At 47.7% G+C, this 238,605-nt stretch overlaps 1 protein-coding gene across 4 annotated transcripts; it reads right to left on the bottom strand.

The window, feature by feature from the left end:
- Positions 1-11,368: 11,368 nt before the first annotated feature.
- Positions 11,369-223,791, bottom strand: GRIK4 (glutamate ionotropic receptor kainate type subunit 4). Of its 4 annotated transcripts, XM_076358471.1 has the most exons (20): positions 223,763-223,791; positions 152,502-152,633; positions 93,177-93,341; positions 85,911-86,008; positions 82,298-82,463; positions 76,035-76,213; positions 72,703-72,756; positions 60,360-60,521; positions 52,646-52,798; positions 51,304-51,408; positions 40,883-40,990; positions 39,641-39,844; positions 30,482-30,595; positions 22,408-22,517; positions 20,083-20,256; positions 19,769-19,934; positions 17,151-17,376; positions 15,595-15,723; positions 12,649-12,767; positions 11,369-12,135 (listed from the first exon to the last, which is right to left on the bottom strand). In XM_076358471.1, the coding sequence occupies exons 2-20, from the start codon at positions 152,581-152,583 to the stop codon at positions 11,770-11,772; spliced, it is 2,880 nt and encodes a 959-aa protein (XP_076214586.1). In that variant the 5' UTR covers positions 152,584-152,633; positions 223,763-223,791; the 3' UTR covers positions 11,369-11,769. The 4 variants fall into 4 exon arrangements, with proteins under 4 accessions (XP_076214586.1, XP_076214587.1, XP_076214588.1 ...); XM_076358472.1 differs by lacking the exons at positions 152,502-152,633; positions 223,763-223,791 and adding an exon at positions 93,598-93,662; XM_076358473.1 differs by lacking the exons at positions 11,369-12,135; positions 12,649-12,767; positions 15,595-15,723; ... (3 more) ...; positions 22,408-22,517; positions 30,482-30,595 and having other exon boundaries at positions 39,779-39,855.
- Positions 223,792-238,605: the final 14,814 nt, after the last annotated feature.

Below are 238,605 nucleotides of genomic sequence, written 5' to 3'. Positions count from 1 at the left end.
CTGTTCTTTACCGGTTTGCCCGTTTCCCTCCCCTGTTTGCTCGCTCAGTGGTGGCACCATCTTTTCCGCAGTGGCTGGTCATGACCTCAGAAGGGGGGATGATAAATCATGCAGGGAAGTAAGGCCGTGGCAGATGAATCTGCCTAGCAACCAGCCTGCCTGGTCCCCCATCTCCGTCCTTGCCAGGATTACACGATAAGAATCAGAAACCGCCTGAAACGTGGCCTCTCGTTCCTGCCCAGTAGGGAAGTTTGGAGGAGAGCTGTATTAGCCATGGCTGAATAGCCACAGCGCATCGACACGCTCTCCCCAGCCTGTAACATCATCAGGACAACTTTATCCTGTTACTTACACACCCCGATTTATGCACACTCCACTGAGGCAGCAGAATACAATGGCAGCATTGTGGGTGCTACCTGGGTGGAGGACAAGAAAATGTGTTCTGCGTCAGCCCGGGGGGGCGAGAGACTGGTTTTACTCCTGCTCTGCCATGTATTTCCTGGCTCACTTTGGACTGATGGCGTAGGCTTGCACCCACAGGTTTACAGTCAGGAGACAGACAACTCGTGCTAGGCCGAGGAGACAATTCTTCTGGGACCCCCAGAGCTAAACCAGTTCGGCTAAGGATCTCTCAGCAGAAAATATCCATCCCGAGAAGCAAAGCGAGCCTTGGGCAGACCATTGGCAGAGTTAGAGCCATCAGCACATTACCTAAGCCCCAACTGCAAAGCTAAAAGCTGTATTAGGCTTAATCAGAGGTGCCCCAGACTATTACCGCTCCTAAAATTCAGCTACCCTGTCTCCCGTTCCCTGCTTTTCCTTGGTGCTGGGACTTGGTTCACACACAGCAGCTTTTTAAATAAAGCATTGGGTATGTATCTTCAAGACACTGGTGGAGAAAGACTGGCTGACTTCCCAACCTTGCCTGATGCAGGGTTATGAAAGATTCACATTACTGCTGTACGTCCTGGGGCAAACTCTACCATTGCCGCTATGTGAAAGGGTTCAGGGTTTTCGGGTGGCGTGGTCCAAACCACATGCACTATCTCCTTGTAATTCTGCAGTGTGCCACCCTATCATCCCTGGACTCCTTACAGTAGAGCACTGGCAGCCCAAGCTGTCAGCACTGAAATGTATGCATGGCTTTCACGGGACTGATTTCCCTTTAACAGAGAGAAAAACACTTTGGCGTTCTTTCTTATTACCCTGTTGACACAACATTGGTTTTATTTTGTTCCTATGCGGGCCAGCACAGGTGAACATTGCCTTGCTAATGCTCCGTAAAAAAAACCATCTACCCGCATGCTCTGAATGGCTTATTTGGTACTTTTAATACGTTCTGGAGAGACCTTTGTCCCCGTTTGGTTTTCCTTCTCCCCCTACTTGTCGTATCTGTTTCAGTGAGATAAAGAACTCCATTGCATTCAGAGGCTACACTCTTTTACTAACAACCCTCCTGCTTTTTGCACAGCTTACCTGTGCTGTTTAGTTGCTAGAAGCCAGACGGAGCATACTTTAGCTGGTAACTGGCACCAGCAGGCTACATTTTGATTTGAAATACATTTCAACTGCTGCTTTCTATAGTTACAGATCAACTGGATATACCAGATGTCTGTGCTAACCTCCGCTGGGTCAGCGCTGCAAGTGTGAGAAAGTGACCGGTGTATTCCCTGGCCTACATTAAAGACCATTTCAACGGAGACGGGACAAGTCAGGGAACCGTTAATATAGTCTTTCACCTCTAGGGGCTGGTTTGAATTCAGCCCAAGCTAGCGGTGATTGAACGTGCTTATCATCTGTTGGCTGTCTCATTGTTCAAATGAAATAAGTTTGATGGGTCTCAATTTGCTCTTCCCTGGCAGATAAGCTTTTACCAGCTGTCCTGGGCGACCCCTCCCTGGCAGGCTCCCCTCTTTCCCACCGCCGCCTCCCCGGGATTAAACAGGCCATGGGAACTGGAGTCACCTCTCGACTTGCTGAAAATTGCGTATGTTGGGGGGGGGGGAAAAAAAAAAAATTTGCGAGACTCTGGTCACACAGGGGCTACCAACGGCACTCACTAGCTGGAGCTAGTTCAAGCACACAGAACAAGTGCCACTTAAGAGGCATTCACCCCAGAGACATGTCCGTGTTAGGTGACAGAGCAATCCAAATCCAATTTCATTATTTTCATACTTTTAGAGCCAGACCTCATCAACCTCAGCAAGAAAAACATCCTCAATACCTGAAAAGCTCCAGTCACAATCCTTCCCTCATTACTCACGCTTCTAATGCGCCACAAATAAATGTCACCCACTGTCAAGGGGGGCACTTATCAGGGTCCGAGCAGGTTCATGGGTTCGTACATACTGAAGCCAGAAGGGAACCGCTGTTAACGTCCAGAATACAAGCCACAGACTCTCCTAATTTCACTCCCATCTGATCTGGAGCAGATCTTTCAGGCAAAAAAAAAAGCACATACTCTTGAAAAATTACCTGAGACGGAGAATCAAACACAGCCTGTGACAAATCAAAGAGTTAATTACTCACTATTAAAAAAAAAAAAGAAAAAAAAAGCAGGCCTCATTCTAGTGGGAGTGAAGCACCTAAACCCAATTAATTCCCAACCCACACTAATAACGTTCGACAGATCTCGCTGTGCCCAGGGAAGCAGCGTCACTGACACACGTGGGGACACGGACCCACCGAGATCACGGAATTTCTCCGGGTCACGCACGGAGATAATGGCAGCAGCAGAGGAAGGAGCATCTGGTAGACTCTGCTGCTTATCAGAATAATTTTCCCTATATTTAAATCACCAGCGGTTTTAGGGGGAGGGTGGGGGAGAGGATTTGAAACATACGCAATTTTCTACTTCTTTTCTGTAGCTTGCTGATCCTTTCGCTTCTGGGTTTGGCAACCGCAACTTTCTTCATCTTTGGAGATTATTCAATTCCTCACAGAGACTTCAATTTTCTCACAAATCTCTCTTCCTTTCACTTAATTTAAACATTTTTGGCCAATTTCATGATTTAATAATGAGAAATAAAATTGGAGATTTACTAAGTGTTGAGAGAAGACCTTTCATTTCATCTGGGGATTAAGAGAGGAGTTAAAGGTGTGAATCCTATTAGCCACGCTGGCCTAACCTGAGCTCCAACGTGCTAAAGAGCCCAATCCTGAGAGATACTGAGCACTCTCTGCTCCCATCGAAGCCAGGGAAGTCCTGTGGACACAGAGCGCACTGCAGATTTGGGCCCCTTAAGACACAATGCTAGTGTATAAATCCATAGCAGCACTGTCTCATAAATATTTTGCTAATAACTTTAAAGCCCGACTTCATTTATTACTACCGCCAGCTGATCAAATCCAAGCAGCTTCTCACTACACCATTAATTTAAGGTAACAATTCACTAAGATCTTTGGTTCTGCATAAGCGCTTCCCAAATCACTTCTTCGGTCTCTGTCAATTATCTGAGACTAATGCACCTTGAAGTTACCTTTCAGAGCAAACATTACTCCACGGTCATAATTCTAAAATATTATCAGTAGCCAAAAGATAGGAATGATGCAGCTTTCAACTTCAGAAATTCAGACTGCACATTCAAACGTAGAAATAAAAAAATAAATCAGTATGGGTGCAGTCTGAAGATCTATTGGATTTTCATAATTTGGCAATTGCTAGTCATGTTCACAGGACCAAATGGACCTTGAGCCTTTTATTAATTTGATTCCATTTTCTGGATAGCTACTATTAGATAAAGGCAGCTTTCTCAGGTACTGCGGCAATGGTACTGGCCATCAAATTACGTCTGGCAAATCAAATCTCACGCACTCGGGGCTAGACTCGCTCAGCTGGCTGCTGTCTCACCCTCCCCATCATGACGCAGCTTCTCTCCCAAACTTGGGCACGCGGTGCGGGATGCAGCTGACCAGGCTCGCTCTTCTTCAGCTGACCTGCTGCACTCGGGAGACTCCCCAAACCCACGTGTGATCTGCTGTGCCAGCCCCCGTCCTCTCCTCTGATCCCCCAGCGTGGCATCTCACGCATTGGGAAGTGCCGCGGCATGGCCAGGTGCTCGCTGGCCCAGCCTGAGCAGCAAGAAGGGCGAACATGGGCATGAGTTATGCCCAGCGCCCTTCTCCAGTCGACTCTGGATCTGTCCCTGCTGCGCAGCACAGCATGGCACCCATGTGCTGCCCCATTCGGGACACATCTCATTTTGGACCATGATTTCCACTCTGTTCAGTCAGACAAAAAGGGCACCAGCAGACAGAAATGAGTCCAGACATGAGAACGGCTAGGTCTTCCTCTGCCAAATGCTCTGGATTCGTAACTAGTTGCTACGATGAGACAGAAAAGTGCCGCTGCTGTCTGATTTTGGAATGGGACTTTGGCTGGGAGAACAGGACAAAACAGAGTGAGAAGCTGTCTTTTCCTGTCTTGTGTAACAACTCCATTACAGGTCTGGATCTCACTCGGAGAACGATGCTGGCTGAGTATGTAGGCTGCCAGCATTCATAATAATTAACCATTAATGTTAGCAAACACTTGGCAAATCTCCACCTGCTTTCATCCGGATCTGCCAGACCCCCTCCAGTCCCACACATTAATCCAAAAAATTTCCTCCACTTCTATTCTCTGACAGGGTATTTAGTAAACACGGTGAGGTTGGGAAGTACTCGGGTCATCCCCATTGTACGACGCAGAGTGGAGGCCCAGGGAGGTAAAGCCCCAACGAGCGCTGCTGGTGCAGCAATAGTTGAGCAGTTGTGGCCTCCCACCCTGCAGTCAGCACCCTCAAACCCTGCACCATCCTCTCTCTGCTTGGGTGGTCTTCATCCCTACCTCACTGTCAAGAAAGCCCAGGCAGGAAAGGGATGCAGGCTTAGCCCGAAGTCTGACACTGATCAGCAAGCTGGTAGAGCGATAGCTCTGCTGCTGTTCTCGCTGCTGGGACACGACGGCCACCACAGGCAGAAATAACCGTGAGCAAAGCGTGGGCCAGCCAGAGCATAGCGTCCTCTACGAGAGCATCTCCCATTGTCCCTGCTACAGCTTGGCGGCATTTTTGCCATCCAGTTTTGCCATCCTTGCTGCTGCTTTCTAACAGCTCCTTGTGGACATGATTTTGTCCAAAAATCCAAAGCCCCCCCCCAAAGAAAGGGGGCTTCATTCCAGAATACTGATGCCCCCTTGAAATACAGCGTCCACATAGGGGAATTATAATGAAACAGCTTGGTCAGAGTAGCTGTTATGTCTGCTATACCAGCAGACTTCCCCCACAAAGACACTCCCTTACAAAACTCCATTTTTACATTCAAGGTCTAGCTTCAAAAAGAAATACCCATCCATTTGACCCAGTCACATGGCCAGCAGCGTGTCGGGGCCATTTGAAACGGCCAGCAAACAAACCTTCCTCGCAGAAGAGAGCAATCTGGCTCACAAGACCTCAGAGCGTGGACACTCGGTAGCCTCCTGCTAATGTCTGGCTCCCTACCACGTCGTGACCTCCATTTCAGCTGTCTGAGGGCTAAAGATGTTGTGGCTGATCAATGGCTCAGTAATAAAACCAGAGGCTGTGTGTTCACCTCCTTGGCCCAGTTTAGTTCAGCAAGCAATAATCAGAGCATCCTCTACAGCTGTGCTCACTACCACGCAAGGGTATTTACTGTAGACTGGAAGAACAATCAGTTTTAGGCAGGCAGATCAGACATCTTAATGCTCACCTGGGAATGAGAGGTCTTTTTTCTTTTCCTCCCCTAGTTCTTTCCCCTCATTTGCATTCACTTTTGGCTTCAAAATAAATTGCTTTAAATCTCAGCTCAGCAAGAGCTAAGCCTAAAAAGCCAGAAGACTACATTCATGAACATTTCCTGGGAGTTCAGGCAAAAGCCAATCTGAGACCTTTTTGCTGAGACTGAGCAAACATGAGGAGGAGTATTTGGGGGATGAATAGGGAAGAGAAAGGTGCTTGGAAGGCAGAGATAGAGGAAGAGAAAAGCAGGAAGATAACAGGTTTGAAAAAGCACGGGTCTCACCCATACGGGTCTAAATTGCCTTCTCCTCACCAATGTCAATGAAATTCCCCCTTACCTCAGTTAACATTTTGTCCCAAACAAAGCAGCAAGTCCTCTCTGTTCTCCATGCTGCACACCAATTTGGATTTTTAGCAGCCACTTTGGACCGGCTCCCCAGCAGGCATAGCCCAGCACAGCTCCCAGTTGACTTAGAGGAGCTGAGGATGCGACTCCGCAGGAGTCCTGACGGGCCGTGAGAAGAAGCTCCGTCTGCCAGGAACGGCCCTTCTCACTGCCTTTACACTCCAACAGACATTTTCTCTCCCTTGCACCCTAAGCTCAATACAAGAGAAACCAAAAACACAAGCACCACAATAAAAACAACAGAAAGGATTAGCCTGTACAAATTGATCAAAGCACGAAAAATACTATTCCAAAACAGCCTAAGTCAAGAAACAAGAAATGTTAGGTGTTTCCATTGTTATAGACCCTCATTTATCACACTGGAAAGGGTACTTTTTAAAGGCAAATGGCCAACTAGTCCCTTTGATACATGGAGATGCTTCAAGATAGGTATGATATAGAAAACCTAGGCAGAAGATATGTACCGGCTAATCTGACAGTTATCTCTTTTACAGCCAGCTACTGTCATTTCAGTCTTTGAGAACTGCCAGCTACACTGATAACTGCAGACCTAAACACAGCAGAGGAGAAAGCTTTTGTTGATTAAGCTAGCCTCCTTCATTTTCTTACTGATCTGGCCTCAGCAGAGCTTTCAGAGAGCCACTGTTGTGTGGCCCTTTGTGCTGGTGATGGACTGCCGCACACCCCCCCAAGACAGCTGCATATTGGTGGCGAGGCAGATGATCCTCATCTGCTGGCTGGAATGCTTTCTGGGATGAAACGTTGCAGTCCTGCCACAAATCAGACTATTAACAGATTCCCTCTTAGAGGAAAAAAAAAATCTCCCTGAAAGATGCATAAACCTGCCCATTGTCTGATCCAGCTGATACGAAGCTGATTTTCCCAGTGTGGTATCAAGTTCCAGAGGAGCCTATTTATACTGAATTCATCAGCGCTACTTTGTACCCAGAAGAGTTCAGCTCTGTATTTTCAATCAGTTAGTGGCCATCAAGCTCTAATGGGGTTTCTGGAACTGTGGGTTCTTTATCCTCTGTTCAGCAGGCGTTTCGGCACGCTAAGCCATTGCTCTGCTAGCTCTGTTCAAGTTGCAGCTCCTCGTTTCAGACAGACGTGCTGTCCCCTCACGGTTAGATATTCAGCAAGGAGGGACAAAACTCAGCAGACTTGCAAGTGTCAAGTGTGAGCCCAGACTTACTTTTTGCATTTCTGATGGCAGTTTGCAGTTCCTTTTGCAGATCACTGGCCTGATTCTACCTCCACTTATGCCTCTAAGGTCATCGTGGGTATTTCCCTTGCTTTGGAGCAGTGCCTCACTGGCAGGCTCTCCTCCTGATGGGCAGTGCTACTTTTTCCCCTCTAGTCAAAGGCACCATGAGAAATTTCATCACCTTTATTGGATACACGAGTGAAGTAGAGGAGAGAAACACATATCTTGCAGGTAATTAAATCACAGACCTAAATGAAACAAAAGCCGATGGAGGGGACTTCGGTCACTCATGCCAGCCTTTTCATGGCCAAATCGTGACAGCTTCACCCCGAACCTAACACCAAAGCAGCCCACCTTTGCTTCTTTGCTCTTTCATAAGCTTAGAAACCAGTCATCAACCAGCCTCCACCAAGGAGACCTCGCCCACAGGTCCCTGCCTTTTCCCAAGGGATTCAGAGTCATCACCCAAGAACCATCAAAACCAATTAACCACGTTCCTGTGTCCAGCCCCGCTACGCTGTGCCCACAGCTGCAGTTACCAGTGCTGTAGGTATCTCCACCAGCTTACATATGACTGCTGGGACTCACACACCTTCCAGACCCTTTCTGTAACTCAGGATTTCAGCAAAGCAGAACAATAACTATTCCCTTTGCCTCTTCCTCCACCTTTTGGGTCACTTACCTGGTGAGGCACTTAGGGTTCAAGGAGAGAAATGGACTTGGCAGGGCAGAAGCAGGGAAGATGTCTGTGGATCTGAAATGGTTAAAAATATTCCTGCCTCAGGACCACTAAGGTCCAAAGGGTTCAGTCTCTATTTTATAATTTATAGCTCACCATCTTTCCTCCTAAAGTCCTGTGGGCTCTCACGGTTCACAGAACAACCCTTTTCTATTTTACTTACACCACTGAGTTCAGTAAATGCCCCCAGGCTAGTCCAAGCCTTGTTAATACCTTCACCCATGCAACCTCTGGGGAGAAAATAGCTTTTTATCATTAGGTGAAAATGGAACTGCCTGGAATAACAACACAAACATGGGTTTTAGCGCATGAGGAGAGATTCCAGGCCTTTTAATTAGGAACCTGCCAGACTGCTGTCAACCCAGCCAGGGTTGGAGAATTGGCTGTCACCGCAGGGGGAGAGGCAAGCCCTCAGCCCCGCTGCCAGGCTCCCTGAACAGAGGGGCAGCAGGAGGATCAAACAAAACAGTCAGAGGGGATAAAGCAAAGTATTACATTTTAATTGATCTAATCTTTGGCTCCCAGTGGAATTTGCAGAGATATCTTACTAGAATTACTCAAGTTTTATCAGGAGACGGCAATACTGGGAAAGTGCCTTTTGGACGGCAAACCACTACAGATCTTGAACTGCATTAGCATTGGGACCGGCTGAGCAAAAGAGCCCGCACAATAGTTTCAAAGATAAAAGCAAAATCTGGGGAGAGAGAGAACGTGTGAGATGTAAACCGATCTGGGCACGCAAATGCATACGAGTACACACCCAGGCATATGCATAATGCTGTCTGCTGTGGGGTCCCTCCAGTGTGAAACCTGTAGGTATTTACTGGTGAGCAGAAAATACAGGACCTACAGAGACACTAGAAAAGGCATCCAAACGACAGCGACTTTTATCCATCCGCTCCTCTTCTGAGGTCCATTTCTGCTCTGAGTGCAAACACTCTGAACATTTACAAAAAATAAAAAAATAAAAGAGAGAAGAGGGCAAGAGGGACATGAAAAAAATCTCCTTAAAATACAGACCCAGATATAAAATACCATATGGGTGGAGCAAGCTAACAGGAGAGATAAAAAGCAAAGACAGTGAGAAACCAGGTGGTTTCTCATCATTTTTTTCCTGACATCCTCTGTCTGAGCAGATGACTGCAAGATCTTTGGAGAAGCAGAAGAATAATGTCTGGCTCTGTCAAGATCCCTCTTTATTCACTGTGGTGAAGGGGTGAAAAAACATCAGGTCTGATAAATGATTCATGGAGCCTTTCCTTTTGCTAATCTGTAAATAAATTTTAAAAAGCAGCTTCTTTTTGATGAATATATTCTGCTGCTCGTAAAAACATGTCGGCCTTTAAACACAGCACAGGCACAGTCAGATGTCTCTAGTGTTGCTGTCAGTACTTTGAAAGCCCAAGCCTGGCTCCTTGCAGAGTGCAGGGATGGAGGTTTTGCTGACTTACCTCAGCTGAGGATCTGCCCCTACGATCCCATGGCACTGGATTCCCAGGCTCTGGTGAAGCCTTACCTCATCTCATGCTCGCACCTTCACCCCTCTGTTTAGTCAGGGAGAGGGTAACATCCCGCAGATTTACAGATATGAAGGCCAGAAAGGACTTTTATGAACATCTCATAGGACATCCTGCATAACAAGCTCTAAATCCTCTCCTCCTTGTTGCACAAGCACTCTCCGAGCGTGCATGTTTTACTGTCGCTGTATGGCAGACGCTTCTTTTCACACGCTGCTGGAAACAACAGAACAATCCTAACATGCCCATCACCATGGCATCGCATCCCGTTCCCCACACATCCTCCTCAGAAACATCTGCTGGAGACAGGCTCCTGCCCGCGATAACGCGATGGATTTGACCCGCTGTACCTAACCCTCAGCCCCTGGTCAACTGGGCTCCAACCAGCAGGTCTGGGAAGGCTGTAACTGCCATGGTCCACATCGCATGGAAACCTGGGCCCCCTGGACAGACTGCACTGCTGCTAGTTATGGGTTCCTTCCCCCCTTACCACCACATATCTTGGCCTTTCATTTTTTTGGCCTTTTCTTTTTTTCTCCCATTTCCATTCAGCTACAGATAACGGCAACACCACGGGCGTAGACACACTCAGGCAGCGGAGACCTGCAACAGCCAAAGCACCTCTTCCCTTTCAGCTGGGGAGTTGCTGGGTTTCTCCCTGAGCAGATGGGCCTCGAACTGTCTCACGACTTTTGTGAGCGTGGACAGGGAAGGAAAGAGGAAAAAAAAGCGTGATTATACAAGGACATCTTTTATTTCAGTACATTCAAGACAAAAAGAAAAGAAAACAATTCAAGAACAGGATGTACCTTCACTCAAGGCTTTATCTCCCCTGCCCCTCTCCATTGTCGTCTCTTTCCTTTTACAATCAGAAATTGCATAGAATTTGTTTTTCAATCAGAAAATTAAACTCGTCAATGTAAAACCCACGTCTGTACCAAGCAGAGGGTGAGCTGCTGCTGTTGCTAGGGAAGTAAATATTTTCCTTACATCAGATCCCGGGCTAATGGTTTTCTCAAATGCTGTGCGGCATCGTCGCTGCTAGACATGGGCTGTAAGTCATCCTCGAAGCTGAGGGTGCTCCGTGGGTCACGGACAAGGGGAGCTCGCGAGACGGGGGCAGAGCTCAGAGTCACTTGTTCGGGAGCATGCAGAGCACGAGCCACAGATGCTTTGGGGAGCGGCAGTGGGCAGCAAATGCCACCTCCCTCCGCTGGCGGGAAAGGGCAGCCTTCCCCAGCACTCCCACTCTCGCCTGCTCCCACCTCACCTTCCTCAAAAGGCTCCCCCACCCACATCCCAAAAACAGAACGGAAAAAAAGCAAAAGATAACCCCAGAACTAAACAAAAGACACAGAACCCCTGAAATTCCAGGCGTTTCAAGGCCTCTTTGAGTTCACTGTGTTCGTTGGTTGGTTTTTGGCATTTTAATATATATATATATATCTGTGTGTATATATATATATTTTAATATATAAGTATTTTAACAACTCCTCAGATGGACTTTCAGCAAATGCTGCTATCTCACGGGGAGTGTGTCCCATCCCATCCTTCCCCCCCTCCCTCAGTCCACCTGCCACACTCTGAAAAGGAAGAAGATATCAGCACCTGAAACCTGGTGCCTTGGAGACTAGGTCCTGACGTACCCAAAATAAACCAAACCAAAATGATGACTCCTCCCTTCCCATCCCTTATCCACATCAAATAAAAAGACCCTCCCCCCCGCCCTTTGAGAACATCCCCCGGTAAGTCTACGTGATGGCAAGACGGCGCCAGCGTCCTTTCTCCTGGCTCTGGGGTGGAGAAGTTCCAAGAACCGCTCTTGCCCCTGGGTGGGCGATATCTGCTACACCAGTTACCCACCACGTCCCTCCTTCCCGCCGCGGAGCCGCGTGGTGGCACGGAGCCAACTGCTGGAGACAGGCCAGCCAGAGGACCTCGCTCCTGCTGCGTCAGGCTTCCATGAGACACGCGTCCTCTCGGACGCCGAAACCAAAGCTGACCCTCTGGCCAGGCCTGCGCGTCAGCCCAAAGGTCCGCCTTGCTCTGGAGAAGCTGGGTAACTGCTTTTAATTTAAAAACAAGTTGACATTGTACAAGTCCATGTTCTGTAAAATGGAACAGGACCCTCTCGGCCCACCCCAACACCCCCTGCCCCAGCGTTACTCAGGCTCGCTGCTGTTGGTGGTCTTCTCCCACTCCAAGCTCTCTTCGCTCTGTGCAGGCGAGCCCGCAGACGGCCGTGCCCGGAGGCCCTGAAACCTGCGGCACTCGGGGCACACCCGGATGTGCGTGCACCCTCGGGCGACCAGGGCGGCTTCTTGTGCCAGTCTTTGTGCCAGGGGATCTGGCTCGCCCCCACTGCACAGCTTCCCGTTGCTGAGCGTGGTTGTGCTGCGGGCTCGGCGTTCCTCTGGGATAACGGGGCGAGTCCGTACCATTCCCCCTCGCCTCCGACGAGGGTGGAAACTGTCCTTGCAGAGAATGATGTTGCGCAGCTCCGTCACCATTTCTTGGCACACCGACACCTGGAAGGCAGACCCGAGACATACTGCTCACCTAAGTAAGCTGCAAGCCCAGCAGTGCTGCATCTGCTCTGGTTTCTGATGCCAAAATGTTATGGACTCAGTTGTTAATCTGGCCACTGGCTTTCGACACCAATGCTCGGGCATTTATGCTTGATTTAGCCCAAACAGATTCCGCCTCTTGTCAGAGACCCTCCTGTGTTCTGGATCCCCAAATCAACATGAGACCCAAACCTATTGCAGGTAGAAATCCTCAGGTGATCCCGCCTCCAGGAAAGGTACCGGGATGTTGTACACATCCTTGATCCCTTCAAAAGCCCTTGGAGCATCCCTACAGCCTCGATCTTAGTAGGAGTGCATGAGAAGCTCGTGCATTTTAGACCCTGCCCAATGCGCCTAACCTTCTCGTGCATTTGAGGTCTCATTACTAGGAACGCTCATCTCAGCCTGGGTGTATTACTTGCATAAAATATTAATAAACACACACTATCCCCTCAGGACACTTTCAGGTCCTACCTCTGACTGTTCAGAGTGCCGAAGGCTCCACAAAAATTCCAGCATTGCCATAAAAATTGCTACGATTAAGCCACAGATGAGAACCACGAAGATTCCACCAATATTCTCCATTCCCAGGCCTAAAATAAAGCAGAAGAGACAACACTGTGGAGAGGCAGACGCAACAAATTGCAAGCATCGCTGTACAGAAATTCCAACTCTCTGCTGTTTAGTTGGCATTGCATACACCCAGCCAGGGACCAAAAACACATAGCCAGCGCTGTCCTATCAATAGCTAACCGCATGACTTGGATGGCAAACTGAATGACTTGCAATAACTGCACGATCGAAAATGCGTTCTCAGAAATGATGATTTTGCAGATAAACAGCAAGTACATTGGAGGGAAGTACAAAGCAATTTGTGGACAAATTGAAAACAGGAGAAAAAAATGAGAGATCAATTGGGCACATTAATCCCTGCAAATTATTAACCCAGCTCTAGTTGCTTTGAACTTCGCAAAGGAAGATGAGCAATGTTGTTAAAGAAGCGGAGATGAAGAAGACAAGAAAGGGCTTTAAAGAAAGCTGGCACCAAGAAAAGCTCCTTTGATTGCATTACAAAGTGCTGGGTGAAAAATGATTACAGCTGCTTGTATTGCAGTAGCAAGGAGAGGTTCCAAACAAGACCAGGACCCAACACTGTTTCACACCATACGGTGACCGAATGGGGTCCCTGCCACCCAGGGGTACCTGGTTACAGGTGGGGTGCTCTCTGCCCAGCACCCTCTGGCCCATGAGGAGGAAACGCCCCTTTCCATAGGGCGACTCATCTCACCTCCCTTGGACAACTCTCTTACAACGGGATGACTACCATCTCTACTGATCGTAGGAGCCATTCAGCCACCTCGGGCCAAATGCCGCACATGCAGACAGCTTCACTTAGGGGAGGGACTAAATCGCACGCGCAGCAGCTGCCAGCCCTGTCCTACACGGCTTGCGCTCCGGAAAGCTCACCGGCTGGAACAAAAATCCACCCGTCAAGAACCTGGCCTGAGCTTTCTGTGTGCCGAGGCTGTCACCTCGCTTCCCACCCCGACCCCTGTCCCCAAAACTGCAGCCTGTGCCTCCGTCCGGCCCTGCAGAACAGGACCGTGAGAGGAGCTGGGGAGCAGTGCCGGCCTCAGCACACACTGTCCGAGAAACGGCTCTTCTCTCCTGTACTTGATGGTTTTGGGTCTCAGGTGGACTGGGCCCCTCATTGGATTGATTACTAAAAAGCATGCGGTGCTTTGCACTGAGGTGACTGTATGAGGCCATTACTCAACAAGAACATTTATAAAAATCTTCCTCTCCCCTCTGTAGCATTAAATCAAAGTGTAAGAACCAATGATTTATTGACTTAATTTCTGCGTGGCTTTTAGACATAAAATCTCACCAAAATCCTTGTAAATTGCTGACCTGTTTTATTCTACAACTTCGGAGGTCACATTTCTCCCTCCTCCTCCGTCATTCTTTTGGCATTGCCTCCAGAGCAATCCAGTGACTCTGTAAATCAGCCCTCTGTAGAGATGTTTCCACTAAGACAGCAATTGCAGGGCAGAAAACATAGCCCATAATCACAATTTAGACCCAAGATAGAGGCCATCCTCTCCTCTCAGAAGCTCTCAAATTTGAACTTAGGGCCAGTACCTCTCTCTACATCCTTCTATCATTCTACCTGGGTGCCACCTCAGACATCCGTTCCCAAGCTCACCTGAGAGATATTTCCTTCCTTCATATACACATACCAGCAGGCTACACAGCCTTCCTCATTTCCCAAACTGAGGAAGTGAGCCATGACAGAGGGCACAAAACAGCAGAAAAACTCATCCAGGGTCACAGAGCGTGCCGGCTAGTGCCAGGAACAGCCCAGGAGCCTGCTTCCTAGCCGCCCCCTTCCAAAGCCATCTCAAAACAGCCCACAGACTAGATTCCACTTCAGAGTTGCTTTTTGCACAGTCCACGGAGGAAAAGACTCCCATGTGCCTGCTCGCCTTCAAAAGTAGCTTCTTTAATAGCTTATTGTCTTGCCCTGAGGCCTGATGTCTTACACTGGGCCAACACCGTCTGCCTCGAGACTAACAGCCCGGGCTGCCTGCAGTGCAGCACTGCCCAACAGGAAGCACTGGCTCACAGTCCCCGTGGGGTCTCATCCAGCCTAGCTCATGAACTGGACAGACACACACACCTACACCTGCTGCAATGTCAAGAAAACAAAAGAACTACCATGGACCCGGCTTGGCTCTCCGTCTCTGTGCTCAGAAAGGTCAGAAGACCGTCCTTTCAACTGGGGGACCTGCTGGCCTCCCAGAAAACACTTGCTGAGGAAAGGGTGACTGCCAAAACTAAAAAATGCAGCAACTGTGTTAAGCTGGCAACTGCTCTCATGCTGGGACATCAGCCTAATGTGGTAGCTTTTATGGCAATTTGCATAGCATTACCCAAAAGAATTTGCTCCTCAGTTTACAGATGTACTAATAGAGTCCTTGTGTCCCTTCCACTGGCTGTTTAAAAGGCACTTTCACTTTGAGCCATTAACCAGCAGGCCTGTGGTGGAGATCCATCTCCCTTGAAGGAACCCAGGATTTTGGTCTGATCCCTTTAGCCATCCATTTTCCCATGTAATGCTGCAGACATTCATTAGAAGCTAATTTACCCTCCATATGCCTCCAATATTTGTCATTTGGTTGTTCCTGCTATCTCTGCCCCAGGCAAAAACACACAGCATGAGGCACAGCAGAGCTGTTTGGCTTTCTCCTTGAATTGTGAAGGAAGGAATCTCAGGTCAGGAGAAGGGGAAAAAGTAATTCTCAGGTGGAAAACCTGGCAGCGCTCATGTGCAGACGGATGTTCATCCTTCCACTGCTGGCAAGGATGCTTCTACTGCCTGGTCCCTTCAGCACGCTACCGGAGAGCGGCGTGGCTTACCTTTAGCTCTGTGGTCCTCCTCTTTGGGGCACTTGCCTCCTTCCCACCACTTCCGCTTCAGGATTTCCAGGCGGTTGTTCTCTTGCAACTGAAGAATGGCCAGGTCAAACTCGTCGCGAAACACAGAGCCTGCAACACCAAGAGGTACGTGGTAAGGCACCGCCTTGGCCAGCCTTCCTCCCCACTCATCCCCGCCACGATGCCCTGCCAGTGCGCCCAACTACAAAAGCTCGTCTCTGAACGGTTTGGAAGGGACTTCAGTCCACGTAAGCCCTTGAAACCTGCAGCTTCCCTGCTGGGACTGTCAACCGGTTAACGTCATTTGCAGACGGTGATTTTGCCTGTCCACCAAGACCCACATAGGCCACTGAAAGAGGTCCATTACAAGGGGGAGCTTTGGCTTCAGGGGCAGGGTCTGAAAGGCAGTTCACTATTGCACTGCTGCTCCTCCAGACCACCGAGGTCCCTCTCCTGCCATTCTGCCTCCAACTTCAACCTTGCTCTAACACTCCTTCCCTCAAACTGGTGCACTGCAACAGCAGCAAGTTCAACCTACACACAAGCCCAAATGTTCATGGTAGAGGAGGCTCGGTACTGAGCTCTGCTGCAGTCTCGATGATGTCTGCTACCAGAGATCCCGAAGAAGGGCCGTGGGAAAGACCGCAGTTCTCCTGGTAACTCTGCACTATTGTCCCAGCGAGCAGCTTTCTGCTCTTCTTATCTGCTACGGTTTCACTGTTTAACAAGACAATGTGAGAACAAATTTAGTCCTGAAAGTAAGGATTTGTACTCACGATCAGGTCACTGTGACTTTACAAGCTTACGCATGTTAGCTAAACTATAGTGACTGTTTGTGTGACGGTTCTTATGTAATTCACCTTAACTTTGTATTGCTAAGTGCAGGTGCTTAAAGGTCAGGAACAAGGCTTCCTGAGCCTGCGAGACTGGCCGAAAGATCAGTCGATTGCTTGGAATAACAACTACTACATCCTTTTTCTGTGCTGCCCTGGGAGATGATGTTCTCTTGCTAGCTCTCACATTTGAAAGACAAAACCCCTGCATTTGTTAAGCCTGATTATTAGCTGAGATAGTCACTGAATTGCCCAATTCTCTGTCCTGGAGTTTTAAGAACCACCAGCTGTTAAGAAACTTGTGCTAAAAACTACAAGAATTGCAACAGCATTACTTTTACAGCACTTCTGAGATAAAACAAGGAGCACAAAACGATTCAAAAACACTGGTTCAAAAGGGACACAGTCAGCAAAGAGCATATATGCAGAAAATAAGCAGCAATTTTGAAACATCTTTCACATGAATTATTTAAAGAGCCGCAGTCGCGCGTCACATGGCTCTGGACCAGAGCAGGGTCTTGTACATCTGGCTCTGAGCGTGCGCCTTGGGCAACTGCAATGTATTTGATTTTCCTCCTGAGATAAAAAATGACCCTGGGCAGAGCCATGAACCGTGACATTGGCTTTAGAGCCGGTTCAGCCTTTCAAATGCTCCGGTCCTCTGCTGACAGCTGAAAAGGACTAGAATTTTTCTTCACTGCCTACCGACGGGCATGCCAATCCCGTAGCCCTTGGTGTCCAGAAGGCCCCCGACCTGCGTGAGGTTGCAATTGCGCTGACGATAATACTCGTTCATGGTGGACTCCAGCAGGAAGGCGTAATTGGAGTTCAGCACGCGCGCAATCCCCTCCTCTGTGCTCTTCACAAAGACGCTTGGCTGCTTGGAGTACATGTAGTTCCACATCCGCTGGTACGTCTGGTAGCGGGAGTTCTGCAGGAGAAAGGAGGCAAGCGCAGCTAAAGTGGGAGCATCTTGCTGTAACATAAACCCCAAGTTAGACACCACTATGAAAAGGCCACAATGGGGAAAGGAGTCAAAGCAGATTTGGTGCCAGATTCAAAAAGGATTTAGATGCGAAACCAGGACACCTCCGTTTATTCCAATGAGATTTAGAGGCTCAAATATCTTGGTGGATTTGAGACTTTGTTGGCAAAACTGGGCATGAAATGCATACCTAATTCCAATAGGTTCCAGCAAAGCTCTTTGCATAAATTCAATTTTAGAAAAATACATAGTTTCCATAACAGTGTATCAAAAACACACAAAAAAAGCCAGAACAAATAGCTCGTGCGTGGCTGACTTAAACCACCGAATGCTCCCTGTACAGCTCATACCCTACCGTCTGTCACTGTAACCTTGTGCTTAAACAGTTCACCAGCGTCAGAGCCAGACACCACCACCTTGAGAAGGGCACTGAGGGCTGGGGGCAGAGCCAAAGCTCTTTGGAGTTTGTTGCTCCCTGTATCCGGATTTTGGTTCACCCCCTTGTAAGGCAAATCAAAGTACCTGCTTAAGAGAACTGGAGCCTTTTCATTGACTGTGGTAAAGTAAAGCTCAACCAAGCCCTAAATCCTCAGACTTTGCTGATGGTTGAACCCACCTTGGTTTGATTGAGAGAAAAGCTGACTACGGTTAATCTCTCTTGCCTGTGCTGAGCAAAGAGTGAAACCTGCTTGCACAAAGACTGAAGATAAACACACTCTGGTCTACATTAGGAGTTTCTGAATTTGCCCCTTTCCCCTCACCCTTGCATTTCTGCAGCACACAGAATCCCTTATACCACCTCCCCTCCTGGCCACCACAGCAGGTACGTGACGTGCTGCCAGGCACCCCCTGCCATCGCACTTTCAAGGGCTCATTTTCTGCGGCTGGCGAGCGATGCTGGAGAGCCTCAGGGAATCTGCTGCTGACCTAGTTACTGTCCTCATCTGTCCAGCTCTGTCCTCAGGGTGCAGTCACTTGGGCAAGGGACAGACAAACAGGGTATGTGTTTGTTCCCGATTCACTGCACTTTTAGACCTTAATCCTGTGTGTTAGTGTCAGGGGAAACTGCTGCCAGGACAGGTTACAAGGCAAGGTGCTTCAGCAGCGGACACGCGTCTCATGCAGCCAGGAGCTGAGGGGTGGTGACGACAGCCTCAGCCATGCCTGCTTAATCCATCACTGCGTTTGACCCACCATCGTTACACCAGGGCAAATGGATCCCAACATGGTTTAGAGCGTTGCAAATGGTACCAGAACATCTTTTGCTAATTTCTTCTCTGATACCAGCGACTCCAGCACCCGCCAGGCAGCGCAGAGCCACAGTTAGGATTTTAAACTTGAAAGCCTTCCTGAAAAGAACTAAACGAGTGCCTCATATACAACCACCTTAGTCACTTGGGCTCTGTTCAGCTCATTTTAGAGGTAATGTTCTGCTTAAAAGTAGCTTTTTGCCAAACCCTGAAGGGTGTAAAGTTGGGCTGAAAAGCTCAGGCTCACTCGAGAGATTTCTCAGGCTTCCCAGTTCAGTTCAGACTCAGAAGGGGAAAGAAATGAGAAAAGCTTTCTCTCCTCTCAGAATTTCAACATGTAATAAATAAATAATCCTCAAGCAGTTCTTTGTGCATTCAGAGCACTGCAGAAAAGATTCATTCATTTATTTCCCTTCTGAATAGAAAAGGGAAGAAAAAAATTAAATTGGGCTAAATGGCGCGCATAAGTTTGCATACACTTGACTTATTTGTTTTCAGTGCCACTGACCACGTACAGACTCCAGCACTTTTACATATACTAGCCTGCCTGGGGTTTGCAAACGTTTCTTTGCTTACCCAGCCTGAGGGACTCTCATGTAAAAGCCAAGATCACATCAAAACCGCATAGAGACCCATGGAAATTTGACTGCAAATGCTCATCTGCTCATATAAGACCGTGTTATATCACCACTGTGACACAGGGATGCGTACAATTTCTCACCCATGTGGTGACACTCCAAGTGTTAAGTTGCTTTCTAAGTCCAAGCAGGAAAGTCTGCTCCTCCAGGGTCCAGCACAGATGTCCTGACCCTAGTCCTCCAGCATCCCAAGAGCATGCCAGCTGCTGTGTTACAAAATCCTGCCTTCCCTGTCCTCCGCCATGCCTCCCCCACCCCATTCATCCCATCATCACCCACTGTGGATCTAGCCCAGACCTGTGCAGCCAAGCAGCCAGGGGTCTCTCCAAAGGTCCCCTCCGTGCCAGAAACCGGAATGAAACAGGCATGACAGGCTGGGGCGACATCCAAATCTGATTAAAGGGTGTCCTCTGCACCTCCTGCCCCAGTTAGCAAAAGAATGAGGTTTACTTGGAAGAAGGTCATGCTGGAGCCGCCATGAATGGTGCCGTACTCGATGGCTGTCTGGTCAGCCAGGTCATCTACGGATTCGATGGGGACGTCCATCCGCTGCACGGTGAGGAAGGCTGCCAGATTGGCCGTGTAGGAGGAGATGATGATCAAGGTGAATGCCCACCTAGGGAAAGGGGAAGCAAAGATGGTGACCCGAGATTGCCCCATGGACTGAATCTGATCTCCATCCCCACCCTCTGCCTCTCCATCTGCTCCTGCCCAGAAAAGACCCACAGAAAAGCCTTCCTTAAGAGGAGGGCTGACCTCCTTACCAGACTCCACTGACACAGCGCGTGGATAATGCTTGGGGGGCAATGGTGGAGCCTTGCTGCATGAATCCCCCGACTGGAAACCACAAGCTGTTGCCGAGAGAGTACTGATTCACGAGAAGATTGCATCTGCCTTGTGAGCAGGGGTGGGGGCTGTACCACTCGTATGGTGTCAATCTAAAACAACAAGAAACAGGTAGCTCAAGTAATTCACTGGGAAATCGGCACTTTGGAGAAAAAAAAGCAAAAAAAGAAAAGCTGTGAAGCCCTAACTCTCCTGGAGGCAGATTTTTCTGAGGAGGAAACTCTTTTCTGTCAATTGGCGCCCAGGGCTCAGAGCTGTGCGAAATGCTTGCTCTAAGACTCAGAAGCCAGAGGCTTTCTTGTAAAGATTTGCAAAAGTTTTGAGAGGCTCTGCTGAAAATCTGGGCATGGGCTGCGGGGAGGCTGGAGCCCTGTGTACGAATTTGTACCGCGGACAACCACAACAATAATTCCAGATGTGCACAGACTTGATGTGAAACTGAAATCAAACATCTTCGGCTGTGTTCCCTGCTGGAGAATAAGCATCAATGGGAAGTTCAAAAGTGAAGTGCGTGAGACCTGTCTGCATGACACCATCGAGAAAAATAACGGTATTGGTACAAATGGTTGCTCTGAGAGGTCTGATTGCCCTGGCAAGGTCTAGGTCCCAGGTCTAGTTTGAAGCCAAGTGCTTGTGTTTCGAAGCATCACATACTTTCAGTGCTCACAGGGACAGGACAGAGGTGGGAATCTGAAATGACAGCCTGTCACTGAAGTGACTGTAGCCTAGCTCTCTTTTTTTTGCTGTTGCCAATCCTCGGTTCCCTGGTTGCTAAGAAAGTCTTCTAATTCCTATGCTGCAATTCATTATATTGCTAATGGTTAACAAAGCTGGTGCCTGGGAGGGTCATTCTGAGGATACTGCTAATACAGCTGCAGGACTCTGCCAGCTTATGCAGCATTTAACCAAAATGAGGTGTTTATTTTCGTTTCTGCGTCTCCTACCTCACTGTGATGCCAGCGAAGTGGAGGTTATTTCTTGAAGACTTTCTATGGTTGGATCAAGCACTGGCAGTAAAAAACACTGCTCTGGGAGAGTCTTCTGCAATTCACAGGGTCAAAAGCTCCTTACTGCTGAGCAAGGCAGAAAGCAGTGTCCAAAGCTCCATCTCCAGTGAGAAGCTGCGTAAAGGCACCTTTTTGGAGCATCATGTTTAAAACATGAGGAGGGGGCTAAAGGGGCACCAAATCTCAGTCTGCAGAGAGCGCCGGACTGCATTATTCAATGGTTTCTTCAGAACTACGTTTCTGAGGCTGTAACGGCATTCGAAAAAACCATTAAAGCCCTGTCAGGATGACAACTTTAGCCATGCTAAGGGACTGAGTGACAGCACAGTTCCAATTTTTGTAATGAGAACTGGGTATTAACTGTGTCCCGAAACAACCTTCAAGCCCTGAGCATGCTTTTGGGACACATCGCCAGGACACAGTTCAACTATGTCTGAAAAGGCCCATCTATGCCACCAACCATAAGCAGTTTGTTAGGAGGTCAGGGAAAACAGCAATGGAGCACAGACCCTGGGCCTCAATGGGAGACACGCTGGAGACAAGCGCTGTGATATATTTTAAGGCTGATTTAAATTAGTCATAGGGAAATGGAACTGCGAGCTGTCAAGTGAGGCTCTGCACATCAACCAAGAGGCTAAGGTTAAAAGGTTAAAAGGTATTAATGAACTTCCTTTTTCTGTACACACTGGGTTTTACAGGGCCAGAGGAACCAAACATAACTACTGGAATTTGCGTTAATATCTCTGAATGCATTTGCCGGTGCCTGCCAGCCTCCGCTCTCCTGTTCAAGACAAGTGGTTGGTTTATCTGTTGCAGATCAAGCATCTACAGGGAGCAGCACCACTTGCACAGCACCAGCCCTACTCCCAAACCTCCTCCCTCCCTTCCCACGCAGCTCTCGGCACTGGCACCCACCGCTGTGGCCAAGCACGCTCCTGAATCGTGGCACGCTGCTCCCGCCCTCCCCGTCACAGCCGTGCCAACGGCCATCCCAGGGGTGCCATATGCATTGGTGACGTGCCTGCGCGGGCCCTCAGCAGCAAAGCCCCAGTCCCCAGCTGGTGGAGGGCAGGGGGCTGGGACGCTTCTGCCCCCCTTACTGTGCCCTCCACAGTGGGATGGGGGATGTCCCCGTGTCCCCCTGCGCAGCCCCTCACCATGCATCGCCCCACGGGTCTGGGAGCGTGACGCTAGATGGCACCGCGAGGAAGGAAAAGGCAGCGCCAGTCACATTACCGAGCAACCAAGAAGAGGACGCAGCTGACAGCCAGGTAGGCGAGCAGCATGAAGAGCCAGACGCCAGGGGAAAAGGGATCCAGGAACGAGAAGTAGCCAGGTTTGCGGCCCTGGAAGGGAAACAAAAAGGAGTTTGACCAGTTTGTATTTCTGCAAGTTAAGTAGTCCATTCTGAAAAAGACGCAAAGAAACACACCTGCCCTGATGCTGGCAACGGATGGGAGCAACAGAAGGGAGATAAAGTAAACGGGGCTTTGCAAAAGCCTTGCAGGGAAAACAGGTGACACCAAATGCAACAAATGACCAAGTCCTGCAGCATCTCCCTGCTGGGATTCATCTCCTAAGACTATTCCTCTCCCCACCTCAACCACCTTTGTTCCTCCAAGCAAAGAAAGAAGTGAATTGATAGAAAAATTGAGACAATCGCAGCACCCTGCCCTCCCCACGGTAGGATGTGCTGCACCCCTTGCCTGCAGGGCCTCCGAGGGGGTCATCCCCATCTGGAGCCTTTGTCCACCCAAGCAGGCTGCACACCACGCTTGCTGGGCAGGAGGGGGCTCCCCTGGGAGAGCACGCCTGAGCTCGGAGGTGGGTGGGATCCTTTGCATGAAGCAGAGGGGGGAAAAAATATTTTTGTGCAGAAAAGGAAAAAAAAGAGAAGTTTGCAGTATTTCTGGTTTTCTTTCTTCAGCCTTGAAATGTTTCTTCTCTACAAAACTCAATAAAATTATTACTTTTATCTCAGGGAACACGATATTTTTATCTCCAGGATGCGTCAGAATTTCCTGTTTTTTCTCAGCAAACCACCTTTCCTTGAAAAGTAAGGCTTCACTGCTAGAAAAAAAACAGGTTGATCTTCTCTCAAAGTACCTTTATAATTTTCACAAGGATACTGCCACCATTGAAATCTTGTCAAATTTAGTAAAATTTGTGCAAAGGGAGGATTAATTTCTAGAAGTTGTTTCTCAAAAGCTGAACACCTCCCATTTTGGTGAGCGTACTTCTCCCGCCACCACCAGCTCTGCATATGCAGCTCCCCTGCAACGCAGCCTCCTCCAGGATGGAAAAAACAGCCACTAATTTACCTTTGAGCACTCTCAACGCCACCGTGGAGGACAGGGGGAAGAGGTCAATAGAGCACAAGCCGCAGGACTAAAGAGGTGCTCTTTTGCTCTCTGTGCGATTTTTAATATCCACGTGGAGCAGAAAGTGCTTTGTTTCAGCACTGTGCACCCCTGACACATCTCTCCCACCCCGAACGCTGCATGTGTTCAGGCAATGCTCATCTACCTGAGGCATCTTCTTTCCTTACCGTCTCCTCTGAAAGACTCCCAGCAAAAGCATGAACTCCCAGCGCAGGGCTAAAGGGTTGCATTAACCCCGTGGGAACGTGAGCCCTTTGCTCAGAGGAGCCAGTACCTTCCACCCCGAACCACAAAGTCAGTCCTGGCATTACAAAACCTCAAGCTCTACAGTTTCCCCAAGCACCTGTACCCAGGAAGCTGTCCACGAGTCAGAGCTCCTGTGAAAGCTTTTACTGTAAAGTCAGAGTGGAAACAGCCTTTTATCACATCTCGGCCAGGCCGCCAGCGTATTTCTTAATGGCACCTTGCTCTGTTGTGTGCTGAAAACGTCTATCACTGTTTGCTCAACGCAGCTCACTCCAGCAGCCGTTTCCCAGCACTTGCAGCACGGCAGCTGCTCCGCTGTAGTTCGATCGCTTTACGCAAAAGCTGCTGCTGGGGATCATCTTTGACACACAGAGGCCTCATTTTTCCCTAGTCCACTGCCTTACCTTGTCCATCTGTGACACCACATAAACTAATAATAGCTGGTAATAAATAACACCTAACCTCAATTACATAGCAAACCCAGAGCATCAAAGACCAGAGTCCTGACATTTTAGAGCTGTGCTTAATCCAAAGGCGGTGAATAATTTTCTGTTTTCACAAAAGTCCCCAGGAAACATAGCTGCTTTTTTTTTTTTCCTTCCCCAGACTCAGAGCAGCACTTTAGATTCCATTTCCATTAAAAAACACTGGTTTACTACTGAAGTATTCCTCATCTTATGCAAAACCTGAATTTCACAAGGTCTTGTAGTTCTTCTGAAGACTAAGTTGTTGCTAGAAAAGGCAATAGTTGTTGCACAAAAATCTTCCTCTACTAAAAATATCTAGGATACTGTGATATTCTCAGCTCCAGTCACCAGCCGGGACCGTAACACATCTCAGAAACCTCCTACAGCAAACTCTGCCCTGCATGAAGTAAAGAACCACCACACCGTAACATCCTATCCCTGTATCCTTAAGGACAAGATGAGTTTGAGCTTGGGATCTACATTAGCATTTTTAGAGAATCTGGCTTATTAAGCCTTTTAACAAATAGATGAGTTAAGAATCAGTGGTTCAGACCATCCTGCGTCCATTTTCAGATTAATTTAAAGTTACTTCCCAAGCAAGGGTTCAGGTTCTCCTAGGTATAATTCCAGAGTCTTTCTTTAAGACAAGGTCTCTCTTCCGTACCGGGTTATCTTGCTGTGCTTGGTATAAGCAGGTGGGGTACAAACAGTGAAAGATACTACGTTCTTCTTTTGTCCTTTCCCTTTTTTTGGTCAATTGCTGCGGTGTTCTGCTTTTCCTTATATTCTTCCCAGAAACCCAGAGAGAGACAAATGACTGCTACAGCCAGCATCTGGGCTCAAACCAAGAGCCTTCAGAGCCAGAGACGCTGCTGGAAACTACAGCAGAGTCTGTAGAAACTACAGAATCCCGGAGGGATTCACATTTCCAGTAACATCCTTTGCTCGCCTTGCTGGAGCTCCTCTCGCTGTTTCAGAGAGGTGAGACCATCTCACAAGTCTGCAGGCTCCAAGGTGCCCTCCCCTCTGCACTTCTCGCTGATCCCATCCAGATGATCATGGACTTCTCGATGCCAACAGGAAGCCAAAGGTAGGCAATGTCAAAGCTCTTCTCTTTAGCGACCGCATGGCTTTCCTGGATGCCCCACAGGCCCCTGGTTCCCTTTTTCACCTAGAGCTAAACTGGCTCAGCTGCCTCTCTTCTTCCACAGGTGTTTACACACTCAAGAATGAAATGAGGCAATGGGAACCTGCAAGGTGTGAAGGGCACCATCTGCCCTCGGCCGAGCAAACTGGAGCTTCTCAAGCAGAAGATCATTCCGGGCGGCTTATCCCTGCTTGGCATCCCAGAGCTGGCAAGAAACTCCCAGGCACTGGCAGTGCCTCGGCTGGGGCTCCCTCGTGAGATGCTCCTGTAACAAAGTTCCTTTCTGTAATTAAGGCCTTGATGTCTTCTCTATGTTTCTGGGGCAGTTTGTCAATAAATTACACTCATTAAGGAAACTGCGTTGGAAGCTTTAAGTCTCAGGCTTGGCAATGACTCTCTCCTGTGACTTTACAGTAGTAGTAGTTCTGGTTCTTTTCAGCTACAGTCATTTTCAGGCTGCTGCTACATATTCTTTTCATTCACAGTTGTGGATAAGAATAAAGATATTCTGTTCCCACGGAGGGCACAAACTCTCTCTTATCTGTCTGTTTTGAAGATGGGAATGACAATATCTGGAGTCTGTCAGATATTTTTAGCTGGTCCCAATACAGCTTTGTTAATTGGAAGAGCTATTTTTCCTGGAATAGAAATGTTCAAAATGTCCAATAATTGATGAAGGCCTCCTGCAAATCCTCTGATGGAAGCAGGAGAGATTCGTTTACCCTCCTCAGTCGTTCTTGGAAGTCTTCATTTTCAGCCAGAGAGAACCAGTTTTCTGGGCAGATACCGATGACTGAAGAGCCTGAACGTGCAGGACATCCAGGAAGAGGAGGAGGAGTGGAGCTATACGGCATGGTCCTGGGTTTGTCTGTGTTCAGGTCCGTAAAAGACCTTATGACTCCCTGCCTGCCCTGCACACACACAGAGCCTGAAGGGACCCCAGCACTCGCCTGTTCCCTCTCGCAGAAACAGTCAGCCCTACCTATGTCATTTCTCATAGACATTTGTCCCTAAAAAAGGCAGGCAAGAGAACTCTATTCTGTCTCTAAGTCAGAAGGAAAGCAAGAAAACTCAGCTTGGAAAGGCAGAAACGTTGATGAGTGCTAGGTATAACTGCAGTGCATTTGGTCTCACCAAAACAAAGCGTGTATATTCTGGGATGACCACGTCTGATCCAGATCCCTCCCTCTCCAGGGTCCTTTCTCTGGAGTCGATAAGCAAAACCCAAGCACAGGCTGCTGTGAATCCTGAGTCTAATTTGGGGGTCACCAGATGGTCCACAACCGACGGGGCAATGCGTACCATGGCCCCGGGCACGCCTGGGGCCAGCGGTTGCTCCCATCCCTGCTTCAGTGAAGCAGGAGGCTTGCTGGCAGAGAAGCACGGGTTATCAGGAGGGGTGCTCAGCTCCTTGGCCTCGGCTGTCGAGCCTCCTCTAGCTGGAATGAAGGAGCTACTCATTCAGTCCTTTCCATTTCATGTCTTCTGCAGCAATCAAGTAGAAACACTTTAAGCCTCAGTTCACTTGGCCTAAACTCACCCATTCCAGTGTACTCACCAAATCTACGTTTTCTCATCTTAAGGTAGAGCACAGTAAGGACTTTCAGGGCTGATGAGCCAGAATCATGTGCTAGCTAGCCCCTCGTTCCCTGCCATAGAGGCAGGTATGTGAGCAAAAGCGTGTGTGTGCTACAAATAAACCTGACTTTCAACATCCCTCTGTGCAGAAATGGCACTGGGCACCTGATTTCAGCCGTTTGCCAAGCAGAGTGACTGCTCAGGACTTGTCATCTATCTCCTGCCTTCCACGGCTCCCACCAGCTGGTCAGAATGGGAACATAATAAAACAAAGCAAGCTTTTTCTCTTAGCAGCCTGCAAGTCAGCCTATTAGAGTCCCCGTGTCAGAAATCCATACTTGATTATATCACAACAAGTGAAATTGAGAAAAATGACAGCCCCATTTAAAGCTGCCATATTTGGTTATGTGTGATAAGAGACACATGCACTGTGGTGGCGGGGTTGGCGGGGTGGGGAGGAGAAAGGGGGGAGAAATCATTTGCCACTGGAGTTACATGGAAATTAAAATAAAATGTCATCACACTGGGAGGAGACCAGCACATGGAGGCAACTCCTCAGCAAGAGATTTATTTGTGGTTATTTATTAGGTTACGTCTGATCTGCACTGTGATTAACATACGTCAGCTGCAATTTTTGACATTGCAGAGATGTTTGTTGCGGTGAGGAAGGGAAGGGAGGGGAGGGGATAGGAGCAGATGGGGCTGTGGGGCTGCCTTCCGCTGCTCTGCAAACCACATCCTTAAAGAAAAAACAGAGCAATTAGCTATCACGCCTTTCCTTGTTAAATAAATATTTACCAGTTTAATTAGTTAATTGCCATGCAGCTCTCGGAAACTCTCCTCAAGCTAAGCAGGGAAGGTCTGGACAAAGAGGGGCCAAGTGCTGGTGAGGGAAGAGGGGGCTCTGAGCTTTCCTGCTGGGGAGACCTTCCTGCTCCTGGGGAGGGCACGAGCCCAGGCTGCCTCTGCCATCGTTCCTCGTGGCCTCGATGCAGCAAAGCAGGGTTCGCTGCGGGGTGACCTGGCCTGGGAGATGCCCTGCGTCTCCCTTGCAAGCCTGCCTGGGTCACTGGGCAGCCCTCCTACTCAAAGTCCTAACTGGGTCCTTCGTCGGGCAGCTGAAGACCAAGTCCTGACCGACGGCAGGGGACTATTTGCCAAACACTTTTTAAGACTGTAATTATTAATCCTGTTCAGTTTGGTAAATGCCTAAAGGGCAGGCGGGAACATGGCTGTGTTGCGTTAGTCTGGTACCAGCGCGAGCAGCAGATGGTCTCTGCCCTGAAGAACTTACACTCTAAGTAGATGTGTCGGACACATTTATATCGAGCTCGCACAGAGGCAGCAGCAAATGCCTTGCACTTACAGAGCAGATCACGTGCAAACCCTGCACCAATATTCCTGTGTTTCCTCTGGAGGGAGCGACATCAGCCTCACGCTGTTCAGGGAATGACACCTCATTAAGGGACTTGCTGAAGGTTATGGTGTAAATTGGAGGCAGAGCACGCATGGTACTCAATCCCCAAACTTTAAAAATACACGCGAGAAAGCAAGAAACTTGGTTATAATCCCAGCCAAGAGATGCTGGCAGAAACACCTCCCGGATCCACGGGGCAGCTGGTGGTGTGAAAAAGCAAGCGTAGCAGGGAAGGGACAGTTACACTTGACTTCTGGGAGCTTGAAGAGTCTGACCCTTTTTGATCAGTTAAGTCATTGATCCTAAATTGTGCACATACCAGAGGAAACAGAATTTTAACTAGATTTTAATTACTTGTTTGTTCTTGGTAGGAGCCACTCAGCACAGAGAGATGTATGCGCAAGTTTGTTTATGTTCGTACCAAAGGCTGCATCCTTAACAGCCTTGCGAATTGAGAGAGGGGGCTGGGAGAGGCAGCTTTAATTGTTTTATCCTTTTGGCTGCTGTTGTTGAGCTGATGGGAAACCAAGACTGCAATTCGCATCACACTCGGCACCGTACAGAGCACATTTCCAAAACGCAGATTGGGAATAATATGACATCCTGTTGCAAAGGACCTGGATGCCAGAGCTTGCCTCCTGTGACACCGGGGAACCAGGGGCTTTGCCTGGCCCATATGGGCGTAGCTGGGGAAAAATCTGTCCTCTCCTGAGCTTCAGGAAGAAGCTAGAACAACAGAAAGTTGGAATGCAAGAGAATCTATAAGAATTTAAGACAACAAGTGTTGTCTAAACAAAGACAAGACACAAGGCTATGTACGTGCTTGCATGTGTGAATCCCCTGGGCAGATTCACAGCTGCTCTGCTCCGAGCCACAGGTCCATGTGTTGCTAAACAGCCACCACGTAATGCCTGACCTGCCTTTTGGGTGGCAGCGGCTAACCACGCCGCTGCTGCCGCTGGAGTTGCACAAGATTATTGAATGCAGCAGAGCGATAACCAGAGCTAGTTGCTAAACAACAGCATGCCTCCCTTCTCGCTCCTCCCTGGTCAATGCAGAAGCAAGGGGGTCTAAGAGCACCCATGCAAGGCAGGGACCACCTGCAGGGAGCACCCTAGGAGTAAGTAGCCTTCCCTGGGCTGCAGGGCCTGCTGATCTTTAAGGTGAACAACTGAGAGGAGGCAAATGAGAAGGGCTGAGAGGAAAGGAACAGAGCCCACGCAGGGCAAGGAGCCAATTGCCCACGGTGGAGCTCAGCCTGCCACCCTGCCTGCCCCGGGGCAGTGCCCTGGGCCACTCGAGGAGTGCCATTTTGCCCTTTTCCTGCCTGTGATTGAGAAAGCAGAGGACTCATCTGCATGTAGAGCATTTGCAGGAGGTCACAGCAAAGAAAGTGATCCCAGATATCTTCCTGGCCTGATCTTATTCTCAGATGTGAGAAAGCAGCAAGGCTGCACAACACAGAGGCTGGGAACATGGCTGAGATTAGGGCATTTGGGCCCCGACACCAACAAGGTGCACCCATAGGTGTCCTAGCTCAGTCTCCCAGGCAGTCACCCCACCGTAAGTGCAAATGGATGGTGACTCCACGCCAGGCTTGCTGCAGTTGTGGAGCCACCCAGCCGCGCTGCTGGGCTGCTGCACCCATCCAGCCTAGCGTGCCCTTAGCACACCTCGCCACAGCGGGCTCAAAGCCACGCTAAAGCCACCCTATGGCTTTCGCTGGGCCTGAAGCAGAACCAGACAAGCTGACATCTACCCACACTTCCCCTGGTAGCACCGATCCGACAGGGCTCTGCTCATGGCCCCCCACCACGCCTGGAAGTGCTGTGTGCCTGGGGAGGATGGGGAAGGGGAGCCAACAGGGCTGGGGGGTTGAACAATGGGAATCGAATCCACCAAGCTGACACAAGGCAGAAAGACAGTGAAAAGAAGGAAATAAAAGGTCAAGCACATTTGTGTTTAAATAAGAAATGAAAATATTTTTATGAGTCATTCATTTCTCTTCTATAACTAGGCACGTTTGCATGCAAATAACGGAGGGACATAAACGGTTATAAAATAAGTCTCTTACCATATGAACTCGGTAGAGAATGCTAATTCCCAAAGTCATGAATGGCTTAGAGAAATCAATCACCTTCTCCCGCTCCGCCGTAATCGTCAGCCCTGCCACGGCCAAATCGGCTTTCTGGAGAGAAAGGAGAGCAGAGAATATCAGGACCCTGAGCCTGGGAAAGGTGCAAGGCAAGGAAAGCAGCAAAGCCGTGTCCGGGGCCATGCAAGACACCCGCTCCTGGAAGATGGATGTCCCATCTTTCTGGGACAGGGCGCATTTGCTGCAGGGCAAAACCCAGGCTCTGTGGAAACCGCGGGAGTTTTGCCGGTGACATCCACCGGTTCGGACTGTGCTCCTGCACGCCTCTTCCCTGGGTGGGTTTCACATAAGCCCTGCCCAAACACACTCCAAACTTTAACACACCTTGTGCTCCAGACCATTCTCTGTGTTTTTCCTTTCTTTGCCTGGGTGTTTTTATCTCTATGCTTACAGGTTGGAAAAGCACAAAGCTCCCAGTGGGGAGCCTGCTGTGCTAGGAGCTGTACTAACAGCGAACTTCATTGAATGCTTTAAGACGTGGCAAAACAGGAGCCATCGAGACAATAAATACTGTTCTCATCTAAAGAAGATACAACCTCCCCCTTCCAAAGCCCCTGTTGAACACAGCTGTCCCCTTCCAGACAAGACTGTTACCTGCAAGCGCCACAGGTAGGAAAGCATAACAGAGCAGCATCATTACCCCCATACCCTGAGTCATGAAGTTTACAAGCCTGCCAACCCCAGACTTCCAAAAGTGCAGACTGGTCTCCAAAAAATTCAGAGGACTGGCATAAAAGTTTCCAGATTGACTTGCAAAGCAAATGAGATTAGGGGGAAAAAAATAAAAAGAATTTCTTCCAATGTTAATACCCTTGTAATATAGATAAGGGATTTGAATTTTAAATATTATTTTTATTACTATAGCTCTTTTAATGTCTGTAATTGCTTTCTGTAAAAATGAAACCTCCTCCATTCCCTTATACATTTTGTTTGCCTGCTTTGCAGGATGACGATTATGCAAGTGGAAAAAGATAAAGGGGCGGGGGGGAAGAAAAGCTATTTGCACTTGTTGTCCCCGAGTTTCATAAGGTCTGTGCAGAAGGCAAGGCACCATCAGGCCCCAAGACCCACTAAAATATGCAGCTTAACTCCCTGGATCCATGCGCTAGCTGTAAATGCACCACACAAAGGCAAATTTGTGGGTGCATCACTCTTACCATGCTCTCTGACCCTGCTGCTCTTGCATTATTTTCCCTTAAGAGAAAGAGGACTAATCATCTCCGGGCAGAGCTTTACTGGGGGTCTCTCCCCCGCCTCTGCCCCCAACAGACTTGCCCACCTAAAGGCAGGCAGAGCGGAAGGGCCAGTGAAAGGTTGGAGTTGCAGGAGCAAAGAGCAGCACTGCTGGAGCCCGCAGGAAGAAGGAAGGGGAAAGGAAAGGCAAGGTGATCTGCAAGCCTGCCCAGTAAGGGGGGTCATGGAGAAGGTGATATTTCACAGCCCATGCAGGACTGCTTTATTGGACAAGCCCAGTGCCAGATTTTTGCAATTGTTTCCACGCAGCTATTGCAGATTCCTAGGAGGTTCAGGCTGGAATGAATTATGAGCTAGGGAGAATTTCTGCCTAGTCATTTACCCACGGGGTTTTTAAAAGGCACCAATAATCACAACGTGGTGTGTGAGCAGTTGAGCCCTATGTAAACACCAGCAGATTATTAAGATGGGATCGGTTCATCTGTGGAACATGGCATGTGAGCAGTTTTATCTGCAAGGAAAGTCTAAAGCTTCCTAAACCTCTCTTGTCTATACTTAAAAGGGTTTGCAGGTACTATTGTCTTGGGGAGAGCTCTCCCAGCAAAGCCCCTCATGAAGATACAGATTATTCTAACGGATTTCTTCTCCCAGTTCTTCAAACTGAATACAATTCTACCAGCAAAGTCATAGACTAAATATGCCGCATCAAAGGTGTTTCAGGCAAAAGCTCTAAGGACACTTCCATTCCTACCCAGAGGCCAATACAAAGGCGCTGCTGAAAGGAGCAGCACAGCCCCCAGGTTTACCCAGCTAAGTCACCATCCCTTGCCTGTCCCCACCCTCTCAGGACTGAGACGTGGATGCCATCAGGGAACTTTGTGTGCTCTGGTTATTGCCCCCAACTATCATTGTCCTTTGGGACCCTTCCAGATCACGTAGGCAGCAACATCTTGAAAGCTGCTCCTCCCTGCAGAAAATATAATGCAAATCCATCCCCCTCCCTTTGCCTACGGAGCAGAAACTCCGCGCAGCAGAGCTGCCCTCCCCGGGTACACAGGTTTTGTGCCCAGGTCCCTTCTCTTGTCTCCAGAGGGTCTTGCCATTCCATTAGAGTCGATTTCCTTCTGCTTATTCCCTGCCTGGTCAACTTTTGTCCTTTCAGGACTTCTGGCAGCATCAGAGCTACAGTAGCTCGCAGCACATGCACATCTGCCTTCTCCTGTGCCAGAGCTCCCTGCAGCAGAGACCCGGCTCCTCGCGGCTTCAGCTGGGGGCTGTGCTCTGTCAAAGACTCTCTCTCTCTCTGCAGGCTCAGAAGTCATGCAAGTTAAGAGCTGATTTCTGCCAGCAAGAAACTTTGATCTGGGAATGGCATGCAATGTATTCTCTGCCTGCATGTCATCCATTTCATGCTTTCAACTTCGCTTCCTGATGTTCACAAAACTTCTTGTGATTCACTGAGGTCAGCGTAACTTAGTTACAGAGGAGCTTTGCAAACCCGAGCGCTCTCCAGCCCTCCCCACCTGAGCACGGGTAGGAGTTCGCATTTTATAGGCTAAACAATGCACTGGGGGAAGAAATGGATTTTGCTTTGTGCTTCCGCACTCTGTCCGCAACTGGGCCCTGGGGAAAGGGAAAACAGGAGGCAATGGATGGGGGAAGAGGGGGCAAACTGTTTGATTTTCATCCTTCCAGCACAGTTGCAGCTATAAATGTCAGTGTGAAATAGGCTTAGGAAAAGACCCAGAGCATTTTGGGAGTAGAGACAGACGCTTAACAAAACACTGCTTAAACGAGGCCAAGCTCTAACTAGGCGAGAGGAAGCCCAGGTGGGCTGGTGTCTGAGATAAAAGCATGAGCTGCCACCACCATACCTGGCGTTAACCGTGGGATCAGCCTGCATCAGCAGACAGGCTTGCGCTGCCACTGGAAAGGATGTTAAACATGGGGGCTGAGCCGTGCTCCTGAAGAGCAACAACAATTAAGCAGCCTTAAGAAGCAAACTGCAGGGACTGCCAGTCCGGAGGAGGCGGCCGCCTCCTCGCTGCGGATGCTGACAAGGCTCATCTCGGCACTAATGGTGATGAATGGGGCCTGACGTCAGCCCTCAGCCCGGGCAGAGAGGATCCCGTCGAAGCCTCCCGCGGCACTGGGGACCGGCCGGAAGACTGGCCCCGCTCTGGCCCCGCAGCGATTCACAACCTCCTGTCAAGCTATGGAAAAAAAAACACAGTGAGAAAGTCCAAGTGGCATTAAGGCTTTGGGCTGTCTCTGTGTCAAACACAGGGAAAACAAGCCTGAAGGACAGCTCTGGGGGCACAAAGCTGGGATTTCTTCCACGAGCACGAGTCCCTGACTTGAACAGGACCTTGGATGCTACATTCCCGGGGTGCATATGACAGCACCCTTCTCACCAGTGCTGCCCACAGAGCACTGACAGGGTGGCCAAGGTCAGAGAAAGCTATTTCTTACACTGCCCCCGTGCTTGGAGGGCCTTCTAGAAAGCCAAAATCAGTGTTCAACCTTCAGGACCCACCTGACCGCCAGCTATTACCCCCATTGCAGACCCATTGGCATCAGCACTGCTGCTGCAGATGCCTGCCCCGCCGGAAACCCATCCGGATTCGGTACTGAGCACCCATCTGGATGTGACCCTGCTTTGCGCAGGGGGTTGGACTGGATGATCTCCAGAGGTCCCCTCCAATCTCTGCTATTCTGCGCAACTCTGCGAAATAAGCAGCAGCCACTGCACGGCAGTTTGGCTGCAGCCTGCTCACCTGGGCAGCGGCTCCCGAACTGCCGCGGCAATGACAGAGCAGTCTCTCTGCATCTGCAGATCTGTCCCACGGCACGATGGGTACGGCTCAGCCGCCGGATCAATGTACTGATTGCTTCTGCTCCAGCTGCCCATCTGATCTGACAGGAGCTATTTTAGGTTGTGTGGCTCCTCCCGCTGGAGCGAGCGGCAGCCAGGTTGTGCGTTCAGATGCATATTCTTGCATTTAAAAGCAGAGCCAGATGAGGGTCAGTCAAAACTGGTGTTTGGGTTTTTTTAAGGACGTGCATGAATTCTGCCATATGAAAAGTGACAGCTTGAAAGCGCTGGAGGCTGCAGCCCTCCATTTAAGCCATAGTCAGAGATGGGATGACCAGCAATCAGTGCAGATGTCAGCCTCAAGTCTGTCTTCACTCGTGTTTCTTCACCTGGACTATCTCTAGGGGTGGGAGGAAAAAGTCTGTGCCAGGTGTTCACCATGCCCATGGCAAAAGCCAGTTAACGTGAAGCACCAGGAATGGGGACCCTAAGCCCGCAGGGAACAGTAGCGAGACCTAACCAGCTCACACCACACCCAGCATCTTGTGTGCAATTTTGGCAAAATCAGCAGCGCGATGCAAACCTCTCTGCCCGTACCCTCGCTGTGTTTGCTCAACAACCCACGCTCCCTCACTTCCCCACTCCCCCTCGCTCCCCACCCTCTCAAGCCCCCCCCATGTCACACTTGCCAGCGCGATAGCGTGCAAACAGACTCCCCCTCCCTCCCTTCACCCACGCACAGCTTTTCTTGCTGAACACCAACACCCACTGCCGAGCGGAGAGCAGGACTCTGCCAATTTTGAAATATCTTCTCCCTCCTTTCCCCTTCCTGCCATTCCCCGTCTTCGGAGCAGTTGAAGGGAGAGGGCCTCTGATTGTAAAGCACCACCTGGTCACCAGCAAGGAAGCTGGAAAAAACCATCACCCCAAAGCTTTAAGGTCCTTTCAGTTCTTGGTGTTTCTGCTCCTGAGGCAAGACCCTTCCACGAGATGGACAACTTCATCTCCCTCACTTTAAAAAGAGCTTTGACCACCACTGATCCCAGCCAGATTCAAACCACTGACACAGATACCAAAGATCTAGCATTATTCCACAGCATCTCACTCCCCAAGTGATCCTGCGCAGAAGGGAAGAGCAGGAGCTTGCTGTCCCCAATCACCTGCTCTTCACGCTGTGCACCTCCTCACTCCGTTCCTTCTACAGCAGCACCAGCCTCGCCCAAATACACTTGCCCTGGAAACACTCACAGATCTGCTGTGTTACCATTATCAAACGTGATATGTTATTTAAACAATGCCAAAGGAAGCCTGGGCAGCTGATACAAGCTGCACAAAACACACGGTCAGTCTGCATGGAGCATACTCCTGCCGAGGCTGCTTTGTCCTTCCCATCCCCTGCACCCTGCCGCAGGTGAGCGGGCTGGGTCCTCTGCGGACGGGACCGTCACCTAGTGCTGGTACCCAGCCAGACAGGGTACTGATCCTGGCTGCACCAGAGGGAAGTTTCTCGGAGATCTTATAGCAAAACTGCAGCGTCAGATTCCTGCCAACAAAGCTTCCTGGCAAAACCAAACCACACCATCTCTTCTTAGCTCAGGTCTATTCTCTGGGGGCATTCCTGAGATGGGTAAATTCAGGAACTGTTGCTGAGGGATCTCTCAGACACAAGCCCATCTCCTCAGGGAGGAGCAAGGGAGCTGAGCACCAATGGCTCGCTGTGAGCCGATGTACAGGCACTGAGCACAGCCACCACGGCACTACACTACCAAGACAGCAAATACAGGCGTGGCAGAACAAGGAGAAAGCCGTCACATTGCCTTGAAAATACATTCGTTGGCTTGTATCAGACTAGCGAATTCATTTCAGCTCGAGAATGCACTGGAGAGAGAGAGACAGAAGACCAGACAACCATCAGGGACTCTGAGCCAGAGACTGTACTGCAGCGGGAAGGAGCAAGACGTAATTCTTCCAGCCCTATTGTCCCCTAAGGCTCTGATGCCAAAAAACAGGAGATGGGAAGATTTGCTGTTCCCCCTTGTTTGCTTGTTACGGATGGCACACGTGTACGGTGTCAGCCGAACTGCTGGAGACTGCAGTTGTCTGTGCCAGAGCCAGCAAGGCTAACGGAGGAAATCTGCCCCGGCTGGAGAGCGGCTTTACTCCCTGCTCACTCAAGGAATGAGCAGGGTGTTCAGCCTCCCTGCCCTGCATGCACGGAGGGACCAATTAGCTCGGCGTTTTCCGAGTTTGTGACATCTTTCACTAAGGAATGGGCTTGAGTCCCTCCAAGTGATTTCTCCCAAGCCAGATCTCCATCGGCTGATCAGAAAGTTTACAGGTTTCCTGATCTGACGACAAGTCAGGCTGCTGACCTAGACACAGGAGTCTCTACAGCTCTTCCACTAATCCCCCAAGCCATCCCCTCTTCCTTAGCTCTTAATTAGTTTTGCGAGCAGGTCAATAAGATATGTACTGGTGAATTTGAGTCAACAACAAATTTATGTTTATATAGCAACCTTCTCAATCATATCATAGTGCACAATTAGCTGTAATAGAATTTCCAGTACTTAAGAATAAATCAATAGCTGGTTAATTTAGAAGCAATAAAACGAAACACTTTGCCCATATAGACTATAGTCGCTCTGAGGAGATTCCCCCAGTGCCACAGCGGGATTACAGAGACAAGAAAAATACTGGAAAGGTATTGCATGGAGCTGGATAATTTTCTGACCTTCTGGTCCTGCATGCTAAGTGCATGTGAGTCAAACCTCACTTTCTGACAGCTGATCGGGGTCAAGAAAGAGTCTATTTCCTACGATAATACAGCACTGTACAAAGAGACAGGCACAGAGCTTTTGTTTTGGGTAGGATTTGGGAAGTTTTGACCCATGTGACAGGTTTGCCCTCTCTGTGCTAATGGCTGTATGGAGAAAAGTGCCTAAGGAATAAATCCACTGAAAGAAGAACACGTGTGCCCAACATAAGATCTTTTGGCTCTTCTGCTTCGAGTGGTCCTGAAGAGGTACAGGGGATGAACAAGGGGCTGGAACCGAGGACAAACCCCACTGACAGTCAGCCCCCAAGGAAGGAGAGGAACCCCTTGGGCTCTGAAATGACCTCAGAATGCAACGTCCCAGGCAGCCCTGAATAAACACAACAGCATGCACACGGCCAGATCTGCGCTGGCTGACCTGATCCAAAGTGCCAATCCCTGGGACTGATCAAAAACTCACTGAAATCATTATAAAGACTTTAAAGCATCTAGAAAGAACAAAGCAGAAAAAGCTTTTTCTCTTCTCCAATTTTTGATTCAGCCTTGCCAGCTCTGTCCTGCTGAAGCAGAAGTAAAAATCCTCCTAAATAAGGCTCGAGCTGCAGAAGAAACAAGTGGTTTCTATCTGAAGATGAAGTTAAAACACTTATCACTAAAGAAAAACAACCCTCCAGAAGCTCCCATTTAATGGAGAGGTACTGCCAAGGTTAGTAGGCCAAAAATTTGATGGCTGTTCCCTTCCTTTGTTTGCATAGATCACACGCTGCTCTCTGCGCCTTCCTTCTTGCCTCCCAAAAGAAACGTTGCAGAACTGTAATTGTGTGTGTGTGTGTGTATATATATATGTATATATACACAGAGAGATACGTATAAAAACTATGCCAATAGCCCAGAGCATTTGCAAACAACTGTACAGAAGGCTCTTCAGAAGAAGCAGATGGAGGTGGGATCTCAGCTGGTGTCAAGAGACATCGCTCCGCCGGGGAAGGGCGACCCAGGAGATAGGGCGCTAGCTCAGGAGGGATCTCCAGTCCATACCGTGCCCTGTCCCTGACCCTCAGCAAGTCTTTTAGACCTAGAGTTGTCCCACCTGACTTTAGATACTCAGTTGAAGCTCCTAAGGTAGGTAGGACGAGCGTCAGCCAGGCCCCCTTTGCCATCCAAGGAAAGCAGCAGACAGATACTGGTGGGCATCTTCTAGAGATGCTCGCTCGTCTCCCACAGCCTGGAGGAAAGCTGTGGCAGGAGTCCCAGACCCCTGCCTGGAGCCACAGGGGATGGATTCGGGCCCTCATTCCTCCGCTTTGCAGGAGGGTTGCACCACTGTTGTGAGGATAATGATGGGGTGGCTCAGGGGCTCCTCTCACACAGTGGTGTGGATTATCATAAATACACCTCACTGCAGAATTGCCACCAGCTGAGAAACTGTCGCTGGGTTCTCACAGGCGCTTCGGTAATAACAAGGCAGGGTAGAAATCGGTGAGTGAGGAAGTATTGGTTTAAATAACATCAATCTTAACGTTAGCTTTGCCTAAGCCTATTTTACTAAGGATCTCGGAGCATTTCAGAGCTTCAGGATCCCTGGGGAAGGAATACCTTTAGCTGTAGAGGAAAAAAAAAAGCGCAGGGAGGGGGGTACAGGCTGACTGAGCACATACATACGCAGAAGTGTTGTCAAACCCAGCAAAAGCATTCAGCTTTCAGTCTAGCTGCTGTGCAGCAACATGGCGAAGGAGAGCCATGAAAAAAATCTCGATCCATGCATTTCAAGCAAACAAAAACGTTCCTCTCCAAAAACAATACTCAAAGTCAAGGAGCTGAAATGAATCTGCCAAAACTTTTCTCGATAGGAATGCGATTCTTGCTTCCCTCCCAAACAGTGTGTTTTTCTAAGTTTTCTTCAGCTTCTACCAACCCCTGCCAGAGCCTGCATATTTTCCTGTTTCAAGTTTTCATTAATTTTTCCACTGGGGAAAAAAATAACCCATTCTGTATCAACAAGCCCTTACACAGGGACCCCGGAGTCCAGGCCTCCCTTCCAACAAAGCGAGGACCCCTGAGAACACCCAGGGGCCCTAACTCCTGCTCTGACTACTTCACACGCTGTCACATCGACACAACAAATATATTTGCCATTGGGAGAACACATTAAATGGAGATCTTCTGGCCAAAATCTCACAAGTGGACTAAAACCCCCAACCATCCTTATCATCCTGGAGCACTTAATAAAGCATCAGGGCTTTTCATTGCCAAGTCCCACTAGAGCACAGTTGAAAAGAGCAGCTAATTCACTTACCCGAGCAATCAGCTCCCCGACCATCCCTGTCCACGTGCCGTTTGCCTCAGGGACTCCATACACACCATCGCCAACGAGGTGGATCTTGTAGTTGAAACGCAGGATCTCTGCCAGCTCCTTCAGCATGTCCACGCAGAAGCCCTCGTAGCGGTCATTGCCTTCCAGCTCCTGATGGTTCCACTTCAGCATTAAGTAAGGGTTTTCCTGCATTGAAACTGGGCAGCTGTCATTCCCATCTTAACCGAGGCATCCCACCAGCACAGCGCCGAGCATGGGGCAGAGAGGGCAGTGGGCTCCCTGGCAGCACCGGGGTGGCAGAGGGTCTGATAAGGGGCACCCAAGCCAACCTCCCGCCCCGATATATCCCTCTCCACCAGGGTATAAAAGATACGGAAAGCTGGTTTGATCTCTTGGAAACCCAAAGTGGCGTAAAGCTAGCAGAGCTGTTTCTACACTGGTATTCATTGGCCCCTGCTGTGTCAGGGACGTGCTGGAGGTGCAGCAGATATATCCCAGTTTAGGATATGAAGCAGAGCTAAGGGATCATGCTTTGGGGGCTGTTTCCAACAGGCATATGCCAGAGCAGCCCAGTGATTGCTCTGAGTTACGGCAAGACATACAGATCCCAGCCTCTCTTGGCATATAGCCACTTCTACAGTTTGTCCCTCTTTTCAGCAAACTTTGTGGGACATGAGGAAACACTGCCCAGAGTTCTTCAGGATTCTGAGTGTCTTTAAGGAAGGAGCAGAGGCTCTGGAAAAAATCATGGGACAGGCAACACCTGGAAGGGGAATTTGTTGAATAAGGACAGTGGTGCCTGTAGATGTGGAGTCTTGGTTTATAAAAGTTGTACCCATCTTAGCCAATTTTGGTAATTTTGTAGGTAGAAGGGGCAACTGTCCCTTCCAACTTACCAGCTGTACGCAAAACAAGAACATCATTCAGAGATGAATGTAAAATGGAAACTTATCCCCATCCCAGCCCTCTCCCCAGCTGCTTCTGAACTCATCAAATATCATTTCCATATGAAACATCAACTTGAGTTTAATTACACTGTCATGAATTGTCCTCAGTGCTGTAATTAGAGATTTGATCGTCTGTTCTTTATGAAATCAGTGTGCGATGCTGCATGCTGGGGGCCGAAGGGGGTAGGAAGAGGGAATAATATTCTAGCTGATTGACACCCCTAAGTGTTGGGCTGGCGAAGAGCTAATGGGAACTGTAGGTGACCCCCTCACTTACCAGGATGGTGGTGACAATGAGTGTGGTGTTGAACAGACTCTCTGATATGTTGGAGGAGAAGATCCTGTTGTCCATGCTGAGTCCTTCAGAAACATGCCAGTGGCCGATCTGGAGCAATAAACAGCACAATAAGTGAATTTACAGGGCAAATTATTGTACGCACCCGCCATATGGCTCCAGTGACTAACAACCATCAAGCTGGCCCTGGAAGCGGTGTTTATGAATGCTCCATTACCTTTACAATGCACCCCTGCAATGGGCCAGCAGAGAGATTAACCCACTGGTGCACGGCCCCGGCACACCCCCACCTACGTGACAACGCCAAAAACCTGTCCCTGCTCACGGCAGGCGCTGCCTTCCCACGCGTCCTCCCTGCAGCTGCGGCAAAGCCCTGCACCAGGAGAGAGCTGTGTGGTGGGCAGCTCCCTGGGGCTTGCGGCGGCCAAGCAGCCTTCTGCTTCGTCCCCAGATGCCACCAAGACAGGTCCATCTTACCCAGCAGCCCCCACGCAGCCAAATCTGCAAGCTCGTCCCTCCCAGAGCAGTGTGGCTGGGAGCCTCTGCTGTCCCTCACACTAGGGCATGGCAGCTAGGTCACGGCCACAGGATGAAGACTTGGTCGTCACTCGCAACCTGGTGCATTTTGGCAGACCCCTTCACCTCCTCAGTTCTCTGGAGGTCAACTCCTAAAGGGGACAAGGGCACAGCGGCGCTTCACGGGAGGCTGCCGGAAAGGCAACGCTGTAGCCAGGGTTTGGCTCGGCTGCACCATCCCGCAGTAAGACCCAACCACCAGCACACACGGCAGGGTCAGCGCTACACCCAGGTTTGATGACACTGAGCTCTTCACACGGGCACCATGTGTTACAGACACGGCTCAGAGGAGCTTCAGGAAGTGCTGAAGTCTCATGATTTCACAGTGAAAGCTCAGAAATGGGGAGACTGGGTTCCTGCCTCCAACTCCTGTCCTGCCTTATGCTGTTTCTGTAAATTTGAACAAAGGTTTCACCTGCCTGAAAGCAAGGAAAACCTCCTGCTGTCCTCCTGTGAGCGTCACTGTCATTAGTTAAAGGCTGGTATAGGCCACTGTGAGTTCCTTGGAGGGAAAAGCCACTTCACAGGGAGTATCACAGCATCGCAGCTTCCCTTGCAATCACCAGAGCAGCAGCACCGACATGGGGCAGACTCCTTCCAGCCCTGACCAGCAGCTCCACCTTGGTGGCAGGTAGTGAAATGAAGCCAGGTTCTCAGCAGTGCTGCACCATGGCTCATCTCCTCTATCTGCTATAATGGATGCCAACTACTATGATTAAGTACCTCCAAACCCTTTGATTAGGCTCATCACACCCAACAGCTCCATGGACAGCCTAATTCACCCATCCAAGCATCAATGTCGCTGCAGCAAACCTAATTCCCACAACGAGTGGCAGGGACCAGGCCCCCAGTGCTCAGGAGGACATTGTGACTCAGCTGTGACACAACGCAACCAGCCACTGCCTTCAGCCAGGGGGAGGAATATTCAGCAAAACCTAATTTTAACTTCAAGAGCCTAATCTCCTTCCCTCAGAGCTCTGGGCAGAGAGATCAGCACCTCCAGAAGCTTGTTCAGAGCGTGCAAATTAGACTCTCGCTCTCTTATGCTCCCTAAAAGAGCCTCTGTTTTTTCTCATGGATAGACTGGCGGCTGAGGGAGGCCAGCTCCCTCTGAGACCCCTTCTCTCTCCTTTTTCTCCTGCAAAGCCTCTTTGCCCCCGTCAGGTCCCAGCCCTCTGCATGCTGGATTGCTGGCCACAGCCTAAGTCCTCTGACACCACTGAAGCGAGCTGCTGCAACCCTGAGAGGTAGTGGGTGACCCCAACATGCAGGGGTGTCTTCATGGCTCCGCTGTAGCCATGGTGCCAGAGCAAATCTGTTCCCAGTTCCCTCACACTGACACGAGCCATCTTGGGTGCTGTCGGTCTAAGGCAGATTATCCTTTCTCTGTGCCACGGTTGTCAGGGTGGTAGGAACAAATCGATTTCTCTTCCGTCAAAGAGTAATCTTATTATGTTCAAATAGGTGGGTGGAAGGCGACACAGAGCTACGGGCCAGGCGGGTGCACCGCCACGGAAATGAATGGGAGGCACGCTGATTTGCACCACTCCAGGATTGACTCCATGCACTCAGGCGCTTTTCTTGGCAGTGCTTTGCCTCTGGCATGACTGATGGCTCGAGGACTTCAGAGTCACTTCCCAGCTCGTGCACCTGAGCCAAACACAACCTGAAACTGCAGCCCTGCTGCTACACTGTCAGCAGACTGAATTGCTCTGGACGTTGAGGAAAGGGCCAAGTCCTTTCTTCTCCTGGCTGTCGGTGCAAATCCAGCCCAAGCGACTGACAAGCCATTACAAAGGCAGCCATCTGCGAGGAGTCCCAAATCCAGTCTCCTCATCGCTAGGCACGAGGAGCAGTGGGAAGTGCAAACAGGACAGCTTACACTCGACGGCTCTGCAGAACGAAAGCAGGCAGGGAAAGCAAACGACAGTCATGTGCATGTCTGCTCTCCTCCCTGGCTGGATTCGAGGCACCGGGATGCAGCAGCGCAGGCAGAGCCAGTTGAGTCTCTGGGGGGGGGGGGCTTGTTTACTCTGCGCATAACACAACAGAGATTATTCCTCCAAGCTGTCAGCCCAGCCCCTTCTCCAACATTAACAACGCTCTGCTAAAAGCACCTGTCACGGCAAGGACCTCTGAATGTGTTGGAAGCATTACCTCTTGGAGTCTCCCCACCAACAGGAGAGGCACTGGGGGGTTATTAGCTTCACCTGACAGACAGGGAGATGGAGGCACAGTGACGGTGTGTCAGAGCAGGCTGGGAGCAGATCTTGGGCATCCTGTTCTCTTGACAGCTTGTTGTGGCTTAACTACCATCAAGCTCGTAGCATCGCGGTGACATTGTAGTGCAGGACTCATCTCTGGGAACAACAGTCCCAAATTGGGAGATTTACCATGTACTTCGTGGACAGGGAGTCCTTGAAGCACAGCTTTATCTGGCCTGCGCAGGGTCTGCATCGGTGTGATGGGATAGATTTATCCCAGCTGTATTCCTCAACTCTGCACAAAGGTGCTTGCCTCTTGCTGTGATTGCTAAACAACAGACTCTCTGCAGCAATTGCCTCTCTGAGCGAGTGATCAGTCATAAACATTGCCTAATTTTTTTTCTCCCAGATTTCACAACCAGAGATTAGTGACAGATTAACTTTAATTTTAACAGCCCTCACTGTTCTCAAATTTGTCCCTCCCCTGCTGGCATATTGAGACTAATTGACTGCCTCCTCCTCTGACAGCGCAGTGGGTTTGACCTTGCTTTTAACACAGCACCAAAGCCAAATGCTCCCATGTGCCGGGGTACTTCCACCCCATCCTGGCTCATACCAAGCTCACCACTGTCCCCCTCACAGTATGATAAAGCTGCTAATTGACTCCTCACGCTGTTCGCTGTTTCTGAAGCGTAATGTGTCAGAAGATGTCTGGGATCCTCAGATCTCTCCCTCTCTTGCAAGATGGATGTCAAGGTGATTTTAATCATCTCTATCTACGTATAAAGAGCCTCTGAAAAACAGAAAACATTCATCTGCAAAATGTGTTAGAAAACGATCAAATGCCCTACAGGGACACGGATAAGACGATCCTGTTGTTAAGGTTCTGGACTAGGACTTAAGAGTTTTTAGGACTCGGGATTTTTTAGTAGCGGATATGATTGGTCTGTATAAATACACCAGGTGGAGGAGGTCCATAGCAAAGAGGTAGAACAGCTTTTGAAGCTAAAATGATAGCGTTGGCACAAAAATAAATAGATATAAACCAGCCAGAAATAAACAGGCTGAAAATTAGAAGAGAGTTTCTAATGATCAGAGGAGCTGAAGTGACGGCATACCTTTCCCAGAAGAGCAGCGAGGGCAACACAACCACCTGGTTGCAAGTTGGAGCTTGATACCTTTGCAAGGGGGATTGTGCACCCTCGTGGCAGGTGACAGCCCGTGGCCTGGATGGAGAAAGTTCCCTCCATGTCCTCATGCTGTGTGGTCCCACTGCAGACCCCCACGATGTCATCTCTGCACCTCCTTGCGCTCAGCCCCTCTGCCTCTGCCGTAGGGAGAGCCAGCCCTGCTCTGCCCGTCCTGCCTGCAACACCTGCAAGCACCTCGAGTCAGGAGGTCTGTCTTGTTATATGTCCTTGTTATAGGCAGGGAGCAAACACACAGTTGCAGTGCGAACCAGCCCAAAGAGCCTCGAGCCTGGAATAAGCAAGGAAGTGCCATTGCTCGTGACACTGCCCCATCCCCACAGACAGGCAAGGTCCCTCAGATTAGCTGCTCTGCAAAAGGCGTTATTTGGATCGGTGACGCTTAAAGATTTCACATCTCCGTAGAAAATCACCAGCGGCTAACGTGATGCAAGTGGGGCATTCCCAGTTCACTCCTTCAATCCTTCAGCTCCTCTGTTCAGATGCAGCCACGGTAACGATCCCTGGGCTTTCAAGCTCCTTGTGGCGCGAGATGACAAAATACCACTCAAGCTAATGATTTTAATGAAGTCTTCTGCTCAATGCCCCGCAGGCCTGAATGGCAGCTGATGGCAGGGAGAGATGACATGGCAAGACCTCTCCATAAGCTTCAGAGGCACCACAGGTACTTACCACCCCCACTCCTCAGCTAAAAATTAAGGTAAAGACAGCCCTGAATACAGGTGTCTTAAAACAGGCAGGAGACCGCCACTGCAACAAACCCAGATACCTTCTGGGCTCTGATTAGCAAGCGCTGTCCTACAGGTTGCTTTCATCACCTCGCCTTCCTCCGTGTCCCCAGGAAAAGGAAGGAGTACAAAACACTATCATCTCTCATCAAGTCTGCATTTGGAGAGCCCTGTCGGCACTAACGGGAAAGAGACTGTGCCAGGAGGAGATACAATTAAGTAGGTACTTCGTACATGGTGCCTTCATTGGCCCGAAGCGGAGGGAATTCGGGGGCATCTGGGGAGGGAAAGGGAATAAAACAAACAAATGAAGGAAAGCCAGAGGACACTGCACAGGTCTGCCACGTGGCTGGCACTCCTGAAGGACACTACTGCAAGATTGATGCCAGCAAGGCAAGCAGGTAAAAGCTTCCTCCACAGAAGTTAGCACGGGACACAGAGAGCACCAACTATTAAAACCTGTACAACCACAGGACACGCACACAACCCACCCGAGGCCACGCAGCAACCCCAGCAATCCCCTTCCTCCCCAGACATCCCCTTCAGACAACATGATTGGCACCTGGCATAGCCCAGTCAGGACGTGATGGTGGCACGCACTGAGTTCACCGGGTCCTGGGGGGCAAAAGACATTCAGTTCTTGGCAGGATCCGTCCCTGAACTCTTGCTGGGGGTAACAGCTAAAGAGGAACAAGCCCCATCGAGACTGATTAGCCACTTCTAAGTTAAAAAGGTTTGATGCGGTGGGAATTGCAGAGGGTCTCAGAGCTATCGGCTGGTAACTCATCTGTATCTCATCAACATACCAATTAGACACCCCCGTCACTTCCACTGCTCTGTCTCAGGACACCAGCAGAGCCTTTAGCTAAACGGCGACTAATCAGCCACACCTAGGACCGGACAGGAGCAAGGGGTCACAGGCAGAGCTGGGGACAACCTGACCATGGCAGGGCTCCAGCCCCAACAGCGGCTTCCCCTGCCGCTCCTCTGCACACTTGCCTTCCCTGGGGCTGTATCAATCACAGCCCCTCTTCATTTCCTTCTCCTGTTAAGCTGCCAAACCTTAGCTCTTGGTTTACTGCAAATCACTATGCTGAAACCGGAGGGGTGTGCTGCAATGTTTTTTAAAGGGGCAAAGAAAGGGAAAAAATAAAACGATGACATTTACAAACTCAGTCCTTGTCGGATCTATGGATCACCAACACATTAATGAGTCTGTGCTTTATCGCGCATCCTATGAACAGAGAGCAGCTCTCATATGGCTGGGGAAAAATTTCCACTAGTTAAGCTAAATCAGGAAAAGACACGTTTGGTGCATTACATAAATGTATTAAAAATTGGATGTCAAAAAGCCCTGTCTCTCCTTGCCCAAAAGCAACAGCAAGTTAGAAAATCTAAGTGTCTCTAATTTGTTTGCTGGCTGCATCAGCTTCAAAATTTGGTGAATTCTCTATCAAAGCTGATGAGCTGGAAGTCCCAGTGGCTTTCATAGATGGAAGGAGAGAGAGGAGGAGAGAGAAAGAGAGAGAGGGGGAAAGAGAAAGAGAAATGGGCAGCGAGCATGAGCTTGATTAAAAATAAGGAGGGAACAGAAGTGTTTCAAACAAGAGCCTGAGTAAATCAGTTAATATAACCCTTGGGAACAGGATTGTCTCCAGGGTGTGAATGTCTGTTCCTTACCCCATCCCCTCACAGTGGGTTTAATTAAATGATTTCTAATGATTTATTTAGCCATTTTAGTAGCCTGGGAGGAATACAGAGAAATTGTCCAAGCAGCCAGGGATCAGGTTAGGAAAGCTAAAGCCCTGATAGAATCAAATCTGGCCAGGGACATCAAGGGCAACAAGAAAAGCTTCTATAGGTACATCGGGGGTAAAAGGAAGATGAGGGAAAATGTGGGCCCTCTCCGGAAGGAAATGGGAGACCTGGTTACCCAGGATACGGAGAAGGCGGAGGTACTCAATGACTTCTTTGCCTCGGTCTTCACCGGCAAGTGCTTGAGCCTCACCGCCCAAGCCGCAGAAGGCAAAGGCGGGGACTGGGAGAATGAAGAGCCGCCCACTGTGGGAGAACATCAGGTTCGAGACCATCTAAGGCACCTGAAGGTGCACAAGTCCATGGGACCTAATAAAATGCATCCGCGGGTCATGAAGGAACTGGCGGATGAAGTTGCTAAGCCACTATCCATCATATTTGAGAAGTCGTGGCAGTCCGGTGAAGTTCCCACTGGCTGGAAAAGGGGAAACATAACCCCCATTTTTAAAAAGGGAAAAAAGGAAGACCCAGGGAACTACAGGCCAGTCAGTCTCACCTCTGTGCCTGGGAAGATCATGGAGCAGATCCTCCTGGAAACTATGCTAAGGCACATGGGAAATAAGGAGGTGATTGGTGACAGCTGACATGGCTTCACCAAGGGCAAATCGTGCCTGACAAATTTGGTGGCCTTCTACGATGGAGTTACAGTGTTGGTAGATAAGGGAAGAGCAACTGACATCATCTACCTGGACTTGTGCAAAGCATTTGACGCTGTCCCGCATGACATCCTTGTCTCTAAATTGGAGAGACATGGATTTGATGGATGGACCACTTGGTGGATAAGGAATTGGCTGGATGGTCGCACTCAAAGAGTTGCGGTCAATGGCTCGATGTCCAAGTGAAGACCAGTGACGAGTGGTGTTCCTCAGGGGTCAGTTTGGGAACTGGGGCTGTTTAACATCTTTGTCGGCGACACAGACAGTGGGATCGAGTGCACCCTCAGCAAGTTTGCCAACGACACCAAGCTGTGTGGTGCAGTTGACACGCTGGAGGGAAAGGATGCCATCCAGAAGGACCTTGACAGGCTTGAGAGGTAGGCCCGTGCGAACCTCATGAAGTTCAACAAGGCCAAGTGTAAGGTCCTGCACATGGGTCGGGGCAATCCCAAGCACAAATACAGGCTGGGTGGAGAATGGATTGAGAGCAGCCCCGAGGAGAAGGACCTGGGGGTGTTGGTTGATGAGAAGCTCAACATGACCTGGCAATATGCGCTTGCAGCCCAGAAAGCCAACCGTATCCTGGGCTGCATCAAAAGAAGTGTGACCAGCAGGTTGAGGGAGATGATCCTGTCCCTCTGCTCTGCTCTCATGAGACCCCACCTAGAGTAGTGCATTCAGCTCTGGGGCCCCCAGCATAAGAAAGGCATGGACCTGGAGGAGGGCCACAAAGATGATCAGAGGGCTGGAGCACCTCTCCTACCAAGACAGGCTGAAAGAATTGGGGTTGTTCAGCCTGGAGAAGAGAAGGCTCTGGGGAGACCTTATAGCAGCCTTCCAGTACCTGAAGGGGGCCTACAAGAAAGCTGGAGAGGGACTTTTTACAAGGGCCTGTAGTGATAGGACAAGGGGTAATGGCTTTAAACTGAAAGAGGGAAGATTTAGATTAAATAGAAGGAAGAAATTCTTCACTGTGAGGGTGGTGAGGCACTGGAACAGGTTGTCCGGAGAAGTTGTGGATGCACCCTCCCTGGAATTGTTGAAAGCCAGGTTGGACGGGGCTTTGAGCCACCTGGTCTAGTGGAAGGTGTCCCTGCCCATGGTAGAGGGGTTGGAAGTAGATGATCTTTAAGGTCCCTTCCAACCCAAACCATTCTACGATTCTATGATTTTTATTACAAGCCAGGCTGACGAGAAGGAAATAACCATCTATAGCACAGCAGAGTGGCCTTTGGCTTCCCTTTGCAGTGACCAAGAGGGGCAGGCAGGATCAGGCAGGACCCTGCCCAGATTTCACAGCTCTGTCTGGGGACACCCTTCCCAGCCGGGCACGTTTCGAGAAACTCTTGCAGCCTGTGAGAAGCCCTAACACTCCTCTGGGCATTGCTATCAGTCAGGCAAGACCCCTGAGAGGGGGCTGCCTGAGAAGGGGAGAGCAGACAGTGGAAAGGCTGCCGCAGGCATACAGAACAGTTTTATGAAGACTAACTCATCCCTGGTGGGTTTCTGACCAGGAGAGGGCTTGCAGCCACCACAGGCTCTCACAGCAGGCAGCTGCGCACACCGAGGGACTGCCCGGTCCTTCCAGCACCTTGTTACTGCGACTGGAAGTGATTTATCACCACCGCGTTCCGATGGGAAATTTGAAAAGCTTAGTCCCAGCGCAGCTTTTCTGGGTACCTCTGAAACACGAAGCTGCTTATTTTCCGAGCTGTTGCATGCAACAGGTCAAAAAGGGCTTTCTCCTGTCAGACCGGGTTTGTGGAGAAGAGCTGAGACTTGTCTCAGGCAGATTAGGCTGCAGTCAGAGCTCTCTGCGGAGCTCTGGGAGAAGCACTGCTCCAAGAGGACCTGTGCATTTAATGTGAACTCCCTGCCACATTTAAACCCATCAAAAACATAGCTGTCATAGCGAGGTTTACAGCATTTCTTCCTTTGCTCCAGCTGAATGCATGCTCTTATTAATGCAGATGGGGGCTTGGATCTGTCACTTTTGCTCAGAGTATGATGGGTTTGGGAAATGATTAAAAAGGGCATTGGTGCTATGAGAGATCTTACTGTGGGGAAAATGCCATCCCAATCCCCCGCTCACTCAGCTAAAGGCAGCATCAAAGCTGAGCTGTCACTTGACAGGTAAGAACTGGCAGGCAACATCCTTGCCAAGGCTAAAATTCACTGCTGCCAGACCAGGAGAGATTTCCTAATGCCAAAATGCTCTGTCGGTGTGGGGTACGATACAATAGCTTTTGTTCTCTGCCAGCGTCGAGGAGAAGTGGCAATCTCCGAGGAAAGGGCAGGTGTGGAGCTGTCAGCAGGGAAATAAGACAGATGAAACCCCTTTTTCTGGGACTTCCATTTTTTTCCTGAAGGAGGTTTGGATTTACCAGTAAAACCCTAATTCCTTGGGCTTGTGTCATCTAATCTCAACAGTTTGATGCCTGTGGCCCCATGCAGTTATCCTTAACCTTAGCTGAAGCCAGAAAATACCCCTTGGACAGAAAGAGGGTTACAAGCAGAAAAAGGACCAGTGCTGTGAGGAATCTACAAGCACTGAGACAAAAAGCAAATGAGAGTCTGAGCTAAGCAAACCCATTACAGAGGAACACGCGCCATAAACTGAGAGGTAAATTATCTTGTACTTCCTCCTGCATGCCACGCTGGGGAGAGACGGCGGGGAGCTCCTGACATGGGATTTCTCCCTTCGCTTTCCCTTCCAGAAGCAGTTGTTTGGAAAGGTTCATAGTACCCTTTTTGCCCATTTCATGGGAAATTCTCCCATTTTCCCTCATCCAAATAATTTTGAGTACATGTGTCTCCACCACAGGCTTAAGAACAAAAGTGTCTTGAGCATGAGCTTGTATCTAGCACACACTTTAATGCCCTGCATTATCTCCTGCACAGGAGGGGTTACTGTGACCGGACAGATATTGGCTCTAACATCACCACCTCAGGGGCCTGACACATTAAGACAAATCTAAATTATCTCGAGACACATTCTTGATGAAGTGAAACACGGTGTGTTTGCCAACCCAGGCCCAGCGAGAGCTACTGTGACATCCACGCTGCGCTTGTCGCTTGCTGAACAGCTCATCTTGCAAAGGGGGGGTGTCCGCAACCCCCTTCGGCCCCCGCAGCAGCAGCCTGAGCCGAGTCCTCACCAAGCTACGCACTGACCGTCCCCGGGCCCCGTCCCCTGGGCAGCGCAGCCGCTCTTACCTGCCGGAAGCCATTGCGCGTGTGCTGCAGGATTTTCAGGGCATAGTTGGATCGCTGGCCTTTGCTGTTGAATTCGATGTGGCCGGTGAGACCTTCCAATTCTACCTGTCCAAGAGAGAATGAGTTACAGCGCCCATCGAGGCGGCTCACCCCACCGCCTGCAGCAGAGCCGGGGGTGGCGGCCGCTCATCCCGCACACCGGCCATCCACCCTCCCAGCAGCAACAGCAATGCAATTCTCGTGTCTCAATCCTAATCGCTTTCGGAGTCTGGCTAGGGTAGCACTGAGAGACGTGGAGGGGAACAAGAGAATCGGCAGTGCGAGGTGCAGGGCTCCCCAAATTTCTTTGCACCAGCTGCCTTGGAACAACCCCCTCCACAGCCCCTTGCCACCTCCCTCCATCCCAAGGCTAACACTGAGATGCTCTGTGGCAGGCACGAGCTTTTTGCCATGTCACACCGAATCACTAGCTGGGGATTCCTCCACAAACCGTTACATGCTGTTTCACTGCATCGGGCATTTAACACAAGAGCATGTTGCAACGGAGCCAGGACAAGTGTCTAGCCTCACTGTGCAGATTAACCACTGCTCACTTGCTGCTGGGGCACCTCTGCAGGAACAAGGGCAAGCTACTGGGCCTCCTAGTAGCAGAGCCAAGGGAAGGTGAAGAGTTTTGTTGTTTCTGACTAAGGGTGAGATTTAAAGCAGGGTTCACATGCATGGACCAAAGTGGCACAAGGTTCAGGTTCAGCTGAGCCTTCCTTTGGGAGAAAAAATCCTCATGATATTTCAGTTGCACCCCAAACAGACTCAGAAAACATGCTGCTTCTGCATGGTCAAGCTCAGCTCTGAGGAATCACATTGACAAATTCCAACTATTTCACAAGGCTGAAATTTCAGGACCTGCTCTTGTGCCAGAACTAGGCTTGATCAGTTCCAGCAACCACACTTTTGGGTTCAAGGGAGCCCAAACCCCTTCACAGGGAAACTCACCTCTTGCCACTGAGCTCTAAGCAATTGTATTGCACGACTTTATATCAACTCAAGTTCACTCAAAACAGAGCTCAAATCACTTAGAAACATTCATACTTTAAAAAAAAAAAAAGCAACACTGAATTCCAGTTTTTCTGCAGCAAAGCCTGAAAAATGGAGATTTTCATGTCATTCCAAGGCCCGTGACAAACCAGCCCTCAGATCTCCTCTCTTTTCATTCCCAGTGCTACCTTCAAACAGACCGACGCTGTGCTTGAGAACTGCACCAGCATGTACATACACGTCTTTTGCTTCCAGCAGGGACGAGCACTAGCTCCTAACACGCCAGCAAACTTCAGTCCCTTCTCACCATTCTCAGGTAGTTCATCAGGCTGGTGCCGTGCTGCCAGATCTGGGCAGACCCACAGGACAGGGGCTTCACACCAATCTCCTGGCTCCGGTTCAGCTCCTGCACGGCAGTCACCACAGCATACACGGCATCAAACAGCAGAGCAGAAGAGAGCTGTGGGGAAAAGGAAGAAAAAAAATTGAGATGGGAAGACAAAAATCGAGCCTCCCGCTGCACCATCAGGACCTTGCAGCAAGCAGGAGCGTGCTCTATCCACAACCTCAGCTGGGATCAGAAAGGAGCAAAATCCTTGGCCGCCTCCGTGCAGACGGCAAGCCCTGCTTGCCTACCATTCCGCTCGAGCAATACCCTGCAACCCATCTGCACCCATCCAAGGACAGGGAGACAAAAGCAATGGTATCCCTGAACTGCTGTGCCTGTGTAGGCATTTCTGGGGTGAGTGTAATCCCTTTGTCAGCCCTAGTCCCAGTCTGTTACGTTTCTCCTTCTCTTCTTGCTTGCTTCCTTACCCTTTATGTCTCTGCTTGCTTGTTCCTCAGGGTTTCTAACCCTTTCTAATCAAGCTGTGGGTTTTTGGTGCTTTGGTGACCCCCGATTAAGCTGTTGGCCGGGGGAACACTCCTGAGAGCATCAGGTTTGTAGGTGGCTGGGCAGAATAAAGATCCTGTGCCTGTACCCACAGAAGGAAAGATGATTGTGCTGCTTCAGCCTTCATTAGGCACTAGAGAGTCCTTCTTTTTGACCACTGCTATGAAAGGCAGATCCACGAGAAATGAGGTTTTGCTAGATCTGCTTCTCAGACAACTAAGTCTTGGCTTTCAGACCCCATAGAGACCATACAGTCCCTTGCTACAGCCTCCAGTTTCCTGCTGGGCGTTACCTGCTCTGTAATGGCATTACGGAAGCAACGTCCACAATCACAGAGCTTGTCCCATCTCCTTCTCATCTTTGCTTTGTTTGCCTTTAATCAGATTTCTTTGTCCATCAAGCCTCACAAACTGTGTTTTTCACCCATGCACAACCATTTTGATGTTTTTGATCTAGTTAATAATCAGCCATTCGCTCTCTCGTGTTCACTGTTGTGACTAAGATTTGACTTTTAATTATTGTCACCTCCTGACTCTGCTGGAATTAAGCTGTTACAACTCATTACTATCAAGGCTACATTTTCCTCATGGCTACTTCTGAGAGCATCCTCTTACCATCCCAGCTCCCGGCAACAGGTTCAGTCTCTAGCCTGAGGCTCCTTTCCCCCACCTTACCCTGTTTGTGACTTACGGCACTTCAGCAGTATCCGCATCCCCTATTCCTCCCAAAGCCTGATTAGGTTTATTCACTTCTGCCAGTGGCCCTGCAGGGACAATCTCGCCCAATTCAATCATCCCAACGAACCTTTGGCTTCAACTGCGTTACTAATTGGTACTGAGTGAGCCAGACTTAACCCTGCTTGACCTTACTCAGATCAGTGGTAAGACCTCATTGACCACAATGGCCTGGGATTAGGCAGTTAACAAGCAGCACAAAACCTTAAAACGTACAAGCTAGCACGAGTTAAAAGGCACGATTCCAGCCTAATGCTAGCAAAACCCCAAACGCCAGTCTAATGGCACCAGTAACCCCTTGCTTTTCCAACCCTGGTACAGACTCACATTTGCTCTCTCACATTCCTCCTGCACGTACCAGTTTAATCTCTTAAAATAGCAAATAGCATCTGGGGACTCTCCAGTGAGCACTGAGGAACTTAACTGGCATCTGTCAGTCTTGTATCTGACCCTCCTCCCATGCAACGGGCAGCACCTTTGGTCATATATGTTGAGAGCTTTCTGCTAATAATAAAGATTGACTGGCTCCAGAGCTATGAAGTTTTATTACAGCTATTTTGCAGGAGGTAAACTGTAACACCAGAGGAGCTGAGCGGCCTGAGGACACATAAGGAATTGGTGGCAGAGCGGGAACAGAAATTGGGTATCCTGTTTCCTATCCTGCCTCAGCTATGAGATACCACAGTTCCCTTTGCAACAGCAGCAAGCCTCTCTCCTGCACTTCTTCCTTTCTGTTCAGGGGTACGTCTGCTACCGTTTTTTGCTTAGTATTCACATCTGACCTAAACATTCCCCTCCTGGGAAGCATTTTCCAGAGCTTCTTAAAGGAGCTGATATATCCTTCTCTCTACCTTTCTTTTTTACCTTCAATACAAGTTCATTTCCTAATAGGACCTCTCCAGCCTGTCCTGTCCTCGGCCCCCGTTCCATGAAGCTCTTTAGCACATACTTAATTTTAACTGTGGACTGAATCCCATTCAGGTTACAGGATACCATACACAATTAGCAATTGCTTTTCTGAATCAGGAACCATATTAATACCAGTTGGCCAAACGAAAACGTTACGAGAGCAAACGCAACCCCTATGACCCCAAAGTTTCACCATCTCATACCAAATCAGAATATTGGCCTAGCATTTTTAATTGTCTCCTGTTGGGTTTTCATTTCCATTTTCCCTGAGCAGTTAATGATCTCTTATTAGCTGGTGAGCAAGAGACTTGTAGATCTTAGTGAAGCATTTGACATTATTGATTGGAATATTTTACTCCTTAGCCTCGAACAATTTGTTAGGATTTCTGGCAGCCCCCTTATGATTTCAAGCAATTTAGGGACTGAGGAGGGGGCTGTGATGCACAGGATCAAGTCCTCTTCATAGGGAATTGGAGTCCCTCCCATACTCTCAACATACCTCTTTCTTTGTTTTAAAAAAAAAAATCACAACTTTCCTCAGAAGCACTGCATTTCCATTCCTGATCCTGCTTATCATCTCTGCAGCCATTCCCTGCCCCAGTAGGCTCAAAGCAGGCTCCTATGCCAGCCTCTCAATTTTGTGGGCCCTGGAGCATGGCACCTGGCCACACGGGAGCCTGGCAACACAGCAACATGCAAGTAAACAGACCCATGCCCCTCCTTTTAAACACCTACCTTGATTCCCCCTTCAATATCTCCTGAGCAGCCAACAGGACTCAGACCAAGGGAGGTCCATGGCCTTCACTCTATTCCTTCCTCTGCTCCTCTGGTACCAAAATCCTCTAAGGCACTCCGCATCTTTCCATGCTCGCTGGTGTGGGATCATCCTGCTCCACTGCCACCTGCAACCCCGCCAGCAGCGCTGCCGCTCTCCCGTTTGTCTCTCACCTCAACCCAATGCAGCATTTTCTCTGTTGCCCTACACCACCTACCTAATGGCCATCTCCCCCTGCCACTATTCACTCAGTAATGCTAATAAATCGTCTTCAACACAGCAAGGTAATTTGGGATGCAGGCTCTGCGGAGGAAACCGTTCACAATTACATAGCATTGGAGTGCAGCAGCTCTTCTGGGTTCTTTGGTCTCTCTGGCTTTCATAGGTAGGCAAGGTTCTCTCAAGGTTAACTGGCGGGGGTTATAATACAAGCTCACTGCTTCCAGCTATCTCCTGCAGCCCAGAAAGTTCAGATGAGCACTGGGTCATTTTAGCACATCCACTCCGCTTCTGGCTGGGGTAGAGTTAATTTTCTTCCCAGTAGCTAGTATGGGGCTGTGTTTTGGATTTGTGCTGGAAACAGTGTTGATAACACAGGGATGTTTTCGTTACTGCTGAGCAGTGCTGACACTGAGTCAAGGCCTTTTCTGCTCCTCACCCCACCCCACCAGTGAGCAGGCTGGGGGGGCACAAGAAGCTGGGAGGGGGCACAGCTGGGACAGCTGACCCCAACTGACCCAAGGGATACCCCACACCATATGGCGTCATGCTCAGCATAGAAAGCTGGGGGAAGAAGGAGGAAGGGAGGGACATTCAGAGTGATGGCGTTTGTCTTCCCAAGTCAACGTTACGCATGATGGAGCCCTGCTTTCCTGGGGATGGCTGAACACCTGCCTGCCCATGGGAAGCAGTGAATGAATTCCTTGTTTTGCTTTGCTTGCGTGCGCGGCTTTTGCTTTAACTATTAAACTGTCTTTATCTCAACCCACGAGTTTTCTCACTTTTCCAATTCTCTCCCCCATCCCACCGAGGGGGAGTGAGCGAGTGGCTGGGTGGGGCTTAGTTGCCGGCTGGGGTTAAACAATGACACTCATGTTAAGTTAGTGGTGCAGTAAAAGTGAAGCTGCTTGACTTTGCACTGGAACAGGTGCAGAGCAGCCACGTGGTCTCTCATGCCTCGGGGCCATCACCTTCAGCAGAGGAGCGGAGAGAGCGCTGGAGGCAGCACCTTTTTAACTTCCTCCAGGCAGATTCAGCAAGGGGGATCTGTCACTGCTCTCATGTCGCCTATAAAATCTCTCACTACTTTTATGTTCTCATTTTAAAACACAGCTTTGTCACTCTGTCACAAAAAGCCAATTTGCCTGTTAACAAATTGATTCTCTTCCTTGCGTGCATCGTCTGATTTGTGCAGATCCCTGTTGTTTTTGTACTGTCTCTGCAATGTAAGAGCTCCATGACAGGCTGCACGTGAAAGACTTGGTAAGCTCAGTGGTGGTCCTCCACTCGCAGGTTCATGGGTCTCGAGGGACTTCCCTCTATCCCTAAAGCCTAATTCTTAACAATGAAAGTTGCTGATAGAAATTGCCACTTGATGGATGCCTCATCAGGACAAGGCTCCAGAAAAAGCAGCAGATGGTGGGCCGGGCAGATGGGCTCGCTGCTCCATTCCCCTCGGCACGCCGGTCAGCTGCACGAGGAGAGGCTGTACCCGAGAACTAAGGAGGTGTTGCAGGGTACAACTGTGACACAAAGCCCTGGCAACACCTCACCAACTAGAAAGGGTCAAGGAAACAGATCTCCAGCCCTTGCGCACATCAGCTGGCAGGCCCATTCCCACCAGTGTCTTTAAGACAACTAACGCTATCTGATGCCCTGCGCCTCGGGAGCAGGGATGGTGCCCGAGCTCTACCTTGGTACACTACAGCTCCTTGCTGGATGCAGCACACCTTCCTCCCAACACCAGACCTACTCCTCTAGAAACTAACAGCAGGCTAAGCATGGCTGAGTGGAAGATCCCACTTTATTTTTTATTTATGGAAATCTCCCACGTAAAGGCCATGTTTAAAGGTAAACTGATCTCCAGGGAAATAGGAATAGGTTAGGCTAGTCTGGGTTTTGCGATGTGGGTTTTTTTTTTCTTTTCTACTTAAAATATTATCATCTGTATCGTTGCCCCCAAACATAACACAGAGAATTAAAAACCATTAAAATCCTGTGAAATAGACTTTACAATCTGGATTTTATTCAATGACATAAACACTTAATTACAAACATCTGTTTTAGCCTAAATTCTAATTACCTAATCTAGCCATCTGTAATTTGAATGATTTTCTCTGATTTCCTTTCTTTGCAATGTGATTAATGAGAATGGCATTAGAGCAAGCAGCTCCCTCCTCCTTCCTCAGACGCTTTCTCAGCAGTAGCAAGAAAGCCCTGGGATTTTGCAGCTCACAGGAAACCTCCCTCCTGTCACTTCCAGCTGTTGAGCTTCCTTTTCTCTTTTTAGCATGAGCTATCCCACGAGGTATCTGCTTCCCAGGACTAAAAAGGGAAGTTCTTACACAGAGAAATGCTCTCTGGGAGATGAGACCTGCCGGATTTCCAACGGCAGAGACAATGCATGGCAAAATGGTACTGGATTTCCCTTGCAGACACGGAAGAGGAAACACGTGCCCTGCCTGGGAATATTTCACTTCACCTCTGCTCTGTGTCTTCACCACCCAGGGCGAGGCACTTTTCTCATCACCTGGGACATGGCATATTGGTGATGGGAGCCTTGCTACGAACAGAGAGTGAACGTTCGCATCATCAGAAAGAAATTATCTGTTGGTTAAGACTCTACACTAGGGTTCGGGAGAACTGAACCCTTTTTCCAATCGTGCTGTAGACTCCCTGATGCTGATATAACGGGAAAAGTCACTTCCCTTCCATGCCTCGATTTCCCATTTGTACACCAAGAGCCCATTTCCCATTTGTCCCTCCTGAGCAGCTGACCACCACCTAGCACAAAGGGAGCTGCCCAGCACAGACAAGAGCAGCCGCACAGCAGGTGCTTGGGAAGCCACTGCAGCCCCTGGGAAGGTCCCCTAATGACAGCAGGGCTGGAGCGGTTTAGATCAGGGTGGTGCAGCGTGGCCGAGCACCCTCCCTCTAGATATGTCCTCGGGAGGAAGCCTGTTGTATGGCTGATTGTGCTTTATGAATGAGTGAAAGGAGCATCCAGCTGACTTAATATTACACTGATGGGTGATGTAGGCTTGGGCTCACAAACCAAACAGCTCCATTCAGCCCTGAACTCCTTCACTCTTTCAAAAAAAAAGTGCTGCAATGGGGCATACTCTTGCATCCTTTCACCCTGCTGAACAACCCTTGCTGGTTGTTCAAGACAACACAGGGTAAGAAGTGCAATGAGATCACTTATTTCCCCATCAGATCTGCAACGCTCCTGTTCCTACCGTCTTCTGTTTGTACTATTAGAAGGAAATTTATTTTTAATGCCTCCAAACAGTCCCTGTAACTATCATCCAAATAGGAAGCTTCCTGGTAGCAATCTATAGAGATTCAGCAGTGCAGGCAGCAAGCTCACTGCAGCTGCCTCCACCCAGGAGGGCTGGGAGGAGGGAGAGCAGGATGGTCCCAGGCACGTACTAACCATGGCCTGAGATCCATGTCAAGCCAATAGGATGTGGGCACAAAGGGCAGAAAGCTTCTTATTTTGCCTGCTTAAGATCACTTCATAGTGATAATAAGGAGGTTTTCAGCAGTACACAGCTGCCTCAGCTTGTCAAGGGGACTCTGAGTTCATTAGAAATTATGCAAAGAGTTCCGCTGATGGCATTTTGTCTCTCCCCTCCCCCAGCTCCAGCCGCGGCCCCCTGCATCCCCGATTTGGCAAATCTGCTTTGCAAACCTTCCCAGTTATGAAGAGTCCCTAGGGAAGATTTCGGTGCTGATCTGCACGCTCATCAGGGAGATGTTAGAGCACGCAGCATAACACAGCCCCTTGGCATCTGCCTAAGCCAGCCTGTTCTATGCTATTTGCATCCAGACTCCCTCTTCCTCAAGCCATTTTCCTAGAGGTAAATACACAGGGACAAATTTCACAAGGGAGTCACTGAATCAAGGCCGCATCATCCCCTGCACTCACATACTAAATATAATTCAAATTAAGATTAGGCTTGAATTTAAAGCTGTACAGCCATTCAAGTACAGACAAACCCTCTAAAGCTCTATACCGACATGGTTCCCCAAGGTCCCTTTGGGCGACCACAGGCTTTCAGGATCACCTTAGTGTTCTCCAGATCAGGAGGCTCCCCTGTAAGTCACAGCTTGACACCCCAAGTCCTCTCCTATCTACTTAACTCAGCTAAGGTGCTCTGTCTGGGTCATTCTTCCCATTCCTGGACTGCCATCTCCCCAAGACGGACAATCGTGAAAGCCAATCCAAGGTACAGCAGTACGACAGCAGCCTGGTGATATGCCCGAGCTCTTTAGCACAGTGATTACTTGGGTTAAATAATTAGTCAATACCATGCACCCATACATTTGAGACCAGAGTTTCTACCTCTGCATGGCCTTTACTCACACTGCATTGCCAGTGTCTGCTCAGAACCAGCCTGCAGCTCTTTTCACGAGGTTTTCCTGATGGATTATAGCAGCTTCTGACTCAGGGAGGCTGTGGACGATGGGAATGAATTTTACTTACTGCTGGCCCAGTAAAAGGAGCGTGATCGCAGTTCTCCTGCCAGGACTGGTTGAGGCTCTGGACAAACTCTTGGAAGAAAGCATGAGACTGGTTGAAAATGGAAAATCCCAGGATGTTGACTCGGTCGTCCAGCAGGCTGTCCAGGCGCTGGAGGGAAAACTCCTAAAGCAGCCCAAAACAGAAAACAGGATTAGGGAAGAAAACAGGCACCAAAATCTTCAGAACCACTCAATACCATTGAAGAGAAGACGGGACCACACAGCTACAAGGACCTGCACGTGGAACCTACCGTCTCCAAGTTGGGGCTGAAATCCACCCACGGAACGGAAGGAAAAGCCTGGGTGCTAACCACAACTGGACTCAGTGGGCTGCCTGTCTCAGGCTTTTAATGAAGATGTCAGCCAAGTCCAGTACTTTATTGGCCAAGTTTCACAAAAAGACCAAAAACCCTCCAAAGCGGGTTCTGGGAACTTTTCATTTCTGAGCCGTGGTTCCTGCCAACCACGCCTGAGTGTGGTGTTATTCTTTGCGGCTTATAAACCAACTCTTCTGACAGAAGGTTCCCTGTAACACAGAGGTTACAGCGGAGGCAGGGAGGTGGGTCAGATTTTTCGGATGAAGCCAGTAACCTGCTACAACTGGCCAGAGAAGTCAGCTCTGTTGTGGGAGGACCAGAGCACAGAGGTCCTTAGCAGATTTATACTTCCCAAGCAACACTTTCTCCAAGGCACTCCCAGAAAAAGATCCCTGCTGTGTTCCCCATGAAAACACTGCTGTGCCCGGGTATCGCTACGGCTGAGAGCCCCAGACAGTGCGAGCCCATGGGCAATGGTTGTCCACCCAAACCCAGGGCAGGAGGGATCCCCAGGCTGCTAAGACCACCAGACTGTGGAGACCCATGTCTGGAGAGAATTTAATGTCTTTTTCTTTACTATTTTTCATTTCCTCTGAGAGTGCCCTGAACTGGACCCCAGCCTAGGCGGCAAACATCATCTGCTGAGTGAAGCTGTTCTGCCACCACCACATCCAATTCAGCGACACAAAGTTTAAACTGTTAAATTAAATCAGTTCCTCCCCACAGGGCAATCCTGCCCTGCTCCTTTCGTGCCATCAGGTACCAGGAGGGGATGCCAATCACGGGACATCCTAATGCCCCTGTGGAGGGTGGGAAGGCGCTTTGACTGTGGGCTTTGGTGCGGGGCCCATCCTCTTGCATTTCTGAAGAGCAAAGTGGTAAGATGTATAAAAATGACTGTATTAAAAAAAAAAAAAAAGGCAAAAAGGGAGAGCTCTATTTTGCTGCTCACATCAATGGAAGCAGTTACACTACAAAGCCAGTTTCCTGGAGAAGAGTCCAGCCCTCCTTGTCCTATTAGCAGGAAATAATGGTGCCTTTCTCACTAATTTCTCTTTTGCTAATTGCTACAATGGAGTGAGAAGGTGGGAGTAATAGTTTCAGAAACTGCTGGATACCCATTCTCTTCCATCACTAATACGAATGTCTTTTGGCTCTGTGGACTATGAGATCTCAGCGAGTCAAGTCATTTTTTATCTTTCCTGCGTATGCGTGCACATAGGAACAATGTCTGTAAATCTCCAAAACACGGAGTTACAAGACTATTCCAGCACAGCAAACTCCCACGAGAATGTGATCAGACACAGGATTAAGTGCATTTTGGACACAACCGCATTAACGTTAGGTAACATGAAATTGCCTGTGAACTATTGATTCATTTGAATGATATTATCCTCCTACCTTCCTGACAGGTTATCCATTTACCCACAGCATCCTGTCAACCCGCGCAACGAGGGCAGATGGCTAATGAGGACCTGGGCCCGAGGAGATCCTGAATGCAAGCAGAGCAGCAGAAGATATGTTGAGCCCCGCAAAACACTACCTCCCGCCAGCCAGAGCCGGGAGGCAAATTGCACGGGGCACAACGCGAGCAGCTGCCCCCGCTGCCCTCTTGGCTTCATTATAGCAGAAGGAAAATGAGATGTTATGTACCAAAACGGCCACAGAGTCCAAGGCTTCAGTCTCAGGCCAGACTGCCCCAATCTCAAGGCAGCTGAAATTAGCGCCTTTATTTATTACTCCTCTTCTCCCCTGAAAACACTTCTAAGCTTTTGAGGTTGCTCAGGCCCTGGCAGGTTTGTTAAGCTCTACTCCTTAAATTAGCAATTCCTGGGTGAGGGAATGAGCCCCGCTGGTCTCAATTCACATGGGGGAAACTGAGGCAGGGGTGTGATTTGCCCCGGTCACGCAGCAGTTGCAAGGCTGAACCCACGAGTATAGTCTGCTTGGGCTGGCTGAGTGTCGGGGTCAGTCCCAGCCCCTGGCTCAGCTCCCTGCGCAGCTTTTGGGAGAGTGTCGGGGTCAGTCCCAGCCCCTGGGTCAGCTCCCTGCTCAGCTTTTGGGATGGACCCCCACCCGCATCAGCCCAATTTCCCTGGGGAAGTTCCTGCATCCCGCCAAGGATGAAGGCAGCTGCCGGGGCTCACTGCCTGACAAAGCGATCGCAGGCAGACCCGGGCACACTCCCCCCGGGGTCAACAATTTGCTCTGGTTCAAATGTTAACAGCAGCTTTTACCTAGCTCCCATTAGTGGTGGCTGGTCATTGCAAGCTTCGGTCTTTTTCTACAGCCAACGCTCTCCATATCCGTCTTTTTCTAGGCAAGCCTCCAGCTGCAGAAAACCCCATTTCTGTTGCTGTCTCGCTCATAAGCGCCCACCTCTGTAACACACGGGGATGGCGTGGCCTGTACGCAACCCTTTGCCTGCACTGCTCCCTGTCCCTTCCCTCCACTCCAGCTCCAACCTTCTGCCTTTAAATGTTTTTCCATCAGACGTGCACAAAGGCATTCTGCGGGCCCAGGTCAGAAACAAGTAAATGAGCCATGAGCTGCCTATGCAATGAGATGGAGATAAACCGTCCCTGGGGGACACACTTCATTTGCAATGGGATATGAGAGATTTGGTAAGGTCAGGCTTGCTACGGAGGGCAAAGGGGTGAGAGCATCCAGATACTTCAGTAGCTGCCACTCGGCTTCTGTCCCTATTTGTTTTTTTCCTTTCCTACACGGTCATTCACCACGCTTGACATTTCCAAACCCACGTTTTGCAAACACAAACTCATTTGCCATTCGAGGCCTGCACCACTCAGCTGATTTCAAGAGCTTGATGCCCCATCCGTCAGCCCTGGTCCCACCTCCCGCCCTGCGCTCCCGATAGCAAGCGACGGCTGAGCCTCTGACACTGCCTGGCAAGAGGCAAGCGCAGTCAGGAAAAGGGGTGGAAAACCCTGCTTTTGGAGATGATCTCAGATGGCTCCTCTCACCATGTGTTTGCACGCAAGTGTTAACGCATTTACCTTTTCAAAGATCAGATTGAGGTAAAGAAATACTGTTCAGATTTGAGAAGCGAGACTCCGACACACGAATGGCTCTGTAGCGGGTGCACAGGGATTCGGTGTCAGATCCAAGGATTTCTCACTGAGACGTACTGAAGCTGACTTTTGCCTAAGCTAGGAAAATTTTAAACAGTCCAAGCACAACGATGGTATACATACCTGACCTTGCCTTGACTGCTAGACAAAGCTGGTAGGGCTAGTGCTTACACAGAATAGTTTCATAGCCACCTCTCCTCTCCTCGTGTAGTTTCTCTTCCTTATCTGCAGTGCTTGCTGGTACTTTTGCAGGCTAGAAGATAGCTTTCTAATGCACTAAGAGCAAGGAGCCATTAGGAAAATAACTCACACCTGTCAGCATTCTGTTTAATGGGGGACTCCGAGCCCTGGTGTGCCTTGTCCTAGCCTCCTCCGTCTGCACAAATACAGTTTTGTAACCACATACTTTCAGGCAAGAGCAGAGTACCTGGTGAACACAAGAGGGTGCGAATCAAAGAGATGGGTGCAAACAGCATCTCCCTCATTACCTCCTATTCCACTGCCAATGATTTTTTACCCCCCCTACACTGGAATAATTGCAATAGTTGACCAACACCTTGCCCTCTGTCTCAGCCCAGCTCCTTTGTGCCAACCAGTGCAACCTGAGGCACAGAGAAGACCATCAAAAATCATGCCAAGCCTAATTTCAGGTACACCAATCCTGGCTGCCTGAATTGTTCCCCCTCTTTCAGTCTGTTTTTTAAAGCATCCACCAAAAGTCAATATTCTGTTTCATGAGATCTCAGAAAAAGTAGGCCCTGAGGGTCTGCAGCCAAAATTAATGAACTTTTACAAAGAAAAATCCCCAGGCTTTTCTCAAATCACAGCAAATTCTGCAGCAGCACCAGGCAATTACAGTGCAGATTTTCTGACTTCTACTACAGGGCTGCAACCACTAAATATGTGCTGTTAAATAACAACACTTAGCAATTCTATGGCACTCCATATTTTCAAAGTGCTAGGCACACATTAGCTAATTGAATACAAAGGGGTTCCCTGGGAGACAGCACTGGAGGAGTTATTAGAGGATGAAGTCACTCTTGGGTTTCTGTGCTTCATGCGACACTCGACCTGCATTCTCACGTTACAGCAGCAGACAAAACCTATGGAGTGACCCGAACATTTAGATCATGGGAGAACCTAGCTAATAAAAGCCATGCAACCAAGCTCTGTAAGTCATGATTTTAAAGCCATGAGCTTGGATTTTCTGGCGTCGCTAGCTGTGAGTTATGATCGGAAGATTTACAGGCTATAGTCTCCATTCCATTAGGAACATAAACCCATAAGGTACAAGCGTATTACTCAGTGCAAGTCTCTTGACTTGCACGTTCGGATCACGTGCCAGCTGATCCTGACCGGGACTCGGCACCCGCAAGACCTCTCCCACTTCAGCCCGCGCCAGCGATGCGGCTCCCGCAACATGCCGGTGGGCTTCTGATGGAAATCCCCCTCCTGCCCTGCCCGTTTCACTCTGGCTCCGTAACACAACAGCAGCAACACGCTGCTCCTCACACTGTCACAGTACAGTGCCATGGTAATGTACAAAATCACTGCTGCCTTGCGCCGTGGGGACTCCTGCCAGGAAATTATTATGCCCAGCAAACAGAAGAGGAAACTGAGGCACAGAGCAGAAGACAGCAAGCAATTAAAAACCCGACAGCACAATTCAGCCTAAAAGAGATGTGGATTAACAGCATGCCTTACAATGCAAAGCATCAAAGCCAGCATTCCTATTTAAGCGTATAATTAATGAAGTATCCTCCCAAATCTGCACCTAAGCGATCCACTCCCAGACTAAAGTAGACCCCACAAATGATGGTCAGGTCTTCCCTCACTACTGGCCCCGCTGCCACCGATCACACCCTCTCTCCCAAGCCTGGGAAGAGGCTGCAGACTTCTGCGTGGAAAGGGCCAGTCAAGCAGGGGATTAATTAGTGTCATAACAGGCTGCCTAATAAGCAAATGTTTTTTAAAGTGTGGAGCTGCGAACCCTCAAGACTCCCCAGCACTGCCACGCTGTGGTCTCCCTTCAGCGAGTGGCTCCTGGTAATTGCTCACCCCGCAGCGGCGAGATGGCCAGTTTGCTATTCAGCGCTCTGCATCAGCTATTGAGCTCCTTCCAGCTTTATTGATTTAGCTAGTGATATTGTTCTGCATCGCATTTGTGTGCACAAAACCTCACTTCCTGACTCGATTCTTATCACATTTTTAATAACCTAGATCACCCGGGAAGCAGGGAGATGGCGACCACTACCTGCACACTAGAGACAAGTACAAAGATGGGCTCGTTTCATTTTTAGTGACTCTAAGACCTTCCCACACCCTGCTCGACCTCACCCCATCCCAAGACCCTGGAAGGAACAGGATTTGCTCAATTCAACCTACACTGACAGTAAGACGTCCCCCTCCCTCCCTCCTCTCTCTTGCTCACACACACACGTGGTTATCTTCTCTTAATTACTGCAAGGACTTTATTGGATTTTTGGATCTGCTGATTAGCAGGCTCCGAAACACCCTCTGATGCTGTCATTGTCCAGTGCTAATCAGGAGAAACTCCTGGTGCTGTAAGCTCAGCAGGCTGCACTGACCTCATTCCCCTCGGTCCCAGCCAAGGATCCGGCCCTCTGACGGCAGCGAAGGCTGATTTACACAGGCTCGCCGTGGGTCCAGAACACACTGTACTGTTCCTTCTCTATTTTTATGTGGGATGGGAAGGAGAATACTGGGCCAAGGCTTCCATTTCCCTATTAAGCCCTCCCTCTGGCAAAAGTTCCATTTCAAGAGTATTTGGTACTTAGAAAAGCTGTCACCCTCCAAACGCAGACTTTCAATTCCCATACTGAGATTGCCTGGCAGCTTTTATGCAAGAGCCAAACGTTCAGCTAGTGCAAAGTCAGCACAGCTCTAGTGACTTCACTGCTGACATCACTGGATGCCAATGTGCATCATTATTCACCATTTTAGGGTTAACCAGAGGAGATAAAGTATCTCAGCTCTTGGTCCTTTGGGCAAACAAAACTCTCTCCAGGGAGTCTCTCCCCAGGCCATGGGTGGCAGGACTAGTACGCTTAGTCCAAAGGGGCAGAAGGTACCATCCTGGTCCTATTTACACTGAACAGATCTGGTGCAACTGCTCTGCAGTTACTCTGGGTTTTCACAGTTCAGGCACGAACAACATGTTGAGTCCAGAGCAAGACTCGCTGCCAGGGGAGCAGAAGGACTACCCTTCCCCCAGGAACACCCAAACAAATGGCTAAAACATAGATTCCCCACAAGAAGCTTGAAAAGACTTTAGGCTCCTGTGTCACTGAGGTCCCCTACAGTGCTCTTGTACTGATGGAGATCGTTAACAGCAGCAAGAGTACAAGAAGGAAGAAAAACATGCAAATCAACAAAGGACACAAAACACAGATTAAAGTGAATGACTTTCCCAGGGGACTGGTGGTACCTCCCATCCTCCTCCGTAACAGAGGCAAGCCAGGGACCACCACCCGAGCATCACTACCGGCCTTGTGCGTGGCTGCGTGCTCATTACATGACTGGGACATTTGGCCCCTGCAATGGTCAGTTCTTCACAATCTGGCACCAGTGACCAATTTCTCCCCTGAGATCGTTGGACCTTCTCTGTTAGATGTAGCGGTGGAGAAAATACCTCCCTTTGCCTCTCTGGATCCTGTTGCCCTCAGGGCTGAGCTGCTGAGTCTGTTAATCATTCCTAAGCCCCTCTAAGAACACATTTATTTATTTACTCAAGCGGACAATATTATGTTAAGTGCTTTATGGTTTTCTTGAAAGGCTCAGTTTATTTATAAACTATTGACAGAGTCAATAAGTTTATAATGGGCCACATGTAAAAATCAATTTCTCTGGAAGAAGTCATCACAGCAACAAATCGTGGCCTTTTGAGTAGGTAAGTGGATATGGGAGATCTACCCAAGGCACTGTTATTCGGCCATTCGTGTAGTTAAAGATGAACTGTGATCTCAGTGAACTCGGGGACAATTTAGGGGAACTGTCCACATATAATCTGCTTGCTCTTACAAAGTTGACACATCACAAAGCATCAGTGTGCCATATGCTAGTAAGGATGGGTCTTTTATCTCCTCATGCAAGGAGAGCTATTAAATTTTGGAGGCTATTCTTCAAACGAGAGAACTTTAGGAAAATACATTGCCCACATCCTTAGTGAAAGCAATTTACTTCAACTTCTCTGCAGGGAGCCCGAGGTTTGAAGAGTGACAAATCCTCAAAGAGCAAAGAGGTCAAGTGCTAATGTTGGGACCTGAAAAGCACAGCTCTTGGAAAACAAGGGGTAGAAAGTCTGAAAGACAAATAGGACAAGACAGCATGAGGGCAGAGGAAAAGAGGGAGGTTTGCTCTCACATCAGAGGGCCTGGGCTGTATCCGAGAGAATGATTTACTCAACAACTGGAAATCAAGCACAGGATGGACTCTGAATACCACATAAAGAAGACCCAGACAGGTAAGGTAGCACAGGCAGCAAAATGCAGGAAGGTACAGTTATTGCTTCATCTAAATCCTCCTTTTCTCATGCTAACTAGGATGAGGAGAAATTGCTTTGGCACCCTTGCAAAAACCTGATTTGTTTGCCCTGCTACCACACGCCACTGAAAATAGGAACCATAAATCCAGGGAATGATCGGGGTTCTACAAAAAAGTTTGCATCAGCTACGGGGAATCAGGAAGGCTGGCTAGACTGCAAGGTAAAATTTGTCAAAGCACTACAAGAGAGTTTGCCTTCTTCACTCGCGCAAGGGAGAGCGAGGGCGCTTGCAGCCAGCAGACCTGGTGCAGAGAGGCCAAACACCACGGCCCATGCTGGAGCTCACGCCGAGAGCCAGACACAGAAAGAGAGGGTCCTTTCACCAAGAGAAGGTAATTTTACAAAGCAGGACTAAAAACCTAAGTTCCACAGTCCCAGCCAAAAACTAACCCGTAGTCCACTTTCCCTCTGCTTTACTTTACATCATTCCCTCCTTCCAAAGGATGTTACCGTAATGGCAAGCTACCGCTGCAACGCGTGATGTTGTCTGGGTGATTTGGACACTAGTTTCCCCTCCAGTTCCAACTGGGCATCCAGAGCGACAATTCAGTTTTGAAAACCTCATCCTCTATGAAGACCAGCCTCTTTATAAATCACTAACAAAGAAGAAAAAGCAGGAAACAAAAAACCCAAACCAAAACTGATTTATCTGGTCTCTGGAAATTGAATACGGCAGCTGTTTTATCAGCAACACCACCTCTGCACAATATTGTCGGGGAACAAAACTGCGTCCAATGAATAGAGCGTCTGACTCAAGGCACTAGTAAAACTCCTTTACACCTTCCTTCTTACAGTAATAATTTTGTTTCAATTATTTCCGTCTAATCTCCTTGATAAATGTTTTGAAATTTAAACCCAGCCTGAGGTCCATATGTTATATTTAAAAAAAAAAAAAGAGAGGGGAAAAAAAAAAAAGACAAAAACAACAACAAGCTACACAGAATTAACAAGCTAAAAGAATTAATTGTAGCACAGGATTTTGGAGGCATCCAACACCCCTCCTGCTCTGCGCTGCTGATTTCAAGGATTTCCAGCACTAGGAGGAACATTTTTTTCTGTGTACAACAGCCTGCTTGCAATGCTCTATTTATGTACTGGCATTATTAGTATTATTACTACTACTGTTATGGAGCACACCATCATCCCTTTACACACTCATAAGCTGTGAGGATACACAGAAACCCTGTGCCCTGCCGGGGAGCTGGGAAGGGATGATGGGCAGCTCTGAGCTCATCTCAGCACTGCACAAACCAAGGTGCAGGGTCACCGTTTGCCATTAATCATGGGGAAATTTCAGCCCTCCCAGAAGGGTAAGCCCCAGAGCAAGGGAGTTTGTCACCATGTGGAGATGCCATGAAGAAACTTGGGTTATACTGAGATATTTTTGCAGGGGGACTGAGGACAAGGGGTGCTCAGTTGCCATGAGTACCCCATACGCAGATGATGGACGTGGGAAAGAAAAATGCAACAGACCTGCTCCGTTCTGCGAGTTTCATTAGGAGCCCTGGAATATTTGTTGAGCTTCTGTTGCTGACAAAAAGGGTCCCTCGAGCTGGCTGAAGGAGGCTGATAATGAATTCGCACGCAGTAAATTAGCCTGTGGATATTTTTACGTCAGGCTACTCGCCTCGACTGCGATGGAAATGCATTGGGGGCTGAGGACTTCCTCCTCATTTGCTCCCGCAATCTCCTGCCAAAGGCTGGCATCTGCTTTCACGCGCCGCTCTGCCTCCCCGCTGAACGGCAGGGAGAGCAACGCCGACGCTATCTGCAGTCATCAGGCTGGCTACGGAGGAGCCGTCACCCCCGAATTGCTCTCCCCATGGACCGGCACCAGGGGAGTTGCAGCAACTTGCCTCCATCTAACGCTCCGCAGAGAGAAGAGCTGTGACACGCAACTAGCTGTCACCTGGGATGTGCTTATTAAATGAAATTAATGCTAGAAGACAGAAAGAGAATTCCCCTCTAGTGCCGCAGGGCAGGTGTTTAATTCAGCATTTTATCCTCTTCTCTCTTCTTTTTCTGCCTGAAATATTTTTCCATCTCCAAGTAGTTTAATGCTATACAGACTGTCTATTCCCCTTATGATGGGTTGTCCTTCCATTTAAAGCCATCTTTTTGCTTGCTCCCCTTGACAGCAGTTCACTATGATTTTATCTTTTCTATTAGGCAGTGATTGCAAAACCTCAGAGGGTTCATTAGGAGCTTGATAATCCCTCCAGATTTATTAGTCTAAATTGCTCACTCCCATCTCTTATCCCCATTTAAATATTACTAATTTCCTTAAAATCTCTTCCATCTGCCCAGGTTTTGCCTGATGTCACCTTTCTTTAACGGTTCCTGCCAAAAATACAGTTAGTTCTGCTGAGGGCTGTTCTTTTGGTCAAAGTGGTAAAATAACCTGGGTAAACAGATTAATATCCTGTGAGAGTGAATGGCAACAAAACTCATTTCTTTCTCACTTGCCTCAGCTGCCGTAACTGCTTTACACTAGATGAACAGGTTTCAAAGACAAATTTCACCTCTTGACCTCAAGCAAATGCTTAATCAAACCCATGCTCAAAACTAGCGTGGTGGCGGTGGCAATGGGAAGCTTAATTTTTATAGTTATTTCTGTTTTCCAAGCACCATCCAGGAACACGGACTCCACTGTGCTGGTGATGGGCAAATAGAAATCCCTTACTACGTGCATAGTCCCAGTCTGTGCAGTGCACAGTGACTGCCAGGACTGGGGAGGGCAAGTGGAAGAAGAAACAGTTGTTGGGACCAGATGGCAACAAGAAAACTACTTGCTGGGACTGGGAAATGACTGGAGTGGTTTAGCGTTGTGAGCAGGATCCGATGGGGACGGCCACCATCCCTTACCAGCTCTACCAGCAGCACCATCGCAGCTATGCTCTGACTTTGGGCTGGCACTTGGGGGTGAGAAATCACAAAGCAGCAGCCACTGCCTTAAAAAAAGTGACCTTCACCTCCCGAGGGCGCAGCTCTTCCCCCAGCGTCCATCACTAGCTGTTCCCCTCCAGGGACATCTCTTCCTTTTGCTTTCCTGCCCAGTGCTGATCATTTGCGTGGGGATAAACAGGAGCAGCGAAGCTTGCTCTTGCTAGACTGATATTGAGCAAGGTTAGGACCTATGGATCGAGTGCTAAGCGGGAATCAGAATGCTATTAGTTTGGGTAGGAAGCTTGTGGGTTTTTTCCATTTTTTGTATTTTTCTCTTTTCTGACATCTCCTTTCCCTATCCCTTTTCCATTCTCTGTCCCAATTGCTCTCTTGGCTTTCAACCCCTCCATTTCCCTCCTTCCCCCTCCTCCTCTCCACTCCAGCTCTCCTGCCTACACGTTTGGCTCCATCCGTTCCCGTCTGTCTCCCACCCAAACACAAAGCGTGATTCAGCTCTCGGCTTTCCTGGCACACGCACACCCTGGCATAAATATTAATAGAAATTAGAGAATATGAGTATCATTTGGGGTTGGAAGGCACCTCCACTTAATCATCCAGCCCATCCTGCTGCAGTCAGGTTTCCATCAACCCCACACCAGCATTAATAGGTAGGTATCTGGTCTCCCTGGCAGTAGCATTTCCCCCACGCCACTCAGCAGCCTGTTCAAGAGCCTTGTAGCTGCTGCAGCAAGAGAAGTTTCTCTGAAGTTTATTTTGGGTTTCTCCCTGCTGCTGCCTAAGCCCATTACTCCTTGTTTAGCACAGTACTCAGGGATTTAACCACACGATCCCCCCATTAATGTTATTAGTAGCTATAAAGTCGAATCACAAGGGGCCATGCTGAAGATATACCCTGCTCTGCCTCTCAACATTTATGGTATCATCCTTCCTTTTCTTACACAGCCGCTCTCAGAGGTGCAGCAGAAAAGCACGGGGCCGTGGTGCCCTCTGCACACATGCCCCAGCACAGCTTGCCCCTCTCCCGGTGCAGGGAACGGGGTCGGGTGCTGACACCTCCAGCGTAACCCTCCTGAGCCCTCGGTCAGGAACCACCCGTCTGCTGGTGCTTCCCGAGGACCTGCATATCTCATCGCACCGGCTCCGGCCACAATGCCTACAAATCCTGCCTTTGGCAGCTGCCTGGGATCAATCGGTGCTGCTGGGCACCTGTCGGCTTTCACCTCCCGAAGGCCAGGGCAAGACTTTCCCTGACTGATGCTCAGGTTTGCAGGGGCACACCCCTCCCTGCCTCCCTCCCCCTCCGCCACGAATCCCCTGCTGCGCAAGCACGTGGCTCTTCCCAATGCTTCCACGGGCTGGGGAGATCAGCTCCCATTAACATGACTTTACACGCACACGGGAGAAAAGCAGAGAAAAACGTCTTACCAGATTAGTGAAGATATACGTGTAATAGGCAGATGCCATTCCCAGTTCAGCTGCCTGTGAAGGAGAGGAAAGGAGATTAGACCAGAGCCTCACAATCTTCAATCTCCACTCCGGCAAGGCAGAGACTGGGCCACATTTGCTTTTTCATCCTTATCGCTCCATGCAAGCGCTGCTGTCTTCCTGCAGGCGGGGAAGAGTGGGACACAGCAACACAATTTGACCTGTGAAATTAAAGTCTGGGGAACCAATTTTTCAGCAGGACTGAGCCTACCTCTGAGGTCTCCTCTCCGCAACAGCACTGACAAAGCACCTGCACAGGGGCTGCCTGGCAGAGAGAAACCACCCAACACTGCACGAGCCGCAGCTCCAGGCCCCTGTGGCCATCCCCGCTCCCTCTGCGGCACGGTGCAAGATGACATTCGGGGATCTCTGCATGTGGCCCCATCCTGCAGGTGTATCCAGCCAAGGACAACCTGGAAGGAAGATGTCCACTGGAAGTAAAAGCTTTTCCAGCCCCAACAGTGACGACCCATACAGAACCCAGCAAGGCAAGGAAGGGTCCTGCAGCCCCAGCCTGCGGCCTCCAGAGCCCCTTGGGATGAGGAGTTGTTCCTCAGGTGTACTCTGTGTTTGGAGGCAAGCGAGGTTGGCTGAGGTTTGCTGCTTTGTTAATGGATGCTGGTTTTCTCCTCTTCAGCCATCAACATCTTTTTGAACATAATGAGGGAAAGCAGCAGCTGAGAGAGGTCAGAGCTTGTCTCCTTTCGCTACAAACAATGCGATGCAGAAAGCAAGGCAGACAAAGCTCTTCTGGAGTTACAGAAAAAGGACATTCATCCCAGCGGTGGTTTTCCCAGACGTATCAGTCAGATTTGGGCTCCAGTCCCGCAAATTAATTAGGATGAATGAAACCTAGTAACTCAGTCTGTTCTGCAGAATTTAGACAGGGTTGCAATGGCTGCAGAAACAGAAAAAAGAGGGTAAAAGTATATGGAGATGCAGAGAGGAGAACACAGATTTTGCCATGGGATGATCTGTTCTAGAGATCACAGACCAGATCATCGAAGTCCTTTTCCAAAATTCAAAATTCTCAGTAAACAAGGAGTTGGTTGTGGGAACAGATGCTTAGGAAAGTGGGGGATTAATCTGCAGATACTCCTGAAAGACTATGTTTCACTGCCAAGCACAACTGGTCTCAAATCATGCTTCCGGACCTTGGCAAAGAGGTTTTCCCATCACCCCACACCACACAGAGGAACTGGAGGCAGGGAGGGAAGGACCGAAGGCAGCACCTCCTTACTTGGTTTTAGTCCCTTTCCATCTCCCCCAGAAGCTGGAGGATGGCAACAACAGAAAGTCAGTGAAGGAAAAATAAGCGAAGGGGAGGCTTAGATTCCACCTCTCCCTATTCCTGCCTATTCTTTACCTATTTCTGCGTGAAACTGAGGTCACCACCACTGCAGTGGGAGTGGACACGGACAGAGCAGAGGGGAAAGCTTTAGTTGCCCACAGATGACTGACGGTGGCTTAGGTCTGGCTGTGCCCAGCCCTTCGGTTACACACTGTCACCCTGTCACATTTGTCACCTTTGCACAGGTGGCAAAATGGACACGGCAAAGTCATTTGACCAAAAGAGCACCACGACTCCAGAGGAGGCTGCCGACCTGCCTTTCAGCCAGCTTTCCAGATACCTGCCTCATTTTTAAGCCCCTACACAGTAAAACCTGGCACCTATTTCCCTCTCTTCTCCCTTCCTGGCGACAGCGATAATATCAGCTCTCCCTCTGTCTGACCCACTTTGAAGTCAGTGCATTTGATTTCAAGGGCAGAAAATCAAAGCGAGCAACAAAGCGCTTCCTGTGAGCATCGCTCCCATCCATTTAACGTGCCCGCTGGCAGGTGGGCGGCCGGGACAGGCTGGTAATCGAGGAAGCAACGATGTGTCTCCAGACCATATGTAGAGGGTAAGAGATGAGAAATTGCAATTTCTCTCATTGTCCGAGGCCAGGACTGGTCTCCTGAGACAGGTCTGACACAAGGCACTTTCAAACCAATAGTGCATTTTTCTTGCTTTTGGTGACCAGTGGGCAGGGGCCAAGGATATACCTATTTGCTCACCACAACCTCACCCCCTGCTCTAGTTGCACCTCTATAAAGAAAATACTTTCCAGCCTCCCAAAGCGCAAGAAGTTGCCAGATCAGAAGCTCGTTATTTATTACCTTCCATTCCTACAATCCTCTAGCCGGGAAGACTACATTAGGTTTTACTGAACTGCTGAAAAATCGTGGCAATCTCTGACATCTTTATCAGTCGTGGCAGAAGGATGCTGGAGCTGGGAAGGGAGAGTGCGTGTGCCCGAAGAGCACTGCTGTGTGCCTGTGGGAAGTCACTATAGCAACAGAGGAGGGGGAAAGCCCTCAGCAGCCAGGCAGCACGCAACAGGGACCAGGAGAAAGAAAAAAAAAAACCAAAACCCACCACCAAAAACAAACCCCTGCATAGAGGGGACCAAAGAAAACCCCAAACCCGCCTATTTAGAAATGCAAAATTGCAAGCAGTGGAATAAAAATCTTGGGCGGGGAGGGGGAATAATAAAAACAGCTCTAACGGTTTCTGCTGGCTGTCATCAGGGATAAATCTGATACAGTCATGGCATTTGAACGACTGACTCCCTGATACCGCAGCCAGGACACCGTGTGTAATGCCTGCACCAACAGCCAAGGGGGGACCCCATTGCTTGGATCCTGCCTCCATTCGGGAAGTACTTCTTGTTCCTTCCAGGATGTGGGAAACTAGACACAACTTTAGACTCCATCTGGAGCCACTGCTCAATTTTGAAGTCGACTATCAAAACAAATGCTAAAAACTGCAGCAAGAGACCATTTAAAAAGAAACATGATTAAAATAAAATCTCAGTTAATAAGACAATAAAAAAGGAAGCAAAAAGTTAGAAATGTACTTGGAGAAAAAAAAGAAAAAACTATTGCACTGATCGACTAATTTCAGAGCACTAAGCAGCCCTCCACGGCTGTTTGATGGCAACAGGAGCCACAAACACACGCCACTTCTAGAAAGCAAACATATCAGCTCAGAGCAATTAAACCATTGCTTCTACAGATACAGTCCTGGAAAGAGAGAACAAATTATTTTCTGCAGAAACTCCATCAGTGGCAATTCCCCTCTCAGCAGAGACCATTTCCAGTGTTGCTGTAGGAATTTTTACACTCCATTATCATACAACACCTGCACGTGCATGCTCATGTACTGCACACAGTATCTCGTTCAGTGGAAGCTGCCGCGTGTACAACTGTGACACTTAATAGACACTTACCTTCTGCAAAATGGTATGAGACATGGATGCGTTGGCATGCACAATGATGGTAGCTGTTTTGTCGTCTCGGATCTCTTTTAGGAGAGGGGTAGGATCCCGGCTGTCATCTAGCATCCGAACTGAGAGTGTGTCCTTGGAAATGAGGAACTGCCGAAGCAACTTCTCTAGGTTTAAAAGGCCTTCAAATAAAAGGGAGAAAAAAAACCAGATACCTTTAAAATTTATGCTTGGTTCAAAAAACACTTCTCCCACTCCCCATAGCCATCCCCAGTAGGAAGCAGTCCTGCAGTTCTGTGTCTATGCGCTGCAAAGGAAAGGATTTGGGGCTGCAGCACAGGCCTGGGCCAGCAGGGAATGGGAAATGATGGAGCTACTCCAGCTCTTCTCCAGATAAAAAGTGGCCCCAAAAGCCTCTTGGGAAGAGATAAGATTGCTGATACAAATTCGCTCAGGACTCCAGAGTCCAGACAAGTTCTCCATTATCTTCCTGCATGCAGGGTTGTTCTGGTTATCGCTGGTTGCTGGAGGATGATTCCTCCTCCTAAGCCTTTGCATTACTAGCTCCCAAACTAAGTGCCCTGCAAGGCACAACTTGATAGACTTTGGAGATCTTGGAGCACTCTGATGGGGAGCTGCTGTCTTCCAAGGGCATGTGTCCCTGGGGATGAAAAGCTCTGCTGAGAGTCAGGCAAAGCAGAGACCATTGCAAAAATACCATGAGGTCTACATTAAAAATTTGTGAAAAAAATTGTGAGTATGGTCCTAGCACAGTGCCGAATTACTTGTGGACTGGGGATTCATGGAGCAACACAGAAGCCAATAATAAATCAAACAAACCAGCATATTTGGTGCTTTATGGGGAAATTAGAGAAGAAAGTAGGACAGTGTTTGCAGCCCAGGAGCACCATTACTGGGCAAGGTCTCTGGAGACCCACCTTCCACCTCCACGTCAAAGCCCTCCTCCCTCTTTCTGCCCTACCATTTGCATTTCTGCCTCCCCCGAGCCCCCACTGAGCCCTCCGAGTGCCCCAGCACAGCGCAGCCCTCCGCCTCCTCGGGCAGCGTCTGGACGTGATCGGCCACGGGAAAGAGCCAGGACTCTGGCTACCTCGGCACTCCCCACGCAGTCTGCAGGACCGGGCTCTCCCTTCACATGGGAGCTGAAGAAAAGAAGTAATACTTAGTGAGCACCCACAAGGATGAGTCCCGACTTCTCTGGACGTGTGCCTTATTGCCTTCGGCACTTCTGATTGAAGTTTCTTCCTGCAGCTAGGTCATTGCAAGGGCTCCTTCCAACACGGCTTCCTTGATGTCTAATAAGACGTCAAAGCTCCTGCTGCAGCTTTTCTTAGTCAAGAAAGCATATTTGATAGTCTGTCTCTTCTATCCAGCTGCTGAGTTTCATCAGGAAATAATCTCCTGTCAAGTTTGACTGACCAGAGAGACCACCAGAGGTAATCATTAGCAAGACACAGACAGCTAGCATGGTCACACATCCCGTCCCTACAGAAAGACAATCCAAAGAGAAGGGGGAAAGCTGAACTGAAGGAAACGGAAAAGAACAGAACTATCAGCAGAATCACATACTAGCTGGTGGAGGGGCAAAAGCCAGCCTCAAGTCAGAGCTCTATTCTTAACCTAACCGTATCTTTGACTGCATTCACCAGAAGGTCAGGGGCCGGGGAAGCGATACAATGCGATGTGATTAGCGTTAGAGAGCGCTGCTTTCAAGGACTCCCAGCACTTCACAAAGGTAGCAAAGCAGTGCATTAAAAGGGATACATCCAAGATGAGGAGCCTCTCATTCACGGTGAGAGTTTTTCAGCAAGCTAAGTTTGCACTGAGCTCTTTACAATGCGTTCGCCTCTTACCTTTTCTCTGAGTACAGGTACGAACTCAGCAAGGGACTACAAAACCAGCAGTGGCCAGGACTTCTCTGGATCACACCAGCTTCTTTTTCTTTCTCACTAGCCAGTGAATTCACTCTGTGTACAGGACACATGGACTAGCTCAAGTGAACAGTAAATTTTACCTAAGCCCTTCATTTGATCCTTGCAAGGTTTATTTTCACTTTATTCCACATCTGCAAGGGACCAGACAGGTTGCTGCAAGTAACAGCCCTGAGAATACCAAGTTCACTTACAGCTCATCCCCACAAAATCTGCTGCTGCAAAACTGAGAAAGATTTTAAGAGCACTCTACTAACTTTATAAAAGTCTTGCATTAAAAAAAAGACATGGGAACTTACCCCTTTTTTCCACAATGATTTAAATTTCATGGCATTTAACACTGTACTCTGTAAGAAGTGGATGTTTAGGGGGAGGGGAGGCAGCACTAGATGCAGCTCCCCAAGCACTCACTACCAAACCTGCCCCCAGTTTAAGCCAGTGATGAGGGCTGAGCACACCCGGCCACTGACGCCAGGACCCACCATTGCTGGCACTACAGCCCACAGACTGAAGTCCCCAGGACTATCACTGAACATAAAATACTTCTGCCCTTGGAGAGCATTCCCAGGCAAACATCACAGCGAAGCATGGGCTGGCAGCAGGGAGTGCTTGCACTGCAGTCGGCATGGAGCGCTGCCAGAGGTCGCGGCCCCGCGGTGCTCGGCTTTGGACAGACCTGAAGGAAAAGGGCGAGCCGTGCTACCCTGCGTGCCACCCTGCTGGTGGGAGAAGCCCAGATTTACACCACAACGTGGCTTTCAAGGGGACAGAAATTCACAGAAAGGGGTGGGTGTGTGGAGGGCAATCTTCAGCCGTCCCCTTTGGAAATGTACCTTTTCTATTTAATTTCCTGCAGAAATAAAATTAGATCCTGCTCCTTAATGCCAAAGGTTGTATATCTCAGCTGTAAGTTAATCTTGCAAACCGGAGAGCATCCCTCTGCCAACTGCTATGAGTTTGTGATTCACATCAGACCCTCAGCTTCCTCTTCATTCTTCTCTTTGCTGACTACATCTGCACCTCTGTTGCTGCCTTCTCCTCCAGCCCGCAGCTCACCGGGGCACAAGCCCAGGTAACAGAGCCACCCTGGCCTCTGCGGTGAGGAAGGCAGAGCCCAGCTGCTAAGTTTCTGAAGCACATCAGGCACGGAGAGGAGGAAGTGGGACCAGGGCAAAAAGGAAGCATTTGATCTCCTCCTTTGGTTCGAGGAAATTATCATTTCCAGCATGTTAGATCCTACCTGTAGCCTCCTGCTTGCAGCGCCTCCTGTCATGTGGAGGGAAGTCTCTATTATCTGAAGAGATTCCTCTTTGTTTGATGACGAGAGGATGCGAGATGCTGCTGCTGACAGACTGCACTTCAGAAGGCTGCTCCGCAGGCCGAACATGAGCAAGAGCTTGTAGACCCCTCCTGGCAAGTTTGAAGTACTAAAGTGAGGACCACCCTGTGCGGAGAGGCTGCACCAGGCACACGCTGTTTGAACAGTCCTGTGGGGACCACAGGTACTCACAGAGGCAGGTCAACGGTTCAAGCTGGCCAGTGGGAAGTCCTGACCTTGCTTATTCTGTTTTTCCTTTTCTTATGCAAACATTCGGAGCTGGCAGGAGTAGCCCACCCCCAAGCTCTCTGCAGATATGGCCTCCCCTCTAGAGTGCCTGGCACACCTTACAGCCCGCTACCAGGGAACGCCCCTGGGAAGCAGGAAAGGCAGGACCTGAAGGCTTTTGTGAACTCCCACATTCCTGCTTATTGTTCTTGCCTGTGAGGCTACTGGAGAGAAGGAGAGGGGCTCCTTCTCTCCGAGCTTTCCTGACCAAGGCCCAGGGGACCAGCAGTTCTGTTCACGGTTGCACAGGATTTGTGCAGGTGCAATTCCTGACCCTGATGGTTGGGAAGAGAAATGGTGATTCCCATCATCCAGCCTTGCTCTTACACCAACAGCATTGCTTCAAACACCTCCCTGCGGCCCTAGAGCATGCACAAGCTTTTTGACCTCAGTGCCCTGGTCTCCCTTCCTAAGCACCGGGTGTTATTTCCTCTCCTCTGACAATCAGAGCATACAGAGTAGCTCCTGTGAGGTCTATGCACCCCTGTATTTGTCAGTGGTTGCCTGTTTGGGTTAAGGTTTCGGTGGAATTACACAAAGCCTTCCACATTAGGACTTCAGAGCAATTCACAAACTAGCTACTTATTCCGCACCACAGAGAAACTGAGTCACATAATCTTATTCTATTCACCATTGCATTACACTTAGGCTGGCCTAAGTCCATTGACTTTGAGGGTCATTTTCTGCTTCTGCCAGAAGAAATTACAATCAGTCCTGAGAGGAAGGATGCGACTCCTTACAGTGATAGTATGAGCGTGACGGGATAGGACCCAGGAGTCCCATCACACAGCCTTGTACTTAAACCAAAGCAGCTATGACTTTCCCTCCTGGGATCTAAATAATAACATCCCTCAAAACAGCATTTCCTCACTGATGAGCAGACAGCTCATATGCTCCCCTTATTTGCCTCCAAGCAACCTTCCGAAAGCCCAAAGTGCCTCGAGTTAGTTGTTTAAGGACTGTGCTTAGGAGCCCTGCTTGTCCTAAGGGAAAATGAGGGCTCGTGCTCCTGCGTGAAGCTGGATTATGCCTTTTCTGCACTCCATTATAGTCAGAGCATGTTGTGCTTCAAGCCTAGCTCAGATAAGGTCCTTACTGAGCACAAAGAGAAGGATGCATGAAAGGCACCCGTCCCACTGCTTCCCTGGGTCAGGGAAGGACTCGGGTCGCACAGCACATCCTAAATATTGAGTTATCCAGGAATACCAGAGTAAAATAAACCGGACTGATTCAATTAAAAGGGTGTTATTTTAATGCAAGCAATTTGGTTCCCAATGTTTTGATCCAGTTAAATGAAGTGAAATAAATCATATTACTACCAGGGAGGTATTTATATTTCAATGGGAGACACCTGCATGTTTTGGCACGTAACTGGGGAGAAGGGCAGGGGTGTACGGCGGTGTGCTGATGTGTATGTGTGCTCCATGCCTGGCAGCAGCGTGAGGACAGAGCTGTGAGCATGCTGCACAGCAGGTGAGAAAACCTAATTATCTTTTCTTCCTTTTTTTTTTTTCCTTTTTGCTTAAGGTTAGACAATGAAAAATTCCAACACTACAAGTAATGTAGGAGACCATTTGCATGATTTTAATTGCATAATTTAGGGTCAGGTCCTCTACTGGGGTAAATCCGAGCATGCCTACTGAAGGCAATTTACTGACTTACATCAGCTGAGAACGTGGTCTCGTCAGGGTACATAAAGCAAAAAGAAAAGGCAAAGATACTCTTATTCCTTCTGTCCCTGTGCAGGAATCTGCCACAACACTGCGTTACTTGCACAGCTGGTGGCATGAAGTTTGCCCAGGGCTAGCTGGAGAGGATGCTGCCTTTCCTTTGTACCTGGCCCCACGGTCAGAGACTGCTAAGCTCTTGCCAGTGTCCCCAAAGCTATCACTGGATCCATGTGCCTATTCAAAGCCCCTCCTTCTAGGCTTGCTTGTATGGTAAACTCTAGTGCTAATGAATCTGGCTACAGGATAATAAAAGCAAAATAGATGTGGCTACTACACACCAGCTACCTACATACACGCTGACCTTAAAAAGCACAGGACACACTTTACTCTTTCTTACCACTACGATGCAGAGCCTGCTCCTGCCATATGACAGGAGTTATGCAGAGATGAATATGGTCTCGCTGAGGTGAACGCTCCAGCGTCCAGATGCACAATTACCAGCAGATGTATGGCTGCAGAGCCCAAGAGGGTGCGCAGCGTATGGACATTAATCAAGTCCTGCTTTTAGGCCACAAACTGCACGTGGGTTTGAGATAGACATATTTCAAAAAGCTTTACTTGCCTAAAATAATCTCCAGAAACAAGCCTAAGCCTTTTTTTCATTTCAAAAACCCATCTGTGCAAGCAAAACACTCTTCAGATTGTCAAACAGAAGGCAGGCAAGTCTCTCCCCCATCCCCTTTCTCCTCTCACAAACACTGCAAACACCTCCACGGGGCAACAGGGTGGAAAACCTGCCCTGAAGGTCTCCGCTGTTTCGGGCTGCTCTGACCAAGTGCCTGCCTGCTGCCAACAGAAGAGACCTTGCCACCGCAACCAGGCGAGGCGAACACCCTGGGATGCCACAGCGAGGCAGCTCTCACACACTGCCTGTGGGACCTTCTCCAACAAGCACCAAACACGCAGGAGGAGATAGAACAGAAGGCACTGGGACCAGAGGGGCAGCTGAACCCAGGCTGGCAATGACTTATGACTTACATTCAGCTTTGGCACAGATGAGGCAGGCAGTGGTGCAGTTGAAGAAATTCAGGATTCCTGCCACGGCCACGCTGATATCGGTGTTGCTGGGGTGGAGGTTGAGGGTGGTGAACCGCTGTAGCTGCAGCTTCAAGAACTCCTCCGGTGCCACTTTGAAGTGAGGAACCTAAGTGGGGAGGAGGGGAAAGAAAACATAATTAAGGAAGAAAAAGAAATAAAAACAAGTAAATCTACCATAAAGGACTTTTGGTGTGAAATGCACAGCAGGCAGAAAGTGAAATATCCCAATAAAACTGCAGAAGCATCACCGGAGTGAAGAGAGGAGGGTGGGATTTGTGCAATAGCAGAGGAAAATAATTATCGCAGCAACAAGAAGCCACGGGAAGGAGTGGATCAGGAAAACTCTTGCTGAGCCACTCAGAGAAAGGCAACGGGGGCTGTGATTACAGCACAGGAAACCATTCCGGATGAGTTCAACCTAATTAGCTTGGGCACTAATTGTAGCCAGGCACACACTTCATTTTGGGTTTGCTGCCTTGGTAAATACGGAGGATGCTTTGCAGGGAGCTACATAGCCCATGCTGGAGACCCCCAGACCTTTGCTGCGTGCTAGATGGATGAAGTGCTGCAAATCCACCTCTGCCTGCAGTACCGATGTGTCGTCAGGTAATTAGGAGAGATGAAGGGAAGAACAAGATGACCCTGCGCTGGCAAGGCTCAGGAGAGAGAGGAACAGATGCGGCAGCCAGAAGCTTTGGGCTTTTTTGATCAGCAGAGAGGTAACAGGTGGCCATACGGCGGGCAAGCTCCAACGGGACTGTAACCACAAGTCCTAATAATGCTGCACTTGTCATTAATACAGTGGAGCAGGAGGTGGGAGTGGGATGCCGTTTCCCAGGGAATTTGGGGAAGGGGGAGCAGGGAAGCTGCACGGGGGGACAGCCGGAGGGCTCCCTCTGAGGCAGCTCTGCTGCACACCTGGCAGTTTCGTGTAGAGGGAACGGGTGGGCAAACAGATCAAGCTCAGACACCGGGGGTTCAGCCAAGTAAGAAGAAGGAATATTGTTTTCCTTTTGCTGAGTGAATTATTTGGAAGAAATAGAAGACAGAGAAAGTGAAACACCTGCTTCGGCTTCATTAGGGGAGTGTCAAGTCCTCTTTTCCTCCATTATTAGTCCTTCCGGAAGCTATCTTCCCATGCCTCCCATCCCTCTCCTCTTGGGAAAGCCTGTTAGTAGGTTGTGATGGCTGCTTCATTGACAGCATAAGCTGTTTGGTTAGCAATAGGAAAGTTAAAGAGTAATAAGCTGCTATCTGCCTTGATTTCACTCTGCAGCCCTCATCCCGGGCTCTGTTAACAGGGAGAGAAGCAGACTGTAAGCGAAAGGCAAATTCCTTTAACCAGAGCAGACAGGGCAGCTCCAGCGTGCTGATCACTCTTGGGAGCCAGATGGAACCTGAAACTTGCAGCAACAACCACTAACAGAGAAGAGAGAGATGGAGACAGAGGTGAAGGCAGCCACCGTCACAGCAGCTCCTGCAAGAGCCCAGAGCTGATCACAGCCCTGGTTGAGAGCTCACCTTCAGTCCCAGAGCCCTCCTCTCCTTTCCAAGAGCTCTGCCCCAGTGCAACACCCCTCCCCAGACAGGAGGAAAGGAAATCTTTAGGCCAAAGGCACTAGAGGGGTAACGCAGGGGTTCATCCCCCAGTTTTACCACAGGTGAGCATCAGGCCAGTCACTCCACCATCTGGTGCCTCGGTGGTAAAATGGGGACACTCTCATTTACCTGATGGATGTACAGCCAGTACAATGGCTCTGGCTGGGTTGCTGTATCACGTTTAACACAGCGGCACGAACTGATGCTACTGTGATATAAATCACAGGGAGTTACTGCAGGTTTACATCACTAGGAGGGCAGCTGAGATCAAACTTGAGAATCAAATACCTTACACGTACAATAGCACTCACCTTTCATTTCTGAAAAAAAATGAAGGGACTTAGATCAGAGACGCAGACTGAATAAGAATTTCAGGGGAAAAACACTTGCAATCTGTTGCTGCAGAGTTGCCTTTGCCTGGGATGAAGCACGTCTGGGACATTTAACTGGAGAAAGCACTACAAAATACTCTCAAGAGACCCATCCTGCTGTAGCCCAAAGCACTAGGTCTAAAAGATCTCTTCCATCTTCAACACTTCTGATTCTCAGGGAACAAAGAACAGCAGTCATTTGTGAATGCAAGTTACTTACAGTGCTCAGTTCCAGGCACTCCCCTCCTTGGAGGCTGGGCTCCAGAGAGAGACCACTAAATGACTGAGAGATGTTATCTGGCTTTAAAGGGATGAACTATGAGAAGAGAACTCAATTTCTTTTCCCGAGAGCAGAGCCAGATCAATGTAAGATGGTTCAAGGCTTATAAAACATTAAATCAGGCACATAGTCTGGACGCAGATAAAAAGTGTTTGCATTGATGGAACAGTAGCAGACAGAAAGGGGCACAGCTTTCCAAGTATGTGCACAAAGTAATGTCACACCCAGGAACTTTGGCCGGGATGCATGTCTGCCAGGGCAAGCTGAGGTTTTTGCACCCCTCAGTCAGTGGGGACATGGTTCGCATCGGTGTCGCATGTGAAGGAAGCTGAAGTAAAAGGTGATACAGATGAAAACAAGGACAAGGGAGGCAGAAAAGAGAGAGGAAATGGAAAAGGAGGAAGCTGCAAGAATATGTGCATTAGGAGAAGGGGTGATAAACCAAGCTGTCAACTCTGCTCATTAGAAGCCATGGCAGAGCATGGGAAGGACGATATAGCAGGTAAGATGACTACAGCAAGTCATCTTTGCCAAGGATGTCCTGGAGTACCACAGGCAGGTACCTCACTGCCCCTGTCTAATGAAGGTAACATCCCTGCTCTGCTTTGCAGCTGGGACATGAGGGCAGAATACACTGGGGATGATGAGGCACGTGGATGTCAGCTGGAGAGGGTTTGGGGAGCGCGGGTGGAAAGGAGAGGTGTGCATACCCAGAAATGATGACTGAGAAACGGAGCACCAGACTTGAACAAGAAATGCCAGAGGCAGACCCAGGCGAGGGAGAAGGCAGCGTAAGGCAGAGCTGGAAGCTGCAGCAAGCTATGCGGCTGTGGCTGGGACTTGGCATAGACGCGAGAGTCTCAAAACGAACCCCTTCAAGGCTGCAGAAAGCCCTTCTGCATGGGATCTGCACAGAAGGCATTGCTGCTCGGTATAGTGGTAAATTAAAAAACCTAATCCATACTTACTAAATCACCAGCAAAACGCTGTGTTCCCAGGGAGCCCAGGCACCAGGCAGCAGCCAGCGAGAAGCACTGCTGCGATCAGGGCTCACCGAGAGCATCTTCGGTTTGAAGGACAACGTGCAGAAGGCAGAGCTGGGGAACGGGTCAGGATCTCTGCGGTGCCCCTTACCCACGGTGGGCAACTCCACTCTCGCCCCAGGCCTGCCACGAACCACCGGGGAGGAAGGAGCCAGGGCTCCTGTGTTACCCTCCCAGCCTCGGGCAGCCGCCAGGCATTGGGGCCAAGTCAGTTGGCGCAAGGGCATAGACTTACTCCAACACGGGACATTTCCACTTACCTCTTTCTCCCCACAGATATTGCTGATAATAGAGCTTGAGGCTGGGCTTGAGGAAGGTCCCAAGACACCTACCACTCCTTTTGGGAGAATCTGGCACACTGCGGGCATCAGAGAGAGAAAACATGCATTAGACTTCGTCCTCAATTTCTAGCTGACAGTCATGCTTACAGTGCCTGCTGCACCTTACTAAGGACACAGTATCGTCTTCTTCACACAGCATACTCCCTGCCATTTATCTCCCCCCAAAATCCCTCTATTCCCTCTGAAGCACTGTCACCCTGCCTGCGACGCCCGCCTCTCCATCTTTCCCCAGCCTTTCTAAATCCCACCTGAACTCTCCCCAAAGCCCTGGTATCCTCATCTCTGACTCAGAACTGGGGTCTCTCTCCTATAACATCCCTTTTTGGCCCCATCTGCTATGCTCCAAGATAAAACATTAACCAAAGTTTATGGAAGATGCTAAACACAGCAGTGACCTAGCTTCAAAGCATCACGTAGCAGCAAAGAAACTCGTATGAATTTCTTCCCTCATCCTCTGCAGAGCTCAATGGTAATAATAAGGATCGTGTATTACTGTTTTTCATTTGTTTTTTTCCTGGCAGTAGATAATCTTCTGGCTCCGTGCCACCAAGGTTAGCAGAACAACAAAAAGATCCTGACAAAATGAAAAGTTAAATCTCTTCCCTCAAGCTTCCCGGGTTAAACTGCAACCTTTTGTCCTTTTAATTCACAGCACAAATTTAGCTAAATGGCACTCCAAGGACTACCCCAGCTGGTGTCACCTCCCCGCTGCCATCCCAATCAGCCACGTCGCTCAGAAACGCTCCTCCAGAGCAGCTTGCGCAGGCAATGCCTTGCGAACAGAAGGCGAGAGCCCCTCGTGCCTGAATCCCCGGACTCCGAAGGGCTCGTCTGAACATGTGCTGGCCACGGCTCGTTCCGAAATACCAGACCTGCCTCAGTGTTGCCACGCACTCGGCTCCTTTCTCCCCGGACAAAGCCACATTTGCTCAAGTGGCGTCAAGTGACTGCTTTCTGAAGAAAGAGGACACCATGGGGGAGAAAGGAGGCACCGCAACTACCTACCAGTTCTGGCAATTGCAAGCTCACAACATTTTCATATGTAAAAACTAAACCACCGTATCACAAAGCTGAGATTTTAAAGATAGTGCCCCTTCAGTATCAAATGGCTGGTCTGTTTCAGAGCACCATCCTCACTGCAGGTCCCTGGCTTACATCTCGGACAAGCTTTTGTGATGGTTGTAAAGTTATCTAGATTCAGCGGCCAGAAAAAAGGAGCTAGAAAATTTCAAACCAGAACATATTTTTTGTAGCGAAGGGAATTCATCATCAAAACTGTTGTACTACATATCAGAGCAGGTTTTCTTACCGACTTCAAGTCTTTAAATCAAGACTGGATGTGAAATGAGAACGTATATCGCGCTTGGGATTTTTTTTTAGAACAGCGAGCTATGAGGTTGAGTGTAGTGTTCAGCAAGTGAATGCCTACATTGTCTGCAGAAGATAAGATCAGCTAATCAAGGGGGTCATCTCTGGCCTTAGACTTCATAACTCTCCGTAGCCTCATGACTGGAATTTGAGGCCAAAAGCTGAGGACTTAGTTTGTCACTTTGGGGAACTGGTTTTAGTTCTCTCCAAGTGCTACTTGAAGGAAAAACTCCATATACTACTAGGTCCCTATACATACTGATCGCTCTGACTTCTTACAGAAAGTGCCAATGATATGCAAACATCTTCTTTTGGGTTTTCCTTCCTTCCATGCTCTCTCACCCTCCACCATCTCAATCTGCTACAGAATGAGTGATATTTTTCTGTGGCATCTTCAAAGGAATCCAGTACTTGCTTCTCCTCTGTGCTTAAAAATTCACAGGCACTTACACCTCTTCAAAAGATCCTTTTAAATAAGAGCACCAGCAATTTGAAACCCCGCTGCATGCTATCTCAGCAGCACTCATCAGTCCCTCTCAGCTGCAGCAGACCCTTCGGGTGCCCTGCAGTTCAGCATCTAGGAGGAAGGAGCTGCTCCAAGTCCTCTTTATCCACAGGTCATTAGGGCACAAGTCCTGGGGGGGATTTTGTTGTGCATGCAGGTGAAAGTTTGGTGAGCACTTTTCTTCTCATCTCTGAGAAGAGATGGTATCGAGAACAAAAAGTGTGTTAAGTAGTCATGGCAACAGAGTTGCAACAACTGTCAGAAGAAAAAGACCTGGCTTATCACTCCAAGGGTGAAACATCCAGTAAAATGAAGGAAAATGAATGGCAACAAAGTGGAGGTGCCTCAGGCAAAGGTTTCAACCACGTTTGGAAAGCTTCTCTTGTAATCCAAACACATTTCATACTTCAGAACATTACCTGGTGCTCTTAGTCTCCACAGGGGGAAAAGGCTCAACCTTGCTACCATCATGGCCGCTGCAGATTCAGACAACCACTTGCAGGGATGTAGAAATGTCAGCCCTGTACCAAAAATTCATCCCCAATAACCGCACACACTATAACCACAGATACTGGTGTAGCCCCTGCCACTCAAGACTCTTCATACTTCACATGGGTGCCATGTAAGCTATATGCTGTGCAGGACACATTTTTGGTTGCTGCAGACCCGGACACCTCTGCCCAAGATCATGTCCAATTTTGATTTTTTTTAGAATTCAGTACCTCAAGAAATACTGGACATTGAAGTGACATCACGTTAAAAACCTCTTTATCATAAGATGGGACATGGGTACTACTGATCATCCTTGACCTGAAGGCCTGAGATGTCCCAAACTTCCTATTCCATTTTTACGGACTGCCTGCACTCAGCTGTTCTAAGTTAACATCCTTGAGGACAGTGGGACAGAAAAACAAGAAACAGGCTTAGCAAAGAGATTTCTTAACAACACTCCTAAAATACATAGATCTTTGAAAACGAAACATCCCGGGGAACACCCTTCTCTGCTGAGACCTGCACTGCTTTAGGCAGGACAGGATCCCTCCTCCCATCACTCGGGGGCAACTCCTCAGAGGTGTGAGCTGCTGACGGTTGCTGCCTTTCTACTCGTATGTGGACGTCTCTGCCTCTGCTGCTTGTGCAGCTCAGATGTCCCGTTATGGTACCTCCGTCTATGCAGTTATGGCTTTGCCCAGAAGCTGGGAGTGGGGTCAGAGGCTCCTGTCCCCCTCCCCGGCACAGGCCACAGCCTGGAGCTGGGAGGTGACCCTCATGCAAGCTCAGGTGTGCGTTCAATGTGCAATGCAAAATGGTGACCCTCCTTTCATACTAGCAGGTCTGCCCTGCCACATAAGCGAGAAAGGGCTGCGTTCAATGGTTTCCACAAGTATATTTACGAATTAAGTTCAGGTCTGGACACTCAGGAAACAGCAAGATATGTTTTAAAGGAAGATGGAAATACGTGCTTATTTTTGAACATGAAAAAGCACAACAACAAATGAGTGGCTCTTGCATTATATATGTGTGTACATCCACTTAGCCACGGTCAGATAGTGCCTTTCACCTCCTGGGATCTCAGGGCACTTAGCAAGCATTTCCATGAACCCTCCCTGTTCAAAGCATGGCTGAAAGCGCTCCGGTGAGAGCATCCACCCACAGTGCAGAACACAGCATCTCTTTCACTGCATACAGATACCTGATACAAGGTTTTCAAACAGCATGCAAAGAAGATTCCTGCCTATAATTGAAAATAAATGAGCAGGGAAGGTATGCAATTACCTCAACATTTACAGGATCACAAAACATATCAGAGGATCTTGAATGACAGGGACTGGTCAGGACAGGATTCTCATACAAAAACCACCAAGTGCATAAACAGACGGCGTTACAGAGAGTGCATCCTGCACCATGGCTCCCAGACTGCTCCCTGCAGCATCCTTTATGCTTCTTAACAAGAACCCGCAACCAGAGCAGGCTTACATGTGAAATCCAACAGGATCACAAAAATAGGGGGACAGTTAATAGCACACCCGAGCCACTGTCACTGAAAGGACGTATCAGGCACTTTGAAATATTGGTGTGAATAAATAAAAATTAAAAATCCTCCAGTTGCTCGCTCACTCTGACTGCTGACCTGCCCTGAGATGTTTGGATTAACAACAGAAAGATGCTTAAAAGACTGATGAGACGATAGGGGACAGGGTGACAAGTAGAAAATTTGTCCATCCCCGGACATCAAAAGGAATAAGGTGTTTTAGATAAAGACATGATTAAACTAGTCATTTTTGTTCTCCATAAAAGGAGTTGAAACATCAAACACAAAGAGAGAACAGGCTTTACTTATAACGGCAAAAAAAGCTCTATCCATAACCTTTCACTGCAAGCTCATTTCAAAACACAGGACTTTACAGATGTTGCATACAGGAACAGGCAATGTTTGTTTTCATTCATATATAAAGCGGAAATGGCAAACCATGCATGAATGGGATTAAGACTGACTCATATTTTACCTGCTATAGCAATTGTGATTTTGTGGCCCCCTAACAGTAAGATGCCCGAGTCAGTCAGGAGGAAAAAAAGAAAGAAAAACAGCTCAACACTGAAATAAAAACTAACTCTCAAAAGGTCTTTCTTCTCTTGATGCACTAATTGTACACGGAATATCACTGATGGGGTGTAATCACAGCATTCCTAGATCAGTCAGCTAAGCATGCTAGCTGTGATATTTAAGGGTGATTCAAAGGGCATGAAATTTGAGAACAGTATTAAACAGATGTATAACAGCTTTGCAGTCATAGGTTAAAACATCTAAACTGCTTTTATTAATATTACGTGTGATAACAAATATCAGTGCCATATTAAAGCTGAGAAGTCAGATATTTGAAAGCCTTGAAATTTAAGTTAAAGGATCTGATTCTCCTCTGCTACCAGTATAAATCAAGAATAACTTCAGCGACATTAATAGCGGAGCCATGCAGAATCCAGCTTTTTCCTTTTGTAAGAAATGCTTCAAGACATTTTTCCCTCTGAAGAAAAGGCAAATAACATATTGCAAAATTATGCGAATACTCACTTCACCAAAATCAAATCAGTTTGCTCTGATTTCTACTTTTTATATTCTATAAGTCAAAGTAAAGAAAACAAAGAAAGTCACCCAGAGGTGAAAATTCCAAATGGAAGATTGCCTCTTCCTCACTTATCCCATTTCCATGTTCTCCCCAAACACCACGTTTGCTGAAATCAACAATTTCTCGCATGATACTTCATTCTCAGCAAATTAGTATTCTTCTGCTTGAAAAACGTTCCAACAGAAAAATTTCTGAGCAGTGTTACAGGGGTGCAAGTGAGAAAGAAATCCCGCTCACGATCTTTACCGCAGCTCTGGGGTCACTTGGCACTCGAGCTTGTTTCTTCAGCAAAGCTAAATAACAGAAACACTGCTACATGCAGAAGATTTATGAGAGAGTAAGAAGAATGGAACTAAAAATGCTACTGGTTCTTCCAAAGACACAGAAGGCTAAGGCAAGCAAGCAATTTTCTCATTTCCTAGGAGGCTCGCTGGGAGATTTGGGATCCTTACGGGGGCAAACTGGACATGTACTTGGAAACACAGGCAGCCCCCATCCCTTCTGCACAACCCAGCCAGTGAGATGGGATCTGCCCTACTGCTGTGCCAAATGAGGGCAAAGCGGGATGCGCACAATCCTGAACAGATGGGAAAGACAAAAGTTAAAAGAAAAAGTTAAAAGAGATGAGGGATCTAAAAAGGTGGAGAACTGCTGTTTTAAACAGTCCCTGTGATGCTGCATGTGATTATCTTAATCTAGACTGCCTCATGGGTGACAGGCTCTATAAATAGACATACAGGTACTTGCTGAAATGCACTTTATTAACTGAACGCTTCTATAAATAATGCAAACGCTAATTCAGGAAATGAAGGAGCGATCTGCTGATCTCGCAGGCCTATTCAGCCCGTTCTGCCAGTTACCCAGAGACCTGCTCCTGCGCAGCACTGGGTACGCGGCTCCATGGGGCCTCCCAGGCGCAGGGATGCTCAGTGCTGCGCAGAACAAACACCAAAGCTGTGTGAAAAGCCAGCCCACTCTAGACCACAACACACTACCACACCTTTCTGGGATACCCTGCAGACTACACAGGCTTAGAACAGAGAACCATTATTTAAAATTATTTCTCCAGCTTTTTCAAGCCAGCTTGTAATAAAAAAAAAAAATCATAGTCCTCCCCGGAACTCTAAAAATCATCTCAAAAATTATTCTAAAGGGAAGCTATTCTATTCCAAGGGATTTTCCCTCTTACAGGAAGAAGCTATTATAGATCTTTTTGGTTTCTTTCACTTGGACTCCTGAGAGGTCTGTGGGACACTAACCATCAATTCCATTTTTATTCATCAGCATGTGTCTGATATGTTGGGCATCTAGAGGAACACCTATAGTATAGACCTGATTGCGTTAAGGGACTTTAAAGCAACGTGGAAAGCATACCGCTCTTTCAAAATTAGCTCTTTTTAATCCACATGATTTTAAACATCACTTGAAAACTTCACTTTGTGTAAACAAATCCACTGGCAATCTAAAGCACTGGAAGAGCTATCATGTTTGCTGACACATGGCGTTCCGTGGGGTTTTAAAAATAACTTAATTGCACTGAACTTGCCCAGAGTCTCTTATTTGCACACCATTAAGTACTTTACAAAGGAGCATCACCGCCTGTATGATTACATCTGTTTATTGACACACACATTAAAGAAAATAATTTGTCCCAAGCCACTGAGCTGAATGGTGGCAAAGCTTATAGGGGACCCAGATCCTCTCAGTCCACGCCAGGGCTCACCTCACAACACCACGCTAAACCCTCAAATGAAAACTGGCCTTGGCACTTATCCTCCAAGCCTAACCTCCCCTTACGTGCCACTGTGCCCCCGTGGTGAATGCAGGGCCAGCCCTTGCAAACGCTTGGCTGGTGCTGAACACAGCGCAGTGTGCTGCTAAAGGTCCCACACACCTCCCGAGGGGATGCTGCACCCGCATCCAGACCGTACCAAACCCCTGCACCAAACCTGACTGCGCTCGGGCAGCCAGGGCAGGCCTGGGGGCTTTGCAGAGATACACTTTCATGCTAGCACGTGTTGATCTTTCAAGTGCTGATAGAGGAGCCGAGAGGTGCTTTTTACCCTGCATACCCACCTTGACTATCACACAATTATCCTCGGCAGCAAGCGCAGTGTGCCAGATACCTCCTGTGAACCAGTGGAGAGAAGAATTGGGGAAGGACCAGCTACATGGAGGGGTACTTACTAGTTTCTGCCGTCTCATACTCGCTGTCTCGCAGCAGCTCAAAAATGTCCACCTCCACTTTGGCTTTCCCCACCCGCTCGGGCGCGCGGTTGATGCGGTTCTTGGCCAGGGTGATCGAGAGCCTCTCCCCTCTGCTGCACTCCATGGGGTCATCCAGGATGGCAGCTGCAGGAGCAAAGGCGTTGGCAGCAGTTAGGCTTGACAGGGACTCAGCCCAGCTCCGTGCACCTCCCCGTCCCCAGCACCTCTTTGGGATCTCCGCTGCCACACAAGCAGCCAGCGCGTTGGCACTTCTGCTCCTGCCACCGCTATTGTTAGCGCATCCTCCCTCCCACGCACGGCCTTTCCCGCCGCTTCGCCCACTTCCCAGGTCTTGCCAGACACGTAGGTGGCAAAATCTCTGCAGCAGCAGCTGCGTTACCTGCCGGCTCGCTGTAGCACGACACGGCCGCCTACGCTGCTGGGGTCCTGGCGGTGCTCAGCACCCACTGCAGCACGGGCGTCCACCCGCTCGCCCTGGGTGCCCCTAAAGAGGGACATCCAGCTGTGCAGCCCCAAGCAGCCCGGTTCTGGGCGCTGCCTCACATCCCAACAGAGGAAGAACGTCCCCAGATAGCCTCGGTTCGTTCGTTTGAGAAAGCGTTGGTACGGTGCTGATAGCTGGAATATTTCAGGAAGCACGTGGGCAGCCGTGGGTGGGAAGGGACAAATATTTTTCAAACAGAAAGCACTTGACTCTTGAACTCAGCTCCTGGGCCTGCCCACTCAAATCTGTGTAAGGCAGAGGAAGATAGTGTGGGGTATTATTTTTATTTTCTTGACGGAAGGCAAAAAGAAATTGGAGTTGAGCATTAATCACAGCGTTTCATTATGAGCTAGCACAACTTCTGCACCCCAGTGGGTTTATCCTTGCTAATAGGAGGTCTCCTCCCAGAATGCAGCTATTCAGTCGTACCTGGCAAAGAGCAGCGCTGGTTTTTGTTGTGTGTATTAGAAAGGCACCAATGCTTATCTTCCCTTCCCAAAAATCTCTCCAAAGGGAGCGATGCCATTCAGAACTGCTCAGGTGTAGATGGAGTCGCAGCTCAGCACCGAATCACGCCCCACACTGCATAGGTTAGCAAAGCAGGGATTAGTGGGGCTCTGCTGGTTTGTGTGTCAGGGAAACATGGAACTAACTACAGCAGCTAGGTGCCTTGTTGAAGCTTTGAAACGTGTCATTGTGCTGCAGCAGGCTTGGTTTTGGGTTTGTTTTTTTTTTTTTTTTTAGACAGGGAAATTCAGAGTGAAACACGTAAATCAGCTGGCAGCTGAAGTAAAGCACATCAACTGTAAATGGGAGGTATCCTGCCTCCCTAGGAGCAAGGGCTGGGAGCAGAGTCCAAGGATACACACATTTTGAAGACATAGCTAACTGGGACCACTGTTAAAGAAGCACAGTGATGATGTGCTGTAGGTGAGACTGAGATCACATTCCTCAGATGGCTGGTTTGTGCCTTGGAGGTCCTCATCGCTCCCCCAGTGCATAAGCACCCATCACCCTTCACTGCCACCAACACACAGAGCCTCTGACACAGCCCAGCCCAATGAAGAAACCTGTCTCGGGTTCAGGCTCCTTCTACTTTGGCTTTCCTGCCGCTGAGACTTGCTTTGAACCCACCCAAATCTCAAAGCACAGCCCAATTTCAGCAACCACCTTGCATCACATTTCAGGGCTCTTTTCTCAGCCTTGCTGTGCTCGTCCCAGTGGGATCTCTTCTCTCATGACAAAACTGCAGAGCATCTCTGCTTCCCAGTCCTGCCCTAACCCCAGCTGTGGAAGGTAACTAGATACCAAATCCACTGGTGAAGCAAAGGTGGTCCACACTAACCTGATTTACTTTGTATCATGATGACATCCCACTCAAGAATTCCTTCTCTTCCTATTCTTTCCCAGTTTTATGGGAGCTAAACTGAACGAAGTACTGATAAAACAACACACAGCAATACTTCTTGTATGATATGCACAGATGTCTTGGCGAACATTCCCAGTCCTTCAGGCGACACCATCTCCTCTGCTCCGCTAACACGCAAGCACCATCATTATCTGCAAAGCTAGGGCAGTTAATCTTAATCTCATTATGCAAGAAAAAAGTTTGTGCTTTCCTCTAAGGCCAGGAGCATGGATCACAGGTTTTTTAATACATCGATACGCCTGGTGACTGCTCTTAATTACAAAGAAGCTGGGAGACTAAAGTGCCCCAACAAGCAGCTTGCTCAGCTCCCCACTTCTCTAGGAAAGCAGCAGCAGACAGAGAAGAAAGTCCTGAACGGGACCCCACTTTCTCATACACAAAACTGTTTGATGTGTGTAAACATTTCACTGCGGCCCTGTTTCCAGGAAAGGGTAAAGCAATGTACTGAATCTGATGAACATCACAAAATGCTTCTTACGTTCCAGGTGCTGACATAGCAAAATTAAAGATCAGTGGTGGGGGAGTGCATGTCAGCATTCTTAGATTCATTATTTTCCAATTTAAAGCTTCAAAATCATTAAAATGGGACAACATTTTCAAGTATATTCTTCAATAGTCAGTTTTCAAACAAAACTCATTTCCACTAATGTATAGTTAAATACATTTTAAAAATAAAAGAGTTGAAACCAAAGCATTTAAAATAATTTCTTCAGGCCACGTAGGCACAAATGTTTGCATAAAGATTTTTTGTCTCTATTCAGGATGGGATTTTCCACTCTCATTTTTGGAAATCTTGAAAATTTCCCTACAGCTGAGGGGGAAACAAAAACAAACCAAACCAAACCAAAAAACAAACCAACAACAAACCCTCTTCCCTACTCAGCTCTGACTGAATTTGAACTTTGCAGCCCACCTTGGGAGCAAATACACAAGGAAGGCGAAAGTGCCCACAGCAAGCGGCAAGTTTTGGAAAAGAAAGGAACACAGCTGGACATCCTGAATCCCAGGATGGAGGTGGCGGTGGCACTCCTAGGGCCCAGCCACTAATCAAACCACATTACCGCTTCCTATCTCCCTGCAGGGCGTGTGATAGAAAACCAGCAAAATTTGTTCACTTGCGTTTTGGGAGACTAGTTAGTTTTACCAAATATTAAACCAGCCCCCAGAACAGATTAGGTAATGAGGCTGAAATAATCTTTATTTATTAAAGCTAGCGGATGAAAAAGGTCATTTAATGTTTTAAAAAGGTTGGTTTTAAAACTTCATATCTTGGGAGACAATGTCGAAGCTCATCTAATAGCAGCATCATTAACTATGAACGAAAATCTTTATAGAAATTCCCTTTCATCTATTCCTGTCTATTAAATATGGGAAAATGCATCAAGTAAATCTTTAATCCTGAAAACTTACAGCAAAGTCTTTGAACTTTGCTGGCCTCAAAAATCACTTCTATCTTCCCCATCATAATACATGTCTCCAATCTAGACTGCCTTCTCTATGAATTATGAGAAAAGTATTTCAGAGGGAGTCAGGAGCACCTGGGGCTGTGATGCCCAATTCAGGGCTGCTTAGGATTTCACAGGGACCAAGAGTCAAACAACTTCAAGTGAAGTCAGCAAGGACTGGCAGAGGCTGAGCTTTACTCAGGAAGAACTGGCTGGAAACATCTCTTCCCATGGGTTGTTCCAATCTTGATAGATAAACATCCTTTATATAGTAATAATTCTTTTTTTATTCAATATGCCCAGGTTTTCCTTACACTTAACACAAAACCCACAAACCAGAAGAGTTTATCGCTTTGGATATGCATTTAAAATAGTCGGGTTACGGCTGCTCAAGATTCAAGCAACAAGTGTCTTCAATCGTAAATTTCCATAAAACACAAATTTGAAATGTAACACTCAAAGTTAATGATTTAACAGCAAGAACTAGGAAAAAAGTTATTAATGGTAGCCAAAGAAATACAAGACGACATGATGGTGCCCTCTGAGAAAAGCAGATTTCAATAACTTTCCTACAGATCGTCCTCACCTCTGATTTTCCAGCCCTCAGAGGCGGGCAGACATGATGGGGGATGGGGAGGAAGGAGTCGGTCCTCTCTGATGAGACGTGTGTATGTATGCATGCACATGTGTGCGTGTGTGTTAGCACACACCTGGCCTAAGCCCTGCCCTACTGAGATATAGCCTACAGGATATCTGCGAGTGCCTTGTCCGGACAGGAGCTGGACAAGGGGCTCCCCAGAGACACGGCTTCCTTAAACTCCATCAGCCCCGGCCCCACAGCACGTGCACACGCGGTTGCCCCCATGCAGAGGGAGAGCCGGAGGAGGTGGCATCTGGCTGCAGCATTTTCACTCCACTCAAGGAGAGCACAGCCACAGCAGTACGAAAGGCAGATGCTCAATCTCTTCTGCCTTTTCTCCTCTTACCCTGGAGAAACTTCTCCGGGAGGAGGAAGGACATTCATTTCTCACCCCGAACAATTCAGTCCTACTCCTTTCTGCCAAAACAGCGAATGGGGGGACAGGCAGTGCTGTCAGTTTGTGTGCTTTCAGTGGTGGAGACAGCTGTCTTCCTGGAGCCGGGCTGAGACACAGCAACTCATCCTATTAAGTGCACCAGCCACTTCACAGGCAGCACTGAAATTTAATCCTTTCCACCCTCAGTTGCGTTTCAACCAGTGCTAAAAAAGCAGAAAGCCTCCGTTCTCCCATTCCCCCAAGCCACGTGGCTCCCCAGAGTGCTACCCGCCACCAGTCAGATTCACAACATATGCACTCTGACAAGCCTAATACGACTGCAAGTTTTACTACATATCACTACTTAATTCATGATCCAACTAAGATCTAAGGAAGGAGCAATTTTTATCACAGTAATAGGGAACAGATGTTACCGGGAGGTTTATACACTGCTACAACAAACGGTGTTCAGCTGACCTTTCCCTCTTAACATTATTAAGTATTGCTACATTTTCTCAGATGCTTTTCATACCATCGAGATGTAAAGCCGTACTCAGAAACACAATTGCCATCTCAAGTCATCTCTTGAAGATGTAGATTTAGCAAAGCACTGGCTTAGTAAACATGGTATTTCACTGTTCATAACCTGTCCCTCCAAGTTAAAAAGATATAAAGCCATCCACAATATTTCTCAGGTGTCTCCTCTGACAGGTTACGATCACACCTACAACCTCTTCTGATTTATACTGTAAACACAGTCCTCAAATCTTGTATGTTCCCGTGATGAATGGACTCTCACATTAAGAGCTATAACCTCAGTTCAACCAGGTTTAGACACCTAGAAGATCCAATACCTACCACGGGAGCTGATCAGTCCTTAGTCTCAAAACCACGAACGCTTCAGATCAAAGGCATACCAGAAAAACACACCATTCTTCAAACACCAACGTCCTGCTTGGGAACACCAGCCTCAGGAGATGCCCTGGGACGTGGGGGAATCACCCCAGACCTCCACATCTCCCCTTCCTCCTGCTCCTGCCTGCTGCTCCCCAACCACCTGTGCTACACTTATCATCAGAGACCCACCTGCAGCTGCTCCCAACTTCATTAACCCCAAACCGGCTCAAAACCCACAAAGTTCATTTGAGGGGGCAATTGATAAAAAATGGTTGCAGGATTGCCTTCTTTTGCACATTTCCCCTCTGCTGAATATGGTATCAACCCTTCAAGCTGTCGATACGGTAAAGGATAAGGAATTTGCAGACTTCCTCATTACAGGGCTGTCAAGTATAGCTTCAGTGGAGAAACAGGTGGGATTGTGTTTCCATTATAATCCCTGAAGTGCTGCTTAAAAATAAAATAAAAAGTCGTCAATACGCTATTACTCTGAGAGGAAAGAGGGTCTCATCAAGGAAAAAGAAAATCTAAAAACATAAACTCTTCTTCACAAAGAGACTTGGTAATGTTTGTCTGATCAGTGTAGCAGAGGGCTATTTATTGCTCTTGGCCAACATTCGAAATCTGCATTTAAATGGAGCTTCCCTCTCATTTCTGCTATCAAGAGAGAATGAATTCAGGAGAGAGAGAAGGGGAGATGTGATAAAAACAGCTGAGGGCTTTAGTTTCTACTGCTTGAAACGCAACCTCTCTTTTCTCTTCTTTAATAATTGCTTTGTGTATATAAAATCAGAATAACATTCTCTGAGACCAGGAGTTTCCAGGAAGATAGAGAATGCCATCGCACTTCTCCTCTGTCCTCCCTGAGCCTGCAAAGGTGACGACCTGCCAATCACGCTGGACCTGTCACAGTGCTGGGATGCAACGCCTCAGTAGGGGCAGTTCATCTTTGTGCCCGAGCAAACATTGTTCCCCTGGTCCAGGCAGGTAAAAGCACTGCCGGACTCCTCCTCCCTCCTCCGCACACGCCTACGTGAAACAGAGATGGCTGTTCGTATCCAAAATGGGGCGGGAGGGGGGAACACACTTCAGCTGCCATTCTGAAAGCAGGCATCTGCAAGACAGGTCTCATCTCGCCCCTCACTCCTTTGCTTCACATGCGGGGAGGAAAACACTAATGAGACAAGGTCCTGCTCTTCCGCTAAAGATCACCTGCTTTTCTGAATACAAATCTCGCTACGAGGCAGCCAGCAAACACCCTCAGCATGCACCAGAAGCAAAAGAGCACAAAGGGATAAGAAAGGGGTCTGAAATGGAAATGCCCTGTCCAGAGCTGGCTAATGCATTCTGAAGTCATCCTCTCGTACAAAAGCAGGGCAGCTGCTTTTAAAGGACTGAGGTCCTTTAAAGCCAACAGGGAAACTCCTCCAGGTTTCCACAGCCACAGACTTGAGGCAGGCTGCAGCTATGGATAAAGACCCGATCTGTGAATTCAAATACTGCGTTTGCAACAAGATAAGTCCTACTTAATCCCCTGAAAAGCATGTCAAGAGACTTCCCAAAAATGAGGAGAGAAAAGCAGGGAGAAGGAGGAATGACTGTTTTAACCTTCCTGAGGTGTAAGGTCAGGGCTGAGGCAGGGAATAAATGATTATGTCTCTGAAAGAAAGGGTGGAAGAATGAACAAAAAAGGCTCTCCATCTCGCGTGGGCAGCGTTTTGCAGACAGAAAAGGGAAGGAGGTGAAGGTCTAATGCTAAAAATGGAATGACGGGAAGGCATGGTGGGACTCCTTTCACTCAAGGCATCCCAATAGCTGTGGACACCGTCTGGGGATGTTGCTACCAAAGGCGCATGGAAATAAATGGGCACCAGGAGGGAAGAGCCTCTGGGGGTGTCAGAAATCTTCCAGCAAGAAAGCAGGCAATTCCAGCCACCAAGAGCCTGTTTCTGCATGTGTGTACATGGTGTGGTTGGATGCCTTTTTGTTTCCCTGAAGCTTTGCTCACAGCAGGAGGTATTCGTAACAGTGCTCTCTAGTGCAGATTTTCTGCATCTCTGAAAAGCCTATCTGTCAAACTGGACTGCAGTTGGCCACAAAATTTGAGCTACTGGATGGACGCTTACCCACATCCACACAAGGTCAGTCTAAGTGCCTAAATCTTATTTTCTTAGGAAACCAGCCTAAAAACACTGACCAAAGTTGGGAACGTAGTTTTCCTGTCTGTCTTTTGTTTCAATAATGTCAAGCTGAATTTCAAGAGGAAGTTTTTCTGCCCATTTTCATGGTCTCAGGTGACCAGCAGCAGCTGTGGTTTTTAGGAGGAGAGCACTGGGAAGCCCTGGTGGGGCCAGTAAACTTAGCAAGACCAGGAAACAAGCAAGAACTTAATTAAGTCAGTGGAGAGTATAAACACGAGAAAAATAACCACACAAACCCCAAGTGCCACTTCCAGGCAAACAAAAAGAACGGGGAAGGAAGAAACAACATGTAAAATTCTAAGCTAAAAAAAAAAATCCAAAAAACAAATGGGGAAAGTCTGCTAGGATTTATAGTTATAATCATAGATTTGAGGGATGACAACGAACAATGCAGCGGTGGGACTCTGCGTTGGAGAGCAGGCAGCAGCCACCGGTGTGGGAAAGAGCCTGCCGCAGGATGGAGAGGCAGGAAAGGAAACGGCTGCAGAGCCCCAGACGATGCAGGACGCATCCCCAGAGGTGGCTGTATTTCAGTGGCAGCCAAGGCTATTCCAGCATACACACAACTCTCCGCAACACTTTGGGATTTACGGATTGACGGTGATGTAAGGAGAGCAACATTTCCAAAACCGACACTTTTCCTTTTGCAGAGGGAGCCATTTCTTGAACCTCCAGCATGCTTCAGGATTAAAGGAATTTGGGGCCCCTCTAAAGCCAGTGGATTTCCATTTATGTAAGTGGGACCTTTAGTGACTGTTTTCCTCTTAACCCTTCCTGGACTCTTAGCATTTACAGTGCATTTGCTCTTCTTTCAGCAGCTCCCTATTTCAAAGATGCTAGGGCTTTGGCACCGCTTGCTGATTCTTCCCAGGCTGGCAAACACCAGTGCGTTGCAGAGGATGCACAGCTTAGACCAAATGATGGAGTACATTAGTGCCAGGCCCCAGTTCCAGGTTTCCCCAGCCAGCTGATTAATTGCATACACAGAGATAGCAAATAGCCTTGGACGTATCCCCAGTGTCAATGTGAGAAGGGGGAAAAAATTGCTGTAGCGACGGGATCTAGGGTTTTGCTTTCACCAATATGGAGAGCTTACAGATACTTTGCACCAGCTCTATTCTTGTTACAAATCATTAGCCATTGCTACTATTACAAATTGCTAAAAGATTAATCCAAGGACAAGGACCTACCACGCTGGATGTAGATACCAGATATGACAATTCCTTTAGAGATATGAGACAGACAAATGATAGGTGGAATGACTTTCATTCTCTTATGATGGATGAAGAACAGAGGCACAAAGAGATAAAGCAACTCCTCAAGGTTTTGCAAGACCACATGGCAAATAAATGGAGTTAATATGCCAAGAGACTTCAGAAGCCCTTGTTTAGCACCTTAGCCTTTTTACTTACTGCCACTGAAACTTGACACTTCTGTTTCAATCTACAGGCATCCAAGTGCATCACAAAAGCCAAGTGAGCACTATTAACAGAGTTTTTGGGAGATGGGAACCTCCGGAAGCAGCAGCATATTAGAAGAAACAGGTATGAAGATAAATGAAGACCAGGGTCAATTCTACACAGCTGAGCACAGCACGGATGGGAGATTCAAACTACATTTGGAGCCTTTGTAGTCAGTGGAGAGGGTCAGGACCTACAGAGGGCAATTCAGAGCACCTAAGTCAGGTAATAGTTTGTCCCTAACAAGCTAGCCTTTAGAGTCACGGCTCTCTATGCACCTGCTCCATAGGAAACCTCACTGCCTACCTCTCACCACCTCCCTACCCCCACACTGCCCAGATGCTGGTGCACAGATGTGCAAGGGAAGAGACTGCGGCCCAAGAGTAGGAGGTGATCACAGAGTACAAGATGAACAAGAGTGGGAAACGGTGACGTTGGAAACCTCACCCCTATCGCATAAGATCCAGATGTGTTAAACTACATGAAAGAGTTTGATTCAGTTATAAAACAATGACACGCAAGCCCTTCACTGACGTGCCTCAGGATTGTTATCATCTCTTTGCTTTACTGTTAGAACAAACAACTTTTCCTGCTGAGTCACACTGAAATGAGATGCTAAGGAGCTGCCACACCAGATGTGGACGCCCTTCAGATCCAATATCCATCAATCTACACAGCCTCTATTTACTTATTTTTTTTGCCACTCAGCCTTCAGCAATTTAATAGGTTACTTTAATGCCTTCCTGCCTTTCCTCTTTAGTGTGCTCTGCTCACTGCATTTTTTTCCCCTGAGGACTTCCGGATGGGAAAACAAAACAGGAATTCTATTTTCCCTGGACTCTGACATGGTTTTCCCTCCCTTTCCATCCATCTTAGCAGTAAACTGCTAATTCAGCTAATCCCAGTTTGTATACTTGTATGCTAAGAAAATGATGATACATTACTGGAATAGAATTGCTTTTTCTTTCTTTGCTTGTGTACAGAGTGGCTCCTGTTCAACCCCAGATCAGCACCTGTGCCCACCTGCCTTGCACTGAATCCACACTGCAGCTGAACGCGTGACCGCAGAACTTCAGTGCCCAAGCCAAGTGGTCACTTCTGAGACTTAGAGCTGGACCAGCTCAGCCACACCACCAAGATTTCCAGAGGCCCATCTTCTGCTTTGAGCTCTGAGCCTTCTGGCACCTCCCACAAAATCCACTGTCTCCAACCTGTGAGAATTCAACCTGTGAACTTCTCAAATATTCGACCTCACGATACCTCCATAAAGCAAAGAAACACTACCATGCCCACTGTGAAGAGGTCAAGAAACATGCGGGTACTCAGGAAAGTTGAAATGAATTAAGATCTGAAGGTAATGTGCACCAGTTACAGTAGATTAAACTCTCATGTGGATGCTCTCATTTGGGGAAAAAAAAAAAAGCAGCCCCACTTTGTTGTTAGATTACTTTTTGAGAGAAGGGATCTACAGAGACCTAAGTGACTGAAGTGATGCACAGTAACATCCCCACTCGAGGCAATTTGTCTTAGCATCTTCTGGAGATCATCCCTATGTGGGGTGGCAAATGTTGCCTGGAGAATCCTTGGCATGACGGAAAATAACCACAAAATCCTTAAAAGTTACGCAAACTTTTCCCAAAGAATCTCTGAGGTTTCTAGTACAATGCTCTTCAATGTAGGTAAAGAACAACTTTTAGGCAAACAGCTTTTGCTTTCAGCTTGGGAGGTCATTACAGATTCCCCTACATCTGTGCAACGTGGAAAAGTTTTAAACACGCTACACAGAAACAGGAAAGGGTGAGTGAAGAGGAACGAAATAAAGCAAAAGGCAAGGATAAAGAAAAAGCTCAGCTGCATAGACTAAATTAAATCAGACACAAAAATTGTTAGTGAACAAGGTGAAAGAAACCCAGAGGAAAAGCTACTCCAGACTCCCAGATGCTAGGCGTGGCGGAGGAAGCAGCACGCTAATGCAGGAGTGGCTGGTGGGATCGGAGAGGAATCGGTACCAACACTGAGTCATGAATGAGACTCACCAGAACCAGCCACACTTGTCTTGTAAAGCAGAGGATGAGTGGTGTGAATTACACCCCTTGTAGTTTGTTATGATGCTTCTTAGAGAGGATACTGAATTAGTTACATTAATGCAGCAAGGAACTGGATCAGGTTCACAGTGATAAGCTTAATTAAACAACAGAGTTATCCATAGGCTGTGCTTTATGTTATAAATAAGCAACATTTTTGCTGATTAATTAAAGTCATGGTTCAGATCATTAAATCCTCCTACTTTCAACCACCTTAATGAGGATACTTGCAAGAGCTGAATCCAGCCACAGCCATTTCAACACTTGTGAGCCCGAGCACACACCAGAGGGGAGGGCAGGAGGACAGGGGATCTTGCCAAGGCACCCTCCCACTGTGAGAAGGCTGGGACCAGCTTGCATTTCAGTGGGTGGTCCAGGCTTCTCTGCTGGGGGTTTGCTCTTGCTGCTGTCACATGAAGAGTTAGGGTTGCTAGCCGCAGGTGGCACCACATTCCCCCTAGTTCTCAAAGTCTATAAAAGGCATCTTAACACAACACTGAAAACACCTTCGAGACAGCGAGCTGTGTCAGCTGCCGTCACGGATCCAATTCTTTTTCATTATCCGAGCTAGCAGAACTTGCCTGCAGAAACAGGGCTGCTTTATCATTCTCCCCAGCCTCTTCCAACATGAGAGATGTCCAGGGCCACCTCCGGAACAAAAAACTGCTATCTCACCATCAAACACCCAGACCTCCCCCACCGTCACCCCCTCCTTGCCACCCCTCGTACTTCATGCATCACAGTCCGAGCCTCCATGCTCAAGCTAGCGCCATGCATGCAGAGTTAAAGGGGAAAAACCCTGACCCTTGTGAAAGGCTTCACTCCATGAGACTTGAGGTTTAAAGATAAAATTCCCATTCAAGCACTGCTCCGAACTGGGATGAATTGAGGCTCATGTCTGACACTTATTCTAACTGGAATATTACGGAAAACAGGACAGAATCTTTCGTCCCTCTTTTTCAACTTTCTACTCCTTCCTCCCAGAGCCTGAGAGGTTTTACACAGCTCTAGTGTTTCAGATAGTGGCCTAGTTGCTCTGAAGTGAAAAGCCAGCTTGGGAGGCTATGGTTTGCTCAAGCTCATCTGTCACATCTGCTCACAAACCCAATGGTTATTAAAAATTAGAGCTGGTCAAATTATTGTTACATTTTGACCACATGGAGAATATTATCATCATCCTTCCCTGCTACCCCCAACCCCTCCTCATGAATCATTCATGAATCTGTCCCGATTCCTGCAAAAGGGTTGGGCTCATGCTTTGTGCAAAACAGATTTTTCTGCCCGTGGAGCACAGCCACAGCCTGTTCACCTTCCCTATACCCAAACACAGAAACAGCCTCTTGGCTTGAGCTGACCTGCCAGGATAATCCGTGTGGTGCATGGCCCATTACCCTCTCATGTGACCATGCATGGACAGCCATACGGGTGGAGTGCGCGTGGCTACTCCTGCCAAAGGCCACTTGCAAATCCTGGGATGGGAACATATGTGATTTGGTTATAGGATGTGCACGCAGCTAACATCAGGAGAGACACAGTCACTGAGTACAGCCGTCATTATCCTCTTGGCTTGCACTATTAATTCACCCTGTACTTGCAACGACACTGCAGTCACCTTCCACCAGTGTGAACTACAGGTGGAGAACAGGAGCAGTTCTCTGAGGCGACAAGATCATGTCATCCGTTTGCTTGCTGCTCTTTATGGGATATGAATCAATGATGCTGCAACGGGACATTTGACATCAACTCTGGAGGGAGCCAAGATGAGGCACTAAGTCACTAATAAGCCCATCAAATGGTTCCAACGAATTCCACAAGGATGATTATCAGCTCCTTCATCTCTCCCAGTCTTTTCCCTTTTTCTTAACACAATCTTACCAGATTGGGAACTGACTAATAACAATAATAATAAAATAAACCTCCTTTACCACATCAGTTGCAGGATTGGGGCTATTTCCTCCATCTATTCACCATCACAGAAATTGCCTTTTAAACGGATAACAATGATTGTAAGGGTCCAGTTATTACCTTGAAACCTCACATTTTGATACATCCAATGTTGTTCTCTTATATAAATAACAGTTATTACTGTAAAGTGATTTTCCTCCTTCTGTACTTCCAAAGAGTTCCTGCAGGAGATGGCAAAGAAAATGGGTTCCATTAATACTACACTTAGGCCCTGTTGCTTTCATACTTTAACTCCCATCATTAATCTTCAAATATGTCTTTAAACAAATGTCATTTATTCCACAACTCTCTGGCAGCTATTCTTCCCTGTCTTCTCCCCTCGCTTTCCCCCCCAGTACCCTCTCCCGTGAAGTAGGATCTCTTCCTCCCTTGACTCATCAGTGGGTGTTGTACTCCTGACAGTCAGGGAAAAGCATTTCAGCTCTTGTTCAGCCAGTTTGCTGGTAATTACAAGAAAAATATGAGAGCCCACAATCAGGAAACACACATCAGAAGGAGCTGTGATGGGAGGATTTCTGTCCTCCCTGAAACCTTGCAGTAAGGATCACAGAATGACTTTGCTGAAGAGGTTATTCTAAACTAATCCTAGGGTGACAGTCACCTCAGCAGAGCTGGGTCCTTGTGCAGGCTCTTAGCACAGGGAAAATGTTGCCACTAGCACACAGCATCCTCTTTTGAGCACATTACAAATGCAACTGCCAGATGCCACTTTTATCTGATTTGATGATGATAAACAAGGCTGTTCTTTTCATTACACAATCACGGGGCAACTGAGTCTGCAACTATCAACTGTTTGCACAGGACTCTTTGAAACAGCCTATACCCCTGCCTGCAGCACTCCAGGCAAGCCCCCCTGCTGACGTTTCTCAGCAGTGAGGGGAGAAGTGCCGTCACCCCCACTTCATGGGGAGCAGAGCCAGAAAACAGATACAGCCCAATTCTTCAGTGGCATTTAGATGCCAATCCTACCCCTGAGGGGGTAAAATCCCACCTATTTCAAGGAGCTGGTCTCTGCAGGAGTTCTATCAAAGTGGGAGTTATGCACTTAAAAAGCCTCAAGGGTCTAAAGGACCTGCCTGGCATCTGGGACAGAGAATTGAACATGCACCTTCCAAATCCCAGAGCATACAGCCCTGCAGCAGCCCCGCCCTGGCCCCAGGCTGGCAGACATCCTCCGATGCCGCGGCACACCGGGCTGCACCACACGGTACACCGTGCACTAGCCAGCATGGCTCTGACGGCATTGCTGGGGTCCTGCTCATGCTGTCAGGAGCGCCAGGCCAGAATATCCATCCAGCAAGGGGAGGACAAGCTGACCTTCTAGCAAAGGCAAAAAAATGTTTTCCAGACTAATTAAGCTAATTAAGGCTAATTACGCATTAGCCATGAGGCACATGGGCACTGAACCACAGTTCCAGGAAACGGTGCTACTTTCTGCTTACAAGCTCTGTGCTTGAAGACACAGCACCCACAAAGCCATCCCCCTTTCCCCATCCCTGTTTGCCAGGAATAACCGGTAACTCAGTCCCTTGGGTGAGCGGTGCCCCCGTACCACGTGCAGGCACATTAGCTACAACATTCTCAACAGAGGAGGATCCCTCACCAAAAAACCCATTTCCGTAAATGGGTTAAGAGCAAGACCAAGCCATGAATGTGAACTGGAGACAAAGTAAACAACCTTCACAGGCTACCCACCTTAGAGTTGCTGATTTTCCCCTGCATCTACCGCTTCTGGCACCAGAAATAGCAAAGATTAATGTCTCAAGTTACCTCATGTAACTTTTGGACATCTGGACTTTTCTGTTTTCTCCTCCTCCCCCAAGAGTTATGACATTCCCTTGACCCTTTCTCAGTTACAGCCTCTTCTTCATTATCATCTGTCAAGTCCAATTATCATGTGCACTGACATCAGGGAAGATTATTTCTGAGGTCTCCTGTGAGAGCCAGTTGACAGAAGCCTCCACCCTTGAGAAGTACGAGTAAACTCCCCAGCAGATTGCCATCGCTCTTCACATGATCCTCCCCAGGGAGCCCCAGAGCACGCAACACGCATCTTGCAGCATTTGCCTTTGGTGGCAACGGAGGACGTTTTGCATGTTGGAGAATGTCTGCCTGTGACTGCTTTTTGATCTTAGAAGCCCAGGATCTCTGAAGTATATTGACTAGACACCTACCAGTCAATCAGCTTTTCAGCAATCTTGAGGGTTATTGGGTGTGGAAGAAGCAAGACGTCCCACAACGCCCAGGAGCTTCATTCTGGATTAAGCCCTATGCGGAGAGGTCAACATGACATCTGTGTGTCCCTGTAGCTCTTCAAATAGGGCTTAATGGGAATAAGCTGCGCAGAGGCCTGATGCAAAGCACTGGGTACGATAACTATTGCCCCATCTAAGCAGTCGCCCTGACTCTTGTTCCGATCAGCTGCTGGCTTTATAGCACTGCTTTACCCCCCACACACTCCCTGAGGGCAGCGGGTGCTGCGATGCCTCCTCGCAGACCTGGAGGGACTAACCCTAGCAGCACCAGCGAGCCTGGCCTCTGCTCACACCGGACGCCACCAAACCTCAAGAGCAAGACACTCCCCATCCTTTGGTTTTCCCCAGCTCCTGCTGTTCCGATGGCCAGAAGGAGGCCATCAGTTTCCCAGGCGAGAAGAAACTATACCCTCCTACGTTTTGCCAAAGTCCCACCCCTGCTTCTGCAGAACCATGATCATCTCCCCTTTCCCAATCAGCTGCCTACTGGGATAAAAAGATTTCAGGCCAATAATTTGGTTGTTTGGAGGTATCTCCTCTGAGCTGTTTTACTCCCTCCCAACTCAACATGCCTTTCACAAAAAAAGTTTGGCCGTGTTTGCCATGTTCCAGATTAAACAGTTAATGAGGAATCTGGATAGAGCAAAATCAACAGGAAATTAAAGCAATATGAGCCACTACATCTCTCCTATTTTAAACAAGAGAAAGCATAGGAAAAAATTCCAAAACATTTCCCTCGGGAAGAGTGGGAAAAAACTACAGGGGAAGAGGTAAAGTGCTAAGGACACCGCTTATCCTGGGGAACACATACCACAGATGTTACACTACTACATATCCTTAACACAATGAAGCACGTTAATGATCAGGGATATTACCTCGTGCTAAGTAACAGCCTGAGGTCATCTGGGAATCGTTTCCAATACAACGGGTTCTGACTATGTCACTTCTGCAAGAGGTCACTTTTTGCTATTTCTTTAGGTGGATAACTTTGCCGCAAGGTTGTGTTTTTTCTTTTTTGTTGTTTTTGTTTGTTTACTGGAAAAAGGTCATATAAAGAAAAAAAAAAAAGAGAGACAGGCTCAGATCATTTTTTGGCAGGAGAAGCCTGACAATGTCTTCTAGGCCAAAATCGGTGATTTTCAAACCATGAAAAAAAATTAAAATTTCTCGTGAAAACAAGCCTGGTAAACAGTCCTTTCAAAGGCACAGACAGGGCTCTCAGTATATTGGAAGCCGCTAAACGCATGTTTTCTTCTGTGTTTCAGTATTTGTGCAGGACCTTGTATGTGGCTCGTGACCAGAGTTGCGAGATGCTACTAAAGTACAAAATAAAGGATATTAATCACTTGGCCATGACTTTGCTTCTCATATAACCAAAACCTAATACATCTTTGTGTGTATGTGTATAAATAAGCCATGGAAAGACAACTTTTGTTTAAAATCAACCGACAGGCAAACGAGACTCCAGCCCTACCAAGAGCAGCAAAGTTCAGTCCCTTTGCTTACGGGAGCTCAGAAGCAGCCACCCTGTCTCCCCTCACTCCAGAGCAGGACCTCACAAGTCCCGGACTCCAGGACCTCCAACAGACCTTCCTTTTGCAACTAACTCAAGCGCAGAGCATGCACACCCCAATTTCCTTGCCTCAAACAGATATTAAAATCCACCACATACCTAGACTGAAGAGGTTGGCGATACCCATGGCTCAACGCTGAGAACTTCAATTAAATCAATTAGCGTCCCCATACATGGCTAATATTGGAGACATAGAAGAGGTTTTATTATCCAAATAGAAAATCAGTTTGTGTGTCCAGATGGTCACTGGAGGCGCTGTAATTACCATACTATCACTGTAACTCTGCGTGTTTGGGCCCGTTTCAATGGCACCAGCCCTGTTTATCTGCTTGGAGGAGAGCCTGTGCCATCTGGGCAAGATGAGGTTCATTGTCTGCCTGGCATCCAAGGGATAAACACAGCTCCCCCACTCACTCAACTGCCATTTATTAATATTGACTCTGAAAAGGGACGAGAGTGATGTGAACAGACTTCTCACTGAAAAGCAGTTTAACAAACCTCTCTGCACAGAAGGATGCCCCGGGGAGGTGCTGGACCGGGCTGTGCTGCACACCAGCGACGGGCTCTGCACCACAGGGCCAGCTCCCCACACCTTGCCGCCCTCCTGGCTGCAAAGCGATGCCCCGGGACTCTCGGGAGATGACAGGGGCAAGGTATGGAGGGAATCCTGGCCAAAACCGTAGCCTCAAACCCTCCCGTTTTCTGCTCTTCATCATGAGCCTGCACGCACTGAGGAGCCAGGAGGGATTCATCTGCATGCCACCACCGTCTCTGATCTGTTCTTCAGGCAAGTTCAGTAGTGTTAGAAAACTAATGGTTTTTTTTAAAGGCATGAGGTAGGAAACAGAGTGCTGAGCTCCTGGCTGTCTGTCCGTACTGCTCTTCCCTAGATGATGCAGCCCCTGAAAAGGGAGCGAGCAAACGGGAGCCTCTATGGCAACTAAATTAACTAGCTATGCTTCCTGTGCTACAAAGGTGCTTAAAAACGATGGAGGTCCAGCCCCAGCCATCACGTGAGCAGAACAGGCTCAGCCGTAACTTTTGAATGCACACCAGCTCCCTACCTCGGATTATAATGACAGGAAGGGAATGCTCACAGCCCGTTAACTCTCTAACTACTTTTAAAAACCTCCCATTAGTCTCCTCATGTCATCTTCCTGTCTGAAAAAGCAGGGGGATAATCCTTCTGTTCTCGCACACTTTATCTTGTCCAACCTGTGAAGAGCAGAGATATTCCCTCATTATCCACCTATGCATTAAACACGTGATTACGCATAGGACAGTTACTGCAACATGGCTATTAAAACCAGAAGAAGTGACAACACAAAAATATTTGTCTATGTATGAATGAAAAATATTATGCAAGGAGCTTATTATTAGAAAGACAACGGGAAAAATCTTGCAAGACATGAAGCCCAATGTAGTTCTGCTGAGAGTGAAACAGGTTACAAAAGCGAGCCTGTGAAAATGGATGTATCATTCTCTCCTGACATGACACTGCCTCAATTAAGTTTTCTTATTGAGGTAACCCAGAGGCAGCACAGCGAGGTAACAGATGGGAAAGACTGCCTGTGAGGGTAAGTGCAGGGTTTTCCTGTCTGGAGTTACATAAAGCAATTTATTGTTCTTTTTTTTCTCTTGCATTCAGTGTTTCTGATGAGGTCAACAGGGAGGGAGCAGAGAAAGCCTGGATTCAGATTCAGATTTCACACATCAGAGGGTAAACAGTCAAATTGAAAAAGCTATGGGAGCAGTAACTGAGAAATCATATACGTGCTTTTTCTCACCTCCAGTTCTATTTCCTTATTTTCTTTAAAACTGTCACATTAATGTAATTTTCAAGAAAAAACATAAAGCTCGCCCACATTTCCCAGCGCTGTGCACCAATAAAGCAATCTTCCCAGCCACTGCCAGGGGTTTACCCACGCTCCATGAGATCGGGACATCTGCAGGCACCCACGGCTCTCCCTTGGGAGCAGGGCTTTCTGCAACGCCTCGGGGTCCTGCAGCAGGACGCAGTGCCCCGGGGTCCCACTGTGGGTCGGGCACAGCCGCGTGATGGGGGCGCAGCTGGGCGATGAGCCCAGGGATGAGAGTTTTTAGAAGATGAGCAAAGGCAGGGTCTGAAGCATCAACCCGACTGCCCCCAAGACAGCCTGCAGCCAGCAGGTTTTTAGGGGTCCTTCCTTGCTTTTCCTTTCTCATGTAGCATCAGCTGCCTGAGGTGCTTTTTCAGTAGCTGGCCAGAAAGCTGCCAGTTTCCCACTCTTATATAGACCTCACAGAGCTTGCTCATCTCCATGTCGCCTTCAGGCTATTGCAGTGGGCTTTCTTTAGAGACAATCCTGAAATCACTCCAGAACTGCCTCCCATCCCCACTCTTTGTGTTTCACATTAAATTAATCAACAGCAATAGAAACTTGAATCCCTGCCTTTAAGTTTCTGAGCTCATTCAGCTTAGGATTTTCCTTTCCAAAAAAGCTTATTTAACCTGATGTTCTTAACTCCTCCCACCCCAGGAGACAAAGCCAGAGATTTGCACAGCTCTGGCACAGATTTGCCAGGGCCCCAGCAGTCTGTCTGCAGGGGAAGCCAGCAAAACCCACCGCTCTCCCGTGGAGAGGCTGGAAGACTCATAGCGGGATTTCACCTCTTTCCTCTGTGCCCTGGTCCTTCTCTGGCAGCTGAAGCACATCGACTCAATATCAGGGGAACGGCAGGGATATCCCTCTATTAAGAGCCTGTCAGATTACATGGGCCTACAGTAGCATCAGCTGCCCCTCTGGAAGGCTTTTGAGGAGGTTTATTCCTTGCTGCAGTTAATCCATCGGCCACGCAGAGCCTTTGGCGGGGTGGTGGGAGCTTTCTCGCCAGTTTTCCTGGTGATAATCCTACATCCAGGGATGGACATGTGTCCAGCTGTTCCAGATGTTAGGAAAACCGCGGCGGATGGAGCACAGCCTGAACGCAGCCAATATGCAAGCACCTTCAGAGGATTTCCCTGGCCTTATTTAGTTATCCTTTCTCCTCCTCTCTTATTTTTGTGGCTGCTGCGAATCCTGTGCCCCCATCTCAGACCCCCCAGAGCTGAGAGCAGGATGCCTTCTTCCATTAGCAGGGACAGAAATAGTTTCCCCACCAAGCAGAAGCAATGCCAGCAATTTCATTTCCTGCGCATCTTTAATTTTAGTCTTGAATATATATTGCTTACTTAAAGGGGAAGAAAAAAGAGTCACGTGCCCTACAAAGCTTCAGTGCAGCTTCAACTCTCCAGGACAGGTAAAAGTTTGCAAGAGACAGACCTGTGCTGGTGACTGAAACACGAGAAAGTGCTCTCACGGCCCAGGGAAGCGGGGTGGCAATTCCCGGGTACAGGGGACAGCACAGGGTGATCCCTGGTCCCTCCCAGGGTTCATCCACTACGTGCCTGCTCTGAGAGCCCAGTGGCATCAATGGGACGTCCCCCTGACAGCGTGGCCCAGCACTGCCCGCTGGGGAGCAAAGACACAGCCAGCCACTATCAGCCAGTAACAACCCAGTTGGGTGTTTTGATTATAAAGGGGCAAAAATCTTCCTGATGGCAGTGAACAGACTTTGTCCCCATGTATGAAAATGCACCAAGCTGACTGGTGGCTATAGGTACAAACTCCCACCCACGGAAGAGGCACCAGCCACATCAGAGCACTACTACCTGCGGCTACGGCTCTGCTCTCCCGGCAAGGCTCGTGCAGCCTCTCAGCCTCCCGCACGACCTGGCATCCAGGAGCTAGCAGAGCAATGCTTGCAGTGCTTGAGTCGGTAAGGTTAATTTAAAAATATGAAAACACATAGACAGAAGAAAAAAAGAGAGAACACTACATTTCTTGCTCCCCATGTTATCTCACTAAAGAGATCCAGATAACAGAAAACACGACAAGCAGAAATATAGATTTGTTACTACTACTATTTGCTGCAGAGCCAAGGGAAGACTTTGTAGAAATGCACCTTCTCTCAAGTACAGCCAAACAAAGCTCCATTCTTTATTGATTTCTGGAGCAGGACTACAATTGACAAATGTAATTAGCCCAACAATGACGCAAGGAAAATACTTTTCCTTATAGGGGCAATTACGGACAGTGCTCCGTACTTGACCTGGACCAGATCTCCACCTCTGAATCCCAACCAGCCAAGGTACAGTGCTGACCCTAGGACTTCACTAGGGAAGCGGTCTCAAGCTTATGCACATGTTAAGACTTATGTGGGACTAACAACCCAGCTGTGGGTGCTGTCACTAGAGGATTAATGCTGCTCTCATCCTCACATCCACTGTTGACACCACCGAAATCTTTTTCTCACTGTCAAAAGCCACCCTGTCTTCCTTTAAAAACAACTCTTGAAAGCAGAGGCTGGGGGCGGGCGGGCAGGCAGTGAATTTAAGCCCATGATTTTTCCAAGGAGCCCAGTCAGCTGAGCCATCTAACACAGGACAAGATGCTGGCAAAAACAGACCCTACAGCAGAACTGAGACTTTCTGTGTACAAGCAGCACCTGGTCCCTGCCTGCATCCTGCTCTACTTGGAGAAGCCAATGCATCAGGTGCACCCCTGGGGCTTAAGCGGGACTTGGGTAATGCCAAGCGTGTGCCCCCTGTGTGGAAATGAACAACCTTTCTGTAAGAGCTCAGGCACAGTCAATTCATGCCTTGCCCTCTCTGGTGTCTTAGAGAAGACCTAAGGCAGGGAACAGATTCACGAAACTATGGCTGAAGCAAAAAAAGTAACATATACAATATATATCACACCATGCTGCTGTGTAGTAAAGAACTGTCCGAGGCTACCACGTGAGTAACATCACCTAAAATCTCTTTATTACTCCTTTTTAAAAGCAAAAAATAAATTCCATCTCCTCTTTCATCTCTGCTACCAGGTAGCCTGTCTACATAGATGCTTGAAATAAATACGTTTAATTTCATTTGAGGCTTCCCGTTACAAAGTACTGCAAAATCTATAGCCTGGTTTCAGCCTGGGATAGATCCAAAGACGAGTACAGAGCTCTTTATTAACTATAAATAAATGTGGAGGGGAACAGGGGAGAACTCATGGCTTTCTCCATGAGATATATTTCATTTTGGGACTATTCTCTGAAGCATTTCAACCTAGGAAGCTGCATGGCAATTACCTCCTCCTTTCCATTTTGGGGTACAAGTATTATTAGGGACTCAAATGCTATAGATGAGGAGCCCAGACCTTCTGTCTCCAAGTCCTTTTTAAGGCCATCCCTCTTTTTACAAATGCACCACTTTCATCCAAAGTCACCTCTTGCATTGAACCTGGACCAGCTGCTTACACTGCCTCTAGTTTCCACTAGAGGCAGAACAAGATGCACACACTCAGGTGCAAAGGTTGACTCTCATTCAACATCAATCAAACCATGCTTTTGTGCAGGAACTTTCTGTATGCCACTTTCAAAAAGAACACTCCAAACAAGGACGTTTTTTCCTACCTAAAATAACCCCATCACAATGGGTCTACCGGTGGTCTACCCTAAAGCGTGGGAGTTCAACATGCACCTTAGAGTTGGGTTAAAAAAAGAAAAAAAGAAAAAAAAAAAAGGCGCTGGGGAAATGCAGTCCCCCTGCGGTGCTGCAAGAGCACAGCACCGCCTACCAAACAGCTCAGAAAGATGCGGACGGGCCGCCTGCCTTCCTGCGTGACAGGAGTTTTGGGCAGCTCACCAGCGACTAATAAACGAGCAGCAGGAGGCTGGATGTTCAGATGGCTCAAGGTGCCAGCTCACCTTACCCTCAGACAGGGCAAAACCCCAGCGCAAACCAGAGTGACCCCCTGCATCGCTGCCGGCTGAGCACGAGGGCTAGCCCGGGCGCCAGCGCGACGTCCCCGCTGCATCACCTCCCCGTGTCCCGTGCAGAGGCACCGCCAGGGCAGGGCAGGACGGCAGGGCTGGCACAGCCCCGAAGGCACTGCTTCGGTACAGGAGATCAGGCGGCACCAGTACGGGCCTGGCTTCCCCCATGCCAGAGCCATTGCTCCCTGACTGCACGCCACATTTTTAATTTCCTCTGCCTCTGCTGCTGGATAGCACTCGACTGCTCCTCCATATGCTCTGGGCCCTGGCACAGTAACAGTCCGTTTGCAGGCAGCTTTCCGATAGCGCTCACTGCTCCCTGGCCCGCTGCAGAGCAGAGCAGGGAGGACGACTGGGGCTTCCAGCTCTCCATCTCGCTGATGCCCTCATTGAAAACCTGCTCCTCCACCTCACCCACCGGGCATGGCACGGTCAGCCCAGCGAGCATCAGGGCAAGGGAGGCTCAGCAGCAGTGACCCTACCTCTTGGCATCACCGACTGAACGAAGCAGCGTCGCAGATGCCAACGCTTAACCCTGCCTCTCGGTCCCCTCCTCCTCCACGCCCCACCCGCTGCCTCTCGGTACAGCTCCAGCAGGACCAACGGGCTGCCAGAAGCCCCTCAGATCCTGAGATGAGGAGGGCGAGAAAGGAAGGTTAGCAAGGGGGATGCTGGCAGGGCAGAGGCTCACGGGCTGCTTACAGGAGCCCGTGGAAGATATGGATTAAGCCCATCAGTTGGCACTAAAGACAGGGCACAAGGGCTGCTGGTCCTACACACGCTTGGCTTCCTCCGCAGCCCACGTGCACGCCCACTCTGTGCACCCTACAGGAACTAGGCAGTGGCCCAAGACTCTGGGTGACAGCAACTTGATTTGGGCACACATCTGTGGGGCCCAGGATGAGCACGAGGACTTGTCCCGCCTGCTTCAAGGAGAGAGGCAGCACCACCATTTCCCCCACGCTCTGCAAGCCAGATGCATTGAGCACGCTGTTTATGAATGGCTCAAAGCGCGCAGGGATGCAGCTCAGCCTGGAAGGGCAGAGGGGACCGTGACCTCCTGGCGTGCAGACAGGTTATTTCAGCTACATGGAGAAAGAGGAGTGGAAGAAGCAAAAGTGTCAGGACTGCTACAGATCTGACAACCACAGCGTCCATCCCGCATGCCCCCCTTCTCAGCCAGGGTTGATTTAGTTATTTTTTTGTAAAGCCTTTTTCTGTTTTGTTTCCAGCTCTTTTCACACAAACTTTATGATCCCTTCAGCAAAGCTCTGAACCAGGTTATATTTTGCAATAACCAAGACAAATGGTATTACAATAATTCAGACTCCAGGCATGGCTATCGTTAATGTTCTTGTTTTTACTGCAAGCGTGCAACATTCACACAATGATTTTTAAAAAGCCTGCTCTGTCGGCTGATGGAGTCTTCCTGACTTTGATCCCTGACAGGGAAAGGGGAGAAGAACAGAGGTTCTTCCGCTGCCTCAATTATATGTGGATGGATCACAAAACACCCAGAGAGAGTTTCTGGTCTCTTGGATCTCATTTTTTCATCAATTTCCTCAGCTTACAAATTTTCACTCTGGACTACTTCTTTCTCCTTTGAGTCTTCCAGGCCACAAAAAACCCCCCTGTGCAATTTCTGTGCTCAACTTTATTGCTCAGTGGCAATAGCCTGCATCAGCCTCGCAGGAGGAAGAAGAGGGAGTGGGCTGCCCCAGGCACGGCCAGCGCAGAAGCCAGAGCAGCTGTCCCACCACCTTCCTGAGGCAGAGCAGAGCAGACCTGCCTCCACAGCTCCCTGGCAGCGTGGGGCATCCGAGTTGCTGCCATAGCTCACCCCTGCTCGGGTGGACACGATGTGGGGGGCATCCACAGCTGAGCTCCAAATAGAAAAGGTTGAGTAGATTAATCTCCTAGAAAAGTAAACTAAAGCACAAATAACTTTAGCCAGCTAACACTGAGTACACAGAAAGGCGGCACCAGAGCTCTCAGGGGACCCTGGAAATGTCAATGACTTCTTCAGCTCCGCGGGTAGAGGGCTCTGTCCGTATAACTCCACTGTAATGGCTGGAGTTGAAACGAACAGCTCAAGCCATGAGCTAACGTGAATGCTCTATCCCATCTGACTCTAACTGGGTTGGTTTATTTTGGTGCCTCACCGTTGGACAGTAAGAACTTCTGTTTTCCCTCCCTGCCTGGATTTGTACAGCACCTAACAGTAAATGGGGCTATTCACGTGTTACCACAGTGGCTATAAACAGCAGCAATTTACCAACAGATTCAAACAAGGGTGAAATGGATTTATAAAAATCAACCGTTAAACCAGTACAACATCTGTTGACTATGTAGGATCTTGGCTAAAATACACTTCCAAGAGATTCACAGCCCTCTCCCTCTGAGTCCACACTGCTGAACTCCCATCACGATGTTCACAATAGCTCCATCCATCTCCCAATCATGCCACCAAAAGCCATCCTGGATGAAATAATGATAGCAAGTCTTGGTGCATTGAAAGCGAGCATTAGCCAAACACTTTGCTCCATATTTTTCTTCCCCTTTTAAGCTCATTCAAGAAAAGACAGTAAGTTTTATACTGTGCAGGAGGAGGTGGTTATGTGTCCTCTAGGGTGGAGGCAGGTGTTCTGCACAGGCGACCTCCAGATGTTTCTGCCAGCATCGCAGGTAGCGAGGGAAAAATGAGTCAGATCTTTAACTGTAGCCTGCTTGTACCCTTCATTCCCCACCACCATCAAAACATCCTTCAGAATTTCTTCAAGAAACTGCTGCAGCAATCTCAATTACCTTTAAAGTGCCACTATCATAAATCATGTTAAGACAAACTACATTCAAGTGGTCTAACCAGAAAAGATGACGGGGGCCTTGTACAATCGTCAATTATCACAGAAGAGTGAATTAATAACATAAATATAAGTGACGAGGGCCATTTTCTAAGTATGCCATCCAATTCTGTAAAACACTCGTCTCTCTCCATCAATCGTAAAGTGGGGCTCCATGAGCTCCAATGGCATGCACGGAGACGTGCAGGAAGCTGCCAGGGGCCAAGAACAGCTCAGGCAGGAAGGATGGTCAGATGTCAGACAACTGCCACACAACCAGGGCCACAGCAGCGCATGAACCTGGGGAGCTCACTGCCTCCCAGCTTTGCGTTACCATCACCTAACGCAGCCTAGCTTCCTCCAGTTGCAAGCAACATCACTGAACCATCAGCAATTAATGGCAGACCTTTAACACAACCATGCAAACAGTAAGCACGTCTACCTGATGGGAAAACAGTTGTTGCTATAGTCTGAGCATGTACCGGAGTCCTAAGAGTCACACCTCTTGAGCTTACATATTATGACAAGACGGGACGACTATGCAGTAGACCAGAAGAGGCAAACGATCACAGATCCTACCATCTTGTCACATTGTATGCACAGGAAACCCAACATCCCACTAAGACAGACCTTCCAGAAAGGAACCAGCTCTTGATCTGAGGACATGGAAAGATGGAGACTACACAGGCTTTTTGACAGTTTGTTCAAATGGCCAAAACTGTCCTCAGCAAGGGCCGAGCATGCAGACTGACTCTATTTCATACCAGCTACTAGTTTCATCAAACAGAAGATGAAGTATTGCTTTACTGAGCTAATTACTGAAGCTTTTCTAAAAATGCTAGATACCTAGGGTAAGATTCATCAATATGGATTATCAACCATGTGTAAAAAAGGGCTAGAAAGTATCCTTCATATTCTGTGTAAACACCAAGGTCAATAAAAGATAGATACAGGCTTTGAAGACAGATAATCTATTACGAGAGAGTTCTGCAGGTTACTTTTAAGCATGGTTTCATTAGCAATGTGTTTATAGCCACATACTGTATAGACTACCCAGGTAGGTAACTAGTACCGGTAATTTATTCTCCAGGAGGGTGTAGAAATCTCACCAGAGCTGCAGCATGCGGTGACACCCAGTTGAGCAGTATAAGGACTGTGTGTATAAGGACTAATTAGATCTTGAACCAAAAAGCTCAGCATCTTCTCTTCACCATCTGTTAATGCTTGAAGGTCTGTATAAATACTACCTTAATATATTGAGTCTGGCCATGCTAAAAATCCAATGATTAAAGTGTGCATTTGTCCCAATGGCATTAAAAAAAAGAAACTTAATATAATTGTCTTACAAGGGGAGTAAATTTTTAAACAAAGATTTATTTGCCTGATTTTTTCCTAATATTAAACCTTTAGATTCCCGGTCTGATTTTCCTTGCTGCTGCATACATGATTGAGAGGGGATTTTAAACCCCACTGGTCAGCTTTTGGATGGCAGAGCAGCGCTCATTCTATTGCTCTTTGCCTTCTGCAGCCATCGGTTGGGGTTTGTTTTCTTTTACATTAATTATTATTATTTTTGCTCTGCATGCCAACAGCTGGTCAGCTCAACGGTTCTGCTTCACTGGTGTTTCCCAAGTCACCTAGCGAGATGATCGCATCATTGCCCAGGTGGTTTCACACAATTAGTGCTTCATCATCTTACTTTGCAGGAGGAGCTGGAACTCTCCCTCCAACCTCACATTCTTCAACAAGAAGCAGTTTCTAGACCTGCTTGTTCAAAGAGGCATCTTAAGCATTTTATAGACCGGCAGTTTGGCCCAAAGGTTCATGCACCTCTGATCTCTGATTCCAGGTCCCAGTGGTCCTCCCTAAATAATGGGGTGCAGCCAAAAGCGCACCCAAAAACATACAAAACACAAAAATGCAGCTGCTTCCAGTGTGACACGTCAGCCAGCAACAGTCTCCTCTGTTCCCATCCCTTGGGAAGAAGAATCTATTATAAATTACACTAGAAACGTTGACATGACATGTTATAAATGACTGCACTTTGAATTCAGTCAATAATACTTTGCATTACTAAAATATGGGTTTACAATCATTTCTCATCTGAAAGTTGTTTAATCTAAAGTAGTAAACACAATGCTTGCTACTGATTCTCAGTTTGCACTGGAAATACTTAGTGTCTTTCCTGTATGCCCAGCTCTTGGAGTTGTGATGATTGCCCAGCCACACACAGCTAATATTATCACAAAAGCCTTTGACATTTCCACCATTAAGTGGTAAGTTTTAGACAAGCAAAACCCTGTCCAATTCATAAACTACCACCACGCGTTGGGAGGATTTTCAAATAAACAAGGTGGTCTACGTTGCAAGGGCACTTGGTCATAGATGCCCCATAGAGACCTGAACACCTATGGCTCCAGCAATACAGCACTTCTCAGCACCAGCTGAGACCAGTCCACGGCAGGTCTCATCCTACCAAAGCATCCCTGCCATCTCCCACAGCACTGGGATGTCCTCCCCATCCTGATGTACTGAGAGGATCCAGCCTGGATAGTTTATAATGACCTTGCAAGACATAAAGCTAAAGATACCTGTCTGATTTTTGAAGGTAAGTTTTCAGCTATCTAGGAACTTGCAGAACAAACTCCTGAACAGATCAGATGCGCTAAAGTAGAATGAGAAAATACAATGCACCGATGTCAGCCGCTGGGGAAGCTCAGACCAAGTAAGAGCGTTGGTGTCAGGTTAAAGACCTTGCCACTTTTGCAGCGGGGCCTGATCATGGGTAGGAAGGTTTTTTCTGCAGGGCAGAGCTGGGCAAACAGTCAGGAACTCTAAGGACAGGTGGAAATCCAGGGATTTAAATGCAGCACCAGCCTTTGGCCCATGTTCCCGAGCTGGCTGTAACACAAGTTTGCCAGAGTTAACACAGATGCCCTCAAAATGAACAGTTTATAACTCGCTCTTGTTTATCTGTGTCTCTATTGCTGCTATTAATATTTAATGTCTCTGGAGTTCAGGTTCCTCTCCAGCATAACAAGCCCTGCTGCAGTATTAATCAGAGCGTCAGCAGCCCAGAGCTCAGCTCCATGCTCGCAGGTTCCCATGACACACTCCTAACCTGTGGGCTGCCAAAGGCGAGAGGGGACGGGGCACCCTGCCAGCTCCTCTGCACTGGAAATGCTGTCCTTCCCACTGCGGGCAGAAAGGGACAAAGGGTGCAAAGAGAGTGTGCCTTGAATGGAAACCACCACCTGCTTCCCCTCTTGTCCTCCCAACTTCTGCATACCCAAGGCACCCCTGAGCTCTTGGTATCAGGCCCCTAACGGCTTTGATCTTTGCACGGCTGAGAAGAGACAGCCCCATTCCCAGCCTGGTCCCAACACAAGCCTGAGGCACAGCTGGGACCTGAACCTGAGGCACCGCGTCCAGACCTGTGTCCTTAACATGAAACTGCTCTCTTGATCCTGACCAGAGGAGTCTGAGGAGAAATGAGGAAGAAAAGGGTGACCCCTGCCCATCTGGAAGCCACAAGCAGCTCCACAGACTTTTACAAAAGCTCCAAATGGCAGCTTATTAGAACATGGCTTGCCTTTGCTCTGCTCCTGTTAACAAACCCCTTCTTCTGCACCCATCCACACACCTAATGGGTAAAACCCTTAAAGAAGAAGGGTCAAAAGCTGATGTTTGATGGCATCCCATTTGCCCTGGTCGTAAGTATCTTGAGGGTCACTAACTCACAGAGAAGCAGAGCTTTGCACTTTGATTTAACCCAGTGGAAAAGGTACTGCTGAAGAAGAGAGCAGAAAGATCATGAGAAGGATAAAGGGAGCAAGAAAATGGGATCATTAGTTTACACAAACATGCTCTTCTAGACAGCCTCAAATCCCAGGTACCGGCTACAATAAAGCCAGCCCATCACAAAGGGATTTCTACCTTGCCCTGGCTACCCAACATCCGTGAAGGAAATGAACTAATCCCAGCTCACAGGGAAGCATCCACTGCTCAGAAAAGCTGCTGTTGCTGCCACCACGCACACAGCGAACTCCAGAAAACCTCGCATAAGCAGTCTCGCACCAGCAGTTACACCACAGATTGCCCAAGGAGTGAATTAGTTAATGTTTGTAACAGCATGAAAAGGGGGACTGAAATTATAATTATATGGTATTACTTCCGCAGGGATGCAGAAGGTCCCCTTTAGCTCTGCAGGGCACAGTTCGATGGCCAGGGCTGGTTGCCATGAGCAGCTGAGGTGAGGTGATGCTTGTTCTGTTTGTTCTATGGAATAAAGATTTTCGGTCCAGCCCTTCTTGTTGGTATTCAATTAAGTGAAATGCAGTTTGAAAAACTATTTTCTTTCCTTAAAATACATAAAACAACCCCTCCCTTTTTCAATCTCAGCTGCCAGATCTTGGTCCTGAACTTCAGGGCCAATTTCTCCTTTATTTACTGAAAGCTCACTCTAAATCTTTTCATACTAGGAATGCCAGTCCTCCAAACAATTACTCTGACTGCAACATTAGTCATTTGCTACATTTTCCATCAGCATTACTCATCTGATGGCACATCATCTTTGCTATAATGGGATCTGGGCCATCCCTTTTCTCTCCTGTCCTCCTTGGTGATCTTCTATCCACAGCCTCCCAGATTTCATCTCCTGGCCAGGGGGCATCAGACATTGCATTTATCTCTCTTCCCGACCACCAGGAAAAAATCAATCTGTGCGTGGCTCCAGCCAGTGCCGGTCTCCTGGAGATACCAGGGGATTAATAGCATAAACACCAATCTACTTTGTAGGTTCTTGCAGAAGACCAACAGTGCAAAGGAATTTGTAAGGCTGGAAATCTTTTAATTAACATCCCAGAGACCATGGGAAATCCCTGTGAATCATTTCATAACCAACAGTGAGATTAGAGCCAGGAGGCAAAGAAACCAGACATCAGCTTTGAGCTTTCTCCCTAGAAGAGACAAGGCAGGTACATGTGGCACCAAAGGGGCAAGTTCTGGATCTCTTCTCAAGTGCCAGTGGCAAGGAGACCATCTGCACTAGAGGAAACCATCTTTATAACTCAGACTCCTTGTTCCAGGGTGGTCAAGGACTGGAGTTATCCCAAGACGTAGGCCCTATCTCCCCAAAACCTGAAACCTCAAAGATAGGAACATCAGATCTAAGCATACGGCTTGTCCTGCACATGCCACCAACTCAGGAGCTTCCACCACAACTAAAACCTACCACTAATAGTATGTGACTTGGGATACCCTGAATGCATGAGCCGGTAGCCAGAAGCCACCTTCACTAGTGGACTCACCCTCGTCCTTGAGCACCTCACAGACCAGTACACACTATGCGGCTTATCCTTCTGCAGCTGGAATTTGCAGGCTATACCTGGGGTTGCAGCAGCCACTACGTGGGAGGTGCCTGCACATAACTGTGGTCTCAGCTCAAGTCCAGGTTTTGCACACAAGCCCCGCTATAAACAACATGTTCAAGCATTTTTATCCAAGTTTTTTTTTTCCCCCTCCCTCATGAAATTCTTTGATAGAAAACTTAAGACTAAAAATGGAGCTTTCCATTTTTTGCTGCACCAGAAAAAAATAAACCAGTGCTCTCTTTCTGCATACATATGTTTGATGTCAAAAAGACAGAGGAGGTCATTCTTAAAAAAGGCACTTCAAATACCAGTACTCCCTGTCATCTCAGTTTTCCATCAGAAAATGACAGTCTCCTACTCCAAAACAAGATCTAATGAAACCACATTTATCCCCATCTTGCTGTAATCACATTAAACAGTTCTACCAATTTAACTTTATTGGCTTCTTAACCGTCTGAAAAAAATCCGCATACAGACCAACCCTACATGTTTTACTACACAGAAACAGCCACCAGCAGTATCCCTGCAAAAACAGCATCCGATGGTCAATAAAGAGCCTTCTGTTTGGTTTTAGACCTCCTGCTAAGATCTCATTTTCTTTAAGAGATTTGTGCAGCTTTTGAACACATCAGATTGCATTTAAGCAAAAATTTTCAACATGTGCTTGGCCATTAGAGGCACAACCGATAATATTCTTAGGCTCATCAGTGTATGAATACTTACCCATAGAAGAGCTTGGGTATGAATATATATGAGACTGTTGTTGCAAACTGCTGCACAGGCACCTAAATGATGTGCCCGCTTACCCCTACAGAGAGGGAGAGGCGGGAACGGGTGCACGTCTAGGGCAGAAGCTATTGCAACACCAGGGATTCAGTTTTGCAGTAATTTTTCATCCCAAAATGCTGGTTTTCAGTAGCGCATCAGCTGGATGCAATTAACCTTTGCAACATCCCACTGCTTGCTACAACCATGAGTCAATCTTGTTCCCCAGGTCCCCTTGGAGATTTCCCTGGAGAAGCAATAGGTGTCTCCCAGAGAAAGAAAAAAGCAAGTTGGCCCTGTTCCAGGTACCGCCAATTTAGAAAAGAGAATAACAGCAGCAGCCAATTTATTTTCTGCCTAGGTGAAAACGTCAGCCAGATCCTGTTGAATTTCTGTGCCTTTTCACCACAGCTGACATTTGTGCTAGAAGGTGTGTGCGCCAACAGGACACGCATTGGCGGCATCCGTAAGTGGACACAAACCAGTCTGTTGGTGGGGGAGTAAACTTTCCTCCGTGCTCTGAGGTCCTGTCTTATCCCTCTAGCATTGAACCACGGAGACCATCTTCCATCCTGGAGGGAAACCAGCAGCTTTGTCATCTCCTAAGAAAAACTGGTCCACCTTTCTCCACAAGCAAGCCTCTAACAAAGTCTATTTTCAAAAGTAATTCAGTGCTGGTGGAAAGGCACCAAAGTGTCAGCCCCAGGGATGGAAGCGTTATTTAGACACCCAGACCTGCAAGCTATACCCAGTGCATGACCAGCTCTCGATCAGCCCATGCTGCATCCAAACACACACAAACTGTTCAGTCAATTCCATCTCTATGCTGAACGCAACGCACCCCGACAGCTGTAAATGCAAACGCTGGGAGGGTTAGAAGCATCAGCGGCACAGTTACAGCCACCCTTCCAGAGTGGTCCCCTCAAGTGCATGGCCTCGCCTCCCTGGGATGGGATGCCATCATGCCCTCTGTCTACTGATTGGAAGTGGCAGTGACCCAGAGCTGCTGTGTGTTTGCTGCCCAGGCACGAGCCCTGGAATCCTGCCACTCTCACATCCTCACTCTGCCACCGCAGTCTCCTACCACCCACAGTAAGCGACTCCCAACCCCCGCTCCCCTTGGAGAACATTATCCTTCCTCCCCTCAAAACCTCCCCAATGTTGCCTGCAAACATGGGTTACTAAAATAAATAAAACTGCAAGCCAAAAGAGAAAAGCAGACTGCGATGTTACCCCCGCACGCTGCTGTTTGTGGTCTGTCGAAGACGGAGGAACCAGCAAGGTACGTGCTGCCTTTACAGCTGGAGATGGTACATCCTATTTTCTGTTGGGTTGACAATTAATAATATCAACTCCTACCTCCACAAATGTATTAGCTAAAATACACATATATAGACACCTCCTGCTCTTGATAGGGTGTTTGAACGCACGCAACACTGCACAGCAGGCAAAAGCTAGCAGGGGAAGAGTATCTAATTAGCCAGAACATGGAATGGAAAGCTCCAAGTGGCTGTGTTTTCATACCACCAAATTAGACTCATCAGGTTACCCGCTACGGGCAGGATAATTTTAAAGTGTTCCTTTGAGGCAGATAAAAGGTAACAGAAATTATTTTAGCAAAGCACTTTAGGCTATGTGGCTAAAAGAAGCTTTTGTCTCCTTTGTACCTGAGTCAAGATGGAAAGCGATCCCCGAATCCCCTCTCCCCCTCCAAAAGCCCAAGGGCCACGGCGGGGGCTCAGCAGATCCCCACCTGTAGGGCTGGTCCCTGTCCCACAGGCGGCTGCAGTGGGCCTCAGCACCCAGCATACCGCCTGGCTCCTGTGAACGGGAACTCCAGCTCAGGCCAGTTCACTTCCAAATCAACAAGTGCATAAACTAGAGATCGTCAATAGGAGTCTCGTGACCCAGACAGACTAAGAGATACTTAGACAGGTTTAAAGAAGCTAATCAGTTTTGTCTACACTGCTGAGGTCAGCACTAGATCTTCTTCCCATCTGCTTCCTGAACACAACAAGAGAGAAATGTCATTGGGAGTCATCAGGAAATGAGGACAGCAACTCTTTCCTTCTGCTCATCTCTGCTTTTCATGGAAAACTCCTTTGAGAACTGTGCTATTAGCAGTATATCAGTCATTTCTTCTACTGGAACAGGTCAAACCACGAGTGTGCTACTGTAGGGCAGACCCTACAGTCACGGTCCCCTTCTCTCTACTCTGCAAAAAGCCAAGCAGAAGACAAACAGTATCATCCTTGCTGCTCCGCCAAGTCCATGAGCTGAGCCCTACTGTGGAACTCATCTTCAGCTTGGACTGAACTCACTGCAGTACAGAATGGCCAAAGTTCAGAGCAGCAAAAATGCAGAAATCAGAAATAATAAAATCAAAGGGATGAAGAGGAACAAGAGAAAGACCACCATCCAGCAACACACAAAGCCAACCTCATGCAATAAAGATTCAGAAAGCAATACACTCCGACGTATGCCACACGGACCACATTATGCAGAGACTGACGGGTCCCAATTCCTAGTCAAATCCACCCAATCCCATTTTTTGTCGGCACGCTTCTAGCGGAAAAATAGACTATGAAAATAGGTAGCTTGCTTTGTAACATTAAGTATCTCCATTTTCCTTTAATAAGAAGGAAGTGGCATCTATTAGAGGACAAAGCCATTAGACACAATTTGTTTATTCAAATTAGTGACAAGTCTGTGTCAAAACACCGGCTCCTCACAGCCCTGATCTCAGAAGAGCTTTTGAGACAGAATGATTGATTGAGCCGCCCACAGTCCCCTATTGACTTCAACAGGCTTTGGACTGGGTTGCTCAAGAAATGATCACAGCTTTCCAAGGCCTGTCTCCTGTCAGAGCAGACCTGCTTCCCTCCCGGTCCCCAGCTGCATGACCATCCTCCAGTTTAATGAGCACAAGCCTCAATCACAGCCCGCCGCATCCTCCTACCGCCAGCACACGCCGGTAATACATGCCAACACACCAGAATAAGGCTTCCCTGTGGATCTGTCCCACCTGATACAGCTTTTAGTTCCTCAGAGCTAAGCAGATACTAAAAAAAAAGCCGCCTGAGATGTTTCATCTCACTAGGGCCCCTTTGATCCCCATAAGGTTTCAGTAAGATCGGCGCTGGGTGTGCCCGCACTAGTCAGCCACTAATCCAGTCTCCAGTTCGCTACAAAAGCAAGTGAACACTTAACTTGCTGTATGCCTGAAATATCCCGAGCTATTTCAAAAGGATTTTGGTAAGGACCTCCAGTGCTCCTTTTCTATATCCATTTATGAAAGGCTCATGCACACATCACTGCACAGCTATAGTGTCATGCTCCCGGCTCCCAGGGTTAATTGGCCCTTAGCATCTCTGGGGCCGCTTCCTCCTTTAATAGCCAATTAGACCTTATTAGCTACGTTGTCATTTACATCCAAGGCTCCCAGCAGCAGTCCAGAAGCTACAAATTCGCCTCAGCAGCCCTCCTCACAAGGCTGCGTGGCCTTTTACTTCACAAGCTGACCCTTCTGCTTAGCTTGTGGCGTCTTTGCTCCAGTTCACCTTCTGGCCAGCAGCTCACCAGTGTGCCGATGTGGGGACTCACCTGCAGGGAGCCCAGATAGAAGACCCAAGGAAGATCTGACCCATCAGGAAGAGATCAGTCTGTTCAGTGTGTCTTCCAAGGGGCCTCAGCAAAATGGCACGCGGATGTATTAAGCAGATCAACGTCTGCTCATAGCCATCTGCCAGAACGTGTTGACATACTGCAGCACGGATCAATAGGAAAAGAGCTAGACAACGGTGATTGATTTTACATGTGTAATGAAGTTGCAGAGTCTCTGATTCAGCTATTAGTAAATGTTCATTTTACTGACCTGAAGGGCAAGGGGACTAAGATGTTTTGTTCTTTCCTTTTAAAAAGCAAGCATCATTTGCTAGTGAGAGATGGCCTGGTTCCCTCCTCATTATCTCTCTGCTTCACCTTTCCCTCCTCTGCTTTGTCCAGCCACAGCTGAAACCCCCAGACAGCAGCTTGACCCATTTCACGCTGCCATCACAACACTGGTCGCACACACTCTCAAATCCACACGCTTCTCTGGCCATAGAAGGTTTCCTAATCCGCCCGCAGCAGATCTCCCTCTCTGGACCAGATGGACTTGCCTCCTTGCAGAAGCTGCTTCCCCCTGCCCTGCCTTTTGTTCCTTTAAACACATAGTAGTCATTCAGATCCACCTCATTTCAACGAGGCCAGAGAAAGACGCTATCCAGGATTTTTGCAGGAGTGATGAACAAAGTCTGCCACGTTTCCGCCTAGTTATCAAACTGGAAAGCTAGGAAAGGACTTGTGCCATCCTCTAGCCTCTTTGTGCTTCAAATGCACACCTCCTTACTATCCACAAACTTGTCCTAGAGTAGGCATCACCGACAGCTCCTCTGTTTAGGGTAACAATCCCACTGCGGAACTGGAAAGAGGTTTTCAAAGGAGACCGTACTGGGGAGGAAAGCTCCCTTCCTTGACTTCAGTGACCACACAACACAATGCTCAGCTAGCAGGTTTGTGAGCAGTGCTGCCAAGATTCACAATGTACAGTGATAAAGAAAATAACCGCCAACCCCTTTGGCCTGAATTTGGTCCATGCTTTCTCTGCAAAGCAATGAAGGCTCCAGCACTCAAACTGTGCTGCAAAAATGGACCCTTGTCACTGTGTTGTGTGGAGTGGAGCAGTCTTTTACCTTATACGAAGCATCACGGCAGCAAAAGGATTGGTACATGCAGTGCGATGAATTTATCCTGAGAAAGGTCCACATTAGCCAGCAGACAGGTGATACGATCCTCCTGAGCTCGTTAGAGGATGACTCCATCTATTGCATAAACTGCTTACTAACACATAGCAGAGCTACATACTTAGGGTAGGAGCTGATGAAGTCTTTGCAATTGGAAAATTAAAACAAGGTCCTTTTGATGGCAAGCCCAGGTCATCCTGGCTAATATTCCAAGGCTTTGCCATCAATGTTTGGGTTAGTAACTATTACTCAGATCACTCCTTTGGACTACAAGAGACAAGGCTTCATACTGTCTCCAGCAGCTATCAGGCATCCAAAATCTGGCTAGACACAAGTAGTAAGACACCAAAAAGACTCCAGAGAAAAGAAAAGCACATGCCTCCCACCACTAGCTAGGAAAGCTCCGACGTGTGCCTATCACAAAGTCTTATCTCCTGGGCCTTTGGCATCAGGATGCATGTGAAGCATCCACAAACAGGTAACAGCAGCTCCCCAGTACACCATGCATTGGTTCAAGCAATGTTTTCACAGAGCATGCTGGACGACCTTGCCTCAGCACTGTAGCTCTGCTGTGGTGGTCTCCTGTCCATGTCCCGCCCCAGCTGACCTCACACAGCACGTCATGTTGGTCAAGATCACAGCCTGAGGTCATGCAGCTTTAGGCAACGCCATCAGAAGACTTCTGGTTTGAAAAATAAGACTGAAGAAAAGATTTATGAGAGACTGAATTAGGAAAGGACTTGCAGTAAGGAAAGATTCAAAGGCATATCACGGATAAGATTAGGCCAGGATTTAAGTCCTCCTAATGGAGTCTCAGTGAGGTTGCACTCACAGCTCTATGTGTATATACAGAGAGATAAAGCAAGACACCCAAACAATACAACCAAAGATGTATAAAATAGAAGGGATCCAAGGGAGGCTAATAAAATGCTGGAAAGAATTATGTGTCAACATCTACATAGAGGTTGAAGGAACATAACATGCTTTTCCTAGAAAAGTGGCAACTAAAACTGACTCATGGAGAGGGTAGGAGAGATTGGGAGAGCAAGATAACTCCACAATAAAGTGCAAGAGAGAACCACTTAGAGATGAAGCAGATATTTAAGGATGGCATTAAAAAGAAGAAATAAACATGCAGCTACAGAAATGGGAGAAGGGTGTTTTGTTTCATATAAGAAAAAACAAACATAGTTTTAAACTAATCCCCCCACAAAACCAGGGAATAATTTCAGGCAGCAGTTTCCAGTGCTAGGCTTGTGCAAATACCTCCTCCAAAAGGCTTTGCGGATCAATTTGCAACAGCCCATGGGGCCCAGAGAAGTCGCTGTGGCTCTGTGGCCGATGACAGAGGTGCAGCGTGTGCTGGCTGAGCCTTGGTGGTATATGGCCTCTTCATTTCATCTGAACCATTAGATCCCAAGGAGTGTTGGGCCCTGCTTGCACCGAGACATACCCCAGCAGCATAGTCCCCTGGCAATTCCTGCTACCACTAGAGCAAACGGGCGCTTCTGGTTTTGTCAGCACACCTCAGTGTCTGGCTCCTGCAAGCAAGCAGCTGATGCCAGTCCTGCTCCTCCCGCAGGTCTCCTGTGCCTGCCTGCTCCGTTGCAGTTTATTTCACACATGGACACCCAGCACGGCTCACCGCTACCCTGCACACATCGCTGCATATCCTGGTCTTTTTCAGGCTGATGCACTCTCAGGGCTCTACTCCATTCACACACACTTGCCCTCCGGCATCCCCCCCTGGCTTGGAAGGCAATTTCATGCTCACATAGTGCTGTTTTCTGTCCTATGCGTGCATGCATACTGCAGGCTCCCATGCAATTACCATCAGATGCTTGGAGCGGCAATGGCTCAGCACACAGATACCGTCAACATTATCTGCACACAGCAAACTGCTCCCCCCTCCCACTTACTGCACCCAAACCTACCCCCATCCCCCGATACCTGCTGCTTGGCCCTTTGCACCTGCATTGATGCACCTGCATCTTTGACACAGACACAGTTCAGTGCCGCCACAAGTTTCCACTGCGTGCTGCTAACAGCCCAGCCGGATTTCAACACGTTTCAGTCTTGATGGACAGTACCCTAGACCGGGACTTGGGAGACGTAGGTGCTAATTTGAGAGCTTGCTACAGGCAATTCCTTTCATTTTCTCTGTGCCTTTGCTTCATATCTATATCATAAGAACAAATGTTACTGTCAAACCAAAAGTCCATCCAATAATTCCTACTAATAGCCTCCCAAGCCTTCAGCTACTCTCAGGTTAGGAAACTTCTGAAACTGATGTTGTTTATATATTTAATAACTCTTAAGTGCCTTTCTCTCCTCTGTGCTTGCCCAGTTTCCCCTTAAATCTATGAAAACTTTCTGTACTCACAACATCCTTTGAACTCAACATATCAATCACTTGTTGCACAAAGCCGACATACTGCTGTTTGTTCTGAACTTGGCTCCTATTGGCCTCATTCAGCGTCCTCTGTTTCTCCTACCAGGAGAGACACAGAGCAACTGATCCGCTCCACCCTCTCCATTCTGCTCATGATTTGCCTTCCTGTAAACTCTCCAGTACAGACATTGCCTCTTGCTATAAATAACACTGTACAGCAAAGGGCACTGAGGGTGCTCCATCTCAGCTGGAAATCCTGGGCATCATCACAAGCCAAACCAGCTGACCTGTCTGCACTTGTACAGCTGTCCCGTGCAGACACACGCTCCCTTTTACACCCAGGCTTACAGAGGGCTACTCCAGGCACAGCCTCCCTTCCACACCATGGCTGAATCCAGCCCTGCCCAAAATCTGCAGGCCCCATTAGAAGCTGATGAATTGTTTTCTGCTCTCATGCTTGACTCCGTATTGGGTTATCTATGCGGAAACGTAATTTGCTTGCTGATATCAAAATGCTGCCGCTCACCTGAGGGATTAACACCATGGCAAAATCATTAGAAACCTGATGGAGTACTGGAGGCCTTTTGAGTTTGCGGAAAATTCATTCTTCAGCCTAATGAATGTCTTTTTCCAAACACCTACAACAGCAACACCCCTGTTTCTCAGTTCCCACTAGAACAGCCAGAAATGCACACACATGTTTAAGGGCTCAGCTTACTCTTAGACCAGCTAAAGGGGCGAACAATGCCTGAGGCTCATGAGAAGCGTAGAGGTCCAGCAGCAATGCTGCACCACAGGGCTCCCATTTAAACACTGATGTGGCATGGGGAACAAATCCTACCACCGTGTCTTAACCCCACCTCCATGGGGAATGAGTCCCACCATTGCATCTCAACTCCACAGCCACGGGAAGCCCCCAGATAAGTAGCACCAGGTGCCGAGCCTTTCCTTGCCACTCTGCTTCCACGTCTTCCCCTTACTCATGCATCCAGTTTCCTCCAGGCACTCTTCACAAGAGACAAAACACTCCTCTTGTAACTCTCCCCACTGCTCCCTGCGAGTTGCTACTCCTGCATGACATGATGAACTGGCAATGAGTCACTGTCACTCCTGGGGAAGGGGGAGAAAAATCGACCTTCCTTTTGCTGATTCACTGCCAAAACCCCCACGTAATGCAAGCTGTCTGCTCCACGTTAAAGCCTCCTTCCACAGCATGCTGGAGAGGATTTTTCTATTGCCCTGCCACCAAGGTGACACGATCAAACATTTTTTCCAAACAGTGCTCTATGCGACACTGAAATTTGCATTTCAATTTGAATTCATTCTTATGGTTCAAATGAACTTCTGAAAGACCTCTTCGCGTGTGGTTAAGAAGCACTCTCTCGCTCTACTGATATACACACATAAATATTTTTAGCCTTGATCCCTACATTAGAGAAAAGTCACCTTTTAAAAAGAGCAGTTTTATTGCCAAGCAATATTAGCACAATGAAGAAAATCGCTCCTAATTTTTATAAATTACCTCATCATCTGCAACTAATTAGCTGGGAAATCGCTCTTTACCCTAGAGAGACTAGCTCCAAGCTACGCAGAACTCAAACATCTGTGATGGTCAAGGATTTCATGAGAAGCCTCCAGCTGGCTCCAGCACAGGTCCCACTGGCTGTCCCACCAGGTGAGAAGTTCTGCAACCCCAGCACCCCCAGCATCTCCACTGTGAGGAATAGTTGCGATGCAGATTAACTGGAAACTTTATTGAAATCCAAGCTAATCAAGCTGTTGCCACTCTCCATTCTCCTTACCCTTGCTCCTAGGCGCTTGTGCCTCTGTCTGTGCCGCTGTAAATGTGTCTATAAAAGTAAAATGAGCAAGCAGCCAACGGCTAAATGGCACTTAATCAGAAGAAAATGTATACCCTGGTGGATAGCAAACTGCTATTAAGTTGGGGGGGGAGACAGAAGAAAATAATAAGCTATAAATGGACAACCAAATAAATCTCCTGCCATACCAAGTGAGAGCACATCTGGTTAGATGCCACCTCCAATGAGTTGTGAGCAAAATATTTATTTGCCGCCAAGTACCTGGCAGCAGGAGTGGGAAGGGATTACAGCTTGGAGAGCAGTGCCACTTTCGCTGCCTCCCTGCCTGCCCTCGGAGGCAGCAGCACATCAGGTGCCTGCCCTCTTTGGCTGCAGCAAAATCCAATCTGAAAACATCCGACCTCCGAAGCCAGCAAGCTGGCAGGCCCCAGGCATCACTGACCAGGCTGTGATAGTGCCCACGGCTGGTGAGTCAGCTCCAGCTCACTCTCTCTGCTGCAAGGACACGGGCTCAAGCTTGAAAAGCCATCTCCTCTCCAACAGGAGAGCCCCTCAGCCTCCATCCCTACCCCAAGCCCTAAGAGGGTCAATAAGGCAGCAGACGATACACCAGAGACCCCAAAGCTATAAATACCGGAGGACTTGCATACCTCTGATCCTTGAGAGTGCCTTAATTTAATACAGAGCACTTCGGCATTAGGAGAAAATGTGATTTGGGACTTGGAAGTCCCTGAGGGAAGAGCTCCTCAGAGAGGGGCAACATTGCAAAGGGGATTATCACCATAATCATGAGATTAGTTGAATAATCCCAGCCTAAAAGGGAGTTTTTGTCATCTGTAAGATGCTCAGCACCCTCCAGCTTCCATGGAAATACAGTGCAAAGCAGGGTCAGATTGACTTTGAGGAACAATGTGGGGAAAGAGGAACACGATTCAGCAAACACTGTGCTTCACAGTCCCATCCAAATCCATCAGTGCGTTACTGCTCTGCTGAGTGAAGGCTGGTTTGCTCACCTGCCTCAGCTGGGGCTGGCCAGCTCCCGTCTCCCTACACTGGTGATAGAGCACATACGCATTGACTTTTTGTTCCCTCACAACACCACTCTGCTTCAGACCAAGGGATTTTGCTGTTGATTCCTCCTGTTACAGATTTAATGCAGTAATGGGGTTCAGGCCTCCTACAAATGACAAAAACAAGAAATCCAGTCCTACCGAATTAAAAGACAATGTGACAGGGAAAACAAAATAAAATAAACCTCCTCTGCTAGCCTGGCTCTTCTAAGGAAGTGCTTGCACAGTTGAATTGCACAAAGTAAACAAATAATTACTGGCTATTTTCTACTATAGGTCAGAAAGCAGATTAGCTAGCTGAGACTGAAATCTAAAGCACGTGTGTGTCATGCCCAGGCTTACAAGAATAAGGAAAAAAAGCCAGCCAGGAGCAGAACCCTGTACCACAACCGCAACTATCGGGCCCTGCTGCTCTCCGAGAGACAAACTCTTCTGTGCAACAAGAAATCCACTTAGTCTCACCATCCAGGCATTCATATCCCGGCTAGAAAAATACATAAAACCAATGCTAATATTTTTACATTTCCAGATTCTCAGCTTTTAACTGAATACATTCAGATTTACTACCTGGGGAAAGATTTTCTGAGAAGGGAAAGACAGAGTGTGGTATTTCTCCTGGAAACGGCTACATCTTACAGACAACCCAGATGTCTCAAAACCCAGGTATACACTTGGCTGAAGTCTGTTGCCAGAATCAGAAGGGAAAGAGAGGAGAGGTGCAAGAAAAAGTAATGCCTGCATTTAATTTCACTGTGGTTTCCATTTCTGCAACGGAAAGCAAAATTCACCCTCTCAAGGCCACTGCAAAACTGGGAAGGATGTTCCTGGTGGTTAGAAACTTCTGGTCAGGAAGCTAGTGACACTTTTCCCCATGGCACTGGAGAACCTGCTTAATTCAGCTCTAGTAGAGAGATCTATAAAACCAGCAGAGAAGCAATGATATTCCAAGTATCAAGAGCGAACTACCATGAACTATCATGTTTCACAGCAGAGCCTGCACTCTGGCAGCTCCCAGAAGAGCAGCGAGCTTTAGCCCTGAAAGGTTGCACTGACCTGTGCAAGTGGAGCAGGTGAGGATGCACATCCCCACAGCACGCACTCCTGTACGCAGATTGCTCTGCTCCCTCTTAAGAAGGCTGCAAAAAAGCGAGCAGACAGTAACCTGTTGCACAATTCCCCTGCAGGTGCTGGCTGTAGCTCGGGCAGCTCAGCACAGAGAGCCCGTTCTGCCTTTTCAAGCATGAATAATGCTGGATTGTTTCCAGATGGGGGAGGGGGGGGGCAAAGAATAGAGCTAGGACATTTAAAACAAAAGTGTACAGCTATATTCAGCAAATGACTGTTTTTCAGAAGGGCTTCGGGTGTTAGTCTCACAGATGCTCTTTCTTGCACTTCTTCTGGAGTTTTGCTGTGGGTTGTTTTTTTTTTTTTAATTTTATTTTTGTTCTCACTTCACCTTTCGTTAGAAAGCATCCAAGCTTCATGCTAGAGGTGGCTCGTTTCAGTAGCAGGAGAGGAAACTCTCAAAGCTGGTGCCCTTCTAAATCAAGCCACCAAATCTTTTCCAGGTTAATTGATTCCCTAAGCGTCAGGACACATCTTTCAAAAGCATGCTTAGTGGCACAAACTTCTGCTCAAAGACTCTCTGTGCTGTTAGCCAATGCCTGAAAATCTTCACATTTCCTTGCAATAAAATTGACAGTCCCAGGACAACAAACAGCCACCGACCCCTTGCCGTTTGCCATCCAAAAGGGCAGGAGCCAAGCAATGAGGAGGAGAAGCGAAGGCAGCAGAGGGACCACAACCAGCTCAAAACCATCTCTAGCAATGCACGGCTGCCCCCAATGGGGCATCCATTTACCGTGGAAAATGTCTTCCTCCTAAAAGGTCCCCGTCACAGTGCAGAGCTTGGGGGACTGAAAGCATCTGCCAAGAGACCTCTGTGCGAGGGGCTTACTGAGCCCTCCTTGCTGCTGCACTTTGCAGAAGCACTTAACTCTGATGCCAAAAAGCTCCTATGGACCACGAATGCTAGAACTAGCTGACATGACTGGCTCTTACTTGATAAACAGTGACTGCTCCTCCAGAGCAATTACAGACTATCAAGTAAATGAGACATGTTGGGGGGGGGGGGATGAAGAGCCTGTATTTACACAGGAGCCTGTAATGACTCCATCGGTGTGTCAGCTTCACATGCTTGACAAGACAGACGCAGGCAAGCTTTTGAGTCTCCTGCCTTCACTTCATTTCCTTTTCATAAAGCCAAGTACAGTGGCCACAGACTAATTTTTCTCTCTCTCTTTTTCTTCCTGGACTTACGTTGAGATGCCCTGATATCACTCAGCAGAGGATGAGGCTGGGGTTGCCTCCACGTCAATCTGTAAGTATCCCATACAGCACTGTGCAGCAGCAGAGCCTCAAACAACTATCAGGGTTAGCTACGCAGCTGAGGGGTGCGACACCTTCACGCTCATACCCCATGTCTTGTGTTATTTTTCTGAGCTGTTTATTCCTTCTCCCTCTAGCTATCTAGCAAAAAGCAAAACATCTGGCAGGAAGCTGTTCTAATTTTATTTTGTTTTTCACTGGTCTTTGTGCTTACAGTTTATAGCTCATTTCCTATCACCTGTGGAGAACTTGCAAAGTCCAGAGATGAAAGACAACCAGCCGTGCAGCTTACTGTATGTGCCAGCACGGAGGGGCAGAGAGGATGGCTCCAAGAGGAGGTGCTGCTCTCCCGGTGGCCATTCCTGCCCCAAATATGCAGCAATGAAGCATTCAGAGACAGAACTTCCCACAGATGCTCCCACATCAATCTGTGGGTTCTGTACACCATTTCCCATGGAAACGGCTGTGCCTCTGTCCTGCTCAGGGCAACTCATCATGCGCTGCAGGCACCACATATCCCCTTCTCCAAGCATGGCTGCATGTTCCTGACCTATGCACACCCAGTCTCTTCCATTCATTTCGTTGCCAGTGTCAACAATTTTACCAGCAGTATTTGCAGGGCTGTAGGGACTGAAAACACACAGAAATAGAAAACAGTAACCTAGAGACGGGGAAGGGAGGGAGTTCAAAGCGCTTTCCTGCTAAATGACAACCCAAGCTGCCTGCAAATAAAACTCTGGAGCTCATCAAGTAACTCTGACCACTGAGGGTGCTTAATAAAGATTACTTTTCTATAGCTCCACTTGCCTGAGGCATCATTTGTTCCTAATGAGATGCTCCATGGGATTTAAACACAAGAGAAGAACAGGCTTTTCAAACACAGCCATTACAATGAAAACAAGCTTTCTGCTCCAAAACCCAAGTGCTCAGACCCCTGTCCTACCCTGGTAATGCTCCTCAGCCATGCCAAGCTGGACAACCACAGTGCTTTCTTTCTGCCAGACCCGGTAGGCAGCTATCCCACAGCATTACCTCTTAAGACTGGTCATGCTGGGGACTTTGAGGCAAGCTCTGCTGAGATCTGCAGTGCTCGGGACACTGCTTGCTGCCTGGGCAAAGCCACCGCAGCCTCACCTGGCCCTAAAAGGCCAACACCAGTTTCTGCAGTGAAGCAGCACAACTGGGGCTGGTGAGGCACCTGGGGTGGCTATTGCATGGGATACCTAAGACTTTGCACAAGTACCATAAGATATTTCATTGCCAACTCAACCGTTCTTTTGCTTTGTCTTGTGTGATCGCTAAGATCATGGTATTTCTAACCATGCCTGGAATAATAAAGTACTGTACCAGGGCCCCCAATGAAAGAAGCATGCCAAAAAATTCTACATGCCACTGAAACGGATAGAAACACAACAGATAATAAATGCTAAACCTCTGCAACTGCCAAGCTATCTTCTGTGCAAGGGATGTGGAACAAAATGTTCTCAAGTGCCGAAGCCAAACAACAGAACGGACTTCTGCTCCTGGTCAAATAGGAAGATGTGCAGGGCAACTGAACACGAGCAGAAAACCACTCTGCAGGGTGAACGAAGGAGTACGATTAGGGGCATCCTGCCATGGTAAAATTAGATGCCTGCGAATCAGATCTGGTACAAGGTGGAGGCTATCAAAGGTGCTGTTGAACACCACGGCGTGCACACACGTGCATCTGTAAGCGCAAATTCTGTAAGATGCTGGCAACTACAAAACCCTCTAGCAGTGAGATGGCACAGCTTGATCCTATTGGATACAGGTTAGTGGGTTCTTCTTGCCAAGCAGAAGAACCACAAATCAGGGTTGGGAAGGGGGTGGAATCTGTAACAAAAGTGGAGATCCTCAGACAAACCCAAGCTGACACCACATTACAACTTTTCAGACTTCATTATCCCTTGGGCTTGGCAAGAAGATCACAGAAGTCTTAAGCTCACGTGGGATGAGCCTCAGGCTAGATCTCAGGCATTCATCCTGGCCTGCACCTCTACAATATGAAACCAGGAATAATTCCATAGGACACGGCACATGGAGACCAGCTGCAGTGAGTCTGCACTGTGCTGCAACACAGGATAGTGAAGAGCAATCCCCCCAGCAAGAGAAAAATATATGGGCAAACAGAGCCTCTTCCTTGTCTTCTTCCTGCTACCCCAGACCTAACTTCCCCCCGAGCACAAATTTAGCAGCACGAGATGCAAGGAACTTCCAGCATTTATAGAGATCAGATTGTCAGGACAGTCCCAGGAAAAGAGGGAAAAATAGAAGATGGGAAGACTCTGGCAGGCAATGGCTCAGCTCTGCCTGCTAGCCAGTTTTATTAGCTCTCCTGACAACCACAACAAGGGCTACCAAAGATGTAATATTTACAGAAGACAGTCTGCTTTGAACGGATAGGAGCATAACCCAGTTATGCTGGTTACCCACAGACTCATACAGGGGCTGGAGTTTGATCCTGGATCTCCCACATACATTCTGAGACTCCTAACCCACCAATGACTTTGGAGTTGATTTATCTCTCAAAACTGTCTTGAAAACAGCTTGAAAATTCTTGAATTTTCCAAGTACAGAACATAAGATATTCTGAAACCTCAGAGTTACACGACTAAGAGGACCTCATCCCTCCTTGTGCATTAGCCTTTTGTACCTTACATTCAGAACCTCCCCTCTAAGCCATGTGCTCCTCCTGCATACCGTAAGCTCCCAGGTTCAGGCACCGGCTCCAGCAGCCAAGAGCAGAGCCCTACAGTGCTGAAAGATGACTGCTCAGCACTAAGATCACGTTCTTCCCTCCACAATTTTAGAAGCATCTGGAGCAGTTATGCTTTCGTGACTATCACTAAAAAGAGATGGGTCAGAAACACATGTGAGATGACAAGTGACATCTGCATTAAGACAGGTGGCCAACTAAAGTTAACTAAGAGTAGCCTGGTCACTCTTCTGCAATAGATCTGCTCTTGCAGAAGCAGATAATCAGTGTCCATTAATAATTACTAGACTCTCTCTCTCTGCAATGAAATTGCAGCTCTCAAGATTTCCAGCACTCTCTCTTTCCCTCCTAAATACAGCAAGAGTTCGTTCCCTTGCAGCACTCCTTTCCAATGCTCAAGGAGAGGTCTGACTACATTTACCCCAGGAAGCATGAAGTGCTGCATGGCCCTGCGCTAGAAATGCTCCCCAGGGACACATAGTATCCAGAACAGATATCGCCTAACCAGAAGAAGTGGCCTCCTATTCTGCCAGCAAAAGAGAAGAACTACCCAAGAAGCTTGAACAAAGATCAAACCACTTACCGAGCAGCAAACAAGATCCTCATGAAAGTACAAAGCACTCATGGGCAAACTATTACCTCCCCTTTACTCTTGTGGCTCCATTCTGGAGGATGACGGCACAGCCAGTCCTTCCCCTTCATCACTTGCATGTACCCCTGTAGGCTAAGTTTTTCCTCCAGGAATCCCTGCAGCAGATTAAAACTCAGTTTATTAAATAAGGCAGTACTCTAACAAGGTAATCCACAGATAATTTCACTCATTTAAACCCTATTTCATCTCAACCAAGTAGACGTATTTCCATTTAACAATCTTAATTCTTTTAGCACTTTCCAGCTCCCAAATTGGCTTCGACAGCAGAATTGACATTCAGCCATCATTTTCACATAAAGTTCCATTTAGTGTCTCCAAACCCCTACAGTGTCTGGAGGTGCAAGAGGAATTCATTAGCGGTGTCTTTGGGAAAATGAGCCATCCCTCCCTGCAGCCTTCTTACATTCACAGTCCTCATTTGGCAGGGGTCGAGTCAGAGCTGGCAAACGCCGGGCTAAGCTGCTCCTCCACTGCAGATCCTCCCTGTTGGTCCCCTCTAACTCCATGCTCAAGTCCCACCTCTGTGCTGACACACGAGCATCTGCTTTCTTTGCTTCTCTGCCTGCTGAGCTTAGCATTTCACTTTTATCTATGGGCCACAGAGCTAAAACCTTGCAGCCTTTACCCTGCTTGCTTACTCACATGCTCTCTCCCTCATTCCCCCCAGCCCTACGAGCACCAGATCTGCACATCCCTCCCCGCAGGGAGGTCTCTGCCAGCCCCGAGAGTCCTGTGGTCCATGCCCTGCTACTGCTCCAGGTTACCACTCTCAGGCATAACTGGCCATGGTTATGAGCACCCGGTCTTCCCCATTTCAGGAGCTCTCCTCCAGCCGGGATCTTCACCTTCTGCTTCTCAGGCATCCTGCACTCGTTTCCTCTCCAGAGATAACACCCCAAAGAAGGGCTCTGGGGAACGATGCTACCCTAACATGATGTCATCCCCTTGGATGGCTTTCCCAGCAACAAACAAAAAGCAGGCTGAGGGCACCCATTTGTCCTGCCTGCTCACAGCTATTTTAGGCATGGATTGTGCCCTGGGTGTTGCCCTCTTCTCTCCCACATGCACACTGCTTCCTTCTCCCGCCCATCAGCACAGCCTACAGCTCTGTGCTTTTCATAGCAGATATCCTACAGAAAAGCAAAACTCATTCGTTCAAGTTCTTCCATCCTTCCCTTTTTCCTCAGCATTTTTTCAGCAATCTCAGCCAGTAGCTTCAATCTCATCACAGTGAGGTCTTCGTGAGGGAGAAGAAAAGCAAGAGGAGCACAAAGCCAGGAGCAAGGCTTTGCAAGGAAGGGCAGGACCTACTCCTCACAGAGGTGTAGGGCCCAGCACACAGGGAGCCAGGATCTGCCTCACCTGCTTTGTCAGCAGGTTGTTCTCTACTTCTGGGGTTGGGACTTCTTCAAATGCTATAGGTTCAAAACACCTGGATATCAAGAGCTAGAGCTTCTGAATCCAAGCCAGGACAATTTGGGCTTTTAGCTTTACAGGGGTGTGTTTATCTTAAAATGAGCCACAAGCAATTAGCTGCAGAGGGGCACTTGAGATAAGTGCCCTTTCAGGTCAAAAACACCTTTTCTGGGAAGGTTGCCCAACCGCCCTGCAGTGCCCAATGCTAGCAAGAGGGGACCTAGAAGCTAACACCTCACTGAGCTGAACGCTGCACACATTGCATCCAGGAGAGCTGGCCCCTGAGTTTGCAGTCCACCCATCTACAGAGCAAGGACAAGTGAACTTGCCAAGAGTTACACAGCAGGAGAAGGAGGAGTAAACCTCTGAGCACAAGGCATATCGCTTCAAACAGAAAGAAACCCTACCTTACACTCACAGTAGGAGGATCTCAGCTCTGCTCCAACAGACTGTTACAAGCTGGAGTTGCCTTGCTGTCTTCCTCCTCCCATCTGCCATCCTCCAGCTTGCCTTCTCAGAAAGGTTATAATAGCTCACAGGTAGTGACTTTGGCTTTATCTCAACTCACCTTTAGAAACTTGGGCCACCACCTTAATCTGCAAGGCTATCCTCCACCTCACTTCCTGAAAACGACCTTCAAATCACGTCATAGTCACTACAGATACGCATCTCCCTAAAAGCAAGCAACCATGCTCTTCAGCCATGTATCCACAGGTGCCCCATCCTCAGTAGTCATCCTTATAACTGCTCCCTGCCCTCCCACACCAGCAGCTGCTGCCTGGATGGAGGGCTTGCTTCCCCTGCGTGCTTATTCAAATTTTGTAACTCAACCCAGCTCCTGTCCACACCAAAAAAAAAATCTCCTGCTCAATTCAGGTGGTTCTTTAAATGCAAGTTAATTGGCCCGTGGGGAGGAACAAATTTGAAGCTCAAAGTATTGCTGGTGCTGGCACTAAGTTTTCAGGTGCTCTGAGCTGCCAAGACAGCTGCTCTCTATCAAGTGAGCACTGCTTTGCAGTGTGATGGCACTCACTCCAGCAAGGGTCTGCTAAGGATATTTAATTCAGGCTTATTCTGCAGTGAAGTCAAGCGCACCACAGTGTGTGAGAAATCCATCCTTCCTCAACTGTCCACATGGATAGCCAAGGGCGAGGGGCTGGGCAGCAGTAATCTGTAATGCAGCCTAATGCACAAGCCTATCTCATGCCGCACTGGAGCTTTCTGCAGAAATTCCAGCTTTGCTGAGTTTGGCTCAGAGTTGGAATTAATTTTGGCAGCTGTTTAGGCAGGGAACCAAGCATCTTTCATTCATGTAATTGACTTTTTTATTCGTGTGTGTGTATATATATATATATATGAAAAAATAATGTAAGAAATGACAGAGTAGCTCTTGCTGTGACTAGCCTTCACTCTATGAAACAAAAAGATCTGTATTAAAAATGGCTCAGCGGCTAAATATACGAAGTGCTGCCCAGGGGCAGTAACAGTATTTAGATATAAAACAGGCTATATGGCTCTCAGATCCTGATCCTTGGCTCAGGGAGAATCTTCAACGTTCAGGAACAAAAGTAAAAAATCAGACCTCTGAAGCAAAACTCTGTACACGCACCTATCCGTGTCTGCTCTCTGTCGCTCCCCCTGCGATTGCACAGGACTGTGCCTGTAAGAGATATATATATACACACGACCTTTTCAGTGACCAGCCCCTCTCTCCCTGGCTCCTCTCCTTAAAGCACATTTTCCTCTTCCTGCTGAATTAGCACTTACTTTGAACCCGGCCACCTTCCAGATCTACAAAGCAGTACAGCACGGAGCAGCAGGTGGCTGCTGGGCCCAGACACACCACAGCTTTACCCGTGCTGGTGAGCAAATAACTTTCATTAAACAAGCAAATGAAAAAATAGAGCTCTATGCTGATTTGCCACTTGAGCAACATGGCTCTTTTCCATAACTACCAGCTGAATTTCCCATCCAGATGCTCTGCACACAGAGATCTATACCTATATAATATGTATGTGGATATATAATGAATCAAAACAAAGCTTAAGGCCTCTTGGGATGTACAATGTACTCTGCCTCTCAGACATTAATGAGCGGGAACAGATCAGTAAAAATAACTCTGCCACAGAGGTGCAAAACACATAAAGAGATGGTCTGTCTTGCTGAATCCACACCTCTCCTCACTCCATGCCCTGTAGCATTGATCCAAGATATAAATCTGCCGATTATTTATTATTCATACTATTATACTGCTGGATTCCTTAGCCGTAGACCAGGAGCTCATTATGTTTTATGTGGCAAAACCGCAGCCTGGAGAGAGACACACCCCTCCCACACCGATCTCCCAGGCGAGGCAAGGGGCACTGCCTGTCCCGGGGCGCGGGCGAGCAGGGCAGCCTCGCGGGCACTGGGCTGCCTGGGACGTGCCACGGACACCTTTCTCCTGCAGAGCCATCAACAGCAGGCCAGGTCACCCCACTTTGCACCAAGTCCCTCTTTCTTCCATGAAGGCTCCCTGGAGCATGCCCATGGCTCAGTCCATTTTAAGCCAAATGCATTCAACCCTGATTACATGCAATTCATGTAGAAACAAACCTCTGCGGTGGAGGAAACCATCAGTCTCTCCCCTCTTTGGTATCCAGTCTTCAGTCAGTATGCCAAATAGGCCCCTCACTGTTTAAAATCAAAGCACAAGGAAGCAGGGATTGCAGGACTTCTACATCCCTCAAGTACTGAACAAGTACTTGCTTGTAGCTCAACCCGATTTCCACTCGCTTTCTCCCAGGGCTCCTCGCTCGGAAGCGCTCGCTTTCCTCCCGCAGTTTTCGCTTGCACTTCGATGGTGCTAATGAGCCTCCTGCCTCTGCAGGCAGGGAAGCCGCCCAAGCACATCCCCAGGAAAACTCACATTCGCAGAGCCCGTGGGAACAGTGTGCAAAACCCTGCCAGCACATGGTGACCACCCAGCGACCACGTTCTCCTCAGATACCAACCTCAGCACATGTGCAGGGAGCACACACTCTGCCCTAGTGCCCAACATCAAAAGCATTCAAGAAAAATGCTTTTCACCTGATCAGTTCAGAGAAGAAGGGGTTAGATAAGAGACCGCAGCAGCCACCAGCAGCATGCAGCCCCTCTTTGAATAGCTTCAGTTGCCTTTTCCTGGAAAACAAGGCTCCTTTTACCCTGGAAGTAGCCTCCATGGATAAGTTGCCTTTACAAGACCACTCAGGACAGGGAAGGTATGGCTAGGAGATGGGGCACTGTTAGCCACTCTTCCTAGCACTGTAACACAGCAGTACCTGGGGAGAACTGCAAAGAATCAAAGGGCAAGTCTACACAAGGAATTGCTGAAAGGGCCTGGCATCTATACCAGTGGCTTTTTTTAAAAATAAAGATTTATGCACATAACTCGGAAAACATAAATAAAATATCACTCTCCTAGAAGAGTAACGAAAACAAAACGAAATGTGAAAGCCTTTTAAAATAGTTAACAAATGAATATTGTATTTTTCTCTACTTCTCACTACTCTTCAGCAGCAAATGACAAATAACTATGAATCTACTTCACCTTAATGAACTTAACTGGGCCTTTTTAATATCGGAGGAATATTTAATATTGGGGGAAATTAAACATTTACAATGTTTCAGCCAGACAAATTTACTAAGTTATGCATCAACAAAGATGTGGATACCTCTCCTCCTCCTCCTACTCCACAGTTCTCTATTTCTTTAGACTCTCAGATTCTAGGAAAGTCCTGAATGAAATGTGAAAGCCTTTTAAAAAAGAATAAGATAAAATCAATATAGGCCAAACCCTACATACAAGTGTTCAAATGAGCCCAGCAAGGCATGAATCGAGCAGGGGATGGAACTGAAGCTCAGGCACCCAGTAGTACTGCCCAGCTCCAAGGGCTGGGTGTGCTGGTGGGCCGCATCCCAGGGCAGGTCTCCAGGAGATGGGCAACTACCGCGTGGACTTGAGGGGAGCCATGGGGAACCCCTGGGAAAGCCTCTAGCTTGGGTTCCTAGGGACTAGGACCCCAACGTACACATGGAAAGCATCTACCCACATTTAACGTCAACTTAGCTGCAGCCCACACCTGCTCCTGCCACCGCAGCCTGGGGACAGCCCTCCGTTCGTGCCTTATTTCTCCAGATGCAACTTGGCAAACATTTTGCAAACAGTTAACTCCTCCACCGTCCCTCATGCCCAGAAGGTACCCCTCGACCTGACCCCCAGAGCAGCTACACCCTCCTCCCACCCCACTCCTCAATCCAGGCTGGTATTAACACAGTCCAAACACGACGGGACTTGAAAGCATATGTCCAACGAGCACTGCTGCCCTCCAGGCATGTGGGTACAGCCTCGGGCTCTGGGGCCCCACAGCTAGCAATGGTGACCAGTGCAGAAGGATTACTTTTAATCCTTTAAAAACAGTTAGGTCCATGCACAGAGAAGCCAGCTAATCACGCGTGTCTTGGCGACCTGCTTTGTTTCCAGCCCAGCTCTTCCCCTCCAGTCTGCTGCCTTCTGGTGAGGAGTTATTAGCTGTGCCCCCTCCTGCACAGGCAGTACCTAATGCCTCTGCTCACACTGCTGGTGGGACAGCTGGCCAGAGAGAAAGTCACCTAACCCCTGCCAGAAGCTTTGTTTTCTTAAACACTAATCATAATTACAAGCGGAAAGGTTTTCCAGCAACAGCACCACCATGTGAGACTCAAAGATTGTTTCTCTGCTTCAAGCTGATCGCAGCAGCCTTGCTGGGTTCAAAGCCAGGGTAAGGCTATTTCTCTGCTAGGGACTAGCAAATTGGTGGACAGCAGTTTACTGCAGTTGCATTGGTATCATCCACAAAGGCCTTGGATATGCCAGAAAGCAGCACTGCATAAGGAAAGGAGTTTGTGCTTTGTCTGTGTTAAACACGCTCCTCTGCCTCCGCGCAGGTGAGAGCAGTGGAGTTTCAAGCCGTGTCAGCAAGCTGCCAACAGGATACGGGGGTACTGGGGCTGGCACAAGCCAACCTGCCACAAAGCCACAGCTCTCCCCGCCTGCCATAAAGGGCACAATCGTGTTTCTCCCCATCTCGGACTGCCCCCCTGGGAGGAAGCATTTGTACCTGCCCACGGGGGCTGACATCGACATTTTTCTCTTACAGCATCCAGGGGACTGACTGCACCTTCATCAGTGGCACTATCATCCTTTAAAATGGTAATGTTAAATAACGTGCTGCCTTGTGGGATCTTCTCTGCAGTGCCTTTAGGAGAATCATGTATATCCTCTGGGAGTTGGGGAAGCTGAACTAAATGGTCCACAGTTCTGTTCATCGCCATTATCGTTCATTTCTGCCTTACACATTTTCGATGCTCAGTGCTTCTTCCTTGCTTCAGCCCTCCAGCTCAGACACACCAATGTACAAACTGCACTGGACAGGGCAGAAGCACACCGTGCAGCTACGGGGCCTTTAGCTCACTACACAAGCGGCTTAGTATCATAAGCACCTCGGGAGGGTAATTACACAGGGATGCAAGGCCACACAAATGACGCTCTGCTACACAGGTCTGTGACAGGGTGATAGGTAGGAAATAGAGGGGCACTATACAATCGCAGCGATGCAGAAAAAGCTGGATGCATGTCTCCAATCTGCCTCTTCCCACCTACTTCAGCACGCACAGCTAAATACCAGTGCTTTCCCACAACTCCACATGCTCTGGGGCATCCCAAGAACATTTTCTTGACATTATAGTTCCACGATCAGAGTAGATGTAGGAGGTTCACAGCCCTTTAAGTATTCCAGATTTTTGGAAACATGCCTAGAAACAAGGACAAATGTCCCAGGCTGGTACTTCTAGTCACACCTCACCGTCAGTTTGGATTCGTGGAGACTTTGACCACACATTGCATCTCTGGTGGATGAAACCCTACCACAAGCACTGGGACAGCAGTGCAGATTGCTTCAACTATCAGCTGAGCAAGTGGTAGATGCATCTTCACTGGGTATGGGGTAGAAGAATGCTAGGTTTCCCAAAAAAAAAAAAAAAAGAAGAAGAAGAAATTTACCCTAAATGCTAGAGCTGCATCTTGCCTTTTGTATAAAGTTTGCAAAGTTGGGAGGTAGAGGGAGGGAAGGGATTTGGACAGACAGAGGCAATTACAGAAAAGAGCCCTTTAAAGAGCTGCAGGGCTGAAGGAGGCCTTGCAAGGAGTTTGTCAGTAGATCGTATGTCAGTGCTACTGAGCCTACTGCTAGTCAGGGCAATGCCGTGTATAAACTACAACTTTGGCTTGTATATGAATTTTAAATGAGCTGTTAGTACACCCAATGAATCTAGCAAGAGAATACCAATTTAGGGCTCTGACGGTCTGCTCTATAAGACCAAGTAAATAACTCAGTAAATAACTCAAGTAAATTTCCTGACACTTTATTGAGCATGAGTGAACAAAGAAAAAACAAAACCAGAATTACTTCTACAGCCGGTATATACCGCAGGAAACCAGAGCTAGGGGAGATGCTGGCCCACAGCGCACTGCACCAGCCATCCTCCTTGCCTGCCACTGGGGTGGGCAGGAGCGAGCTGATGTCTTTCGTGCTTTTGGTGCGGTTGGATGCAAGACAGCATGTGCAAGGACACATGTTGGGCAAGCACCAACTATTGGGTTTTGCTCCCAGGACATTTTGGTAGGACATACATTGGCTCTTTCAAGGGCTACAGGATGCCTCGAGGCAATTCCTTACATACCTCCTGGAGCTCTTGAAAACTTCCAAGAACATGCCCATTCCTGCCTGCTTCTTCATACCCTGATCACAATTAACTTTTGAGCATCTAGGGAGATAATACCTCACCAAGGCAGACCAGGTGAGCTGACTGATAAACAAAACACTCTTAGTAAAAAGACACTATTTTGGATAAAGCATGTGTGTCTGTTTTTCCCCCACAAAAGACTCCAGAACAATGTGAACTAGGAGACTTTCTCCAGAACGGGATCAGAAGGGAATACACAGAGCTTAAGGCCGAAGAAAAAGGCTGAAAAAAAGGTTTGCACCAATGTTTTTTCCTGTGTATCCAGGAGAGAAACGGAGCATACGATAGGCTACAGATTGTTCCTGTGCATGCCAAAGTCACAGGGAAGGTCACCCTATAGCCTATATTCTGCTCTTTTTTTTTTTTTTTGCATAGATGATGCTTCTAAAGCTCACTGCAATGCAACACTCATTGTTGGTCTCGTCCAGGCTAGCAAAACTTCCTGTCGCTATGTGCTCAAAGATTAAGCAATCTGCTGCCTACAAACTCCACTGAGAAATATCAGGGCCAAGATCCACCCGAAAACCCCAAGAATGCAGCAGCAGGGAAACTCAGTGCTTAGTTTAAAAGCCAAGCCAAGCGCCCCTGACTCAGCACCACCATGCCTCCTTCTACCCTGGGAGCCAAGTGCAGCAGTCAATATTCTCTTCTAGCAACTTGGTGAAAAAACCAGACATGGCATTGCCTATGTTCACCTCACATTACTAACCATATAACTGTGCATTTGAGCGGTCCATTACCAGATGGCTTTCAGAATTATTTTAAATGTTAGCTTGCATTTTCTTTGAATATTTAAATGTTCATGCTGGTCTGTTTTCCTTTTCTATGCAGTGCATTGATTTATGTTGCTAGATGCCGTATCTCCCTGCCTTGCCAAAAGCATGCATTTGGGAATGATTTCAGGGCTGCTAGTAATATTTTTTCTCTCCTTTTATTTTGTACTTTATTTTTATTAACTTTTTTGCCGAATATATTGTTAAAATAAAACTGTTTCTTGAAGAAACAAAACCAAAACCCCAAATCCCTCCTCAGCTCTTTGCCCATCTGCTTCAGACACCATTTTCAGAGAAGTTAGCTCTGTGGCCATGAGCAAAGCAAAAGCAGGAGATATGTACTGACATACCTGCCTGAGCTTCCCCTCCTGCAGTAAGTTCTTGCTTTAGGCTCATGTGTGGGAATCAGCCGGGTCCAAGGTCAGGACTGCTGGTGTCCCATTCTCAAGAGGCAGGAGGTGACTGGAGACACCTGTGACTTGACTGCAGGGTCTCTGGCCACTCTTATGTTTAACACCGTCTGGCACAGAATCCACAGCCTCCAGTGCCTTTTAGAAGGATCGGCAAAGTTCCTTCCCATTCCCTCAACAGCGTTACTCCTCCTTTGAAATCTTGACTTCTACATTGCCTTTGCAACATCCTAATACAAGTTCTTCGCTCCTAGGAGGATTCAACAGACAGATTTCCACTGCCTTGCCCTGTGCAGGCTAAGGAAATCCAGCATTTCCATCCTGGACTAGGCAGTGGTGGTGTAAGTTTTAAGAGCAACTGTGTCTGGAGCAACTCCATTATTTTTGCAAAGGAAAGTCAAAAGCAAAGAATTCCTAAATGCATGAGGATTTTAAAACTGGAGAGATGGGTCCAAGAGAGCATGACCTCAGTGCGAGACAGTTGAAAACCACTGGCGGAGCAGTCTCTGGGATGGAGACCAAAGCACCGGCAGACCGTTGCTGGGTAACTCTGCACAGCAGCCTAACCACCAGCACTGCAGCCCTCAGCCTCTGCAGGTACACAACGCTAAGGAGGAGAGGCTTACCTTTAACCAGCATGCGCTCAGCTATTCACCACCATGCGTCTCTGCTAAGCGCAGAGGCATACAATTTTGTACCTGTACGAGGCAGTGGGACCGGGACATGTGAACCATGCCTGTGTTCAAGTGCGTGAGTAATTTCTGTTATGGATATGCCTTCAAGCCTCAGCAGTGTGTCAAGATCTCCTTCACCCAGCAGTGGATACCAGGCAGAGAAGACAAAACTAGTATTTGGACAGATGGAGGGAGACAGATTTTCTATCACCACCGCAGTTGCTCATGTGTCCCCTGAACATACAGACACCCTGGCTTCTTCTTGCCTGCCCTCAGGGGTCAGCACTGACGTGGCCTCACAGCAGCCACCATCAACTCCATTTAGGGAGCCCCTGAGCATGCACCAAGCTGAGACCCGGAACGCAGCAGCTAATCCCGCCTGGTGGTTGCCCCCGGTGCAGTGCAGCACAGATTTTCATTTCCAGTCCTCAGCCAGGAACACAGAAGCACAGTCCCATCCCTCTCAGACACCTTCCTATTTCGCTCTGGGTTGCACTGTGGAGGTGGACAACCACGCCAGTTCCCAGACTGGTTTGCAGCCCAGTGCTGCTACGTGCGCTGCTGGGGGAGCTCCCCTTCCCCTCACACTCTCAAGCACCCACAGTACTTTCCCCACAGAAGGAGATGGCTGGGGCACGAGGCGTAATGAAGGACCTTTCACCTTCAGTATCCTGGTAATATACTGTCCATCCCCATCCCCATCTGCTGGCTCAAGTGGAGGATCTGCCAATCAACATGAAATGCAGTCTGCGGAGCTGAGACTATGCAGCATGAGTGCTCCACGTGAATCACAGATGCTGGGGATATAAAACACCCAGCCACACTTCCCAGACTCCTGCCAGCACAGACCCTCCCTTGCTATATTTCTGAGCTGTTCCATGCTCCACTAGCAGAGGGGAGAAGTAATTTTACTTCAGGTGTCACCTGTGAAAGTTGCAAACGGGGACAGGAATAGATTAGCTTCTTATCTGCAACAAATAGTTAATAAAACCAGCTAGTAGCTCCAGAGAGAGCAGTCAGGTAAAGCAGTTTCCTTTCTAAACAACAGAGCAAAGTGTCAATACTATGAAGCAAGTTTCATTACAAGGTTCCTGGATGCATTTCTTTTCCCTAATCCGCACAGGCAGCAAGCGAAGACGACAGTGCCTCTTCCTGAACACTTTTTAATAAAGCCCAAAGGAGACCAAACGCATAGAACCGTCTGACAAATAGAGCATTTTGGAGTTAATGTTCTTGTGGCACCACTTAACTAGGTTCAGTTTGGGCTCAAACACTCCTTGGCTCATCGATGTGGGGACAAACAAATTTGTGACAAAACACTACTTCATTTTGTTAGATCTTAGGAGAGCATCAAGGGGGGTAGGGCATAGCGGGGGAGCAAGTTTCATTCCTCTGTGCCTCTTTGAGGAGTGGCTTTCACTTCAAATTTATACAGAGAGAGATTCCCATCAGGTAACATTACCACCATAAAAATCAATGCAAAAACGTACGCTCAATATGAACTGCATTTCATTTACAAGATGAAGGAGCCAACATTTCCAAAATGCAGGTGGGACACTGTCGCTTAGCAAGTGCCTCAGCCCTACCCAAACGGGGAGCACACCACCAACGCAGGGAGCCCAGCCACCACAGGCAAGGCTTGGCTTCCCCTGCCCGAGCACGTCTACACAGAGTGGCCCAAACAATGAGTGGAAGGATGGTTAAATCCAGAGCAGAGCAAGCTTTGTACTCACCGATCCTCAGGGAATGGGGGCTGGCAGTGATCTTCATTAGCCACAGCAGAAGGAGCACCAGAGGCGCCAAGACACGGGGCATCTTCTATAAATCCTCATGGAGCCCTTTGGTGGTCTGGGCATGACATAACTCTGCAGAGAGAGAACACACGGCACCGTGAGCACCTCGGCTCTCAAACCAGCGACTCAGCAGGATGACACTGCTTCGAGCTTGCCAAGCACTTGGGACAAAGAGTCTATTTACCAAAGGAGGAGGAGGAGGAAGCTATTTACAGACTATGAATTATTCAGGAATTGGAGTCAAACTGGGCAAAGAGCTTCTAACAAAAAATGGAAAAGAAACACAAGGAAAAGTTGAAATATTTCATCTTGGCATTTTTAGCATTTCCACAAAAACAAGTGGAAATCAATAGAGTCACATCTCTAATTTTTCTCCCTCCCCCCCCCGCTTTTATTCAAAGCAGCCTGAAAATTAAAATATAATGCTGACTTCTGTTTTTAGGATAGGACAAAACATTTTCATACCAAAACATAATTTGAGGGATGGGAGTCAGAGACAGAGAGTCACTTTGGCCACCAAACTAGAAACCAATTCTTTGTACTGCTCCAGCCTCAATGACGGTCACCGCCACCTTCCCTCCCTTTCATGCGCAAGAGGATTCAGGACAAGACCAAGAGCAGGACCATTTTCTTTCTCCTCTTACAAGGTAACACCACCCCAACACACAGAGGTCTAATTTTCAAAGTCAAAACACTGTCAAAATGAAGAGCAGTAGGTGGAGAATCCACAAACCTATCATTAGTACAGATATTGGACCTGGTTGTCCCACAGCAGACTCCCGCAGCACCGTTAAACAAATTTTTAACAAATACCATTTTAAACAGCTACATAGAGGGTAGATTTTACTTTATAGGAGAAATGGTTGTCCCTCAATTTGATAAAATTATCTCCACAGGCAGCAATGTCCTTAAATGCTGACTTTGAGTTTTTCATCTGTTACCTTATCTCTCCCTTCTCCAATTTTCTGGCAAACATTCTCACACTATTCCATTTGTCTAATTCTTGGGCCAAATATTGAAGTCCTGACACAGGCAAAGTCTTTAATCTGCCTTTGAAGATACCAGGAGTTTTGTTCAAGAAAGACGTAGCTTTTTACTTGCAATTTTTTAATTCATCTATTTTTAGATTACGTGTAGACTTCCTCCATCTCATCTCAGCACTCCCCAGATGGGCTATCCCCTTTTTACAGTCAGGGAAGGGAGGCAGAAGAAATACTGAGACGTGGCCATAGAAACGAAGGCAATACAGGGGCTGAGCAGGGAGCCCCTGCACATCTCCACTCCCTGGGGCTTGATCTCTTTCTGGATCCCGTCTCTCTTGGGAAGCTCCCACCAGCAGCCCTGCCTTCTGAGTCCCGATTCTCTCAGTTTTGAGAAAATTGAGGGACCCCATGCCTAAATGTCAGTTGGACATTTGAAGAGCATCCTGATTTCAGAAGTTGTGTGCTCAACACATTTTTAAAAAGCAGAAGCTGCCAAAAACCACCTCGAAATCATTAGCCACCTCTGAGAAGGGCAATGGCAATTTTTTTCTTTTTTTTAGTGGGAGTTACGGAGTAATACCTAGGGAGGAAAACCCCTAAAAGGTTAAGCGCATGGTAAATTGGTTACTTAGAAGCATTGGCAGCAGCAGAGACAGGCTGTGGAGCAATGTATCATTTGAAGCAGTTATTTCAAAACTTTCCAAGTGATTGACAAAACAGCAGGATCACATCAGATTAACTCACACCGGTATTACAGCCCAGGCTGTGGAACCGGCACTTGCAGCACTGAAGTTGCACGCAGGCACACACACATCCCTTCTCAAACCTTCCCTGCAGAGCCAGAGAAGGAGCCGGGGGGACCACAAGAGGAGCTTGAGGTCTGCACCCCCGAGGAGCTGCATCACGCTCAGGATCAGCTCCAAAGCCGCTCCCCAAGACTCACAGTCTTGTTTTCCTCCTTTAGGTCCCATTTCTTGCACCGCTACCCTAGGCGTGCTTTCAGTGCAAAAAACGTCCTGAGCAGCTCTTGCCAGCCGGTGGCAATTAACAACTACGTCTTGACTAGCAAAGCATCTGATATAGGACCTCAGATGTGTTTTGCCTTCTTTCTCCTCCACTGCCCCCTCCTGCCTGGCCAAGGCAGTCTAGAAGAGGCTACTAGAGCCATCGGAGGGAGAGAGGCAGAGAAAGGCTCCAAACGCATCTTGAGACACGACTGAGAAAACCGGCAATTGCTCGTCCCTGCTGTTTCCCCACCACGGCCCCACTGCAGTCTGCCAGCCGCTGACATGTCGCCTCTTTGCTCAAAAGAGCAACTCATCAAAAGGTGTTTGTACCAGAAACTAGCAGAAACCTTCGGTGCTTTGCACCGCACTGTTATCTTTAGCAGCGTGCCCGCACACCCCAGCCCGCTCCCCCTCCTTGCCCCTTCCCTGGGCAGACCCTTCCCTTTGCACCGCAGCTGCCCGCGGCACTCGCCAGGAAGGCGTAGGGATCGACAGCACGTGGGGTATGGCTTGGCCCGAGGGAAAGGTGGGGCAAACACTTGGACTCGTCAGCGTTTCTCACACAAGATGAGAAGGAATAAGAGAAGCAACCAGAGCCAGGCCTGAGAATATGTCAGAAGATGTGTTTCCCTGCCACAGTGCTGAGCTCGTTCCTCTGGTACGAGAGATGAGAGATGTCATCTCTCAGTGAGAGATGACAGCCTTTGGCTACGCTCCCACTACCCTCTCCTCCTCCGCCAGCGTGCACTTCTCCATAACATTGGCCGCATCCATCTAATATCATCTGGCAAGGAGTTTTAAAATCATGTCTTTGCGCAGATAAATACAACGATCCCACCTGCAGCAAACACTTTGTATCTGCATCTAAAAGGCAGCGACTGTGAGGGAAAAGCAGGGCAGCAGCCTAACCGTGCCTCTGGACTAGGGCAAGGAAAGGCAGATTAAAAAAAACATTTTCCAACCAAAACGGTGGAAGAAGTGCCTGCCATTTGAGGAGGATGCTGGAGTTAACATCCCTGTTGTTCTCTGCCAAAGCACTATGGGATCACCATGCCAAAATGGGTGGTTCTCATTTTAGACTCTGCAAAGACAAACTGCACGAGGGTAACCACTCCAGGCAAACCATGAACGGCCAAGGTCTGGGAAAGGGTCCCATGACTTTCAGCTCCGAGGGACAGACCTCAAGGCCACCTCTCCTGTTCGCTGCCTGGTTTGGTGAAGAGGCGAATTACGAGATTCCCAGAGAAGCAGCTGCCTTTGCATCACCAGCTTAGAGTTAATAGCAAAGCTAAATAATAAATACAGGGCACCCGCTGTGCTCTGCTACGTGAGCAGCAGGGTTGTAATTACCTAGAACATGGAGCACAGAGGGCTGCTGTGTTCACCTAACACATTTCCTACTGCTAAGAATGGCTTCCCAGTACTTTGATTTTTGAGCACGAACCCAAGGAACAGCTGTCAGCAATAGAAATACACCTTGGGGTTCACCAAAGAGCAGAACTACACAGGGTCCTATGACCCATACCCGTAGACCATCTGGTTGATGGAGGTGCTTGCAAAATGCCCAGGGAGTGCAACACAAGGACACTTCCCCACCATCACACCTGCACCACTGAGCAGTGGGAATAGACACTGGATTTCAAGATTTCAAGATATAGGATGAGAGGGAAAAGAGAGAGAGGACTTTTATTCCTAGCCTAACATCAAGGTTTCTACTCTCAAAGGAACAAAGTAGCTCAGTCCTCATGGCTCTCTTCGTCTCCCCAGTCCCCAAGTTCCTCCCGCCTCCTGGTCTCTGAATTCAGGCACGGAAGAGTGGTAAACACAGTTCAAACCCCTTCGTTGTAAAATGATTTTTGCCTTCCTGAGCTAGCCATCCTCCCAACAGCTTTTGCTTCCTTACAGCTGCAAGGTGCATCTGTCTGTCTCTCTCATCTCCCCATGAGAAGCCATAAAACATGCTTTCTGCCCAGGTGCAGTAATGAATCACAGGTACGACTGGGGTATCAACTCCAGCGCAGCCCAAAATTCCACACAGAGAGGGAAGGAAGATGACATTCTTCTTTCACGCAACGCAAAGCAGGAAGCCTTAGAAGCCAAGAAAACACTTAAGAGAACAAGGATATTTAGCAACTTGCTGCAGTAATTCTTGTGCATGTGAAGATGACTTATCCCCACTCACCCTCACCACAGCTTGCTGGAAATAAATCAAACCAACTTCCTTTAGTAAAGTTTCCACCAAGAACATGAGAACTTTTGTTAGCCTGTACATTTACAGCTCTTGCATTAATGGTTCCTCTTTATTGTACTGGCAGTGTGCTACAGTAGCAAGCGAGCCTGGCTGATGGACAGCTGTTTATAAAGCAGTCTGAATCTGCTACCCCCAAAAGGGAGCGGACTGGCTAGAAAAGAGTTTCATAGGTCCTTCAGGGTGGTACGTGAATTGCTGAATAGCTGGTGGATCATGGCCTGGCCCCTGGCTTCTCTCTGCACAGCACAAGTATGTAATTCTTTTTTCTGTTAAGCCCTTTTTCATCTTTACCTCTGAAAATTCAAGAGAATAAAATAAATCAAGACTATACTGAATAGTTTTGAGTTCTCTCTGGAGATAAAAGTCTCTAAATACCAAGCAGAATTATGGACGATTTGCTTCTCAGAGGAAGCAACTCGCTTCTGAAACTACTTATACATTTTTAATGACTGTGAGAGATGGTACTCTTCTTCATTGCTATCGCCGCATCTTCCTGATATTTTGAGATTTTTACAAAAAAATTCTTAGACGATATAGCAAAAGCCAAAAGGCAGAATAAAATGTTAAATCACAGAATAAAACTCTCCTGAAGCTGTCACACCAATAGTGAAGACATCCCTGAACACCAGCCACTTCTCTTCTCTCCCTCTTGTTCCCTCTGTCCAACCCATCGAGGACACTCTAGAAATCCAGGTGTGTTGCTATTTCTGTTCACACTTCCAAAGATACCACCACCCTGCAAAATCTGCTTGCCAGCTGCCCTGCCACATCTCTCCTGCCACATCTGGCCCCAGTGAGTTGGGGAGCCCTGGAGATGGGCTGCATCCCAGCAAGACAGGGCACAGCATCTCCAGCTGCACCGGCACTTCGCTCCACAGTCCTGGAAGGCAGTGCCAGGACCAGGCTTTCAAAAACCCCAGCATGTGCTTTATCCTGATGCAACCTCCATTTACTTCTACTGCAAAACCCCTACGCCATCGTCTGCAAGCTCACTGAGAAACCACAAACACCCTTTAAAAATTGGCAGCAACTTCAATCTTACTCAGGCAAATCGGGAGGCAGACTTTTACCCAACTGCTAGTTTGGAGGTGGCTTTGGTGTTGATGGATCTTTCTGTGCATCACCAGAAGCTTGATGAATGGTGAGAAAATGCAGCTCAAGCAAAGCTAGAGTAATCCTCACAGCTGAGACAACAAATGTAACAGCTGCAGAGCAGCAAGGGATTCTGAAAAACTGTCAGGAAATATCAACAAACAACTTAACAGAGCCTTTTTCATTCTTTCGACAAGCAAAGAGAGCTATCTCTTTTTGCAAAGCTTCATCTGCAGCGAGGCTCAAATTTAAATGGAACTGACAAGAGGGAAAGAACCTGAAAAACATTTCAACAGGTGACTGTTGCTGGGCTTGAGAAAGTGCCTGTGTGTCTCAGGGGGAGGGGAGGAACTAAATTGCAAGCCTGCCCCAGGGATACAGAGATGTAAGTTCAATTAAACTGAAAAGTCACTCCATTTAAAGCTACAAACAATATGTTTTCCTCTACAAAATGCATAATTAGCATGTAAATCATTACCACTAGGTATTGTTGCAGTCAAAACCTCAGTAAGATTGAGAGAAGGATCAGACATTTATAAAGAGAATTAATTGCTAGAATTACAATAGTAAAGTTTAAAAAAAAAAAAAAAGAGAAAATAAGATTTTGGATGGCATGTAAACCCTTCACGCTGCAAGGCACTGGCTAACTCTCTGTGTTTGAGGGTTAGAAGAATCATCCCTTGGGGCAAGCCTCCTTACGCTGCTTCTGGAAGCAGCTAGTACTAAAAAAGGATACTTAACAACATGAAGCACAGTTCTGTTCCAGTCTAGCAATTTCTATGTTCCTATAAAAACTATGTCTCCTTTTAGATTTCATCAGCATTAAAGAGCCTGCTTTACTTTCAGCCACCATGCCTTTCCTCTTCTCGCATTGTCCTCACAATATTCGCACTGTGGCTTGCCAGGGATGAACTCATCTGAGGTGAGAGACAGACCAGTGGTATCTCTCTTCCCCAGGTGTTGGGGGGATAAAAGGACCTCTGACTCTCCATCACACCACAGTGACAGCACAGCTCCATGAGGGTCATTCAGCTAGCACTGGAGTAGGTGATATTCAAGGGAGGGTGATATTAGTGATAAACACCTGCTCAGCTGATACATAAAATGGATTTTTTTCATTCTCCTAGCTGTGTTCTTTTATCTCTCTCTTTTTCTTTTTTTCCTCCCCCCTTCGTGACTTCCAGAAAAAGCAGCAAGAAACTTCAAGGAGAAAAGAATTCTGGAGGCAGTGAAGCAGGACGACGAATGTATTCCTGACATTTCTTGTTCCTGTGGATTATTTTCTTTAACTTTCTCTCCTCATAATCCTGAGTTCTCTCTTGTCTCACTTTTCTCAATCCTCCCCAGCATTAGCAAAGCCTGATCAACTTTTCCCATCGTTGCTCAGAGATAAAAGCAATATCTACCCATCCTAACTCCTCATAGAAGCTGCACACAGACTCAGCTACCTCAAAGTTAGATGCTCCCCAGCGTTATCAACCACAGACCTGCGAACACATGGAGACTTCAGCAGTTACAGTTTCAGGCTGAGTCACAGGACATCTTCATTCAATTATCCTCTCCTCCGCAGGCTTGTCACACGACCTATCAGGCCCCCCAGGTTCGGGCAATACTTGAAAGCTTTATTGGCACAGCAAAGTGAATTATGAGTGTGAAAACCGCACCTGCCCCCTCAGAGTCACGCTTACAAAAGTCCCGTTACAGACATTGACTTGATAGCATTAAAACTCATTTGTTGGGGCAGCTTATTTTCTTCTAGGAATGGGTTTAAGCTGATTGTCTGCTAGGAAATTGTCATCACTTCCATTAAACCACCTCTGGTGCGGGAGAGAGCAGCTAGTTTGCACTGCATACAGTATGCAGTGAATACGGGCGAGTATTTTCAGAAGGGGAAATACAAACTGATCTCTCCAGCTGAGGTGGCACAGGGAAGCTCCTAGGTGAGCAGAATCTCAATTGCTCAACAAACTCTCTTCTTGCAAAGAGACCTGTGGGACCCTGAATGAATAAAAATAGTCAGAGCTTTGGCTTCATAAAAAGCTTAACTGGGAAAAAGCCTTTAAACCAAAAATTGTTTTACATTAAGAAATAGATAAAAATGGAGTTTTGAAATTTCAGTTTTGTTCCAATAAAGAACAAACCCAACACAAACCTGTGAACCAGGGACAAGCCACTGTATGAAATTGGGGACATCAGCTCTTTTGCAGAAAATATCCCTCGGCAACACTCCTGTCCTACAGCAAATGTGGAAATGCAAAGCAAAGAAGTTCCTTTGACTGGAGGGTACACACAGCCCCAAGCCAAACCATTCCTCAAAAGCAGGTGGCAGGACACAAGCTCAGCCCAAATACTGCTTTCTCTTGGGTCGCGTACACGGGGGTGAGAAGAGCCGAGAGCAAAATAAGACTGAAGAGCCAGAGCAAGTGCAAAAGCAACTCTGGTGCCATTTCCTACCGTGCCCCTGGCTCTCTTCCTGGTTTGAGGCAAGTCAGCCTCTGTCCGAGCTCTACCAGGGTCCAACATTCACCCTACAGGGGCAGGCCAGAGACACAGACTTCATCTAGCAAATGGTTGGAGATCACTAGGCAGCCAGGTAGGAGAAAGGGCAAGCCAGGCATCCACATTTTCCCAGTGCAATGCTGGGAAAGGACATGTACACACCACACAATTTTAGCAATACTGTATCTTTCCCTGAGCAGTGTAAGACCCAAGCACCCGGATGGCATTAAACCTTCAGTTCTTCAAACTTGCTTGACTATTTCTCACTAAGCTGTGATGCAAGTGCACACGCTGGAAGAAAAAAAAAACAATCACCAGGACCCCAGCTCTATAACGTGCCAAGGACCGTGTTCAGAATGAACCGCTTTAAGAGACCCTTTCCATGAGACCTCCTTACACTCAGTGCATACCCTTTCGCCACAGAAAACAGAGCTGCTCAGAAAACCCTTTTTCCCTCCTCAAAACCGATGATTTTTCCAGTTCTGCCACACTTCTTCACAGTTCTGTTTCGATAAGTCTATAACACTTTTGGAAATCTGCTTTCAGCTGTTTGACTCGCAGCAATTGAACCTTCTTGAAGAGACACGATCTTCAAGAAGAAGAAAAATACCAACTTTTTCTTTTGAAGGAGATCTTCAGGTTTTGGGTATTGTGTGTCCCCCTCCCAACGACTGATATTTTTCCACAAAATTTCCTTTTATCAAAAACGCTTTGATGGAAAATTTTCAGAGCTCTCAGAAGAAAAGAAAGCCAACAAGCACTAACCCCTATTTGCTGTTAGCGAAGAATTACTGCTACCACTGAGTCTCTTTACACATGAAGGAAGTTCTAAAATATGAATCGGATCTGTGAACGTATCAGAAGTGTAGAGGGAGAAAAAGCTCTTAAATGCATCAACTTGATCTCTGGGCTACAGAAAGAAGATTAATCTATTTATTTCACTTAAAGTCTCTGGCAGATTCAAGAGGGAAAAGAAAGGAAAACAAAGAAGCCTCTACCAAATCAACCTGCAAGAAGCGGTTTATGGCCAAAAAGCTAGTTTTGCTTCTTTTTATAGCTGCCAAAACTGTAAGTGAAATAAATAGATTAATCTCCCATCTATCATCCAAGGAACATTTTGATACATACAAGCTCAAAAAGCCTGTACTTTGAGGCTAGGAGGAGGTAATTTGTGAATGGCTGAAGATAATGTTTGTAAAACTTGGTTTGTATATTTTAATGGAGCAAGAATTTTTGGGTGTGCATTTGGAAGACAGTAAGCATATGCATTTGAAAGGAGGTGGGAAAGAGGACAGATGCCAAGCTAAGAATACACACAAGAAAGCATAGGGGTGATAGGCTTGAGAGCAGACAGAGGAGGGGCAGAGGAGAAAAGTCTGCACAAGAGAGCAAGGAAACCTGCAAAACTAAAGGTATGCCAGGGAAACACAGGAGTTAGGAGATGCACATACATGCAACAGTAGAGCCGCACACAACAACTAGATGCACAAGAGAGCTGCTGGAGTAATGGAGTAGCTTGTAGCAATAAATAGTCTTGCACAGGAAAGCAGAGCCAAAGTCCAAACTGGTAAGTGATGTTGCATTTAAAAGGCATTAATTTGCATGAGAGAAGCTTTTAAACCTGCTTGTAGCATAAGTGACACAAAAAAGATTTCAAACCAGAAACCTATGTTTCTCCTGGAGGTATTTAAAAGACGAGTAGATGAGGCACTTAGGGACATGGTTTAGTGGGCAGGGTGGTGTTGGGTCGACGGTTGGACTCGATGATCTTAGAGGTCTTTTCCAACCTCAATGATTCTATGATTCTATGTGTTTGATTAACAGTTTAACAGCAGAGAGCATCCAATTAGAGGTGCAGTGCTACTGCGTTACCAAGATGAAACATCCAAGTCCCAAAGGGATGGAGGGGAATGGGCAGCTCTGGCATTTTTCCCCTGCTTGTTGCAACAACACGCCAAATCCCACACCAAGCAGCAGCAGAGAAGTGGGGGGAGTCCTGGCCACGTGAGAAATACCACCCAGACAAGTGCAAGTATACAATGTTGGGGGGGGCGGGGGAAGGCAGAATTTGCTAACCTCCCTCACTGGGTCACTGCAGAGGATGGGAGCCTGAGGAAATAGGCTTTTCATTTAATCTAATAGAGATTTTTAAAAAGAGCTCACCGGTAAATGAGCCCTCAACCTTTCTGGCTCAGCAGGAGTACCACCCTTGTAGCGGTGATGGTGAAAGGACAGAAGAGAGGCAATGTTTGCCAACAAAAGGAAATTTCTTATTAGGCCTATCAATACATTACTGGGCGAAAGACCAGAGAAATCTTCACACACGCATCCTTGGCAAAAAGCTGCTCAGCTTTTCCCCTCTTGACAGCACAGGAAATTCAGTAAGGGACATGACTTCTCTTCACAGTCTTGGCTCTGGCATCTCAATTTCTCACCATCCTCTTCTCTCTGTCTCATGGCCTTTAATGTATTTATTCTAAGGCTTGGAGAGTCTTTTGCATAACGGGGAATACGGGCACAGAGCAGCTTGCCTGATGATACAAGAAGTGCTTTTGAACAAAGCACCACTCAAGTTTCATAAGCCTCAAGATAACTGCTCTATGTCTGGCTTAGACTTTGTTTCTCAAATATCTGGCCACTTTGCTTCAGATATGGCCATAACATATACAATTCCTGGACAGCTCCAGACTTCACATACGGTTTTGCCTAAGCTATTTACCTCCCTTTAGCAAGCCAAATGCCATCAGCCCTCTCACTTGCAGAGACCTTGCCCAGACAGTCTCACTCCTGCAACAGATCTAAGCTCTTCTACACTAAAGGCCAGCAGAGATCTCCAAAAGTGCTGATGGGACTTGCACTCCTGAATTGCCATGAAAACTAGCCTGAGGAAAGCTCTGAGTAAATCCCCACACCCAGCAAAGAATTTCACCATCGATTCAAATGGAGCCTGCATTTTACCATCACTGTGAAGAGTTAAGTGTGGGATACATCGCACAGACACTTAACGGGCCTTTACTCCATTCTTACCCGAGCACAAGAATTCCTTTCCTACCTGCAGTGTGATACAAGCAGAAGAATGACTCCACAGTTGCGGACTTTATCCAGGGGTTCAATGTGCAGCAAGCAAAGATCACTTGGCTTCATTAACAAAGCATAACACACAGGCCTACAAAGGCACAGGACATTGCCTCTGTGAAAAACAGATTTGTTCCCAGAACAAATTCATTCTGACCACCTTGCCTTTCTGTTGCTCCAGGTTAGCTATAATCAGGCTGTCTGTGCTCCTGACTTAGCAGCATTCTCCAAACTGCTCCCAGAGCACTCATCCTCATCAACGATACCCAATTTCCAAACTGAGCAAGGAACAACTCTTTCCAGAGTTGACTTTTCAGTTGTTCTCATCGGTGGCTTAACATCAATTCCAGTTAAACGAAGAAAGTACAAAAAGGACTAAGTTATGCCCATGCTGAGCACTCTGAAAACCCAGATCACATCATTCTCTTCCAGCTACAAGCATAAATTGTCCTCATTAACCAGCTTTAGCCCAACTTTAATGTTTACACCTTGACCTATAATCCATCCAAAATCCAGCACCATATTCTAATGCAGCTATCATCCTGAAGCCCGAATTCACAGCCTGTCTGGCCGGATGAGCCAACAGGATTCAGACATCTGACATCCTGAATTTGCTCTTTCTGATGCAGACACTTCTGGTTTGGTCTCAATACCAGAGAAAGCGAGGCTTACACAGTTGTGCTTTCAATACCCATTGATGTGCCCATCCCTAATCAACCTGGAATATGATGGCCAGTTTCCAACCAAATTTCACAGGGATGCAGACTCACAAAACTATCGGTTTCTACGAGTTTCATGAAATAATAGTCTAGTAGAGGAGATAAAGATTTCTCCGCAGAGGGAAGGACTGCAAATTTAGCTCAACTCCCATTAGGCACCAAGGAATCCACAAGGGAAAGATGTTATGCATGCCCCAAATATAGGGAAAATCATCAATTAGAACTTACTGAACTCAGCCACAAGGCATGAACTGTACACCAGGCTGCCTTAACTCCCCAGCTCACAGGAACCGCTTGGGTTTTCTCCCCCCACCTCTGGGATTCACTTCAGCTCAGATACGCTCCAAGCAGAGGAAGTTTTGAGCGGTTGTGATTCAGTGCAACTCATTTTGAACCAGTTTTGAGCCCAGCAGGCTTCCAACTATTCCAGCTGCCCAGTAGCCATCAGCCCAGCTGATTGTTGCTAACTGCTGTCAGATGGCAGCCCGGCAGCCTCTGCATCTTCTCCTGCCCCCAAAAGAAAAGCTATTAATGCTAAACTCCGTATTACTCCTTTCCAAAAGTAGCTTAGATACTGCTGGTGGGAGAGGGACAAACACCCAGAGGGACAGATAATACTGAGCATTTTGAAGGTGAACGAAGGCAGTCGCTCGTCAGACCTCCAGCCAGAGCTCTTCCCCCAGCCCCATGCAGAGCAGCTCTTCCTCCCCTCCAACTCTCAGCTTGCTTTGCCAGAAGTTAAATCACTAACGTTAGGGGGCCATTTTCTCTCTGCCACCCCCAACAAATGCTGTTGCTTAAACAACAAATCTTCAGAGAGTGCAGTGAGATGGTGACCCCAGTGTGCAGATGCCGTTGTTAACAGAACAAGGACAGCCTGGTGTGTGCAAATAGACCCTTACATTAAAAACAAAACCAACTGCCATCACCTCGGTTGCTTCCTGTTACATGAATAGTCCCTGCCCTGAAGACACATCGTTTAGGAAGCTGTCTGCATCCACCACTCCGCTGTCTGCGCTCAAACAGCTATTCTACCAAAGCAGCTCTTCTGCTGAGATGACACTCAAATCAGGAAGGCTATTTCACACCCGGATTTCAGCCACTGATCTGAACGCCGTCTGCGGGGGCCCACGGGGTTCATGAGGGACTCTAATTTCACCCAGTGACGCAAGTGTGCGTCAGCACAAGCGCCTGCAGAGCGCAGGAGATGCAATGTGGGAGGAAGGTGGTTAGGTACTGACCCAACAAGACAGAAATGGTTAACCGCACAGCCCAAACTTCTGCAGTGACACCACACAGGATCCTGGCCAAGTGCACAGCACAAACTCCTTTTCCTTCAAGAGCAGCTTTAGGGAGGAAATGCAGCAAAGAACAATCAGTGCAGAAAGCCTTTGACACACCAAGGGGAAAAAAAAACCACACACACATTCTCAACAATAAACTGTGCATAATTTCCTGTTGCTGGAGTGCTGGATTAACTCTGGCCCCCCTGAACAGCCTCAGACATACCACCCTACGGGACCTCGCCTGACAGCACTTCCAGGGAGCTGCTCATTAAGGGCTGAACAAATGCAATGCCCCTTCAGATCAAGTTTCTCTCTGAAGTTGCAGCGCCTTCTCCGTCTCACCTCGCAAGCAGGCTGTACGACCCTGCAGTCACTCGAGCCTCCTAAAAAACAGAGTTCATTTCTCTAGATAGTTGGTGTGGACGTTTACCCCAATGGCTCTCTCTTCAGGACCATTTCACCCATGAGCTGTGCATGCCCAATGGCTCCCCAAGACCAGCAGCGATCACTCAGGACAACAGGCTGCTAAAAACGGAGGCAGCTCATCTGCTTGTTCTGCCTGGTGCAGCCAGTTAGATCTGTGCCCGTCCTTTTTGCCCTGGCTCCTACCTGCAGCTGAGCATCCCCCTTCTCCCAGCCCCATGGCTACCAACGCTGCCTTTTTACCAGTTATCTGCCAAACACCCTTCCTCACAGGCAGGAGAAATGAGCACCTGCCTTCTGCTGCTACATAATGCAGTCCCTGGGAATGCATCCCACTGTTCCCCCCATCTCACCTATTTATCTAAGTCAGTTACGCCTTTCCCACTCCTTTGCTATGAACTTCCTTGTCGTGTTTATCCTCAGAGCATCCCTGCAGAGAAGGGCAGTGCTACTATGTGACATACAGGTTGGCATGCCAGAGGGGACACAGCAAGTCTCTGGTAGGGCACACGTAGCCCCCACAAAGCCCCACGCAGTCAAATCAACATCAGGACCACTTACACCATCGGAAGGGATGGTGAAAACAGACATAGCAAGGAAAGGCATCCTCAAGTTTAATGGGAAATACCTGGTGCTACACAACCCTTGGGCTGTAGCAAATCAGGCAAGACTCCCAGTTTCATTGAAACACTGCCATTTTGACTGCCATCCTCTATCATAGCCTGGGAGCGCAGTACACATCTGCAGGAGTGAGAGCAGCTCTGGGCAGCAACCCGAAATCTTTGCCCTTCAGGGCACTTTAACTTAGGCCACTCTGTTCAGCCAAAACCATTCCTTGATGTCAATTTTGTCAGCCTTAACCACCCTCCTCCAGCCTCAGCCCAGCAGAAGCTCAGCGAGGACTGGCCATGCACACAGGCGGGGCCCATTGGCTCAGCGGTGAGACCCATGGGTGGGGGCACAGTCCTACCCCCATGTTGTCTGCAGCTTCCTGCAACACCATCAGGCCACCCTCCTGGAGAGGTGGAGAGGGTTGGAGAGGGCATGTCTGGGGAAAAGGAGGAGTTGAAACCTCTGAGCGTTCAGAGCTTGAAGAGACCACATTTCTGCCTAAAAGTGAGCAAGCTGGAGACAGGAGAAGAACATCAAAGTCCCAGGGAAAGAATGGCCGGTCTCCAGATACTTGAATTTATGTCAACCTGGAGACTAGACAAAGACCCATTAATTCTTGGGCTGTCCAAGCAAGAACTGGATGAGTGACAACTTTAGCATTATGACTTCAATGGACCATCTCCCCGGGGTGCCAGGGAGAAGATGCTCCTTCTGTCTCTACTGTCCGAAACGCCAAGAGAGATCCAAATCAAGCACAGCCCGCCATCCTCACGTTAACGGCCAGGAGCCCTCTTCATCCTACGTGCCTTGTGAAGGCTGATAAAGAGAGCTGCTTGGCAGCACTGAAGTCTTTGCTCTTCCTTCACCCGCCTCCTCGCAGCTCCCTGGCCTTCTCTTATGAGACTGACTGCCACTCATGCAGGAATTGGTCTCTGGGGAGGATGGGGGACACAGGATTTTCAAATCCCTCTTTTTGAGCTGACAGCAGCCTTTCAGCCCAACAACAGCTCAAAACGCTTGTGAAGAGAGATATTTTTATGAGAGCTCACCCCCTCCAAATCTTTCCAAGCTCCTTTTCTTAGGCATTTTGAAATAATTAAAGTCTTCCATCAAATTATACTGAAGATCTCTATGAAAAGCCTTTAATTTCCATTCGCTTAATGTAACTCCATCCACCAGATGAACTCTGTGGGGGGCTTTTTTGTTTTGGATTTTCTTTCTCCGTCTCTTCTTTATTTTTTTCCCCCTCCTAAAATACCATGCTGGGAAACTTTAATTTGATTTTAGCCTGACTAGAATTTTGGGCTGTGCCACATCCTGTCAGCCGATCACAGCTGCAGTGGTAATCTCAAGCTCTCTTTAACTTCAATGCATCGCATTTAATCAGCTCACGGTCGGCAGCAGCAATCTCTGCATGTATGGTAGGCACATGAGTAAAGCCTCCAAGTTAGCAAGAAACCTAAAGAGCACCAGAGTCTCCCTGATCCATTGCTCCCTCCTACAGGCAGGCTGAAATACCAAAAAGTGGTCCAGCAAGCATAAGCTTACAGCAGAGAAGAGAAGGTTTCATATTTTATCTAAATAGGGGAGATTGCCAAGTTGACCTTTAGCTCACAAAATAAACGGCAGGGATTTTCCACAGAGCAGAAATAGCTCTTTCCACCCCAGTGACTTTTTCAACTGATAAACTCCTTAATGAACAAGAAGCTTCCCACAAGAGAGCCAATATCCCCTTCCAAGTGACTATCAGCAGACGTTGGACAAACTGTGGCACAATGCTACAGCTCGGAGCAAAACTGCAGGAGCTGCTGCAGTCAGAGGCAGCTCAGGATGCCACCGGGGAAGTGCAAATGTGCAGAGGATTTCCACATGTGTGCCAAGGCCTCTAGCTGCAACTGAAGGAACCAAGCCTAAGAACGAACCCAAAAAAATCTGAATTCCCCTGTCACTATTGCTGTAGCAGTTTAGTCACTTCAAAGCCTATTTGCCTTTACACAAATGAAGAGAGTCTGCTCCCCAAACTGTTCAGGCCATCTGTGTGCTGCATGTTAACATCTCGGGAGGGTGAGCTCACCGGCGCTAAACACAGGGAGCCACAGGGTGCAAAGGAGGGATGCAGAGCCCGCTCTCCCTCACGCGCCTCCGGCTCTGCACTCCGGCAGAGGCAAGAGGCAGCCACCTACACAGCCCGGGCTCTCCGCAGCGATGGCAGACTGCCTGCACAGCCGAGAGACGCAACTATTCCCTGGGGCGAGGAAGAAGCTGAGGGAGCAGAGCCAACACCTCTGAATTGCACCAGGCAATTGAGGGGAAGCTAAGGAAAACAGCGGGTCAGGAGGGGCTGCTCCCGGAGGGGTCTCTGCCAGGAGGGCAGCATGAGCTCCTGTCCAACGCAGTAGGAGTTTGCCGATTTTTTTGGCTTTCTGCAGGGTCCTGCTTCCACTGTTGCTGATCCATCCCTCCTTGTTGGGTACCCGGCTGCCTCATGGCCAAAAACATTCATCCTGGCGCTAGGGTAGAAGCAGTGGTGTTATATAAAGGAGAGAGACCAAGGCTCAAATCAAACCAAGCGAGATGCCCACAGTCAGCCTGCGCAGCACACAGCAGAGGAGAGAACCAAACCCAGCCTGGAGAATGAGAAAAATGCCCACAGTTAACACATGTGCTTGAGCGAGGGTGGCACAGCGTTAGCTGCAGCCAAAGAGGAGGGAGACAGCCAGGTACACACTTGGCAGATATCTGGGTTGGTGCAAAATGGCTTATCAGGACACATATAAACCCACAAGCTGCAAGAAACAGGCTTCAACTGTTAACAACTGAGAGCCACAGGACAGGGAACAGAGAAAAGACAGAGGGTCACAAAGCTGCTCTGCGCCCTAGGAGAGGTACCAGAGAGGGAGAAAGGAACACAGATGCATTTCAGGAGCAGCCAGTGTGTTGGACTCTCTCACTGATACAATTCAGCCCTTAAACTTGGTTTGACCATACTTATCTGAGGATTATATCCCAGATTACCCCAGAGCCAGAAATAAGAAAAGGGATGCCTGTGTGCCTGCAGTCACTTCCTAGCAAAGAACGGGACCAGACAGCACTGCATGAAGAGATGTGACCCTGCGGGGAACATGGGGCCATGTCCCAAAACAGTCACGGGGCTCGCTCTTTTCCAGGGCTTTTTAGAGTGCTGCAGAAGCTCTCTCGTCCCCAAAAAAAGCCCTAAAAAATTTGCGACACCTCTGCCCAGGCTTTGTGAGCAATTTACGAGAGTTAAAGCACTGGCATGTGGTATTCACAGCAGCTGCTCAGCAGAAGGAAGAAGATGATGATAAACTTGCATTTGATTTTCTCATTGTAAGCACACAGCAGATGCTGGGAGATAGGATTAAGAGCACTTTACGGGGTCTCACCAAAGCTAACAGACAAGCAAGCACGTATGCATGAACAAGAGGTATAAGCTTGCTGACCTTCCAAAACAGCAGGGCTTGACTTAGTAATCAAAGCACCAGCAAAGACCAAGAGCTGGAAAAGGCAATGGCTCCTATGAGGCAAAGCATGACACTTTCAGGACACCCAGATTTCATCCCCAGCTCTGCTGCTTGGCTAAACTACTTTGTCTCTTAATGCATTAATTTTACCACCTGTACCTAGTGAGAATAACGTTGCAGACTTCGTCAGTGAAGGGCTTTAAGGTCTCAGGATGAAGAGTGTTCGGTAAGACTCATATATCATCATTAGCTCTGGCCAGGAATAACCCAGAGGCTGGAAACCTGGAGCAGCATTTTTCCAGCTGCATTTGGAATGCATTTCCCTCCCTCCAACCTCAGTAAACCCACACCCTGATCCTCTGCCTAGCTGGACTCCAAATGAAATCCTTGAGGCTCCAGATAAAATCCTTGACCCCAAATACTAAGCTCCTGTCATCCAAACCAAGACAAGCCCTGCTCCACACAGCAAATCAAAGTCAGGAGGGAAACCCGAAATAGAGCCCAGCCCTCACAATGCAGTGCTGTGCTCACCAGAAGATGCTGCCATTAACATTTCACACCTTAAGTTTTTAGCCAGCGTCGCAGAAAAGACTAATATTTAGTAAAATGAGAAGATAGCATCTTTTAACAACATCCTCATCTCCACTGAATTTCATAGAGCTTTCTGTTCTGTGGTGCAGTCAGCTGAGCCATTCCTATTCCCCTCCACAGTGGGACAGGACATATGAAAGTCACTCCAACAGTTCATTGTAAACACAAACCAAATAGGTTATGCGAGGCAACTTTCTTCTATAGAGATGCTCTCTCACACCAAACAAAAGCAGTCGCCAGTGATTTACCAGTTCAAGTGATTCTAATAATTCTCCTGCTGACGGCTCAAGACAGGCAACACAGCGCTGGTATTGTCAGGTCGCTGTTCTGCCTCAGAGCATCGTCCAGAACAGTACTGGGATGAAGGTAATTAACGATGTGGTAACTAATCTGTTTAGTCATCCACTGCGTCTACAATTCATTTCTGTCATGTGTAAATAGAGTATCGAAGCTTGGCAGTAACGGCTGTCAAGTAGTGTGCTATCCCACAGCAGATTTGCTGGGGTTTAGAGAGGAGTCTAAGGAGCCCTCTCCAAACAGCCATGTCCAAATAAACCTGATACTTCCCACCAGCAAGAGTCAGAAGGTGACAGATGCAAGGACCCTTTCTCAGCCCAGCTTCACATACTGCTTCTCCTCACAACCCCTCGGTACAATTATCCATGCTCACTTCGAAGAAGGGAAAACCGAGCCCCAAAGAGACAAAACAATTTGTCCAGAATCACAGACGGAGCCCATGGTTGACAGGACATTGAACTGAAATCACTGGATAATGCTGCAAGCCCCGAAACATCCCATCCTCCCACTAAAACAAACAAACAACACTACAGACAAGATTTCATGAAATGTAGCTAGCAAACTTCTTTCAGTTTTGGACCTCCCAGCATCTGGACTCTGTAGGAGTCCAGGAAGTCCAAGAAAAAAAATCAAAGCATTGTCAGTGCATTCAGACATGATTTGGGTTTGACAGTACCTGATCCACCTGCCAACAAGGCAGGTTTAGGCAAGTACAAAGACGATCTAGTCTCACCTGTGTGTTCTAGATGCCCCATCAAAACGGGACCCAGATTTTTGCATGCTCACGGGGAAGAGGCATGAGTTTCATGGTTTCATTCCCATTTTCAGCTCTGTATGGGACCGGAAGGGACAAAAATCACAGCTCAACAGTCTGCGGGGGAATCCACTTCCCAGGAAATCCGCCGCTAGAAATAACAGATGCTTCTCCAAGGGTTCCCAGCTCAGTTTGGTAGACCCAAGGGGCGGACATTCTTAGATTAACAGCCAGGGAAATTTTGGCAATGCCTCTAAAATTGCCTCATGAAGTTTTCAGGGTTCACCCATCAGCAATGTCTGACACAGCAACTGAGATTAAAACTGTGTGGGTGGGTACATGTTTGTGCCTGCTAGTGAGCCTGTTAAAAGATAACACACACAGCGTGATAGTTTGGTCTATTGAATTGGGACTCCAGAAATCCATTTTTAGCTCTGCCCTGTTCCCTATCCTTAAATAACTCACTGTCTCTTCTTCCCACTGTTTCCCCCTCTATAAAACTGGAAGTGTTCTCTACTAGGTCTTCTTGCCTTGGTACTGCATGGATCTATCCAAATGAGCTTCAAAAACGCCATTTCAGTTATACCATACGCTTGCCTGGAAGTCCCAACATGGATTCAAAGGCTGCTTGTAAAGACGCCTTACCAGCTACGTGGACAGAAGGTGCCTTCAACTCTTTCTCAGAGTGCACAGCAACATACACATACACTGACGGGGTCATACCTCCCTTTGTAAGGAGATTTGGGAGCTAGAGCCGAGAAGCACCACAGAAAAATGAAATATCACTATTAAAAAAAGTAAGCTTCTCATATATATATATTTACACACACAGCGCTCAGCTTCAAGGTGGAAAACCTATTTGTTTGCAGAACAGAAACTTGTAGAAGCTTGATTTGACAAGATGCAAGGCACCCTGGCCCTGCTCCAGCAAAACATTTGGGCATGTGCTCCCCATCAGAAAGCTCACTTCTGTACCTGGCTTTTGGGCTCGGACAACTCTTATTTTGAAAGGTGGGCAGCTTCCAAGCATTTGCCTGGGTGGGAACCACAGGGCTTGACACCAAAATACACCAAAACCCCAACACTGGATTGACTTCAGCCTGCACAGGCTTTTGCAGCACACAGGCAGAAGACTTGAGAACAGCCAAAAATGCCCTGGGAAGTTACTGGTCTCCTGAGACTAAATTCAGATTCTTCCCCGTCCACCTCCATTTCTATCACCATTTTATTGTGAACATTTGCGGTTTAATTTCTGCCTCCCCCACACCTTTTTTTCTTTTCCAACCCCACTAAAACCTGGCAGGTTTTAAATCCCTGCGTATCTTGATGAGAGGAGGGCTGGAACGACTCCTTTGGGGACAATGGATTAGATTCTCCTGCACTGTGCCTACAAAGTCAAAACCAAATTCTTCCTTTTTATAGGAATTCATTCAAAGCCTATTGATCTGAGCCTTCATCCTGGTCTTAACAGTCTCCGAGTCTGAATTTTCTTGATCAAGGTTTCTAAAATGACATTCACATCTGTGCCCTTATCTGCTCAGTCAGCCAGCCCCGTCCCCTTTGCCTCCTCCTCGCCCCAGTGCTGTTTCCCACACGCTGTGCCCAACTCCGTGACAAAAAACACATACTGCCCCATCTCCCTGAACACCCACCCCAAATTTGTACCCTTGCTCCCCACCAACACCACTGCATTCAGCTTTTCATCAAGGGACAAGATTGCTCATGACACAGGTGTGGTTCCTCACAGACACTACTGTAGAAGGTGGGTACGGCTAGGAGATTATGCAGGCTGAAATCACTCCCTGGGAGTCATTACAAGCTATTACTAAACTGAACCTAGGGACTCCTTATTACCTGAGTTATTGTTCCGAAAGCAGCTCTTTCAGTCTGCTAAAGAGGTTGTACATGAGGATGCACGCTTATGGATTATGACAGTTTGGAGTTACTCTGTGCTACTGCATCAAGGTGTGAAAGAAACTTCCGTACGTGAATACTTATAAGAGCAGTCACTTATGGCTCCTGCCTGACCATTCCAGCATACTTGAACTGCTGATGCAGTCATCAGATCATCCCATCTGATCTCAAGATCACTGAGCAATGCCGTCAGCAATCCTTACAGGCTTTTGAGAGCTGGCAACCAGACCAGCACAACACAGACGCTTCCAGAGCAGAGAAGGATGGCCACCAATTGTGCCAGAGAAAGAGGGTTGGGAAATCTTTGACCGTGAGCGGCTAGGCAATTCAGGACCTTACATCTCCTCCTTTAAAATGGTTTCCTTTATAGGAAATAATCATTAACTTCAAGGATATAGATGGTACCCAAGCCTTGGCAGCTCCTGCACCACCTCCTGGAGTTTCCTGCACCATCTCCTTTTTCCAGTCCACTGTAACCCAACCCCAGCCAGTTACCCCTTGTCCATGTTCCCAGATCCAGCAAGTTTTGCTCAGGCCACATCAGGTTACACACCAGATATGCTGCCCAAACTGTGAAAGTATAACTCTCTCCTTCATGTGTCTCTCCAGCACCCTGCAAGCCGCAGATAAGCAAGGACACAGCACCGTGACCCCCAAAAAATCGGGATCCAAGCACAAGAGGAGAGGCAGGCAGACAGACAGATATGCAACAGTGAGCACAAGGCAGCAGTGAGATCACCAAGATGACTGGGAGAAGCAATAGCCCCAGATTTATGTCCAGGTTCGAATGTCTGCTAGAGTAGAAGGTCAGGGGAACAACCCTGCCTGCCAGAGAAGAGCAGCAGTAAATCCTGCCTCCTACCACAGCTGGCCTGGAAATTACAGAAGAAGGATAAAATTGTTCTATTACACAATCCTGAAAGATGACATGGTTTTCCTGGGTACCATCACTCTTAAATTTCAGATCTTTCTATGTGGGACTACTGAAATCCGTAGTTGTATCTTTTGGGCTGCGTTATTATAGGGAGATTAATTAGACCCAAACAAGGAAGCCGTTTAAGATACAGCCAAGCCACAGTAGGTTAAGATCATATACACAGCCACAGGATACTGCTCCTAAGGCAAGGAGTCAGAGCCAAGCAAATCAGGTAGAACATGCCATCAAGAAGCTCGAGGGCCTTAATTTGAGCCTACTATCATTTCAGACAAAACGGAGAGACAGAGCTGGTTTCATGCAAATGCATGGCCTAATGGCAGATAAAAAGGATTAGGGGGTAGCAAGAACAGGAAAAATATGTCAAGTTCTGAAGAAAAAAAGGCATTTCACGTGTTTTAATAAATAAAGCACATTTCCATTCATCACCATTCAGAAAGTTGATAAATACTGAACTTGTAAACTAGTAATTACTATGAGTTGATTCCCCCCTCCCTTTTGAAAAACACATCAGAATCGGGGTTCTTTATCACCAAACCGGTGGGAATAGCAGTGCCAGGTGCTATGAATAAGAGGCTGCCTACAGCCTGGAGGAACTCAGCCATTCTCACCAGGACTTTCTACCCATTCTCAGACTTTAACTTTCATTCATCAAAAAATAATAAAAAAAGGTTTCAAACACACGGAGTGGATTGATACATACACGTCGTCATCTGCCCACCCCCCCACCCCCTGCCTTCCCCTTTAATGACTTTACCAAAGGAGAAAAATAATTCAGTTGTGGCCAAGAGCGGCGTTTAAAAGTGTTTGTTGTTTTACAGCCATTCATTGTACTTAATTATAGACGTGTTATAGCTCGTGTGATCTCCTTCCCTTCCTGGAGTGAGGTTACATAATCAGCCACCACCACATGCTTCCACCTACGACAACAATATTAGAGCATAAGGGATGGATCTCGCTAAATAGTAATTTCCCAGAGCTTATTACTGTGAGCAGTCTGAGGGACACAGACATGCAGATGCTCATCACCTTTCGTGGTCCTCAGGAAGTCCATGAGGCCACGGGAAGAGGTAAACACCATGCCTACTCATAGACAGTGGCTGGAGCGATCTGCACGAGTTGTGAGGCTCTGCTCCCTGGGCTAGCCAGAAGGGTTAAGAGATTTCACACACAGCTTCAGCTGCCAACTGGTGCTAAGCCTTTGATCCATCATGTGGTTGCAGACCCACTGACCTCTCTTGCATCATCTGATACTCAAGCCATGCAACACCAATGTCCTGCCTTCCCACCTGAAGGGCTTAAGAAGCTCTCTCAAGTTACAATTTCACTGACCCTGCAGATTTATGAGAAGTTCAACGGATGCCACACTTCCATGTGAGTGCATCTAGGCATTGAACTAGACGCATACTTTATTACAAAAAAAAAAATCACATGCCTTTCCATCAAAAATGATCCCAGCCACAACCACAAGCAGAGTAAACAATTCCGATGTCATTACACAAAATCACACTAAAAGTAACAATCCCCCAAACCCATATTATCATGTGAAGTAACATATGAATACCAACATATCTGGCATTCTTAATTTCCTTCTGGTTTCTGACCAGGCTTGTTGTGCCTAAGGTTTGTTTCACAAACAAGAGACTTACTCTGATTTAGAAAAGGAAAGCAGTTGTAGCGTGAAAGATGCAGGAGTCCAGGAACTGCAACTTTCTGTTAAAATTGCAACCCCATTCAACCATCTGCCACAAAACCCACAAAAGTTGGCAACTTTTGAATTCTTTTAGAATGCAAAGTTGCAGAGTGAGCAAGATATCGCTGCTCATCCACAGCTCAGCTGAAACCTCCGCCAAGGCTGCAAGCGGGTTGTAAATCAGGTGCTCAGTGCCAGCTACACTGACGCTGGTCATTACTGTGCCAAAGACAGGTTACCCGGCCTGTGATCACCGGCGCAGAGAAAGCCCTGCCCTGTTTAAAGCCCTCCTGGAAGCAAAGAGGTTGTGAAATGTGGCACAGGCAAGAAGCCGGGACAGTCAGATAGCAAGGCTGGGGCCAAATTCCCTTAGCCACAACAGTGCCCAAGTCCCAGCTTAACTCTGGAAGGAGACATGCCTTTGAAGGGTAGACGGGCACGCACAAGGAAGCATGTGCACGGGTGCTCCAGAAGTCACGGGTCACAGCAGCCCAGTTAAGACAGCAGTTGTCATTCCAGTACCAACTGGGGACAGAGGAGACTGATTGCTGCTTGTCACATGGATGCACTCAGTGCATCCAACTGCCTTACAGATTAATCAAAAGCTTCAGCCTCCAGCCATGCCAGAGACTTCATAAGAGCAATTTATCACAATAATTAAAAAAAGTATTACAAGGATTCTGGACATAGCCATCGGTCAAGGAACAGAGGAGGGGAAAAAAAGCTTTCCCTGGCCTGTAACAGGTTACCTTTTGTTAGCCTTCTCTCCAATAACAGATCATTTCCACCAACATCAAGAGGAGACAGCTTCAGGAACCTGTCACATCACTGGCCTTCCACATCATCCCCTTTGCTTTTCTTTCCTCTCCCTGCCTTCCTCACACCTCCATTCACTTTGTGCGTTTTGTTTCAGCTATCCAATCAAAAGGGGAAGGAAAAAAGGATTAAGACATAAAAGTTTATGGATTGATTTAAAATTATGCTTTGAAACAAAACCCTCTGGATTGGAAAGCTTGTATTTCAATGTGAAAAGGGATGGTGGAACACAGGAAACACACCGCGAAATAAACAACCTCATCTCAGAGCATATATTTTGTCTTCATTATGCCCCTGAGAAGGTGTTAATATACAACGTACAACGTATTAATCACCCCTCTAACTTCCAAATGCGAAATGCATCATTAACATTCATGTTGTTTTCAATTAGTTTGCTGTATGGGAAGGAGGGGAACAAAGACAGGTTTCCTCACTAAATTTTGTTTCATTTGCAAAGGATGGGGATCATAAAAAGCAGCCCGGGTGAAACTCCTGCACTCCCTACCATACACAAGGGCCTGCTGACAGCAAGATGCAGAAAGGCTTTTAATTGATGTGGCTATTAGAAAAAGCCAATGCTACGGATAGTGTTTTGAGGCAACCAGGTAATTTAAAAGCGTAAGTTCCATTTTCAGGAGTGATTCAAGTACTTTGGGACAGATTTTCAAAGGATTTCAGCCACCGAAAGAGGCAGATAAGCACCTAGTGGGATTTTTAAGAGCCCCTAAACTTAATAAGGCCCCTGACTCCTATTGATATTTTCATTTAAAAAGAAGGGCTTTGAAGCTTTTTTGATCCAAAGTCTTAGAAGTTCTCCAGTACAGATACAAGCTCTCCTACGGAGAAAATCTGTTTGTTTATCATTTGCAAAACTCTCGTCTTTCACAGACTCTTTTGCCAATGGACCCAAGGTTCAAAGTCGCTCATTTAGGGCGCCATGCCTTGGCTACTACCTACCCCTAAAAGCAGCTAAGTGCCTGCCCATTAGGAGATGTTATCACTTCAACTTGAAAGCATTTAGTTTCTGGGTGCTGACCACTTCTGAAAGGAGATGTTCACTCCAGAGAACTGGAAGGGCAACACCACTAATAGGTTAGCTGTAAAATTTTCCATCCAGCCAAACTCTTCTGCACCTCGTGGTTCTTTCAGGAACTCTGCTTCAGTGGCAAAGCTGGAGCAGTTCAAAAGAGCTTGTTGAAAAAAATCTGTGAACACTGGACTCTTGCTAAACCAGCTCCCACTTACAGATCAGCAAGGACCCCCGTGGTTGCCCAGGCCCCCTTCCAAAACAACCAGCCGTGGGCCTTCTTGAGCTCATTCCAATTTCAACTAAAGCACATCTTTCAGGAAAAGCATCCAATCGCAATGTAAAGTTGCCATTCATGGACAATTGACCACCAGCCTTAGGGGAGATATTACAGTTTCTAATTACTCTCACTATTCAAAAACGTCTGTCTTATTTTTAGGCAGAGTTTCTTGAGCTCCAGTTACTTTCAAATGGCTCTCAGACACCCTGAGCCCAGGACCATGACTCACATCTGAGATATCATCTCCAGAGGGAACACAGTCCAGTTCCCCTGTGTTGACTTAAGAAGGACATGAGACGCCTCAGTGACGGTAAGTGGGATGGATCCAGGGCGAGGTATGTGAATGAGAGTCGAGCTCTCCCCAAAAATATCTAACCCCTAGCCAACACACACGTCACCACTCAGCCTCCACAGAGCCCAGCTGTTAAAGTAGTCCTGTAGAAACTTCTTGGCTTAACACAGAAATTTAAAAGGATGCACCCAAGGTCCGACAACTGAAATAGGATCGAGTCCATGTACCGATTACAAAGATGCAGCACTGGCTCTGCAACATCCCTACCTGCAGAAGCAGAGTCACTGTGTACTGGTGACTCGATACAGAAGGCAACAGGATTCAACTGTTGCTCCCCAATGTGAGCAGCAATAATCAAAAAACTCCCACACAGATCAAGGAAAGACAAATACTGAGGCCTTCCTAATTAACAGGAGTTACATGCATCTTCCTTTAACGGTGGCAGCAAATTCCGCTTAATCCCCCTCATTATATCACGTGAGCTGTTTAACAAAATAGCCTTTTGTTTAAAAGTGACAATGTCAGTGACAGACAGAGCTGCCTGCCTCAGTCTAACATTCAGCACAAAACCATCTCCCACCCATTCCCTCCTAACCACGATCCTTTATAGATGGTTACTGCACAGCAGCCCATGGGGGATAAGCCAAGCCAAAAAGTTCCCACGTTCTCGAGACCTGAAACCACCCAGTGGAATAGGTTGCTATGGTTGCCAAGATTTAATCCAAATTGATACAGGTAAAAAAAGAAAAATGTAGTGATTAAAAATAAATAAATAGAAAAATCTGGGCCTTGTGCCATGAAAAATGTGAAGTTGTCCTTGACTCCAGTAGCAAATGAGGCATGAAATGTATCAAAATGTGATATTGAATATAAGGATGTATTTAATATTTTACAACGCTGAAAATCTTGTTACAAAAGAGTTAGATAATAAATCAAGCTGAGAGGGGCCAGTTCTTCCCTTCTCTCCCCTCTCTTTACCTCTAATTGTTCTTAGAAAAGTTTGAGCAGCTGAATCATTTACTGGAGAAAAGAAAGCTGAACATCACTCACAAGAAAACCGGAGGTGCTTCATTTGTCCATCAAGTGCAATAAATTCTCATTAATCATCTATTCTGCTTGAAAGTCACTGTTAATTTCTGAAGATGTCTATCCTCCACAGCTATTCCCTGCAAGCCTTCAGAAAGGGCATAAAGACTTGAGGCAAACCCCTACATAAAGGAGATCTCTGACTTCAGTTAATTTAACCAATTGTGCTAATTGCGTACCTGGGCTACCAGTTACCGGCTTATCACTTGTTATGTGTACAGAAAGATTTGTCACTCTGCTCTCCTGTACTGATTTTGCCCCCTGATTTTTACTTCTTCATTGGATGCTAAACATCGAAGCTGGAGAACGCCAGCACCATCCAATCAGCTTTAGAGCCGGGGGAATTCATCTGGCAAACCCCACGTTCCGCAGACGGGAACTCGTCTGTATGGCTCCCAGGCGAGAGATGAAATACGTATTTCACTCCTCTTCCTTCTTATTGCCCAGACACGCATACACTTTTCATTACTGCTTTTGTTTAAGCACACTCCTGAAAATGACTAACACTGAAAAGGTAAAGTGATTTTAGGCAGATTGCGGCTACAGTGGAGAAATGGATCATTTTTCAATATACTGCATGCCGTTTAACTAACCCTCTGGTAACTGCGGATGCGGTACTCGCCAAACACAAGAACTGACGCATTTCAATCCCATCCACTGGTCATGGTTAAATAGCAGCCTTAATTTAAGCACCACGCTTACCCACCCTGCACGCCAAGTCCTGTTTGTCACTGTGTTAATGGGCATGTTTATTCACACACTCCCAGAAGAAACCAACTCCCAAGGGGAAAAAATGCTCCTTCCTCCGCTCAGAGTCCAGAAACGGTGTCAGATTCCACCAGGGTCATATCAAAGGTGTATATTCCAAACTGTTCTTTAACCACCTATATTTCTAACCTGCTTTCCCATGGAAACAAGCTCCCCTGAGCAGCTGTCTATCAGCCTCCCACAACCATAAATGAACCCACTAGCCACCTGCAGCCACATTTGACAGAGCCAGCTCCCTCAAATACTTGAAGTTTCACAAAAATAGCTGACAGACAATAGCCAGTCTCTCAGCATCCTCACGGACAGGCAGGATGCAATGCAAGCTCACTTCTTGTTAGAGAATTTACACACAATACAGCTTTTCTGAAGCTTTTTCCATGGCCAGGGCATTCAGTCAAAGCTCGCACTTATTTAGTTATCAAAGAATCCAACCATGAGAAAGAAATCCATAGGAAACCAGGCTTCATTACTTCCACTGTTGATGATAATACCTCGAAGACTAGGAGAAAAAAGAAAAACATTGGTACTTCAAGTGACGGAGCTTGCAACACTTACCTTGAAATTTATTGCCCAGAGTAATTGAATTGCTGGATTGCAAACTAACACCTGCTCAAGGCTTGAAAAAGTTCAGCAGAGACAGAGACAGGCTTTGCTCAAATCACCACCGCTGCACGCCAACAAATCCCTGCATGCCTTTTCCACCGGAGAGCAGCACAAGCAGTCTCTCCCGGGGAGCCCCTCCAGCCCGCAGGAGACACCCTGCACCTCACAGACTGATCATCAGCTACTGGGGAAAACACAGAATTGTTTGTTTCAGGTTGAATAAAATGCTTTTTTCCCATTTCAGTATTTATAACCTTAATAAAAAGATGAAACACATTTCAAAACAAAATTATTTCTTAATGGAAAACAATGAAAGCATGTTTTTTATAAGATGCCAACCTAGCATATTTACTCTTTTCTAGAATTTTAGCTTTAACGGTCCATTTTTCTAAGCATTTGTTTTGAGATTAATTTACTGAAAACTTCTGACGAGAAGTTGCTCTATTCACCAGCTATCAAACAGCGCTTGTGGAGCCCATCTGTATTGTAATCACTAAGCCAGAACCCCAAAAGTGGTCTACATAGTTAATTCCCACCGTAAGCAATGACGATTAGGTATCGAGGTATCTGGGCTTATTTCCATTTGTTTCCTTCCTTGGGAACAAACCTTGAGCGACGCGGGGGGAGGCTGAGATCCGAGGCGAAGCAGCGAGCCCCTCCGCAGCACACCGCCGCGCAGGTTCTGGTGCCTTCGCGGTGACTCACCTTCCTCCCCTCCCACAGCGGCTGTTTTGCAGAACTGCTGCACCTTCACTTCACTGCCACCCACCACAACCTGCAACAGGCTCCTTTCAGCAACTGTTTTAAACCTCCTTGCAATTTCCTGATTTCAGTAACACCTCTGTAAACCTAAACCCAACTTCATGCATGGATAGGTTTGACATTTGCTTGCTCTTCCTCAAACCTCTGTCCTGCATCCCTTCTGACAGCAACAGGCTCCTCTGTCCAGCATCACGCATCCCCCCCACCCCCGGCTGGACACAGCTACTGCAACAACCACCGCCCTTTTTGACTTAAATTACGCAGAGAAGCCACTATGCACAAAAGCTGTAATTTGCAGGGGAGAGGGGACTGTGCTGTCTGGCTTTACAGCAGACCCATTTGGCTGTCCGCAACCTCTCAATGTGATCTTCCGCAAGTACCAGTTTGTCACAGATTTGTCCTCTCTAAGGAACAGTATCCTCTCCCCAGAGACCCAGAAGATCCCACGTATCAGCTCTACCACTGCTTCTAATCCAGTGTTCATGCAGCTCTTGCTGGAATAGACGCAATCCCCCTCTCCTCAAATTCAAAGTGCCACCTGACATCTTTATTTCTTTTTTTTTTTCTTCCTCCCCATCTCCAGAAGACATTTCCACCCAACGTTCTCTGCCTCAGCAACTCTAAGTAAAACATATGAAACAGTGTCTTTGTTCACTTCTCCAAGAAGTAATTAGAAGCAAGAACAAGAGTCAAGAATGTAGATGTTATCCTTCCTAAAGGAAGGCAGATTTCTAATTAGTGAAGGAAGCAGCTTCTGTGGGATTCTTTCTCCAAACAGCTGTTGCTGAGGGATCATCTGTCTTTCTTCTCTTCCCCTTTTGCAGTAAAAAGTTCATTTTTTTTAACATATATAACTGTTGCAGTACCCAATTAAGGCAGACACAGCAAGACTAGAATCAAGGGACACTGTAGTGGAACAAAGATGACTCGATGAATCCTAAACCATTGCAGGAAGAAGGCAGCCAGTGCCCTAATCTCCGCAAGCCACCACAGAAAGCCAGACAGCAGTTTCTGCCTCTCCCCTCCGCACAAAGTACTGCTGGTACCCCTGCTCTGCCCTCTACCAGCCGATTTCTATAGCTGACCCTCGACCTCACACACACATATGCCACTTAAACCATCCTATTTTTTCTGTGCCCCACTAAATTACTACAAAAGAGAGGAAAACAGTGCAAGGACTGGCTCAGCTCGGAAGAAACTGAAGGACAAAAGCACTCACAGTGCTCTTGTGGCAAGGGACTTTTTTCACCCATTACTGAGCAAAAGCCTATACTGGCATTAATCATAACAGTTAAAACAACTGTATAAAAATCCCCATACAACCATGACATTAAAAAAAAAAACCAACAAAAACCCAACCCATCAGAGTCATGCTGTCACCATGCTGAACATAGCACAGCCAGGGCAGGTGGTCACTCTGGCCACCCTTTGCCATGCCCTAATGGCTGGACCACACTGTCGATTGCTGAAGATGTTTTATGAAAGCACTCAAATGAAAGAGATTCTCAAATATCAGATACAGGAAGATGACATTTTTCCAGCCATCTTTTTTTAGGCCTCAGTCTAAAAGCTGCAACCAGGTGCATGAAGCGCATGACTGACTGTCCCTCCTCCGGCCCTCTGACAGAGGTCAGACAACTTCCACCCAAAGCAGCAGACGTGCTTCTTTCTACTGGTACCATTTCCTTTCCTCACCTCTAGGACATGACAAAGTTGATTGTTTTTAAACCATGCAAAAAATCAAAGCTGTGATATTATTTCACACACATACACAAGCTTGTCACATCAAAAAAGACATTTTCCATTAAAGAACCTTTTTCACAAGATACCTCTTTCTTATCATGTGTATTTGTTTTTCTTCATTACCATTTTAACCTGGGAAAGTTTGACAAGTTCTTTTGAAGGGGGACTCTGTGGAAATGTAAAACATCCCCTGCAAAGCTGAAGCGGCAAGGGCACCTTTTTTACTTCATGCTGAAAGGGACTCTCAAGCAAAACCCAACCCAAGGAAGCTTGCACACACACGCTACTGTGATGCACACATTACTGCACAATTACAGATGAAGATTAGTTCAGTGGACAACTCCTCTATATGACTATTTACGTCCAAGGATAATAATGACACAAAAATTAATGGGGCTAAGCAAGTTCTGAATTAATTTAGGCTGGCATTCTGAAGGTGTTCCCATCCATTAGAGCAGCAAGGATCTAGAATAGCCTTCCCAAAAACTAACAAGGGGAAAAAACAATAGTAGCTTTGAGATGGTGCTTGTTAAGTTTTACCAAGGCAGGTACCTGTGATTTCAGGGACTGCATGTCTCATAAGGTCCCCGTCCGGGCTTACATCCAATATTCCTTCAACTCATCACACAGAGAGAACGGAGCAACGCGTACATATGTGCCACACACACAGTGTTTTCAGCCAAGCCCTCTACTTCTTCAAGATGAAGGTGGCTGTGGCATACACAGACATATTGCACACCTAAGATACCATATAAACAAACACACCTACAAAGGCATTTCATGCTGAACTGGTTTCTCTCCAATCTGTATGCCACAGCTTCCTAAAGAAGTCCTACAGAACCAGAACAAACAACACAGCATCAAGTGTTGAAATTTAAATGATTGCTTCATAATTCAGTCAAATTCAAGCTGCTTCACTTCTATCTGGACAAACCACTCACTCCCTCATTCTTGGTAAGGCTTGGGTCCCTTCCTGGACTGCATTTCCTTGCCTGGGAAGGCAGGTTAAGGGGGCTTGCAAGTGTGAAACCAAGGAGAAACACGGCCCCCTGAAGGGCACTTGCTATTGCCAATGCAACGCAGGCCTGCCAAAATAAGCCCCTTTTGCCAGCCCAAAGCTAGCGATTCAGTCAGACACACAGCTAAGACAGCTCTCGTATTTGACTGCTGGAGAAGGTTACACAAACCGTATTCTGTGGCTGACCTCAGAAGGTCCACACGTGCCTAAAGGCATCCAAGCTCCATCACACACATGTTCCTGTTTGCAGAGGAATGCTCATGTGCCTGCCTGGAGAAGGGGAGAAAAGAAAAAAAAAAAAAAGAAAAACAAAAAAAGAAAGTCTATAAGAGTAAATGCAGTCAGAGATAATTCCCAAGCACTCAGTTACACGAGCTAGTACAGACACACAAATAAAAAGATGAGATCTGTATCAGCGCTCTGGGACTGGCACATCACGGGTACCACCTAGAAACTGATAAAGCCAAACAAGGGGGAGGGCAGAGAAAGCCACAAAACAAGAGGACCTAAGTGCCAAAGGCAGAGCAGCCTAAGACGAGTGCATCAGAGATGCTCCTCCTCTGCACAGACATACACGCACCACAGATGTCTCCTGCCTTAGCCTCAGAGAAACACTGACACTCTGCAATCATGCAGTACCATTGGCAGAAAGGGTCAAGAGGCAGACGCAGCTACAAATTTTCCAGTAGCTGAAATGGTGTTTGATCAAAGGAATGTCTTAGAAATCACTGGTGCATTGCTGGGAGAGAGCAGACATTTCAAAAGTAATTCTTCGCTCGCATCACACATCTCCTGCAAGAAGCTAGCACCTGGCCTCCCTCCCTCCCTTCACAGGCTGCCTCGACTCCGGTCCTTGTTATTCAGCATATTTACATCAGGTTTCCTCAGCACTTCAGTTCACATTATACCATTTCAATCCAGTGTTATAAACCAGCCCATCATAAACATCAGCCTGATTACAGAGACTGCTGCATAAATAAATGTGTATAATGCATACGTAGGAAGCAAAAGACACCTCTATATTTTTGGGTTTGTAAAGACAAATAGCCTCAATTGTTTAATCAATAAAAATGCCTCTCCAACTCCTACTGTTATTACAAAGCAATTTCAGACAGAGTGAAAAAGAACCATTGCATCTATATTCCTGTCAAAGGAGACAGTGGCTGATCGGCCAGCGAATGAACTACCTGGACACATCCTCTGTGTTACTCTCAAACTCCCAAATTCTAGCACTAAGCAAGCTGGATCACCACTGCATCCCAGTCTCTCCCTAGCACCACGGCTTCATCCAGTCTAAAGCATCCCATTAACCTAACCGGGGATTCTTCCAGGAAAGGACACTGCATCTAAGCTGAAAATACAGAATCTGTAAATTATTCAGCAAATGGCAATTACAGTGAAGGAGGACGTGCTGGCTTGGAAGGGTCATATATGTTGACATCAACAGAAGAGCAGCTGGTGGTCCCAGAGAGCTGGGAGGTGGGCAGCCGAGGCAGCAGGCAGCGATTCCGTGCAGGCTGTGTAGGCAAGCTCTGCAGCAGGTCCTGGGAAGAGGAAAGCTGGAACAGGTGCCGCTCCAGCAGGAAGCGCTGGTCCTGCAGCAGAGACCACAGAGATCCAGCTGCCAGGAAGCCGTTTGGGAGGCAGGGAGTGCTGGAGCAGTTGTTCATAATTGCCAGCAATGCTTTCCTGGTAGGAACAGCAGGGACCAGCATGGTATGAGGTGCGTCACCATATGCCTCACAACTTGCTCACTCCAACAACTCCAGCTTAGAGCTGTAGGGAACTCTCAACTCAAAGGACAAAGACATTGCATTTCTTATAGCTTGCTCTCCTCTTCCCCTTCGGCACATCTTGTCTTTAGGCTTCTTGCTTCTGGGGACACATGCCACCTTCAGGAAGAATGCAAGGTTTTCCATCACTGGATACACAAGATCCGTTTTATCCCTCAAAACCCGAACTCGAAGCACAGGTTAAAAGTCAACCTTAGCTCTGAAGTAAGCAAGCACAACTCCCAGTGGTTCCTTGAGGAAGAGACCCTGGAGTGTATCTGGGCAAAGGCTCAGCAAATCCAGAAACGCTATTGTACAGGAAGGCAGCAGGAGAAAACGGCAGCAAGCAAAGCTTGAAGCCAGACCAGAGAGCAAAGCGCTGTCCCTCTCACGGACAGAGGCAGACACAGAAACAAGAAACCACGCTTCCCCACACGTACACATGCACACACTTTGATCTCAGTGCTGGACAAGGGAAAGGGGCAGGTGCCCGCTGCGGGGAATGACCCCCTTCAAATCCAATCTGTAGCAAAAACAGATACCCCAAGTCCCAGCTTTGCACTGTAACTGCGAACAGCCTCCTGGTTCAGGGTCCAGCTTCAGCTCTTGTATTTCTTCCATCATCTTTGTCTAACCTAGAACCTCCCCGTGGTGGCAGGGGAGAGCTCCTGGACAAGGGTTTCCCTCAGATCCTCAGGAAGATGCAACTTGCACTGACTAGGACACCTAGGACTACTGCAGTAGAAAGAGGAGAAACCCCAGGAGTCAGGAAGGTGCCACGTATTTCCACATGACCATAGACTCTCTTCCATATCGCTTGCTTCTTCGCAATAAAGACATTTTTTGCCTTTTCTCTCCTGGCGACTGAATTAACTGTCAGTTCCCTGGTATTTTGTACACTGCTCTTTCTGGCTCTTTTCCAGATCTCCAGGGTGCCATATTTTTTTTCTCCTCCTTGCTGCTCTCTTTTCTTCACCTCTCCAGTTCATCCCACTCTCCCCTGAGGTTTCGTTATCTCCACAGCTACTGGCTGATGGACTCATGACCACCAATGCCCAGCAAGGCTGATCTCACCCATGCCCCTGTCGGGTCGGTGTCTCCTTCCCCTTGCTCTTTGCACTCTGGGAATGGAGCTCGGTTGCCCTTTCTTCTGCATGTGGCAAACTCCCAGAGGAAGGGAGGGGGAAAGAGGGAAATATATCAACACAGCCCACAATATCCCAAAGATCCCCTGTCAATCACAGCCTGACCAAAACTGCCCTTCAGCCGTGTCCAAGTTGAGCTGTTGCTGGCTGGGGAAAAGAAGAACTCATTTCACTTATCAGTGCGGGAAGAGAGATTAGAGATGTTCTGGAGTCTGAAGAGAAAAATCAGTGAACGGAGAGAGGAAAAGGTACTTGCGGAGAAGGAGAGGAGACATTTGCTTGTCAGGTACAAGTAGAAGCTAAGGGGAGAAAATGAGTTGAGAAGTGAAGAAGGGACAGGAGAAGGGGGAAACTAGACTACAAAGAGAAGATACTGCAAACTATTCTGCCCTGTACTTCAAACCGATTTTGAATAAAGAGAAGAAACCGATGCCACAACCTTCTTCCTTCTGATGCGAGCAAACAGAGCTTGAAGCACTCTAACATCAAAACCAGAGGGGGGCGGGGGGAAATTGTATTCTCTCTATCATTTGCACTCCCCATTGCCATGCCCTCACACCAACCATCCACTGCAGCCCACCTCCCTCTCCCCGTGGCACGGGCACACAGTTTCTCCCTGGCTCCTGGACCACAGTTTAGGCTCAGGAGATTTTGCAGCTTGCCAAGATGTTGAGAAGGTGACAGACCTGACAGGGACAGGTCTGCCCAAACCCACCCACCCAGCTCTTGAACAGTCTCCTCTCCATGCCGTTCTTCCCAAAGGCTCCCCCAGAGTCCCACTATTGCTCAGCCCTTCCCTCTCCCCTCCCAAGAAACCTACAGAGACACACACAGATTTCTACCCCATTCCTGCTCCCAACATTATCTCCTCCCCCCCATAGACTCACCTCCTCCTAGCTCCCACACCCCAAAGAGCAGCCAGCCTCCTCCCCTATCACAGGGGATGCTCACTGCCGCACGTCAAGGGTACCGGGAGGATGTCCTGGCTGCGGCTGCAGCCTCCGGGGCCGGGGCTGCACATGCTGCCCTGTTTCCCAGCGGCTCAGGCCCTGCTCTGGCATAGCTCTCCTTCATTAAGCTCCTGGCTACGCTGAAATACAGGCAGCTTACTCATGCCTGCCTAAAAGCTCAGCTGAAGCACAGCCAGAGTGAAGAGGTCTTGCTGCCAGGTGAAATACAGTCCCTGGGATGAGCCAGGAGCAGGAAAGCTAAGCCATGCCAAAGAGAGGGGCAGGGGGATGCAGGAGCTGAAGAGAGGAGGGGAAGAAGGGCGGGCGGTTGAAAGCAGGGGATGCATTTCTGCTCAATATTAAGTAGATGCTCCTTAAGTATTAAGGAGCACCCTGGTCAATATCTGAATATTTACCATATTATTCATTCATATCATTTTCCACCTCACTCTGTTCAGCATCGCCCTTCTTGGCACCTGCAGACCAGGCAGAGGGGTTCCCAGCTCCACGCGCTGCCGGCTCAGACAGCCCTAAGGAAGCAGAGAGGGACACAAAAACCCGATGCTGCTGCTGCTACATCCAGGCAGGTGGCCCCAGGACCACTGCAGCCGTGCCAGCTGCTTTATTCTGGGCACACCAGCCTTTCATGAGCTCCCCTCCATCTAAGATGGCCCTACAAATTCCCACAAAGGAGCAATCAGGGAGGAAAGGAGCCCACCTCAAAGTACTTCCAATCAACACAGAAAACTCATATAAAAGGAGAGAGGAAAACAGAGAGGTTGGTAGCAAGCCCTGGAAGGGAAGAAAGTGAGCAATGTAGTAGATTCAAGCCACAGTATTTTTGCAGGGGGGGGGGAATCTAACCTCATGCCTCTAAAAAGGAAGGAGCGGACAACACTTAGCTTATGAAGACTTCTCCCTCTGAAAAATTAATCCTGACTATAAAAGACATACACAAGAAAGGAACAACTCTCTGCAGAGCACCCATGAAAGAGGAAGTCAAGTTTGGTCAGGAAAGATGATTACTTTAACATAATAATGCCCCCCATGTATTTTGAGAAAACCTGTTTTGTGTTTTCTTCTACTGCAAGGCTGTAATATCCCCACAAATACTCAGTCAGCTACAATAAAAGCCACATCACAGTAAACCAGCCAAAAGGCCATTGTATGAAACACATTTTCAATAAAATAAAATAAAAAAAAAAAGAGAGAAAAAACAATAAAGCCAACATTTTCAGAGCGAAATCTCAATGCCTCTTGCCCATCACTTTCATGGACACACTTGCAAATTGCCTCAGTTCTTAAAGACTTCTCTGTTTTTCACTTCAAGAATAGTTTTTTTCAGGTCATTAGCAGCCCTCAGGGAAATGCATTTTCCCACAAGCCTGCATTCCCAGGCAGTGCATCTGGATGATGACGGGAGAGGGCAAGACCTTATTTTCTTGACCAATATACTGACACAGATGCAAACCATCCTTAACCGGCACAGCAATGAGAATGGGGCATGCGATTTTCCCGATTTTTCCTCAGTTGTACAAAACCATCACAGTGGGGTGCCTTGAAAGGCAGCACCTTCTGGGGTGGAGGGCCAGCAGATCATTAAGCTGAACATAACACTTCCCAACATGGACCCAGCCTCCCTTGGGACAGACTAGAGGTCTCTTTGGTCCGGCTGTCAGGGCCTGACAGCAGCCAGCACCGAGTACTTGAGAAGAAAGCGCAAAGGCAAAGGAGAGACAGCTTGTCCTGAGGTTAAGTTTCTGCTCAGCTCTCATTAAGCAGAAGTTAGGTCATATCCTGAAGCATAAGATTTTATAACTTTCTGTTCATTTATGCTTTTACACTTACAACTCCGTAAAAAGTCTAAGCCACATAAATATCTACTCTCAGCTTCAATTATACTGTGTGACAATGAATACCATGGGCTATTTTTCCACGATATTTAGGAATTAACCCACATCAGCAACTCAAGTTTGACTTTAAATTACCTAGTCTTTCCTGATGCTTTTGCCCGAATGATCCATCCACACATTTTTGTCATAGAGGAAACCTCGCACATCAAATGCGGCAAAAGGGATTTTTTTTTTTTGTGAACTTGTCTTATCATGTAGGGTTTGGTCTCCAGATCCCATTCACAAACCTCCTCAGATGCTAACACCATCACCCCACACTAGTACTACAACCACTATGCCACTGCACACTGTTTCAGAACGTGCCTTCTGCGCCCCTGGCTAACTGCAGACAAACTAGCGAGCCCAGGGGAGTTTGGTCTGCAGCAGACAGGAGCTTCAGCAGCACCGTGCCCCCTCGCACCAAGCAGAGCAAAGTCACACAGCAACCAGGTCACCTCCTGCACCAGCACCATCCATCGCAGCATCGCTCTCCTGCGCTAGGTTTCCTTGCCCAGGTACTGACCCTGCCTGACCTTCCCTAGGTCCAACACAGCCACAGGGGAGAGGGAAAGCATGACGAAGCGAAGACGAGCATTGCACACCGGCAAGCCAGAGATGCACACCGCTCCTCCCTCCGTGCTGTAGGACTCCTCTCTCTTGTGTCATCCCAACGGCAAGCTCTGCTCCGGCACCTGATGCTGAGCCCACTGTGGCTATTGCTATTCCAAGCACACCTATTCATATGGCTGCAGAGTGGCAGAGCTGCTCCTTCTCTCCTACAACATCACTCCGATCCTCTCCCTAGCAAGGCTAGAAACTTCACTGTAAACATCTCATCTTCTAGAACAGGGAAGGGCAGTGGAACAGGAAAGAGGGGACGGGGGGACTACAGTTCCCTCGCGTCTCTCTGCAGTGCTCCGTGTGTCAGGAGAAAAACCCATTATGGCCTTTTATTATTCCTTCAGTTTTAAAGTTATTGTCACAAGTTCTTAAGATGTCCACAATGAAGAATCCTATTGTTCTCCTAATTAATTCGGCAATCTCAGTGAAATAATACAAGCTGCAATTGTAATTCCAAGCTCACCCCTCGACCACTGGAATCAACTAATTAAATAACAATCAGCACTACCGTTTGCATTTAGAAGATGGACTATTCCTTTTTATTGCTGCAATTAGGGAATGTACTCAATAATCGGAATGAAATACAAATTTACCCAGGAGCCCACCAAATTATGACCATTCATACTTTGTTTTCTTTTCATCCTAGCAAAAATATGGCAATTTTTTCCCTTTCCCTGCTTCCTCAGTTAGAAAGGGCACTCTGGAAATGTAAAGCAGGTCACCAGCTGCAGACAGCCCTGCTGTGCAGGCACCATCTTTTCTTCCTCCCAGTTAGGATAACCTCTGTCTTTTTGATCAAGGTCCCTCATAATCACCTCAGACCGCATCCTTTATTGAATAAATCAGCATGGGGCCGCAGACACATTCATACAGAGATTTTGGCTGAGCAGGGAACTGTCACGGTGTTACTGGTAGCATGCAGCACATGCACTAGCTGCCCTGCTGCAATTACCCTAGCTCAGATCTCAGTAGAGGCAAAGCAAGGCAATGACAGAGATCACTAGTACAGTGACAATGGGCTGGAGAGACAGAAGTCCTGGATGCTCACCCAGGGTGCCTCTCCATCCCTGGAGGTGTCACCACCCCCCTATGCCACTGTGTCCTCAGCAGCAAATTAGAAATCCTTGCTGTCCTCTCCAGAATGGTACCTCCAAGTGAGGGCCAGATCACATTATTTCATGCAAGTGCAAATATTATGCACGGAGCAAAAACAGTATTTAGAAAAATAGCTGGGGGATACAGTTATCCATTTTAAAAGGGGATACATGGACGTAACTCTCATGCTTTCAGTCTTTTTCCTTCTTCTATGCTACACCTGTACCTCGAGGTCAACGGTTACGAGGTCCTGCACATTTGCACGGAGCAGTGCCAACACTTCCCTTCCATTTCTTCTAGCCTTGTTCCAGCTGAGTTGGAAAACTCCTCTGTGGAGACAAGGCAGAGTCCTACACAAGTTACTGCATCCTCCCTAGTGTGGCACTGGACACTAAACTGAAAGGGAATAGGCCCCTCATCTAGGGAGGAGCATCCTGTTTGTTATTAACCTCCGGTTGAGGATTTCTGAGCACCTCACTAGGGTAAAAGAAAAGAAACCAGGACAATAACAAACAGGATGCTCCTCCCTAGATGAGGTTGTGCACAACCCGCTGCCCTTCTGGGCCTTGCTATTCAGACTCTGCCTTCCCAGCCCTGTTTAAAAGGTAACAGCAGTCTGAAAAACAGGATGGTAGAGCAAGCATCCCTGTTGGCACATTAGTTACTCTGCCCAAATGAGCCCAGATTTCTCTATTAAGACCACATCATTCTCTCTCTCTCCTCTTCTTAACTGCCAATCCTGCAAACTGAGATGGGAGCTGGAGATTCATGCTGGGTCCTTTTCTTTTTGGCCATTATGAGTCATAAAGATCACACGAGCCAAACGCGGCTTGCGAGACCACTGGGCCCAGGAGAATCTGGCTCTGTTTTTGGGGATATAGAAGTGCAATTGCCTGGCCCTTCAGCTGAGACTTCATTAGCCCTTCTGGTGATGCCCGAGCCAGAGCGACGATGACTTCTCCTCCAGCTGCTGTGCTGTCTCTGGAGGGCTACCAGGAGCAAGGAGCAGAATAAACACAGAGAGGTCTGACTAAAAGCAGACAGGTGTCTTAAGGATGCAACCATACTAAAGTGACTATGAGATGGTCACTGCCATCAAGAAGAGATGCACACGTCTAAGCGAATTGTTAGGTACCGTCATTGAAATGGAAATGGCTATGCCCCACTAAAAAAACCCATGCTAACCACCCTCCTCACATTCACAATCAAAGCTTCAAAGAGAACTGTTAAAGATGTCTTAGCAATAGTTTCTCCTCCTTCCCAAACCGGGTAATCGTACCCAGACTGATGCCTTTGTGACAGCAGCTGCACCTGACAGCAACCACTAGACAAGTCCTCAGAGGCAGAGGAGGAATGGGCCGTTCTCTCCACCATACCGGTCTGGCGATAACACACAGATGACAAAACTGATGAAGGGACTTGTTTATATTGAAAACAACATGACTTCAACACAAATTTTAACTTAATCTTATGCTTTAGTACTGTCTTGGTGGGGATCTGAGGTGTTTTCCCCCAGGACAGAGGGAAGCTGCAGCAGAGTCAGCTCTGGGACCAGACCTCCCGGGCTCATGGAAGCCAGTTCAGGATGGGATGGGAGTCTTCAAGGCAATCGCTCCAATAAAGGAAAGAGACACCCACTGCAGAACCACAGAGATAACTGGCAAGGACACAGCAGCAGCAGGAGGAGGTGTGAAAATTAAATTGGATAAAAGGCAGGTGTTCGGGGAGGAGTGGAGGCTGAGGGGAGGGGGAAGGCAGGAGAGGCAGAGTAAGCAACTAAATAGAACGGTAACTGGTATTGTACTGCTGTCACTGGCACTTCAAAACATTTGCAAAATGCTCATGTCTGCTTCAAGGAGAAGAAGTAGAAGGAGCTTTAAACTGCATAATCAACCCATCACCAAGAGTCAAAGAAAAACTATGTCTTCACTGTGCTCTGGCCCTGCTGCAGAGGCAGAGGTCAGGCAAGCCGCACTGCCAGACAGGCAGAGGCACCTTCAGTCGGGTTTGGGGGACCGGTGGACAGGCAGGAGCACAGCAGAAGCCGGAGGCCTTTCTGGGACAGCGGGAGGTGATGGCAGGCAAAGGGGCAGTGAAGAGGGAGGCAGAAACACTCCCGCTTCAAACCAACAGTGCAGAACCACATGCCTTAAACTTCCCCCCCCCCCGCCTTTGATTGGCTCCTAAACCTTCCAAGAGCTTCATATGAGAGGGAAGGAAGGTGGCAGCAAGACAGGGAAAGAGAGTAGCCACACTCTGCAACAGAGCCAGGTCTGACCAGAGCTCCTTGTTGCTTCAAAGCACAAGCTCAATAGCCACGCTGCTCTGGTCAGCCCATGCTCTGCTACACTACGAAGCAGGTATGACCAAGGGGTTTTGATAGCATCCCTGTGACCCTGAAATCTTGCAAAGCCCAATCTCCACCAGGCAAAGCATGCCGTGTTTTATCGAGCCATCAGATTGCTCCCAGATTGCCTGCAGAGCTGAGATGTCTGGGGTAGAGGGGAGCCATCACATCTTGCCAGCAGGGTCAGAAGGGGAGACCAGGTCTCTGCTGCTGACTGACTGAGGCATAATTGTTCCTCACGTGGGGAATATTTCAGATGAAGCAGCATCCGTGCTTCAGAAATAATGAACTGTGATTACACAGGATGGTGGCCAAAACACATTATAGCTAGATCCGGGGAGAATTTCTCAAATAGTTTTTGTCAAAAGAACGGCCTTCTTCCAAAAATTGGTAATTTTTGCAATTCAGCCCCCTCACCAAGAAGTTTCCAATTTTCCCACAAGCCCCTCAAGAAACACACTCAGTTTCTATCTCGTTTATTAGGGGTGGAGGAAAAAAGCTCTTACCAAAAGCGGGGGGGGCGACCAGAAGGGAAAAGAGGCCACGAGATGGAGGAATGTGACTTTTGTTTTTCATCTCCAAAACTGCAACTATTTTTCCATGTACGTATTTTTGCCATTTTGGAGCCTCCTCCAACTCTCACAGGTTTACTCAAGCCTACACAGAGCAGGAGGCAGATGGGATAATTCAGGTTCCTCTGTGTCACGTGTGCTCTACGACTGGGTCAGCCCCAGGCTGAGGCAGAAGAGGTTCCCCTTGCCCACAGGGACGAGACCGCAGGGTGATGGGGATATATATTTCCAGCACAGCAAGACAGGAGAGCCCCTTCCGAGGAGGGTGCCAGACACGCTCATGGTCATCAGCTATCCCTGCCCTATATTTGCACACAAATTGACAGAGCAGATGGAGAGGGAGGGGGCTGACAAGCAGCGGGGACATGACCCGCATTTGCCTCCTCTCCCCAGTGCAATTGTTCCCATGACCTAGAAGTTAAGCGCCTCAATTCAGGGGCACAGCAGTACCTCTAGCCTGCTAATATAAACTAATCTTCCAGCTGATTATACTATTCATATATTTTTTACATATAAAATTTTACTGTTTTCCCTTCCACTTTAATGGCTTGAAGCAGTTTCCTGTAATAACTGCTCAGAACCTCTCTCCTCTGCCCAGATGCTGACAGCCAGCCTGGCCCTTCTTTGCTACTGAGCTTATGCCCCTGTCCTGGTTTCAGCTGGGATAGAGTTAATTTTCTTCACAGTAGCTGGTATAGCGCTGTGTTTTGGATTTAGCATGAGAATAATGTTGATAACACATTGATGTTTTAGTTGTTGCTAAGCAGTGTTTATACTAAGTCAAGGACCTTTCAGCTTCCCATGCTCTGCCAGCGAGGAGGTGCACAAGAAGCTGGGAGGGGGCACAGCCGGGACAGCTGACCCCAACTGACCCAAGGGATACCCCACACCATATGACGTCATGCTCAGCATATAATGCTGGGGGAAGAAGAAGGAAGGGGACGTTTGGAGCGATGGCATTTGTCTTCGCAAGTCACCATTACGCGTGAGAAAGCGAGTCCCCTGCTTTCCTGGGGATGGCTGAACACCTGCCTGCCCATGGGAAGCAGTGAATGAATGCCTTGTTTTGCTTTGCTGGCGCATGTGGCTTTTGCTTTATCTATTAAACTGTCTTTATCTCAACCCACGAGTTTTCTCACTTTTACTCTTCCGATTCTCTCCCCCATCCCACCAGGGGGGGAGTGAGCGAGCGGCTGGGTGGGACTGAGCTGCCGGCCAGGGTTAAATATTTTGACCCAGGAAAGGTGTCAATGGACACACTCAGGTTTATTCCAGATGCTGTCTCTGACTTGCTGTATCTTCCTTAGGATATTTCCATTCCTTTGTTATCTATTCACTACTGGCAAAAGGTGCAGCAAACAGCAGAACTGCAAGAAAAAGCCCAGTGCTATGCAAGAAGCAGCCGGTCAAGGGTGCTATGTACACGTGTTCGTGTCTCTGACCGCTGCTTCCCTCCTCCAACACAACGCTCGCACCGCCAGTCACCCTCCCCTTGCTCCAGGCACTCTGGAGCAGAGCCCAGGCAGACGTACACTTCCCTCAGCTCCAGGACCAGTTTCAACTCACGCTGGCATGGCCAGGACCGAGGCAGTGCCACATGCGCAGGCTGCCTCCGGATCAGCCACGCCTGGCCTCTGCATGAACATGGACAGGTTTTTTGCTTTGGTTTGTGCCCTCTGTTATGCAGAAAGGCTCACAACCTACCCCTGCTCCCCACCTGACAGCTCTGAGCTTCAGTAGATTTGAAAGAGCATCTATTAATTACCCAACCATAATGAACTAAAGCAGTTTGTAGCAGAGCTATTATGTTCAAGTCAGGAGTCTTATCTTATGAATCAGTGACCTGAACATTTTGGCACAGAGCACAAAAATCCAAGGGATGCAACACTAGTATTGTGCTCCCAGCAATCCCTCTGCATATGAAAGAGCCTTCAGATAAATAGGACTTCACCTATTCACATCATCTTGCTTTTAACAGTAAAGCCACCCAGAAATGGCTGGAGGCTTTTCCTATAAAAGGAGAACAAGCAGTTAGTCTAATTGGAGACAATTCATCCACAACACACAGTTTGTTGTAAAGCTGGTTTTACAGCTACCAAAGCTGGAAAGGATTTCAAGATTGTTTCCTTTGCCTGCTGCTTATATGAAGTACAGCAGACCATCAGTTTGCTGGATCTCGGTTTCTAGAAGCCAGGAGATTACCATCAAAATGTATAAATTGCTCCGCAGGATTAGAGTGCTGGCTTGCCCAGTCCTAGATCTGGTCTCCGACCAAACTGGAAGATTTGGAAGAAGTTGCCAGGAAAAACAGATTAACCTGTCCTGAGGGAGAATTATGCCTAGCCTTTGCCATGTCCAGCATCAGAAAAATTTCCATCCTTTAAAAAAAATATATATATATCCTGACTGCATAATACGTGCTCTTCTCAATTTTGATTCGCCCGTTACCCCTGTGAGTGCCCAGTCTGAATGACTCTGAACTCAAGGATATCTTGTAGTAACCAGGTCTGCAGGCAGACGCTGCGTTATGTGGAAAAAGATTAATTTATAGCTCCCATAGAGACTCAGCAGCAGAGCAGAGGACTACACTCCAGCAGAGACCCCCTGTCCATGAGACCCCAGCCAAAATCCTCTGGCAGGACAAGAGGGGGATGCTAGCGCTACTCGCCCTGCCCTCCTTCTGCAGAGGATATGTAATCCCTGGCACATCAGCCCAACACACCTCCTCACTGCCAACAGCAGTTTCAACTAATGAAAGTGGAAAGTAAGAGAAACTCTCAATTCATCTCCAAAATTAGTGAAGATGATACAATTTAGATCAGAATAAGGTTCTTCAGTCCTACAGCACGGCAGAGAAAAAAAACAAAACAAACCTTTAACAATAATTCAAACTGTTGCATCCAAACTCAGGAAATCATTATGCTTTTCTTTTTCTTCTTCTTTATTTTTTTTTCCCCCCAGGGGAGAAAGACAGGACTATTATTTTTTTTTTTCTATTAAAAAAAATTGAAACCAAACCTTTTCCAATGCAATGTCTTTAAAAATAAAAAAAAATTAAAAACCAACAAAAAAGCCAACAAAAAAAAACATTCTCAGGGGAGAGAAACCCGAAGCACAAACCATAGGAAAGGTGCTTCTGTCATCAATGTATTGAAAGCTCTAATCACAATCCCATAAAACGGTTAACTTGATTAGCCAAGCATGATTTACGCAAGGTTCCCCCGCCGCTGTTCCTTGTTTCCCTGACAAGGTTTGATCTGTCAAATGCTTTACATTCCCTTTGCCAGTGAGAGGGTGTTTCAGCCAGGCAGGGATCATTACAAATTGAGGAGACACTGCACACCACTTGCCTCTCATGTTTCACTCACCCTCTCTTCCTAATAAAGTTTGCCACACTAATACAACGCCAGTTTTTAGCAGTTTCTTTCCCCATATGCCCCCACTTAAGCAGTTGGTACAACTTGTCCCAATTCCTGCGTGCTAATTAAAGAAGAGGAAGAGTCTGTAGATGATCGGGGAGACGTTCTCTCCTTGGGTTGCAGCATCAAAATCTTTGTGACGACTTTACGCTTACTGTCACGTTACCATAACCCCCATGCCGTAAACCATGGTTTAGCAAGTGTGGGAGAAACACACGCCTTCCCTCTTTAACCAAACTCTACCAGGCGGGAGCAAAATAAGCATTTCGATCACCAGTTACAGACATCTTGAAATAGATCCGATAGTCCCAGAGTATAGGTAACAAACTAAAAAACACATTGGTTGGATTTGGTACTGCAGCAACCGTATTTTTTCAGTCCTCTCACACATTTGGTGCGAAACTACCCCTTTACATGCACAAAGAGGGGATGTTCTGCATAGACAAAACAAAATATACACACAAGCAAGGAGGTATATTGAAATCCTGGCCTTTTTGCTCTCCCTTCCATCTTTTGGCTATCCTTGCAGCCATCGCCAGACACCTGCATCATATGCAGCTATCAAGATTATTAATTTTTTAAAGTCTCATTTATTTTAGCTGCTTCCCTGAAAGCTAGCCCCAACTTGGAGCCCTTCTGCTGACACAAGGCCTTTTAAAAAAAAAAAAAAAAAAAAGTGTTCCTTATTGTTGCTGTCAACATTTACAAATTCTCCTGTATCCATCTGTCCAGTTAATTACTTTGTGCAGTCGCCTGTTAGCTTCTTAAAAAAAAAAGAAAAAGGACCCAATTATCATTCTGGGCAGCTCCCTCGATCCCAGAGAAGCAGTGCATCCCCAGTGCCACAAATGCCTTTGTTACTGCTGTAAGCTGACAAACAGGCAGAGAGAGAGAAGTGCTTTGCAAGACTGACTTTATTCTGGCAGGGTGAGGGCAGAATTTCCATCTCCCTCTTATGTCGAGCCCTCTGCCTCAGTGACAGTTCCCCGCGCTGCCAGCGGGTCTCTCTGCTCTTACCTCTTCCCCAGCATCTCCCCACTCTGTTCATCCCTGGGCTCTCTTGCACTCTTGCCTTCCCCAGCCTTCATCTCCTTCCTACATCCCCTGGGGCTCGGCCACCTCCAAATACCAGGGACATGGCACGGGGTGAGCGACTCGGTGGCCCCGATTAGGATGCGGCTCCCTCTCTGTGGGGCGCCTCCTCCCGCGCTCCCCACCACACACACACTAACTAGTAAGTGCACGAATGGATGTCGGTGTCATTGAATGAAGGCAGGAGAGTTTTGCTCCGGCTCGGCTTCAATGAGAGCATTTTTCCTGGAACAAGGGGCTGAATTCAGCTGCTTGGTGCTGTCTGATCACAGTTTGTTGCCAGAGTAACGGAGGCGCTGGAGCTGCCAGGGCCACGCTTCAGGGGAGGGAAGGGGCTGCTGCCTGGCACCCCACTTGCCACCACCCTGTGGAGGGCTGGGGAGACGGGTAAGGGGTCCCCCAGCCCCTCCACGGGGTGAGCTCGGCCCCCAAAGCTCCCGCCGAGTGGGAAAAGGGAGAGGCCCCTGGAGATGCAAAATCAGCTCCTGGCATCTGCTGGAGATGTCCTCAAGTGACTCTGGACCGGCCACTCCATCCCCCTGTGAAATGGGGATACCATGCTGCCACTTTGCCACCCTGCCCCAAGCCCACCCTTAGGACCCAGCCAGAGCTTCACGTCTCAGACCAGAGTCTCTGACCTGACCAAATCGCCTATCTACCCCTCACTGCAGTCCCAGAGATTATAACCCAGGTTTTCCAAAGGTTTCTCCCCATTTGAGGGCCTGGACATACAACTGAACACGATCGCAGTAAGCATACTTGACAGGTTAATGCGTCAGCTATCTCTCCGAGAACATACTTCGGTCTGAAATAAAACGCAACGATGTCTTCTGCTTTATATAGCAAAACCTGGCCTTAGGGATCCAACAGACCAGCAAAGGCTGAACAGGAGTGGTTTTCTTAGACAGGGAGGACATAATTTGTGCTTTGTACATCAAGAGTGCTAACACAGCCCTCTAAGACAGAGAATGCAGTCTCTCCAGATCAAATAAAACACCCTGTGATTTTCCTTTTAAAGGGAGGACAAGTCAGAAGTTACCCCATCGCACATCTGATCCTTAAGCTCTACAGTATACTCCAGTGCTTACCAGATCGTCAGGCAACCCATGCATTTCTCTCCTTTCCCTCTCCCCATGCTTATATATTTGTAAATTGGTTTTTCATTTGTAACCTACTACTCAACTCAGTCCACAATTTATCTTTGTAGATTAAAACAGACAGTGAAAGGACACAAATAGGTGCTCCCCGGTCTTCTCAGCACTCTCACATCATAGCACTACAAAGACAAGGGAAAACCCTCATAAGTCAGTCAAGTAACTATAGACACAAGCAGGCTCAGCATCGCCTGGTAAGAGCTTGCTGTTATCCTACACATGCAAACGAAGACCACAGCCGTGCCATTCCAGGGCTCTTAGGCTTCTCTGAATATGAACGAGCTCTGTCTCTCTGCTGATTCCCTCACACAGTCTTTCTGAAGCCAGGAGACCCAGCCAACCCTGCCACGCACACTGACTTGCTCCCTTGCTGCCTGTTTTGCAATTTTAATTTCTCACCTTCCTAAACAGCAAAAGATTTATCATGCTTTTGACAGAAATATTTAAGTTTCCAAATGTATTTTTTTTTTCCTTCCAGGGCCCTGAAAGTCTTGAGGTATGTTTTCATATAACACCCATCCCAATTTACATAAAACCTGCTTGAAAAGAAAGGACTGCACACCACGGGGAGCAGAACCACTCCCAGTGTGTACAAGAAGGGGTGCAGAGGTGTTGATATAGAGCAAAACCAGTTTATTACTGTAAAGTTTGGTCCTGCTTTTATCCTCAGGAATCATGGGACACAAGTCAAGATCTTTTCCACTTTACGACCACTATCTCAATCATCCATTGACTGTAAAAGAACATAACTCATCTCAGGTCCCTAACACAGATGCCTCTACTCGTTGCTTAAAGTTTGGCCCTTGTTCAAGAGGTTAATATGACTTGCCCAAGGTTACATGAGAGGTCTCTGGCAGAGCTATGAATTAAACCTAAGTTTGCAGTAGCCCAGGGCTGCTGCTCATGTGTTATTGTCAATACCCGGTACGGACTCCTCAGTGGTCAGAAGGCTAAAAATAAGGTACTAAGAAAGAGCAAGGTAACCCCAAATTCCCTGCCTCCAGGGGTAAGGTACTAAGAAAGAGCAAGGTAACCCCAAATTCCCTGCCTCCAGGGGTCTGTATTCCCCAGAACCAGACTGTGCCAAGCAGAAGTGAAGTTAAGCGCGCTCTGTACAGCCTCAGCCAGGCACGGGGAGAAACGCACCCGCTGCCCTGCCCACCGCTGGGGCAGTTCAGGCTGCCATGATGCTGATGAAGGAACCGTGGGCAACAGGGAGTAAATGAAGAGCTCTGTTAGTCCCCCCGTCTATCCAATAAGCTCGATCCTTCCAAGCCATTTGTCTAATCTGTTCTTTAAAATCTCCAGTGACAGATACTATGCAAACTCCCTTAGCAATCTATTTTAGTGCTTCACTATTTTTACTGTTCAACAATGTTTCCTGATGTCCAGCCTCAATTTTTGTTGCTGCAATTTGTGCTGTTGAGAAGAGTTCATTCCCCTTCTTTGAGACTGTTTCTCTTTGATTCCTGTGGGCACGTGTTCAGTGACGAGATGGCCGCAGGTTCCCATGCTTTAATTAATCAAACATTACAGAACAGAATTGATGAGCCATCTTATTTGAACTGCCCTCTGCAAGCCCAGCTCAGAAATTTGCTGTCATTGTATCACCATCCAAGCCTATGCATACGGCACAGCTAAAGCAACAGCACAAATAAGAGCTCTGTGTATGAGAGTCTCAAACTGGCAACCAAAATTAAAACAGAAACAGCCACTCTCTAAAGGCACTGGCCTGATTTTTCCCTTACACGCTGCCCACAGAGAAGGCAGACCCCGGTACTCGGATTCAGGCGCCGAAGAACCAGTTTCTGTTTCAGACAGGCTAATTACCTTCAGAGATGCAACAGTCGAAGGGTTATTTTTGTGCTTAAACTGCAGACGTTGGGAGTTCAGCCTTAAGCTCCCAACTTTGAAACATTGGCTTGCGGCCTTAGGAAACCAGGAGAGGAAAGTAGTGCCGTGCCAGATAGCTGGGACCTAGCAACTGCCAATCAGGGCCAAGGCAACGCAAGCTAGTTTTTAAACAAAGTAATAGATGGAAAAAAGTCGGAGCATGCTGGGAAGCAAATGAAAGAGAAGCAAAGCTCTCTGAGTAACCACAATGCAAATGAGACAGGCACAATCTCACACCTGTTGCTGAAGCAGAATTGCTGAGCAGCCTCTCTGCTCCCAACTCCTCCCTTAGGCACGGAGATTTTCCTTGTTGATCCAGCTCTACGTCCTCCTTCCTTCTACACGCTCAGAAAGGGATGCGACTATGCTGACCCGGGCCATACTCCAGCCCCATAGCCAGAGCCGACTTTGACAGTTTTGAGTGTGGTCCTGCACAGGACCCAGCTTCTTTCTGTCATCCTTTCTATTTCACCACAGACCACGAAACAAGCATTGTATGATGAAGGAAACTGTCTGCATCTCAGCCGTGAAGAAATGGCATTGCTTTGTCGACCCCATCATACCCAGCCACCCAAACGCAGCCCGTGGTCCTTGCCCTTCCCCATCAGCCCCTACTGAAGACTGTTGAGGTCATTGTGCCCCAGTGCAGGGCAGAGCTGTGGTCCTCAACCTTGGATGGCCCTTAACACCAAGCGACGTTACACTGTGCGTCCTGCGATTTCTTTGTCTCTCTCTGGGCCCCGGCACAGCATCCCACACCGGGTCACTACAACTCCAGGGGCACACAGACAACCCAGCCGGCACCCAGCTGCACCATACGACTCGAGCCACAGCTCAGCTGGCTCCGTGGCCCCTGCACTCAGGTGCAGCCACCAACACAGTGCTGCCTGTAGCTTCAGCAGGGCCCAACTGACTCCACAACAGCAACAGGATTTTCCACTGCACCAGAGCTCCCTTACCAGACACAGTGGGAGCAAGAACAAGTCCTCTGCACATACTCGCACATTCCTGTATTTGCTGTTTGTGTGGCCCTCACCATCTCTCTGCAACACTCTTCTGTTAAATGACATCTTTGCACAAGCCTATAGGATTGCTCTAGCAATTCAGCTTGTCCTGCTCATTTGTAGCAGCCTCCCAGCAACCATCGCTGTTCCATGCTTTAAGGACAGGGAGGACACCCACCAGCTCCCTGCAGCAGACACCAGGCACTGTGCTTTTGGACAGTATCTCAATACTGCTCCTAAATCAGTTAGTCCTGCCTTCGCCTGTCTGGCTTTCCTATGCCCAACACTGCAAGGACCACGGGACTCAAAAGTTTATCATTTTCGTAGACAAATTGGAAAAGAAAAAAAAGGCAGCAAACTGTCCTCCCCATTTTATGCGCCGGAGGCTTGCTTTCACATACATACACTAAACATCTCGCCAGTAACTGCTTGATTCTAGCAAATAGCTAGAATCCAGATAGATGCCTCCATTATAATACTTTCCTCCTCTTTTCCATTCTTCCAGACTACTCTATAATGCTGTTACACCCTTTGTGTCGCTTCTTTATCTCTCTTTAGCTCATGCAACCTTCTTTTTCCTTCTTGCAGGCACTTTGCCCAAGAAGGATGGGACAGCAGGCCCTAACTAATCACCTGAGACATTAACAACTGCATATGCAATTATTTGCAAGCCCTGTTTCCCTGATGAATTCCATCCTGTGCCTCTGCAGGCTGTATCCATTTGTTCCCTGCCTTTTGCTCCCAGATCTCATAAAGAACTTTTCCCTGTCATCATTAAGGCTTGTGCCTTTTCGTATTCACTAACTGCTCCCGGCAGCTCCATGTTACTCTGTGCCTTTTAAAAAAATTCCATGTTACTTCATTTCAGTTGCAAACTACCAATACCCCAAATACAAAACAATTCTGAACTCTCTTGGACAGGAGTGGATATACGACATGAAAACATACACACGCACAAGTACACCTCATTCTGCTATGCTAGACCGGTAATGCAGACACACCAATCAAGCCACACTTACATGCTCCCTGTTGTTTAAATTAAGTAGATATATCCACATCGGGGGGGGGGGGGAAGGCAACACATACACAGCAGCTGGCTTGATAATTCTCATGTGCTGAAAGCCATTTCTCCAATAATTAGAGGTTTTAGATGCTCTAACAAGGCTAACACTAGTTCCACCCCCAGGGCAAAGTTCAGTAAGAGAATCTGGAAAAAAGTGAACAAAAAATGTGCAGTGAATTAAAACTCAAAAGCTAGTCATCTCAGTGGGAACATCCAAGTACACAAGTCAACAGTTTCCTTTAATTAAAAAAAAAAGTCCCCTCAATCCGTTTTCCACTGCCTTTTTTTTTTCTTTTAAAGATAGGAAGCATATTTGAAACTTTTAATAGAAATTAAGTAATGCCTGCTTGTCCAAAGCTACCTGTTTCCACATCCCAGGTTATTCACAGTTAAGAAGGGTGACACAGGGTCATGCAGATCCAAATTCTCACAAACATCCTTTATGAATAGATTTATCCATTGTTCTTTGAAGATGGAGTGAAAGACCATCTGAAACAGTATCCACTTGCAGCACTTGCTGTTCCTAATGCTGTCGACCCTAACATGCCATGACCCCAAAGCATACCACAAGCATTAGTGAACCCAGGTTGTCTATCATTATAAAACTGAACTTCATAGATATTTTCTAAAATTGAATTCAGTTTTTTCCAACCACTTAATTCTTCATACTGGGATCCCATGCAACCAGAGTCCCTCACTGGTTGCTCAGAGTGCTCTGGCTGTAGGTGCTCTACAGCTACAGGACAGCTTCTGCCCAGGAAAGCTCATGGATTCATGTCCCAGTTCAAAAGAGCTTCCCTGTTCAGAAAAGATATTCAAAGCGTAGCACATGAACTGACCCACTCATGCACTTTTCTGAATCAGGACTTCAGGGACCGCTTGCACAAACAGGAGAGAAAGAGCAAGAAGCAGGGCTGTGTTTCTTTGCTGAGGACCAGATCAGGATCTCATGCACATCCAGCAGGGTTCAGAGGCTCCCACAGCCTGGCCATACATGCTTGGCCTCTACCTCTAACCAAGCTGATGCTACAGCAGAATCCAAGTGGTGAAGGGGATCTTCCCAGTCTCCACCAAAGCTAAAACCTTTATGTAGAGAGACTCTGGCTTTGCTCAGCCCTGTACTGTTGTAGCCCATCTCACTCAGCATTAAGTCATTCAATTTGGCTGCTAGAGCTGGTGTGCATGAAGCAGCTAGTGAGACAGAAAACAAGCAGCCAGAAGGCATTTACAGTCGGCTGAGAAGGTCACTCCGATCCAGCAAGCTTTTTCTGGGATGTCACTTCTCTACCTAGATCCAGGTTTTCACAATGACACCCAGGAACTAGCCTTTGTACACAACCAAGCCCTACCTGCAGATATTCCTTCTTTTTCCCCACCCCCAAGCCTCTTTGTCCTGTAAACGGACACTTGGCTCCATATTTACCAGCATGCCTTGGCCTTGAAAAGCAACAGAGCTCCTGTTCTCTGGGATGCTTGCGGCAACCACAGCCCTCTTAATTACAAGAAGGTTTAAAAAGCCAGAATACAGAATGGATGCACACGAGGCCACCCGGCATGAGCATGTAAAGCAGCAATCACAGCCGTCCTAGGCACAGTTTATCACCTGCTCTTGTGGGGCCCTCCTACACTCACCTGCACTACAGGAGGCTCTTAGAGATTAGATATGAGCCTGGTATCTTCCCTGTGCAACCTCCTCTGCTTTGTCTCGCCATACCTTCTCTGCACTTTTACGTTTTCATCATTAAGTGGCCTTTAAAAGTCTATTATGCAGTTCTTGTCAGAGAGACTATATGTGACAGAGAGAAGGAGGTAAAGGAAAAATGAAATAAAATTAGCCAAAGGCTGGCAGAAGAAACATGCACAAAAATTTAATTTCAGAGTGGTGACTTCATGTTTACAACAGGGGGTTGGGAGTTAGCATTGCAGGTTTGTGGGATGAGCAGGGCTAATTTTGACAGAGCAGGAGATGCACGTTCAACTCTCAGTTCTGCCCCAGGGATTTTCATTTTGGCCCAGGCAGATCACTTCATCCTCCTACAACGCCTTTGCGAAGAAAAGGGGTAAGGACAATCCCCTCATCTAAAGGCAGTACATTTTTCACAGCTCTGCACAGTGGCCAGTGCTGTGGCACCAGCCACGTTCCACACCTCCGCATCTTCTGCTTGCTAGTCTTCCCCAGTCCACGGGCATCAACACTGAGCAAACAACACTCCATTTTTTTTTCCTCCTTCTCCACTGTCTCCATCGTAAATTCAATGTCTTCCAACTGGGAGAAAACGCCCAAATTTTAGTCCAGGGCCTACTGTTCAAGGTACCTCTAGTACAAAATGTTCTATTCTGTCATCGGAAGGCACACCACCTCCAGCAAAAGAACAGCTGCTGCTGCTTTCTTGCTGCTCAACCAGCTCAACAGATTGCAATTCTGGGTCACTGGGAAGCACCTTTACTCCAGTGGTCCCATCAGACCAAGAGGGGTTTCCTGCAGAAACAATATCCCCATGACAGGCAAGGCAGAGCTGTCCAGGCAAAGCAGCTGTGTTTTAGGAGCAGGGGAGAATTATTCATATTTAAAGTACTGTTAAGTTCTCTCCTTTTTTTTGTTGCTCATGTCCTATTCCCCTCCCCAGGAGCGTTCCCGGGGTTGACTGACTTCTGAAATACACGGTGCCAAGAAAGCATCAGTTCAACCAGCAAGAGCTGGGGGCATGGGGACGTGACCCAAACAGATGGCATAACAGACTCCAGGTCATCTGCTGAGCTTCTCAGTGTGGAAGACAAAGCCTTGCATAAGAGAGGCAGAGAAAGATAAAAATTCTGGCACCAACTCAGCAGTGAAGCAGAAACAACTCAACTGTCCCCAACACAGGTGTAGGTTCCTGCATTTGTAGGTTCCTGCATTTGACCTTGCCAAAACGTTCAGGGCCAGTGCTGATGACTGTGGCCACTGCTAAACAGAAAACACCAATAGTGTTTGCATTAAATGACCCCAAATAGGTTATCAGCTATGCTGGGAACAGGCAGAACATGCAGTGACACCAAAGGCATCCCAACGGCAATAGCTTGGGAGATAACGACCCTCACACTGCAAAGCCAGGTCAGTTGCTGACAGGTTCAATGCTTCAAATTTTCACTTGAACAAAAGCTCACGCCTTCACCAAGAAAGAGACTAATTTTTTTACCAGATTGGAGCCCTTCATTAAAGCACAAACACCCCAACAATGGAAATAAAATGAACTAGAAAACCTTCTTGCCGCTGCTCCAGGAAAAGGTAGCACATGTTCTCAAACCCCTGCCATCCATCATGAGTCCTAACGGTCCCATAAAACACAGCTCTCACTCGGTCAGGGACTCCCAGGACGTAACATGGGGATGGTACTTTACCAAGGGATGCATAGTCTGACTAGAAAGACCAGCCCGCAGCATGCCACATCCAAACTGGAGACATCACACCAGCACTCCTGAATCACCCCCTCCTGGGCCGGCTGTGGGGGGAGAAAGGAGTCACAGCTTCTCAGCTTGCAGCTTCCCACTGAAACTATCAAATTTTGGTCATGGGAAAGGAAAAGAAAAGGCTCCCCTTAACCCAGCTTGGGTCTCCACTCCATAAAAGGGCTGCAGCAAAACTCTTCATTACTCATGGCTGGCAAACTTGAAGGGAATAAAGGGAACCAATGAGTAATGCAACACTATAAAAACATAACAACCTCAATAATGGGAAAATCAAAAGCCAGCACAAAACCTCCACATAAACAAAGCTACAGAAACAGGAGCGCTTGAGCCAAGGTATATAGCTCAAAAATTCCATCTGTATAACTGCATTTTGAGCATTTCATCTGAAGTTTTGCTATACGCACCAGCTTGGAAATGGCGGTTTTCTAGTCCCGACATATGCACAAATGCATAGATGCAAGCATCGTCTCCATTGTCTTGGGAACCCCTTCTAAACATTGCTATTCCAAGAAGAAGCAGGTGAGGGGTAGTGGCTCTATCTAGCATATGTGACAGCTTTAAAAGCTGTGTTTATGCAAGCAAATGGAGCATAACAGCTGCACTGTATTAACACCAGTGTCTGCAAATGGGACTCAGATATTTTTGTTGCCGTGACTGGAAATTTGCTCAACATACAGTCAAGGAGAAAACTGTTTTGAGTTGTACTTTCAGAACAGCATTTCCACCTCCTGTAGCATTGACCCATCTTTATCTGCCACGTTGCAGGAGCACAGTCTCGTCCATGCTTTGCATGCAGAGAGAAGCGAGGAGAGACTTTCCAGTACAGTGCCCCCTACGAAACAACCAGCAAATCTACCAGCACAGAGAGCAAACAACCCAAACTGCTGTAATTCGCAGCAGGATGAACCCTGCAGACCACTGCTAGCAATGTACAAATTCCATCAATTACCTCAGCTAAGGGCTATAAGGAGCTTTAAGCCAAAGCCAATTTGATCATTCAACTCATGATTTCTGATATATTGCTAAAAGCCCCGGATCTCCAGCTCAAGAGTTTGCAAGAGAATTTCCACCTTCATTTTAACAGGCTGATGGAAAACAAGTTTCTGGTTCTCATGGCCCTGAAGAAAAGTTTAAAGCTGCACACCACCAAAAACTGAATAGGTGAAATCAATAATAAAATAATTTAAAAAGACGGCACTGTTTTCTCTTTGAAGCTTTAACCTCCCTGCCACAGGTTTCTTCCCAGCCCTGCCAAGCTCTCCATGCACACACACTGCCGTATCTGCCTTCTCCATGCTACCAACTCAGCCCACCTGAGCCCAGTGCAGGCACGGCCCTGGCACAGCCTGTCCCCTCGCACCCTGCTGCCATGGCACTTTCCGAAATGAGGCTGGCATCGGGACATAACCACGGAGCGGGGAGGAGATGGGCACCAGCATACATCCTGGGCATGAAAGATAAACAAGGCTGAATTCGTTGCTTGTCTCTAAGCTGATCTGCTTTTTCAGGGCCTTTTTGGGAAGCGGCAGCACTCACGTTTTGCAGTCCAGGTAATCTCATACAAGGACCCGTTCTCAGACGACACCCATCAATATTTGGGCCAACCAAGCTCATCATCTTTGCAACAGTGAAGGACAGTGATGTGAATGCCCCGCCTGAACAGTCACTTTGCACCGTTTTCCAGCATCTCTCCCTCCCCTGCAGCCTCTGGAGGAAGACCACAGAGAGGGAGCCAAAAGTTCAGTACAACGGAAAGAGAAACTGAAGAAACATCACTGTGACGAGGGATTTAGGAGCCTACGGTCCTGTAAGGAGTCCCCTTTCCTTGCTTGTGTCTGCAGAAGAGTTGAAAGAAGATGTCAGCAGGCTGCACAGAGTCACTCCGTAGCACCACTCTTGGACACGTAGGCAAAGCTCTGCCAGCCCTGACACACTGCAAGGCGGAGAAGTCACCTGCACCCCAACTTTGGAGCCGGAGAGGGAGGGAGAGCAATCAGGAACTCTCAGGACCACCCAGCAGCAAACCATCCTTTGCTCAGAGCCTATGACAAAGTCCCAGCAGCCCAGGGTGGCCAGAGCCATCACTGCTATCAGGGGGGCTGACATTATTAGTGCAATAATAAATCGGCAGAGAGGCTGACCAGGTAATCCCCAGTCCCTCCACGATTTTGTCTGCACAGCTGTACTCATGAAATTAAAGTAGGCTAAACCAAAAAAGTATTTGAGGACGAATTTGCTTCCCCATTAAAACTTTTCCATAGAACTTAATGGGTTCTAACTTACATATTTTACCACTATACCTTTATTAAGTCATTGTCCTATTCCTGAATGCCACCTGTAGATATGTCCTAACTTGTGCTATCCTCGCAACTTTATAACAGCTGGAATAAACCCTGCAGGATTTTCCTCTTGACATGATGATATTCCCAGAGACCTAAGAGCTATAGGGTGAATTCTTATACAATATGATAATTGACTCAGTCTCCAAAGGATAAACATGTCAAGATACAAAAACCTTTTTTTTTCCTTACCAATGCAACGAAGATGTGATTGAAAAATGTTGTGTTCTGGGTGTATGAGCAATATTCTCATAACTCATCATCTAAAATAAATTGTTCTATCATTTGTACTAGTTAGAAGATATTCCAAGTCAGACAAACTGAAAGCAGAAGTTTAAACATACTCAGCATGGCAGAAAGAATATTACTTTCTCCTCCCCCCATATAAATGTTAAATCACAGTCTCTCACCTAGGGTTAATTTATCTTGCAAAAGTGCTCGAGTCCACCAAACACAGAGCAGAAAGATCTTAAAGACCAGCCTACGGCTTCAGGAAAGCCCTGCAAATCTTAAAGATTTCCTGCAAAATCTGGCAGAGAAGAAATAATTGAATATGCAAAACCACACCATGTTACACCACGAGTCTCATTCTTTGAGAAAAAATGCAATTACTTTGAGCACGTTGGATCACGCAGTGGATACAGAAGAGGAGCACTGTTTAGTGCAGGGGATTACTGGAATGTGCTGCCAGCTCCTCGTCTTGTGTTACAGAAGAACTCGGAGGACTCAAGGACTTGTGGATCCAGGTGCTACGTCAAACCCTCCTGCTCTCCTGCATCTGCCTGGCCCTGCTGCTGACGCGCTGCGCAAGGGCTCAGCCAAGCTGCTGCTCCAGCCCTTGCCTTTGCTCACCAGCGTGTGTATCCCTGCACAGGAGTCTTTCCACACCTGCACACTCACAACCTCCCCAGGGAGCCTGAAGAGCTTCCCTGAAGCACTGGAAAAGGCTTTGACAAGTCTCCAGTGAAAAGCATTACATGAGCACACACACAGTCTCATTGCTACGTACCAGTTATCCCGAACGACTCGTCCATGATCACCTGACTATGGAGCCCTTTACGTGAAAGACGCCATAAGAGAGCTAGGTTTTGGTTTTTCTTTCTCTCCCCGCCCCCATTCCCATAAAACACTATTCACTTCCATAATTGAACCTTCAGCAACAAAGAACCTCTAACAAATGAAGCAATTTCTGGGGAAACTCAGACCCTAAATCCACACAGACAACAGCTCTTGGACCAAGGTCAAATGCATCCCCGGCTTAAATTCTTGTCTCAGGCCACTTAAAAACCCTGAAGTATTAGGTGCATTAAAGGTACTTGGGAGAGAACAAGGATGGCATGCAGGCTGAGATCACTCCGAAGAGGAGGAGATGATGCTAATTATACTGCTGGTAAAATGGAATCACTGGGGGAGAAAAAATTAACAGTCAAGACAGTTAAGTGGTGCAAGAGCAGCTATGCTATTTAATCAGTGGTAGGTCATCCGCCTGAAAAGAGAATAACAGATTACATCAAGGTAGTGACAGACAATCAATGAACACTCAATTAACAGTTACGATATTACTAACTTAAGCAAAACGTGTTTTTGCAAATGGTAATCTCTCCCTCGTACTGATACAACCCTAACTTAATTTAGTTCAATGCACCAACATCAAACATTGAAAGAAAAAAATTCAGATGCCACCATCTGAAAGGAAATACCCTTCAATTCTGCAAGGAGCCGAGTCAAAGTGGCAGAAGGAGACAAGACAAGGCTGCAGGATGACCACCTGGCAACACCTTCCATCTAGAAGGGAGAGGCAGCACAGTCCTACAAGAGGGCACTGGCTCAACAGCCTGGAGACAGACTCGGCCACCCCCCTGCCATAATCGCTTGCGAAATGCACTTTGTTCCGAGGTGCAATGTGTCACTGCATTTTCTTGCCGTTGCTCCTCTTCCACTTCTGACTTGCTTTGCAGCTTTAAAGTTGGCAAGGGGCTAGGTATTAGGCGAAAGTAACCTTCCTGAGCATACCGTGTGCCCTAATTAACACGCCAGCCACCAACTGAATGGTAATGATGCCTCTTAATCTCTCTCCCTGAGTTTGCTGAACATGTCTCAGGTGGTGGCATAAGGGATTTGTGGTTGCAGCATCCTTTGTTTCTGCGCAGGCACATGCTGGAGGCTTTGAAGGTTGGTGTGCCTCGCGGAAGAGTAAGAGGAAAGCGGGTCTGATGAAAGCAGAACCCCTTCAGCCACCCCAAGCATGTCCAAACACCAGCCTTCTCAGACAGAAGAAAACCAGGGGGAGGGCAGGGGAAGAGGGAGGAAGCTTGCTGGAGAAGGCAGTCGGGGAAGGAAGACAGGCGATCCAGGGGTGAAAGAACTGTATTGAAATTTAGTGCACAGGAAACTCTGGGACTCTGCTCTACATCATGGTCCAAAGGAACAGAAATTCCCCGCATCATACAGTAAATATATGACTCCATTTGTCCCGAGTGCCCTACAATGGTAACTGCAGATTTCTAGCCACCTTCTGCCCTCCATAGGGAGTAATTCTGGCCAAGACACTTCAAGTCCCAGCTGCAAAGTCATGGCAGAAGCTGGTCAGTTTTTGGACAAAGCTTATGCTGCCTGTTCCTGTCCTAACACCAGCGGGAAGAGGGGATTCTTTAATTGTTGTTCAAAAGAGTCATCCTCACAAACAAAAACTCAGCAAGAGTGACAGTGTAGCACATACTAGGACCCCCAGCACTGTGCTATTATGGCCTGAGCTTCTGGCCAAGACCTAGAAATGGGCTCAGCTCACACCAACCCTATCCCTTCTAAACTACAGCCCAAAGCCCTGCTGGATTTTGCCCCCCCCCCCCCCAAAAAAAAAGAAGAAAGAAAAAAAAGAGAAGAGATTCATGACATAACTGACAGTTTTGAAGGACAATAATAGCCTTTTGGAAAATTGTGTTTTATTTGTTACTGACTTATGCTGAGTTTGCCCACACCAAGCCTCCACAGACTGCAGTTGACCTAAAGGAACTCTGCAAGATGTATCATTTCAATTTAAAACCAGCAAATGTACCAAGTCCTGGGTAATCTGCTCCTGTGCTTAAATATAAAGCTGTAAAAAAATAAACCACGCCTTTTTCTCATCTGAATTTATCCAGCTTGAGCATCCAGCCACAGAACCATGTCCTGCCTTCATACCTTTGGCTAGCAGAAGCCTCTTCCCCTGGTTAAGTACTCACAGACAATAATCAAATCACCCTTAACCTTCTCTCTGTTAAAAGAAACAGATTGAGCTTCAGTCTGTCTCTCCAGGACGCTTTAGAGACCTCATCATCCTTGTAGCTCTTCTCTTATCTCTTGCCAGTTTGCCAACATCATTTTTAAGGTATAGATACCATGACTGCACACAATGCTCTTCCTACTTGTATTCATTATTTCTTTGCTTAGACAGCCAAAGATAGCATTAACACTCCTGAGAATTCACAACACAGCACAAGACCAGCTAGTTATTGATAAGATAATGAAATTAAGTTCCAGCTTCTCACCTCGACGCAGCGACGTCCAGGGGTTCCTCTCTCGAAGTGTGGGTTTTACTCCCTGCTCTCGTTGATGTGGATCAGTAAGTTATCACATGCCAGCCATGCTGCAAGAGCTGTCTGTACGTTTACCCTTTTTCCACTATAAATGCAAGATAACATGACTAAACTTCATGCCCTTTCTCAAACCCCCACCTTTGTCACAGTACTGGAACATGGGTTACCTTGGCTCAGATGACATGGGTAGCTGGTTATGCTGCAGACACCACAAAACCTGGTGTCCACCATCCATGAGTGAACTTGCCTGCTGTCAGGATCCCAGGCAGAAATAGGGCATTCGTTGCCCAGACACAGCCACAGGTCCCAAGCACCGCTTTGTGCTACTGCAGTAAAGCCAGCTCCCAGAAGCCAAACAAGCTCCATCAGTCAAAGCCAAGCAGTGCCAGTATATCTGCGCTCCAGGCTCCTGCCAGAATAAATCTACCGCACAAGGACTACAGCATTTCACACCCCTTCCAACAGAGCTACCCCTACAACACAGCGCTGGTTCAGATGTAGCTCAAGACATAACTCAGATCCTCCTTCTGGAGATATGCTCCTGCTTCTCTGACACCCATGGGACAAGGAGATGGGGCCTTAGAGGGCCAGCAAAGCCCCTCTCCCCGTGCCTGCTAGCCAAGAGGTGCGTTTTGGGCAATGCTGCCAGCACGTTGCAGGCTCACACCACGACACTGGCATCCGATGCCAGATGAAGAGCTCAAACTCATTGAGCATTTGAAGGGATCTGGACCCAGGGGTTTGCTTTAAGAAGCCTTCTCTCTCCCCATCCCCAGCCCTACCAGTTGGAAGCTAATGTGTCTGGATTTTTCACCAATAGTCAGAAAAAAATTTGTCACAGAAAATGTGCAAGCACTGACATCTTAAGACAAAAAAAGATGCAGATTTCTCAACTGTTCGCAGCACATTATGGAAATACATTCTAGGGACTATTAAATATGGGCATTATTGACTAGATGAGCAGCAGCTCAATGGACTAGCTTGCAAATATGTCTTTAGACAATTCTTAAAATGCAGATTAATTATCTAACAGACCAGAACATTTTTTTTCCTACAGACTTCCTAATGATCTGTTGCATAAACAAATATCCAGACAGTTTTGTTTGCATTTGTGTTGGCTGCGATGCTCTTCAATAACTAAATAGTGACTGAGGAGACTTAAATCTTATTTAACACTCAGCAGGAACAGAACAAAAGGCGTGTCAGTCCAAATCACTGAAAGACATGCCTCCTTAAAGACCCCTGGGAAGTCCAACTACCAAAATACCAAAAGGCCCTGTTTCCCAAACACAAAACTTCAGATATACTATGTAGCATTAAATTCTTTCTATGTTTATGCCATTAGGCTTCATTAAAGAAACTACAACGTTGACATCAAACATTTAATGACTAGTATTCCCAACCAACGCCTTTTTAAATGAGCAAGGCATGTTATACTACAGAGACACTGTTCAGGGCTCTCTGCAGACTCAGGGAAGTATCACTGTTGCCCACCCATGCTGGAGTTACATTTGGAAGATCTGTACAGCATGAGAAGGTTGAAGTTGGAGGAACCATTGCACTGAGGTCTGCTGCTGCCCTCACCCACTAATTCCTAAGCGATAATTAGAACCCTTAAGTCAGAATTTAAAAATCGCATCTTGATTTCCAATTTGCCATTGCTATAGGATCGAGCACAGTGGTCATTTTCTCAGTAAGGGTAATTAACATGTTATTTGTAGACTGTATTTTCAATTCAATTTCAATTTCTTTATGCCTTTTCTGATAGGTTAAAATGCTGTTGGATATCAAAACCAATGCAAAGCGAGTGTGAAACATTATTATTCCAGCTTCACACCCACTTTCCCTTGGTGTGAACAATAATGCAAGCTGCAAGACAGTGATGAATTGGACCTGGAGAGGACCAGATGCTCTGTGAACATTAGCACAGTCTCTGCCCCAAACATTTTTCAGTCTAAAAAGAGATGTGATAGCCTGCTTTCAAAGCTGTCCATGCACACATACCATCTTTTAACACCAGATGTTACCAGATCACACACAAAGTGGAGCAAAAATGGAAAATAAGCAGAGAGCAAACAAGAAAAGAGCAAGGGCAAACAATGAGTACGGGTAGGGTAGAATATATTTGGATCAACCTTTTGGGTGAAAAAAGCAGATCTGGCACATGTAACAGTTTGCAGATCAGCACTGGTTTCAATGAGCTGTGTACTAGCAGTACTCTACTGCACTAGTGTGTTTGCAGCCAGGCTCTGCCCATGGCTCCGCTACTTCCCAGCCTTGCCACTTCACCCGAGACAAGCCACATTAAGAGCAACTCTATCAGACACAGCAATTTGCTGCTTCATCATAGTCTACAAAGAGAAAGCACAGGGCTGATGCCCAACGTGAATCCCACTACAGACTCAAACAATCAGTGACAACTAGCCTTGCAATCCCTCTGTCTCTGAGCAGGGCCAGAGCGCCATTAAAAAACCCCTCAGCATCAAAATGCAACGCATTCTTCAGAAAAATGTCAACTTCTGTCCTTGAACCAAAAACTCTCTGGTTTTCAGCAAAAAGTTAAAAAAAAATGTTAAGGCTGAACAAAACATTGCAGGGATTTTTAACAATCCATCCCCTCCTGATCAGGCCCAGACTATCTTTGATATCAGATTCAGATGTCCGTGTAGGAAGGGGAAAGAAGGGTGCAGAGCCACGATTATGTAGAAAGAGCTGATTTTCTGCTGAAACAGCTGAGCTGCGATCACACAGTTATCAGTCTGCAATGTTAATGATGTAAACCGCTTCAGCTAGAGCCACGGGAAGGACCCACAGTGACTCTCCCAGCGGAGGCGATGCCGGGGAACTGGTGTTACGCTGCACAGGAAGAGCTGTTCGCCACTAGTCATCCTCCTCCCCCCCGACACACACACATTATGACAGTCCCAGAAAGGAAAAACCTGCTTTATAAAAATAGCAAAATCTTTAAGGAGCTGAGCACATGCCTGAGTGGGTGGGAAATTGGTATTATTACTACTTTGTGCTCACAGGGTCTAAGACCTCAGATGACTTGTTTGTGCCCAGAATGAATTTTTGCAGACTCATTATAAACCCTTGCAAAGCAGGGTTTATAAGGTCACAGAAGAATTTCCATTAGCTGTAGCCTAGCTAGGGATTGCCAGTATGATCTATTTCTCTCATTTATGCATATGCAATAAGGCCAAGATGAAGCTCCTTTGCTTTATTTCCACATCATTGTGCTGATGTTGAGCTAACCAAATAAACAAACTGAAAAGCGAGTGGGGAAGGGGGGAGGAACAGAGAGACTAAGGAAAAAACGTATGCCTGGTGCTCTCTCCCTCATGAAGGATGCAAATAAATTCTGCAGACTTTGAAGCCAGGAGATCTCAGCAGAGATGAAAATCCCCTTGTGCTGGACGGCTCACCGGGTGCTCGGTTGAGACATTGCTTGGGTATTGTGTTACACAGCTGCTTCCGTGCAAAAGATGGTCAGAATAAATATTGTTACCCTGCCGCCTGACTGAGACCTGGCTCAGGAATTTGTAATCGAGCAGAAACACGAACCCTCTGAGCTCTCCAGTCTCCCTCCCACCACTGTGAGACCATAGCCTTTCCAAGAACTGCACTTGAGACACTTAACAGTAACACTCCCCTTCAAACACTGTAAACACTTCCCAAGTCTCTGGGTAAGAGGCACTGCGGATCTGGGTAGGAAATCACCCATGTAGATGGACAGCTTAGATCTTGGCTCCTTCTTCCCTGATAAATCAGTAACATGGTATCTATCCCCTCGGAAAATCCAGGGGAAGGTCCCACCAGATGGTCAAGGAGGAGCTCACCAGGACTCAGCAAAGTTCCCCTTGATTCGTTTTAAAGCCAGCCAATCCAGCTGGATGCCGGCGCAGTCCGGATGCCCACAGCCCCTGCTCCAGCCAGAGCAGCACCCTGGCCCCAGCAGCAACGAATCCCTGGTCTGACGTGAGAAGCTTTGGGAAGAGCTGGCTGTCACTGCAGACACCGCTCTCCACAGAACCCCTGGACCACACAGTGCCCGAGAGGGAAAGACCAGAGCATCTCCCGGGGCTCCCCTTCACCTGCAGTGTGCCCACACAGCCACTGGGCCTTGTAAACCACACATACCACTTCACGCCCCTGAACACGCTCCTGGTAGAGTCCCACAGAAGCACTGCTGGCTACATCATTAGGAAGAGATTCGCTCAGGTTTTTCCTTTTTCACATGCCTGTAACGCTCAAGTCTGAGTTACACCCTGACTGCTGCTACGTGGGCCGAACCACTGGCACGCTCAAATCCAGCAGCCTCATCTCTTAATTCTTCTAAATGGTTAGCAGCAAAAACAAACCCTTTTTGTTGGCACGCTCGCTCTCTGTAACCCAGCTCTGATCCACTTCCACCTCCAAATCATTAAAGATAATAAATAAGCCTAGCCTCAGTGTGAGGAACCTTCACATAATCACCTATCTATGCTCCAATCAGCACTCTGCCATTACACTTCTATTTTCTACAGCTTAACTAGGAAAGCCAGCACCGAACTCTGCCCCTTACCCTACAGCTATTTATTGCCCACATTCTGCTATTTATTTCCTAAAATAGTCTCTTTTGGATGGATCTAATTAAAAATCCAAATAAATTAGGTCCATTGGTACATTTTCAGTTCCCATTTTATTAGCCTTCCAAACTGCAAGCAGCATTAGGAAGGTAGGTTTCCCTACTGCATGCCCATCCTCTTCATATAAGCTATGGCGCTTTGACCCCCAAGGTTAGACCCATCCAAATATTTGAGTGATAATTAGGCCCTCCCGGCTGGCACACCACAGAAGCAAAACTCACCTGCCCGATACCCTAGCTCTTCCTCAGGTTTGATTTCTGTAAAGACACCGCGTGGCAAAACCACTCCTGTTGTACCTGGCAGTTCCCTTTAACCGCCTGGGTTCCTGCCTTGGAAACTTCCCAGCAAGGAGGAAGAGCTGTCCCTTTCATGTTAACACCTGCTGCTATTTCACACTTTATTTACTTCAGGGCCCTCAGATGAACCATCCCCAGTCCTACTGATTTACAACACCCAGGTTTCTTCCTTTGGTCCATTACTTCCTCTTTAAACAACTCAATCATTGCTAATTTCCTGCAGATGGGGATTTCCTCAACATCCTGGTGCAGGGAAATGACTCCCCTTTTCCCCCAGCCAACTTTTCTCTCTGCCACAGCTCCTCATACCTCCTGGGGCTCAGGGAGCCTCCATTCACTACTGCTGCCCTTGGAGGCATTTCGGCATCCTACGGTTGCTTAGCCGTGTTAGACACCACCTATGCAGCTCCGCTTGTGCCACGCTACACCCAGGAACACAAGGAGACTTTTTCCAGCCCCAGCAAGGTCTCCCACAGAGACAGAGCAATGAGCAAAGCAGAGGACAACATTACAGCTGTCAGGTCCTGTGTCCAGCTCACTTCATTTAGCATAGTCATAGAGAGAAGCTGGTGTCGAGAGAGCTGTGTAAATCACAGCTAAGCCTCCTTTCTCATCTCTCTTGAAAGGCACCTGCAGACCTATGGCTGAAAAATATCCGAGGAGTCCCATGCTCACTTCTTTACTTACGTTAGCTCCTATTGACATTAGTTGAGCATTTTAAGGTACAGGAAACATTTCTGGTTTTACTGCCTTGATAGCTTTTGAACTGCTTGAAGCTTGCCAGCTCTGTTCTACCCATCAGCCACTCACTGTTGACCAACGTGGAAATGACTCCGTTCAAGCTGGTCCTTACTACATTTTCCTTCATCAAAAGTAACTGCCACAGCCACCCCCATCTACTGTAGCACGCTGAGTCTTCCACAGGCACCAGAACAAACACCACGAAAAGCACTGTTACATTAACACCATAAATTGTCCTTCCAAGCCATGTCCCACAGATGAGATGAAAAGTTATTAGGGGGATCCTTAAAACTGCTCCGTTACCTCTTCACAGGTTTTACAACTTCTTTTATCTCTCCAAGTCCCCCATTTTTCTTTTCAGAAAACCCACAACAGTGTTCATAGTTCCCCTGAGAGGGTACAGCCAAACTGGAGTCTGTAGTCTCCTGTGCACAGCAACGGCTCTGCAGTAGTACCGCAGTCTCTTTTCTGTACAAAGCTGAAAGATAAGTTTTCCATTCCTGTATAAAGCTTTCATTGTGAAGCCGCTAATATCCCATTGATTTCTCCGTATCATTCCCTCAGGTCTAAGAGACACGCTTCAAGCTGTTCTCATCTTGTTAGACCACAATTTCAGTGTGTTCTTCCTATTCACACACAGGAAGATGTTCCTTGTATTAACAGATACCTCAGCCTCGTGTATGCTGCCTTGGAAGCCTCTTGCCCAGAGCAGAAAACGTTTCTGAGAAGACTTGCAGAAACTTTTGTCTCACCTTCTGCCTGCCTGCCTGGAAGCATGAAACATAAATAAATTCTGACCTAACAAGTGCTATGTGTGAAGATCTCCCCCCAAACTCAGTGAGAAACAATCCACAACCCAGGCGCATCAGCAAGCCTTTAAAAAGGGCAAGACACTGACCATCTGCACATGCTTAGTCCTGACTGAATACAGAATAAAGCATAAACCATCTTCAAAGAAAATGAAGTTTCTGGGATGAGGGAGTTCTCCTCTGTCCATATGGCCCAGCAATATCAGATTCTAAGCATGCATCTGCTCTTTCCCGGTCCTTTATCACTTCTGTCACCCCGTGCTCCTCCTCTCCCCTGCTTCCTTCTACCCTGCTTTTCCCTCCTTCCTCTTCCTCCACTGACACAAAAGCCCATCCTTCCACCCACCCAGGCTGGCACTCGCTCCCCATCCAGGCTCAAGCACCTGCCGCTCTGCACGCACACCCAGTAAAAACACACAGCTTCTCTCCCAGCCAAAAGGGGCCCAAGGCCTTTCCTTGGTCTCCTCTGGCCCTACCACACACACAGAACCAGCTGCTTCTCCCGGAGAAAGAGGAATCTAAAACAACATGGTCAAAGCAGGTGTTGTGGCAGAAAGCAGAGATCCTACACTGCAGCCAGGTACTTTCCCACCAGAACTCCTGCAATCAGCTAGCATCTAGCTGAGGCTCCTCCCCAAGTCCTGGGTGAGTTTTAAGTTCACTCGCTGCTTTTCCATCAAGCAAAGAAATCAGCGTGAGAGCACGCACACACAACGGTGGAGATGGGATTTCCTGACACACTTTAGCTTTCAGAATAGATAGTTTGGAAGCAGCACTGCACGTACCTCCCTTGCTGTTCCTTTGATGAGCTCTCTGAAGACCAGCTCCCTCGAATCATTTGCCATTCACCCACAGATTGCTGTGTGCTCCTTGGCATCTGGGTATTTAGGCTTTTGCCAGCCCACATGACTCCTTGGCTTATTTTCCTTGCGCAGCTTGCAAAAGAAATCTCCAGCAAGAAACTTGCAGGCGGCAGCAGCGCTGTCTCTGTGTCTCTCCCAGAGCTGCAGGCAGCTGCTCTTAACCCCCCATTTAGAGCCAACCTTTCACAGGTGACTCTTCTCAGGGAGATGTTGATGCCTTTATCAGCCTTGCTCTCTCCCCCTCCCGCCCCCCCAGGCAGGGCTCTGGGAGCCACACTGGCCTGCCCCCACCCACAGCCCTTCATTTCAGGGTTCACTTTCCTCAGGCACCCCGTTCCTACCACCTAGAGCAGAGGCACCAGCCTCACAGGAGCCAGCCCACAAAGGGTCAAGAGAAATGGCCATTTAAAGAAGAAAAAAGAGCATTCTCGTTTGCCATGCTGACAATCGAAAGCCCTCTTTCTGCTCAGCACAGCCTGTCAGCTCCCTCTTCCCCACACCCCAGGCACAGGTGTCTCTACTCAAGGCATTAATTCATGTCAGCCATGGGGAAAGAAGCACCTGCAAGCCAGAAAGAGCCACGCAGCAACTTTCCCAACTTCTGGCTTTGCTAATTGGGCCCAACCCTGAAATGGAAACCAACGGGGAAAGGTTCAGCCTCTTACCATCTATTTCTCTACCCAGATGGTTCCCTTCAAATACACGGCCTAATATGCATAAATACTAAAGCAGACTTGCATCAAGACACTTCAAAAGTGTCTTGGCATGGTGAGGCCCTCGCTGCGGATTGCTTTCAGAGAGCACACTTCTACCCCTATGCGAAATGAAGGCTAAGGCAAGCCATGGCAGAAAAGCATCAAGTATAGTTAACATCCACCTCCTACCTGTGAGCACACACGTCCTAACACCCCGGCACTGGTCGCACAAGCAGCTGCTGGCTGCTGCCGGCAGCTCTACAGGAGCGCCAGCAATTCCATGGGGACGCTCGCTCGCTCTCCGATGCCGTAGACCCCAGCTCCCTGCCCAGGGAAGGCTCTGCTCTCAGCTAACTGCAGCAGTCACATCCAGCCGGCATGTGGCTTCTGAACGTCTTCTTGGAGAAAAGGCTGTCTCGCCTCAGAGAGACAAAGGGACCGGTTCCTGCTGGGGGCAAGCAGGGGAATCTCCCGCTGCCGCGGCATGGGGCAGCCGGTGTCCACCAGCGCTCCGGCAGGAACACTGCCCAGGATGCAGTGGCAGCGCCAACTGTCCCTCAGCATCTCCTGCTAGCGGAAGGCCCCCGGGAAGGCAGGGTGCAGCCCTGGATCCTCCAGCAAGCAGCACCTCGCCGCAAAGGAGGCACGTGGGGGAGACGTGACCCCCGTGTGTTAGCTTAACTTTCCGGAGGGTCACAACCTTGAGGTCTCCAGCCTACCAAGCTGGGAAAGAAAGAAACTTGGCAGACGATGAGAGCTGAATAGCACTTGCAGCATCTCTCACCTATCAGAGCTGCAAGCTATGCCAGAGTTTATGCATAAATAACACAGAATAAAGTTGGGCCTAGGAAGAGGTTTCTGCCTGGAGTTTTCCCCCACTGCCCAGAATCAACACTGCTTGTTCGCTAAAGGAGAGTCTGTGTCAGCATCAAACCTGCACGTCTACACATACAATGAGTACCTCATATGTTCTAAGACAAATTATTCAGAAGCACAGCTCTGCTGAAACGCATTCCAGAACAATGAACCTTTTCTTTCCAATCCAAAGCCTGAGAAAGATATCTGTTAAAGAGCATTTTCCTCACTGCTTATGACTGTAGCACGCAGGCTGCGAATACAGCAACACACAAGTACACGGGGAGCATCCATTCCAGCCAGCCCCGCTCCTGTTCTCCAGTACAGACGTCCACCGCACACCTCCACATGCCAGAGAATCGTTCCCAGGTAATCCACAGGAGTTGTAGCCATACAGAGGCCCCCCCTCCCCGCACTCTTTGAACTTCAGCTCTCCTGAAAGCTGGAGCATGGCATTTTGCAACTCTCGCTACGCTAAAATTACTGCGGCCGCCAACAGCCCCCCCCAAGGGCTGGTAGGAAAGTCCTTTAGCAAGTGCTGCCCTAAGAGCGGGCGGACGGGGATTACTGCTGCCGGCAATCATTGACAGGCCGGCAGATTTCGCCTCCGGTTCGCACCTCGCTCTCGGGGGCTGAGGCTGCTCGGGGCTCCGAGCGTCTCCCGGCCCCGCGGCTCTGCAGCGGCGGGCGAGCGGCTCTCCCCGGGGGCCGGAGCGGGCGGCGGAGCCGGAGCCGGGGCCGGGGCGGGCATCCCGCGGGGGACCCTGGCCGGCGCTCCCGCCCCCGGGGAGCCGTGCCGGCGGGGGGACGCTGCCTCCGAGCGGCGGGGCCCCGTCGCCCCCTCCCCGCCCGACCCTCCCTCCCTCCGGCAGGCCGTGGGGACGCCCGACCCCCTCCCCGCGGCGGCCCCCGGGCGGCTCCTACCTGGGCTGGGCGGTGCGGCTCTGCCCGCGGCTGCTCCGGCCCCGCTCCGACAGCAGCGGCGGCGGCGGCGGGCCCCCGGCGGCGAGCGGGGGAACTGCAGGGGGCGGGGGGCGGCCGCCGGGGCACGGCGCCGCGGGGCCGCGCCGCGGGAAGGGGCTGCCGGGCGCGGGGGCCCCCCCGCGGGCGTGCGGGGCAGAGCGGGCCGCGCCGGGGCGGGATGCGGGCGGCAGGGACGAAGGGAGGGCGGGCGCCGCGGGTGGAGAGGGATGGAGGGCGGCGGGTGGAGGGAGCGCGGAGGGCCGGGACGGAGGAAGCCGGGATGCGGGGAGGGCAGGGGACCGGGGACGGAGGGAGGGCAGGGGGTCGGGGACGGAGGGAGGAAAGGGCAGGGTGGAGGGATGCGGGGAGGGCGCTGCGTCGAGGATGAAAGGAGGAAAGAAGACAGGGCAGGGTGGAGGGATGCAGGGAGGGCAGAGGACGGAGGGAAGGTAGGGGCTCGAGAATGGAGAGGGGAAGGATGGCGGAATGGCAGGAGACTGGGGATAGAGGGAGGACAGGACCCAGGGTGGAGGGAGCACAGGGAGCGGGGATGGCAGGGGACTGAGGAGGGAGAGGTGGAGGGCAGGGAGCGGTGGGGCACTGGAACTATCGCTTCTGAAAGCGATCGGTTTTCCTAAGCCCAGACTGAGCACTCCTGGGAGCGATAACCGATTTTTGGAAGGGCTGTGCCTTCTCCCCGCACATCCCAAATCCTTAACTGCTTTAGGATTCCCCGCTATTAGCCAGGGCCCTGACTCTCCCCCCGTGTCCCCTCCTTCTGCACTGCCTGAGAAGGACACAGGGTGAGATACTTTTGCCCACAGCTCCTAAAATCTTCATATCAAGTGTTAATCTCCTCCTTGTGCCCTGAACAGTAATGCATGCTGGGCAAGAGACATCACCTAGCGCTGGGAAACTGGCAGGAGCGGGACAGTCAGGACCTGTCCTATAGCGCAAGGCTGAGAAGTGCAGCACCAGACGGTCAGTTCCCTAAGCAGTGTCCCTGTAGGCTGTAACGCTCCAGCCTTCTCTGCTACACTGCAGTTTTGTTTTCCTGTTTGTTTGTAATAGCGAGAAAAGCAAAGCTTTTAAACCATCAATTAACTGGACTGTTGCATTAGAAGCAATGAACTATTATTTGACAGAAATTCATCTTCCCCTCCTGCTGAGAAGAAATAAGCTGGAGGAAAAGAATCAGCTTCACAGGAGGAAAAAAAAACCAAACATGCCTCTGCTTCAGAGACAAATTACTCATAAGATACATAGGTAACAGGCACAGGATGCTTTGAGCTCATCCCTTTTACACATCATTTCCCTTAGGACAACAGCTACAAGTCAATTGCTTTGTGAATGATCCCTGTACCTTTGCACCAGGGACCCTGCCCAACAGGCCATTCCAGGCATTTATTATTCTCAGAATAGAAGAGCATTTTCCTATGTCTGGGCTGCATTTGCTTTTAATTTATGGTTGTGGCCCTCAGGGTCCAGGTTCACAATTGTCTGGGCCACAGCTCAGTACTGCACGGAGCAGTGCTTTCTGCTCATGTCTGAGGACGGGCAGAGCAGGTGGCAGTGGGGGTCTGGGGGACAGGAACACGCAGGTCTGCTGACAGAGCTGGGGTTGCTTCCAGGCCGAGAGCCGCCTCTGCAAACTCCAGAAGCGGGAGACAGACGGAGGCTACCTCTTACCTCAGCGCTGACCACACCTGAGCCAGGCAGGGCTTCCTCTGTACGCCCCTCGCAGGCACCATCTAGCCAGATCCTGCATCCTCCTCATCGCTCCTGCCACCTCCTGCCTTGGGAGGGGTTCGCTTGTGCAACCACACTGCTTCCTTTTAGACATCTTTTGCATAGTTCAGGTACGTCCCTGCATAGCCCTAAGTCCTTCATGCAGTTCTTGGAGCCTCAGCCTTGCTGTTGTACTCACAGAAGGTAACTTAAGACCTGGAAAGCTAATAAAAGGCCTTCGCCTCAAAATCTCCATGAGCCATCCTCTGGCACGGTATAAATCAGTGCAGAATGACAAAAGTTAGGGCACCTTTGTCAGCCAACAGCAGGTGAGAGCTACCTCAAAGAAAGCAATCCAGAGGAGACAGCTATCCAGATAGTTGTCTGTGGTCTCCAGAGACCTGGAAAGCAGAAGGCAGATGTGCTGCCTGACCCTGCTGTCCAGATGGGCAGTGTGAAGCCTTCCTTTCACCTCACCTGTGACGGGCAAACCTCCGGCCCAACGTAAGGCAGGGGAGCAGCACAGCGTGGCTGCACACCCTCCCTCACCACGTCATCGAGACCGGTCCCGTCCCATGAGTCTCGCAAGACAGAGTGAAGGACAGCATTGCTGAGCTCAGTCCTGCTCCCTTTCTCCCCTGCTGCTTTCCTCCTCCCCTGCTCTTGAAAAGCTCAGGCTCTCCTGCTCCCAGTCTCACCACTAAGTTTGAACAAAGATAGCTAGGTTCCAATTATTTCCAACTTCATTTAGTCTCTCCAGTTTCTGAGACAGTTGTGTTTTATTTAAAAGCTTTTGGGATCTTTGTGCTTGAGATAATTCAGCAAGGGAAGAAATGGGGTAGGAACTGTCTGCAAATAAATCTGGTTTGGTTTGGTTTGGAAATAAAAGGGATTCTAACCATAAGAGAGAGGTTTTGAAACTGTCTTCTGATACAAAGCTTGTCTGGGGAGAGGAGGGAGAGGGAAGCCATCCAACTAGTTTTAAAATAGAGTTTGGTCATTTTATGAATAAGGTTTTCTGACACAGTTGCCTGCAAAAGCATGGGAGTTTGATGACGTAGAAAATCCTGTTTGTGGAAGTAACTATTGTTGTGAGACTATAAATGCAAAGATTACAGAGGGTTTGGGATCCCGCTTACACTCAGGGGCACAGAAGGACAGGGAAGAGACACCGATACTTCAGAAAGCCAGAGAGGCAGCATCTGTCCCAGGGGCTCAGAGACAAAGGACCCTCCACCAGGGCGTTCAGGGCAGAGCACTGGTCCCCACCGCACCAGACAGCCCCAAAAGCTCCTTCTCTGGGAGTCACTGCTAAGATGCTCCCTAAGGTCAGCAAGGCACAGGGGGGAAATCAGATAGTCTTAGAAAACGAGTTAATTATCCAAAACAGGAGCTCAGAACAATAGTTGCACTATTGGAGGTCCAGTTCCATCCAGACCAAAACACGCTTTCCCCAGCAGTAGCTCTACTAGCTGCGTGCATGCAGGGTGTAAGCAAGCCTGCAGTGACGCATATGGATCAGTCTGCCCCTATTTTCACAAACAACAGGCTGTTTGTTCCATGGAATAATCTAACGTCTACAGATCCAAACATCGGGGGGAAATAGCCACCATCAGTAACCACACTGCTTACCTCATGGCATATTATATATCTAAGCAATTAAATTATCTTTTCCCTCTCAGTTGCATTAAAAGGGGCTCTGATCTCAAACTGACGTGAAGGTGAGTCGTGAATCATTTAAACAACTGCTACATTTCTCTTCATAGGTGGCTATATTTCAGCAGAAGAGTAAATAACAGTACCACTGTAAAAAAGAGTCAAACGCATGAAGTACTGAGAGATTTCTGGGGATAAAGACATTGCAAAAGGCAAGATTTCTCATTTGACTGAAATATAAAAAATAAGTCTATTATATATGTGCCAGATTTTTTCTTCAAGGTTCGTAACAACTTTCTATTGGTAATAGAACATGTCCAAATTAAATAATTTTATTGACAAGAACAGCTTTGAAGGAACCGGTTAGCGGAGTAAGTATCTTGGTAGTTACATAAAAAAGCCCATCTAATTATATATATATATTTAGATGCCTCCAAGAAGTTAGTAGGATGAGTTAGATAAATAAGGAACATTTTGTGGAACAGTTTGTTTGCTTTCTTTTTTATGCAAAAGAAAATGTGTGTGAATTTAAAAGAGCTAAATGGCATCTGCGATCCTGATGCAAAATTTGGGGGGATAACTAGTAATCCCATCTGAAGAGGCTGGTCCGCACCCTGTGGTGTGTAACTCCCTCCCCCTGATGCACATGAAGGTCCAAAGCTTTTCTCTGGGTGAGGATGTGCCCCTGCCAGATCGCTCACGGCAGCAAAATGCAAGAGGTGCGTATGTGGTTGCAGGATCCAGGCTACATGAAATAAGAAATGCAGAGGCTACCACTGGCATTTCGTTGGTTTGTTGTTCTGCAGCCAGGGATGCAGATTTCCCAGGCGCTCTGGCTGAGAGATGCCTTGCCTTACAGGCCTGTTTCCCCGAGATGTGGAGGCCCTGCTACCGCACTGGCATTACTAACCTTTGACCGGCTACTTCTACAATCACAGTGATCGTTTTCGCTTGAAATGCAGTGATACGCCCCCGTTCTCTGAAATTCCTGGCTAGCACTGCTAGGCTCCGACCAACAGCTGGGTCACTTGGTCTCAGGTCCTTTCTATGCCGTATCTTACCTAATAACAGCCTCCATCCTTACACTTCTGCTTATCCCCGATTTTGAAAGCAACCCATTCCATTAACTACCATATAATCTCATAAATATATATAGAGAGAGAGTTAGTGCCTAACATTTCCAAAAGAGATTGATTACGTACCCTCTCAGGTGCTGTACGCACAGAGGGACAATCCTGGAAGATCAGAGCATTTAAATAAGGTTCAAAAAAGCACACGCGGTGCCTTGCCATTTTAGAGATGGGAAACAGAGGTCTGGAGCAATGACACGATTTCAGTAAGGTCACACAGGCTTGTGTAGCTCACCTCAGAACTGAACCCCGACCACCTTTAGTCACTGCCCTGTGTTTTCACAAGGAGATCTATCCTCTTCAGACACTAACAAATATTGGACTGATTATTTGCAAAGCATTTATCTTCACTTGCATCTTAGTTTTCCTTGCTTTTTGATGTTCTCTTCCTTGTAATTACTACCATCAAAGAATGTTTTCTCCTGTATGTATTCCATTCACACACCAGAGAAAAATAAAAGCAGTCATTTAAATAGGAAAAAAAAAAACCAACCAAACACCCCCCCCCCCAACCCCCACCTCTCTTTGAAATGTGGTGAAAGCAAAAGATTAAGGGACTTTCAGGCAAGAGATAATTAAGAAAAGGGAGTAATGAAGAATGAAACTGACTTCAGACATCTCATCAGCAGGTCGGTCCAAGGACTACGGACACACCTCAGAGAGGAGGAGACGCCGGTGTAGCTGCTCTGGGCTCTGACATCAACTGACGCACCCTCCAAACCCGGGAAGAGCATTGCACCTTCCCCATCTTTCCAATGGATCCAGGGAACTCCAGCCCTGGAGTCTCTGCTCTGGCTGTGACTCACTCTGGGGCAAATTAGTCTGCCCTTAAATCTCCACCAACTTATAAAGTCTCTGGTCTTCAGGGAAAAAAAGTGTTCAGAGATGCAGAGCCGCCTTTTATCTCTCCAGTTTCCGAAGGAACCACAGATGCCCTGGACTCACTTGTCTGTCAGGGTTGGCCAGTCCATGTACCAAGCTGCCTCAAGCCAGCAAATGCTTTTCTGAGTTGAGCTCTGAGCATCCCGTTCTGATTTTTCTCATTGGCACAGTGCATGGTGTTTTCCAGCACTAATATTTCTATGGAGAGTTAAGAAAGTAAAGCAGAGAAGACAAAAGCTCAGGCCTAGGACGGTGTGCATCAGCACGGTCACCTGAACAGAAGGATCTAGATCTGCTGAGAATCCAACCCACAAATCTCTTAAGCATATTCCAAGTGCAGAGCAGAGTCCCAGAGGAGCAGCTGAAGCAAGGCAGCCACCCCAGCACACGCTTGTGATGCGGACGTCGGCGCAGGAACGTGTGCCATCAGAGGATCGGGTTTACTGAGAAGAAAGACAAGCAAAGACTGGAGTCTTTCCCTGCTCCTTTGCTGATACTGGCTAAGCTACTACGAGCTCTCCCAGGTATGTGACTGACGGGGGACATCACAGGCACTGCCATCCCAGGTGGGCTGCAGCTGCTACCTGCAACAGCGTTAGCAGCATGGAAGAAATACCTTTGGGGGTTTTTTTTTTGTTTCTTTCTAAGGTGAACTGATGCTGTCCTACCTCACATAAGCATTTTCTTTTTGCCAACTCCACACCAGATGCAGAGCCCATCTTATAGAGAGAGACAGATGAGCAATAGCTCAGCAGTGACAGGGGTAGTTTTATTATAGTGGAATAAAGAAATTGCAGAGGAAAAAAGATGAGTTCAATATAAGATACAATTGAGGCTATTTGACTTCTGCTGCATGCATCCACTAAAATGATGATGATGAATGGGTCAGAGGGGCTTTCAAAACATTGTGAACCCGTTTCTTCCAGGACAGAAGTTACCAAAAAAAAAAAAAAAAGGCTAAAAAAATGTCAGTATTTGGAGTTGAAATACTAGGTAAAGGGCATGCACAGCACAACATAGAACAGGCAGTTCTATAATCAAGTTCTTGTGTCGAATAGTAAACAAACACCAGAACTGCTGGAGAAAAGGGAGGGCATCTCTTCTGCTCAGTGCTGGCTAATTAGACTTCAGAGTTTTAAAAGGAGAGAGTAGAATTAGGAGGAGTGGAAACCTCCAGCAGGATTTAGAAATGCAATGAAGACCCACAGAGAAGGGTTTCATCTCCTTCTTATCACAAAGGTCAAAGGGAAACAGAGGAGTTATATCAAATACATCTTTGTAACACTAAAGAGAAAGTGTTCTTTCAAACTGGAGCTGACAAGAGGCCAACACAAAGCTTTTTCCTTTCCACGCTAATTCAGAACTGAGATGTTGTTTTAGCACCAGAAGTGGGATCTGAATTGAAGCTTCAAGAGACAGGAGGAAGGAAGATGTGCTCATTAGTATCCTAGTATAACAATAACCTCAGATAATACGAATTATTGCAAAACCTCCAGAGAGCTGATAGAAATGTAGATTTACTCTTGCATCCATGGAGCTCCACTTAATACAGTTTATTCAGCAGCACTGAGTAAATATCAACAAGAAGGTTAAAATATTGATCAGGGAAAATACTTCATGCTGAATAAGCTGCAGACATCTGGAAACAAACAAACTGGTGCAAGAAAGCGGCAGAGATATTTTGGGCATTTTATTCTGCCGAAAGCCCAGCTGATGATTTGCAGCTGTAAACTCCCATCTGGTGAGGAAGAAGGGGAGAAATACATGCTCACTGACTGAAGAAGGAAGCCCTGTCGGTTTTTTAGTTTGTGATATGGAGAAATGCAGGAGGGATCTGCACAGTCATCTCAAGCAAGGAACACACTTCGCCCAGACCCATTTTCCAACAAGTGGTCAAGTCAGTTAATGGGGCTGGAAACCAATTTGCAACCCTTGGAGCTCTGCAGAATGGCTCCGAAGTCTCTCGCACAGTAGCAGCCATACTTTCCTACTTCGTTGCATCTCGCGCTTGCTGGGCAGCACTGCTCCAAGCTTTCCAGTGTAGAGCTGAAAGTTGTATCAAAACTTTTGGCTGCCTAAGCCTCTCCTTCGGAAGCAATCCTGACCCTCCTTTTTAAATCACGGGTGTCTAAAAAGTTTTGAAGATTTGTTAGGCCAACACCTTAACACAGACATATGCTAGATATCAATCCCATACTGTAGCATTACACTCATGTGCTTACTGTCTAAATGTTGGATCACGCTTAAAGCAAACACATCCAAGCATTCATTTTGTGTGAGCTTGCCCTGCCTGGGTCCACTTCTCTGGTAATAAATCTACCCTCACGATAATCAAACCAAGTGGCAAAGAATACATGACACTTCCATTTTATGCCAACCTTCATCAATACTTTGGGAGAAGAAAAAAAAAAAAAACAAAAACAATAATCTAAAAATCCATCGACTAGTTGATAAAAAGAAAGGGTAATTAATAGACAGTCTTCAGCAAATACCAAGGCCACCCTTGCCAAAAGATGTTTCCTGGAACAAAATGGAATAAATAGTCGTCTTTTGCCATTTGGGGAGGTGGTGGTGGGTGGATAGAACTGCCATCCTAATTGCTCAAAAAAACCCCTGGAATCACTGGGTGTGCGAGCAACAGTGGCAAATACCCCTAGACCTAGGTAAAGACTAGGAGAGAGACTTCACAAAAAAGACTGGGAGGTGAGCGGCACAGGAGATGCATTACAAAGTTAGCACTGCTTGCATCTCGGGATCCCAACACACGCTGCAACTTCACTTAGACTCCAAGCTCTCCGGCCCAGAAATTGGTCTTGTAAAGTTCGTAGCACAGTGAAGTCCTCAGTCCCAGCTAGAACTGTCAGGCATTACCACATAAGATATATTCACGGACAAGTATTACCAAACACACCAACGTTTCTGGGAGCTATGCTGCATGACCACAATACTTTAAATAACATAACCCAGAAATGACACAAACCCATCTGAAAATAAGACTCTGAATCCTCTCTTGTGTCTTCCTTCCCTATCTACGGCAGGCAGCAAGGAGAGATTAATTCCACGATTGTGGATGTGAAAGAGCCCTGAAAGATGCAGTATGGTTCTCTCCCATCCCTAGCTGGGATTCAAGGGCATAGGCTGCAGGAGACTCAGAATCATTTAGGTTGAAAAAGTCCTTTAAGATCATTGAGTCCAAGACACAAAGCAAAATCTGAGCTGTTTCTTTTGAATCATTTATTTACAACAGCACAGTAAAGGGAATATATAAAACAACATTTAAATAGGCAAAACACGAACAGCATCATTAGGAAAGCATAGTAGAGCTCAGATTACCAATTATAATAAAGTAATCTCTCAAGGAACTTCACATACATACTACAGAAGGGGGGGGGGGAAAAAAAAAAGAAAAAGAGGACTCTAAACATTCAGAAATATCCCTGATTTAGTTTGTTTTCTGTTCTGGTGCTTGTTTTTTATTCATTTATTTTTATCAGCTTGTCTATCAGAAATGTGAGTGCATCACTTCCCAGGGAAGTCAAAAGCTGAAGATGGGAATATCACTAAATGATAGGGATTCATGTAAAGCATCCTCTGCAGACAACAGAACAAAGCAGAGACCTTGGCACAAAACTCGTAGCACAGATGTTCCCTATTAAAAAAATTTGCAAGTTCCCTCAACAGCAAGTTTCAATTTCACTTCTCTTTCAAATTTCTATTTGATCCTAGTGAAGGGAAAAATATCCAGCAAAGGAATGGAAATGAAAAGCCTCAAGTGCTCCCATGGACTGATACACAAAGCAGTATAATATAGCTTCTGTTATGCGACTGTCCCCATAGGCGCTCTATCCCACATCTTGTAAAGGGGAGGCAAGGGCTGCCAAGCACAAGGGTGAAGTTTCATCTTCTAGAAACTCTAACTTGGTAAAACAGAGCAGTCTAGAGAGGAAAAACAAGCGTCTTGTTCTGCTGCACACATCACTTCACACATACGCACCGTCTTTGTGAACACTCCAGAGAAGGCAGTCTCAAAAAGAACTTGCTGGAAGAAACCAAACTTCTTCAAAGGTATAAAGTTTAAAACCAAAAGACATACATAAGGAAGAAGATTCACTTTACAGAACACAAGCAAACTATCGTTTAAGCCCAATGGACTCTGGCTAACATCTGATATAAAGCTGCAGCCTTTTAGTTGAACAGCAAACACTTGCAGTTATGCTTCAGGGGAAAGATTAGTCCAGCAAGACTTAAATGATAAAAATTTGCAAGCTTAGTATCACGTTGAAAGGCTACACACTGGCAGTTCCTAACTGTCAAAACAGATTCCGTTTTAAAAATAAGCTCATAAGTTAGTAAAATCAACTTAATTAATTTCATTGGATAATGGTTCTGGCTGGATTTAAAACTACAATGCTAGAAACTTAAAAGCAACCCCTACAGCAGGTAAAGTGCCGGAGCACGGGAACACAAAACTGACTGGAAACAGAAAGCAAAACTCACTGCTCAGATTTCATTGTCAAAGATGATCAGATGAGCCAAAGCATTAATGGTGACAGCTATGTTGGACTTTTTAAAGTGTTCATTAAATTGCTGTTAGTGACACAAAGAGTGAGGTATCAGTGAACAAAAAGCATTCCAGTGAATGCAATAGTGCGTGTTGCACCCAAGCAGGAAACTCACTACAAAGGGCAAAATTCCACTTCCAAATCCCATCTAGCAATTGCAGAAACAAACAGAATGGCCACAGGTGCACTACAAGCTGTGCAAAACACAACCAAGGCATCACTTACCATGGGGAACATCCTGAAGTATCATTCTCAGCTTAGATCAAGCAGCAGATTTGTTTGTTTTCTTGTAGTTGATGTTTTGCGCTAATTCCTCCTTACTGGTCAACACTAGAGGGAAGACATAGGGACATTCTTCCCTGTACAATGAAGATTGCATTTGGCAAGGAACCAACCACCACCATCCTTTAAAAGGCAGCTCCCAAACAAGCGCTCTTCTGCTGTTATTTTATTTTGTGAGCTTTCTTTTGCCCTGGTTTAGCATGATACTCATTATAATATTATATACCATATGCAGACACCCTGTTAGCTTACAGCCTTCATGTAAGACTGCTGTTGAGACCAACACAAAGCAAAGAAGTGGGCGCAGAAGCATTGATTACTTACTGATCTGGAACTTCAACTCTTTCAGGAGGCACATTTGACTTTAGAAAAAGACTAGATATTCACTAACTCGCTCTGACCAGCAGAAGTTTGGTCAAGGTACTTAAGCAGCTGTGAAAGTCTGAGCACAGTGCCTTCAACGTCAGAATTTTTAGGACTCGATTAAAATCTCTTGAGAGTCAATAGATTTTTTTTTTTTCCTGTGTTTTGCCTTTTTTTTTTTTTTAAAGGGCACAGGCCTTTCGAGAAGACACGCAAAATGAGATACGTTGCTAGAAGAAGCTCCTTAAGCAGAGACTGCCAAGTCCAGAAACATCCATTTCTTGCACTGTTTATTCACGAGGTTAGGATGGGGCTGAGATACGGATGGTTAGAGTGAACTCATCAACTAGAACCAAAGTTGTTCAGGTGGTCAAAACATTTCCTCTGAAACTAGCAGGGGACAGCACAGCAGAAGGAGAACCAGTCAGTGTTCGGAGCTACAGGGCCCTTTTACCTCGACCAGACAACGAAAGCAGCGTTTTTGCTCACTTTGCCAATCAGCTGGGCACAGGCAGCGCCCACAGGAGAGCTCAGCACAGGAGGGCATCTCCACTGCCGCTGGCAGGAGGCTCTCGCTCTCTCCTCCAGCAAGAGCGACTGATCGGTAAGAATTGTGTTAACTGGAAGAATCGGGGGTCCCACATTTGCAACAGCAGATTCTGAAAGGTCATTTGTACCAAACGAAAGCTTCCTTTGCCGATCAAGACAGTTTGTCCTGCCAAACGCTCCAGGCAATTAAAGCAAAATAACCCCCCAAAAATCCAGCAGACAAAACTTATTTCCTTTAAGCTTATTTAATGATATTTGAAACGCTTTAATTTTCTATTTCCCAGATCCTGAAAACAGATTTTTTTTTTTTAAGTGACCAATATTTAATTCCAGAAACATACAACCTTATCAGCTAAGTCATAAAAGAGCTATTTTACAAACATACATCTGGATAATTAGAACAATAAAGTCTTTTTAGACATTCAAACATGATCAGTAAAAATACAGGATTATTAATAAAGATTTTTGTGTATTTTTTAAAGAATACTTCCAGATTTTTTTCTTCTCTTTAAAGTAAATCTCTGTTAAGAGTACATGATTGTATGTTGTACAAAGAAAATAAAAATATTCTAGTATGAAGAGAGCTCCACAAGACTTAATTCAAAATAAAACAGCAGTGTTTTGGCTGCAGTATCCCTTTTGCAGTACATCTGCTTGTCAGTTGGCACCTTTGGGGGAAGGGGAGGGAATTAAGGGATTTCTTTGGGGAATGGAGGGAGAAAACAATACCGGATACCATCAAGCACAGATTATAATCAAGGGTCACCCGCTGAAGCATCAGACCCCTATTCTAATTACAGGGACAGTATCTGTAAATCAGAATATCTAAGTTTTATGAGAACTCTGGAAATAGGCATAGTGCTGTCTGAAAGCTGACCAAAACCATCTAGACTTCTTAGCTCTTGAGGTTTACATTCTTCATCCTTCTTTCTGATCCCACCTACGGAACATTAAAGAAATCTCCCCTCCCTACAGACAAGGTATGTTCAAGAAACCAGAGTGATCATACACCGGCTTAGCATTTGTTCTTCCACGCTCCTACAGGAGAAGGAAATTCCCCTTTCCAGAAAGTACCCATCTGACTTTTTTGCTTGTCCCTGAATTATATCCCGTAACAGCAGAAGAGAAATCATTTCTCAGAAGAATATGAAAGAATGGTTGCTATACTACATCTTTGTTCCCAAGATAAGAAACCCTTGCTCATCTTGGGGTTTGGTTTGTTTTTTTTTTTTGGGGGGGGGGGGGACGACGGGACAAAACAAAAAACAACAAAAACACACCACTGGGGAGGAGGGGCTGGGGCAAACAAACCAGAGAACATTGTCCTGCTCTGCTATCCAGTCTGAGTAAGGGAATGTACAATCAATCAATCACCAACCAGGGGCAAATTAAAATGCTTCCTTACACTGGAAACTGGAATTTAAAAAAGGGTAATCTTATGGCTTAAAAGGGGGAAAAAAAAGTGAGAATCCTGAATAGTGCACTTGAGTTCCAGCTCCTTCCACACAGACATGGCCTGAGGTCTGCCATACAGCAGATGTGCTAGAGAGGAAAAAGGAATCCCCCATTATTTCAGGTTACTGCTCTCAGAAGATAACGGATCCCTGACCCCACCATTCTTTTTCTAGAGGAGTAATGCCCTATTTGTGAGGATGATCAATGTAGCATAAGGCAGCCAGCTGAAAGAAAAAACAAACAGGACAGAGCACAGTGTGTTATTTATATTGCCCATAAAACTGGGTTCAAATGGGTTGGTCTTCTCTAACATTCCTTAAAGCTCTCTGCAATCTCTTGCTCTGGAGACTGTCCATTTCATCTAGCACAAAGGCTTCTCTGCCATCATCATTAGCCTGGCACAAAGCATGGATGTTTCCCCTTACACTTCTTGAGAGGTCACAGGGACAGAACTGCACCTGACCTCTCAGTGAATTATGTCCAAGGTAACATTAGAGGATGGTGGGGAAAATTCCACTCCAGCAGCTCTGGAGGCAGAAATGTAAGGATGATATGGCAACATAAATACTCTGCATTCCCAGCTTTTTCACTGCTGCTACTATTAGAGATGAAACAATGTAGTGGTGGATGATGCTACAAAATGCCTATGCAAAGGTGAAAAAGTCAGAGGCAGCATGGGCAGATTGCTCTCCCATGGCCCATCCGAACAGCTATATGCTTCTCGTGTAGTATGTTGCTCACCATGAACCTTGAAATTCATGCTACTTGGAGAGAACTGGAGAACCAAGGATTTTGCCTTCAGTCACAAGGAAAGAGCATTAAGCAACCAGGCTTTCACAGGTCCCATCTTTGCTGGTCTCCCAGCATACTCTTGAAAAGCCAGACTAAGCTCTTTCTAATAGAGTTCAGTGGTAATTTTCAATCAACCATGGCAGACTGCTGGAAAGCTTTTAGACAGCTAAGGTCATAATAACTGCTCCTGTTTCTGGAGTGTGGAGACCCAGGCAAGCATCATGCCAACTCATGAAGAGGAGTCGGGGGGAGAACAAGTGTCCTTTTATTTAAGGGGAAAAGGGCCTTAAACACCAAGTCTGGCTATAGCCCAGTTCTCTTTCTGGCAGGATCAGGTAAAAGATGCCACATCAGCATGAGGCAGCATTCTAGTTTTGGGGCTTATCAGAGGAAGTCTAGATGTTTATAACCAAAGGAACCGTATGGCTGAAGGTGAGGAGGGGAGATCCCACCCACTAAGAATGGAAGTGCTCGGCTAATACTGACAGTGTGCTCATACAGGTGCAACAGGACAGTCCTGAGTGGGTCCCAAGGAAGAGGAAGCTCCTGCCAGCCTGGAAGAGAACACTTTGGCTTGTGTTGGCAGTGTAATGCTCCGCTGGTGAAAAATGATACGTTGTGCAATCGGCTCTTAAAACAAAAGAAACTCCTCCCTACTCTATAAGGGCTCATGGCTTCAACTTTGACATCAGGCCCAAAACCATCCCCGCTCAACCTCTGTCAATCTTTACATGAACTTATCCCTTGTATATTTCTAACGGTAAGAACAAGAACTGGTTTTTTCCCTATGTGAGTAGACAAAGGACAGATCTGATTTCTTGCCAATAGTTAAAAAGAAAATGTTTGTTTTTAAGGAGCAGAGAGTATGATCTTTATGCTGACCAAAGACACATTCTCAGCACTTCATGATGCACGCGGTGATGCAAACAGTGCTATAGCAGTTCTGACGTGTTAATGGGATTTACAGGTTTGGCATGCTGTTCAGTTTGGATTCATTAAATAGTTTAAAACTTGGGAAGAGGGTGCAAAAAAGACTGCCTTATACACTTTCCACTAGCAGTTGTATTCACGGTCCGTGATACCGGGGACAGCTTGAAGCACCCTATGCCAAGCAGGAAGTGCCTGTCCTAGGACCAACTTCAGAGCAGAGGCGCAGCCAGCTGAGGCTGTCCAGGGTTAGCTCTGCTAGTAGCCTGATAGTTAACATCTTGTTCCCAGACTGGAAGGAATTCCAACAGCAAAACCCACTAGAACAGGCCTAAGGAAGTACTAAAGAGCTGTTACAGCCTTCTTCGTTTTGCACATCTCTGTTTCAGTGAGAACACATTGGCAAAAATCAGTTTAAAAAAAAAACCCAAATAAACCAAAAAACAAAACAAAAAAAAACAAAACCCAACCCCACCCC

The sequence above is a fragment of the Aptenodytes patagonicus genome, chromosome 23, assembly GCF_965638725.1.
Source record: "Aptenodytes patagonicus chromosome 23, bAptPat1.pri.cur, whole genome shotgun sequence".
NCBI lineage: Eukaryota > Metazoa > Chordata > Aves > Sphenisciformes > Spheniscidae > Aptenodytes > Aptenodytes patagonicus.
This window is presented reverse-complemented; position numbering and strand designations above follow the sequence as displayed.

Bases quoted from the DNA above. Each gene is read 5' to 3' on its own strand.
- GRIK4 (XM_076358471.1), bottom strand. From the start codon at position 152,583: ATGCCCCGTGTCTTGGCGCCTCTGGTGCTCCTTCTGCTGTGGCTAATG. The intron at 93,342-152,501 runs GTGAGTACAAAG...TTGCTCCTGCAG, and splicing joins CCCCCATTCCCTGAGGATCG to CTGCCATCCTGGATGACCCC. The intron at 60,522-72,702 runs GTAAGACGTTTT...GGGCTGCTTTAG, and splicing joins CGTATATCTTCACTAATCTG to GAGTTTTCCCTCCAGCGCCT.